This window comes from Anarhichas minor, unplaced genomic scaffold, assembly GCF_050575085.1.
Source record: "Anarhichas minor isolate MPS153535 unplaced genomic scaffold, ASM5057508v1 ptg000031l, whole genome shotgun sequence".
NCBI lineage: Eukaryota > Metazoa > Chordata > Actinopteri > Perciformes > Anarhichadidae > Anarhichas > Anarhichas minor.
The window spans coordinates 1,847,646-2,075,418 of NW_027466477.1; the positions used below are offsets into that span (position 1 = coordinate 1,847,646).

At 43.1% G+C, this 227,773-nt stretch overlaps 4 protein-coding genes across 4 annotated transcripts in view; 3 read left to right on the top strand and 1 right to left on the bottom strand.

Annotated features, from left to right (window-relative positions):
• arhgef37 (Rho guanine nucleotide exchange factor (GEF) 37) overlaps positions 1-997 on the top strand; it is a 12,880-nt gene extending 11,883 nt beyond the window's left edge. Inside the window, exon 13 of the mRNA XM_076105341.1 lies at positions 779-997. Within this exon, the coding sequence (XP_075961456.1) occupies positions 779-997 (219 nt within the window). The remainder of the gene's footprint in view (positions 1-778) is intronic.
• Positions 998-86,970: 85,973 nt separating this feature from the next.
• Positions 86,971-173,820, top strand: ppargc1b (peroxisome proliferator-activated receptor gamma, coactivator 1 beta). Its single transcript, XM_076105283.1, has 12 exons — positions 86,971-87,080; positions 144,253-144,441; positions 148,924-149,124; positions 156,836-156,961; positions 159,840-160,875; positions 161,225-161,270; positions 163,201-163,265; positions 164,823-165,495; positions 166,265-166,322; positions 166,606-166,724; positions 166,990-167,117; positions 167,863-173,820. Exons 1-12 carry the CDS (start codon positions 87,000-87,002, stop codon positions 167,952-167,954), a joined length of 2,814 nt encoding a protein of 937 aa, XP_075961398.1. The 5' UTR covers positions 86,971-86,999; the 3' UTR covers positions 167,955-173,820.
• Positions 173,821-180,577: 6,757 nt separating this feature from the next.
• Positions 180,578-207,715, bottom strand: pde6a (phosphodiesterase 6A, cGMP-specific, rod, alpha). Its single transcript, XM_076105240.1, has 23 exons — positions 207,330-207,715; positions 206,084-206,225; positions 202,530-202,682; positions 201,242-201,331; positions 200,868-201,008; positions 199,486-199,560; positions 198,996-199,060; positions 198,559-198,625; positions 196,621-196,668; positions 193,414-193,563; positions 192,368-192,511; positions 191,515-191,580; positions 191,118-191,264; positions 190,708-190,815; positions 190,113-190,222; positions 188,967-189,054; positions 188,775-188,875; positions 188,137-188,244; positions 187,946-188,009; positions 184,706-184,780; positions 182,649-182,732; positions 182,174-182,333; positions 180,578-181,866 (listed from the first exon to the last, which is right to left on the bottom strand). Exons 1-23 carry the CDS (start codon positions 207,656-207,658, stop codon positions 181,823-181,825), a joined length of 2,559 nt encoding a protein of 852 aa, XP_075961355.1. The 5' UTR covers positions 207,659-207,715; the 3' UTR covers positions 180,578-181,822.
• Positions 207,716-211,567: 3,852 nt separating this feature from the next.
• On the top strand, positions 211,568-219,660 carry slc26a2 (solute carrier family 26 member 2). Its single transcript, XM_076105281.1, has 5 exons — positions 211,568-211,658; positions 213,357-213,976; positions 214,060-214,350; positions 215,055-215,503; positions 216,806-219,660. The coding sequence occupies exons 2-5, from the start codon at positions 213,371-213,373 to the stop codon at positions 217,593-217,595; spliced, it is 2,136 nt and encodes a 711-aa protein (XP_075961396.1). The 5' UTR covers positions 211,568-211,658; positions 213,357-213,370; the 3' UTR covers positions 217,596-219,660.
• Positions 219,661-227,773: the final 8,113 nt, after the last annotated feature.

A 227,773-nucleotide genomic window follows, 5' to 3' on the forward strand; every position in this document is an offset into this window, starting at 1 on the left:
TCCTCTGTGATCTGTGACAGAGAGAGTATAACAAACAATAATATTAACTTCTGTAGACACGCAGGCAGCCTCGGTTAACTGTCTCTCTCACATTCGCGGCCCCTCCATGTTGTCGTGTCCATATATTAACACTGAACGGCGCCGTTGAGCTACACCACGCTCCTCTCAACTCTTTATTTCATTTCCATCAGACACACAGCTGCGGCGAGTGTTCACCTGCAGCCGTCGGCCGTGGCCACTTTACTTTATTTTCTCCTCCTCGTCTCTTAGCAAAATGCTAATTAAATGCTAATTGGTGTAGACCGTCAGGGCAGAGCTAATGTCGTAGCTGAGAGGTGAGCGGAGGTAAAGGGTTTGTTAATGACACCGAGCAGCCAGCTAAACCTGGCTATTAGCGCTGCTGCAGCACTCTGTCACTCCGACACGGGGCTCATTAGGGAGCCGTGTGTGTGTGTGTGTGTGTGTGTGTGTGTGTGTGTGTGTGTGGTGATGAGATGGGATTTGCCAAGATATAACTAGTGGGTTTAACCTTTTCAGAGAATGTTACAAAGATGTGTGGTTGTGTGTGCTCGCGTTTGTACCTGTGCGCATGTATCTGAAGTCATGCTCATTTCTTGAAGTGGCGTGTTTTTGTGTGAGTTTTGTTCAACATCAGTGTGTTACTTGCGGCCTTAATTGTGGATCCAAACTGAGTCCTTTCATACTGGGTTTCTGAGTTTGATCCGATATTTATATTTACTTAAATGTTGATGGACTATGTATCATCCCTCTCTTCCAGGTGCTGGCGGCGTATAACTTCACAGCGAGAGGAAACCATGAAGTTTCTCTCCGGGCCGGCGAGCCAGTTCGCGTCCTGGAGCCCCACGACAAACGAGGGAACCCTGAGTGGAGCCTGGTGGAGTCGAGAGGTGGCAAGAGAGGCTACGTGCCCTCCAACTACCTCACGATCACGCCTCTGGGGGCCGGGCCACCCGGCACGTACCAGCCCCACTGCTAGGAGGGAAGGAAAGGAAGCATGTAGAGTACGACAGAGGATTCACCGATACCGTCTCCATTATTGTTTTTCAGTTTTACGGCTGGATTGTTTTCGCTTATCTTCGGACTTAAGCTAGACCCACTTCCTGTGCAGAAGGAAAGTAAAAGTCGTCAAAATAATTTATTATGTAGCTCAGAATCACAAAGTGGCCTCGAATGGCTTTACAACATAGAACAGCTTCTATCCTGAGACTCTTGATTGAATGAAGTAATGTCGTAACTGTTTACAAGTGAGGGCTTATCGGCCTGCTCTTTTTAGTGTTCGCAGTAAACGCAGAGTGAAAGCGTGGCGCAAATAGCTGCAAATAACGGGATGTGGAATCTGCTTAATATTTGCGTGAAGACATGTCGTTACTGACGGTGTTAAATGGAGGAACAAATATTTTAGTATTGTCTATCTGTACAGAGACCGGTCAAAACTAAATGTGTTTAAGTGTCTGTGTATAAACCATAGACTGTCTCTGGTATAAATAGTAACGGCGCTGCCATATTTATAATGCCCGGCACTGATCGATGCAAGTTGCATTCAGATAACAAGCGTTTTAAAAGTTGTCTGCTTGTCGTCTTGCGGACGAAGCTGACGAAGCATGCGTCAGACTTTTATCAAGTCGGTATTATTAGTTTACGTCGGCATCCTTTTTATCTGTTTATATAAGTGGAGATGACAAAACGCTAGAAAGCCACCGATGAAGTGTAACGCTAGCACGTGTGCGACAGAAGGCCTTCACACATTTGCACTGTTGTGGCGTTTCGATGTGGAAAGTAAACCTGTGAAACACTCGTGGGCGAGGATTACCTTTCATACGTCGACAGAGCTTTAAGATCGCTCTGCTTCACCGTGGCCATGATCCCACAGAGTGCTGAATGCATAAATAAATGTGGAACACTGGAAAGAAGGAAGGAAGCTTACAGCCCTGGTGCTGGTTAGCTATATGGTGCTTGCTCATGAGCACTTTGGACAGATGCTTGCTCTGCACCTTGAGGCTGAAGGACAATCTTCAATCATGGGTGACAGCCGACCTCTGACAGAAGAGATATCCCATGATCCTCTGCGGGACAAAAAGGACACTTGAATTGAAAAGTATAGCGTGCATGTTCTCATTAGTCCGTGTTTTAGCGAGCTAAAAGCAACACGTGTGTGTGTGTGTGGAGTCTCCTCCTCCTCACCTGGAGGTAGGAGCAGTATTGTATGGAGACTGACAGGTACACAGCGCTCTCATCATCTCAGACTGTGTAATGTGATGTAAATGTGAAATGTCTCCAGGGCCGAGCAGGAGAGATGAGGGGGTGAAAGAGTCGGAGCGACTATGGAAAAAGGATGTGAGAGAAAAGTTCCTCTTCCGAGCTTCCCTCCTGTCTCTGTAAAGGTGCCGTGTCACCGGTGCACTTTCCTTCTCTCAGCTCCTCGTGCAGTGAGACACTGAATCGCTCCGTAAGGTGTTTTTTGGGGCTAAGAAAGGTTTTGATCGATGGATCTTAAATAGTACAGACGAGGACTGAAGCGACTTTCTTCCGTATTCAATGGGCGCCTGACGATGTGCCTCTCCCCGTGGCATCTCCTCCAGTCTGATGGACTGTGGAGACGTTTAGCTACTGCAGGATTTAAGCTGTTTTTGTTGGTTTAGCAAATGTTTGCCACAAAGTCTACAGATCTTCATGACAAGAAGAGACATTCTGTGCTCAAACAAAGTACCTTTCAAGGAACATTTTGTTTCTATACATTTAACTTTTAAAGTGCAACATCCCAAGACAATCATTTCTCCATTCGTTTATTATGTATGATGCATTTATTTACAGCTAAAAGATCCGGATGTCAGCAGTCTCACCATGTTGGATCTAGAATTAACGCCTCACGGTCGTATAACACAGTCGAGTTTCAGTTTACATGCCTGTCTGCCCAAAATCACTTCATCATTTTATCCTTTTAGACATTCGTATAAAATCTATAATTAACATTTCAACTCTTCAGTTCTGGTCAAACATGTCTTTTGTGAGGTCAAAGTGATTTTAAACACTTTTAAGAGATTCCTTATATGTTCATGATCGGCATGCTAAATAATGCAGCGACTTTATTCCCAAACAAAAATGGATTAAATGTGAAGAGCTTAAGCAGCAAAACGGTGTAACCCGACATAAAAAACACCACTAATCAAAATAGGCATCTAAAAATATTTCCCTGTTTAGCCACTAAATCGGTATTTAAGATAAAGACGCGGTCAATTAATTGTAGTTGCCAGACGGTGTCAAAATTAATAATAATTTTCCTGCTTTAAGAGTAGAATTTGAATCTCCTTTCAAGGATGAAGCGACTTTTAAATCTGTAAATTTGTAAATAACCTTTATTGTCTTATTCTCCGTCCAACGCGGCGGTGTCTGCTTGACAGTGACTGCAGAAGACGTTTCCTGAAAGTGTGGTGTTTTGCATAGATTGGATCCAGTGTACAGCATCAGCTAGCAGAGGGAGGGAGCTGCTCAGCTGGAGCTGAGCTGCTCCCATTCGTCTGAATGTCAGGACGGAGCAGAGCAGCGGGAGGGACGGGGACTGCGTGTGTGTGTGTGTGTGTGTGTGTGTGTGTGTGTGTGTGTGTGTGTGTGTGTGTGTGTGTGTGTGTGTGTGTGTGTGTGTGTGTGTGTGTGTGTGTGTGTGTGTGTGTGTGTGTGTGTGTGTGTGTGTGTGTGTGTGTGTGTGTGAGAGTGTGTGAGAGATGTCACTAATATACCAAAATACCAAATGTCCTCCAGGGTTAGCACGAGGAAGGACGAGAAAGAAAATCCCCCGACACGACCACGTTGTACCTGCTTTCACCGCTTCAAAGGCCAGTTTAGGGTGAAAGGAACAATTCGCCATTAAATGTTGATAAAAAATAGCATTAAACGCTCAGCACCCTCAACAAACGCTTATGATACTTACACATTTTGTTTGTTAAGATAATCTTCACAAATCAACACCACTTTTATGGTTCTTGGAGCGTGAACACAATCACTAGAAACAAAGCTAAAGTTAGGCTTTAAAAGATTTACAGTGAGGACGCTTAGTCGTCTCATTCAGACACGTTGAAGTAACCGCCTTTTTAAGACACTTTAAAATTCACCAGAGGGGTAATATCTGACGTATTTGATATCGTAGAACAAAGCGTTTAAATCTCTTTATCTTGGCTTCACCACAGACCTTATTTCGGGCACTAACCAAAAACACATTTAAAAAAAAAAAAACACCGACTTCGAGACGAGGGAACCAGAAGTGCTAAAATGCTGACTCGACGCTGGGCTTTTAGGACTCATTACCTGCAGCACTCTATTCCACCTGCCTGGTATTTAATTGTAATCCCATTCAAATTCACATGTAGGTTAACGTGTCCTTCCAGGTGTGTTGATGTTCTACAGACTTGTGTGTCAAGGAGTCATTTTACAGCCGCCCACCACTAGAGGGAGCAGCAGACCTGAGTCTGAGAGAGCCTGTGTGCGTCAGTGTGACTGAGAAGTGCTCGAGTACTTTACCGTTGTCAGTATTAGAGCTGACATTCAGTTCAGTTCACATGTGCTTTTTTATTGTTTTTTTTATTAACCTGCTGAATATCTGGTTCTGCAGTCTGTACAGCATTCCTGTTTACAATGTTTTGTTCAGTAACTGACTTGTTTTAACTTATTTAACTACCGCAGGGCTGCCTAACCATGAATCATGAAGTCTTTGAAGTTTTGCCAAAGTTGTGAAGTTGAACTCTCACACACATACACACACACACACACACACACGCGCGTGTATTCACACATCAGATGGGAGTGTCCGCGGTGCAGCAGAGGTCCCTGTCAGGCCAGCTGTGAACTGACTGTGTGGCTTCAATAAAACTAAACAGAAACCTGCTCAGTGTCTTTGTGTCACCTCACATTAATATATCTAAATATTTAGACGTTAACGACCGCACTGGGATTATTGTTTGTAGATCAGGTCAGGTCTAGTTTCCAAATATTTTTCTTTTAACTGAACCCTCTGACTAGTGGTTATTTTCAGTATTGGTAGATGTTGGAACTCACAGTTAAGGACGTGGACCTCAGGGTCCACTGTAGTAAGATAATGCTCGTAATCAATAATGTCAACATATTGAAAAATGTGTTCATGTGGTATAAAGCCTGGACGGGTAGCCAGTCAATCACAGGGATGACGTACCTACCGGAAATTTACTTGTTAATTCACCTGATGTCTTCAGACAATCTGAAGAATCCGATGTGATGACTTAAAGTTACTTATTTTGCCCAAAACCCTAAAAACTCAAACAACGATATGAAACTTAGAAAGTAGCAAATCCTCACATTTACCAAGCTGGAGCCATGGCTGTCCAGTGATTAAGTGTTTCTTCTTCTTCACGTCGATACACGATAAATATACAGTGGAGTCACGTCTACCAGAGCAGAGGTAACGTGAGGTAACGTGAGGTAACGTGAGGTAACGTGAGGTAACGCCTCCCTCACTGCTCTCATACGGCGGTTACTCTCCGGTTCCCTCTTCAGGTAAACACTCTGTCAGCGCTGTTGCCGTTGTTTGCGCTGTTAGCAACGTTAGCTATGAGCCACTGGCTACAACTGAAATGATGTTAAAGCAGTGATTATACGTAACCTGGATATACAAAAAAAAAAAATCTTTTTGACCTCATTTGGTCTATTGACCTGAAAATCAAAACAACTGGTGCCTTATGGGTTGGCTACTCCGTCAAAGAACAAGTCTGTTGATGAACATTGAGACCAGTACTTCCTGTCATCATTCCTCTTCTCCATACTGGACTTTAAGAGATCCCTTCATCGTGTGACTCCAGTATCGGTCTGATATGAGGCCTCAAAGTTCAAACCACTTTAGTAAAAAATATTCTTTCATTTTCTACATAAAACTCCACACCTCGCCGGTCGCTAGTTTGAATGCCACACTGACCACCACCGCCGTGGTGCCCTTTAGCAAGGCACAGAAACCCACAGCTGAGCAGTTTACTAGTTTTCTGTCGGATTCCTCCAGACGGATGGTGTTTGCAGAGTAAACACGTCTCCTCGCTGCAGGTCTCTCCCTCTGCAGAGAGACCCGGCCTGCTGCCCGAGCCGGTTGGATTCCTTACCGAGCAGCTGTCACTACATCATCCGCAGCTAATCGGAAAGAAAATCTGGTGTTTACTTCAGTGTCTCCTCTCTTCCTGGCTTTCTTCACCTCCCGTCCCTCCAACTCTTCATCTCATTCCTGAGATTGATTCGGCAGTTCAACGTCACAGTTCAACTCGACTCCCTTTTATTATTTCTCACCGCAGAGTTATATAATAACACAAAATCTTAAATTCCACCTTATAGTCATTTTGTTTTCTCCGGCGCGGCGGATGTGAGTTTGACCCGCTCACGGCAGGTACCTTATTTCATCTTCACACACACACACACACACACACACACACACACACACACACACACACACCGGAGTGCAAAATGAATGCACAATAGAAAAGCTGCAGCGAGTGCACACACAAACACATTGATATGCTGTAGAGCTTTGTTTTGTTTTTTGTTTCGGGATGAGTTCAGCACCGTTCACCTGCTGTGTGAATGTAAAGCAGCTCGCCGGCAAATATTTCCCAGATAAGTCAAAATGGGGAAAAACTGCTGTGACTGTATTTATTATATCCCCCCCCCCCCCCCCACACATACTATGTGTTTTGTTGGTGAGCCAAACCTCAACACCTAGTTTGTGCTCTCAGCTGGATTGTTCTCTCGTTCAGCAACAGGTGCCCTGATGATTTGTTTTTGGGTCATTAACACCAGCTTTGTTTACTTCTTGGCAGACTTTATTTGAGTTTATTGATAAAGAGGCGAGTAAAGAAATGCTAAATGGAGGAAAGTGAGACAAAGAACTCCCAGTATTGATTCAGACTGACAGAGAGGAAAAACACAAGTTGACAAGTATTAATGACGTGAAACACAAACAGGATGAAACCGACCCAGCGTTTGTCCTCTGTGAGCTGCTTCTCTGGGTTTTTTGAGAAACAACATGACTTCCAGGAGTTTAGATCACTGCAAGAAGCTTTTACTGACAAAAACACTGATTGTGTCGTCCGTTTTCAGAGCGTTGCGTCTTGAAAACAGGGCGGTTCTGTATGTGTTTTTGTTTTAGGCCAAACTGATTCAGATACTCTTCATCTTCTGTTCAAGCCTCAGTAGCCAACTTCATCCCAAAACCTAGGAAAGGGACATTTTTGGAAGCATTCTGGTTTTCGTTTGTAGTCCGGGTAGTGTTGACCGATTTCGTTTGAGTGGGCTTTGGTTTCATGCAGGAGGCAACCTCGAAGCCGAAGCGGAACTGTCTTAAAGCTGCATTCTCTCTACTGACCACCAGGGGGCGACTCCTCTGGTTGTATAGAAGTCTATGAGAAAATGACTCTACTTCTCTCTTGATTTATTACCTCAGTAAACATTGTAAACATGAGTTTATGGTCTCAATCTCTAGTTTCAAGTCTTCTTCAATACAGCATGATGTTCATTTAGTACATTATGGTCCATTTAGAGTCAAACAGACCATAAAGCAGGGGATGCTTTAGGGCGGGGCTTACTGTGATTGACAGGTTGCTGCTGCTACCAGATCTGAATATGGCGTCGCTACGTCATTCCTCAGCATTTCAAATATGGTAACTTCCGTTCATTTGTTGTCAAAACAACAACATGGCGACGGCTGTGTCAGGAAACAGTAAACAGTCGGGAACGCAGCGGCCGAAGTGAAATCTTGAAAAACCCATCAGCTATCATCTGAAGCCGATTTAACTTTTTCCCAGCGAGCAAAAACTTGGCTAAAACATGTCAGAAGTACGTGATTTCTGGACATCCAGGAGACGTCTTCAGGGGAGCCTGAATAAAAGTGTTTAATGTCTTTTCTGGACGTTGTATAGACATTAATTCAAATACTTAATATACTTAATACTTAATTAAAGACGTTTCTTTTACATCCAGATGTCGTCTCTCGCTCCATTCTCGAGTCTCAAGCTGCTAATCGGACTGTAAACAATGACCGGCACGCAGAAGAGGAAGTCTCGGTCTGGGTACCCGCTGGCTACACCCCCGAAACATTAGCCATTGCCCCCCCCCCCCCCCCCCCCCCAAAAGACTAAATCATCGTCAGGCTGATACCCAATGGGTTCTGAGCTTGACCAATGAGCACAAAGCTTCTCTTCTTTCTACAGTATTCATGCTGTAATAATCTGAACATGGAGCAGCTGAGCTTTCTCATAACCTAGATACATTTTCAGTCTTGAATACCTTCAGTACATATTCAAACGATTCTTCTTTTGGTCTAACAAATGGATTAGTGTTTAACGGCTCTATAACCACCTGCATGTCCCCCTCACCGCTGCCCGCTAACTAGCCACAGCTGCAGCACCACTGCTGTGTTTTGTCTGCTGCGTTTGAGGCCTGTGGAATCCGAGTGGATGAGTGTTTGTGCCGAGCGTCTCCACAGGGAGCATTAGCCGGCTTCAGCGGGCACTGGAGTGTGAACCGGAGAGCTGGTTTAGGGGCTTTTAGAGAGGCACTTAGAGAACAAACGCTGACCCCCCCCCCGTGTGTGGAAGCACATCAAGGCGTGCTGCCAGCATGCTTGCTTTGTGTGTAAAAATGGACATGTGCATGCATGAATATCTCATGGTTGTCGATGTATATTTTTGAATTCTCTCCGTTGACTTCTATGAACATGTGTGTGTGTGTGTGTGTGTGTGTGTTTGTGTGTGTGTGGGTGTGTGTGTGTGTGTGTGTGTGTGGTGCTTACATCAGCTATCTTTTTCTGTCAGCAGCATTTTAATGGAGAAGAACTCCTTCAGGCATCCGATACCCTCTGAATGGCTACACCTATGAGTGTGTCTCAGTGTGTGTGCGAGTATATATGCCTTCCAGTGTGCGTGGGAGGATAAAACACTGTGTGTGTGTGTGTGTGTGTGGCTGAGCCTCAGCGGTGTAACAGTGAACAGATCTCAGGCTATAAATATCGTGTCCGCTAACTGACGCTGAGCTAAAAATAGACACAGTTTGCATTGCCTCCGCCTGGAGGGCAACAGAAGAACTGCACCCAGGTGTGACATCCCAAGAACCACAGTTTGTTTTGTCTCATTCGATTTCTGTTCATGGTAATAAATCAGAGCGTGTGGTCTTTGTTGGTGTGTTTTGGGGAAAGGCGGTCAACTGGGATTTGAAAAATGAATTCCCCTGAAAAGAAGTAAAGGGGGGAAATAATCCCTCTTAATCAGAAAAGTTAAGACAGGAAAGAAGTCTCAAAGGGGTCCAAAAACACAGAGTTTCTGCTTGAAAATATCTGCTGAATAAATGTCTGCATTAAGAATGCCTTATGTGTGCAGTTCCCCCCTTAAGCCCTGAAGAAAGGGCGTTGTCACACCCTGATTGGAGGGGAAATGCATCAAGCTGCTCTCAGTTCTTGATGAGGAGCTGATCTCCACATTACAATAACCCTCAAATCAACTCAAGGGAACTGTGACATTCAGCTCTAATGAATTCAGGAAAAAGGGAAGAAAGCACCGGAGACTGAGGGAATGCTACACAATGTACTGTTATCTTTTGTACTTTCATATTTGAATGCTTTGGCAACATTGTCAAACTTCAATGCCAATTAATTCAAATTTTTGAAAGAACAAGCACAGAAATACAGAAATGGCAAAATTGAGATTCTCAGCCCAAATCGCAATGAGGCCAGAGAACAATGGAATATCAACAATGTAAGTCTGAAACTTTTGCAGCTACCAGGGCATTTAAGGGGATTTCTTAATAATGGCAGGTCTTTTTTGATTGACAGTAATACTGGAAATACCTTAGTTAAACTGTGGAGACGCACTGCAGATTACACAGTAAATCCATCTATATTCCAACATACATTTTCATTGTCATTGTCAAGCTCCTTTTGTGTATGTATCTGCATTTTTCTGTCTGAACTGGGCCTCACAGTGCATATTTTATTGTAAGCAGCATGCCTGTTTGTGTGTGTTTAAGGACTGTAGTTTGTAAACTTTGTTCCACCAGCATGTGGGGTCTTCATCCGGGTTCAGAAGCTGCTTTTGTGTGTGTGTGTGTGTGTGTGTGTGTGTGTGTGTGTGTGTGTTTAAGACCTTCAAAGTGAGGACATTTTTAGAAGGTGAGGATATTTTTGGACACTCCTCCAGAGAGAAGTAGAGTCATTTACTCGTAGATTTCTATTCAACCAGAGGAGTCGCCCCCTGCTGGACATTAGAGAGAATGCAAGTTTAAGACACTTCACTCGGCAGAACCGGAGGTTGCCGCCTGGTTGTGAGCCACTGGCTCAGGCGTCTCCATGTTGATGTTATCTTGCACCCTTGAGGTTCATGTTATATTTAGGTTTATTTAGTTGTGACGGTTCAGGTTAAAGTAGGGAATGCATTATGTCATTGATTGTGTGTGTGTGTGTTCAGAGCGACAACGGTCAACCCCACTGTTCATGTTGCTTATGGCGGGCTCGGGGTGAGAGCAGACCATCTGCGCCTCCGCGTGCAAGAAGTGTGTGTGTGTGTGTTGCACAGTAGCTGCCTTTATTTACAGCTGATCCTAAAAGTCATGATTTATAGTAAAAGAGGAACGCAAGAGAGACCACACACACACACACACACACACACACACACACTCTCTCTCTCTCTCTCTCTCTCTCTCTCTCTCTCTCTGGATTGGCTGCAGCCAACTCTGTCTCAACATCACTACACACTTGTGAGCACGAGGTGTAAAGTGTGTATAGGGGTGTGTAGGTGTGTGTGTAGGTGTGTGTGTGTGTGCGCTTTTGGGGTGACAGATGATGTCTGAAATTAGGAGCAGCCAAGTCAAACCCCCATGAGGGAATGGAGAGGTGCTGGGCTGAGCTGAACTGACACACACACACACACACACACACACACACACACACACAGCTGACTTCACTTTTGTGTCTGTGATGGTTGACAGCTCCGTGAGTCACCTGTTCGTTTAATTTCCACAGCTCCGTTCTGGATTCCTCACTTTGCTTCTTTTTTCTCTCACAGCAGGACATGTGCCGGTGTAACCGATGACATTAATGACGGCTCCCTTCACTAATGCTGCGTTGCAGGCAAACTCCGAGGTCATAATTTTCCCAGTTGAATTTTCAAACCTTCAAACCTTCCAGTTGCAGTACACCGAACATAAACAGAAGCCATGTGAGAAACTGATGTTTCCTTGGCAAGTGAACACACTGTTGAACTCTCAGCAGGGCAGCCTCCACAACGTTTTTGCCATAGCCTATATATAAGAAGTGGACGAAGTCATCGTGACGTCACCCGTCACCCATTTATTTGTGAACTGATGTTATGAAGCCTTGAGTTTGGCGATTTCGCCGTCGCCATGTTGTTTTATCGCAACCAGTGAACTAAATGAACATCATGCTGTATTGTAGAAGGCTTGAAACTAGAGATTGAGACCATAAACTCATGTTTACAATGTTTACTGAGGTAATAAATCAAGAGAGAAGTAGTCATTTTCTCATAGACTTCTGTACAACCAGAGGAGTCGCCCCCTGATGGACACTAGAGAGAATGCACGTTAAAGACATTTCTGCATCGCTTCACTCGGTAGAACCGGAGCCGCCTGGTTTTTCAGCATAATTTTTGCGTAGAGCAGATAACTTATAAATTGTCTAACCAGCTACCTGATAACAAGTCAACATATTTACGACCAGATAGTAAACATCATTTAGTCGGCATCACCGAACACGTACAAAGTGTCGGCTAACGTTGTGGTTGCTCGTAATGAAGGCAGCTGCGTAAAAAACCCCTATAATTTAGCTTTTAATCAATTTCAAATACATAGCCATCTGTTTTTATTCTCTACATCAACCGTTTAGGTAAATTACTACGAGCAACCACGGACGGATTTGGCTGAAAAGTCACCAAGTATCAATAGACTTCACAACTGTTTATTAATACCTCTACATTGTGAAGACATTAGTTGGTCTTCTTCACAGCTCTACTCATCCACAGCAGCTGGTGTGCGTTTGTTTCGCCATTTATTCGAGTCAGATGGGGTGGTGTCATGTTAAAAGGTGACACCAACACGTTCCCTCTATAAACGTGAGTTAAAATTGGCTCTAGGCTTCACTTGGTTCCTGTACAGATAGATAGATAGATAGATAGATAGATAGATAGATACTCATCCCCAGGGGGAAATGTGTTTGTAGCAGCAGCAAACAAAGTTACACAGTAAACATAAAATTATTAAGGCCCCCCGCAGTATGCTTTGTGTGTGTGTGTATTTATTCCTGACGCTCTGCTTCGCTGTTGTCCGTCTCCTCTGTGCTTAAATTAAGCAAAATGTCTCTCTACCTTCATCTTCTTCTCTCTCGCCGTCTCCGACATGTGGCACCAAGATGCCGACTCATTAGTCAAGTAATCATTGAAAGCTCAGTAGTTGCATATATATGTGTTATTATCATGCAGCTATCATGAAATTAAGCAATACTGGTCTTGTAGTAATTGTATTTTTCCATTAGCTGCTAAAGCTGTCTGAGGATGTTTTGTGTCTGCAGCAAGGTGTTTAGAATTCATCAGCAGGTGGAAGAGAAAGTATTTATTAACACAACACACGGAGGAAGGAAAGTGTATTGTTTAGAGCTATAATCAATCCCTCCCCTGTGAAAAATAATGCTTTTTTAAAAAAGACCCATGTTTCTCTGTATTGATCTGAACATCGCCTCTTGGATCACCTCCAAGGTTTGGATGAACTCTTAAATAAAACAGATGACCTGCGGTGTTAGAAAATATCTGGTTGTTTGATAACACAAAAGCGTGTGTAGTGAGATACGGAGAGTTAACTGCAACTCCCAACAAGCATTTCAGTAACAAACATGCAATCACCAAGCTTAAAGGTAGAAACCTGATAAAACATTCAGCCATTTGAATAAAAACACGATTCCGGGTCAGTGTTTGATGAATGATCATCTTCTGTACAGCAATAGCTGCTGTAGGATTTACCGATGTACCACGCTGCAACACTGTCACATAAAGATTAAGTTCCCACACAACTAAAACTGCATTCTACGTTTTGTTTTGAGAGAAGCATATTTTCTCCTGTATTTTCTCCACGGTTGCTTTTGTTAACAGTTTTACACACTCGGTTGACAAGGTAAAACAAAACAAAAACACAACATAACTACTTGGTTAGGTTTAGTAAAACATCCTGGCTCGGCTTTATATAATTACATTTGTTACGGAGCTGAAGTTATATATAACTTTGTAATATGTAACTTTTAATGAAACAGCATTATCTTTGACTTCGTTAAACACTGTACGTGAACAGCGGTCTCCTGGGTGAAAGTCCCCTGTTTGTTTGACTCGTGTTTGTTGGACTTCCATGGAAATTAACTAAAAACGTATTTCTTATTATGTTGAAAAACAAACGTCATCTGGGAGAAAATATGTTTCCCTCGAAACGTAATTGAGACCAGGGTGCACCAATGTCCTCTTCATATTTTGTTGACAACAAAGGAAAAAGTGTCTTAAACCTGCATTCTCTCTAGTGTCCACCAGGGGGCGACTCCTCTGGTTGTATAGAAGTCTATGAGAAAATGACTCTACTTCTCTCTTGATTTATTACCTCAGTAAACATTGTAAACATGAGTTTATGGTCTCAATCTCTAGTTTCAAGTCTTCTTCAATACAGCATCACTTCTGTTGACTGGTTGCAAAAATCCAAGATGGCGACGGGCAAATTGCTGAACTCAAGGCTCGACTCAACAGCACCCACCAAACCGATGGGTGATGTCACATCAACTACGTCCACGTTTTATACCCAGTCTATGGTTGACAACCAATCAAAATGACAACCTGTGACATAAAAAGAAGAACTTTCAAATGTTAAGTCACACTTAAGAACAATACTCCAAAAACCACCTCGTACCTCCAGCTGCCTCAGCGGCATCTTTCCTGCTGCAGGTTGAGGAGGTGTCGCGAGATCAGAAGACGTCAAAAGGAAGGGCAGTGTGTCACTTCTTTTTATGACTGTGTAAATCTAAAGTATAGTGCTGCTGCAGACTCCCTCCCGGGATAAAAACAGGCTGGAAACTAATAACACGCTCGCAGTAAGCCGATCCACAGGGCTTCAAACAACCTTAACAGAAAAACTGCCAGATGACGTGGTGCAGTTTATATTTAGGCGGAGACCGGTGCTCTCACACGTATCAGATGATTGTTGTCTTTCCTATTTGGACCGATCTGATGACACAAACGTATGCAGGCTACACACAAAAGTCTCACACACACACACACACACACACACACACCCTTATCAGTCTCATCTTACAGCCCGGCCTGTCACTCCTTATTAGCTGCCTTACTGTGTGTTACATTATACAGAGAGCGAGCGCGGCTGAGTGGCATCTCAGTGAAAATATGGAGGGAACTAAATACAGTCTGAGCTTAATGTTGTTATGTTATTTTGATATTACCAAATGAATATTCAGAAATAACTGTGGCTTACTTTATTTTTTCCTGCTATGGCGTCACCCATTGTTTGCTTTTGTTTTATTTTTGCCTCAGTTGAAATCTGTTTTGAAATTGATCTAACGTCAACTTTAAAACGTCCCATTTTGTCTGGTTGCTACTTTAGATTGTGAGAAACAAAAACAGACTCATGTGTTGACTCTGTGTCATTGTTTCTAATTCACCTCTTTGTTTTCTTTTTATCTTGACCTCTGACACCTCGACTGGCTTATTTCTCCGGCTTGTTTGTAAAGGTGGCGACATTATTGACACTTGATGTATGGTTTTTTACGCATTGTTAGTCGCTATAGAGGCTTTGTGGCTTTTCAAAGACGTCCACAACAGATGCAGAAAGGGCAAAGGCCTGCTTCGCTTCAGGTTTCAGAGCAATCACACCCAGCGAGCCACGTGGTACAAGATGAAGGACAAAGCGGGACTAAAAGGAATACGAAGATTAAAGTTAAAGCACAATGACTGAAAACTGAAACTGAACCAACAAAGCTATCATTGACACATGTTGATGATTATAATCACAATAGAATAATATGTTTATTCTATGCTTTCTCTGGATAAGAGCATCAGCTGACTGTTTAAAACATAAACAAAAGGTGCACAGAGATTTTGCAGAGAGGTTGGTCACGGGGCGACAAAGACCTGATTAACTTCGAGGGAAATTCTGACAAGTGGAACTGACTCGTCTTGACACTTTCATAGTGTGTCAATGACGTGTGTGTCATCTTATTCAACTTGCATCTATTTCATGTCACTCTTTAAGTCTCTTTTTATTACAAGTCATCTCTCCTGCACTCCACAGCTCTGCTGTTCCCTTTCTGCACGAGTCTCTTCTTCCTCCATCCCCCCCCAAAAAAAACACCATTACTGCATTGTCAGTAGCATTACTAGGGATGTGTGACTTCTGACCTTTGGCCTTATTTGGCCTTAAAATGCCTTCTCATTCTGCGTAAAAGCCTCGGCTATAATAAATAAATAAGATATACAAGATGTAACTGTAAGACTGTGTTTTTAAGACTGTATTTAAAAAGAGTTACAAGCATTAAATGTCCTTCTTTGTGTCAGTTTAAAGCACAATTATGATCTATGAAACGTCTTTTACCCCTATATATATATATATATATATATTCATGTTTCTGCTAATTAAACATTTGTACTCATCCGCCCTTACAAACTTCCTATTAGCTGTTGCTGCAATAACAACATCAGTGAATATTTGCACAACCACAAAGAAATGTTGCTTTTCAGGAAAGCCCATTTAAAAAGACAAACAGTGCTTCTATCTTGCTGGTGAGCTCAGCCTCACGTGATTTGTTCCCTGTGACACGTGAGGCTGCAAACACACAACAAGGCAATAACTAGAGGTCGAACCTCTCTGCACTTCGCTCTCTCTCCTCCTCGGGTCTCTTTCCCCTTATTTCATAGAAAGAGCTAAATCCCGCTGTGACCTTGTCCTGTTCGCTCCACCTCCGAGCTCCACCTCGCTCAGCTGTAACAAAATAAAAAAGCTGAAATAAAAAAAGAATAAGTGTCTATCTGTCTTAGAGGAAGTACATGAAGGTGGGAAGATACAGTAAAGGAGATGGAGTAGAGGGAGGAGCTGGCCAGAGAAGAAAAATATGTTTTGGAAGTGCGGAGAGAAGAGGAATATTAGGAGGAAGAGGAGGAGATGGAATGAAGGCAAAAGAAGTGAAGAATGTGATGAGCGATTTCATAGAGGAAAAAGGGGAAGGTGGAGTTGCAGATGAGGTGTGGAAAAAAGGAGTGTGGAAAGGGGAGTTGAAGGACAAGAGAGAAAAAAAGTGCTAAATGAGGCAGAAAGAGGAGAAAATGAAGGAGAAAGAGGAGGTCACGTTATCACTAAGCCCATAAAGACCCTGTCGATGTAAAGACAGGGGCGGACGGAGGGCAAGAGAGGGAAAAAAAGAGAGGTAGCAGGTCGGAAGGCGAGAAGAAAGAGAGAGGAGCTCAGTTAAGGATTCCAGTACATCAATATGAGAGAGGGAGAGTGCTTAAGTGATTTTGTCAATAAGATGTTCTCCTGCTGGCCTTGACTCACAGCTGCCCCTCCGACTCCCTCTGAGATAGTTTTTTATCCGTGAACCAGCAGCAGATAAATGACACGTTTCACTAGTGAAAACCATTTGACTGCATATAACATACATATAAAACCACCTTTATGCCCATGTCTCTGCAGTGGACAGTTCGGAAAAATGTCTCGAACTGAAAATGATCACCGAATCATTCAAAAACAAAGATGGTGCCTCAAAAACTGCTATTTAAAAAAATAAAATAAAGATCTTAAAAGTGCAATGTGTAAGATTTGACAACAGTTTTAGCTTAAAACATTAAAAATGTAAAGTGGTTACATTGATGACGCTATGCCAAAGAACTCATGTTTACAATGTTTACTGAGGTAATAAATCAAGAGAGAAGTAGAGCCGAGTAGAACAGAGTGCAAGTTTTAACACACTTCCGCATCGGCTTCACTCTGCAGAACCGGAGGTTGCCGCCTGATTGTGTTGCAGATATCTACTGAAATGAGCATGCTAACCAGCTAGCCTTCTTCATCCTTTCTTGTAATACCACTTGTTCCTCTTGAGGCGATAGTGAGTCACTGCTCCAACATGAGAGGATGAAGAAGTAGAGCTGCCACGAGGGCTTGTCAAAAATACACCCATGGTCCATGTTTGTCTATTGGATTAAATTCAAAGGAGCAGAAACGACTCGCACCCTCCCCTCGTCCTACCCGCCACCTGGAGTAAATCCTGCGGCAGCTCCGGGAGACGTACTTACCCCCAACTATCAGTTAGATCGAATTCAGCCAGCGCAAACCACAGCATCGAGAGTCTGATCCCAGGGCATTGCTCTGAGTCCCAGGCTGATCAGATGAGTTTCTGTCACACCCGTTAAGCAGGTTAGACCTTAGCGCTCCACCAGCCCGCTGTGACTCCTCGGTGCTGGCGTTAGGGCCGGCTGAATTTGAGCTGGCGAGTGCCATCCGCTCTCCTCCCGACAGGGTTGGTCTCCTGATGAACACGGAGAGGACGAGACGATATGTGCCGGACGTTTTTTAGTTTTTGCCACTTTGGATGTAATCCAAAAAACTGATAAAGTGTACATGGAACATACAGCCCTGCAGCTAGTGTCACAGCAAACACAGCAATGTTATTGTTGCCGGCTCTCAGAGTTTCAGCAGTTTGGTTGAATTCTGCGTGCTCTCACCCTGCTGTTAGTTAATAGATGATGACTGTAAATGAAGATGGTGTGGACCCAGCACTTTGCATCTTTAAAGAATAAATCCAGTTTATTATAGTCGAAGCTTTGGTCATGGCCTCTACCAGAGTATGACGACATTGTTCACTGCAGCAGCCACATGCTGCCAAATCTCTTAGGATCAGATTACGTTTCATCATTCTCTTATGTGTTTAAGTCCACGATCATAGAAATGCAAATACGAGCAGAACACAGCATACCTCAGATGTCACAAGACGTTTGCAAATGGAAAACAATGAACACATCTACAGTGTGTATGACTCATGTAGTGCATTAAACACATATAGGGACCATGACAATGATAAGCATACACTTTGTGGGTGTGTGAGCAAAATTGAGAGAAAACGCATCTGTGTTTTCTCTGAGATTCTCCAGGGTACACGGTGTACTCCATTACAAACTCAGATAGTTTAGAATCCATTCACACACTCACACACACACACACACACACATGCATGTGCAAATGTGCGCTGTGTGCACACCCACTCAGACGGACACAAAACTGCACACGCTCGTAGAAGAGCGCTTTTCACGCGTGCACTCACACACAGCAGCCGGCGTCAGCGGAGTAGACAGATGCATGGTGACAAGGCTGCAGTGCACTGGATTAATACACTTAGTGTTCCACATGTCAAACTGCATCACTGCAGTCATGAGCATTTCAGGCATCTCTCTCTCTCTCTCTCTCTCTTACTTCTACCACCACAGCCAGCAGTCGAACCATCCAGCCATCTAGTCAACCAGTTGGTCACCCGGCAGACATCAGGCTGACAGCCCAACACCCACAGGACACCAACCGGTTTATTACCCGGCATGCCCATGCACCATGACATTGACAACCAGTCAGCAAATCAACAAGCCTCACTTCCAGTCATATTGTTGAATACAGAGTTAAAGCCATAGACTGTGTATAACAAGTGGACGTAGTCAACGTGACGTCACCCACTGGACTGCCGTTTTGAAGCCTCGAGTTCGGCGATTTCGGCGTCGCCATCTTGGATTAAGGCTGTTGCCGTGTTGTATTTTTAGCAACCAATGATCGGAAGTGACCATATTTTGAATGTGGAAGAGTGACGTAGAGACGCCGTATACAGCTCTGGTAGCAGTAGCCCCGCCCTAAAGCATCCCCTGCTTTATGGTCTGTTTGACTCTAAATGGACCATAATTTACTAAATGAACATCATGCTGTATTGAAGAAGACTTGAAACTAGAGATTGAGACCATAAACTCATGTTTTCCAAGGAAAGTAGCGAGCAGCACTTGCTCCAAAAGTCGCTAAATCTAGCAAGGAAGTCGTCAATTCAGCAACGCTGACAGCCTGTCCCTTCAGGTGTCCCTCCAAAGACACTCCCCCAAAAATGTTCACAATGAATGTAAACGACAGACACAGCTAATGTTAGTTGGCTAATCACAAGTGTCAAAGCTAGCAGCATTCTGGCTGAATGAAATGACAGATGACCAGTCCTACCTTTAACAAGCCTGATTACTTCTAACTATCGACCCACACAGCTAATCAGTTCCCAACATGCCACTCAGTGAGATTACCACATAACCAACAAGCCAAATCACTAGTCAGGGTTGCCAGAATGGACACGCAGCACTGCGTACATAGGTTTTCCCATTCTGTAAATACTGTATTGGGTGTGTGCAGTTGGTGTTTGGAGACATCCACAGTCAACTGTCGGAATTCTAAAATCGTCTGCACGGGATGCGCATGCGGACGCTCGAGGACAGCCCCCAACATTTCTGTTGTGCAGACACTTGTGGCTGCGTGGACGTGATGGAGTGTCACCCAGTCTGACGGACAAGAAGCCGACATACCAGTCAGGCGGCCAACTGGTAAGATGGTCATTCAAGGTCGATAAACAGCCGAAAGGTCGAGTCCGTAAGAGGCCTGACGCGCGAGGAATGCTGCTGTCATGAAAAAGATGTCATGTGTAAAGATCACAGGGGATCACAAAGCACTTTTGTGCACGTGTTTATCTCACGGGAATGCTCGCGTGTGCATGTGGAGGTGCAGATAGGAGGTGTCGAGGAAGCTGAGGGTCAAGAGGGGAGCGAGCGGTCACAGTAGCTGCATTCGTGCCGTTTTAGGATCCCCCGCTGCCGTTCATGGCTGCCATTCACCTCCGACCTTAGGTGGTGTTTATTTTGGCTCCCTGCTCCAAGAGGGCCACCAACGCCCGGATGATATACTCACGTACTGGACCTCTAGCGATCCCTCGTGATTTTGTTGTTCCTCCGGTGGCTTAAACTGCCTTGTATACCACATCATATAGAAAACCTTTGATTTATCAGTAAACAACAGCAGGTTGGGGTTTTGGGGAAATTGTTTTACGACTGTAAGATTACTGGGTTGCGTACTGAGGTCAGTGACACTTCCTCCCTCAGCTATTGTTGAGTCGCCCTTGAACAGGACACAGAATCACAGAACTGGCTCGGCATAGCTGTTAAGTGCCCAGTGTACTGTGCGGATGCACTGGGTAGTAATAAAACTATATTTATACCACTTATTTCACACCCGAGAAAGCCGCTGAAGCTTCTTAACAAGCGGCAATCCTTCTGTAAGACATATAATGGAGAGAATAACATCCACAATACAAAATGTATTAAAAAGCAACTGTCAAAATAAGTATAAATAAGTGAGTACACCTTCAGTATCAGGCAGACAGAGCAAGTCTTCCTCCTCATAAAGCTTCCTGAACTGTACCGGGATGTGATCAAATTGAACAAAGAGTAAAACAGCTATTTCTCACTGAGCAATGCTGCTACATGGGGCCCCTTATTCCTGCTGTTGTTGGGTCGTGGACCAATTTAATATCAAATCAAGCATTTGCAGAGTGTGGATTAACATGTGCAGCAAAGCCTCTCCGTGTTCCCTCGTGAGCTTTGGGTGGTTCATAAAATGTCATATTTACGTAAAAGATGCATTTTCATGTCACGTATTTCATGTATCATCCTTTTCTCTTCCTAATAAGGGAAAGATTGTTTCCATTAATGTGATGCTGTATGTTCGGGCCTCACTGTTGAGCTCTCTGTTGTTTTATTGTCTTGCTTTTGCTGCTCTGTCTGTCAAAGCACTTTGTAAACTCTGTTTTTAAGGTGCTTTATAAATGAAGTTATTATTATTATTCACTCAGCCCTTCATCAATTAAGTCTCATTCAAGTCCTCACCTTCCTGTGTTCAGAGCCACAGTGTTTTATGTGTAAACACATTAAACCACAGAAACACGGGACTTTTAAATCTACACTGTTGCTCATGAGCTGCTCCGACTGGCCACATTTATAATAATAATAATATCCGGAATCTCAGGTGATGTCAGCCCTCAAAAGAGAGCATTATTGTTCAAGTAGTGGACTCTGTAAGGCTTCACATTGAAGGCCCAGTAAATTGGATGTTAAGCTTCATCATCAGGAGTCACGGGTGAACTTCCAAAAAGAGGATTTATTTACCAAAAAATTGAAACAGACAATTTACAAAACAACAAGTTCTGGGCTCATGAAAGAGATCAACTAAACAGAACTTAGCTGAGCCTATGCTCCCTGAACACAAACTGAATAAAACTGAGCAGACAAACACTGAACTGAACACAAAGGGGCTATTTACTGATATTTATTGGTTGATCATTATTTAAACAAAGGAGTTATCACAAAGACAAACAATACTAACTAAACTACAATACAAACAGAGGAGAATTAGTCTATCAAAAGAAATATGTTCTCTAGTAACCAAAGCAAAACTAAAAAACAAACACTAACGTTTAAAGATATAAACAAAATCCACAAGAAATTTCAATCACCCCCATGATGTGGCGAGCACTTGGTACATTCTGATCGGCCACTTCCTGTATTTGACAGCTCTGATTTAAAGGGTTCATCTTTTGCTCCGGCCTGACAAGATGTCCCCCAACAGCAACCAGCAAGAGCAACCAGCAACGAGCCAACAACAACCAGCAACCAGCCAACAACAACCAGCAACCAGCAACAGCAACAGCAACGAGCCAACAACAACCAGCAACGAGCCAACAACAACCAGCAACCAGCCAACAACAACCAGCAACCAGCCAACAGCAACAGCGGTAACTCAAAGAAGACATAAGATCAACTTCAGGCAAACTTAAATGTAAAAACAAAGTAAAGTGTGACTGTACAGAAGTTAACTAAATGTGCGCTACACATGAAAGCTAATGCACTGCCAACAAACGTTTGGTTTAGTTTATTTAATATGGATATGGCGAAGTTGGGTTCTGTATTTCTTTATTGTTGCGGAATCAAGGTAATGGATGTTTTCTGGCCTTTGAGTAGCAGAACTGACTCATAATTTTGCGTACTTTTTGAAAAGTAGAACTGATCTTGAGTGTTCTGGCCCAGCGTGTTTGGCGTCAGTTTTACTGGTTTAATTTGAAGTCCCAGTGAATTCATTATTCTCAGTTCCTTTATGCTCAGATACCTGATGTGTGTTTGAGTTGGTCAAACAATTGATGTTCTTCCACAATTTGGAACTATTACCATTAGCCTCTAGTTCACATTCTCTTTATGAGGCGGGTGGCTTTTCAACCTTTTAATGCAGACGCCGTGTCAGCATATTCTGTCTGCTTGCACCTTGATTCAGCAGCATATGCCACACTTTACCGGACAAAGCGCGACCCAGCAAAACAACACATCGTCGGATTGTTGCAAAGGTTTATTCATAACCTCCCATCAGGCAGTTAGCACCCCCCCCACCCTCCTCTCTCTCTGGGGTCTTACAGTCAGGAATTTGTTGATTGGCTGCGATGGTGATGGTGCGGTAAACTCCTGTTGAAGTGTGACCGTAATCCCTGAGCTCGATCCTTACAGTGAGCTTTTTGGAAATGTGCCTAAACCACATGCTTCAGCAGGCCGGCGGCCACCCTGTACACACACACACACACACACACACACACACACACACACACACACACACACACACACACACACGTATGCGACCGCGACACAGATGGAATTGGATGTAAGCACCATAGCACACACACTAGCAGATTTTTAAAAACATCAACACATTCTTATACCTTTCATTGCATTTCAACGTTCCCGCCAAAGTATAAAATGCGCTTCTGTCTCATAGGTATTAACCAAATCATAGACATGGCACATTCTCATCAAAGAGATGTTTCAAAATGCTTTACATATTACATAAAGCACATTGAGAGGAAATACAGTCTAAGACATGCAAAGTTACAAACTAATATTATAAAAAGGAATAAAAATGTACAACTAAATGTCTGTTTTGTTATAAATGAAAGCCCCTAAAACTTAAAATCTTGAAGCAACTATAACTGATATTTGAAAACAAACGATAATAGCCAGGTTTCCATCCAAATGTCCAAAATCCTTATTAGGAGTTGCTTTATGGAGATAAAGGAGCAGGTGGTTTTGCAGAAGAAAAACGCACAACAAGATGACGTCAAACGTGCGCCAGTCGAACCTCTAACGGTGAAAAACAATGTAGAAGACTGGATGTGAATATGACACTTCTGTTTGTTTCATGTATTAATGTATTAACGTCAGCTCCGTGTGGAGCGATGAGAACGCTTGAATCTGCCGCTCTTTGTCGTCTCTTGGACGTTGAGGTCACGTGCCTCGTGTACGGCTTCATTTATTCCTTGATTCTGTTTCTATTGCACTTGGTCGCATGTTGCTTATATCGATATTTCCCGACCTTTCCACCTCAGCCAAGCATAACAAACGTACGATTTTTTTCTAATTTAGTAAAATGCACATAGAAACAGGTGGCAACGTGTCACATCATCCCTCCTAGTAAGACGCTGATGAGCAAAACACGTGTTGGGGCCACATGCTTGCACATTCACCCCGTTAAAAAGCACAAGATGAGTGTGCCCACAAGAACCTTTCACCCACATCGATAAAAACAAAGAGCAATGTCCCAACTCGACCTCTATGTTTTCTCTAAATCGGTGGGTGTGATGACACACACACACGGCCGCTGTTCCGGAGTCCGTTTTAATGAGGCTTACATGTCAACAGCGACGCAGACTAACACTCTGTCACTAAACAGCAACACTGTTTACAGTGTCAGCAGCCAACATAAAGGATTTCAACCGAAGCCCAAACAGTGCTGAGCCCCGATAGGGGAGGCGGTGATCTAATCTGAGTCCATGGGAAGCAGCGCTGCAGTATTGACTCAACAATTTCACATGATGGCACCTGCTACTGTCGAGTCCTTTTTAAAAAACTTATTTCACTCTTTATTAGAAATTCTTTTTCCCCTTTCATTGCTCCGCTGCTATTTCCTCTCTGAGCGCTCGCTGTAGAGGAACTGTAATTCGTTTCTTTTAAGTTGCTGCGACCTCATAACCTACAGTATCAGCTCCACACCACTGGATTCTCTCCGAGCCTGAGAAGCATTATTTTACAGTCTCACTCACTTAAAGTTGGCGCTGCACAGTGGGTTAGTGTCAGCGAATACCACAAAAATGTAAACTTGGAAACTTCGCCACGTGTTGATGTATGAAATTGATACACATGCCTAAGGGGTCTGAAGGGAGCAAAGATCAGATTGCATAATGATTAAGAGTCAGTTTGAATGGGAGTTAATGGCTTCAAGATTACAGACTTAGGTTATTTGACCTTGTGTTGCAGCGCTGATAGCGAACATACCGTTCTGTAGCGCACAGGTGCGTCTCACCACACCTTGAGTCGTGATGATTCTTTTATGTTCTCTCCAGACTCCACCTGCTCATTATGTGTCTAGCAAACAGACTGGAAACTGTAGCGGGAACATACCATGTTTAATGGTGATGTAATGGTCTTGTTTGCATGTTGTGTAATTATGTTATGTTACCTTTGTGTGAGACTGTGGGGATGCAGACTCATTGGCACCTACTGAAGGGCTTGGGTCATAAAAATGTTCTTACAAAACAATGTACATTAAGACCATTTGCATTAAGTACTTATGCTGTGCAGTGTTGTGTGTGCTGTTATGTTATCACAGGGCTTTTAAGAGGGCTCTGTCGTACTGTGGGACGCTTTGTTGAGTACGGTACAAACAAAAATCAATCTGATATTGTTTCTTTGGATTATGCTAGACAGAAGTGGTACACTACAGCGCCAAGTAGTAGTTTCAGGTTTTTTCAGCATAGCAGCTGTATTTTTCTTGCTGCTTGCAAGCTAGCTAACTATGTTAGCTCACTTATATTTATCGCTAAAACCGTGTTTTTTTTCTGACAAAGGAAGCTAATAACCAATGACTGTATACAAGAAGTGGACGTAGTCACCGTGACATCACCCGTTGGTTTGTCGACTATCGCTTTGAGGCCTGAGGCCTGGTCGCTTTGTAACCAGAAGTGACACAAGAGGGTGGAGCCAAGTGCAACTGAACGATGAATAAGACTTTTAGGCGACCAAAATGTTAATAAACTTTAATTAATTAACTGAAAACCCACTTTAAAAAGGTTGATGTTGTAAGACAAAAACACGGACAACTCCCAAACCGCACAAAGCCGTGGTAGAGACCTGTCACTCACAAGGTAGCCCCGCCCTAAAGCATACCCTGCTTTATGGTCTGTTTGACTCTAAATGGACCATAATTTACTAAATGAACATCATGCTGTATTGACGAAGACTTGAAACTAGAGATTGAGACCATAAACTCATGTTTACAATGTTTACTGAGGTAATAAATCAAGAGAGAAGTAGAGTCATTTTCTCATAGACTTCTATTAAAGAGAATTCAGGTTTAAGGCACTGCTCCTGAAGGGTTTCTATGATGTAAATACAAGTTTCAATAATGTGACAACCATACTGAATGTACTTTGCACATAATGCATAATGGCAGAGAGTGCCTGAGAGCGTATTGTCACGTCTCAACGGACTCATTCTGTTTATTTTCTCCCTAGGGAACCCTGAAGTCATCACAGATACTCAGGAAGCACTCGTGCAAAGTTGATGTCAGGCAGTCGTGTTGTCTACAGTTTTGTTTTCCAGCAGGGAAACAGTTGCTGTGGAAACATCATACCGGGAATATTTTGGATCCTGTGCTTCCAATCCCATGTTTTTCCACATAATATCAGCAGACACCAGGCAAGACAAACATTTCCTTGCTTGGTAGGCCGAGAGTTTGCTCCCTCTGTTCTCTGTCTTTGAGCGCGAGTGTGTGTGAGTGTGTGTGTGTGTGTGTGTTTGCAGTGTCTGGACACTGACAGATGAGTTGGTCAGGACCAGAACAACTTGGAGGGTTGGTAAAACAAAAGAAAGTCTGACACGCTATCAATCTATTTATCTGTCTGTTACGATCCTCCCTGTGGCTTATCTTCTGTCCGTCACCACTAGGAGGCTGTGAGGAGTTTTAAATTCCTGCCCTCCACAGACAGATGAGCGTCTGTCTGTCTTTCCCCTGATGTGAGACACTGAGGCTTCCTTTAATGTTCGAGTCTCCTCTACAGACTTCCTATTAGCCCCCTGTGATGGGCTATAACACACACACACACACACACACACACACACACACACACACACACACACACACACACACACACACACACACACACACACACACACAATGTATAGAGTGGCTGGAAATTGAGGATGCTGTGCTGGTAAAGTGAATGTGGAAAACTTGAGAGGGTGAGAAGATCTTTTGTGTTGTGAATGTGTTGATGAAGCAGATCCGGTATTGTGTGAGTGTGTGTGTGTGAAGAGAGAAACAAACATTTACACAAGCAGATGGTTAATCATCATTCATAATTTGTATTGTGGTTAGACTCATGTGTTGGTCAGAGGCTCAATGTAGGCGACTCGATGTAGTTCGATTGATTAGTCTGTACATTTACCGTAGAGACAGTCTGCCCCTTTGTTTGTGTCTCTGTAGGGCTGCGCCTCCCCGAAGTAACGTTTGGTGTTCGGGAACGGTAAAGGTTACCTCAGTAAAGTTTATCCTCGTAAATAGATTGTGACATCGCATACTGTTCTCTTTGCTGTCAGCTTTTTGAAGCTATATCTGATAAACACTGAGGCACCCGGCTTTACAGAACTGGTGTCTCCATGTTACATTTTGTCAAGCTTGAAATAACAACGGAAGCTAAGGGGGGCATGACCTGTGGTCGCCTATATCTGCAGCTCCCGTCATCTTTATAGTGAGTTTCAGCTCGTTGTTCAGCTGTCTGGCTGCAACTTCACAGCTCCGGTTAACTCTCACCGCTCTCATAGCATCATTTCCAGATGCAGCTGGCAGCTGTTTTTCAGTAAAAAAACCTCCAATGTACACCTGCTCAACACTCCACGGCAGACACAAAGAACTAGCGACTAGCTGCTGAACATTGAGGAGCATTTAGAAACTAAAGAGCCAGATATTTCCCCCAGGAGTCGGTGGAGACCAAAAACAGAGCTAAAAGACGGTGAATATCGCACTAAGTTCATAAATATGAACTTAGGGCGACGATAGGTCAGTGCTGTGTTCACTACCAGTTTGTGCCGCTGCCAAGTGGAAACTAAAATCTGTTACTGCAGGTTTGAATAATACAGCTTCGGTGGGCAACTGTGGTTTTAAACATTAACAGCCACATCCTGTCGTCTCTCTGTGAATGAGTGTTGGATGGTGGAAAGGGAGAGACCACAGACTGTAAATATTTCTCTCCCTCAAGGACATTTGGCCAGATTACTTTCTCAGGCACACAAGGCTTTGGTAGAGATGGGTACAGGCAGTCCATGAAATAAACCTTTCGTTAAGAAGCTCAGTCCACATCGGATGCCGTCAGGTGTGGACTGGTCTGGACTGGATCGACTGGTCACCCGGCTATGGTTAATCATTGAAGTTCCCTGCATTCATTTCATCCACAGTTTTCTTTATCCTCACCTCTTTAATCTCTTTTCCTCTTAATTTCCTGCACTTTCAGTTTCCTACGTCCTTGTTTTGACTCTTTGCCTCTCTGCCTAATTTATGGTCATCTTCTCATCTCTTTGCACACACATTCTTGCTGTTTTGTATATATTTCTTTTTTGCCTTCATGTTTGTCCCAGGTGCGTCCCATCTTTCATGCGTTTGGGTATTTATGAGTCTGATGTGTGTGTATGTGTGAGCATGTGTGCACCCGTACATCACGCCTGAAAATGTGGACAACCTGTGATATGCCAAGATTTATACCAAAGTCGATATACTGCAATCCCAGAGCACATTTTCTGTCTGTGTGTGTGTGTGTGTTTCTGTGTGTGTGTGTGTGTGTGTGTGTGTGTGTGTGTGTGTGTGTGTGTGTGTGTGTGTGTGTGTGCGTGCTAGCGTCTCTCTCGTCACTCAGACTGAAATCATGCCGCTCCTCTCTGGTAGTCTATTAAACATGAGCGTCGGTATCTGGCTGGCAAGCTGCAGCCACGCTGTGTTTGGTGATGAGGTGATTCGGAGTTCAGAGGAGTGAAATTTCTTCTTTCTTTCGTGGTGTTTTATCAAAACAGCAAGAACAAAGTTGTGATGAATGAAACCACAGTTACAGACTATATCTGCTTTTGCCTCATTGCAAGCTGAAAGAGTCTAGCCAGATCTGCACCATGTCCACTAACCCTTTATTACTGAAAGAGTTGAAGTCATACTTTTGTAGTTTTGAGCTTTATTCATATAGGTAATGAAACCATTGTTCACACCAAGCTAATTGCTGTGATACAGGAACATGCCGACATCACAAAAAAGAAGCCAGATGGCCAAGAAAAACACGCAGTCGGATGATCATACAAGCTGTAAACAGACTCCCATGGTCAGCGGCCCTACGCTTCAAGCTATGACACTCAAGGTTCCCCTCTAGCTTCAGTTTTGGACGTGTCCGGGACAAACGCTCGTTACATGCATAGTGTCTTTTCAAAATAAAGTTCTGTCTTCACAAGAAACGGACAGTTTCTTCTTTGTTAAATGCTCATATAGTCTCTTCTCAAAGTAAACCTCCACGGTAGGTTTGCTTTTTAGATTTACTTACACAATAAAAACCACTTGGTTGGGTTTAAACAAATATCGTGGTAAATTAGTACGTTTGTTACAGGCGTTTGTAAAGTCCAGAAAATGTGCAACAAAACAACCGTAAAGTTATTCAACGTTGACTTTGTTTCACACGTAACGCGAATAGCGCTCTCCTGGGTGAAAGTCCTGTGTTTGTTTGACCCATCCTCCCACGCTGACTTTGTTACTTTTTACACCACATCAGTTGGTATAAAAAGTTGACAATTTTGATGTGAAATATAAAAAATACTCCCACTGATTAATTTGAAATTCTACCAATTAAAAGTACGGCGACATCATCACAATATTTTAGAGAGGAAATGTCTCTTTGGTGCAGCTGCTAACAACTCATGTCAATGCATCTATAACATGAGATTTTATGAGCATCTGTTATTTATTATTATTTTTTTATCTGAAAAGTAACTTCAAACGGCAGCTCTCAAACAAATGTAGCACAGTTGAAGGTAAAATATTTCCCTCTGAAATGTTGTGAGGCTGAAGTTTAAAGTAACATAAAATTAATGGAAATACTCAAAAAATGTATCTAAAGTACAGAATCTGTTCAAGTAATTGTACTCGGTAACCTTCCACCGCTGCTATATGAATATGCTTTTATTTCAAAGAATGCAAGTTCATGCTCAGTTTGGTTGTAAACAACAATGATGATGATGATGACCAATGATGATTGGATGGGCAGAGGGCGAGGGGGTGTGGTTTCTGTACTACATGTACTATGAGACGGACACGCATACAAACACACATGTTTTCTGGTGACATCACACATGTGCAAGAAAACAGAGAAGTGAGTGGATGATGTAGAGTGTGTGTGTGTGTGTGTGTGTGTGTGTGTGTGCTGCCCTACTTCCTAAAAGATCAATATTGTTATAAATTAGACTTGAGGGCTGAAACGGGTCGTGACCTCTGGTCCAATATGTATCTATATGTACACACATACATACTGTAATGTGTGTACATGTGCTTGTGTGTTTAGGTGTGTTTTGGCAAGTGTGCGGTGAGTGGGACAAACACAGGACTTTTACCTGTGTAAAGCCAAAAGTAACTGTTGATTTTACCCTTGTTACATAACACAGTGGGCAGTTTTTATTTGTCCACGCTAGTTACGTTGTTGCTGTTAATTTGTTACATTGTTTTTTTGTTACTTTGTTTTTTTGTTACGTTGTTTGTTGTTACCCAACTTTACGTTATTTATTTACGTAAAGTATCTTGTGGTTTGTGAATTCCATTATTTTTTTGTGGACTGTGTTGAACATTCATAGTTATGTAGTTAAGAAGTCAGTCAGTAGTAATTGGCGTCTTCTTTAGTTGACATATTTTTGATAAAATGTCACAGTCGGCGCTAATCTTTGTGACAAATGCACCGCGTTTCCTGTGAATGCTTCACAATAAGAGACTCTGTTATTGACCAGTTGAATGCTTTCAATGTGAACCAGCAGCAGCAGTAGGAACATGTTGTGTTTGCTTTAGCAGTAACTTAACACCTCTTTGAGAGTGAATCCCTTGTGAGTCGGCAGGTGACACTGTGGACATGATGCATGACTTTCTGCAGCCCTTCACAGGTCAATGGTGGCAGCGATAACAAATAATCCAAACGGGGCGAAAGGTGGACAAAATGTACAAAAGAAAAGATAAACTTCCTACTAACATGAAGACGGACTATGAAAACATAACTACATAATTACAAAAATAGTTTATGAAGAAACATAAATAAATATGTTAACAAGAACATTGAATACTGACAATGAAAAAGCGCAGAGCAATGCCTGATAATAACAATAATAATAACTGAGCAATTAGCAGATGAGTTTTCACTTTACAGCCCAGAATAAAGAAAGTTCAGCGCATTGACATCAGAAAAGTGTTTATTTAATGCCGGAAAGGTCTCGGATTGACAGTAGACAGGAAGTGAAATCAGGGGCGAGAAGGTGCGAGAGCTCGTGTCTTGTTGTGTTTCTTGTTGACAAGAGTGCCGCGGCGTTGATGATGGGTGACATATTCGGGGTCAGAGGTCACAGTGACTGACAGCTCAGGCCCAGGCGCTTGCACGGCCTCCGGCCTGACGGACGTGACTGACTGACGGGCGGAGAGACGACCGGTAGGAGAGGAGCTGGATGTCAGAATCAAAGACTGAGACTGGGAGGTGATGGTCTGCAGTGTGGACCAGTCCTGCTGGTGTGATGATGATGATGATGATGATGATGAAATAAGTACATTAAAACTAAACAGCAAATAATACAGATGTATTGTTCACAGTAACAGCACAAGTAATAGAACAAGTGGCAGCACTAGTAGTGGTATTGTACTTGCTGTAATAATAGTAGTAGTACTAGTAGTAATAGTATTAGTATTATTATTATGAGTAAGACAATTGGAAGCAGTTACATAACAGCAGTAGTGGTCTTATAATGGGATACAATAGAAATAGCAGCTACAGTATAAATAATGTTAATAGTGGCAGTTACAGTAGTACTGTACGTAATATCAGTCGTAGCATGAAGTGATAGTAGAAGCCTAATATCAGTAGTAGTGGTAGTATTGTTAGTTTTGTTGTACTAGAAGTATAAATGAAAGAAGTAGCAGTAATTGTAGTAGCAGGATCTGTTGTAGTTCATGTACTAGGAAACAGTTCTAGTAGTATTAGTACTTGTAGTAATAGCGATACTACTAGTATTAGTAGTAACAGTACTGTGTTTGTAGTAGTAGTACTGCACTAATAGTAGTAGCAGTAGAATCCCTGTGTTTGTAGTAGTAGTGGTGGTGGTGGTAGTGGTAGTAGTACAATAGTAGTAGTACTGTGCTTGTAGTAGTAGTGGTGGTGGTGGTGGTAGTAGTAGTACAATAGTAGTAGTACTGTGCTTGTAGTAGTAGTGGTGGTGGTGGTGGTAGTAGTAGTACAATAGTAGTAGTGCTGTGCTTGTAGTAGTAGTAGTGGTGGTGGTAGTAGTAGTAGTAGTACAATAGTACTGTGCTTGTAGTAGTAGTGGTGGTGGTAGTAGTAGTAGTAGTAGTACAATAGTACTGTGCTTGTAGTAGTAGTGGTGGTGGTGGTGGTAGTAGTAGTACAATAGTAGTAGTGCTGTGCTTGTAGTAGTAGTGGTGGTGGTAGTAGTAGTAGTAGTACAATAGTACTGTGCTTGTAGTAGTAGTGGTGGTGGTAGTAGTAGTAGTAGTAGTACAATAGTACTGTGCTTGTAGTAGTAGTGGTGGTGGTAGTAGTAGTAGTAGTACAATAGTACTGTGCTTGTAGTAGTAGTAGTAAATGGAAACGAAGCGGACAGTCTGTCAGTCTGTTAATCTGCTGAGTTCCTGCAGAGATCAGATGTTGAACCTTTTGCCCTCTTTAGCCAGATGATGTAATGTAAAATCTGAACGCACGCACGCACGCACGCACGCACGCACGCACGCACGCACGCACGCACGCACGCACGCACGCACACACACACACACACACACAGTAACCATAACTCATTTCATGAAATCCAGATAGCTTTTGACATGACATCATTATATCCAGTTTTAAATTCATACTCTGAGTCACTTTAATAAACTCTCTGTAGCAAAAACTCTAGAAAACCAACAAATACGTTTGTACATTCAAACTGTGTTGAGATGACAAATGAGATGATTAAATACACAGTAAACCTTTCAATACACATAAACAACACACTGTAGTCTGAAAACAAGAACAACAAACACGGCACAATAGGACATAATTAATACCTTTCATAATGAGGAATTATCTGCCTTCTTAGAAAAGTATCTTTTTAAATCATGCTTTTACTTTGAGTAGTTGGGTAGTTTCATTTTTGTAGCTTTGTTAAATTTCATTGAATCATTCTATTGTGTTACTATATGTTAAAGTGTGTCCTCGCAACCTATCATTTGTTTTAGAAAAGCAAGTTTATGTAAAGCACTTTAAGCTGCATTTTGTCTGAAAGGAGGCAAAAAAACAGTTTGTGTGAATATTATTCTGCAAATATGTCTTCTACACATCTACACAGACATATAATATCTATTAATTATTGTCTTTAAAAAAATGTTCTACCGTGTTTTATCTTACTGTATTTGTGTGTTTACCTGCATTACATGCAATGCAGAGTTAATGAGTAACTCACCTCTGTCTCACACACACACACACACACACACACACACACACACACACTGTTGACCTCGATGACCCCTGCTCGCCCTTCCTGCCGTTTGTCGCTCACCCATCGTGCAGCTGATATGCTTACTGCAGCACTCTGTTTCCTCAAAGGCAAACCATTAACAGCAACACAGCGCCATGACACGGCGTTCGCCTGATAATCGAGGTGCACCTCGTTAAACCCCCAACACATACGCACGCACACACACACACACGCACACACACACACACGAATGACTTTGACAGAAGATCAAGTGTAGTCTTGATAAAGAGCTGCGAGTCGCCTTTTAAACCAGGATCAGAGTCACACAGAAATATCTAAAGGAGGTTTTTTAATTAATTAATTTTATTCACCACAAAACAATTCTTGAAGGACTTGACCTTGTGTTCGGGGGTCGCATAACGTCGAAACAGGAAAGATTGTTACTTAAACTGTTGCATAAAGATTTTCCTTAATTATGAGGCCTTTTGACACCAACAAGTATGTCAACAGCGTCTCATATTTTGATTTGCGCTCTGTCATTGGTCCTAAAAACCAAATCCTGATTTTTTTTTTTTAATCAGGATTTGCTGGCACTGACACTTTTGGTCACATGACCAGCTGAAAGGGAGTGTGTTTGTGTGTGTGTGTGTGTGTGTTTGTGTGGTTAGTGGGGTCGTGGAGTGGCGACCAGCAGAGTTATTGATGCCGGTGACCTTCAGGCCCTGAAATGACGGCGGTCTTCTCAATAATGGATTGGACTGCTCTTATGGGGAAAGCTCTCTGTCTATGTGTGTGTGTGTGTGTAGGTGTGCGTGTGTGCGTGTGTGTGCGTATGTTTGCCCATGTGTGAATGCGAGAGAGAGTATAATACAATGACAGATATATAGCCCTTTATAAGCATATTTGTGACTGTGTGTGAGATGTGTTTGTGAAAATGACTTTGTGTGTGTGTGTGTGTGCGTGTGTGTGTGTGTGTGTGTGTGTGTGTGTGTGTGTGTGTGTGCGTGTGTGTGTGTGTGTCTACCTGTCTGCAGTGTGAGTGAGGAGGTGCGTGGGGGAGTTCATGGCTCCGGTGCAGATGCTGCATATTTGTCTCTCTGCAGGAGGTTCGGAGACACTGAAGAGGCAGGGACATGCGTAGGGAGTCCTGTCAGGACCACGGACAGCTATCAGGGAGGCTATCGCTGCCTTATATCTAACATTATAAAAATATCACTCACCACTTTAGTGAGAAAATTGTGCCTGTTTCTTTCAATCGATCAAAAGTGTGTTGTCTAAAAAGAGCAGTAAGGTTTCCCCTTATTGGTCGCACTGACGGGACGTGGCGGCGGGGGAAGAGCGAGTCGGAGAATTTTGTGATATTAGGTGATGTAGTATATCAAGAGGCCATCATTGAGAGTTACGTGATATAATAACTTGAATTAAGAAGGAGAAGGACAGGTCAAACAAACACAGGACTTTCACCCAGGAGACAGCTGTTGGTGACCCGTGTGACACATAAAGTTAACGTTGAGTTTACGCTTGTGGAGTATTTTTTGGTTCAGAAAATTGGATGTGCAACATGTCCCGTGGTTTGCAAAAAAAGGTACGATGCCAACATTTTCTCCAGCGACTGGTTTGGCAAATGAAATGTGTAGCCAGCTTCGTTAGCCAGCTAGTTGCCCTGGAAGAAGATCCTTATTCAGTTAGCAACCAAAGCTAATCCAGGGAGATCATTTATGTGTTTGCTGTTGTTTGAACTCCAAGAAAAACAATGAAATGATTGAATGAATGAAATGATGTAAAATATACGTTTGTTTGGAAAGTAAACAAGACTCGCGTTGCTTTGCCTGATGCATTTTGTCGAAGTTAATTTGTTAAATCCCTACCATGGATATAGTGAGTGCAAAGTTAGCAAGAACAATAGTCAGAAAGGACAACGTTTTAAGATTATGACAAAGTTGGAAAAATAACATTTCAGTAAAACGTTTCCTGGTAATTATTTGACAGTTTAGGACAAACAGACAAAATGAGTTTCCTTCGTTAGGGTATCAGAAGGAGCTCTGACTGCTTCTTTACATTAAAATGACTCCATTGGGATAATATATCTCAGCTTAGACACCATTGGAGGAGGTGGATAAGCTAATGTAGCTCGAGAAAAGAGTGATAAGTAGCAGCAAAGGGACGGCTGGACTGTGTGATTGGAAATCACATTTATTTTCATCACCACACAGTGTTGAAAGTCACTTTCAGGTAAATGTGCAACAGACTGTTATAGAATTGAAGACTATTTGGGGAAAAAAAAAGCTTATTTCTATCTATTGGGATTGAGGTTTGAGATCCTCACTTCTCTGCATGCTGTCAGATATTTTCTGAAAGTCAGCTGTTTAGAGGAAAAGCTTTGGTCCTTCTCAACACAGGAAATTAATTTAATTTCATGCCACTGTTTGTCGCTGTCAGTCTGAATTGGGCGTAAGAGGAGCGGAAAGGTAAAAGCAGGTGACGGGGAGCTGAGGTGAGGAAAGAGACGAGGAGGATGAGGATGAGGAGGAGGAGGAGGAGGAGGAGGTGGAGAGGAGAAGCAGGGCGGCTATAGATGCATTAGTCATCTGAGATTCACAGTGAAGTTCTGCTTCATTCTGTGAGTCACTGTTCCACCGGAGAGAAGATAAGGAGCTTCTAAACGGTGCCGAGAGTCTCAACAGCTGGAACTTCAGAGTAAGCAAGAGACGGACGAGGAGAGAGATGAAACATTTAGTGTGATAAAGTTCAGCTGTAATGGAAAGGAACTCAGAGAGGAGAACAGAGAAACACAAAGAGTCAGAGGTTTAGAGGCAGGTAGCTATCACGCACACACACACACACACACACACACACACACACACACACACACATATATATATATATATATATATATATATATATATATATATATATATATATATATATATATATATATATATATATATATATATATATATATATCACACGCCTAAGTGGCACATCATTGGCTCCTTCATAACAAATGTGTGAAGAAGCATTTTCAAACTCAAAGAACTCTATTTTATATTCTACTTCAGAATCAAGAAGTTCCCAGAAATGCCCAAAGAAAAATGAATGCGTCTGTTGCTTTTTTTTTGCTTTGTTGGTCAATGATATAAAACAAATAAAAAGTCGTGTAGTAGTTGTCGTGTGTGATGTGAGAAGCAGGATTTGTAGTTTGTTCACTAGAGCGGTGTTTTTGCCGAGAAGTTCCTAATTTTAGTCTCTGGAACTAAAAGGTTCCTCCAATTGTTGTTTGCGCTTTCACAGCGGTCCCGGAGACCTGGAGGGCTGCTGGTCTTGTCTCACTGCAACGACATACACTGCTGCAGTATTCTGTGATGCATGTTGCAATGAAGCTAAGAGCGTCTGTCTCCACAACACATCATCTGTTGAGTGTTTGGTGGTTATTTATTTGTGCATACGGACGTAAACGGGGTGAAAGAATCTGAAAAAAATCCAAAAAAAGAGAAGAAAATCTCCATCTTTTTAAAAAAATGAGTCAGGAAACCAACAGCAACAACTAACTCTTACACTTATCAAACAAAGAGATTCTCTCCCCTCGTCCTAAAATGATACTAGAGTACTTCCTTGTACTGCGTGTGTTTGACCAGCGACAGTCTTCCCAGCCTGAAAGTTCCCCCTCTGACCAGCGTTTAAAATGTCCCCAGAACTTAAGTTGGCGTCTGGTCCCTGTGGTCGAAACGCAATGTCTTCCTCAAATGGTTTCCTCAAAGTTCTTGCAGTGGGGCTTAGGTGGGGAGATCTGTGTGTGTGTGTGTGTGTGTGTGTGTGTGTGTGTGTGTGTGTGTGTGTGTGTGTGTGAAGCATGTTGTGTGTTGCTGTGTGTTTCGGTTTCATTTTTAAGATCGCTGAAGTGTCTGACCTTTCAGACTGAGCCACCTGCTTTCACACACACAGACACATAAAACTAGTTGAAAGCCAATTAAAACCATCTTTAATAAAGAGACTCAAAAGAGGCCTAGAGGCTATTCCAGATCTTTGGAGCCCTCCGGCTATCCGCGTCCAGCCTGCGAACAGTCAGCAACAACTGGTCAGCAGACCTCAGAGTGTGAACAGGAATGTTTGGAAGGAGAAGGTCAGCAATGCAGGAAGGAGCCAAGGCATGGCCGTACCCTACAAACAAGCAGTAAAACATATTCTAAAGGTTGAAAGAGAACTAGGTCAGGGAGACGTGCTGTGAATGTGAGTTCCTTTATGTAAACAGCCTATTTGGTTTCCTTTAAAGTCCGTATTACGAGTACGTGAGTGGTCTGTAAGAGCTGCGTTTAGAAGTATTAGTCTCTATTATAAGCTCAAGTCAACACCACTGAAACAATCCAAACAACAAATTTATTTTTAATTTAAGAAAACAGACAGCGGAGTCTGAAGCACCACAAACGCTGACTCAGCTGAGCTTGAAAAATATTTAGGATTGTTGGCAGGGCCCGGTCAACAAATCGGCTAATGAAGTTAATCTAACTAAAAAAAAAAATTACCTGAGGAATTAAATTAGAAAGTGGGTTACTTCCAGGGGAGTGAAGCCAATGCGGAAGTGTCTCAAAACCTGCATTCTCTCTAATGTCCAACAGGGGGCGACTCCTCTGGTTGTATAGAAGTCTATGAGAAAATGACTCTACTTCTCTCTTGATTTATTACCTCAGTAAACATTGTAAACATGAGTTTATGGTCTCAATCTCTAGTTTCAAGTCTTCTTCAATACAGCATGATGTTCATTTAGTACATTATGGTCCATTTAGAGTCACACAGACCATAAAGCAGGGGATGCTTTAGGGCGGGGCTACACGGTGATTGACAGATCTTTGCCGCTATCAGAGCCGTATACGGAGTCTCTACGTCACTCCTCCGCCGTCCAAATATGCTAACTTTAGTTCATTGGTTGCTAAAAAACACCATGGCGAAGGTCGTAATCCAAGATGGTGACTCGAGGCTTCAAACCATCAGTCCACTAATCAATGGGTGACGTCGCGATGACTACGTCCACTTCTCATATACAGTCTATGGCTCTATCTCTATCAGCCAGAAGAACAGACCGGCTTCACTTTCTTTGTCTTTATCTCCTGTCATTGTTTTCTGTCTTCCCTCTCTCTGTTCCTTTTGTTCCTCTTTTTTTCTGTTCTCTCACTTTCATGGTCCACCGCCATCTATACTATCTTCACTCACTCGTCTCCTCCCTTTCGTCCGGCGGTTGCATTATCATCCTCGGCCGGGGAATTAACCGTGTCTCAGTGTGTGTGTGTGTGTGTTGTATTTCTATCGTACCGCGGGGAGCAGCCGCTCTCTTTTGTGGCCCGCTGCTATTTGCAGAGTGTATCATATGAGCACAATGGCACACACACACACACACACACACACACACTCACACTCACACTCACACACACACATAGACACACACTGACCTTCACACACATGCATGCACACAAAATTCTCATTTGGAAACACACACAGACACTGATACTGAAATTTATTCACATTTATGCAGACAAACACAGTCCATGCACACCGGCTACACACACAAGTACATAACATGACACACACACACACACACACACACACACACACACACACAAAGACAGGATGCTGTTTAAAGCAATACATAAATGCCACCAGCATGCATTACGGCCTCTTCTCCTGTGAGACTCACTCATCCTCTTGTGTTTCTATTTGTCTGAAACTGAGATATAGTTTCACAAAATTTCCTCAAACACAAAGTGGAAAATAACTTTGTGATAATGTGTTATGTTCTCTACATTGAAGTTTTATATGAATTAATTGCTGAGAAGATATTAGAAGTTTGTAGTATTGTATAAATTAAATGTCCTCTCCATTTGTAGACATACAGGTACAAGTATGTTTAAATATGTATATATAATAATAATTAACAGTAAGAGGTAGATATGAATATGCTCAGATATATCTACAGCAGTGGTAAGTGGTAATATAAGTGTGTGTGTGAGAGAGAGAGGGGGGGCATGTATATATATATATATATATATATATATAAATACACTCATGACTCATCTCAGGCTCCATCATGCCTGCAGTCACTCTGTCTGTGTCTACAGGTGTGTGTGTGTGTGTGTGTGTGTGTGTGTGTGTGTGTGTGTGTGTTACCTGGGAGCTTCAGGCCGTCCTCTGAAGCGACTCCAGCTGTCTGTCCTCGACACATGAGAGGCAGATGGCAGGAAGGACAAAAAGAGTCAAGAGACAATGAAGGAAACACAGCAGGTATTTAAAAAGACGGACCTCATTGTCAACGTTTCTCATTTGGGACTTTATTTAAGCAGAAAGGTCCCATTGAGACACATTACGTCTGGATGTCGTCTCTTGTGCACATGCATACACGCAGGGACAGAAAAACAAGAATCAAGGCAAATAATGGCACTTTTTAAAAGCAACAGCAAACAACAAAAAACAAAAACAGGTTTTAAAATATGTCAAACATGCCAAGGGAGGGTAAAAGCAGAATTACCATGCAGCTGTGTTCAGCTGATTAGAACCATGAGGAGAATTCTCTCTGATCTAGTGTTCATGGTGTTATTTATTAATTATTGTTTTTACCTTATTCACCTGCATGTAGTGTCTTCAAAATGTCTGTTATCTCCACTTCAGCAGCTCTTACATACACCAAACTTTACAGTCTCATTCCTCTCTATGTTCTGAAGGTTTGTACAGAGGGGGTTGTTGATCTTTTGAAGGCTGTTGCAGTATTTTCAGATGTTTGAAGTGATAAACAAGAGATACAGTATTGAGAATTTCTTTCTGTATAAAACATTTGACTCTAATAAGTCAACAAAATGAAACAAGAATTTTGAACCTGGCTTTATCCAATGTTCAGATATCTGAAATGCAGGCAAATTGCACATATTTGATATGGAAAAGCAGAATTTGCATATTTAAAAGAAAAACGTTTGAAACGTTAAACAACCGGGGAAGTTTCATGACCAAACCTATCACCCAGTTCATCTGGGATATCTCCTCTAAATCCTTCCTCTTTGGATAAAACACATTCACCTCCATTGTAGAAGAAGAACAATACATCCAAAATGTATCTGCACGGCTGCTTACGGCTGGAGATATATGAAAGTGTTTTTGTTTACATATTTTTGAGTGAGCGGACCCTTTAACGTTCATAACTGAATGTTGTTCCTCCCCTCTTACGGTCGGCCCCTTGCCCGAGGGCTCAAGCCCGCTGTGCAGCCTATCGGCCCCGACAGCCATACACCCACCCAAGGCCCCTCCCCTACACCTGCCAGAGGTTAAAGGAAGCGTTAGGACTTTTTGTTTTTCTCAACTTCAGAGGCCGTGTGTGTGTGTGTGTGTGTGTGTGTGTGTGTGTGTGTGTGTGTGTGTGTGTGTGTGTGTGTGCACGTTAAACAAGCAGAGCCGGCCTTAACCTTTACACCGCGTTATGAAAACACGTGAAGTGGGGGCTGCAGTGTGTGTGTGTGTGTGTCAATTATTTTGCATGTCTGTGTGACCGTTACGTGTGTGTGTGTGTGTGTGTGTGTGTGTGTGTTATGGAGGTTGCCTGCCCATGGGGAAGACCGGGGGCATACTTGTTTTGAATTCCTCCAAGCCAACTGTCATAATAGAGTTGTATGGGAACAATACACTGAGTCTGAGAAGAGAGGAGGAGGAGGAGGAGGAGGAGGAGAGGAGAGGAGGAGAGGAGAGGAAAACTACCAGGTGACATGACAGCTTCCTCATGTCAGCGGATTTGGAAATGATTTATGTTCATACGGACACAAATCATATCACCAGAATGTTGCTGAAACAACATCATCATTTATGGGACACGGAGCAATTTCAGCTATAACACAATAATATTCCATAATATGGTCAAAGAGACAAGTTATTAAAGGATGAGTTCACCTACATTTTAAAATAAAAACAAACAAAACATTCATCTAGTGATATGTAGCCATACAGAGGTTTTTTTTAGATGTCTGTTGTAGATTTCTGCTGTCACCACAATACAATAGAGGAAAAGAGAATTTAATATCTGGTGCTCACAACATTAAAAATATATTCTAAGGCAGAAATTCAAGAAAACTTAACATCCACAGTACCACACATTTCTCTGAGGTTACCTGGTTTAATCTCTCACACAGCAGACTCTCACAGATAACACATTATGGACGCTTATGCAATTCCTGATTTGTTCTCATACCTTTTTTCTCTCCTGCATGATAAGAACTAGATCTGATCATTTGCAGTCATCTTCATGCCCTTAAAAGTCATCGAGAGATGATAGTCAACGTTTTATTAGATGGCATAGCAGAAATGAACTCAACAGGGATGGGGGGGGACCTGCGCTCCCTGTCCTGCCCTCCTAAATGACTCGTGGAATATCATCCCATCATTATCTTTCCCATCAGTAAATGCCCTCCTGGATGTGGGTGTGCATATTAACTCATCAGAGGAAGCCTGGGAGGGTGACGGCGGCCTCCCGCTGACCCTCATTAGGCACGATGAGGTAAAAAACAAGAACCCCCCCCGACATCGGATCAGATGAAATTACACGTGATGCGGTGAAAACGTCAACGAGGAGGGGTAAACCGAGGTGTTTGTGTTTTTGGAGCGAGGTCGGTGGCGGTTTCACGACACGAGGACAGTTTGTGCTTCGGCACCGTGGAATCACAATCATTTGTATTAATTGCGTAGCGGTGAGGCTGCACATGAAGTGTGACTTTTCATGTTGATCTGACAAGACAGTTGCACCGTAAAGGCTTCATATGAACCAAGTGAAAGAAACTTGAGATCAAAAGGTCAAAACCGATGCACCTCAAGGCAATAATGCTCCTCACACTCCAGTGAACTGAACGACTGACGTACTCTTCCCTCCTCGGAGCCTTGTGCTTCTACTAGCGGAACTAAGAGAAGGGCGTTTTCCAGACCTGCGGTTTCTTTGCTCTGTCACCATTTGGTACTTGATATAATTGTATTTGCACAGTTTGTTTGTTTTGTTGAAACGCTTCCTCCTCTTTCTTTTTTCTTCACTAAGGAGCGACGACTGCTCATTCTTTTCATTGCTTTCATGCAGTTAACGTACCAGCGATACCAGCGTTAAATGAACGAAATATCCAGCCTCGGTGTGCATCGATCGCCTCGCACTCTCGCATGATGTCACTTGTGGCCAGTGGAAAACTGGGGATGGACCCAAATGCAGACGAACACGGGGAGCAAAAGGATCATTAACTGTGATTTTAATAAAGAAAGCGTCCAAAACGTACACTGCAGCTGAGTCCAAAAGGGAGCAACTAAAACTTGTTTCGACCCCGCAGTCGAGAATAATTTTGTCGTGTTCACATTTGCCCAAAATGAACCAAACGTGCTGGTGAAACATTCAAAGGTTTGGAAACAACTGGTCTAAACGAGCTAGCTGTGAATACAGCCTAAATGAAGCTACACTAAACCAGACTGAACCACTCAGAGCAGATATTTCCACCAAGGCTGCACCAGTTTACATTAATGTGCACGTGGATCTTTCTGCACCAAAGTGTTACACAAGCATTAAAATAGTAAAATATGTCCTCGAAAATAATCTTCCACAAATCTATCCACTATTCTCAGTGATAAAGGATATCCAGACCAGTTAGTTTTACTGTTTCATATCGGAGTAAATCCTGTATCGGTGCCAGAAAAGAAGCACCTTAAAGCCAAATGTAATGTGAGTCGTGTCGAGGTCCTGCTGCTACACTTTTTAAAATGTGCTTTATTTTTTCTTCCAGTGGCTTAAGCTATTATCTAGATTGATTCGATTTTTTTTCCTTTTAAGCAAAACATCAGTGAGCTACATGAAGGCTGAAGGACGCCGAGCTGAGCTCTCCTCTGTCCTCTGTCTCCGTGACCACTGCTCCTCTGACTCCTCCTCTGTGAGAGAGCATCGATCCAGAAGGAAACACTCCGGAGGAAGATGTGGCCTTGAGATGGCCTTGGCAGAATTAGATGGAGGCTTACTGTCATCACCACGCACACACACACACACACACACACACACACACACAGACACACACACACACGGCCCGTCCAACATGCATACCAATGGTCAATGAAACCTAAGCAGGCTCTCTATCAGCTGCAAACACACATCAACACACACACACACACACACACACACATGTACAAACATGTACTAATGTACACTGTCAGACACACACAGTCACGTGCTTTACCATCCACTGATCAATAGCAGCCCTATTGGGAACTTGCGACGAGCCACAGGACCCGAACACGCACACACACACACGCACACAGTTCTACATATACACACATGCATACACACACACGCACACACACATTCAATGTAACTAAAGAGGGAGAGAGAAAGAAAGAGTCCCCTTCAAAGTCACAATCATGATCCTGCTGTGTTAAAATGCAAATGTTCCCTAGAGGTCGACCAACCCTGACACACATGCACACACACACACACACATACACACATGCACGCACACACACAGCTGAGTGTTACACCACTGGAATGTCGGCCACTTGTGTGGAACCAGCTGACCTTCGGCCAATGATACTTGTCCTTGAGTCACATGAGAGAAACACCGCAGTGCGTGTGTGTGTGTGTGAGAAAGAATGACAGAGTGCATGTGTGAGTACATAACTGCATTGCCCTGCCATGCTGCAGATATATGTGTGGGCCTCTACAGTGATGACTAATAATCTTACGCTGAATGTCACGTATATTACCTTTTATACGCCGACTGTGTGCAGGCTGGTCTCATCCAGCGTTTGTAGCTGATACAAGAAAAATAATACGCCTTGATTTGTAGATATCCCAATAAATGATAACGTGTGAGATCTACGTGATCCTGAACGAGGAAGTATAACGAGAGAGGAGTGTTGTGTGGGTTTAACAAACGGCGACCTTTTATCCAGGAGACTGTTGTTAGTTCCTCGTGTGAAACGAGAAGTCAGCGTTGATGTATTTGTTACGTAACCTGCGTACTTTAGTGACTGTTTTAAGTGACAGTAGGAATAAAAGCAGGAGGATATTTGTTCCTCAAAATGAGACATTCTTTAAGGGTTAAGAGTGCTTCCCTGCTCGTTTACAGCATGTGAGTGGGGGCGTTTCTAGATGTCTATGTGTGTGTACCTGGGTGACTGGTGATGAATGTAAGTGTGCACTGTACATCCATGTGTGTGTGTGTGTGTGCTGACAGAGCCTTTTGTCACCGTTCAATAAGAGTCCTCTGGTTGACCTCTGATCCTCTCAACCCAGAAAGATTAAGGCTTCACGGAGGGATGGACGAGGAGGGTGTCTTCTGTCTGAGGGTGTGTGTCTTCGTCTTCTGTCCTTCCGTCCCCCGCTATTTATCTCCACTTTACCTCCTTTCAACCCGTCTTTTACCCCCTTTTCCTTGAACATTCCCTTTCTACACCTGCCTCTCCTCGTCCCAATCCTTCCCCTCCTCCTCTTCATCATCCTCATTCCATTCGCCTTCCTCTCTCGTCTCCTCTCCCCCTTCATCCCCTGCTCCTTCTCCCTGATCCTATGGTAATGGCTCAACATGCCTCGTCACCTCTTTCTTTACCTCCTCCTCTCCTCTTTCCTTCTTTTGACTAAAATCCTGCTCTTTCTTCACCTTTTTAGCCTTCACTGTCTCATCCTTATGGAATAGAGTCAAATGTATACGAATAAAATTGACCAATCAGGTTTAGTTAAGCTGGACCTGATCCAGTCTCATGAAGTGAGTGGATTGGGCGGATCCAAGCCAACGTTCGTGTGTGTGTGTGTGTGTGTGTGTGGCCTTTTATGTGTTTATGGGCTCTAAACCCTGTTGAACTTTCAGTTTTACTTACAGTGTTTTTATAGTGCTTAATCAGCTCCATTTCAATTCACAAATCAATAAAACAAATTACTCTCTCTCTCTCTCTCTTATCTGTGTGTTAGCAGTTGAAGGAGCTTTTTTGTTTGCATCAGTGTGATGATGATAGACATAAATATATAACATGTCTTTATAGATTTACACGCTTTATCAACTACAGCCAGGTTTCCTGTGTTTGCAGGCTGTTGTCAGTTGTTGTCTGTAGCTTATTCCTGTGCAAAGTTGTGAGTGGACACACAGGCAAGAAATATGTGTCTGTGTGAGTTAAAAATGTTTCAACTTTAATAGCTTGTTGTGAGTAAACAAACTGCAGGCTGACAGTAGTCAACGGTATTCAATTATAAGCAATGCGAAGAAATGCACAATGACATGGGATTGACCAGAAATGCACATCTTCCTCATTAACATTTGTGAGAGGAAGAGGAAATAGAAAATGATGAAACAGCGGATGGATGAAGTGGGAAACACTGTGAACTCTGTAGAGAGGAGACGTAGAAGATAAAAACAGACTCTTCTCACAAGAACATGTGAAATGACCACGACTTCTCAACGGTGTATGTCCTGGTGGTGGTGGTGGCACGTCATGTGTTAAAGCTTTGTACTGGGACAATGGAAACGATGCCACTGGGAAGTAAACAATGAGGATCCTTTGTAGTTGTTGATACACAAGGTTCCCATCAGAGTTCTCTTGTTTGTGAAGTGTGTAAACTCCAGGTGAGGACAAAACCAAAGGTGAAGTCAAATGATTTCCTCAGCCTAACGAAGTAGTTTTGTTGCGTAAATGTAAATTGTTTCCATCGGCACATAACTAACACATTTAAGAGACTGTGGTCACGTGTTTCTGTAAGATCACGTTGAAACTGTGTTTACTGTGAGGAAAGTGATCTTCGTTCAAGGTGCTTCTCCGCACCAACAATTCTGAATTCTAAAACAATACACCCTCACTTATGGCACACCACATCGTTTCTTCCAAAAACACATCTTTCAAATAATCTTAATTCTGATGACTTTCAGCAACTGCACCAGGAGGCAAACTACTAATCCCTTAACAGCATTAACTGTGTGATCTTATCTCCAAGTAACACCATGGGCCCGGACTGGAACAGCCAAATCAAAATCTACCCAACAACTGTAATGTGTGTTCGCCCCGTTTGGCTGACTGAGCTCCGGATAACAGCAAGGTCAAATAAACACACACTGACTCACTGCTCCACTCCAGCATTTGTTTTACCTTTTATAGCCTGCAAACAGCAACAGGAGAGGATGATGTCAGCTTCTTGTGTAGAATGCTTGCCCAATGGCGGTTCTTGAGCTGGTTGTAATTCACCTTGCAGTGAGATGAGAGGCTGATAGCTTATCACAGGCCAAGGTCTAACCTGTCAGCTGAAGGTGCTCTAAAAACTCCTGGTAATGTTAACAGAGCAAAAAAAACGTCTTTGCTTGACATTTGTGAGGCGACGGTGTGGCCTTTTCAAGGGCCGAACCACATACACGCCTAAATGTCAGTACCAGCACTGTCATTAGGAGGCCGACTGGGCAGAGTAAGTGTGTCGCTGTCAGATTTTTGACAAGAAATCACCAGAGCTTTAACACGGAGAACGCAAAATATGCTTGAATGTGCGCTGAGAACACCACCCGTGTTGTTGTGTGCAGAATCATCTCAAGCCAAAACATTTTTTGCAAGCTTTTCATCACTCATCATCATCATCATCATCATCGTCGGTCTCTAACGGTTTTGCAATCACACATTGGGGCACATTGAGACTGATAGCGGCCCTCTGGAGGAACAGGTCTGCGGGCTGCGTTGGTGTGGGCGTGATGCTATGCACCGTTGAAGAAGACTGTTGGGAAGATAAGATGCAAACCAGGGGGTTCACTTTTAAGGCTTAACAGATGCTACACCGACGCAGCAGCTTATATGGGTATAGGTTACAGGCTACTCCTTTGAGACCACCCTTTCGGAAAGTTATTAAAACAGTAGAAATAGCACAGTATATGTTACTAGATATTCCACCTTGAGGTGCTTTACCTGCACGTAGTAGAAGTTGATGCTAGAGCCCTTCCCTGTGCCAAAACCGTGACCGGACACGTCATTGAAAACAGGCCCGGCGTATATTAAAACCTGCATGTTTGTACAAGTAATTTCACCAAAGATTAAAAGCAATTCTGTTCGGTAGCTTGCAGTGAACACTGCTAAACAACGACAATAGTGGCCTGAGGGGCAGCTGGAGGGTGGGGATTGTGATGATGTTCAATAATTTGACAAGTACTTTGTTTGAAGCGTATTGACACCTTTTAGAAAAAGGATGAGCCGCATTAGCTGCTCTCATTTCTGGATTCCAACCATCACGAGTGTGTCGTCCCTCAATCAGACGATCGACGGTTCGATCCCAGGCTCCTTGAGTCCATGTCGATGTGTCCTTGGGCCATCAGTGTGTGAATGGGTGTGAATGGGTGAATGATGAGTAGTGTTAAAGCGCTTTGAGTGGTCAGTCGGTTACCACTTCCTGTCACATTTGGAACAAAAACATCTCCTGAAAAACTCCACAATCGAAACTCCTCCACAGAGACCAAAGAGTAACAGCAGTTTGATTATTCCAGGAGGTAGCACGGTGATGTATTACCTAATTACACTTTTTTATTTGGTTCTCTGCTCTAATTATATTCCACAGTTGCCGTGAGGAAAATATCACGTCATTATTTATGCCAATCGCAGCCTATTGATTTTACAATCAGGCTGATCGAACTCATGGATTGCGTGTTAAAACCTTATAAACGGTGGTATAGTTTGTTGCTGAGTCAAAAAGACGTTTCTCTCTGATCTCCTGGCTCACCAGAGGAATCACTCTGCTGTGGGAAGATTTAACTTCACAGCTTCAGGGGAGTTGTTTCTGTAAACGCCGTGATGAAACCTGCCTCACTCTCCTGCAAGGAGCCGCCAACCACCCAAAAAGTATTTCATCATTCTGGGCTTGAGTACTGTGGAAGACTGAATGTTGCTTCACTGGCTCTTTCCACACTGATAAGAAGAAAATTCAGATAGAAAAACACTGTGCTACTGTTTTTATTTTTTGGAGCCCAGAGTGGATATCAGGTGAAGATTTAAAAGCTTTTTATTTTAGCTGAAATAAAGCTTGGTGGGTGTCCTGGATCAATCGGTTTCTGTATAAATCTGAGACAAGAAGTAGGCCGTGTTGCAGGATCAGACTCTGAAGCTGCATGTGTGGAGCAGTACAGGAGGTCAAAGTGAAAGCAGCAATTAGCTCTGCCGTGCAATAGACGGTTTGTTCTTTTACTGCACAATTAAATGAAGATAACTGTGGTTTAAGGGCTTATCTGATGCTTGTGCTTCTTGTCAGTCATAAATAAATAAATACCATCATAACCAACAGGGATGATTGCCAAAAATACAACAATAAAAGCAGAGTTGTAATATAATTTCAATTTAAACACCATCACCTTTAGTTCATGGCCACTGTAGATTAAAGTATTTATGCCAAATGTTTAGACATTTGGATATCTTATACTATATTCTATTTCTGCAAAGGTAATCTTCAGTTGCACCAAGACAAAGTCTGAGTCATTTATAACTTCCTGCTTCCTGCTGTGATAGTCACACAGAACCAGCTCAGCCATGAGCTTGATAAGAGCACGATAGGCTGCAGATAACATAGAAAAGGAAGCTTTGATTGTTAAAGCAATAAACTACAGATCTTTTCTGCAGCTATCGTTCGTCAAGAAATAAATACATTTCATAATTCAATCCACATACCTCAACAAATGTATGTTTTCATGTGTTTCTTTCTGGTGGGAGATTGGTGAAGAAACGGTAAAGGTTCTGATCACACGGCCTCAAGGGCAGAAATAGTGCACGAGACTAAAAGCCGTTAAACTCGACACGAGTTCTGAGAGGTTGATGAAGACAGGAAGTGAACTAAACTTGACACCCAGCAAAGAGTGTGTGAAGCATCGAGGACATTTCGTGCACTTTTAATCCAAAGTGCCTTTTAGCACAGTCACAGAGCGAGAATATGTCGAGAGAGAGAGAGAGAGAGAGAGAGAGAGAGAGGAGTAAATAACTACATGGATGAGTTAACAGGTACTTTATCTAAATACTCATGACTTCAACATAGACAAAATAAAATGAAACTAATTCAAATGTTGTATTTTCAGTAATTTGTATAAACTGGGAAAAATTATTGTATTTTGAAATACAAATTTTAACCTTCAATTGAACAGCCGTGAAACACTTTTTAGTTTCATTTTCAGGGTGTCACATGACTTCCTGTTGTGTGTGCGTGTGTGTGTGTGTGTGTGTGTGTGTGTGTGTGTGTGTGTGTGTGTGCATTAGTTTTGTCTTGGCATACTGTTTCGAAACAGTATGCCAAGACAAAACTAATGCACACACACACACACACACACACACACGTACACACACACACCAATGTGGACCATTTAATCTTTGCAGGTCTGCACGGGAGAGAAAAAAACATCTTTTCTCTGTTTCTTTTCTTTTTCTGTGCGTGTGTTTGTCAGCTTTCTCTTTCTTTTCAATTTGATCTCTGTCTCTCTCGTGATTGTGCTTTTCACATCTTTCTCTCTCTCTAACCCAGTTTCAGTTTTTTCCTCCACTCAGCATCTTCCAGTTGTTCCCACGTGTGTGTGTGTGTGTGTGTGTGTGTGTGTGTGTGTGTGTGTGTGTGTGTGTGTGTGTGTGTGTGTGTGTGTGCATTAGTTTGTTTGAGTGCCTGAACTGTCGGCTTGCAGCATTTTGGATGGATTTACAGAGGTTATATGAGGATCTCCCTTTTGTCTCTCCCCCTGTGTGTGTGTGTGTGTGTGTGTGTGTGTGTGTGTGTGTGTGTGTGTGTGTGTGTGGTCTTGCGGGCTCTGAGGTAATTATGGGAGATTTCTCCCTCACTGGAGCGAGCAAGGGGCGGGTGCCTGAGGAATAGTCTTTCCCTCTCTCTCTCTCCCTTTCCTCTCTTTCTATCTCTCTCTATCCCTCTCGGTGCCTGTGTCCCCTCCCTCCCCCCACTTCTCTCTCTCTCTCTCTCTCTCTCTCTCTCTCTCTCTCTCTCTCTCTCCCTCCCCCCCTCTCATTATGGTCTTGTTCAGGTCATTAGATCATGCCATTTAATTTGTTGTGCCTGCAAATGCCACGCACATTCTCACACACATTCTCACACAGGCATATAATCTAAATGCTTAGAGTAAATAGTAATTTAACCCTAACTCTTTAACATGCTTCTGGTCCCAGTCTGTAGCGTTCATTACACAGAACTGCTGTGATTTGTTTTTTTATAGACAACATCAAGTCATGCTTCCTTGTGATCAGAAATAAACTGTGAGGACGCCTTGTAGTCCATTGAAGTACAGGCCGGGAACAGAAATAAACTGTCAGCAGTGTGGAGGGTTTGGAGTTTACGGTGCTGAACAGAATGTGTTCAGAAACATCCCTGTCCGTGTGACACATCTTCCATAACATAACGTTAGCTAGGGGTTGAAACAGGTATGCAAATATATATAATTTGCAAATGTCTGGTCAGCAATTTACTGCCTGTGTCGGGTAAAAGAAAGCTGTTAAGCTGTCAATAAAGACAACGAACTGAAGCGTGTCGGTTCAGTCCATCGAGGCTGGAACAAGCTTCTCCAGACTTCTGTACGGCAACATGCCAGGCTGTCGTTCGTAGACCTTTTTTTAGGTGGCTGTTTTTGTTACAGCATGTCTACACAGGAGGCGGTTCAGGCGGTTGGTTTACATTACAATCTTGAAGACCGTGTATTCTGTTTGTTCTGCCATCTTGACTTTTTGCAACCGATGAACAGGAAGTTACCATATTTGGACTGAGGACACCGTATACGTCTCTGGTAGAGACCTGTCAATCACCGTGTAGCCTGATGGACATTAGAGAGAATGCAGGTTTTCCGCATTGGCTTCATGCAGCAGAACCGGCAGAACATGGAACTGCTCACTGACAGCCTATTATAAAAACCAACAGTCCTATAAATGTCCCATTGTACCGAAAGCCCATTTGTCCGACAGCCCGTCCGTTGGTCCGAAGGCCCTCAGAATAAAGTAAACAGAAGCACATGGCTAATTATTATGCAGAATGATGTCATCCGACCCACTTTACTCTGCCTCTGATTGGCTAGTATCCGTTGCCTTAGGCAGGTGAGACTGGTTGGGGTTAGGGTACAAATATCAGGGTAAGCCAATCAGGGGTGGAGGAGGGCGGGTCATGCCTTCGCCATAGTAGAAAAAAAAAGCACAGGTTTTATTCTATTTTTTTAATATGTGAAGGGTGCGTTCAATTAAAACAGGATTACTCTTTGATTGTCTTCTCTCTCTCTTTTCCCATCACACACTCCTTATCCATTCACCCCTCCTTAAGCATGACTCACACCCTTTCTTCATTCCATCACTCCCACTTCATCCTCCCCTGTTTTCATCTTTTCTATCTCTCCCTCTTCTCCCTCCTCCTTTGCTTGTCATCCATTCTCCTCTTTTCTCTTTTCATTCTCTCTCTCTCTCTCTCTCTCTCTCTCTCTCTCTCTCTCCTCATCCCTACTTCCTTCCCCCTCTCTCAAATGAATCTGATGTTCTGGTGACTGTCCAACAACAGCTGTTTCTATTAGCTGGCAGAGGTTTGGTATCTTTATCTGTGTGTGTGTGTGTGTGTGTGTGTGTGTGTGTGTGTGTGTGTGTGTGTGTGTGTGTGTGTGCATTAATTTACCCTCCAAGCCTGTTCAATTCAAATGGACTTCAGTGGCATTATTTCTTTACAAGCACTGCAAAACACACACACACACACACACACACACACACACACACACACACACACACACACACACTATCGTACTCTGTTCGCTCTTTGCACTTGCCTTAATGTGTGTGTTAGGGTGTGTGTACCTTTCAGAATTCCTTCTCTCTCTCTCTCTCTCTCTCTCTCTCTGCTCGTGACTCAGGGATTATCTCTCTCAGCCAAAATAAAGCTGAGAGAGAGAGAGCAGCAGAGAGAGAGGGAGGTAAGGAAATAGGAGGGAGTAGGGCGAGAGAGGCAGGAAATGCAGTGACAGAGCAGAGTGAGAGAGAGAGTTACACGATGTTCCAGAGAGGGAAACCTCGGGGAGAAAAGGCAGGGGGAGAGAGGGGGAGAGAGGGGGGAGAGAGGGGGAGAGCTAGGGGTAGAAGAGAGACATACAAAAAAAAATACAGGGAAGCAAATATGTTACATTTTCAAATCTTGAAATATTAGAAGTATTCATATGCTGTTCAGCTTTCTGTCTCATTTCTGTCAAATGAATTGATGCGCTGATAATTAACCAGTCACAGATGGTGTGAGCCGAACACTTTAGCTGGATATTACTTCTTTTTTTTACATTTTTCATTAAAAAACATCACGCAGCATCAGTGATCGTATCAGCTGTGACAAATGTGGAATGCACATTTTAATTTGACAGTTTCTGCCCGTGCACTTTGCAGATAGTTTCATAAATGACTTGACATAAATCTGCACATCCTGACCAGTGTTTTGCTGCAGACCATAATGATGTTTAGTCACAGGTAGAATATTAAAAACAGCTTACCGCTGTCTGTGTTTAGCTGTTACCCTGCGACTGATGCTTTGCAGAACATATTGATTATTATTAACTTGCAATGTAAAATCAAACAATGCAGGTTTTGAGCTTTTTTTTAAGTAGCAGCAGCCTGTGAGATGTTTAATTTTGGATGCAGCAGCAGCAGCGTCATCACAACATGCAACATCACGCTGCACAGCAAGATCCCTGCAGTCACTCTGCATTACATCACACACACACACACACACTCTCACACACGCACACGCACACACACACACACACACACACACACACACACACACAGAGGGAGAGGAGTGTCTGTGTGTATCCATGTGAACACTGTAATAAATGTGTGTGTGTATGTATTTCTTTATTTTCAGGGTTGTTCGCTCATTTTGTGTCTCTGTCAGGTTTTTAAAATAAAGTTTTTAACATTAAAACCAGACAATCAATATTAGCAAATCATTTAAACACAGAGTTAAATTTGCTGACATGTTTAATAAATAATTCTGAATTAATTAATTATTTTAGAATCATCCCTCACAGTAAATATGTGATATCCTTCATTCAGGTAATTATTTGTATTTTATGTAATGCACTTATCTCACATATTCATATATTCATGCCTTATGTTTGTTTTGATTAATCAAATGGACATATTTTTACCTCGGCTATATTTTTGCAATATTCTGCACGGAGATGAATGAAGCTTAATTCAGTATTCTTATAGCTGTGTCCCGATTCAGGAAACGGCTCATTCGTTACTTTGTGTGGCCCTCAAAGAGTTGAGTTCTTTGAATGTTTTGGCTGAACCTGAATCTGACCAGAGCACGAAGCTGCATGCAACAAAAACACAATATTATATCATATCAGAGCGCACAGGGCTAAATCCGCTGATGCAGGTGTGTTTTCTGGGAGCAGAGCTGAGGTGAGCAGTGATCATATATCATGATCATGCTCAAGATGTACTAATTCCACCAGCTCCCCATGTGTTCACTTGTATATCAATATTTTAACATCTACGTGTGTGTGTGTGTGTGTAGTACTCTCTCTCATGTTCTATTCCTGTATCTCATGGCAGTGTGTTGGTGTGTTGAGCGGTGACTTCCATGTAGAAGACACACCAGATACACAAACAGCTGCTTCAGAGGAGCAATCTGATTGGTCTACAGCATCTCCAGCCACGCTGACAAGGTAATGAATTGCCACGTTTATGGTTTCCATGTTGTGTTGGGTTGTGTTACACACACACACACACACGCACGGAATATATGTATAGTTGCAAAAATGAGTGCGATACTTGAGATTTGGGATAAGTTGTTTTCATTTATTTAAACTGTACTATTAACATAACGCACAGTTAATTGTGTTAACTTAACTCATTTGGTGGTCAATAATAAAAATAATAAAAAATGATGCAGCAAACTGGAACAAACGCTCTGATTGGGCAATGAAGAGGCTAATCCTAAATCTTACCCTAAAACCTGGTCTTTCCTTGAAGCACACACACTCACTCACATGCACGAGTGAATCCTCTCTCTCTCTCTCTCTCTCTCTCTCTCTCTCTCTCTCTCTCTCTCTCTCTCTCTCTCTCTCTCTCTCTCTCTCTCTCTCTCTCATATCTGGCCTAGTTGGACCACAGCTGGAGCCTGGGTGTGTGTAATATTTCCAGCAGAGTTTGCATGACAGGCCACCTGCTAAAACGTTGACCGTGCACACACACACACACACACACACACACACACACACACACACACACACACACACACATATATACTGTACAGACATATTTTACATACTGCCCCAAATTAGCAGATTTTTTTTCTTCCTCAAAAATGGATATTTTTCAACAATTCTGCTTCAGCAAGAAAACCATTTGTCAATTCATTGCAGATTTCACAACCGTTAAAGTCAAGTCGACATCATTTCATAACACAAGAACATATTTAACTGTTCTGTATATAATAATGCTCAATGTGAAGTAAGTTCACATTTCTTTATCCATTAGGGGACTCATTTGTTGAGTAGCAGAGAATGGGATTCATTAATGCATTAAGCAACCAGGTTAATGATTTATTATTTCCTTCATTCGTCTCCTATCAGCTCAGTCGTTCACTCAATAATCTCCATCGATAGAATTCCTCCACAGTGAGCTTTAGCTTGTTTTTCACCTGTTACCTTCATCCATTCATCACACCCTTTTCTAATCCCGAATCTCATTCTTCTTCATGAGTGGGAGACATTTCTTCGTCTCCCACTGTGATTTATGTCGGCCCTCTAACAGCAGCTCTTCTGCCTGAACTCTATCCCCGTGCTGAGGGCGGGGTACAGCGCGGCTGTTCTGTTGTCTCGGGCAGGAAGTTGAAGGTGTGTCCTTTTTAAAATCTGAACGGATCGCTTCCATGGAACTGAAAGGCGGACGCTGGTGTAATCTCGATTAATGATTTACAAATATTTAGACGACAGTCTATCCTTGGAAATACATTCCCAGTACACATTTAGACTTTAGACTTGTTCATGCATTCCATTAAAAGAATAATTAACTTAATTCTCAATAAAAGGCTGTGTTCATTTTAATCTGTTGCTGATTCGACAGCTATAAATAATTTGTCCCAATCTCTGGGTACCTTTTGTATTCTTCTAATGTTTGGAGGTTCCTCCCATATTCAATATCTCTCTGAAGTACACACTGAAGAATATCATAGATAAAATAAAATGTGCAAAATGTGGAATCACTCTTCCTAAATGGCCCCTGTCAGATGACTATAACTCTTACAGGTGTTTCCTGGTTAAGACCTCAATTTGCATTGGAAAGTTTACCAAATATCGGCAACGCCTAAACCGCTATGATCCAAACTCTGGTTTCCTGCTCTCACTTTTGCAACAAAGGTATTCCTAAATATTCACCGAGCTTTTTATACGGGAACGTCTGTTTCTGTCTCTGTAAAGGCCTTTGATCACCGGGGGGAATAAACACAAACATGTGAAATAAGAATAAATGTTAAATACATATTCAAACTGTTTCCTGCAGCTGTCAATCAATCATGAATCTAAAAAACAATGTTTTTGAAGGGTTCTTTGGTTGGAACACAGACAAATGGGAGAGAAATGGACATTCCCATTCAAATCAAATTTCGCAGAATGATCAGAGCAGCGGCCATTTTTATGTGAACCACTGCCATTGTGAGCATTTATAACTTCCGTATAAACTAAACCGACACACGGCAAGTCGAGGACTCTCTGAGGTGAGGTTTATCAGTAACGACTAAAACGAGCAGTGGAGTAGTAGAGTAGTAGAGGTACGAAGCGCAGAGAGACGGATTAAATGACGCTTCACAGTGAAGCACTTTTGCTATCAATAGAAGAGCTACATCTCCTCGCAGCTCCGGAGAAGGACAAGCTACCAAGCTAACCAGCTACCATCCGGCATTTTACGGCCCCACCGACATGTGCTGATGACAACTTACAGCAATCGCCAAATGACCACGGAAGACTTTTCTATGGGTTGGAATTAGCAGCACCAAATATTTCATGTTTTAGCCATTTTTTCCAAGTGTGCCATCCAGCAGCATAGATATCTAATACAACAAACATTAACATATGGAATATCTTAGTGTAGGAAATGAGTTGCGTGTGTGACTGTGTGTGTGTGTGTGTGTGTGTGTATGTGTGTGTGTGTGTGTTCAGAGGCTGAAGAGCAGAAGTTGCCTTAAACAGACACGGGCCCTTTGAAACATCAATGACAAGAATGCGACACATCCAATGCAGAGTACACACAGCCGACTGAACACACACACAAACACACACAATGTGTGTTACACACTCCTTGTTACACAATCAAGGAATTCAGATGAGTCACTGTTTGCACATTCTCTCTCTCAGACCTTCAAATACATAAAAGCAACTTAAACGATGTACTTCCCTAATACATACTGTTAAACTCACAAACATTATTGACGAGAAGTCACACACTCTTAGCCAACACAGTAACGCCCAGGTCACACACTGTCCGCCACACACACACACACACACACACACACACACACACACACTGAGGCCACACTCACACATCAGAGGTAAACAACTGCACAGGCCAAAATGCTTAAAATGTATAATTTAGGTTTACTTGGTTTGGTTTAGGCAGCAAAACTACTTGGTTAGGCTTCGGAAAGGCTCGTGGTTTGGGTTGAAACAACTCAAGTTTGTTACGTGACTAATAGTTAGTGAAGTAAGATGATTACGTAACAAAACAATGGTGAGATAAGACTTGGTTTATCGTGGGACACAAACAGCGGTATCCTGGGTGAAAGTCGTGAGCTGAAGTCCTGTATTTGATGAGTTGGGAGTGAGAACGAGTTGATATCTCACATGAGGAATTTCCGTATTTGTGTTTCGTCCTTGTTTTTTCTCACTGGTTTTGAGGTGGGCGGGGCTCAGTTGGGAAAGGGTGATGACACTTATTTTTGTGCACCAATCAGAGTTTAGGAGCATTTTGATTCAAAATGTGATGACAGTTGTGGTGGTTTTTTTTTTGCTTACGTTGACGGCAAATCTGATGAAAAGACACAATCGTGATTAAGCAATAAACAGAGCAGATACAAATATTGAGGAGAAGGGGTTTCACCAAAAGAAGTGCACCGTAACAGGTAGCACAAACTATTTTGATGGGGATGCTCGGTCACAACCGCTGGTCAGAAATTCAGAGGTTTTTGCTCCACGTGTGGTGTTGATGCCTCGTTCATTGAGCCTCATAGAATCAGGGGCCCACCTCACCACTGCAGAGCTATGGCTGCTACATAGTGAAAGTAATAAGAGTAATAAGATGTTTTAATGAGGCTGCTTTAATGAGCGAAGCCTTACATTCAATTCTCAAGACAGCACTAGATTTACAAAAAAAAAAAAAAGTGTGTCCTGGTCTTAACAGGAGTTAAAATCACGTAACCGCTAATGAGAGTTGGTTTAATGAGACAACGGGCTCTGTTTTACAAGAGGACAGCACTTTGTGCTCTGAACCCCTGGACTAGTTCTGAAGGTTTAGTATAAATCAGCTGTAGTCCACTTACAGTCTTCAAGGCTTCAGGAGAAACGTCCGACTGACTTCAGAGACTTTAAAGCAATTCATTTGGTAACCAACAACCATTGTTTTTCTACTTCCGCATATTCAGTGGATTCCTTTGAATTTAACTGTATTCAATGACGGGGTGTCACCTGCATGAGGAAAGCAGAATAGACGTGTTTTTTAGGTGAATCTCCTGCAGAGGCTTGTGTCTTGTAGTCGCAGATAATCAATATGGCTGGATATTGTTTAAAACATTATGATGCGAGTACCCTTAAAGTGATACCGACACCAATAGAGTACTGAATTTCATATGAGTTGGTATGGAAGCTTTGCCAGTAAGCTGTTAGTTCCGTCAGCACTGTTGCCGTTGTTCGCTCTGTTAGCTGCTAGCCACCAGCTCAGATATCTCCGTGTTCAGAGCCACGTGCAGGCAGGTAACCCTGGCTTTATTGTAGCTGGCTGTGTCAGTGGGCCAATCACACGTCTCGCGGTGATTGGCAGTCAGCAAAACCTAACAAATAGTCGTCCTTTCCAGATCTGGGCACAAAGAGGATCGATTGCAGGTATCGTTTGACTGGAAAACTTTCGTTACTTGGTACCGGGTTATTTTGGTCGCTACCTGATAATCAACGGATGTGAGTCGGTCAGTAAGGTGAAATGCAGTTGTATTCTCTATTATCTTTTCTGCAGTACTTGAAGCTCACCCTGACTAACAGGATTAACTGTCTTCAGTGCTTTTGAGAGCCACGACGAATGTAATCTAAAGTTCTTCCCACATGCCCCTGCAGCCTCTCTGTCCATCTATCACCTGGATATCTGTCCAAACTTTCAGTCTTCTCCAGCTCGTGTGCGCAGCTCTGCCTTTTCGTGCCTGTTTATAGACTTCGTGTATGCATGTGTGTGTGTGTGTGTGTGTGTGTGTGTGTGTGCGTTTACGCTCCAATCAATATTCCTTGAAGGCTCAGGACAAGCAGCTACGATTCGGCTCACGTTCCTCCCCTCTCGACAGCCGTGACAAAGCAAACAGCAGAATATGGATCAGTGCCGCCGCTGTCCAGCTGCTGCTGGTTGTGTTGACTAAAGAGCTAATATTTTAGAAGCGATTCCCCACTCTAATTTATTTATTTTTTATGTGGCTCTCCAAATCACCGGCAACAAAAGGCCCAATAAATCATGCAAAGCATACGCCCTCAGTGGCGTCATGGATTGATTTTAGCAAAGGTATGGAAGGTCTTAGAGGTTTTCCTCATGAATAAACACAACACAAAAGGTACAGAAAGAATACCTTGCTCCCCATTTATATATATATATATAAATAAATATATATATATATATATATATTCTTTGCACAGGAACTATTAATCCTGTGATTTGCAGCATTTTTAGTTCATTACCATAAAAATTAAGCTTGTGACTCCCAGACGCAGTCATACATATCCTAACAGGGTTTTTCACTTTATTAAAGAGTGGGATGAATAAATAAATAAAAACAAGCCACACAAGTCATCACAAGCTCTGTAAACTTAATAAGGAATTTGTGAGTGTACGGCTTATTTCAACTGTCTGTCTCACGATCGTCATGTCAAAAGACACATGTGCTGTCGACGTGAGTGTTTTACTGACTGTTGTTCAGAGTTTTGGTGCCTGTTAAGCCTTTGAACTCAGTAATCTGCTCCTCCAACTGGACTTCTTGGATGATAATTCATTATCTCACAATGCATTCTTTTTTAGGCGACTCCTCTGGCTGCGAAAAAAAGTCTGTTTGTATGGAAGTCTATGAGAAAATGACTCTACTTCTCTCTTGATTTATTACCTCAGTAAACATTGTAAACATGAGTTTATGGTCTCAATCTCTAGTTCCAAGTCTTCTTCAATACATCATGATGTTCATTTAGTACATTATGGTCCATGTAGAGTCAAACAGACCATAAAGCAGTTCTCCGTGTTTCCATCTAACATCTTTAACCCTTTCACAGTGTGTTTTCACATCTTCCAAGTTAACTGTAACAGTTTTGGTCGCCTAAAAATTCGGTGCTTGGTTGTACTTGGCCCCACCCTCTCGTGTCACTTCTGGTTGCAAAAAAACAAGATGGCGACTTTAGGCTTCAAAACGTTAGTCCACAAACCGACGTGTGACATTTTCCAATCTCAAAAACTTGCGAGGAAGATGATCTAGCACCCGGTGAGTTCATTCTCCCCTTAACAAATCGTATGAGCCACTGAGAGACAATGTGCATTACAAAATAATGTGCACACCAAACTGTGGCGCTCTTCATTTCTGCTGTTACGATGGGAATTCTACTTTTAAAACTAATTTAAAAAAAGGGGCGCTCCTTTTCCTTTGAGGTTGACCAACTGCAACATCCTCAAATCATCCGAATCCATCGTGATCGCTGTTTTACAAAAGGCGTAACAGGCCCGGCTATAGAATACTCCCAAAAGCTTTAATATTACAGTGAGAGTAATAACTGAAAATCCCACATCCCCCTCTGATAATCTACCGACTGCCTCCCTGTTGACATCTGCTGCAGTGAAAAAAAAGGTTGAAGTATTATGAGCACAGCTGGAAGCACATTATTGACCGTTTTCACTGCTCGGCTAAAACTCCCATTTTATATGAAGAATAATTCAGAGACGCCCTCGCTGTGTGTGTGTTTCAGTCCACTGCTGCACCTTTTATGTCCCTACTGGAGGTTGAATCCATTTTCTGCCTTTCTGAATGTTTGTTTTTTCGGCTCATTTGCTCCATTTCTTTCTCCTTCTTTGGTGTCCCATCATCCTTCTTCTCCTCCCCACCAGTTCTTCTTTTTGAATGCTCCTGATGTGTTTTTGTATGTTTCATAACATAAAGTCAAGCCTCTACATACCTTACTGTATATAGAATCACCTTGTTTTGTAAAGTGCTGTGAAAGTTGTTTTTTGGTTAATAGGTGTGTAATTACCGGTAGTGTGTTTTTGACCTGGATCACTATCAAGTCCGTAACAGGATCAGTGTGCCCACAGTCAGTGCTTTAAAAAAACACTATTGTTCTTTCTGTGATTAGAAAGTAAAGGCAGATTGTTGTAGTATTTTGTTTTTGCACCATGGGAACAAACTTGCTACGTTTCATATAGTAACCTCGTTCCCATGGTGCCAAAAGGATTTGTGTATCACAGAGATGGCCTCTATTCTCACTGAAGGGAAAATAAATGCACCCTCTCCTTCCTCCTTCACAGTATGCTGTGTGTGTGTGTGTGTGTGTGTGTGTGTGTGTATATGTATGTGTGTGTATTTCGATGTGTGTGTGTGTGTGTGAGAGAGTGTGTGTGTGCCTTTAGGCTAAATGCGTGCTTTCTGCAAGTAGGCTGGCAGAGAGGAGCGCTTGGTTCATCTGTAGGGCCACAGCGGGGAGGCTCAGAAAACTGAACGCATTGAGGAGCTGAACCTGGACAAGTGTGTGAGAGAGAGAGAGAGAGAGAGAGAGAGAGAGAGAGAGAGAGAGAGAGATGGAAATGAAGAGCAAAGCTAGGGAGAGACTGAACAACCTGATTTGTAAATATTGTGTTTAATCTTGTCGATGATGCAAAATTGAAATTTGCATTTGAGAGAGAGAGAGATTCAAGGTTTTCTGTGGAACAATGCCAGCTTATTCATCAACGTATTTCTTTGATTTGCATTTGTTGTTTCATATTGGCTTAGAATGCAAATGAAGTTCATTACATTAGAAACAAAACATGAAGAATTAGAGACGTAAAGAGAGAGGGAGGCTGGAAAAAAGGCTGAGAGATGGATGTAAAGCCGTTGGAGGGAGAGGAGTTGGGAAGATAACAGAAGGAAAAGAGGGAGACCGAGTGTGGGAATACAAGATGGAGGGAGCGAAAACCAAAAGAAGAGGAGGAAAGAGAGAGTGAGTGACAGATAAGGGGGGAGAGATATGGATGAAAAAGAGGGAAGAAGAGAGAGCAGAGAGCAGAGAGCGAGAGATATTACAGAGGAGAGAGAGAGAGAGAGAGAGGCAGAAAGATGAAAAGAGAGCGTGGACAAAGAAAAGGGAAAAGACCAGAGCATCAGCACACAGAGAGAGAGAGAGAGAGAGAAATGAGTCATGTGAGCCAGAAGTGTAAACTCTCTCTCTCTCTCTCTCTTCCTCGCTCTTGTTCATTCCACTCAGATACAAGAGGTCCTCTCAACCAATCAGAACGCAGTGTCTCTGCATCACACTGCCTATCGGCCTCATTCTCTCTCTCTCTCTCTCTCTCTCTCTCTCTCTCTCTCTCTCCTCTCTGTGACGATGTTGCTCGCTCTGTCTGTATGACCCACCAACACAAGCACACTCTCTCTAAATTAAATTAAAATAGGCTTTATTGGCATTATATTACATTAAATTATACATTATTACAAAAGTGTCAAGTATGAATGAGTTTATAAAGAAAAGACAAAAAGGTATAATTCATTAAATCAAGAGAATAGAGCAAAACACTGAACCCTTGATCTCTCTTTCCATCTTTATCTCCTTGAATGTCAGAATCAGCTTTACTGGCCAATTATCTTTAACCCTTTAACATCCAGAAATAATCCAAATCTATCTTTACTCCAAACTGGTCTCAATTTATTTTCAGCACTCCATTGACGCCGTAAAAGCGTCCACCAATCATATGTTTCTGTTCTGTTCAATCTAAAAAAATAAAATAAGATGCTGTTAGCCAGTTCTCCACTTGAATTTGAAATACGTTTGAGCAATTTTTTGGGCAGCATGAGTGTATAAGGAGTCGGTCTAGACTTTTGTTCGTCTTTGTTAAGCCCATAGAATTGAACATGTTTCTGTTGTGTTCACTAGTTCCTCACATTTTATAAACCAAATGATTAATCAACTAAATCAGATGTTTCTCGGTTCAGTTTGCTATCTAGACTTCAAAGCTCTACTTTCAACACACAACAATCACACGTGCAACAAAGCTAACAGCAGAGTCAGGAAGATGACGATCAAACACCGTTTTATACGCACCCACACAGTGCGGAGACGCCATACCCGAAAAAAAGGATTTAAATAATGTGGGATCGAAATAAGAAGGTATGACAATAGATGCATGTGCACTGTCAACAATAAATGAGCGACAACCTACAGTTTATAGATACAAGTCAGATTATGACTCTGGACATTAAAACACAGATAGGGTTTTGTGCTACACAGATTATAGTCTGTAGGACACGGTGACCAGACGTCCCAGTTCGTCTGGGTTTGTCCCACTTTCACGCTTGTTGTCCTGAGTCCAGACAAATATCTGTAAAACACTGAAATGTTCAACAGTCACTAACAATTTGTCGCCGGTTTTACTAAATAATACTTGTTTTCAGTGCTTACTTAGACTTACTCATCATGTTTTTCCACTCATTATTACCCAACCCAATAAGTCAACACTGATAACAGTTGGCTGTCTTGACGAAGAGAAAGTTGATCTTTTCTAAAGAGCTCCGGGAGTCTTACTACGTCCTTCGTAAAGTTCCCCGGCAAATAAAATGCTGCGTTCTGCACAAACTTCAAGAATATCGCGATTAAGACGGGCGAACGCAACACTCGAGGGGTCCCGGTATCATGGTTCGACAATATGGCCACGTTTGTATCGAAGGACATACGGAAAAAGAAATAAGCAGTTTTTTTACCAAGCTTCATCAGCTGTAGCACAAGGATCATGATATTAAATACTTGCTTCTGCACGATCAATGTAAATACAGTAAGATGTTATGTAATGTGGGATTATTGCAAAGCTCGTCATGACTGTGATGTAAACATTTCTCTTTAATCACTCACTTCCTGCCTTGTTTTATCTCTCTCTCTGTATGTATGTATGTATGTATGTATGTATGTATGTATGTATATATATATATATATATATATATATATATATATATATATACATATATATATATATATATACAGTTGTGTGAAAAAGTGTTTGCCCCCTTCCTGATTTCTTAATTTTTTGCATGTTTGTCACACTTAAATATTTCAGATCATCAAACAAATTTAAATATTAGACAAAGATAACACAAGTAAACACAAAATGCAGTTTTTAAATGAAGGTTTTTATTATTAAGGGGAAAAAAAAAATCCAAACCTACATGGCCCTGTGTGAAAAAGTGATTGCCCCCTAAACCTAATAACTGGTTGGGCCACCCTTAGCAGCAACAACTGCAATCAAGCGTTTGCGATAACTGGCAATGAGTCTTTTAGAGCGCTGTGGAGGAATTTTGGCCCACTCATCTTTGCAGAATTGTAGATTTGAGGATCTTTTGGTCTACCTCACTTTGTCAGGCAGGTCCTATTTAAGTGATTTCTTGATTGAGAACAGGTGTGGCAGTAATCAGGCCTGGGTGTGGCTAGAGAAATTGAACTCAGCTTTCCAAAGATGTGATAAACCACAGTTAATTTATGTTTTAACAGGGGGGGGGGGGGGGGGGGCAATCACTTTTTCACACAGGGCCATGTAGGTTTCGATTTTTTCCCCCCCTTAATAATAAAAACCTTCATTTAAAAACTGCATTTTGTGTTTACTTGTGTTATCTTTGTCTAATATTTAAATTTGTTTGATGATCTGAAACATTTAAGTGTGACAAACATGCAAAAAAATAAGAAATCAGGAAGGGGGCAAACACTTTTTCACACAACTGTATATATATACAGTATTCTCATTATTACTAACTCTTTAAATCTGGACAGATATTTCCATCCCCGTGTTTCCATCTGTCTCTCTTCCTGGCGTGCGTTCATTCGAGGATGAAAAGCTCACACACACACACTCGTGCATACTAGGATGACTCAGTTAAACACAATGCGTGCTAAGCCTCTGTGTCAGCATGTGGCAGATGGAGGGAGGGGGAGAGAGAGAGGGAGAGAGGGAGGGGGAGGCCGAGAGACGTAGCTGGACAAATGCAGGTATTTTTCATGGATGAGCTGAGAAGCCTTAGTGTTGTCTGTGCACGCAAAGGTGTGTCTCTGAATGAAAACATGCAATTTGTGTCCATGTTTGCATCTGTATTGTTTAGTGTGTTTGCTAATCAGTGTGACACGTATTGTTTCTGTGTGTGCGTGTGTGTTTACACCCATATTGTTTGGACATCGTTGACCAATCTGGGTTAATCGATGCACACACACACACATACGATTGATTTGCTCCACGATGTTATGTGAGCGAACGTGACGTCACAAATGGAGGGCAGGAGAGGAGAAGCTGTGGGTGGAGTGGTAGATGTGACTGTGCAGACTAATCGTTGTGTTGTATGTAAACATCCCTCCGCCTGGGAGAGGGAAGCGGCGTAAACCTCGACAGATGATGATCAGTCCTGCTGAATTAAGAGCGTTTATTTCCCTTGCTTTTCTTTCATCCCAACGATAAAACACCAAATGTTTCTATCCAGCTGTCGTGCAAATGTTGAGGCAAAGAAGACACTCTAACACTTGTGGTATTAAAAACAGAATCCTTATTTTATTTTATATTCTCTATTTAACAAGGAAGTCTCTTAAAATTCAATATGTGTTTTACAAAACAGACCTGGCTGGAACTGCAGCATCAAATAGTAAAAAGAAATAAAACAAGTACTGCTGTAATGTTTGAACTAAGAACTAAGACAAACACCAGCTGGGAAGGTGAGAGGAGCTGGATGTGTCCAACAGACAGCCATCTTTCAGGAGATGGCTGTTCACTCCCCGTGTGAAAGGAGAAGTCAACGTTGATGTTTTTGTGATGTAATTTGCATACTTCAGTAACGGAACTTCTGTGGTTATTTGAAACTAAATGAGGATCTTTTGCGAAACCTCACTAAGCAGTTTTGTTGCCTACACCAGCTGAGTTTCCTGTGAAGTCTGGAATTTATTTTGAAAAGAGCGTATGCGTGTAACGAGCAGAAATTGACACGTGTTGCTGGCTTTTGCAGGAAAACTTTTCATAGGATATCATGAGAACCGTTGTATGAGGATATGTCGGTGATAAAATAACATAACCAAGTAAACCCGTGTAAATTAATCACATCCGCCCTAAGCCGACTTTCGTAGACAATGTTAACTTACAAACCTAACAACGTTACGTTACAACCTTACTAACAACGTTACATAAGAAGCCTTAAGTCAATGTTTACTTTTGGTTCACACGGGACACGAACAGCAGCCTCCTGGGTGTAAGTCTGTTTGTGTGACATCCATCCACCCCCCCCACCAACCATTAGTCGACTTTCTCACTTCTAACACGGTAGTTTCAATAAGGGTCACTCGATTTACTCCGTCACTTGCTCTGACTGACTGCAAAAACGACGACATCCAACGTATCTGTGTTTTGCAGAAACATCGCCAACATCTTTGTCCTGGCGACTGGGCCGAGGATAGATCATCTTGTTTTGTTGATTGAGAGAACTCGTTAAAGGAAAACATACACTGGTGTAATTATTGCTTTTAAGAAATAAAATTGCCAGAGGGGATCTGAAATATGAGTGAACAGGGAAAATGGTGATATCCGTGCAGACAGCCCCTTTGATTTACAGCAAGACGCTCAGCCTTAATACATCTGCATAAAACAAGTCCTCTGGTCTCCAAGTGGAGTCATGGGTTAGACTCTGGCTGCTGACACATTGATCCATTTGCTCATTTTATTTATTCCTCCATGATTCACAGCCATGAATCTCATGTGCTTCTCCTGAAATGAACAGATAGATATAAATCTACAGAGAAAGCGAAGATACACGGGAGCATATGGAGATGCAGCAGAGTAATCAATAACCCTGCCTGAAGTTGGATCTTCCATTGTATCCATCTAATAAAGCCAATGTTCACCAAGGTTACTGTGAGAGTACACAATACCTCACATCATGTAACAGCTTCAATGAAACATAGACAGGAGTCGTATTCGCAAATATATACATTTTTTTAAAATTAAATTGGCCATTTTATCTTCCTGTCTTCATCTTTATACACAGTGGAGTATTTTGCTCTAATGTTATAGGACAACGTACACAAAGGCATGTGCACATAATTCAATAAAGTTCTTGGGGACTGTCAGGAAGTGTTCTGAGGTGCCGGACTTCAGGGCAGCCCCTCTTTAGACCGAGGAATCTGGGCTCCAAGTGGAGGCATGGGTTCAAATCTCAACAGCTGCTTGACCCCGCAACAGGGTTATTAACTGCACTCTTAGGACCGGTTCAAGTTTGCTCCAAATGACGTAGGAGTCCTCTCGAAGCGGCGCTCTTAACTGATGTGCTTGGAAACAAAAAGGTTTTAAATTGGAACGGGTACACCGGAGGAAAGGTTTATTTGCCACCTTCAGCCTCAGGTTACACGAGTGTGGCCTCGGTTTCTTAAGTCTGGACATTTTATGGTCAAAAAGACATAATCTGCGATCTGCCCTCTATGTGCTCAACCCCAATATTCATGCACACACACATTAAACTTGATAATCTGCACATGGATCCTAACACAGCGTAAACTCTTTGTACATTTAGCTGTATTCTGCACATCTGTTATTCATGCGTCATTTGCTGTTTATCAACCTAGATGCACCTTGCACATCTGTGACTCTGCTGAATCTGTCAGTGCTGCTACACTGGAATAATTATTTGTCCCTAAAAAGATGCTTGCGATGAGTTTGGGTACAGTCCATCATCTGGCTTCTACTGTTTCTGTGTGTGCAAACTCCAAAGCAGCATAAGACGCTACAGAGCTCTCAAAGCTGGCAGACAGCCGATCCAGCTGTGTCGTGACATCGCTGCAGACGGCGGAGGAAAGAATGTCTCATTTCTCTCGAAACGCGTCCTTGATTCCTCTCTAATCGTGACTTTATGTTGCATTTCTCTTTACATCACAGCCCCCCTTCTGAAGACAAGAGGACATTAGCGAAGTTGGGGGAATGCAAGAAAGGGCATTGGGATGTACCAATGGGCTGTAGCTACTGATCTAGGACATAGTCACAGTGTTGTGAACACAAATAAAATCAGCCAGTCAGGACGGCTGAGTGGTTCAAAGCACCAGGCTCAAGGTTAGTCCTCCCTGAACGATGAGACTTCTGGTCTCATAATGGAGGCGGGGCATCACATCCCACTCCTGAAATCCGACAGTTAAGATTCCCTCTTAGTGACAAGAAGAGGTAGCGTATCACAAACTGCCTCTCGTGATGATTGAATAGCCGACCTAACCCTACGCCTCTTAATTACACATCTAACCTGTCACACCGTCCATGAGTCGATTGATGAATAGGTGATGTCAAGTCTTTTTCAAGTTGCTATAAGGAACTTTGAATGGGTTATAAAACAGTCTCAATGTATTACCGATGCCTCTATATGACCTACATCAGGACCGATTACATGCAAAATCAGACCAAATCCTGCAGGTTGGCCTGCAACTCTCTTTAGCTCAGACTCCAGCAGCAACCGGCCCACCGCGGACAGACCCAGATCCGGCTCAAAGTGGCAAGCTCTGCAACGATCAGCAGCGGCTCTTCCTCCTTCAGGAGCCTATAGCTTCACCTCGCGGGAACCAACACTGGAGGGAAGGGAGGCACGGGAGAACCAAAACCAGGACAGCACGGCGCAGACCGTCAGACCCTGCTGCAGTAAAATGAGAGGTTTTCCGAAAGGACTCTGGTGCACGACTGCTTTTATTCATAGGGACCGCCAAATCTACACAAACTGAAAGTTTACTCAATAGTAGCTTTAAAGCAGAGCAAAACCCATGTTTTTGCATGCATTTTTATTATTGCAGCATAACATCTAATAGTTGGTATGCAACCTGATCTTGCTGTCAGACAAGCACCAACTCACTCTCTCTCTCTATTTGGGAGAATGCACTCCTTTGTCCTAGTTTTCAGAGAAAATGCTTTTGGTTCATCTGAATGGAACTCAAGCAGCAAGGTTATGAGAATCATGAAGTTTTTAGGAGAGTCTTTTTACAGCACACACGAGGAGAGAGCTGTTCTGCAGTCAGCTTTCATCTCCCAGGACGCTGCGACTGAGATAGTCAGGGAGGCGTGCCTGGTGATCCAAGATCCGCAATCCTGCTCACAGAGGCTTGCAAAACGCTGGCCTAAAGATAGAGAGTGTGCCAGAGTAAATATAGAGACAGTGGGATGTTTCATCGCTGCTGCTGCATGACAACAGAACTCCCATTGCTGGTTATTTTTTGACCGTTTTGAGCTTGATTTGAAGGACACTCAAGTGAATAAGATTTGCGACACAAGCACACTCACAGTAAACCGTCGAGGCTCCAGCAGTTGCTGGGTATTTTTCTTCATCGTAAAAATGACTGATGTTTTTCAAAAGTAATGTGTTGGACTAAATATAGTCCGGAGCATTTTGCTTCAATATTGATGCAGGAAAATGGCTTACAATTTATGGATCCAAATAATTTCTACAGGCGTCCATTTGGAACAACTTTTATTGTAATTACTGCCGTGATTGACCGTCTAACTATAAAAGCGAGGATCTCTGTCTGCCTGTGTTTGTGTGGGTATGTCCTTCACATATCTCGACAACTATTCATCCGATCTACTTCACACATGGCGCGTGTATTGCAGGGGACACAAGGGCCTGCATTTTTTGAAGTTGGTGCAAGATGGCCAGATGGTGGCACTATAACAATGAACTTTATGGTTACTTTTCGTCTTTGGACGAAGCCAGAAAGAGTTACTTTTTTGGAGTATTGATGTAACATACAGTTTGCTAAAGCTGGCCTTCAAAGTTTGCTCAAATGTTGCAGGCAAGGCTTATATATATTAACAAAAGTCATATCTCCTGAACACTTTCTGCTGTTGCAACCACATTTGGTGGACATGTGTAGATATGATGTCTCAGTAACCATGAAAAATGTAGTGCCATTTGACCAATAGTTGACGATGCAGCAGCAGCATCATCGAACTACAAATCAGGGAATCTCTGTTTCCTTCGCATATCTTGACAACCTTTCATTCGATCTACTTCATACGTGACGGGTGTATTGCTGAGGAGCCAAGGACGTCCTGTGTCTAATTTGCATGCACAAAAAACAAACAAACAAACATCAGTCTCTGCAGCAGTGACTTCAGGGCTCTGCAGACTGAGTCAAGCATGTCGTCCGCAGCGGGCGTTTACAGGCTGCGGCTAACTGACTAGAGTTCCCTCCTGCCGCTGGATGCTGGATATACTAACAGTACATCCTAACTCTTCTACACTTCCCTGTAGTCAAAGAGCGGTGAGCGGTTCTTTTAGAAGCAGCACTACAAGCAATAGTTTGGAGCATCTTTCTCCGAACAGGGTCGCTTTCTGAACAGACACTAGCTAATAATGATTTTAAAGACAGGGTCTTTATTTCTATCCCGTTCTCTCTTTAAGGTCTTAAATACTATGACTTTTGACTTATGGAAATAATACTTCACTCCTGAGTTCTTTCTTTGGCTATACTATTGCTAATTACAAGTGTGAGAGGACAAGAGTGCTGAATTGATGAAAAAGGTGGAACAAAAGGTGATTAGAAAGAGAAGTTTGCTTTGGAAGTTGTTAAATTTGCAGATAGCCTGAATGAACTGAGCTCCTTTCTCCTGTCTTTATCAGGAATTAGAATGTCCTCAGTGAGGCAGCATGTAAATTAGGACATTTGAAAACACTGCACGTTTGCACCTCAGTTTGTCACCTGTGTGTGTGTGTGTGTGTGTGTGTGTGTGTGTGTGAGAGAGAGAAAGAGATATAATAAAGAAAATGAGGATGATGGTCATGATGATAGGAGAGGGTAAAGAAAGGAGTAAAAGGAGGTTCTGATGGAAAGCAAGGGGAGGTGGTGAAGGAGGGATGGTAATAAAGGATGAGAGAGGAAGGAGGAGAGGTCACAGTTGATGAGAAAAAGAAGAGAAGATAAGGAAACAGAGAAGAAGGTGTTGGGGAAGGAGACAAGAGGGAGAGGGAGAGCAGAGAAGAGGAGTTTGTAATAAGGCAGATGATATTATGGAGTAAAGGAGGACGAGGAGAGAGGTGAAGGGTTGAAGTTAAGACAGGGATAACGATGAGGAAGGAGGAGAGGAGAGTTGGAGAAGACAAAAAAGGGTGGAGGAGGAGGAGGTCGTGAGGCAAAGGAGAAGATAAGAGTAGCTGTGAAAACTTCTCCTCATCAGTCTTTATGCAGACACGACCTCCAAAACACACACATACGTTTGCACTGTACTTGTGAGGTCCCTCGTTGATACGACGTATTCACGAACAGCAACATTAAGCATCACAGCTACATGCCTAACCCCGACCATGTGACCTTAAACTGAACTAATTCCATCTATGACCCTAAATCCAAGTCTTAACCTTTAAACAGGCCTTTGATGGAGGGGCCAAAAAGAAAATCCTCACTAAAGAGGTTAGTTTTAATAAAATAAAATTGGTCCTCACATTGGTCCTCACAAAGATAGAAGTCTAAGAACACACACACATACACATAAAGCTACACTTCACACAGAGATGGAAGTGAAAAATGATCCGTCATTATGTCCCTGTTGATTTAGACACACCCACATCAAGCCACACACACTCCTTAGTTTCCTTCTAGCTCCCCTCACGTGTAAAACGTTTTCTGCGTTAATAGCAGCGGCGGTTGGTTTACTCGGTTCACATTGTAAACTGAGCTATGAAGCTTTCATTGTTCATGTTAAACACATAACATGACAGGTGGTGCTTTTAAATGAACCAGTTTACACCACGTGGCCGTTTGCTAAAGGAAGTTGTGCCTTGATTCAAGGGCGTTGGTTGTGTACTGGTCACAAGATGTTTCCTGACTACTGCTGCCGTAATTTGTGATTTACCCAAATGATAATCTTTATGTATATTAAGTTTTGATACCGACGCCGAAAGTGTGATACCGACGCAAGGCACAGGGCACCATGATGACATAGTATAAAAAGCACTGGATGGTTCAAATAAACATAGGACTTTCACCCAGGAGACCGCTGTTTGTGTCCCACGTGAAAGCAAAAGTTAACCAGTGAGGCGACGCTACGAAACATTCTTAATTTACATCCCATAACGAAGTGTAGGCTACGTAACTTACTGAAGTAACATAATTGAAACCCAAACCACGATCTTTTACTGAACTTAATCAAGTTTTGTTGCCTAAAAGCGACACCGAGCGTCCGTGTATGTGGCGAGTTGGGAATGAGAACTGGTTGGTTTGTGGCTTCTCTTGGTCTGAAGGTTGGTTGGGTGTTTTGGGGAAAAGTGTGTATATGTTGAAAAAATATATAATGTATAATATATATAAAGCCCTTTCACGGGTTTTGTTGTTTTAAAATCTTTCATTTCAATAGATTCGTGGAGGTAGGGCAAAACTGTGAGGCGCTTTCATGCAGATAAATTAGCATGCAGAAACATTTCAAACCAGGAAAAAGTTAGAACGAAGCCGTTAGCTGGCCTCAGTCTGCAGAGAACATCGTGTTTATTGACGGCCTGCTTTGACACAGCTGGGGCTGAACGTGCTCCCTGCTGATCAATGAGCCCATGACCCGTCTATGAAATAGGTCGAGCCACTGATTGATAACTACAAACAAGACATGACTTCCTATAGTATACATCAGAATAGAATAGAATAGTACTTTATTCATCCCCAAGGGGAAATTTGTAAACAATAGAGGATATTGTCTGTCTGCGCTGCTGTGTGTAACACTGTGTAATGTCTCCTGACAGCTTCATGAGATGTTAATATATGAGGCTGATATAAGACTTTTTTCAAGTTTGATTGATCACATTTGTATTGAATTGATCTGGTTGTTTACTGGAGAGCCCTTAACTTGAATAGAGCAAATGATTCTGATACAACATAGTATTTAACCCATGTAAACATGAAGACGATTTATTATGCAGGACGTTGTTGGACGGTTTTAGCGCCCCATGATGATCTAAACGCTGTCTGTGTCGGAGGTTGTTCGATTCTTGACTCTTGATTCTTGAGTGAGCTTCCTCCCTGGTGTCGGTACCAACGCATCGCTGGCGTTACGTGCTTTAGTCGTAATGGGAATATAATGTTGTTTCAGTACAAATTGAATAGCATCATCATTATCACTGCTGTTTAGCGTGAGAGAGCAACATCCAATGGGACTAGAGAGAGAAATGTGGGATGAGAGAAAGAGAACTTTCAAAAAAGAAAAAGATTTAATAAGGCGAGGTTGAAAACTGTGTTAGGAGACACAGACAAGAAGACAGAGGGAGCGACTGGTTGAGCTCAGCAAATGAATGAGATATTGGGGTGATGTAGCAAAAATAAAAACAGACATTTTCACTTGTTATGTTCCCATTAAAATGCTGTGCAAGTTTAGAATGAATAAAATGTAATTCAGCAACCCAGTCGCCAGAAAAAAATGATTGTTTCTGCAAACCACAAGATACGTTGAATGACAATGTTTCTGAACGAAAATACGTTTCATGAATATGTTTCCAATCAGACTCGTATCACCGTTGCAGAAACGCACAATGCCACATGGTTAACTTTGTGAAATGAGTGGTTTGGTTTAGGCAACAAAACTACTTGGTTGAGATTAGAGAAAAGATCATGGTTTGTGTTAAAAGAGCAAAACAACGTAACGTAACGACGCAACGTAACGACGCAACGTAACGACGCAACGTAACGACGCAATGTAACAACGTTATCTAATAAATGAAACAAAACAGCGTGACGAAACAGTTGAAGTAACTAGCGTAAATAAATAATAACCACCCTTAGCGAATTTTCTCAAGGAACGTGAGGTAACAAAAGTAAACATTTACTTCAGGTTTCACATGGGACACGAACAGCTGTCTCCTTGGTGAAAGTCCTGTTTGTTTGATCCATCCACTAGCGCTTGTGTCTGCCTGTAGCAGACTTTCTCGCTTATTATACTTGTTATTATACCACGTAGCTTTCATTAAGAGTTGCTGGATACGTTACTTGTTCTGTGTGACACTAAAACATCGACATTCAACGTAATTTTTTTTCCTGCCGACTGGGCTTCATTTTGTGCACGTTTCCATTTACGTCTTTTATGCAAATAAATTCAACAGGATTATGATAGGATTACATAAATAAAAGAGCACCAGTAAATATGATACTTTGTATTTAATTTCTGCTTCCCAATTATGAACGGCATTTGTATGTGAGTGTGTGAATAAATCTCCTACACTAACATTGCTCAAGAAGGATCTCTTTGTAACTGGAGGAATGCATGTACATGTCTTTGTTGTGTTCTTTCTGGTCTTTGTAGGTCTTGTCACCACGCCCTACTGCCTGATGAGTTCACGCAATACCCTTTGCCTCTTTTCTGCCTTCACCTAATTTATCTGATGGCCTATTTACTGTAAGTCTCAAGAGGTATGTTTTACTGACAAATTCCTGTCACATGTTCTCATGTTTATAATGTGTAATAAATTGGTTGGGTTTCTTTACATCTAAAGAACCTCTTCTTTTGTTTGTCAGTATGCGGGCTATTCTGTACATTATTCTTCATGTATAAATCTGTGGATCCTTGGGCAAAGTGAGCTCATCATTGAGCTGCGATTCACCTCCTGTTAACCAATAAGAGGAGAGAACAAGTCAGCAGCACGCTTTACCAACGACACATGTGGCTGAAAAGAGGAATTTAAGGGAGAGAAACTACACGTGTGAATAGCTCAGTCTTGAGCTGAAGTGAGTGAGTTATGAACTGCAGGGGTGTAAACAGAGAGAGAGGAGTGGCTGGTGAGGTGGGACTGAAGGTCAGACCAGTGTTTCCCATTTTAATGCCGCCTTCAGGTGCTGCAGAAAGCTGTTATTTATGGCCTCAGTTGAAAAAATATGGCCGTTGTATATTCTACGAGTCTAATAGAAAAACTGATTTACTTTCTCAATCAGGCCTCTTGCTAGCTATCAGCCTCTGAAAGGGATTTCTTCTTCTGTAATCTTTTCATAGTTTCTTTTTCATTTTTTTGCTCACTTCAAGTCTAATGTGATCCTGTGTGAACATGACGGCCTTAAATGGAAATAACAAATAAAATGGTCTATGTGGCAACACATTTTTTGCCAATTTGTCCTTCACTATTGCGTCATACAGTATATAATAACCCACATGCATCTAATATTGATCAGATAAACTACATTCAAAAGCAGGCGGCACTCTTCATGTCTTAAACCTGCATTCTCTCTAGTGACCACCAGGGGGCGACTCCTCTGGTTGTATAGAAGTCTATGAGAAAATGACTCTACTTCTCTCTTGATTTATTACCTCAGTAAACATTGTAAACATGAGTTTATGGTCTCAATCTCTAGTTTCAAGTCTTCTTCAATACAGCATGATGTTCATTTAGTACATTTTGGTCCATTTAGAGTCAAACAGACCATAAAGCAGGGGATGCTTTAGGGCGGGGCTACACAGTGATTGACAGGTCTCTACCACGGTGTCGTCCGGTCTGGGAGTTTTCCGTGTTTTCGACTTACAACTTTAACCCTTTTATGGCGTGTCTTCAGCTTATGAAAGTTAATTGTACATTTTTGGTCGCCTGAAAGTGTGTTTCTACGTGTTCGGTTGAACTTAAGCTCCACCCTCATGTGTCACTTCTGGTTCTAATAAAACAAAATGGTGACGGCCAAAATGCCGAACTCAAGGCTTCAAAACGGCAGTGCACAGACCAATGAGTGACGTCAAGATGACTACTTCCACTTCTTATATACAGTCTATGTTCCAAGCGGAATCATTTTAAATATCTCACATAAAGAAAAAGAAAAACTAGTATATGAAATGTAAAAAACAATAGATTAAATATAAATAATAATGATTACTTGCCATCATGGAAGCTATTTATAGGTAGCTGCAATCATTTTTTGGTAATCGTATTCAAAGACACATGCAGGTGAAATAGATTGAACCTACAACCCTTTATAGTTACTGCAGAGTTGAACCAGTCGGAGCCTGTTTGTGCTGCAGCAGCAGCATGAATATGAGGAAATGCACATCAGCAATATGACCAATGCTTTATTGGCCCACTCTCCCCTCCATGCATGGCCACCATCTTAACAGACCATGTTATCATGTTTTACATCTTCAGCACCACATCAATGTAATTCAATTACCATTAATAATTGCCATTTCCATGGTTGCATGCTTCACTCTGCAGGGTTGTTCATGTGCACTTGACCACCTTCCATTTACAACAGTACTTGAAGGCAGCAGCACACTCACACACTGCAAATATTTAGAGAAGACAATGTGAGTTACAAAACTAGAGCTTGTTTGTAGGTTACTCACTGGAATGTGTTGCCTCAGCCTTGAATTACGTTGTGTGTGTGTGTGTGTGTGTGTGTGTGTGTGTGTGTGTGTGTTTAAACTGCCATGTACAGTAAGATCAGAGGCCAGAATTAAATCTGATTCTTAAATCTTACATTTTAAATCTGGAACCCAAAATGTTGAATCAAGCTAACTGCCTCATTTAACCTTCTCATTTGCATTGAGGTTTTGTAGCTTTTACTGGCCTCCAGTTTTCCTTTCAAAATGATGGCGAAACACGTTTGCAACTTGTAATAATTTAGGCTGCTTTTTACAACATTAAGGTGGTTTTTCCATCATTGATTTGAGTTCTGCTACATCCTCTTTACCAACTAGAGAGTAGCAGGAACTCTGTTTCTGTGCCCACACAACACAACTTTAAGAAGACGCAGCGACACAGGACTGATGACCGATACAACCAAACGTCAGTTCAGTTTATGCAACTTGAAATGGAAATTGCTTTCTTTAAACTATTTCCTGTTTCAAAGTCATGATAAAAAGCTTCTATCTGTTCATTTTAGTGAAGGCATTTTCAGCTCAATTTAACGTTATCTAAGAAACTTTGTAGAGATAATTTTTCAATATGGTACCATGGTTTACTTATAGTCTACTGATTAAAGAGACTGGAGGCACATCTTCTGAACGCTTTATTTTTCTTCTCGCACACAAATTCAGCCACTGAACTCATCAGGGAAGCTCTGAGGGGTCAAAATAACTTCGTAGTAGCACAGGACAACCCCAATAATGGCCATTACTGATAAGAATATTGTCTAGCTGCAGGGATAGTAGAGTATAGCTGCGTGAGATGGATAGATGGTTTGGGTTTCTATCTTCTTTCCATGTTTGCGTGGGTTTTCTCCGACTTCCTTCCACAGATCTTGGGTTAATTGTTGACTCTAAATTACCCGTTGGTGTGAAGGTTTGTGTGATTGGTTGTCTGTCTCTAAAGTGCCCTATTCACACCTGGCATTTTACAAGGGTCTTGGGCGATCCGATTTCAACTGGACAGCTGTAACTACAAGTGAGAATGCACCCAAGACGCATTGAGATCCGATTGCTCAGACAACATCCAGAGGTGTGTACCCAAATGTTTCCTGGGCCACTTTGAAGGGCCGCCCACGCAAGTACTCCAAGTGAGGAAATAGAATATTCGCAGCTCTTATAATCTCGTTCAAATTCACATATACTGTATATACACAGCCAAGTATAATGGGCAGGTCGTGAAATAGTCACGAAAGGCAATCTATTGGTGTTGTGTAAAGGGACACAAACTGCATCCACGTGACTATGCAACAGTCAGAGCAAGTGACGTAGTATTAAATATCGGAAAAGATCACTTATGGTGGGCAGAAGGGGAGGTGGATAGGTCCAACAAACACAGGACAATCGACCAATCGATGAGACCGGAGATCGACACCGCGTGTCACAAAATGTTGTTCTGCTTTTGTGGCCTAAAGCCAACGTTCGTTGCGGTTTTCCTAAATCTAACAACATTGTTTTTTTGCCTAAACCTGACTGTACATAGTTATTTTACGCCCAAACAAAATGTTTTGCCTAAACCTGACTAAGTGGCTTTGTTGCCTGAACATAACTTTCTTAACACAATGTTTTTGGGAACAAAGAAGTTGTTCTGAGCGAACAAGAAAAATAACTAACAATTTGTGTCCCTGTACACAAAACCAACAGATTGCATTTGGTGAATATTTCACGGACTGCAGTGAGACTGTGTTGGCACACACACGCATCCAATCATCACTGAAGCGTTAAGCCAATAAAGACAAGTGGTTACACACAATGGATGGATGAACGTGTTGGAATGAAAACATATACTTTTATGACAATTGGGCAGGTTCGGGGCTCAGATTGTTGTTCGTCAACTCTGGCAGCGCATCAGTCTTCAGAGACACAAAAGAGCCAAATTCTTCAGAATCTCAATCAAACACAACAGCAACAGTTGCAGATTGTCACCTAGAGACCAAGGGAGAAACTAATGAGTGAAAAGAGCCGCTGAAGTGTTGAGCTGGCGGAATGAAAACTTGTTTCGTCGGTATGCGTGTTGGTGTACCTGCATGGACTCTAATGACAGACAGCTGGTTCACCGTGGCTCAGCACATCCTGCGCCACAGTTTATTCTTAGTTTAATTTGTAACAGGTGTCTGTGCGTGACGGGTCGTCCGTCAGCATGGGCAACCACATCGCTCCTCCGCCATCAAAATCACTGCGAGGAGAGACAGACCGCACACCCACTGATATAAATGCCACGGATCACACGACGGGTTATTATAATACAGCGACGGTCTTCCATAGGTCACTATGTGAGCACATACCCGATGAAACCTATTTACAGTGTCTGTCTCCCGTCCAGACCTTTTTATAAGCATCTTAAGCTATGATGTAACATCGACTTGGAAGTCCAGATCGTCTCGTAAATTATATCATAAATCGTAGCGCGGATTCACGAGATGCAACATGAGAAGAAAAACGCTGCCAGCGGGCTGCGTTACATGCAGCCTCTTCTCACACCATGAGGCTCCAAAATAGAATCTGTCTGCAGGTGAAAGTTTACCAGATGTCTTTTGTGTGGTGACTGTACAACAAAAAGATGAAAAACGTATCGCTGCCTCAGTATATTTGAGGCTGACTGAAGACATAGATTTCGAATCCTTTTGATAAACTACATTTTGTTACAATATGGTAACTTCCGTTCATCCTATGCAAATAAGCCAAGATGGCGACGGCGAAATTGTCGAACTCGAGGCTTCATAACGTCAGTCCACAAACCAATGGGTGACGTCACGATGACTACGTCCACTTCTTGAACACAGTCTATGAAAGCGCTGCCTTGTTGTGGTCAAAACACATCTGCATTCACACCAATATGTGAGCGGACACACTGAGATAAGTGGTGCAGCGGTCAAGGTCAGTCTGCTGCCTGAGCGACTGCGAAGCGACTGTGAGTAAGTAAGAAAGAAAACGACTGAACACACACCACACGGGATTAATTAATACCTAGTTCAGTCTGATTCACTCCAGGCAGTATTGTTTCCTGCAGCCTTTTCACCAAATTGGTCAACCAAGTAATGAAATCCTCCAGTTAGTTACATGTCGACGATCCACCGCCGCCTTGAATTAAAGACGCTGTGAATCAGAATGCTCCTGATTCAGTAAAGTCCTCCGCAAGATGCCTTTTAAGGATGAGAGATGTAAAAGTGATTCATCTTTAGGACCCCACGTTGCTGAACACAACACAGCGGGAGGTCAGCGGTGAGTCTCTGGGAACTAATGTTGTTTCCTGCCTTATCGCTGTTTAAAATGGAGGTCAACACCAACAGCCGATGAGAAAAGGAAACTGGCCGTTTCGCTTGATATAAATCTCCCAATTTGAATATCTGCCGAAAACCTCCCCCACAATTTGCATGTCTGGATTCTATTTGCATTTCTGACCGTCTCCCTCTGAGCGTCCTTCATGTCAGTGACAGTTAATCTTCTTTATAATCAAAGCTCGACTGCAGTGACTTTGTCACTTTAAGATCATTAATTTAGTGCTGATTACTGTGATTTATTTTTTGTTCATGGAAGCGTTTAAACCATAAGTGTTACTCTAGTGCACACGTCACATGTTATGTTGGCCTGTTTCACAGTTGAATATGTTTCATTGGCCGCTGTGAGGCTGCTCTGTTGGCTCAGCGGCAGCGTGGCCGACTGTCTTCAGTGAGCTGAATGTTTGGCTCCCTGACAGACTCCGTCTAAAGCTTAAAAGTATCCAATCCTTCGTGTACTGTGATGAAAGAGCAATAAGACAATGGAATGTTAATATTACTGTTAATTAGATAATTACCAGTAAAATGTTGGATTGATCCATCTTGAGAATAGTATCTTTAAACAATCTTAACTTTATGACACATTGTTTTTTATTGTAATGCTGCTGGTAGTTCATGTTTTTTGGTTTGAATACATCATACTGTTGATCATATTTTCTTTGTGTTCTATTGTGAACCTTTTTTTTAATCTTATTAGGAACATTTTATATTCATGAGGCTAAATGTCTAAACTCAAGTGCATCTTTTAAGTTGTTTTTTTATTGAAATATTTATTTTGAGTTTTTAAAATGAGAAATCTATGTCAGTAAATAAAAAGTAGACATGTCAAAATAATTCTTATTTTTTTATCCGTTTTTCATTTAATTGTTTTATAGTACTAATAATTATTATTATGAAAATAATAATATCAATAATAATAATAAACATTAATCATTATTATTGCTATTATTTGTATTATTTATAATATTTATTTTATTATCATTTATTTTAACTTCTGATTATTTAATTGTTCTTATTTATTAACTAAATTGTTACAGCTGATTGTTTGTACTGAATAAACTATTATTTTAATTGTAAGTTTAAACAAATGCATATCTTGTGTTTCATTGTCAACACATTGTAAATGCTTGACTTCAATCAATCTACATTTATTGCATTATTAATTTGGCCGGTTTGTTGGCCATTTTTTGCAGCATGAAAGAATGGCTACAATGGTGTCATCGATGTTGTCTGGTACATGTCGGAGGGGTTCTACGATGATATGCCAAGGAAAGAGCGAGGAGACCCCTTTCTGTCTGCCCTGCTCTCTTGCTCTCGTATTGGAAGATGTAATGTATGCACACCTACATCGTTACCCGTGCACCTGATGCAGATACTCGAGGGTACCCTTAAAGGTACCATGTGGAGTTTTTGAACGCGTGTTTTTACAAGCAGGTCCACGTATTATTTGTATCATGTGCACACAATCTTTGCAATGCACAAAATTTGGTGTTGCAAAGGTCTCATGCGCGAGGAACTTCTTCCAGTGTGTTCGTTATATCTCAAGGATACACTGATATTAAACATGCAGCAGCTGCCTGTCAAGATTAGTATGTACCAATGTGTCCCCCTGTCCGGAGAGGTTATATTTGGAACAGCCACCAGACTGAATTCCTCTTTGACCGACTGCGTTTGATCTGGAGATCCCGAGATGAGTCCACATACAGACGGAAACGTCACTTTTTTCTCCTGTATTGGTTTATTGTGAACGATTTTGTTGTGACTCCTGAACGTCTCTGGTCTGATCTCGAGCACACAACGTGACAGACGTGGACGTTTTAAAGGATTCAGTGTGGACAGAGAGCATCCGATGCTACATGATGCGGTGCGATTGTCCGACCCTTGCATCCAGCGGGGGACACGTGTTAGGGTGCTGACAAGAACCCACCTAGAAGGTTCGAGAGGAAATCCTTTTATGTTGTCCACAGATCTATGGTTTTTGTTTAACATGTTGACCCGGGTCTATGCACGTCCAGCCCTAAAGGGCTGGGGGGGTGGGGGCTGATGTGGTGCAGCTCCATCTGTGTTTCACAATCACAGCTTTTTTGGGGTGTGTTGACTGGGAGGATCTTCTAACAATCCTTGAAGAACTCTTTCTCCCAAAAAGGCGTCTTAGGGTGAAAGAGGTTCTTAATGGAACCTTTCGTCTTACGAAGAACCCTTGAAGAAGGCTTGAAAACGGGTTCTTCAGAAGCAAATGTTTCTGGGTTGAGCTTCAACCCCCACAGCGACTCAGAAATTGCATGGAAAAGGGAAGCGGTCTAAAAAAGTGGCTTTTCTATTTGAGTGAAAACAATAGACTTGTGTTTGGGATTTATCAGTCTGGAGTCTTGGACTGCGTCTGACATTCCATACCAACAAGTTATGTTTCAGATCTGTGTGCATGGTTCCATATTTTTGTGTGTGTATTCAATGGAGAAAAAGCATTTTTTTAACCACAGATACCCAGTTGGTAATGCTGCAAATACAGAGATACATCAGTACTTTCATCAGCAGGCCACAGGTTCTGTCCCCATTGTGGTAGTTGATAGTGACTTAACAGATATTTAATTAGATGAAAGTCTTTGGGATTGCCTCTTTACAGTATCAAAACTCCAGTAACTTTTCATCCAATCACATGATGGCGACATACATTGTAGGAATGAATTCATACGCGGAGTTATTTGTTGATCTGCAGAAAGTACAAAAGTAAACTGAGGACGTAACCTGGAATGTTATTGGAGTGTCCACTCAGATTAATGTATTTGTCTCTAAGACCATGAACCGGACACATACCAGCCCCGCTTAGTAGCCGTCTGACCTTAGACTCTGGTCCTGTTTTTGGATGGGTGACTGGCCCCCATGAGGACCAAACATTATTGAAATGTCAACTGGGATGGTCTGGATGCTGCTAAAACACACCTCATCTCAGTTTACAGTGAAGACACCTTGTTGTTAGTGTTTGTGGTGGTCCTGCTGTGATATACTGGGCCACTAACGCTGGGCTCCTGCAGCTTATGGCCTAGTTTGTCATCTTGAGTAGAGTTTTCTTTCACGTTGAGACATTTTTCTCGGCACTTCCTTGTCTCTCCGGCACATTTTGTGTTTCTTCTCTTTTAGTTGTTATCTTTTGTATAGAGAGGTAGCTAAATATAAAAGAAATAGTTTTTTGTGGTCGGGAGATTTTTCCCCAAGGAGTTATTGTTTTTAAAACACAATTTAGTTGAGGTAATATATATTGTGTATCTCCTCAGCAGTCCTCCTCCCTGCTGTCCCATTCATCAATACACCCGTCTCACCTCTGACCTTTAACCTACTGGATATTCGTTCCCTGCGACACTGATGATTTAGAAGTGGGAGGCTGCTCTGTTTGTTGACTTCGCTGCTAGTCTGCTCAGACCAGAGGACTGGCTGAAGGCCCAAAATATCAATATGAAATATAGTAACATAAGAAGAGAACATTATCGGTGCTCAAGCTAAGAACAGCTTGTTGTCACCTTCTTCTGAGGCCACCGCCGCCAGACGAAAACACGGCGGCTTGGTAATTCTCTCTTCTCTCTATTATAAGACAATCAGGCATTTGGAAAGCGTGAGAGCAAAGTAATATGTTAGGTCGTGTAATGATTGAGAAACATGTAGGGGAGAAGGTTTTGAAATCAACATGAGTGACGATGAGTAAAAGCATGAGATTCATTGTTGGTTCTATGAGCTGTGGTTGCACAACGGCAAAGAGATAAGAAGAGAAAAAGCCACGATTTGTTGTTTATTCAAAATATAATCTGCTGTGTAACTGCATTGCATTCTGGTCTTTTTCTCGCACTTGTGGTTGTCAAATTTGATCTCGATGGATTTCTCTCTGTATGATTGTTGGTGCCAAAAAAAATGTGATTCTGTGGGAATGATGCTCAGAAATCCGCTTGATGTTTTGACCGAAACGTTTCCTGCAGTCAAGCTTCAATTTAGCCGACAACTAAATTATCCCAGAAAATAAAGAGTGTGCCATTTCACAACAGTGTTGGGAACTTTAAATGACGGGCTTTCTTTCCTGTATTGCATGTGCATCTGATAAGGAGATCGAGCTGTGGTTGATGATATTTTCTGAACACATGCCTTCAACAGGCTTGGCTGTAAATGTGCTTTAGCGAGCAGTTATTTCGATGCACCTTTCGATTGCAGCAATGTGACGCGTAGGAACAAAGTCTGAGATCCACAGAGATCATTCTGAATTTAAATATATTTAATCTGCAGTCTCATCGAGAGGAAAGGGGAAGAGGTTACTTCTGTTTTATTAAAGTAGCATCAAATGACACTCATGGCAGAACTATGTAAAAAACAAGCATACATTGTACTTCTTATATGAATGGTTTGGACCTTAATTTATACAGATTATATAATGTTTGCTGAGGTTTGGGGAAACATCACAATAACATCTGACAGGGCAAGAATCACGAGTAAATAGTTAAACCGATTTATTTAATCCACTTCAGGTAAAACTGAAAGTGACTGGTTCTACTGGGATCAGAGAGTCAGAGTGGACTGGTTCTACTGGGACCAGAGAGTCAGAGTGGACTGGTTCTACTGGGATCAGAGAGGCTGAGTGGACTGGTTCTACTGGGATCAGAGAGGCTGAGTGGACTGGTTCTAGTGGGACCAGAGAGGCTGAGAGGACTGGTTCTAGTGGGATCAGAGAGGCTGAGAGGACTGGTTCTAGTGGGATCAGAGAGGCTGAGTGGACTGGTTCTACTGGGACCAGAGAGTCAGAGTGGACCGGTTCTACTGGGATCAGAGAGTCAGAGTGGACTGGTTCTACTGGGACCAGAGAGGCTGAGTGGACTGGTTTGAACGTGAAGCTCAAGCTTCACAGAATGACGTTGTGACAGCTGTGTACAACAACAAACACATGTAACGTAAACTCTGAACGCTGCGTAAAAACTGTTCTCAGCTGCAGCTGCTGTGGAGTTTTCTTAATACGTTATTATTCTTTTTGCTGTTAATTCTATTAAAAAATATATTATTTTGAAAGTCTCGTGCTCTTCCGGTTGTGTAATTGATAATCAGTGGGTGTTCATGTAGGCTGCGAAATGGGAAATGTAGCCCAAATACATTATTTAATTTAGTCGATCCATCATATAACTTTTCTTTTGAAGACGTAACGCAGCAACGTGCAGTCTGATTCCATTACTCCATTACTTACTAGGAACACTTTTACACAAGTAGTTTTACTTGTAAATTGTGTAAAATATTCTAGTGCTCTCTCCATCCTCGGTTGGATGTTTCCAACAGACAATTTGGGAAATGATTTTACATCTCACCTTTTTTATTTCGCTAACCTGGGTTTTTAATAAAATAAATGTACCAGTTTGATTAAACTGACTGCTCGTGTTTCCTGCATGAATTATTTTACAATCCCAGAGCAATTACCCTTTTTTGTGTACTGTAATAATGGTCAAAACTACAAAATAAGAGCCGAGTTGAAATGTTCTCACTTCCGAGTTTTACAACGCACCGGTCCTCATAAAGATAGAAGCAGCAGCACACACACATTGTTTTAAGGTCAGTGTTTTATGGCCTCAGACAGTTAACCTTTTACTGACCAAACACACAGTTACAGAGAAGACTACGCCTGTGCTGCAATGCAGTGATATTATCACAATCACCGCTGCAAGTATGCGTGTGTCCTAATGCTTGATTTTCCCTTCTGGGAACAGCTGCAAATGTGGAAACTCTTAATGCAATAACAGCACAGAGTGCCATAAAAAAATGTCGTAAAATCCTACATTACAGTAAAAATCTGGATAGAATCTTGTAATAGTTTTGGTGCATGATGTGATATTGAGCACAAGGTATTGTGGGATTCATATTTTTAAGAATATTGTAATCATTTCACATCACATAGCCGGATCAATTAAATGTGAGGATGTTGGCACAAAGCTGCCTGAGCTGCTCACTCGCTGTCGCTCTGGGATCACATTCAACCCCTAATGCATTCGTGTTCTCTCAAACTGCGTGACTCACTGACATGAAACTGATCAAAACACAGTTATTGGTTTATTTTTTACAGCCAAAACCGTTTATTTTCTTGCAATTATCTGCTGAAATGTTTTCACCACACAAACATCCCAGACACGCAGCAACAAAATGAAGCCAAACAACCCGTTGCGACAAGTTCCGGCTCCTTGCATCTAGTGTACAGGGAGCTTGGAGCAAATTGCGTTTGATTTGGGTTTTATGATTTTGGGAGAAGCACCGATGAGGAGAAAAATAGTTTCAGTGTCTGTTAACGGTCCGGCCTCCGTCCCCAACACGAAACACGGCATCAGTGCACAGCGACTGAAGTACATGATGAGATTTTTCTTTTACAATGGCATCAGCTAATTTTATCAGCTAAATGACTGACAGAAGTTGGTTTGGCAGTTGCCCGGCAACAGTAACAGGATACAGCCAACACTTAATGTCCGTGCAGGCTTCTGGAAACAAAGGCAGAGAGGCTCGACGGGAATTTTTCGAGCAGACAGTGTGTGTCCTGAGTGAGCAGGCACGTTTAGTTCCTGGTGATGACTGAAGTTGATCAGGAAACAGTTTGGTTCTGTGTTAGCCAGCAGCTTCTGGCTCTGATAAAGGGCAAAAATTTTGGATTGTTTAACACAGGTGGAAGCTTTCTACATGGAGTGATAACACTGGAGCGCATCGAAGTGGAGGAAATACGAATACAGCCAACACGACTTAAAACCTGCCATTGCATTTGTCAATGTGAACACAGGATCCGTAAATTAGGTGATTTGCTTCATGAGCCCAAAAAAAGAGGATGCGACTGCCCCATAGACTGTATATAAGAAGTGGACGTAGTCATCGTGACGTCACCCATTGGTTTGTGGACTGATGTTATGAAGCCTTGAGTGCCATCTTGGATTACGGCCATCGCCATGTTGTTTTTTTTGCAACCGATGAATGGAAGTGACAATATTGGGATCGCGGAGGAGTGACGTAGAGACGCCTTATACGTCTCTGGTAACGACCTGTCAATCATCGTGTAGCCCCGCCCCTAAAGCATCCCCTGCTTTATGGTCTGTTTGACTCTAAATGGACCATAGTTTACTAAATGAACATCATGCTGTATTGAAGAAGACTTGAAACTAGAGATTGAGACCATAAACTCATGTTTACAATGTTTACTGAGGTAATAAATCAAGAGAGAAGTAGAGTCATTTTCTCATAGACTTCTATACAACCAGAGGAGTCGCCCCCTGGTGGACACTAGAGAGAATACAAGTTTTAAGACACTTCGCATCGACTTCACTCGGTAGAACCGGAGGTTGCCGCCTGGACAGCCTTCATTTTGGATGAAAACTACACAGAGGCTACAAAATACAAGTGGTTGTGTGATGTTTCTCTGACCTTTATTTTTATATTTTTTCATCAAAATTGCTTTATTTTCATGACACATCAACACATTGTGGAAACAAGAATGTTTAGATAAAATCTAATAAAATCTAATAAAAAATCTATCTATCTATCTATCTATCTATCTATCTATCTATCTATCTATCTATCTATCTATCTAGCTATCTAGCTATTAAATACATTTGTTAGTACTGATTACATTAATATTTGCATGTATCTTTCCTGATTATTTATTTTTGAATCCCTTTATTTGCAATAGACATTTATGGTGAATAATCTTTTAGAAATCATTTCTGCTTAATTCAATCACACCGAAGTTGAATTAATCCTCATTTTATTGTGGGACCCCCTGGATCCACTGCTTTGACCCCTGGAGGTCCCCAGACCCCACTTTGGCGAACCGCATGTCTTTTAACGCCTTGGTTTGTTTTCTGTGTGTGTAAACAGATGCGCCCCCTGCAGGCCGCTCTCCCCCACTGCTCCTCCTCCTCCTCCTCCTCCGCCTGCTATACTCCGCTCTCTGACTCCACGGCTCCTCATTCACTAGAAGATGGCGGACTGCGCTCCACTATTAGATGAGGAACTCTCGTCCTTTGTCTTCAATTACCTGACAGAAAACTCCGGCAGCCAGGTAAGACCCGAGCCTCACCGGACGCACCGAACCTCGGGCTTTCCAGCCCGGGGTGCATCTTTGCACGTCCCCGGCCGTAGCGCGCGCTACTCCCGGTTGATGCGAAGCTTTCGCCCGGCTTGTCAGCAGCATCTCACCAGGCACAGCGCTACCCGGCGTCTCGGGTCTGTGTGCGTGTGTGTGTGTGTGTGTGTGTGTGTGTGTGTGTGTGTGTGTGCGTGTGTGTGTGTGAAAGCCTACTATGCCTTGACGTCTGGCTTTCACGTGCGTTTTCTTTTTTGGAGGAAATGTCATCAGCCACGGGCAATTGAGGGAATTTGACGGATTAAAACGAATAAATGTGTGCGTGCCGGTGCTGGGAGCGGAGAGCGGCCGGTGTGTCGCTGCTCGGGGAGGATTATTTGGTATTCAGAGGGGGCGCTTTGGAAACTTTTGACGCATTCTTGAGGGGAAGTTCATTGCCGGAGACTTGGACACGTGGTGCGCCTCCGAACGCATGGACTTAGATAAGGACTATTATGATGGCATGACATTATGATACATATCCACGAACTACGGGGCAGCTTGGCTTTAAAAACATGCAGAGAAAATACTTGTATGCCCTTTTTGTTGATGTGTTACTCTGCTGGTGGGATATTGTGCTTGTATTTATTCGAAGCAGGTTTTATAATAACGTGTTTGTTTGAGGGGGAAACACTGCAAAACACCCGCTGTGTATGTTATGTGTCCACGCCACTATAAGCAGCTTGTCACAGCACCGTCAGCTTAACTGGGGGAAGCTCTGTGTTGGGGATCTGCCGGCTGCTCGGTGCGCCTTTTCATTTCAAGTTCAGCAACTCCCACCGATCATTCTGTCATTTCCTCGCATTGGTCAATTGATCAGACGATGTTCTGCAGGTCAATGGGATGGAGAGGAGACAGTGGGGCTAGGTCAGCTGAGAAAGTTGGTGCGGATCTGAGTTTTCGTAATCGTTTGCGTAATCGTTACGACAACGGTTACAAAACGTTGGACTGGCTCACACGATCGTTTGCTGTGGCTCACCGAAAAGACAGCGGATTCTCCGGCTGTGTGTCCGAAGGGCTGGAGATGACTGACAGTTCATTAACCCACAGTGTGTCTGTGGAGGTCGCACGGAAGGGAGTTTGCAGCGAATTTCAATGTATGCGCCAAACTGCCTTGTGAAATCGCTTCGATTCCGGGATTCCTTGCTTACTGGCAATAATGTGCAACGCCTAAAGCATACATTGCTTTTTTAAATGAATGCATGTGGTCTTTCATTTAAATATGAATGTGTACCACACGTCAAGCAGCACTTATTAAGGAAATATGGGAACTTCTACAACTGGCTCTAATCCCAGAATAATCTCCTGCTCAAGAACCCCGCGGAGGGCGGCAGCGAGTGTTCTCCATTTATAGAAATGGAGATTTCATAATCATGAAGTGATGCACTGCCCCTAAAATATATGCCGAATTTTCTAAGAGAATGTATACATTATTGATGGCTTCCGGGCTGTATAATATGATATATGTATCGTTGCATACACGAAGGGAAACATTCAATGAGAGGATTTCTGAGCAGGGTTTTGGTGAGAAATTCTAATTCTCACACAGCAGATCCCAAAGTATCAGCTCAAATCTCCATCGTCCTGCTTGTAGAGTCGCGCTTCCGAAATATATCGCGTGCACATAAACCTATAAATCCTATAAAACGTCATCGGAAAACAGGACCCTCGGTGTTTCTCCATCACTGTGTGACGTAAGATTGCGTCTTGTTGATTGGTACTGTATTGCTGTGATTGCACGGTCATCAGAGGGTGGGGGTTGAGTGTATGTGCGTGTGTGTGGAGGGGGATCTGTCACAGCTGATTGGCATCTTAAGCAGGTTAATTCAGTGTGTGGTGGTGGGATCCAGGGAGACAGTGTGCTATTTATAACGTGCAGCAATGACATGCGCCTCCACATTACACACACACACACACACACACACACACACACACACACACACACACACACAAGCACACACACGCACACACACACACACACACACACACAAGCACACACACGCACACACAGTACACACTCAGACAGATCTAACAGGTAAATGAGGAAATAAATGCACCATAACATCCCATAATAAAGGAGCTAACAATATGACAACTCATCGTAGTAATATCATACAGTATGATATAACTAGATAGTGACATTCTACATCAATATTTCATCCCGTCCTATGACATCACTCAACTAAAACACACCTATAATTTACTTGTAGGAACATATTGAATGTCTTTTGAGTTCATACATTGGTTTTATTTTACATTTTGGTATTAGTATAAATCACCACAATATTCCTACGGGGACATGAACTATATAAGTGTGACCTTATTAATCTTCTATGACATCAGGATGTTCGTATACCATCTCAATATGTTGACATAATGTAAGATCCTACAACGTGTCTGCACTTAATCAATATACCTTCAAACTGTTGACAAGTGGTGGCAGTAGACTGTATATAAGAAGTGGATGTAGTCAACGTGACGTCGCCGTTTGTGAGCTACGGTTTTGAAGCCTGGAGTTCGGTGTTTTGGCCGTCGCCGTCTTGGTTTCAGGCCATCGTCGTCTGTGGTTTTTGGCAACCAGAAGTGAAACCTGAGGGTGGAGTTCCGCATTGGCTTCACTTTTTCAGAACCGGAGGTCGCCGCGTCGTGGTGGCCCATAGCTTGGACAGCCATTACAAAGTCGCGCTGTGCAGCCAAACATTGTTCAAACAAACAGAACTTTATTTAAACTCCTAGTGAAGGTCTCAGCCTTTCCAAAGATACCAAAGAAAGGCGGAAATCTGGACTATTTCCATTGGATGGAATGGAATGGTAGTCCATAAAACTCTTGTGTTTTTGAATTTTTCGTTCAATGGAAACGTATAGCTTCAGGAAAAGAGCTGGAAGACGCTGATGAAGAGTAAGACGCATATAGAAACATGCATGCGTGCTCGTATATTAGCTCGTATAGCTCTTTCTTCTCATGCTCGTAGTGCTCGTTTGCTGCAAAGTCCTGGAGTGCCACAGAGGGAAGAAGATACAGTAGTATAGATAAGAGAAAGAAAATCGAATCTCACATTGTATCACTGCTTAACTTCTTTCTTTCATGTGTAGTCTGATAAGGTTATCTATTCTACAAGAGCAGCATTAAAATGTTAATATTTACTCAGGGTTATTAGGGCTGGCTGGCTTTCTCTGGGTCTCTCTCTCTCTCTTTCAGTGTGTGTCTATGCAGCTCGCCCCTGCCGGCTGGTTATTGTAATACTACTCTATCCTCGTGACTGGAGTTACAGAACAGGCCTACTGCAGTCATGTGAGTTGTAGTGGAGGGAGGGAGGGAGGGAGGGAGGCGTTACCCGTGACGTAGAGGAGTGACAGGCAGTCACTCCCCCCTCCTCCTAACATCGACCGCTTCCTTCTCTCTCTCTCTCTCTCTGTCGTACAGTCTCTCACTCTTACACTTACATACAGTACACATGCTTACTGTAATTTCTCATTCTTAACATGTCCTTCTTCTATCTTCCTGTATTTCAGAGGCAGTTTATGATACCATTTTTACATTTAGTGGGTTTATTGCACATAGAATCCATGAAAATTAGAACCTGTTGCGATTTCTGGCCCCCATTTGCAAAAATTGTCTGCTTTCCATGTGATTATGTCGGTTAAATGACAAGAAAGGCTGCAGCCTACCAGTGATTTTTGCTGGCCACTTTGACCAAATGTGTAATGCATCTGTAAGGAAGCACACTCATCACCCTGTTCACGTAAAAAAAAGACTCATTATCAAAGCTCAGTTTCTTCTTAACTAAGGCTAAGTACTAATTTCTCCATGAGGAGAGCCGGTGCCTCGGCAGAGGTGGATGTAATGTTTTACTAAAGTCCACAACGATGTCTTTGGTTTTGCAAATATTCCTCTTCAAAGTGATCGTCAGCGATGCCTTCGCTCTTTGATTTATATACACTGCAATCTAACAACAAACGTGTGGTTTTCAGTCGAGTGCATCTCTGGTTTGTGCAGCTTTTCAACACAGTTGCATAAACTACTGATACCACATATGTCGGATGTAAGAAGCAAAGATCATGCTGTAGTTTCACGATGCTACATTGTAGCTTATCGAGATAAAAGCTAAGAAAACGCTGCAATGGATTATTGGTGAAATTGATCAGTAATCGCAGGAGCAGGAAACCGTGTCAAGTGTGGTGGTGACATAGTCACAGTCAGCTGTTCTCAGAGCGGCAGACTGCAGGTGCACTCCTAGGCCTGTTTCAGTGCTAATCATTGACCCGGGTGTTTAGGGCCGGTCTGGGTCCATCCGGGGGATCGACTCTGGGAAGATCAGGCCGACTTAACGTCAGTCACCATATCCTGCTGTAACAGGACACAACCAGCCACAGGGCGCAGGCCTGTAAAATATTATCTACTTTGCCTTTCAGTGTTGCAGTGAAGCAACCTTGAAGAGAAAGTTACATGCGTCAAACAATGTGGATTCTCCCGGTTCCCATTTCCAAACGCACATATTTACCTCTTGGATCGGAACGCAACGCGACACACATGAACCTCATGTGCTTTGAAATCATTTTCTTTCTGCGTCGAGTTTATTTTTGAAGTGCTGTTCGGGTTGGGAAGTCAAGTAAAAATAGTTGCACCAGTTTTACAAGGATTATAACAGTTTTATCCAAATGTGCATCCCAGTTATCCTGCTCCACTGCTCTACTGTCAACATGTTGACAGCATTGATGGACTCTGCGATATAAAGCTGCTGCATCATCGGAACAGTTGCTTTCTTTTCATCAACATTTCATTAACTGAACACTTAATTGAAAGGGTGTGATAAAAAAACACACACATAAGTGGGCAGTCCCAGCCTGAGAGAGTTTGTGAGTTGAAAATTGAAATAGATCAGTAATTGGAAAAACTTTCCCACACACCAACAAATTACTCATTTACTGGCTTCCATGTTTGCCTCCTCTGTGCCCCAAGTTACAGGTTATTATAAAGTAAACTAATCAGCTCTCAAGTGTTTAAAATGTTAATTGCGTCTCTGAAACGATGCCTACACGTACCAAATGGAAAACTTAATAAAGCTTAAAGCCATTACTGTGCTCCTGTGTAGCCCTATAGAGCCCCATACTGCCAGTCAGCACTCTATCCTATAACCATGAAGCCTCTGTGTGTGTGTGTGTGTGTGTGTGTGTGTGTGAGACTGTGTGTGTGGGCATGTGTTCCTACACAGCAGGCGGTCAGCTCTCATCTTTGGCTATTTGGACCGGAAGTCAAACGGTCGCTCACTGACCACATTGAGCTTTTTAATGTAAATACATATGTTTTCTGCTCTCCATGGCATATGATTATGAAGTATCTCCCATCATCGTTATTGGTTTGAATGAAACAGTAACGCTCACTCATCAGTCTCTGATTTACATAACCCTCCCTGATAATGCATCTAGTCTGCAAGCTGGAAGGCACATCGCTTTCTGGACGGGGCCCAATAAATCCAAGTCAAATTGGACAGTGACAGAGAAGAGTGATGGATCCACACAGACAGCCAGGCAGGCAGACAGGTGTATAAATAACGGGGCTTTGAAGCTCCACCTGAGAGTGATGGATACGGGTGTTATTGGCAGTGACTGGGCTTTGCACCGTGCTAGGGACAGACGGACAGACAGACACTCTCACGTTTCCCTCTCCGTCCACGTTCTTTTATCTGTCATTCCCTGTTTTATCCCCAAATTCCGTGCCGCTATCCTTCTCTGTGTGCCTATTCTGTCCGTCTGAGTCGTGATGTGCATTGCTGCAGTGCGATGTGTTCATCTTGCAGTCTCGTCGTGACTCACCTGTCCCTTCTGTCACTGTGCACCGGACACACAAAAACACCACCTGCACACACAAGCTTGGATGCTCAGCATATGTGTAGAAATATGCAACTGCTGTTGCGTCTTTTGATTAGCTGCATTTGAATTTTAGGCATGCATCTGATGTCGTTATTTTTGAGTGGATCACGGTGAGAATGCGTTACAGATTGCCAGCCTACAGTGAGGGGGTCAAACGTCAGGGGGGTCGAGGCATTGTGGCAGGCAGATTAGACAAAATGTTCCCCCTGACCAAAATCTGGGAGAGTAAGATAGGAAAATGGCCGGCAAACGTGTCGTGTTGTTGCAGTTCCTGTGTGTTCAGATGAATGGCAAACTGTTAAATCAGTGAAACGGATACTTCTTCGCTCTGTGATTGCTGCTTAAATTGACTCTGGGGAGGGTAATGTCTCCTAAAGCCACTGCTGTGGCTGTTGGTCACTGTGGTGCTGTGGTGCTGTTAGGGGTCTCTGAATAATTAATAGCGTGGTGATTCATCAGCTGCTCACCCAGGCCTGCTTGGAATGACGGCTCACGCACACACACACACACACACGCACACACACACACACACACACACACACACACACACACGCACACACACACACACACACACACACATGCACTCTCATACACTGGCATTAGGGCAGCACCAGTCTGGATTAAACAAGTAGAATTATGATTTTTGCACTTTTTAAAATAATTGAGATTATCATTTTCTCTCGCCCTTCTTCGTGCCTCTGTAACCTCCTTGTCCCTTTGAGATCTTTTCTGGTGTGCTGATGAAAAGCACAAGGGTCCTGTCATCTTTGTCTGTGCAGTCTGTTAGAAACAGTTTTCATAGCTTTGTTAGCTTCATCATCACCTGAAGTATCAGGTAGTTGTATTCATCTAATCCTTCACAGAACCTACTGTACCAGAGCTACGTTTCTGACATAAACTAGCTTATGATTTACGCGTTATTTTTACGACTTTGAAATAAATGGCCACAGCTCGAGGGAACAGCAAGAGTCGGAGGTCGCAGTGTCTGCAAAAGAAACTGCTCTCAGATCAGTACACGGACCCGGTCTGTAAACTGCCTCCTCAGAATCTCTCAATCCAGTTTGCATCCTGTCTTTGCATGCACACCGCCCGTGATCCTCCAAACACTTCTTCACCCCCTGAGGAGGAGTAGCAGAGCAGCACTCAACCGTGCAAAGTCTCCAACACGCACAATGGCTTCATTGCGTGTTTTAAAGCGAGAGGCAGAGAGAACAGATACGCTGAGAGGGGGAAGAGAAAAAAAGAAATAAGCGATACCAGTGAGCAAGAGTACTATTAGGTATTCATCGTCTGCCTTTTGCCGTCTTAATTTATATGAAAATCTATTCGCTCCGGCACCATGTTCCAGGTTGTTGCCGCTCTCGCTATGACTCAAACCAGAGTGGGATGTGAGGATGTAAATCTCTCTCTCTCTCTCTCTCTCTCTCTCTCTCTCTCTCTCTCTCTCTCTCTCTCTCTCTCTAGGCTATAGTTTCAACACAGATTACATACTTTACAGTCAGTGCTGTGATTCACTTTTATCACCTCATCATCTTTATGCCACATTCAGACACTGCGGATCATAGTGAATTCATCATTTTTGGTTATTTATGGTTAAAACATCATTTGCATTCCGTTTTAACTTCTGCGGCTCACTGGCGGCGAGCAGGTTCAGCATCTTGCCCGTGACATTGGGATAAATGACTGCGCTTGCCGCTGTGGGCGCTACACGGATAACTTTTGCTGTTTTTGAAATGCTTCTATAACAGAGAACATATTGGGATAGCATAGATGCTGCAATAGCATCAGTTATATCACAACTTCAGAGTATTTCTTCATTGAAAGAAGAGCAAAGAACTGCCCCGAAAGCTTTTTCTCCATTAAAAAGATGTTCTCAGTCTTTTTCCCGACTCAATTCAGCAAGAGTTTGATTGACAGGTGGTTCATCCAATCGCCTGGCAAGTATATTTCTTTCAAACAGTTTCTTACGAGGACTTCTCAGATGGTTCTGTGTAACAAACCATCTGTCGGTCTTTTAGGCACACAAAGCACTGTGCTCGTGGTGGACTTGGGTGCAACAGGGTGAATACACTACGCATAGATGGCAGGAAGTGGAGCCCAAAAGGGGCCCAAAACAAAGGTTTGCTCCGCCCCCCCCCCCCACACCCAACATGATAATGTGCTCATGTTCTACAGCCTTTTGTTCTTGTCCTGTAGTCGGCACACTTTGGATGCTTTCTGTGTTGCTTCTGTGTAAATATTGTCATTCAGGTTCAAAAATCAACACATTGATTGTCTCATTCAGTTCTTTGCCTCAAACGATGGTTAAAGTGGCCTTGTGTTGTGCTAAGACTATGTAGAGGCACGGGATGATCACTGCATACATCCCTCATCTGAATTCCTCCTCACATCTCTCATCATTTCTTTTTATCCAAGCACCTATGTTGACATTTGTGTACATGTACAGATGTGTGTGTGTGTGTGCGTGTGCGTGTGCCATCTGTCCTTAGCTAACCTTTACGAGCAATTTGTATTCATCACAGGGACCCTGTTGCTATATTGATAGTGTCAACATGAGCGCGAGGCTGTTTGCCATTAACCGCACATACGTGCACACACCAGCGCCCGCACACACACACACACACACACCGCAGCTTGGTCCAACACCTGTGGGAGATAGCAAGGGGTTGAGGGAGAGGGAATCCAATCTCACCCAGAAGCTCAGGGCTTTGTAGGGAAGCATGCGGAGGCCCAGCGGTCGCCGAGCGAGCTGGCTGCCCTATTTCTTCAAAGCTCTCCTCCTCTGTTACCTGATTTAACACGGGGGCAGCCACCAGGGAAATGTCTTATTTTAAAGAGCGCACCGAGTGCTGCGCCTCTTGCTAAAAATCTGCCGAGATGAGAGGCAGATGAGATGAGAGGGATGCTGATTCCAAAAGCAACATGTCAGCGTTGCAGGGGGCCTGGTGTTGGCCATCACTCCACATCTGTACAGGAAGTGGCATTTGAAGCATAGATCATCGTCGTGGGAGGGATTGGATGTTGGGAATCCGAAGGTTGCACAGCGTATAACGTTCTGTTTTTAGAGGGAATCACACGGCTGCATTTCAGCTAATATAATGGAATTAGAACCATGTTTGAATCACTAATTTGGAAAAATCTTTCGGATGCCAACTCAACTTTTAACACATTTCTTTCAATAAACTGATTCATATTAGCACTTGAACAATAAGGTTCAATGTTGTCCACAGCTGTAAAAAGTGAGATTTGAACTTATCTGCCACTGTAAAAAGTAGGGTGCTTGTTCAAAGTCTACTACAGTAAGAAAAATGCACTTTGACACTTTCTGCTGTTGTTAACATTGAGACTTTGACACTTTGCAGCGCTGTAATAAAACACAGGAGATGAATGGTAGTTGTGCGCAGGCTGGAGGTGTAAATGCCGCTCCGATATTGGTTCGGGCGCCGTCACAGTCCACAAAGTAGGTCTCTCTCTCTCTCTCTCTCTCTCTCTCTCTCTCTCTCTCTCTCTGTCTCTCTGTCTCTCTCTCTCTCTCTCTCTCTCTCTATCTCTGTCTCTGTCTCTGTCTCTCTCTCTCTCTCTCTCTCTCTCCCCCCCTTGACATTTTGCCAGTGTTTTGGCTGGGACTCGCCCCGACTTAGCTGTCTGACAGATCGAGTTGTAAAGATGTCTGGACCATGGATCGGCAAGCATCCAACTGCACAACATCTTCTGACACCAACACTATAGCCTGCTGCTCCCAAGAGGGGACACACATATATTTATGTATATATATATATATATACACACACAGCTGGTATGCCAACCAAGATGTATACCAGTATGCATTTTCCCTCCCAATAATCCACCGGTGCAGCAGGATTATTGTGTGTGATTACGACTCATGCTGCTCAAGGTTAAGGATTACAGGGTGCATTCATGGGTAATGCAGAGTTTCTAAACGGTTCCTCTGCTGAGTAATGCAGCAGCAGGGATGTGAGCTTGTTGATACACTGATTTACTGCAAACCAGCTAAGTCTATGAGAAAATGACTCCACTTCTCTCTTGATTTATTACCTCAGTAAACATTGTAAACATGGTTTTATGGTCTCAATCTCTAGTTTCAAGTCTTCTTCAATACAGCATGATGTTCATTTAGTACATTATGGTCCATTTAGAGTCAAACAGACCATAAAGCAGGGGATGCTTTAGGGCGGGGCTACACAATGATTGACAGGGCGTTTTTCAGGCTGGGATTTGTGTTTTTGGCAGCATTCAAGTGCAGCGGTTTTCACTTTAGTCTATGAAATCTGTTATTGTAGCAGTAATAGTAGAAGCAGCAGTAGTGGTAGTAGTAGTAGGAGTATATTACCTGATATACTACCTAATAGTGGTTTTGTTATGGTTTCAGAAGTAGCACTGGAAGTTTTAGCAATAGACAAAGTAGTAGTATTGCACCACTACTACTAGTAGTAGTAGTAGTAGTAGTGGTAGAGGTGGTAGTGGCAGTACCAGTAGTAGACACAATAATCATGTGACTGTTAAGCAGGTCTGTTTATTGTCTCAACACGACGGTTGGTATATGTCTACTGTAGCCTGCTGCACCCTCCAGTCTGTGTGTGCGTGCGTGTGTGTGTGTGTGTGCGTGTGTGTGTGCGTGTGTGCGTGAGAGTGTGTGTGAGAGTGTGTGGCATCTCAAGGGCACTGGTGTAAATGAGAGAAAAGGTTAAAGGAAATTTCCATGGCATGGTGAACGTGGCCATGAGGGCAAGACAACACACACACTCACACACACACACACACACACACACACACACAGATGCCAACATGGCATACAGCCGTGGCAACCAGTGCCAGGGGACGGCAAGCACCGACTGGTGTGAACATGCACTTTTGCCATAGTAATCTTTTAGCACGGCTTATCACATTCAGTACAGTTGTATTTGATATGGTTTGATGCATAGCACATGCACGCACGCACGCACGCACACACACACACACCTCTCCTCTTCCATTACTCTACTTTAACAGCTATTTGTTGTTATTTTTAGATGTTGCTTCGTCAGGTAAAAGGCACATTAACCTGTGAGTGATTGGTTCATAATGTACAGAATTACCATAAGATCTCCACGTGGGTTTGGACGGTCGTTGCGTTCAATCTCATCTCGATTAAATCTCCAGCCAAAATAACAGAGATTATCACTTACGAGCCTTGAAGTAACTTAGTTACCGCAGACTAACGTAATAACTCATCAGATATTAATAAATTGCCTCTCTGTAGGAGTCCAAAATGCAATAACCCTGAGATTGTGATATAGTCTCCTGATAATGCGATTTCATTTCACTGATAATTCATAACGATAAACACATTAGGGCGGGGTTGGCGCGCAGTAATGGGGCTCAGGCGGCTCTGCAGCTGTTGGCGATGGAAAGTTTAGAGGTGTGTATTTGTTGTGATTGTGTGTGTGTGTGTGTGTGTGTGTGTGTGCGTGTGCGTGTGTGTGTGTGTGTGTGTGTGTGTGTGTGCGTGTGGGTTGAAAGTAGGCAGGCTTCTACCTGCACATAGCATAGAGGGTGAGGCTATTAGTTGGATGCAAACACACTGGCACACACACAAACACACACACGGTAGCATTCATGCCATACATGGCTTGTGCATACATGTTCCCAGTAAACCTTAAAGCTTGTTTCTAACTGTAAGTCACTGCCACTAATCCCTCCGGCCTCCCTTTTGCGTGTGCTCTTATTTCTTCTTCTTCTTCTTCCGCTTTATATATCGTCATCCTCTTCCTCCATTCAACTCTCTCTCTCTCTCTCTCTCTCTCTCTCTCTCTCTCTCTCTCTCTCTCTCTCTCTCTCTCTCTCTCTTTCACTCATTGACCTACTTCCCAAAGGCTGCTCAGGCTTGCGTGACCACAGTGCTCATTTCTACGGTGATATGGCATTACGTACACACCACACATGCACATATACATATTTACAGCTATACACGCACATGTAAGCATCCGTACCGTGCATGAAGAGTGCAGACCTGCTTCCGGGCTGCTGTGTTATTAAAACAAGAGGCTCAACACCAACAATGAGATGCCTGTCTCTGTGAGTACGAGTTTTAGATATGGTTTGCAACCACTTAGAATGTTTTGTCTAATATTGATGTATGTTACGCAAATGTATGTTTGCTAATATTTTTGCCCAAAAACAGGTTACATTTGAATGCAGAGATTGAGCCAATAATTTGCATTAATATGCTGTAATGACTAAAAGTGAGACCTGGCTGTTGGGAGCGTGGAGGTTCAGGTTAATAAGGAAATTATTTCAAATCAATCAACTGTGACTCGTTACTTTTCCGTTTCTCTCTCTCTCACTCACTCCGTCTGTCGGCAGGCGGTTATTATCCGATCCCCATCAGCGGATTAAAAACAAGTGGCGTCTTGTTGAGTGCACCCAGAAAAATATCAACACACCCATGCTGCATTGTGTAGTACAACCTCTCTCCTTCATTGTGTTACACACACACACACACCAAGGCGGCTGTGATGCAACAGCCGTAATGAGCCAAATTCTTTCATGGTGAGTGTGTGCGTTTGTCTGAGCATGTGTTTGAACATGTGCACGGAGCTTTTATGGGCTATGTGTGCCGAGCGTAGTTATTAATGTGTGCACGCTGGTAAATGTTTGAGTGTTGTATGAGTGTGTGTGTAAATATGTGCGTGTTCCTTCTCCTCCTCCTGCTGTTGGACACTGAATGTTAATAGAGCGTCTTGACAGCTGAGCAGTTGTTCAGAGTGTCTGAACACTGCGGACCCGATCAGCATGTCCTGGTTGTATCGTCACTTGGCTGTTGGAATTCTTTGCTGTGTTTTCTCTGCATTAATATCCACAGTTCTTCTGGAAAACCTGTGTGTGTGTGTGTGTGTGGAAGCAGCTGGAGCAGCGATCTGTGCTGATGCATCACAGTGATTTGTGTCATCTTGAGGCATGAAATAAATATGAGCACAGATATATGCCCCTTAGTTTTCATTCTTGACAATTTCAATGACAGTGACAGCAATCATATCACACCTACAGGGTCAGTCGTATGCAGCTGTTAAAACAATAATAATGATGATACATAGTTTATCGATATATATATTGTTGTTTTTTTAACACTCTGGTATCCAATCTGCCCTTCAGTTCAGGTATCAGAATCAGTATTGAGAAGGAAACAAATGGTATCAGAACATCTCTAGTTAGAAGATGTTTGATTATGTTGAGTCAGTTAGTAATAGTGCTGGGTATCGACCAAAATAACCCCGAAATCATTATCAAGTATCCTTAAAACCATCCTTTTTGTGCCCAGATTAAAATGGCTATTTGTATGGTTTCCCTCACAGCCAATCACCACAAGCATTCTTCAGTTTAATTGACACGTGATTGGCCCAGAGCCCCGGCAGCTACAACCCATACAGCCGGGATTGCCTGCCTGCACACAGCGCTGAAAACGGAGACGTCTGAGCCGGCTGCTAACGGTGCAAACGGTGCTAACAGCGCGAACAGACAGAGCTTCCATTCACATGGTATTGAATGAAACTCTATTGGTATCAGTATCACTTTAAGGGTACTGGTATTGGGATTTTTTCATCCGTAACGCATCCCTAGTCAGTACGTTATTGATTGATCAGGAGGCCGGTGTTAGTTGATAGTGGTTTCAGTGTATTTCCAGTACGACAGAGAGACGCCATGTCTGAAACCACCAAACTGCCAATAACAGCAGCACTGTTTGTGCGTGTAGAGGCCTACGTGGTGTGTGCAGCGTGTTCCTGCCCAAAGCCTCTCTCAGACTGTGCAGCGGCTACACACCTGTATTTCCTGTCATCACACACCTTTCAGTCTGTTTTATTGCACACACACACACATACACACACACACACACCCACACACACCCACACACACACACACACTGCTTCATGCTTTCCCCTCAACTCTGCTCGGTTTCCTGCTTCTCTCAGCAGCGCCTGACCCCGTTTCAACCATCTCTACTCCATCTCCACTCTTTTCACTTTTCATTTATTCCCTCTCCCATTCACTCTTTGGCAATGTGTCTCTCTTCCTCTCAATTTACTGTATTCATTCCTTTCACCCTCTTTCTGATTCATTTGCTTTCTCTTCGATGTCAGCATTGCTCTCTCCCTCTTTCTCCCTCTTTCTCTCTCTCGCTGCATTTCACTTCAATATCGCTGTAGTTTGGAGCTGCTTGGTTTGAGATAGCAGTTTATCGGGTCAGCAAACACACACACACACACACACACACACACAGTGACATGTACAAGTGACCGTAAATGATTGACGGACGTTTTGTCAATCAAATCTGGGATTTGGTTTCGACAGCACACAGCGACAGGATGAGGAGCATGAAGACTGTCACAGATGGAGATGGGCCGATAGTCAATTGACACAGCAGGAAATACAGAGAGAGAGAGAGAGAGAGAGAGAGAGAGAGAGAGAGAGTCTGGGAGTCTTCATGGTCTGATAGCTTATCGATTCCTCTGCAGGTGATTTCGGGAGGAAGACGATTGGGCCAGGAAGACAGAAAGTAGAGAAAAGAGACAGACAGGTGAGGGGAGTGGGTGAGAGAGATAGTGAAGGGAAGAAAGGGTCTCATTATTGAGGCAGATGAAAGCAGATGTCGAAAGGGTCTATTTGTCTGAGGTATGATTTTGAAAAATAGAGGGAAAGACCATGACCTTTGCTTCACCCTTCTATCGGTTGCATGCATTTTTTGGGAGGGATTTTAATTGCATTTATAGGAACTGAGTGCAAAGAAACGCTTTAAAGGGTCTTTAAAAGAAAGAAAGTTGTCATCACCTAGAAAAGAACCAAAGTTATTGTTTTAAGGACTGAAAGGAAGAACGGCAGAATCAAAAGGATAACTCTGGTTAGTCCACAAGCTTATCAGTAAGCCTTAGAAAACCAACATTTTGCCCTTTAGTAGATGTCCAGGCTGAGAAGTAGCCATTTATGGCCGTGGTTTCTCCTGCAGTTTTAACTAGGCTAATTAGTAAGCCCTTTATGGCCATTTTAGTGGGAAGCTGTGTGAAAAACAGCCCTGCAAAGCCTCATCTCCTCCTGCAGAGCAAAGCACGCTAACGAGCATGTGTTGGCTAGCACTTTATAGCTTTGCAGTAGCTTAGCATCAGCCTCTGTCAGCCCGTAATGGCCTTGGTTGCTCCCGTCTTGCAAACCAGACTCAGTTAGCCTCAGATTGCTCACATTCTACTGAATAAAGGGCGTTTCTCACCAGTGCAATGCGAAACATGCAGGGCAGGAATACAGAAATCCTGCAAGCAAATTCTCCGCATGACAACTAATCACTCGGCTTCTGGTGAAAATGATTGGCATTGTCATCAGGCCCAATGAGTTTCCTCTTATGGAGCCTCCACACTCATCTCGACAGAGAACGTCTAGGGGGCTAAACTTAACTACACGATACATAAACTAATCGGATCCTAAATTTGATGCTAACGTTAGCTGTTGCGGCCCTGTCCTAACATATAACGTTCAGCCACATTACCATCCTCATCGTATCCCAGCTGCGACGCACGTGGCTAATTGATGTCAGCCGGAACAAAGGTTTTTATTGGTCAAACATATATTTCAACAGGCGGAAATCCGCTGAAATTTTGTTTCTCCCTCACAAATATTCAACAAGCATTCCTAAAATAAAATAAATAAAAAATATTTGAAACGAAAAATCCATGCTTGGTGTGAAATGGTTTAAACCTACTAGCCCTGGTTGACCTGAATAAACCATTTTTACGTATTCACATGAGTGAGCCTTGGTTGGCCCGTGTTGGCCCTGCAGTGCTAATCATGCTAGTTGGAAGGCCCCGTTTTGCCCCGTTTCGCCCCGGTCCGCCCTGCGTCAGAGCACTGGGTGATGCTATTTGATACTCAGGTCAGAGCCAGGCCTGCATTCTCTCCATTGTGGCTTTATGTGTGTTTGGGTGGTGTTACTGCCGCGTATTGTCTGGTAATGTAGTGGACCGCCTACTAGGAAGACTGAATGATCACCCTGTGTGTGTGTGAGTGTGTGAGAGGGTGTATGTGTGTCCTGGTCCCATTAGAATAGCAGCCTTGCTCCGGTTCATTAGTTCCATTGCCAGCAGCTGAATGAGGAGCCGAACACCTCGGAAACCGGCGTAGAGAAAAAGCCTTCTAGAGCGTCCTGTGCTTCCTAGCGCTCCGGTTGTGTTCTTGTATCGTTGCCACCTGCGCAACAGGAAGACAGGCGGCCAATACAGATTCATAGCCGTTTATTGTGTGCCTTTGTTGTGCTGCACAGTTAGATCAAACAAAGTCCAATCTTTTTTTAGCGCTGTTGTGAGGTGTGGCAGGAGACTTGACCTGTTTGTTTTTTTTAATAATAATTCAGACATGGCTGCTCAAAGATTAGTGACGAAAGCCTAACGAGATTTGAGATGCCATCAAGGTAAAACCTCAAAAACATAATTCTCTACCTCAAATCTTGAATTCGTAAGTAAATATAAAAACATTTACCATAAAAAAGTAATGGCAAGGTATCATTTTAGCTGCAGTCTTTGAGAAAAGACCACATTGTCTCCCAGCAGCACCGCGGTAATGCTTCACTACTGTATGTGGTTGTGTAGTAATCCAGCTCGGTTGGATGATTGACTGGGAGCAAATGTGCCTGTTTTCTCTCGAATGGAAAGAAATGTCAAGACTGCTGAGATGACTAACGCTTGCATAAGAACATCCTACACACACACAGACACACACACACACAGACAGTTGCACACTTTACAGCTCGTCAAACACCCACAAATTTGCAAATTCGTGTGCCCGAGAGAAACCGTTGTGACGCTCCGCTCATGGCTGGAACGATCCCGCTTCACGGAAGTCAGACATCTGTCTGGTTTCCCCTTTGAACCTCAGCACGTTGCTTTTACGCACCCACAATTTGAGGGTCGGGGGTCGCATTAAAAAAAAACAGTGCGTGTGTGTGTGTGTGTGTGTGTGAGAAAGACAGAGGGGGACCGAGGGTGTGGTGTGGTAACAGAATGAGGTGGTGGCGTGAAGGTCGATCGGCCGCTATAAACATGGTCACACACACGTGCACACACTAACGCACAAGGTCTCGCATCAGCTGTCTGTCCCGCCCTGCCCGTTATTAACTGCGACATTTTCAGAGCTACCTCAGCTATACGTGTGTGTGTGTGTGTGTGTGTGTGTGTGTGTGTGTGTGTGTGTGTGTGTGTGTGTGTGTGTGTGTGTGAAGGCCAGTTCCAGCCTGCCAGGTGAAAGATTTGCTGCAGACATGGTGACAGCGAGGGACAATTATCAAAGCAGCTGCTACCTTTAAGAGGAGAGAAACGCATAAAAGACGTTTTATCTGGAATATCTTCAGGAGTTGGACTGTTGCTTGTCTCTTTCTCTGTTTTCTGTCATTTAATTGTTCAAACTATTAGTTGATTAAGTGGAAAAAAATCAGTATTTGTAAAAATGAGAAACAGCTAATCAGATTTCTTATGAAGATATTTTAGATTTTGAACTGTGAACTCATCTTCGTAGGCTTTCAGTTATATGTGGCAGTTGGTCTTTATTCATAAGATTGCAGTGGTAGTACTGCTTCATGTAGTTAATCATATATGGTCAGACAAAAGGTGTGTGTGTGTGGACAAACAGCCATGATGGCAAAATACAAGAGGACATTGTGTCTGCGAGCGGTTTGTGTACAAACAGCATTTCGAATGTTCCGTCTTAACTTGGTGTGTGTGTGTGTGTGTGTGTGTGTGTGTGTGTGTGTTTCAGTGTGTTTTTTTTGTGGGTCAGCCAGAACATAATGGCAAAATAAAAGCATGTATGTGTGTGTGATGAAGAGAGGAAGCAGATCTTTTGATGGGACAGCTGGGAAGTTCAAAGCCCGTGCCTGATGACGAACACACACACATATATTCTGCTTTTTGTACTCTCCACAGCTGCAGTGACACACAAACACACACACACGCCTCTCAGAAGCAGGTTCACTTTCTGCAGAGCTGTATTTAGAGATAAACCAGGAGGTCAAAGGTCGCAGTACAAAGTCGATGTCTCTTCGTCTTTGTTTCTCTCTCTCTCTCTCTTCTACCTAATATGGCTCTGCTGCTGCATGAGTCTCTCCGTCACGTGGGTTGCAGTGCGGCGGGGAGGCCACACACACAATCAAACACAATCAAACACACACACACTGTGATTCTTGGTACTCCAGGGGTTGCTGCATTGTGTTAGAAGTGTTTGTTTAGTTGTGTGTATTTGTGTGAGAGATGATCTCTGCTCTCCTGCAGTTTGTGGAGGCAAAATCTCTTAAATCCTCTCCGGCTTTCTGTTGATTCATCGATACCACTGTTGATGTTTTGGTCTCGTTCCCTATTTTTCCCTCTTGTTTCCTTTTGTCTCCTCTTCTTTTCACTCGTCACTGACTTCCTCCATCGTGGCTTCTCTCTCGCTTCCTCTCATCCTCATTTCTCTTCATTCTTTAAACCCTGTTTGTTTTCTCACCTCTGCTCTCCCTGCCTTCTTTCCTTGCTTCCCTCTCCTCTCCTTCCCTTCCCTTCTTTCCCTGCTTTCCTTTCCCCTTCCCCTTCTCCTTTCCTCTCCTTCCCTTCTTTCCTTGCTTCCCTTTCCCCTTCTCCTCTCCTCTCCTCTCCTCTCTTCCCCTCTCCTCTCCTCTCCTCTCCTCTCCTCTCCTGTCCTCTCCTCTCCTCTCCTCTCTTCCCCTCTCCTCTCCTCTCCTCTCCTCTCCTCTCCTGTCCTCTCCTCTCCTCTCTTCCCCTCTCCTCTCCTCTCCTCTCCTCTCCTCTCCTCTCCTCTCCTCTCCTCTCCTCTCCTCTCCTCTCTTCCCCTCTCCTCTCCTCTCCTCTCCTCTCCTGTCCTCTCCTCTCCTCTCCTCTCTTCCCCTCTCCTCTCCTCTCCTCTCCTGTCCTCTCCTCTCCTCTCTTCCCCTCTCCTCTCCTCTCCTCTCCTCTCCTCTCCTCTCCTGTCCTCTCCTCTCCTCTCTTCCCCTCTCCTCTCCTCTCCTCTCCTCTCCTGTCCTGTCCTCTCCTCTCTTCCCCTCTCCTCTCCTCTCCTCTCCTCTCCTCTCTTCCCCTCTCCTCTCCTCTCCTCTCCTGTCCTGTCCTCTCCTCTCTTCCCCTCTCCTCTCCTCTCCTCTCCTCTCCTCTCCTCTGCTGTATATTTTCCGATGTCAGCACGATGTGATCTCTTGCTTCTGTAAGTTGTTTTCAGGCTTTTCTTTGATTGGGAACATTTCTAGCTTTCTTTTTTTATTAGCTGTGTTTTTGTGTGCGTCAGTGCAGCAGACTGTTGTTGTGATTTGGAGGCAAATCTCATACATTTAACCATCTGTGAGATTAGTGAAATGGTCTTTTTTATGCCGCCGCAGCTGTAAAAGCGCCTTCAGACTCTGAAAATACTGAAAAGTAACTTCAGAAAAATATCCACCACCAGGAAAGTGAGTCATATTTGACAAAATGTTTGGTAAAAAGACAGGGAGCTCTTGATCAAAAGGTGTGACTGTATCATCAAATTCATTAACATCACATTTAAGAGGAAAGGGCATCTCTGTATTCAGGCCCAACTTCTCATTTCTACTGAAGGGCTTTGAGTCTAGTTCCTAGTTATTCACATATTCTGTATTAATGGTCTAGCTGGCTGTTGGGAAATGTAATTGTACTCGTGCCTACATGCAGAAAAGCCTCCTGTCTGTAAAGCAACTATTGTTTGAATCTAAACTGCAGGTTATTTCAACGTTGGATTGAAACATGGCGGTGTGTTGGACTGGTACTGCTCTGGAAGTGGTTGTACTAAATCTATGTATGTTAAGCCATTAAGCCCCGGTTATCCTCCTCACATTGGGCTAAGCAGCCTAGTGTGCTGCAGGTGGAATGGCAGAAATAGTGTTGGAAAGCCTGCGACCGATGGGATCCAACGGAAACACGGCTCCTGATTGTTTGTATCTTTCTTCCTTCCTCCCCCGTCACAAAGTGGCGTGTGGCGGTATCGGCCCCCGTATTACTTTTTGTACTAAGCTCAAAACATTTAAGGCTTTCTTTTCACACTTTGTCTTGCCAGCAAAGACTCCAATTGGAGACTAATTTCAGCGCTTAATTGCTGAGGAATAACGAAGAAATATAAATGACCCTCCTGTATAATAATAAAAGTAGTATAGGGAAGGAGGCGAAGTTGAACTGAGCGAGTGCATGAAGGTGAAGACACAGAGGAAAAGATGACACAGAAACACATATTTGTCCTCTAATCATGTCTGTGTTGAACATCAGCTTTTCTAATATACTGTACACTGTTGTGTGTGTGTGTGTGTGTGTGTGTGTGTGTGTGAGCTTCGTCTGCGATGATGTGTCACCCCCGGTATTCCTCACTCCGCTCAAGGACGCCATCGCTGATTGCACCGGCCACCCTCCACTGCCTCTGTGTGCGTCTTGAGTGATGTGTGTGACAAGGTGTGTGTGTGTGTGTGTGTAGCAGTGACTGGTTGCCAGTGGTGTGAGGTGACTAAGTGGGGGACTAAGCTTTGTGTGTGTGTGTGTGTGTGTGTGTTGGAGGGGGGTTCACAGATATACGAGCAGATCCATCACTTGATACAGGTTTGTGTGTGTGTGTTGAGGACACACACCTCTCATCACAGTGGGAGGCCTGACACTCGATCATAGCAGCAACCGATACGCCGCTCACCGCCTGCATGCACGGCTCTCTGTGCTTGTGTGTGTGTGTGTGTGTGTGTGTGTGTGTGTGTGTGCTTCCATTGTGCATGCCGAGGGCAACATACTCCAACACTGCAGGCTAACAGCTTACAGCTCAGTCTTAATGTTAGCATGCATCAAGAAACCCCGCGTGGCCGCTGCACAGGTGTGACCTCCATTCTCACATTGCGGTGTCTCCAGGACGTAAAGCCGCCATATTGGAGGAGCCGTAGTAGTAGTATTAGTATTAGTAGTAGTGACAGCTGGCTGTCGTGTTCGTACACAGAATCGATCAGTTAGTTTTGGGGTTTTGTTGAATAAAACCTGATCATATTATAATTGATCCATCTTGTTTTCAGCTAGCTGGCCATCCTTCCTGCTGAGCTAAGTTTACTGTCTTGACCCTTAATCCTCCCAACTCCTGGGAGGTTTCAGCTCTGCTTTACCGTGCATTGTATCTGGATTACTTCCACGACAGGATGTTCTTAGTGAGAATGACTGAAATGAACGAGTCTAATATATCAGTACATGTAACATATTTCATGTTCATGTAGCGTTTCATGCAAGACAGCATTTACAAAACCTTCTGCCTAGTTTTGTCCACATTAAATGAGTGTGACACCATGAACCTGCTAGTTTCTCTGCTGGAGCTCCGACAACAAGTTTTTTTTGTTGTGTCTTTTCACCTTTTACAGTGTGAACCTCCTTTTTTTATACGTCGCTGTGACAGCGTTCTGACTGTGTTCTTTGTCTGCACCTTGTTTGTCTCCACGCTGTTTTCCTGTCAGTTCTCCCTTGAGAGAAAAGTCACAGCGGTTATTAACCAATAAGCAGCTTTGCCTCGTCGCGGCACATCTTCAGCTGCCAGTGTTCCTCCAAAATATCTGTCACAGTCATCCCAGTCGTCCTCACCGTGAGCGAAGGAAGAGCGTTTAAAGTCACGGACCATGTGCCATTGAGTCTGACTGACGTGCCCTTTGGCAAGGCTCTTGCTGACCAACTGCTTCATACCTGCAGTGATAGTCTGCTGCGTTCCCACAGAGACCATATTTCTGTCCCCCAGCCACCAATCGCTCCATTTTTTGTCATCTTGCCCGTTTGTAGGAAGGGTGAGAAGAGGTGAAAGGTCAAGGCTCTGCATGCTCCGTATATTCCTGTCGCTCTTGGCCTCCGTCCATGCCACTGGCTCAGCAGTAAAAGCTACTGTTAGTAGATTTGTCATGCTTTTATTTTTTCCTCCCTTTCCTGGTGTTTCTACATGCATGTGACGACTTGTGTAGGCACTCCTGTGTGTGTGTGTGTGTGTGTGTGGGTGTGTGTTTCTGTCCACCTGACGTGCTGCAGAGGCAGGGCTGCGTCTGCTGTCACCTCTCTGCACACACACACACACACACACACACACACACACACACAATTGCACACGAACATGAAAGCACAACATATTTATAGCTGTGTGCGCGTGACTGAAATACCCTATTCTATTTAAGCGTGAGAGCACTCGGTGTGCCTCGAGGAGAGGACGTGCCTAAAAAGCTTATGCTACTTGCATGCTTCTGACTTCACTGTCCGTCCATGTCTGTGTGTGTGCGTGCGTGTGCACGTGAGGCCTGTCCCAGAGGACAAAGTGTTCATGTGATGAAATCTGATCAAAGGTTGGCTGAAGAAAAAGCGAAAGCTCCACTGTCCTCAAAGTCATTTCACTCGTTTTGCATTTCACTCCCCGTCCACTCGACCTCTGCGTAGAACTCAACACTTTTTGGACTCTAAAGTCCACGTTGAGCAACCCGGTGGTGTTGGTCAGCCGCACAGACTCCATGAACTTTCCTTCGAGGCTGTTTTGGAGTCAGAGGCTGGTGTAAGGCTCAAAGAAAAGGTAGAAGAAGCTGCTGGGACGCTAAAAAGCCTCTTGCATCTTAATGTTGTTGTTGATCTGAGTAACTGAAGCTCATTGCGCCGCTGCAGTCTGCATAAGAGCACCTGCCTGATTACAATGGGCTCGGCTGGAAATTGGATGTTATTGTGGAGAATATTATCATCATTTAGAGTAACGGCCCATTTCATTCTCTCTACGTCTAGCTTACATTTTGTCCAATCGTTATGAAGTGCATTCCTTATGTAATTGGGTTTGTTTAATTTATACCTCTTTAGGTGAGACAAGATTTGGCTTAGAGACCGCATCAGCTGCATTGTTGTCTACGGAGTTTTATCATTGTACTGGCTGATGAAGTCCTTGAGTTAATGATAATATTGTCTAAAGTAGCTTATGGGTTCGGTTTGTTTGTTTATTGGTCTGTTTGTCAGCAGGATTATATAAACTACTGTCCCGATTGTCATGAAACTTGGTGGATAAGTGCAGCATACATGAGAGAGGATCTGAATTTTGTAATTTACGTTCCCATAAAAAAAAAAAGAAATGCATTGCGAATTACGTTTTGAGGGTATTTTGTTGTGGAAAAAAAAGTTACAAAGGAGTCCATGTCACCCAGGAGACGTCTGTTTGTGTCCCGTGTGAACCAAGGACTTTTGTTGCCTTTAACACAACAAAGTAGTTTCAATTTCCTCGTCATTTTAATCCAGACCAAGATGTTTTTCAGTAAACCTAACCTAAGTGTTTTTGTTGCCCAGACCTAGCAAAGTAGTTTTGTAGAGTTTTTTGTTTTGTTTTGTTTCAATTTACAACAGGGTTGGACTTTTGACATAACTCTAATTGTTTTGGAAATATATCCTCTTGCAGATTTGCATGTCATCACAGAAGAGGGGACCTTGGCGGAGGTCTGCGCTGTCTTGGTGTCCTTTTAGTAATAATTGTATTTGAAGGACATAGATGCAATCATTGAGATACACACGATATTACAGAGTATTTTCAAAGGAATTGCAAAGTTGCAAACTGCTTGAAAACACATTTTCACAACAACAACCCCCCAAATGTAGACATTTTTATTGCCACATCATTTGCAGCATCTGCCACTTTGGTTTGTAATGTCAGTCTCCATTACTGGTATCAGAGCACCACAGTGGGCTGTTACTGAAGGTGAGCCTTGTCTCGATCTGGGCCAAGTGCAGCGTTCTGGAGCCCTGGGGAAGAGAAACACTTTCTTAGCCACCAGACCTCGGTAGAAAATAGAGCCTCAGTGAAAATGGGTTCAGATAAAGACCGCAATGCACTTGATGTGCATTTGGCTTTGACTTAAAATGACTGCATGCTTGGAAACTGCCTCAATAGACTGAAAACATCTTCATGTGGAGCTAAATCAGGTGCTTAAAACAAACGAATGGGATCTTTAGCTACACTTTTCACAGGCCAAGCAACTTAATGTGTTCTGACTGACGTTTTCACACTAACACATGTATGGCAGCTGCTCTGATATCATTGAATAAATCAGAACTTAAGCGATCAAATATCCCCCAAACACCTCTAACGTTTGCCTAAAATGCAATAATTATGCAGGTTATCTTTCCTTAAGATCTTTCTGGACCAGATATCCATGAATAGCTCTATTGAAGTGAGGAAACACTGCGGATAGAAATAAATGAAGAGCGTGATGTTCTTTCAGAAGCATCTTCTATTCACGCTCTGATTGACTTAGACCGGTGAAGGAAAAGGATCTTAACAAACATACGAGAGATACATGATCTTTCCCTCAGCATAGCATGGCTACGAATTAAACTGCGTTTTAGATTTGTTCTCCCAAATGTGTCTTTATGATCCCCGTGGGCAGCAGAACGACAAACCGATCAGTCACTTGCTATATGAACCATTCTTCTCTGCTGCATCCTCACACTGAGATGAAGGTCAGCAAGCTTTTTTACAGCTCGTCATATATTCAATGTTAGAAAATAATCTCGATCGATAGGCGGCGTAGCGGCCGGTAGCGTTGGTTTTCGAGGTTGACCCCCGTACAAGTAGAACCCTGTGGATAACTAGCCGCTTCTTCTTCTTCGTGGATGTCGAGTCTGTAAATAAAAGATAGACGGTAGAGGAGGAGAGGTTGCACGGCTTCAAGCTGAATCCAATAATTTTCCGACATGAGTTGCAGCGGTGAGGGTGTAGTTGTGTTCCTTCACTCACAGGTACTGCAGGCAGCAGAGGAGAGGGAGGAAGGAGTCACCGACTGCGCACTGTATTTATAGCTGCACTGTTTCCATGCTACACTCTCATGCTGTACTGCATAGGAGCATATGCTGCATCCACCGTCACCTTCATGTGTGTCCTTCCTGGTGGGCGCTAAGCGACCTTCACGATGCTGCACATCAGCAGATATGGACAGCAGAGGAGGGAGGAGGAGGAGGAGGGGTGACTCAGGGAAAAATAGGAGCAGAGGGGAGAGGGCTCGAGAGGAGGGAGAGAAAGGGAGCAAAGAGGAGAGAAGGAGGTGAAATGAGACATAGTTTTGTACTCGCTTGTTCACATGAAGAGTGACAGAAATAGTTCTCCTCACAGCTGACCAATCACAGCGGGGAGTTGGTATGATGTCAGATCGACAGTTTAGGAGAAGGAGAAGGTACAGAACTTTTTGGACATGGCGACCCCCCCCCAACCCAAAGTTGGCCCCTAAAGAAGGGAGAAGGGAAAAGAGATGACAGGAAGTGAAGGAAAGGAGGGAAAGGAGAGAGATAGCAACGTTTTGAGGAAATAGGAGAGAAGAAAGAGAGATGGGATGCATAAGAGGAAGCTGAGTCGAGGAAAGGAGTTTAAGAGGACAGAAGGGAGGTGAGGAGGACGAGAGGAAAGAAGAGGAAATGGGAGGTAAATGGAGACTTAATGCGTTTACTTCTTCTTCTGTAGAGAGAGCAGTAATTGTGAAAGTCTGCCTCAGTTTGCATTTGAATGCAAACCGAGCTCTCCTTTTGTCAAACAGTTGGCCTCAGAAACCACCTCTTTCTCTCTCTCTTCCTCTTCCTCATCCTCATGTTGAGTCCCCGTGTGTGTGTGTGTGTGTGTGTGTGTGTGTGTGTGTGTTCCTCAGTGGTCAACTGAGCATGACGTGGCCGGCCAGTGTCATATCCTGTTCTCCTTGTTCTTCTTCGCCACTTAGGCTGCCGAAAGAGAGACGGTTCACAGATTTGAATGAGAGAGGAGATAATTAACAGTTTTTGTGTGTGTGTGAGTGTGTATGTGTGTGTGTGTGGTGTGTGAGAGTGTGTGCAATGCTGACCGTCTCCAAGGAGATGCAGGAGGCGAGAGAAGCAGCCAGCATGTGTAGTAAACCCAAGAAATGTCAGTGTGTTTCACAATGTGAGTGTGTGTGTGTGTGTGTGTGTGTGTGTGTGTGTGAAAGTCAACCTTTTACCTGCTTGTTTCCAAGCAACTCTGTGTATGTGTCCGTCATTACTGCTGGAGAGACGTTTGATCGCAGGTAGCCCAGGTGTGTTTGGGCGAGCGAGGTTTACTAACACGACAAAGTGTGAGAGCGAGAGTTCATCCGTCCATTCGTCCTCTCTTGCTTCCTTCCCTCGTTGCCTCTCTCATCAATGAACACTTTAATCCCTCCTTCCTTCACCATCTTTCTTTTTTCTTCACTACTAGATCTGTCCATCCTGTTCTTCCTTCCTTCCTTCTCACTTTCCCTCTCTGTCCTCTTTCTCTGTCTTGCATGTTGTTCTGTTACCCTTCCTCTCACACTTTTCCTTTCCTCCCTTCCTCGCTTCCTTACTCCCCTCCACTCTGTATTTCGACAGTGACCGGACGTGTCTCATTAGAATGAATGGGTGTGGATTAGAGCTTTACTGTTGTGTATCTAACACAAAGTCTGTTTGAACTGTTTCAGTTGAACCACGCTGCGTCGTTAGGATTTCTTTCTTTTGCTGATAAAATCAATTACTTGAGGTGGGAAGACATTTTTATTAGCTGTTGTTAAATCAATACTGAACGTCAGCTTTCATCAAAGTTATGTTGTTCTGATGTTAAATCAAAAGGTTTTCATCAGTCAATATTCCCGTAACATTCTAGCCTGCATTAATAGGAGCTTTTTAGGTTTGTAACATCTGTAGAGTTTTAGCTTTAAGGGTTCAATGATACATATTCTAACTACGGCCACCACGATATTAAACTGTTGATTTAAACAGAAGCAGAGCGACAGAATCAATCTCATCACAGATTCTTTTAATGTTTGGTGATGGATTGAAGACTTCTCCCTCGACAGAGGTTCATAACTTCATTATTATAAATCATGGAAGTCGATACCAAGTTTGAGTTTACAAGCACACACACGCACACACACACACACACACACACACAAACACTGTGATGCTTCTTCTGTTACTTCGTTGTGTTTGTAACGTCTCCGTCGTCCTTCTCCTGAGATGCTAATATGTTCTCACCATCATCAGTATACGAGGTGATAATGTTTCCAGAACCGTCTCAGCGTAGCGTCCTACGGTAAAAAAAAAAGAAGAAGAAGAAGAATCTGAGCGACTGCCAAAGAGTCCAGCAGGGGATACGGTAAAATTGCCATGGCAATGCCGGTCCTCCTCAGGTTAATGAAATGTTGATTGCGATCCAAACTCCTGTTGTTGTTGTTGCTGTTTGCACACAGTTGCTATTAAAATGTTTGATGAACGAATTAGAAAACGGAGGCCAGACTGAACAGAGGAGGAAGAAGACCGAGGCCGTGAGACGAACACGGCCTTCATATTGCAAACAAATATTATTCTATTCACTTTTTCTGTGAGTTAAATCTCTGGAAACTGTATCTTTGAGATGCTTTAAGCTGTCCTGTACAGACACAAACCTCATTCCAGGTGTCCCCCCCCCCCCCCCCCTCACTTGGTAGATTATTTAGCTTGTTGTCTGAAAAACAAAGGTGAGAAAAAAAAGAATGAAAACATACAGAACATAGATTTCCTCTGCTGCCTACAGTCTACAGGTGTGTTTTATGTCCTCATAATGGAGCCAAATTAGTAATCAGACTATAGGGTTTTCCGCTTTAGCTGTCTGAAATGCCATAATTAAACACGGCGTGGGAGTGTGTTTGTGTGTGTGTGTGTGTGTGTGTGTGTGTGTGTGTGTGTGTGTGTGTGTGTGTGTGTGTGTGTGTGTGGATAGAGATGAAGGTTTGTGTTGGCTTCCGGCCAGCAGTGGGAATTACAGGTTATTTGTCAGAGTAATGCTGTTAGTTGACTGGAGAAGTGTGTGAAGCGGCCGAGTTTGATGGCTTTGAGTTGTATTTTTGGAGCTTTGGTAATTATGTGTGTGTGTGTGTGTACGAAACACTGCCAGGAAAAATAGTACAGCACATTGTACTTCTTTTTGTTTTGGACACATTTGTAGTGTCATTGTAATTAGATTCCTTCAAAGCTAGTTTTTTACCTTACTGGGTTTATGGAGACATCCGCATCTAAAGCAGCTATCCTCGTTAAATAAAGGTTTGTTTTACCCGTAAGATAATATATTTACTGTGACAAAAACCAAAGCAAAGCCTTTAATGCGTCACTTTAAATGTTGCTGCTGCGAGGAATAGTGGGGCGGCATTATCTTCTGTACTTTCATACAGGATGGTCCAGTGTACCCTATATGCTCAAGGAGATAGGAAAGGAAGCATTGAAGCTCCTCATTGACCTGTTTAAAAGACCTGCTGTCCTGCAGCTGAAGCTGGAGTGAGTCACTCGTTAGCACTAATATGAAGTGTATGGGCCTAATATACCCAGTCACCCATAAACCAGTAATCTCAGATTTTCCAACAGTAATATCTGAACCTTTGATTCTGCGTGAACCTTTGATTTCCCCCCCCCCCCCCCCACACACACACACACACTTACAGACACACTCCGACAACCTAAAAGACCTTTTCACCCCATCCTCTTTTTGTCGTCGCTTAATGCTGCAAATCTCCCACCTCACCCAAACAAGGCTGTAATCCCTCTGGCAGATGCATTCTGGGATATCAAGGAGGCACAGTTGCCAATAATTGCAACAGATGCAGTTTGCTCCTAATAATTCTCTTTGGTGTAATCAATATTGTATTAAATTTACGGAAGTTGGTCCGTGCACTTAGTCCTGAGACTTGACCTCCACATATAAGATGCTTTTAACGTAGACAATCCAGGAACATTAGCGGCAACTGATATAAATCCCTAAAATTATGCCTAAAACCAATAGTTTAATGTCAAAGTATCACTCTAGCTAGTAGCCTTATGAACATTGGCTTAGTTAGGCCTGTCGTAGGCTATAAAAAAAGGTATTTCCGTTAGCCTTTGCCCTATAGTAGAAACCAGACTCACGTTAAGCTCCACGCAGCCACACTAGGCTGTACAGCTAACCTTTGCGTAGCCTTTAGAAGCCCTGCAGTCAATTTAAGGCTAAAGATTAGCGTGGTATATAGTCTGAGTAGTGGCCTTTAGCTGAAACCAGGCTAGTTAGTAAGCCTTATTTAGCCCCGTCGACACAACCGGGCTAAAGATTAGCTCGACATAGCTGCGGGGCTAAAAGGGTGTTAGGCCTAAGTCTGTTCCCCCCCAAAAAAGAAAGAAATCTGAAGAACAAAATTAGTGTTTTGCCTCAGTCTGCTCAGTCTGAGCTCGTATCCGCCAATCACTCCGCTCGCTGAGGAAAATGTTGCCAGGAGGAAGTTGCTTTAAAAAAGAAAAAGAAAAAAGTTGCTGGTGTGCAGTTGCCTTGTGAGCAGATGGCCCAGCCGTCTGTCTCCACATTAAGAAGATAGTGATGAGATGAGTCAGTTAACACACACACACACACACACACACACACACACACACTACTTCCCTCGCCGTGTGTGTGTGTTTAAAGTGTGTGTGTTCTGTCATGTTCATGTATGAACCGTGTGTCTGCAGATGTCCCTTCCCCCTTGAGTTTGTATGTGTGCACCTACCTGTGTGTGTGTGTGTGTGTGTGTGTGTGTGTGTGTGTGTGTGTGTGTGTGTGTGTGTGTGTGTGTGTTATTGATCATAGTGTCCCCTGAGACAGCAGGGAACATCGCTGACTCACACTATGTGCTTCTTCCTGATAGAAAATCAAAGTGTTTCTGATTGAAAGCTATGTTTTTTGAACGGTGCATCAAAAACAATCAAACTCTGGAGAGACAGACATCAGTGTGTGTGTCTGTGTGTGTATATGCTGAGGGGGGGGGGGGGGGGGGGGGGGGTCTAGCCTTGAACACAAACACTTAATATCGAGATGGGCTCCCGCATTTAAATCCTTAACGCCTCAGTCTGCTGCTGTTATAATGCATTTGGAGATGTGGGGCAAATAAACAAATGAAGCCGTGATGGATGAAGAAGCAGAATTTTGAGGAGTGACTCTTAACATTGGACACACTGAGAGGCGATGTGTGTTTGATTGGAGCTCCGGGTTGCATTGATTGAGCGCTCTCCGAGTGGAGGATTGTGGATTTTTACGGTTCCGACTCGAGTGATCCTCAAACAGTTTGGTTTATTTTCCATCGGTCGTTTTATATTTGTCATATTTTTAAGCGGGTGTCCGGCTCTATTACATCAAAATACGCTCGGTCCCTGTCGGCCTGTCCGCGGACACTTTGATACACAACGATTGATTTCCTTTATGTGGGAGACAACGTGCCTCATCTGACTCACATCAGCACCATTGTTTGTGTTTGGACCACATTTCGTTAAAGAGATTCATGTCGGAAAGACCAACTTCAGCGTCCTCTTCCTGTATTTTACAACAATGTTATATCTGGTTTGTTTCCACTAATGCTCTCATCTTCTGACTCCAGCTCTGCACCGGCTGCTTTACCATTTGTGTCTGATTCAGCTTTCCTCACACATCATCGCACTTTGTATGAGAAAGTTATTTTGTCTTCTTTGTACAATCGCAGAATGGAACATTGGTACATTTTTCTATCTAAGCCCATATCACACAAGCTGTTTGCTTATCTATATTCCCTCCTGACTCCTGTGGCTGAACCCTCTATTTCATGCAGACAAATTAGATTCATAATCTCTACAACCTGCACCATCTTTGTCGACAGCTACAGAGACATTTTAGGGGGCGACCGTGGCTCACTGGCTTAAGAGGGTTGTCTGGTAACCGCAGGGTCAACGGTTCGATCCTCCTCACGTGTCGTAGTGTCCCTGAGCAATATACTGAACCCCCGGCTCCCCGGGCGCCTGTCATTGGCAGCCCACTGCTCCCTATATACAGGGATGGTCAAATTTCATGTATGTGTATATGACAATAAAAAGGGTTTCTAAACTAGTCCAATTGTTCACGCTGCATTCTCCTCCACTGTTGCTGTACCCTGTATTTAGCCCCGCCCAAGAAGATAGTGATTGGTTTAAAGAAATAACATTAAGCCAGCATTTTATTTCCCCTATACCTGAATGATAACGTGTTGATACAGCGCTGTGGAAATAGGTCTGACTATGTGAAACTACTCAGTGGGAAAATACAAATATAGCTGTTGTGTGCGTGCATGCAACTGTGAACGAAAAATTTATTAAGATTAAGACATCTTTTGCATGCATCCTCGCCTAACGTCTGACAGCTCAGAGGATTCTTCCAGCTAGAAATGAATCAGAAAGATGTAAGTGTGTGAGAGTCAGAGGTGAGGTGTGTACTCGCTGCTCACTGCCTGTAATGTTTTATGGTGCTGTCGGTCGTGTTAGCGGGTCTACACTCCGCTCGCTGTGTCCCATTTAAAAAAAAACTATTGCTTATTGGAATAAGATGTCAAAATCAACAAGAGCACACACACACACACACACACACACACACACACACACAGAGCTGACTCGGTGCAGAGTGTGTGAGGGGTGCTGTGACTTTTTTATTGCCTATCTATTAGAAGTTAATACAATACCATGGAGGCGTTGAGGGAGGCGGACTCAGAGGGAGTAAGATGATGGTCCTGATAAGTAAGAGAATGATTATTTTTTTTAAATGGCTTAAGAACAGCGATGACAAATGTGCAATTTAGCTTCATTATCAGCTGGTGGCTCAGTGGTCTGGGAAACGGTCCAATTTAAAGACACTTAATTGCAAACATCAACAGCCTCTGCTGGTTGAGAACATTCCCATCATCAACACTAACAGGGAACTAGAAGATGCTCTTTAGAAAGCAAGAAAATCTGCTTAATTTATATCAGAGAAATGACAGAGTGTTATGATGAAAATGTTGAATGTTTTCACATACTTTTCACTTCAAAGTAATTTGATCTTTTGTGCATCTTAAGAGCCTCCTCTAGCTGTAATGTGCCTTTTTCCTGTATAATGAGACGGTTTACCTTCACTACCTGCACCTGACACCACTTATTGCACAAGCCCGAAGTCAAGCAAAGATTCCACTCGAGCATTTGCAAAGAAAGATTCCACCAGGTCTTATATTGGAGAGATTACCAAATTATCTTTTCCAAAAAATAATAGATTTTTGCTGCCGTTGCCTTTATGATCAACTGGAGGAAAGCTGCATGTGTGACAAAAACACACACCGTGAGTTTCAGGGGGGATGTATCTGGACTTGAGGACGCTCTCTTTGATCTTAGTTTAGCTGCCTTTAATGTGGCAGTGATTCACAGCCACAGGTCAGATGGGATCACACCCTCATTCTCGGGGCCCGGCTGGTGTTCGCCGGGCGGCACGGGGTGATCATTTCGGAATTGCTGAGCGTGAGGACTCGGTGTTTCAGATGAGGTTACAGGCCAGCTTAGCTGAGACACTTAATGCTGCTACAATTAATGCTGCCAGTTTTCCTTGATTCTGCTCTTCACCATTCATTCAGAGTGAAGAGAAGTAAAAAGAAAAAGATTTAAATAATTGATCTGGCTGCTTCCATAAACATGAAGCAAATCCCTTCATGTTCAGTGGGCGGCTTTTCCAGGAAAAAGTACGCGGGGTCTTCACAAACCGGATGCACAGTCGAGTCACTAATGTGCATTGCAGAACGTTAAAATGTACTGTGGATGAGTGTCTTATAGAGCAGCAGGTTGTGGTTGTATAAGGTCTTTTGAACGTGCAGAATCAGCTGTGTGGCCGGGGCGCAGCTGCAATCGCTGCTGAGCGTGTGTGACAGCTGTGTTTTGCCGTAATACAGGGGGGGGGGGGGGGGGTTGGAAGCATTTGGTCAAAGTACGCGTGTGTCGATGTCTGGATGTTTGTGTTTTCCGTGTTCAGCTGGAAAGGTTTATTTTAATTTTTTGCTTCAGGGTACGTCAGCTGATGGAATCAAACCGGTGACCTTTCTGGTTACTGGACAGGTGGCCTGCTGCAGCACAATGAATGGGAGTCAATGGGGGAAAGCACAAAGCAACTCTGAGGCCTATTTTGTGTGTGTGTGCGGAACTTGGATCAGCTGTTTCTCACTGTGTCCATTTGAACCCCTGACACACACACACACACACACACACACACACCCCAGCTATCCTGTGTAAAGGTCAGAGCACAGCCCCTCCAGACCACGCTACAGTTTCAAAACAAACCCGTCCCCCTTTCCTCGAACCCCCCCAGCATTTCCCACTACCTCACCAGGATGGGTTGTTGGGGTACAGTGACACCACAAAACCTTTCACACGCACACTTTCAGACCGGTCCTTTAAAGGAACTTTACGACGGTGGACTTAGAAGAGTGTTGAACTTTGATCCACCTCTCACCTCTTTCCTCTACTTCCCTGTTCAACTGTTCATGAGAGCTGACTGTTCATGAAGTGACGCAAAAGAAAAGCTGTAAGGAAACGGCAGATTTCGATACTTCCTCAATTTCCTTTGCGGAAAATGTTTTTACACTCGCTTCAGGTGTTTTTTGTTGTTGTCAAAAAAAGAGTTGAGGTTTGTTCCATTTCAAAAGTTCACTTGACAATTGAATGGAAACATGGTTCATGTGTGAGAGTCTCTCTCCACCTTTCTTTCCTCCTCAGGGAAGGAATGAAGGGTTCAGAGAGAGAGAGAGAGAGAGAGAGAGAGAGAAAGGGAGAGAGATGACGACTACGGCTGCAGAAATAACTTCCATATTTAGACTCGGAGGAAGAAGGAGATGCAGAGACGCACAGAGGAGACATGTAGGAGACAGATGAAGAGAAGAGGTGGTAAGCCTCATGTATATTGTGCGGTTTCCTAGACAAAAGTTGACCGATCGCCTGCAATAAACATGCAGGATTATCGTTAAAGCGCAGTGTGGATCGACCTTTAGTCGAGTGAAAGTAAAGTAATTGAAACGAGAGATCAATTAACAACGACAAAGAAAGAAATCCGCTCTCACCTTCCCTCTCTCTGTCTCCCTCTTGTCTCTCTCTCCTTCTTCACTGGTATTGATGTTTTTAAATTAATACTTATCAGATAGCTGGAATCTATATTTAGAATAAAGACACAAAGACACATGCTCTCTCTCTCTCTCTCCCTCTCTCTCCCTCTCCCTCTCTCTCCCTCTCTCTCTCTCTCTCTCTCTCCCTCTCTCCCTCTCCCTCTCTCTCTCTCTCTCTCTCTCTTATTAGCTGACTTTCAACTCACGATCCAATTCTGGAAAGCATAAAGATTCCATGTCGATAGAAAATCCTGGAAAACCGTGCGTCTTCAATAAAGGCGTTAAGCCAAGCTAGTGTGTGTAACTATAAAGTCACAACCATATTGTCACGGAACCGTCTTACAGTGCAGCCTGTTGTTGCTCTGAATAGAACAAAGCCCATTAGCTTACACTTAAGGTTGACCCCTCGCTGTCTAATGTTCTGATCGAGTAACCTTGTTTCTTTAGGAATTACATCATATTAATGAAGTGACGAAACCATTTTATGGGACCTCTTTAAAACAGCTATCATGAATGTGATTTAGGTTTCTGGCAGTTTGCTGTGTTTCTGGTTGTGACGTTGCTCGGAAAATTTGAGAGCAAAGACTGATGTCCTACTTATACATAAAAGATTTAACAAAATGAAGTGTGTTAAAGCTGCATTCCCTCTAGTGTCCACCAGGGGGCGACTCCTCTGGTTGTATAGAAGTCTATGAGAAAATGACTCTACTTCTCTCTTGATTTATTACCTCAGTAAACATTGTAAACATGAGTTTATGGTCTCAATACAGCATGATGTTCATTTAGTACATTATGGTCCATTTAGAGTCAAACAGAGGCTTCATAACGACGTCACAACATCCACTTATCGTCTACAGTCTATGGGGAGTGACCTTTTGTAATGATGTACTTTTAACAGTCAGCGCTGAACATTGAATGAGATCCCGAGTTTAAGAGTAGCCTCCTTAGTTGGAATAATCTGATTTGTTACTGCGACGGAAAGCTTGCCAATCAGAAGCAGCTTTTGTTAGCGAGCAGTGGGAGATGGTGGCTGCACTGGTTAGCTCCCAGCAGAACCAGTGTTTTGGATCTCACAATTTTGTGTTCTTCAATTTTGGCTGGTCGTATTTTCAGTTCAAATCATCATCAGTCAATCTCTTAATTGAGCTGCCAAGTAGCATTTTTGGGGGGGGTGGGGGGGATTTCCTTTTATCATTGACTAAAGGAAAACAATGGATCAGGAGCAGTAACGGCGTCATTATTTGCTGAGTCATTATTTGCTGAGTCATTATTTCTGTAAAGAATGCTGCTTGAGCTCTTACTGGTTAATCTATGTACCAAATGCTGGCTAAATGTTTCTAAAGTTTGGAAACACCTTGAGTGAAGGCAACTAGTTTTCTGTTTTATTAGGTTGATGAACGGGATTTTATCCCCTTTTCGGGCAGCCGTTCCTTTTCATTTATTTCAGCACAGAATCTAAATCAGCCTGCAGGGACTTGAAACTTACTTGAAAAAAGGTGATTCACCACAGTGAGCAGCATGCCCTCTGTTATATTTGTTATCATTATTGTTGTGTGGTGAGTTCTGCTCTGAAACTTCCCTTTTTTTAAGTCGCGTTCAGGAGCTTTTTAGGAAAGTAAGCTTGACACGTAAATACATCAACATAAAAACTTATTTATTTTAAGGTCTGTCTCTTTTCTTTTCCCTCCATCTTTTTTATCCCCGTTCCTCTTTCTCCATCTTGGTGTTTTCCTCTCCTGTGCACCATTAAGGAGTCGTGACTGGACGGATGGATGGAGGGAGTGGATGGAGGGATGCAAGGGAGTGGAGGGAGGAGGGGGGGGGAGGGGGTTGATGGGTGTGTCGTGATGCTCGGCTTCACCTCTCTGCTCTGCAGCGCTGGGAGGAAGAGGAAGAAGAGGGAGGGATGGATGGTGGAAGGCAAGCGGAGGGAGTTCAAGAGCAGGGAAACAGAGGAGGGAGGAGAATTAAATGGGAGAGAGAGAGAGCATTAGAAATATAGAAGAAGGGATGAGAGGAGGAGGGAGGGGATAAAGAAAAGGAGTGATGGAGGGTGAGACAAGACAGGACGCACACACACACACACACAGTCGTGATGCATCTGCTAGATGAGCCGTTTGATCAGGTGACCGAGGTCTGGTCCGTTACCTTTTACCTGCTTCTCCTCCTCCCTCCATCTCTACATCCTTTATCACCTCCATCTCTCCATTTTCTCTTTACATTAGCGCTCTTTTTTTTTTTTCATCCTCACCTGTCTGCCTCCTCATCTTCTTCTCCCCTCTCCCCCATCTTCTGGTGATTCTCTGCCTCCTGTTATTCTTTCTTTCACCTTTCCTTTTTCTTTTTTTCTTTTTACCTCCCTCTTTCTTTCACTCCCTCCCCATCTCTCCCTCTTTCCTCTCCCTCCGCCCTCTCTCTCTTTTTATCACAGACCTTTTTTCTTCCCTTCTTCATCCCACTCTTCAGTAATGAACATCTTCACTGTTCGCACTAATAGAAGTGCTGCGATACAGAAAAGGCTATAAATCAGCCTTTCTCTGTGTGTGCGTGTGTGTGTGAGAGAGACCCGGCCATTTAGATTTATCACTGTGATATAAGTGCTTAATCTGCCTGGAGACAGTACCTGTATGACGTGCACGCTCTCTCTCTCACACACACACACGTACACACACACACACATCTGTAGGTGGTGGCACCTCGTCGTGACGTCGAGACAAATTCAGGGTTTAAACGTCTCCTTCAATTCTTCCCCTTGAGTCCCTTTTACAGTGTGTGTGTGTGTGTGTTTGCAAGTGTGTGTGTGTGTGTTATCCAAGCTGCTGTAACATGAGACACCTACTGTCATTGTCTCTGTGTAAAAGATACCAACGTGCAGACCAATTTACTAACCCCTGTAGATTGTTAGTGTGTGTGTGTGTGGTGTATTTTTGACATCCTGGGAAAATGCAAGTGTTGTGCAGTCATGCATATGCAGGTGTGTGTGTGTGTGTGTGTGTGTGTGTGTGTGTGTGTGTGTGTGTGTGTGTGAGCTGCCAGCTGAACCAACCAGCAGCTTACACACAGAGGGTGTCTTTTTTTCCACCTGATAGTGCGACACAATATTATATTAAAGCCGCATATGTTGATTATTGTCATTATCAATTCATAGATTATAATAAAATATCAGGAAATAAGAACAAATGTCCTTCACATGTTCTCTAATTTTGTCGTGACATCAGTTTATAAATGTCTTTTCAAGGACGAGAGGCAATGAGGATGATGGGAAATGCAGTCTTAATTTGATAAACGCTGATGCGTCATACAGGCTTCCCATCATCTCCTCATGGTCTCTTTTGTTTGCTCTAATTAAACAGAGGCGTCATAATTAAGAAGCCTTTGATAAACTGATACCAGATGCTACGCTATGCTAGCTCCTTTTACCCCTTATTTCTCCTCTATTTATCTTTCTCTTTTTTTCTCCTCGACCCTCCGGCCCCACACGGTTCACATGCTGAGTTGTGCTTATCGCTACACATTTCCCAGAAATCTCAGAGTGACCTTGAGAATCCACCGGTGTGCGTCTGCGCCCGTGTGTGTTTTAGCCGAGCCGTGATAAGATTTTTCTATTAGTTACAGTTAGCTGGGCTCACCCCGCTGGAGGGGAACACGGCCCATTACTATCAAATCGAGACTATAGGATTTACTCACACAAATGGGCTCTCTGGATCACCGATAGAGAGCGTGTGCAACGTCATGACGGGGCGGGGGGGGGGGGGGGACAAAATAGTTTAGTATTATGTTCATAATGCTGTGTTTTCCAAGTAGCCTGTGTGTATCATTGAAATGTGTTCATTTGTTTATGTGTGAGTGAGAGGAGTTTGTGCAGCTTGTGTCTTTTTGTGAGTGTCCCATAACCACTTAAACATGAAGAGGCACTTTTTAACTCATGGTGTGAGTGTGCTGTTGATGCTTTTGTGTGTGTGTGTGTATCTGTGTGTGTGTCTGTGTGTGTGTCTGTGTGTGTGTGTGCGTGTCCGCAAGCTATAGGCATCGCTTTAATGAGAAGTCAGTTTGCCGGACGACCAGTCTTCACGATGCGGCTCCACACTACAATCAGGAGGCTGCAGCTGAAGAAAATAATCACGATCAGTTGCAATTTGTCCGACACACACACACACGCACGCACGCACACACACACACACACACACACACACACACACACACACACACACAAACAGGAGGATTGTTTATGTTTTTGTGGGAATGCAAACAGGATGTGATTAGGCATGTAATTAGCTCTGAGTGCTAAGGTTTTCATCAGGTTTGGGCTGCGTTAGCGAGCCGCCCAGACCTGACTGTGTGAGAGAGACTGAGAGATGGAGAGAGACTGAGGGAGATAGAGAGAGAGAGAGAGAGAGAGATAGAGAGAGAGAGATGGAGGGAGAGAGAGAAAGAGAGAGACAGACTGAGACGAAAATAAACAGCGACAGAGAGATGCATAGAGAGAGAGAGATAGAAGACGGAGAGGAAGAGAAAGACACGTGCATCAAAGTTGTTGAGTTTGACCTTTGACTTCATGAAGTCTGATCCATCTGCTTCGGCCGTGCGGTCCGTCTCCTCTCAAGGTTGACCTTGTCAGGAATTGATTGGTTGATTGATTGATCGGTAATGCGATTGATTCATTAATTGATTGATTGATCGACGGATGAAACGGAAGGAGCCTATTTGTCCTTCACTTTAAAGCCTGCTGATTGGAGCAACTTGCCAACTTGCTATCCATTTTTTAATACGACAAAATATAATAAATACATTTATTTTACTTTGTGTTCCAGATATACGTTGGTCAGTATCATAAACTAAACTATAACTATAGTAGCAATACTTCTCGCTACAAGAAGTGAAAGGGGACGGCAACTTTCCAGCTGGTTATCTTACTGGAGGCGGTGGTTCACTACCCTCCTCTTCTTCTTCTTCCTCAGTAGGAACCTCTTATCTTTCAGTGTCAGGTTTCAGGACCGGCATCTGGGATGTGGTGCCGTTTGGGGAAACTGATGATGAAGTGATGCGAGTGAACACACCTGTCATGTTTTATCACCTTTCCCAGGATTTTAGTCCAACATGGGAGAGCCTCCCCTCGTGGGAGTTAGCGTACTCGGGGCATTATCTAATTTGAGTCTTTATAATTGATTAAGGCCCCGCCGCCACCGGTGACTCAGTGGTATCGTATTACGGAGATCTAATTTCCCCCCACAACGTCCTTGCTCCGCGCCGGCTTCCTCCTCCACCCCCGTCTCTGCAGCTCTGTTTCCCCGGCGTTATAGAGCTTTCAGCTGGCCTTTTCATCAGAACAAGCAGAAAGCGTTCGCGTTGCTGCGTCATCATCCTATTTATTTTTGCAGACGGCGTCGTCAGGAAGCAGGAAGGACGACACAACAGACAGCAGACAGCAGGCTGGTCCAGGGTCAGAGCGGTGGAGCTGATCAGAGAATCTAAAGTAGGCCATGTTTGGGCCAGAGACTGGATGTTAATGTAGAAGTTCTACAAAGACATTTTAGAAGTTTAATCTTAATCAAACCGCCAGAATACAACTGCAAAATACAGGTAATATATGCTGTGACTCAGCTACTCAGCAGCTGATGAGTAAATACCAAAACCGTTTACAGACTACTAGTAATCCAGCTGATTAGATGTGATCGGCTGAGATCAGGGTCAAGACCGGTGGAGTTTAAATGAGGGTGAAGTAATCTGATTGGCCGACCTGTAGCTGCTGAATTAAGGTCAGGTGAACTTTTGGATTTGGAGTTTTTTAAATGAGCGTGGTGTGACGCGATTGGCCGAGTCCCAGAGTTGTAATCAGGGTCAGGGAAAGGTGTGTGTGTGTGTGTGTGTGTGTGTGTGTGTGTGTGTGTGTGTGTGTGTGTGTTGTTTAGTCCTCGGGAGAAAATATCACCCTGAAAACACACATGATTCATACGGTGCTACAAAATTAGCATCCTCCTCCACTACACACACACACACACACGTAATATCATTAGCCTCCCTGCTGACCTCTGACCCCTGTGATAAAGTTGACTCTGATTTTCTCCAATCCTGTTAAGAGCTTTAAAAAAAACACTGCCTGCCTGAAGAGATAGATTACCAGCTGAGAGGAGGACGGACGGAGAGGTAAAGATGGAGGTGACGAGGAGGGTTTTAGTAGACGTGGATTATTGGTGGAGCGATCGCTTACAAATTACAGAGAGACACGATTAGCCGAAATATGTTTTGTGCCCGATCACTTTCGTGCAACAATAAAGATCCAAAGAATCCATTGTTTTAGGACGGAGCAGTGGAATAATGAGCGTCATGCCTCGGACCGTTCACGGCATGTGACAGGAAGGACAGGATTAGGAGGAGAAAGATGGAGGAAAATGAGAAGCGAGGCGTTGCACGGGGTTGATGGGTATTCCTGATCGTCTCCTCCTAATGAGCTCCTTAGTGTGCTGCTCATACATGCATTAATGCAACACAACGAACAGAAGATGGAGAACTACGGGTCACATGCTGGTCTTTACGGCAGGAGTTAAAAAACATGAAAAGGGAGGGAGAGGTGGGAAGAAGGAAGGGAAAGGAGGGAAGGATATACGGTACAGCAAGGTAGGAAGGATGAAAAGGAATGAGTGGAGGGAAGAAGAGAGGACAAGCAGGAAGAAAGTCAGAAGGGAAGTGTAGAAAACAAATAAAGCAAGGAGATAAGGACGAAACAAAGGATGTGAAAGATGAGGAAGAGGATAGAATAGGAAATGATTGATCACAGGAAATGATGGATAATATGTTGAAACTGAAGCTTCAGTTGTGTGTGTGTGTGTGTGTGTGTGTAGTTTTGGACAGCTAGCCAATCCAATCCGCCGGTTAGCTGGGATGAGCGTACGCCGTTAATTGCTAACGAAGCTATTGAGAAAGCCATCGGATACGCTGGTCTCTCAGTGATGGATTCAGTCCTGAGAGGCTGCAGCTCCAGACTCTGCACCCTGAAAAACAAGAGTCACTCAATAAGCTTCCTTTAGGTTCGTAAATTTAAAAAAATGACTTGTCAGAATGAGAAAAGATGTTAAAGGGGGACACATCATTCTCATATTTAGGCTCGTACAACTATTTTGGGTTTCTACTAGAACATGTTTACATGCTTCGATGTTGAAAGTACACTTTCTGAATACACCTGTCTGTCTGAAACGCTCCGTTTAAGAGGAAAAAACTGAAAAATCACGTCTGCGTCTGAGGAAACTTTGTAAATACAGACGACAGACTGTAATGGATTGATAGCTTAGAGTCCAGAGGTGTTTTGGTGCAGCTCAAGGCCGAGTCTGAGTGCGGTGGAATTAGATGCCGGGACGGTCGGACACCTGAGACTGGAACAAATGTGGACGCCGAGGGTTAACGCCTGTTCAGTGGCAATTTAATCAGCAAGAGTTCTCTTCTTGCAGGGAACATGGAAAGTGGTTACCAGTGCTTAAAGAGATTGCAAGTCCACATCATGTTGGGGGGGGGGGGGGGGGGGGGGGGGGACACGAAGGACACGAAGGACACAGAGGACATGTTGATGTCGACATGATGTTGAGAGCCTGCACTTAGAAGGAAAGTGATAATTGATAGATATGAACTGGAACTATCTTCTTAAATTACTTTATTAAAAATTCAAGCTCGGGTCCTGATTTTAATAAATAATAACTCCTTGTAAACATGTAAACAGTTTGCCGGGTTTTAACTTTCTTACTAATCGCCAAATATTTAATAATAGATTATCTGTTTAATCAAAAGGCCAAAGTGGTTGAAAAACTTTTAAACCACATTTCTTCGTATTATCGACTATTTATCACCTTCTCAACTGAAAGTGAGGAGATTAAATCCTCTTAAACTCTTGAGTGTCTCTTCTACCCTCTCAGCTTCCAGACTCCCTCTTTCATATTTCCATTCAACACTCCTCAAATGTCTCTGTCTCTCCATTGTGTTCTTAGACTGAAGCGTCCCGGCAGGCGGTGCCTCCTCCTCCTCCACGCCGTCTCAGCTGCCACTACCATTTCTTATTTCTGAGCCCTGAATCCCCCCCCCCCCCTCTCCGATCCCATTACCAAGCAGGCTACCTGCTACCTGCGGAGTCAAGACGCCAGCTCTCCGCTGCTTTTAGCTCACCGCTCTGTCTCGCCTTCATCCCTCCGTCATCATCCTCGGCCGCTCTGTCACTTGCAATTCTTCTTGGCGTCTTGCGGGTTGTGGACGTGTACAGTTTTGACTTGTGTGCAGCTGTCGGCCTCGGTTTGGCTCTAGAAGGATACTGATGTTACACTGAAACAGCTTTTTTAATGGCTGATACTGAAGCCACTCTTTTTAGGTTTAGCTCAAACACATTTTCAGTTGTAATGACCTTAAAGAAAAGAAGGTTTTCTATACATATTAATCTTGGAAACTCTCCAAGTTTATCCTTCGTTTGTGCAGCCAGCTCAGCATCTGTCACCCCCCCCCCCCCCCCCCACCCTTCTTACGTTTCCCTTCAATTGGCTCCTGATTGGCTGTGGCTTTATCCACCGACCAGTGGAACAGTCCGATTTTAGCCTTGACTGCTAATCTCACAACAATTAAGCAGGGTGCTTAGTGATAAGGTAAGGACGGTGTGGCGTGGGCGTGGGTTTGGCCCTGCCCACTGCTCAGCGAGCATCGACAGGAAGTACAGCACTGCCACATGATGCATCCTAACACATCGATCGATCGGGAGATGCATCTAGACGTGATTTACCGGAGTTTACTGGCTGCATTTAGCAGATAGAGCGACGGATCAGCAGAACCGCCCACTGCAGTTTAATCAGCCCAGTCTGTTTGGATTAACGTGCGTATTTCCATCCCTCCGTCATTAGCCTCTTACATGCGTGGGGACAGGCGTGGGTTCACCTGGGCTGCTGCTTCTAGATTTAGCCTCTGCTCCTCCAACGGCTCGTCCTAGCGGAGGCTATGGAGTGACAGTGGAGGAGGGAGGGAGTATGGGAGGGAGGGAGGGAGCCAGATTAGGTTGCAGTGTGAGAAAAGGTTGGCTGGAGGTGAGATCAGTGTAACGGATCTCCCAGCAGGAAGGAAGAGCCGCAGACGGACTGGATTCCAAGTTGACAGCGACCCAAAGAAACCTCGAATCCAGAGAAGAATTTGACTCTAGATCACGCTTGATTGTCATTAGTGATATTTATGAGGGTCATTATGAAAGTCATGAGAGCATTAGTGCCACGTTCGTTCCTCTTCTGGGGAGCTGTAAGGCGTCCGAGGTAAAATACAAAAACAGTGAAAACTGAAGCACTGAAACAAACACAAAAAACGTTGTTGATGTTCCGGCTTTTCTCTCGTGCTTAAAGGCGTTTCATTCTTTTGAAGTTTTAATAATGCGCTCTTTTGCTGTAAAATAAAATCACAAACGATAAAGAAGTGAATAAATCCTGATTTTGGTTAAATCAGAAGCTAGGACATTGAAAGTTGACAGAAATATTTTCTTCAACTCCTTTGGTGCTGCGGATCGAAAGCAAAATGAAAACGTCTTCTGTCTTAATGTCAAAACTTGAATTGAAGCTATAATAAAAACCACTTCTCAGTGGATTCAGACTGGAACTTCGGCGCCTCCGGAACGTTCTTATTACCCAACCCTGTTGTTGTACAAGCCTCTGAGGGGTTCACCTCTCTAAAGGCAGCGGCAGGTCGTCCAACAGAAACAACACGAGGAAGAAAATGAGCATTCGATTGAACTCTTGAGTGTTTCTTTGAGTTGAGACTGGAAGCGGCATCAGAAGCACTCAATAACACTTGTTGTATTGACTGAAGGCCAGAACTCATTTACAGACTCTGTGTGTGTGTGTGTGTGTGTGTGTGTGTGTGTGTGTGTGTGTGTGTGTGTGTGTGAGCAAAAGAGAGATAAGAAGGAAGCGAGAGAGCACGTGTGTGTCTGTGTGTGTGAGACAAAGCGAGAGGTAGAGAGCCTGTGATGATGCTACAGAGTGAGAAAAGAACAAAGAAAACAGTATGTAAATGTAGAAATGTGTGTTTTTGTCACCGTGTCAATGTGCGAGGGATTGACTTCTCTCTCGGTACACATCTGTCTCTTTGACACAGCTTTCATCGGTGTCTAATTTCCAACATTGCACGTGGCTGACAGTGAAGAGGTCGGAGGTCGTCGCGATATTCCGAGCACCAGGGAAAGATGGTGAGGAGCGAAACTTGGACAAACTTGGACATTAAGCAAATGCTTAATTGGATTAAGTCTAATCCTTCACTTTTAATAAGAGCAGTTAAACTCTTGCACGGATTTGGATTAGTAACACGGCACCTGGAATAACTGTTATTGCAGTTAAAGGGACATGAAGGAACAGGAAGTGCCCTCTGCACTGACGATCAGTGGCAGAGTGAGTCATTCAACGTGTCCCAAATCCACATTACGTACTATTCTAAAGCAGCCAATGGAAACGTGACAAGAGCCAGACAGAGTGCATACAGTCGACTACAGCATCGGTGGACACAATTCTCCCACAATGCATTGCAATATGGAAATGACGAAGATGCTCACAGCTGGAAAAGATTTAAATGAATCGTCTGACATCACGTGCACCGTGTGATTTCCAATAAGGAATATGACAATAACATGGTAAAGTGTAGATTATTTCAATACATGCTGCTAAAACAGTTTACTGTGACCATTAGTATGTAGTTCATACTGTACAGATTTAGCATGTAGTGTCGATCAGGGACTCACTGATTGATTTCCAATGGAGAGGTCGAAAACGTTGAACCTCAAGGCAGCACGACCTCCCTGATCAAAGACACTTGCAACTGTCACTAAAATGTCTTTTGAAAGCGTACTAATGCCCAGCAGTTTTCATTATTCAAACCACAAAACATTTGTTCTCAAATATGAATCGTGAGTGCGAGAGAAAATGTTCCCGTCTTCACATCTGTTGGTGGACCTAAATGGACCGCCTTTGGATACATTTGATCCGGTGCCTTTCGTGTTATCTTACCCTGCAGAAGTGTATGAAGACATTTTGTTCCTTGGAATGACTGTACGCAGATGTATAAATATATAATATAATATGTAGAAATGCACACACACACTCTGCAGCAGCCGTGGTGGGAACAGCACGTACTTGACATCACTCTGGTTTTCAGCAGGGTCCCATTTCCCCCTCAATTGGCCTTATTTGTGCTCATCACAGCACATTCAGAAATACACACCGAACACACACGCACACACACACACACCGAACACACACACACACACACATCTACTTTGACCTCATGACTTCCTGACTGACTTACCGCCTGCTGGTCATTTATAGAGTTAAAGGAAGTGAACTAAATCAGCTTAAGAGGAAATTTAGACAGAATGTCCCTTTTTAAGTAGTGAAGTAAATGTAATTAAGCGCTCCTCTCTTTTAAGACTCTGTGGCACTCCGGAGGCTTGTGCTCGGAAACGCAAGCTGCCAACGTTAGGCCTTCATTCAGTAACGCTGGTGTGTGCTCAAGGTCACATAAATCATTTTATCTGTCATGCGGGTCAAGGTCTCACACACACTCGATTGATTCCAAAATAATCCCTCATTCATTTGCATCATCAAGCTGTGTGTGTGTGTGTGTGTGTGTGTGTGCGTGTGCGTGTGTGTGTGTGTGTGTGTGCGTGTGTGTGTGTGTGTGGTGTCATCTGTGTCTGGCAGCGGCTCCTCAAGTCACCAGCAGCCTGTGGAAAAAGTGGTCATGAGACCAGGATAGGAGCTAAATATAGAAAGACACACACACACACACACACACACACACACACACACACACACACACACACACACACACACACAGTGATAGCTGGTATCTAAATGAACCAGTTTACTTATCGAGGAATCAGACCGCAGATTGGCATTCTGGGTAATTGTCTCCTCTCTTTCCTTTTTAGTTTTTCTTCCCTTTCATTCCCACTAAGAGAGACTCCAGAGGGAGCGGAGCGACAAGCTCTCTGTCTCCCTGCGAGTCTCTGAGGATCGGTTTGGCCGTCTGGTTTTGTCAGAAACATGTTTCACTTAGAAGAATCCAAATTTGGAAGACTTTATTTTTCCCTTTATGATGTACTCACTTTTGACACTCGCCTGTGATGCGTACGCTGCGTGTACCTGGAGGATTAAGAATCATATCCACAATGGATCAAGTCTCAAACAGCCTCTTGGTGTAGCTTCTCAAATGTGAGGATTGGCTTTTTTTTTATCTCTTCTACGTAATTGAATGTTAGCTGTCTTTGGGTTTTGGACTGTTGGTTGGAGAAAACAAGCAATTTAAACACCTTGAGCTCTGGCAACTTGTGTAAATCTTTGTATATCAACATTATAGTGTTTTAAAGGAGCGGTGTGTAGGATTCAGGGGGATTTATTGGCAGAAATGGGAAATAATATTCACAACTACAGTATGTTTTCTTTCGTGTATAATCCCCTGAAAAGAATCGTTGTGTTTTCGTTATCTTAGAATGAGCCCTTCATATACATATGGAGCGGGTCCTCTTCACGGAGTCCGCCATGTTGCATTGCCACGTTTCTACGGTAGCCCAGAACGGACAAACCAAACTCTGGTTCTAGAGAGAGCCTTTCGTGTGAGAAGAGTTGACATGGTTGCAATTTGCAACCTCACTGCTAGATGCTACTAAACCCTACATTCTGCTCTTTTCTTTACTAGTGGTGCATTTGGCGTTTGAAAACTGCATTCTCAATTACGTTTAGGTTCAGGCAGCAAAAGTGCTTGGTTAGGTTTCGTTAAAGAACGAGTTTGGGGTTAAAATAAGTCTAGTTTCATACGAGACACAAACCATCCACCCCATCCTGCTCCCTACGCCATTGTATTTGTGACACGTCAAAAGCTAACAGACCAGGTTGCATTAAACATTACAGAATACAATAACCAACAGATGATGACATGGATCATTACTTGCAGCCCTATACTGTCGTACAAAGCAATCAGAGCAGTGAGCTCTTGAGGCTGGATGGGTGGCAGGTTTGAATCTTGCTCAGAGAAAGTCAGACGAGAGGAAGAACTTAAGCTACAAGAGAAGACGGCGTTTGTATTGAGCTGCTCCAGCTGTGAATTCATGTTAACTTTGTGAATCTAAAGCAGTCAGCTGCTGAAAAATAACATGTTGGCGCTCAGTCAAGCATCTCTGGATAAATAGAGATTAAACAGCGTGAGGTAATGATTCCCATTGATCTGCATCCTAATTTAGCTTCCGTCCGTACCCTTGTGAGTCTTCATTGTCTGACTTTGTGCCTCAATAATCAAACGGCACATAATTGGCTTTTTGTGGCCTTTATTAAACATGGAGGGGGTCGGGGTGGGGGGGGGGGCGTCCTTTTCGTTTGCAGTAATTAAGCACAGTGTCAATGCAGTAATTAAGCACATCCCTTCTCTGTAGGAAGAAAAATGAGTTGGGGAGTTTAAATTGTGCAGCTTTTCCTCATTACCTGTCAACAAATTACTCACAAAGCGACCGTCGTGTCGTGATGAAGCATTGGTTGTCAACCTGAAGAAAGGGGCCCTTCAGAAGGTCATGGTGTAATTCTACAGGGTCATACGATGACGATATAGAATATAAGTGAACATATTATAGGATGTAAATGTGGAATTTATCAGCTGTTTACTGGAGACAAACTCCTTGAAGAAGCAATCAGAGCTGTTCAGACAAAAGCGCAACCAAAAATCCAAAGAACAGATCACCCAGACTGACAAGTGTTCTCTGCAAAATGCAGCGCTGAAACACTGCAGCAATTAGTGCTCAGCAAGCACCGAAGATGTGTCTCTTGTTCTCTCTGTCTTCCTGTGAATCTCTGAGGTTCAGCCCAACTGTCTGGTTCGTCGGAAACATGTTTCCTTTAGAGGAATCAAAATTTGGAAGACTTCCATCTCTCTTTCTGTCTCCCTGATCTCAATGCTTTTAGTACTCGGCTGTGATGCTTTCTTTGTGTGTAATTGGAGCATTGACTGTATAGACGTTGACGCAGTCACTGTGACGTCACCCATTGATTTGTGGACTGACATTTTGAAGCCTCGAATTAAGCCTTTTTAGTGGCCGCCATCTTGGTTTTTTGGCCATCGCCATCGAGAGGTACAACTGAAAATGTTACAATTAACTTTGATAATTACACAACACGCTGTGAAAGGGTTAAAGTTGTAAGATTACCAGACCAGACAACGCCGTGGTAGTGACCTGTCAATCACAGTAAGCCCCGCCCTAAAGCATACCCTGCTTTATGGTCTGTTTGACTCTAAATGGACCATCATTTACTAAATGAACATCATGCTGTATTGAAGAAGACTTGAAACTAGAGATTGAGACCATAAACTCATGTTTACAATGTTTACTGAGGTAATAAATCAAGTGAGAAGTAGAGTCATTTTCTCATAGACTTCTATACAACCAGAGGAGTCGCCCCCTGGTGGCCATTATAAAGAATGCAGGTTCAAGGCACTTTCACATTATCTTAACTTTTCAAAATTGGAGGTTCCCTTTGACCTGGAGGATTTCAAATTGTACCTACAAGGGTGCAGATGAGGGTTGATTCATTCACAACAGATGCTAAGTAGTTATGGTTTTCCACAAGAGTACTTTGGGTTTGTTCAGAGTCTGTTGCTCACCAAAATCGGTGCTGAAACACCACAGCGATTAGCTCCAAAGATGGAGACAAAATGAAAAGAATCAACACTTGTCTTGATTAGCACTTGCAAAGAGAAAATAAAAATATGTTATTTTGGTTGCTTGATGCTCGATGTGCACATGCCTGGTTTCCTCGTCAATGGGGGGTCACAAATCGATACATTAGAGCGACACGGCGATATGTCATTTATAAACCACTTCCTGTCAAAGTGACCTACAAGAAGGAGAGAGTTAAGGCAGCGGGACACTCAGCGGAGTCCCCAATCCTGGCACGCCGCCTTACATCTTCCATGTCACTTCAGCGTGCGAGGCTGCAGGAGGTGATTACAACACTCGATCCGGCTCCGCTCATCACCATTTTTCAGTTATATGGGCTTCGGTCCGTCACTTAACCTTCACATGTACCACCCTCTCCATTTTCTTATTACAGTGTTTCTCAAAGACGGGTTTAAAGTGCAACTTTGGAGATTAAGTATACAAATATATTTCACTTTAATTTCTGTAGTGGTGATCATTGGAAAATACCCTTCTACTTCTCTATGCATTTATTCCAAACACTCGAGTGATGCTGCTGCTTATGACTGACATTAAAATGGAATTTTTGTGTTCAGAAGCCTGTCAGGTCGGGGAAGCTTCCAAAGCAGTTTTTAAAGACGAGAAACTGGCATTTAGATCTTGAAAATAAGAATTTCTTATAAAGTTTGTAATTAATCAACTAATTGAGTAAAGGACATTAACATAATATGTGTTTTCTGTAGCCGTGGTGAGTGATGAACCTCCATCATATCCATTTAGGTAAACAGCAGAATTGAACTCTCGGCTGGACAGTCACTTCTTAGAAGAGCAAAATTAGATTTTCCTCTTGGGGTATTGAGTGCAGAATAAGTTCAGCAATTCCGCAATAAGTAAGAGGAATTTCTGCAACAGCTACATCTTTAGTTGCAACTTCATGTCGTGGTATTTCAGAACCTCTCGAGTGCTGCCAAAGGCCTTTGAGGGTCAAATCAAATGACTCGTGTATCGCAAAAGTGAGGAATAATCCCATATATTCAGAGGAGAATTATGGTCTTCTTACTGCTCCTGTGATCTACAGCCCAGGGTTGAGAGAGCTTGACCTTGTATGGAGGTGGTGCTGTATCTATGTATGTGTGTAATGTGTTTGTGTGCCCAAAGGGAAGTTTGGACAGTCCAGAGCACTGGCGAGGGCTCACCGGCACATGATGGAGCTTGTGACCGACCTTACATAACCCTACATAGCCCTTACATAGGCCTGCTGTAGAGCTGCCGGGCAGCCTTTGATTTCTCTGTGTGGATCAATAAGGTATCACATTATTATCAGAACCATGTAGCGGTTGGTTTATGTGATTTGCACGCTTCAAAGTCAAAATATAAGGATAAAAAGGACGTTTTTTTGCCAATCTATTAGCAGAGATGGAATATAATATTGTTTTTATAAGTTATTTTAGTTTACAATCTGCTGAAACTAAGAATTGTTGTGCGTTAGCTTAAAACGAATCATTCATATCTATATTCGGAGCCGGTCCTCGTCACGAAGTCCGCCATGTTGCTCCGCCATGTTTCTATGGTAGCCCAGAATGGACAAACCGAGAAAAAAAGTGAGTGGAGGGGTATTTAGTTGGTTGCAATCTGCAACCACACCGCAAACGTCTAATCCTATAAACTGGCGCTTTAAAATCGGTAGAAAGACATTCTGCTTCCTTTTTTTGTAAAAATGTATTTGGCATGATAAAGTCTTGCTGCTTTTGCAGTTTGAATGACGTCCATGCGGCGCTTGTATAAAACAGTAAAGTACTGTACCTTGATTTTTTTTACACCAACTGCAAAAATAGCACATTTCAAGCATTAGTACTAGTACAACTTATGGAATTGGGACACAGCATGATTGTTTCCGGTCAGTTAGCAGCTAACCGCTGTCTTGAATTTATATGCTAAGCTAACTAGCTTGTACGTAAGTAGTATTTTTAGCTTTTAGTCCAAGAAAAAGCTGCTTTTTTTAACTCCACCACCGGAGCCTTAACTCAACCAATTAGATGATTTCCGCCTCCAAGTAATTCTTGTGTAACTAAAAATCCCGATATGCTATTCATTAGAAGGCCGATGGAAAGACCCAGAGCTTTATCTCAGCACCATGGTGAGAAGTCAAACCAGAGATAACCCTTGAAAGAATGTGTCGTGTGCGTGTGTGTGTTTAAAGATAGAAGTGAAGGATGCGGTCCAGCACATCCACATGCTTGAGCACCACCGCACAGTCTCGCTGGCCTTTCCATATCCACTTGCTGGTTTTAGCCCAGATAGCTCTCCCACGTGCAGGCCCCGCTATAAATAGCGCAGGTTTAATGCGCGATTTGTCCCAGCAGGCTTTTTATGACTGAACGGGCCAGTAGGTTTTCACTGTTGTTACCAACGCAGATTAACCACAAATGGAAGTCACCACACTTCATCTCTCTTTACACTCCATTCCCCCAATGCCACTATTATTATTATTATTATTGTTACACTGCGATACCCTTTTACAAGCAGACTCCAACAAGTGCATTTTGTAGGTTTCAAAAGGTCAAAGGTCAGGATTTTGCATTCAGTATAGACGTAGAATTCATTTGAAATCCAGCTCTGTGCCACGGTGTTTTCCTCCGTTCATTTGCGTTAATTTCAGTGTTTCAGCGTTTCGTCATTGTGTTTCTGCAGCAGCAGCTTATAATTCTCACTCACGTTTTCCTCTGTTTTTTATAAAAAAACAACTTTAACTCAGAACGAACTGATCGCGATTTCCCCTGAAGTGTGCCCTTTCAATAACTTCAAAGGTGCCCTTATTCTACGTTAATTTCATGCCCATTTGCTTAATCTGCCCGTTCTAATGCTCCATTTAAGCCATAATAGATTCAGTCAGAGACACAGTGAGGGATGTGTTCATTCCTGCGATGCTATTGTGTTATGCCTCTCCCATTATCGTACATTAAAACTGGGAAGAATAAGCCACCTATTTCTCCTATTTATTTCCACCTTTTAGCAAGCATAACACGTTTATTACTTTCTTTTCTCTACCAGCAGAGGATGACTGAGCACTGTGGTGTTTTTCAGCAAAAAAACCCAAAAAACAAACCCTGATTTATATTCATACCTCACACGTGTGGATTTCAAACTCTCTTTTTGCTCAGGGCCACTTCAGAAGGGGAAGTTTAGGGAATCTGAGTGTGCGTTCATTTTCAATGCATCAAGATAGTTTTAGGATTAAAACGTGAAGGTACAGACTCACTTCGCTCTCCTAGTGGACTCATCATGTTATCAACTGTGTTCGACCTAATGCAGGAGGATGCACTGCGTCAAACACATCGAGGAAATCAGCTACACTGTATTAATGAGCTCAATCTGAATGACACATTTTGCGTTTGACAACAAAAGAACTGTCTGTTGTTTACTTGTACAGATTTAAGGCCACCTCCTCTGGATTGTGTTAGTCATCTGATCACCCTGTAAGCAGGAAAAGATGCTCTGAAGAATTTGTAGTTTGGGAGAAAAACAGCAGCTGTAACCAGTTTTAGTTCCAATAGATTATAACAGTGACCCCGAGTCACAGCAAAACAAAGCTTCAAAACAGCCACAAAATACCCACTTCAGCATAATCTTCTATGCCCTTGATCAGTCTGTTTGCAACACTTGTTGCCTTGCCAATAAATTGCTAGGTACATGACTACCTTTGGAGCAACGAGGAGGGCAACAGAGTGAGTGTACTGAACTGGTTTCTATGGACATTTGCTGCTGGATACCAGAGATCCTAAAACTTCCTGATTGAGATTAGCTCGAACCTGAACTGTTTGAAAATCTCGACGCACGAGGTCAGAAAGGTCGCTGCAATAAATTCAACAGGATGTTCAGTGATCATGTACAAAACAGAGCCGACACGAGCGCGGAGCAGGGAAGGCGTCGCTCTTTGCCGAGCTGCTCCGTTGCCTTCTTCCTCCTCCTGGCGTGTGTGAGTCGTGTCGTGTGTAGCTGTCGGGGGCTTCATCATTATTCAGAGTCAGCACGGCGGTGGGAACACCGCATTCGCCTTCTGCCGCAGCGGAGAGGAAGTTCAAACACACACGTCAGAGAGTGTGCGTGTGTTTCGTCGTGCTTGGTCACGTTTGTGTGTTGCGCATGATTTTGTTCTCACACAGTGTGTGTGTGTGTGTGTGTGTGTGTGTGAGACATGGGGCAATATCTATATGAATGTGTGTGTTTGAGTGCGTGACAGAGACCAGCAGAGGGTCGACGCTTCGGTATGTGAATGTGACGCAGATGAGATCACATGACGTGTATGTATGTATGTGCTGCAGTGTGTGTGTGTGTGTGTGCGCCCAGTTCACCTGTTTTCTGGTGCAACATGTGCACACGTGTTACTTGCGTGTATGTGTTTAGGGGTGTGTGTGTGTGTGTGTGTGTGTGTGTGTGTGTGTGTGTGTGTGGCCTGCCCAAGGATGTTTTTATTGATTGACAGCTGCAATGGAGAGAATGACTGAGGATAGAGAGAAGCTGAGTGGAAACAAAGAAATCAATCAACCTGTTTGTCCGAGTTTATCAGGGAGGAGAGAGAGAGAGATAGATAGAGAGGGATGGAGTGAAGAAGAAAGGGTGAGAAGAGGGAGGGAGGGAGGAGGGGAGAAAAGGTAAGGGGATGAAAGAAGAGCAGAAGAAGGAATGAAGAAGAAGAGATAAGAAAGAAGAGAAAGAATGAAGGGCACCAAAGAGAGAAAGGGTGATGGCTTGATAGGAGAGGAAGGAGGAGAAGATGAGAGGAAGGATGCTGAGGAGAAACAGATCAATGGAGGAAAAAGAAAAGAAGGTGAATGAAAGGAAAGAAAGATGTCAAGGAAGAATGGGAGGAGGGTGGAAGCAAAGAAAGAGGGACGAAAAGATGGAGAGGAGAAGAAAGTTAAGGAGAAAACCACTGAGGAACAAGATGGAAGAATAAAAGAGGGGATGGAAGATAAGCGAGAAAGAGGAGAGGGAATGGAGGAAGAGGAAAGACTGAAACTGAAAAGGGAGGAAAGAGGAAAGACGATGGAAGGAGAGGAGAAAAAGAGAAGAGACGACGAAGAATGATGTGTAATGAAGGAGAAAAGGATAGGAAAGGATGCGGAATGTGATGAGTGAAGGAAAGAGGACAAGGGCCATGGAGGGAAGGAAGGGAGGGAGCGGAGAAGAGAGTGAGATGAAAGAGGAGAGAGGAAAGGAAGGATGCGCTGATGGAACGAGTGTTGGAAGGGGATGAGTCAGGCGCACGTGAGAGGGATGTGAGCTGCGTGCTAACACACACACACACACACTCTCTGTCGCTCTCTATCTCTCTCTCTCTATCTCTCTCTCTCTCTCTCTCTAGGTAAAAACACACCTGCATCAGCAGCTGGGGGGGAGAGGAAGCAATGGGAGGGTCGTATAGAGGGCATCCTTTCCCCCTTTCTCGTCTTTCGTCTCCTCCCCCCTTTCCCTTCTGCTTCTCAATCAAGTCACGACTCTCCTCCCTCTCCCTGTTGCTCCATCTCTATATCGCTCTTTTATTTTCTGACCCACATCTCTCTTCTTCTTCCTCTCACTTACTCACTCAATCGTTGCACCCCCTTCTCTTCATATTCACCTTTTTGTTCCCTTTCCTCCGTCCTTTTCTCCAGCTCCTTCTCCTCCTGCCTTTCTCCCCTTCATCCTACTCACCTTAACACTCCTCCCCCTCCATTCTCTCTCTTCCCCCCCCACTTTGCTGATTGGCTCTTTGGTCGTGTCTGCTATATCGTGTAACTCTGCTCTGTAATTTATGGAAGCATTAATGCTACATCCAGTCCTTGACCCAAATAAACGTTCCTCACACACACTAAATAAACACACCAACACACAGAACGGGCACAGTTGTACGTTAGAGTTGTATGATGTCGTAGATCGACGTAGAGCAGCCATCGTCAACACAACGTGATGTTGTATCGATTAAGATATTACGGCTGGATGTGTTTTTCTGGATGAAGTTACAGTGCTTATGTTGTGTGGATGTTTGTAGAGAGGAGGGAGGTTGAGTGATTACGAAGTACTGTAAAGTAAGAAATGGAAAAAGTCATGTTTTTATAATTTTATTAAATGATTAATCCAAAAATAATAATCGACAGATGGATTGACAGTGAAAATAATCAGATGATGAGAGTTTCTTCCCGCGGTTGACAATTAAAGTAGAGCGTTATTTTTAGATTGTAGATTGTGTAAAATCAGCATTTGACAGTTAAGTAAATGGACGATGTTGTTATCTAGCTACTCATAGATAAGAATACATTTAGCACGTACCCAGACATCATTGACTGTACTGTAGGTAAGTCACATAAAGTATTTCACACAGAATAAACTGAAAGTTATTTATCTACTCATAGGGTTCAGCTGCAGTGGAGTGTAAGAGGCCACGTGGAGTTTAGTCAGTCAGAGAGAGATGAGATTACCTCGAGGAAACCTGATCGGGAATGAAAACCGTCAGTTAAATTCAGTTTGAGAGGTGGTTGGTGTAACAGGTCGACCCTGTCTGCTCGCCTACGGAGATGAATGGAAATGTGTGTGTGTGTGTGTGTGTGTGTGTGTGTGTGTGTGTGTGTGTGTGTGTGTGTGTGGGCTTATAAGTGAATGAGAGACGGTAACAGACCGGGTTTCCTCATCATGTGAACAATAAGACATTCATATCTTGCACACGTGCACACACACACATTTACAAACACATATTCATCCAGTTTGACTGCTTTTATTTCCCTCCTTCCCTCCGTCCTCCCCTCCTCATACCATTCTTTCTTCCTTCCCCAAACATCTTTACCTCCCCCAAGAGAGCACAGTTGCTTGCTTCCCCTCACACTGAGTCACGTAGACACATTTCCTGCTCTCTTTTTTTGTCATGCCATGTGTTGTGACCGCAGACCACGTGGCTGCTAACGTCTCACTGGAACGGTATTTCAGTAGATCACAACGTGGGGCTCTCACGGGGGTTTCATTACGGTTTCTGAGTTCTTAAAAGAGATCTCCATGTGTTGAGAGAATTTTGAAGATCCTTGATTGGGATTTCGGAGATTCTTACTTGGGTTTAAGGGGTTCCTGTAGGGGTTAAAACATGTTTTTTAAGGGGTTATAGTGCTCCTTTAGGGGCCTCTATGAGTATTTAGGGGTTGTAGACATTCCACAGTATAACACCTGAAGGAACCCCTTAAGGAACCCCTTTAAACTCCCTCACGAACCCCTAAAACAGAGTAGAGCTCCTTTAGGCACTACAGACATTCCACCCTGTTTTAGAGGTTCTTTCTCGAGAGTTCTAGAGTTTTTTTGGGGAGGTTATTAGGTTCCTTGTGGGAGCTCTAGATGTCTTTAGGGTGAAGAGTTACTCCCGGATTCTTGTCGTTGATGGCTTTTAGGTCCTTGAGTAGTTCCTGAAGAGGTTTTCCCAGGAATACAGGGGTTAAAGGAGTCCCAGATCTGCAAAGGTAGTCCAGGGATCCTTTGGGGGTTGAAGGAGTCATTGTGAAGGTTTTCGGAGTTCTTAATGGGGTTCTAGGGGATCATGAGGCTGTTTCCTTGATTCGTGAGGTGGCTGGCAGGGTCCTTCATGGAGGGGAAAAATATGTTGAACTTCAAATATTAATCTGTAAATGAATGAAAACTTGAGTTAATCTTCAGTCTCTTACATTGTACGTGCGCAGAGCAAATTACTTACTTTTCAAGAATCATTGTACACAGTTCCCACGTTTGGGGAGATTTCTCTGACTGCATCAAACACAGAAAACAAAGCTGTGCCACCGTGACCAAAGAGTCCACAGATCAAACAGACCAAACAGCAGCTCATTTAAACTGATTAACACATTCTCAACCAACGAAGGGGAACTAATCAACCGTAAGACCTCTCGGGTCACGGCTGCTCTTTGTTGTGAGCCACAGGAGATGCGCTCGATAAATGCACGGAGACACTTCCAGATAGGTGCTGCCGGTGTACGTGACACATTTTCTGTCTAATCCTGCATTGTGCCGGGGCTGATGCCTCCATTGGTTTCGGTGTCGAACCCCCTCTAACATGGAAGTCTCATTATCTGTAATGAGTAGCTGTTGAGAGATGAGGGGCTGTTGATGAGAGCTCCTTGTGACTCCGACAGTGAACAGTGTAATAATATACAGTATATGCCAGATGATGGAGGCTTTTATCCAAAGTGCCTCGCACTACTTCAGCTGCATACATATTTTAGAAAAGCTGTCCCAACGGGAACCAAGCCCCTAATTTTAACAATGCCGGTGCTGCTCAGAGCGATGAACTTCACAGGAAACACCAGCCTTGGGAGTCTCACAGAGGGAAGTCATTTCCCATGTTTGGTAGCTGGTGTTTCAGAGAGCAGGGCTCACAGAGAAAACATCAATCTCTTTGTGATCGCATGAGAGAGCAACTAAGTGACGCATGTTCATTTCTCACTGAGGATCTTTCCAGCTGTGATCAGCACCTCCAGTTATTTTGGGGGGGGGGGGGGGGTTATGTTTTACACAGTGACTCATGCACTTTTGTTGCATGTCAAAAAGAAGACAAACCGCCTGAGGGGGGGTTTGCTTTAATCTCGATGTTTGACTAACGGGACCTTTCCCCTCTCTTTTTCCATCTTCAGTATGGGGAGGAGGAGGTGTGTTCGGACCGCTTGGACACTGACTTCCCGGACATCGACCTCTCCCAGCTGGACACCAGCGACTTCGACAGCGTCAACTGTCTCAGCGAGCTTCAGTGGTGCAACGATCAGCCGGCGGACGTGTCGCCGTCCTCCATCCACCACTACAGTACGGCGGATGAGCTCTTTGAGGTGAGGCTTCTTCACCGAAACACAGTTCACATGTTGCCGTGGACGCGTTTCTTCTGCTCCTCAACATGAGGAAAACAATGTCCATCAACTTTAACTGTGTTTAAGCACCAAGCACCATGATGTAAACACAGAGTCCACTTCCTCTCGCCCTTCCTGCGCTCTGTCCTGCTGCCCCCTCTTCAAGTGCAGCTTGATCCTTCCAAGTCCAATGGTGGTAGCCATGCTTTTATCAAATTAATAGATTTAACAGTGGATTGAGTGAAATTTGGTGGACGAGCTTCGGGTTTTTATGAGGAACTGCAAAAGATGTGACAAGCACATGTGCAACGTTAAAGCCACAAACAAATCGCTAGCTTGGAAAAGAACCTCCATCACAAATTGAACTCCTGATAGCTTCAGATTTAAGGGTATTTAAGCACGATTTGGCATATCTATTTTTACAAGCAAAATATATTAATATAAATATTTATTCTTTAGACCAGATTTATTTTACAAAGTACTCTGGTCATTTTACTTATATAGACGCATATTCACAGTCGGTCCGTTCTAAATGTGTCCCAGTTTACTCCCTCATCTGCTGCCAGGAAGTGGACATGGACCCCAAGCTGTTGCCTCGCAACGCAAGTCTGTTGAAACGCTCTTGTAGCACATTGAATCCGGGGCCCCGCGGAGCCAAAGTTTCCTTGACTGTCAACACGTTCAAAGCACCGGACCCTTCACCCGATCCCTTTTGCTGAAATGTGCAGCACGTCTCAAGAGGGCTGGTGCCAAGGTATTCCCAGCTACGCCACGTGTAACACGATGATGGCTGCAGTCCATCAGTCTGTTGATCGGCCAACGAAAACCCAGAGGCTCCGGTATCAGGTGCCCTTGCTAGATGAATTCAGGGAATACCTTTTTGGTTTGTCTCTTATCTGAAAGCAAAAACCCTTTGGATCATTGATTGTCTATAGGCTTCCAGCTCTAGGTCCCATTACAGAGGCTAAATTGAGCGCATCTGGAGAATAAAATAAGACGACAACAGAGAGATAAAGTATCATTTAGGTCCAGATCATCGGCTGTGTAACGCTGCTCTGCCGGTGGAAATTGCACTGATGCTGCGATGCACCGCGGAGTATTGGTTAAATGAAGACAGGGAAGACATGATGGGAATGCAGCTGAAGTAAACACAGACGCTCTCCGTCTGTACTCTTTTTATTTGGATCCCCCCATTAGCCCGACGCCCGAGTGACTGTTTGTCTTCCTGCCGTCTTTCACAAAACTTAAAGGCACAGACCGGACTCACAGTGCTGCATTATCAGTAATAGTTATTGGTAGTGACGACGTACTCTTTGTGAGAAAGATGCAACAACAAGACGCGTCATCTGCTACTGACGTCACCTGATAAACATGGAAACAGATGCATTTATCTGTTATTATCCCTCTTCTGTTCTTTCTCTCTTTTCACTTACTGTCTGTGTCTCTGTTGATCTCTTTTCCCCTCTCGATATTATTCTTGTTACCCTCAAAAAGAATAGTACATAACATAACATAACTATAGGAAGAATCAGACTCCGACACAAAAACCAACAAGAAACACACAATAAATCAACACAAACATAGAACATCACCCTCCATATTATACCTGCCATAACAATTAAATAATAATAAATATAGTGGACTACTCCCTTCACTTGGATCCCAAGGTTGCAAAAAGATGTCTCATCTTTCCTTTCCTCTGCCACCCCGCATATTATATTTTGCCAATACCGTATTGATCAGACTAATACATCAGAGCAGACGGTCGGACGGCGTTTGGTCGTAAACACACATTAATGAATGAGTGATAAGCCGACAGATCGAGTGTCCCTTCGTCTCTGTCTCTCCGCCGATACGCTACTTATTTACAGTAACGCATCGGAGTCTGATCCCATGTCGGACGGGATTGATCGGTGTGTGGAAGGGCTTCATTTAACTTTGGAGAGGGTAGAGAGGGAGATTGATTTAGTTACGAGTGTTATATATTATTTTAATGTCAATAATAATGATGTAAAGACGTCTACACGGTGAAAAATATCATTATATGTTATGTTTCTGTCATTGATGTTACCGTCTTCGTCTCTCTGTTTCTGTCTCACTCACTGAGGAATGTAATTACTACCCAGGAAATCGAATTAATACCTCTCTAATCTAATTAATATAATCAGGTAAATGTACACACGTACTGATAATGCTGCTGAAGCATCACTTAGACAATTTAAATTTGAAATAGAAAGAAGGAAAATCCAACTAAATCATTTTAAAACCATGGATCAGAAGATTCAAAAAGAAAGACATATTTAACCCAAAGACATTTCATTATTATCAGGAGAAGAATCGATCATACTCCTGCAAACTTTAAATCTTCCTCATGACTATGCGTTTTGACATTCTGTGGAGAATTTCAAAGTCTAAATTGCAGCAACCAGCGAGGAGGAAAAGAGAGGCAGCGAGGCCGTGAGACAGAGAATAAATTAAATAATAAATGGTTTGGCAGCCGGGAGATGGAGCTGGATGATAAAAGAGAGAGACAGATGAATGGAGCTCGGTGGCTTCCCGTAGGCCGGCCTCGCTATCACCTCTCCACCAGACTCTGCTCTCAGCAAGATGGCAGCTCCATCGCAGTAAACAACCCCCCGCGTGGATGGAACAGGAGGGATGACGGGGCGGACATTTTTTGGGACTGAAATTACAGATAAACAATATTTTCTGCCGCATATCTTTAAATTTAACCGGTTAAATTTAACGCTTGGGAATTCTTTTAATTTTTTTTTTTTTTTTGGAAAAGCGTGTACGCCATCATGAGAAACCAAGATTGTTGAGAGTCAAACAGACAGTGAAAAGCCTGTGTCCTTTCTAATGAGGTCAAAGATTACAACATATCGGCCGTGTTAAAGATAAAAACAGAAAAGAGGAAAGAATGGACTTCAGGCAGCAGCTGAGTGCAGTGAATGCAGGAGGAAGATGGAGGAGAGCGATTCAGCAACGACACGCAGCTGCAAAAGACTATCTGCTGAGGAAGATCATTTCCAGTTGTAAATACAGTATAGAAATCTGTTGTTTTTCGTCTGCCTTTATGACTCAAGACCAAAAGACTCAAACATGGCTGCTGTTTCATCTCTGTGGCTTGCAGGGCGGGGTCACTCGAGGTTTAGGAGCATCAGGCCTTTTTTAAAAATCTTTATCCATCACAACAGCCTATTTGTATCCACCATACAATCCTTGTTTCATGCCAAATGACCGTTATTCCCTAAAAATAACTGATCGAATTACGATTGATTTATGTGTAACAATGCTGCAGCAATCAATATTTTTCTAAAGTTATCTAAAACATCAACAGCACACGAGAACAAATTCGAGAGAGGGCTTCTTTCAAGAGCGGCTATTTTTACGTTGACGCTCAACAATCACACGGGGAGGAATAGGAGGAGTTAGACCAGAATGCATTGCAGTCGCAGGTGTTTCGGGTTGTAATTATAAGCTTTTCTTCCTCTCCTGCTTTTTATGCCTCCTCGTATATGTAACAACAGCCGAGAGCAACAGGTTGATGCGGCTCCCATGAAGTGTTGTTGAATTCTGGGAAATGTAGGAAATGATTAGTTAACTATTGTCCTTGCAAGCAGTAGTTAACTGTTCTGTCCTTTCTGAGCATGTCAAGACTAAAACCCACCGGCATAGCGGAAAAGCATTTTTTTCCGTATTATTATACCGTATTATCCTCCGAATTAAATCTTTCCGATGTCTTGACCAAAGCAACCGAAACTAAGCTTAAAAATGTGATATTTCATCACAAATATTTAATTCTGCATGCCTCATATAAAATGTTTTATCTTAAATAAACCATTTCATCTAACCAGAGCCTTTAAAAAACATTCAATTCTGAGCTCCTCAGCGCAGCTAGGAAGCCGTGATTGACTCGGCTGAGACCAACAGACAGGTGACAACACATCAGTGAAACTTTGACTGAAGTGCTGAACACAGAGCAGAGAGGAGAGGAGAAGCTGTAAGTCGAGGTTATACTACGTGAAGAGCTTAATATACAGTATATAGAGCACATGGAGCCTTGAAAACAATATTGGATGTATGGATTCCACAATCTGCCAATTTTTGTAAAGTAGATTATCAAAGAAATTCAACTTCTGTTATTTTCTTTTTTATGAAGTATGGCATTCTAACTGTTATTCTACACAATAGACATGTTTGAGTTATCTCTACTTCTAGCCATGACTGTGATGTTTCCATAGAGGTGGAGGACTTTTAAAGTGCAGTGAAAATGAACGCCACAGAGAGAAAAATGTGACAGGAGGAAAAAGAAAAACGCTTGATTGCTTGATTGCAAAGTCAAGAATGAACTTTTCTCTCCTCCAACTAAAGCAGACCTCGTGGTGAGATGATGTCAATGTGCTGAACGTTACACTTCCTGTATTCTAAACACATCTTCTCACTGTGCTCGACTCGCTTCAGATAGAAGAGGAGAACGCGGCCCTGCTCGCCGCTCTGACCGACAGTTTGGATGGCATGGTGGACGCCGAGGTGGGCGGCCTCTCCGTCTTCCCCGCCCTCGGGGTGGAGCCCGACCAGGAAGAGGAAGAGGAGGACACTCTTCCCCTCGGCGCCGAGGACTTCAGCCAGTCCATGGGGGCCGAGACGGACGACCTATCTCTAGTAAGAACACCTCAATGCTTCTTCCAGACGGGGCTCTTTCTCTCTCTTTACCCGTTGGTTTTGGAGTCCCTCGCAGCTCAAACACCGCCGCCTGTTGAAGTGGAGCCTTTCATACATGTTTCAAACACCGTCCATTCCCCTCTCTCACCCCCGCCACGCCGCTCCTCCCCTTTACCATGCTCTCTCTCTCTTGCTCTCTCTCGCTCTCTCTCTCTCCCCTGTATCTTAATCAGTGTTGCGTTTAGCTAACCTTGATGTTTCCCCTTGTTGGGTCAGCAAGGTTCAAAGTCTGCCTTCAACTCCAGGAAAACAGAGGGAGGGACGCTGGGGCACACTGTGACATTTCATCCAGTCCTGTGTGTGTGTGTGTGTGTGTGTGTGTGTGTGTGTGTGTGTGTGTGTGTGTGTGTGTGTGTGTTGTAGTTCTGTATTTCTAAGGACCATGTGTCTTTCCGAGAATAGAAGGAGAGTGCCAAATCCTGCAGGACTGAGGACACATTGCAGATTCTTATTCAAAGAGTTCATGTAGGAATTAAATGTGCTTTGGGGGAATGATCAGAAGGCTTAGGTTAGGAGTATTTGTAATTTTCTTTTGCACAAGTTAAAATCAAACTAATGTAATAATGTTGTCATGTTCCCAGACTTTGGTGAGAACAAGCTATGATAATTGATAGAAAAGATGGCCACAAAGATAGACCGTAACGTCTCCTTTAAAATCTGGATCAGGTTTAGGATCAGGATTAAAAATCAGGATTAAAAGTCAAAAAATCAGGATTAAAAGTCAAAAATCAGGATTAAAAGTCAGTAATCCTCACAAGTTTAGTAATCAAAACACGGGGCGACCGTGGCTCACTGAGGGTTGTCTGGGAACCGGAAGGTCAACGGTTCGATCCTCGGCTCGATCCTCGGCTGGGACGTGTCACGTGTATACCTGAGCAATACACTGAACCCCAGGCTCCCCGGGTGCCTGTCATTGGCAGCCCACTGCTCCCTATATACAGGGATCCTTAAAGGGATCAATAAAGTATAAAAAAAAAAAATGTATGTTCTCTTCCAGCACATGCTCAAGTTTGATGTGTTTGCTTGTTTTCATCCCCCCCCTGTCTCTTTTCACACAGTGCTGCTGGATGCCCCTCTCTCTCTCTCTCTCTCTCTCTCTCTCTCTCTTTCTCTCTCTCTCTCTCTGGGCCCCTCCATCGTTTTCCCTGAACCAGACTTCCAGGGAAACAACAAACCTTGTTTTTCTCCCCACTAACCCCCCTGTTATCATCCCCTTGCCTGCACCTAAAGCCACATCCCCTCCAAAAACACTGAACCTCCGTCTCATCACACGGGAACAAATTGCCGTATCCCTCCACACTGAATATCGTGCCCTACTTTCCGCCCTTCGGTTCACTCTGCTGTCAGAAGAATGCAGCCGGCTCTGGAGCTTAATTGAAGCAGGAAGCTATTTCCCCGCGATAAATTACTTGTGATTACTGCTGTTATGCGGCCTTATTGCACTTGTCAAGATGAATTCATCCCGCTTCCTTAATTTGACTTACATTTCACAGCAAAAAAGGGGGGGCTGCTCGCAGGTTTTTTTTTTTCTTGTGCGCTCTGATTTAGCTTTAGTCTACAAAGATGCTATTGTTTTGGAAGCCAGGCGTCACGCCGGATGGCTGAATACTTGAAAGCGCAAATACTCACGCAAGCTGCGCTGCCATCAATCACACAGCGAGTCGTACGATTAAAAAAAGGTCTGTGGGCGAAGGTCGGAGGAGGTTTGTGAAAGCTTCACAATGAAAGGTTGCATGTGGAGCAATAGTTCAGGTTCTAGGAGGTAAACTACGTGAACAGCAGGACTCAAAAGGGACCACCTCTTAAAGCTGGCACTAAACTGTCTGGTGATCAATACATCTAAGTACTGGAGAAGCAAGAAGAACTTCTTTTACTGAAGTTGTACGTCAAAAAGATGTAAGAATTAAGACTTCTTAGCCAGGCTGGCAGTGTTTCTGTGGAGGACAATGTCTGCCGGTCGGTCCGACACTTTGGTCCAGAAATACTTAAATATAAGATGGATTTCTAGGATGTTTGGTATAAATGTCCCTGGTGACCAGAGGATTAATTCTACTGACTGTGGTGATCCCCCTGACTTTTCCTCATGTGTGGCTTCGAGTGAAACGTCTCGACAAGTATCGGATTGGTTTGCCATGAAAGTTGGTAGATAGTCACGTTCATCTCAGGATGAATTGTGATTAATGTTGTGATCCTTTGACTTTTTTTATCTAACCATTAACACTTTGGTTTATGACCAAACTGATGACATTCAGTAAGACCGGTGCACAGAGCTTCAAACATGGCTGTAGATTTTTATTGAACTTGTAAAAATATACTGCTCCTGTAATCGACAGGTCGATTTTTACATGAAGGAGCAAGTGTCATCATATTTGACCCTTTATTTTTAAGACTGCACTACCAGTGTGGGAAGACTTACAGACTGGCATCGCAGAGAAAAAATGACCAGAGCAGAGGGCATTCCTTCCAAACCGGTGGAAATGATGATGACTTTAATGACCTTTGATAGTTCAGGAAGGGTGTGTGTGTGTGTGTGTGTGTGTGTGTGTGTGTGTGTGTGTGTGTGTGTCTGTGTGTGTGTGTGTGTGGCTTACGCAACGCTGGCGTGGCAACAGCAAACAGGACGCAGCGAGACAGAACCGGCTTTGTTGCTGCTAAATGCCATGGAAGGTATTGTTTGGTCCCAAAACAACGGGTCAGCGATACCGAGAGGTCAAGGCGCCAGGTGCCATCGTCTTCGCTGCTGTGTTGCAATAACACGGTGCCCCCCCGACACTGACCCGCCCTCGTCTTCACCTTGACGACTCCTTGGTTATCAGTCAACTTGTGTCAAAATAAGAACGAGTGTAGGTCTGTTAATCAGTTACGCCTGCCAGCTTTCTCCGTCTCCGTGTAGCGAGGAAGGACCCTGAAGGTCACATGAGAAGTGGTCGGTTCTGTTGGATGGTTGATGTTTTGTACTGAGGAGACGCTCATGATGGTTTCTAGCCCGCAATTAAAAAAAAAAAAGACCTTTTCTGTGAGTGACGGTGCTTCGTTTCTTCTATATACTGAAGTTGACTTGATTAAGTTTACTGAGAACTCACTTCAGGTTCATAAATTCAGTTTCCAGCTTGATAGTAATTATAATTATAAGAATGCACTTCATTTAATTGCACTTTTCATGTAAGAAGAGCAGCACAAAGTGCTTTACAATCATAGGAAGAATAAGATGTAGAACACGATTCATAAAATAAGATAAAATACATAGAATGCATCAAATAAGATGGAATATAAAACTCACTTAATAATGATAATATTAACATCCACATTTGCATCAATAAACACTGCAGGAGCATCAAAGGGTCTCCATTCTCTTCCATTATGTTCGTTTCTTTTCTACATCAGTGGAGGTTTGAGGTTTTAAGATGAAACTGGAGAAGAAGAAAGTTGATGCAGTTACATTACTGGAACAGTAGTTTCTGTTTTTAGCCAAAGTGTGTTTATTTCCTCCTTAAATATGAGCCAAATATTCAACCTAAATGTTACAAAGGTTAAGATGGCAAACTGTTAGCGTGTGCTCCTCTCTGTGATCAGCTCTGCGTGTTAAATAGCAGTAATTCATGCTGCGTTTCGTTGCTGCGGTAGCCTCTCATGGTTTATTTCCAGAACTGTTATATGTCACTCCAGCTTGTATTTCCTTGTATATCCTGCAACAGTAGAGCTGAAACCGTCTCGTCCGTCCCCAGACACACAGCGCTCAGTCAACTGCTTGTTGCTTCATTCCTCCTGACAGCTGGCAAGATAACACACTCTTCCAAAAGTTTCACACACACACACACACGTTTATTTTTACTGTCACACAACCACGTACTACTCCTACTATTACTACTATTGCTGTCAGGCTACTACTACACCGCTACTTCTATTCCTGTCGTTGCCGCTTCGCCCTCTTAAATCATTTCCCTCGGGCATCGTCTCGCTGCGCCTCCAGGCAGCGAGGTTTGTGACGAGCAAGACGAGTCAAGCCTCCGATCGCTTTGTGTGGGAGTCAGAGGTTTCTTTTTTTCACACATTTAAAGTTTTGAGCTGCCGGAGATCTTTTTTGTGTGAGGAACAAATGATGAACAGTACTTCTGTTTCTTCAAAGCACAGGAAAACCTAAAATAGACATGCAAGGTGATGACTGTAGGAAGTAAATCATAATGTCATTTTGAAAATTTGAATTTGGTTTAGCAATTTCTGGGACTTATTGACCAATAAGTCTTTTTTCTAGAGTTCAAAATGTCCTCATTGTGAACTCATGGAACACCATGTTCTGTAACAACAGCACCACTGCTTTTACTGCTCACCTGTAGCAGCCACTTAACTGTAGTAATACCCAACTGTTCACAGTTATAATTGATGTTTACACATCTACAAATACCCATATTTATAACAGGGCTCTTCCATGACGCCTGGTTAATTCATGTTTTCCAGTCTGGTATCTTGTCCCGTTTGCCCAAAAATAATCGACCTCTTAAGATCGTTTTAGAGTCGCTTGTCTGAAAAGCAACGTCTCAAAACTCTGAGTTTCTCCAGCGGTTCCAGGACCTCTGACAGAAAGCTGAATATTTCACTTAACCGAATATGAATCATATTGTTCTGCATCGTAGCTTTTCCATTGTGTTTACTATCAGTGGCAAAAAATAGCAACCGAACATCCACTCACACAGAAAAAGCCTTGTGTAATAACATTATGCTGTTTACTCTACTGAAGCAGCCAGATGTGTGTGTGTGTGTGTGTGTGTGTGTGTGTGTGTGTGTCCCCTATTTGTATCAGTGTGTCAGTGTGTGTGTGTGTGTGTGTGTCCTATTTGTATCAGTTGAGTGGTTTACTGTCACATGACTGCTGTCACTCATGTGCTCAGGCCTGAGTGTTTCGCTGCCCTCTACTGGTGAGACAGGATACTGCATAGTGTAGGTGTGTGTGTGTGTGTGTGTGTGTGCCACCACAGAACAAGGCCTGCATTGATGTTGCCAGTGGAGCTCTGCTGGTAGGCGTCCAGAGTAGAGTGTTTGAGGGGCCTGAACGCTGGCGGTGGGGGGCTGGCGGTGGGGTGGGGGGTTCTTTCAGTGTTTCACACAGACACAAACCTTCAGCCTCCTCTTCACTCTCCTCAATGGGACTCTCAGAGGAGCATCATCAGGCGCTCTGAGCCAAGTTGGCATCGCCCACTGAGGGCGGCATCAGTGACGCGGCCGATCGTCCTGTCGGTCCTTTGACCCAGATAGTATTCTGAGGTTACTGCCAGCTCTGTTTGGGGGTTAATGTTGTACTCATTACAGCATTACAGTAATAAACAAAGATAGTGTTGTAGATAAACTACCATCCCTGGAGAGAATTATCTGTAGGCAAACAACCACTATTATAATCCATAAATCTCTTGTATCTGTTTCATAAAAATCTGTTTTATATTTACGTCTCATAGTTTGATTCAAGACTTTCCTCTCTATGTTTCACAGTACTTTACCGTAAACATATGCCAACACAGAAAGTGGTTTTAAGAGCCTCTTTACGATATATATAGTCTAAAGATGAACTAGAGGTGAGTCAGCAGGTTTGATGTATATACAGTATTTAAAGATGTTCTGGCCCCATTATTGAGTTCATAGTCATCATAATGGCTTAATATATAACAAGGCGGCTGGATAACATTTGTAGTGTAGTTTCATGTCCCGTCAGTCATTTTCTAAAGTACATTTAAAGTGAATAATGTTGAATGCACCTTGTTAAACATACTAATACACATCTTGTTTATTTACAGTTTAGTTCTGTCTTTTTTTTAAGTGGTCATTAAACTGAGAGTTCACACATTGAAGCTTCAGATGTGCTCAAAACCGTCAGTCATGAAAGAAAATGAAGTAAAAGGAAACAGAAATACTGTAACTTTTTAAACGTTGTGTAATAGTGATACTCGTTAGTTCTGAAGGAGACATGCGTTTATAAAACGTTACATTTCTACCTAAAATCCTGTGGAGCCAACATTAGCAGAGGATGTTAGCACATCATTAACTAGCATTAGCACGTCTATGCTACGCTAGCTGCTGAAGGTATTCTGAATGTAAACACGTGCTGCTTTTGCTTTTTAAAGATTACGACAGTGAATAAAGATCTACCCGACTTTACAGGAACAGAGCTGTTCCTTCATTTCATTGTCTCCTGTCTCGATCTCCAGCTGCTGTGTTGGTTCACTTTTGGCTTCAGCTTCTATCTTTATCTTTTTAACTTGTTTTCAATGCTGAATCAGTTCAACATCCTGGATTTGTCCTTTAAACGCGTATTGTAGACCCTTCTGTCTGCTTCTCTCTGTTATTGCTTATTCATTTTTTCCAATATTTAAATAATATGTCAGCGAGTGCAGTTAGTGACAGTGTGGCTCCGTGGTTGCCCTGTCAGTTTGACGAAGGAGCAGCGAATACTCAATTATTTCTTATCCAAACAAAAATGTAGGCGTGGATTTATCATTTAGAATTTCCCTCAATTTCATCGTAATAGCCAAATCATATTAAATAATTGTATTAATTCCCAGGAGGGATGGATTTGTAACACTCAGGCGACCACGGTCACTGCTTCCCGAGTGATGAGGGCCGCCAGAATGGCTTCCAGAGGGTGTGTTGCATTAAGATAGCCCTCTGGGTGCAGGGCCCCTTTTGCTGTAAATCATTTTGGGAAGCCCCGGTACATCCTACCGCTCCAATCCTCTACTCCTATCACATCTGTATTTTCTACACCGTCGTCTTCTGGAGCAAACGCTGCACAGCTTAGTGGGGGGATTTTCTCCCTAAGCTGATTTATATCAGCTGATAGCCCTGTCATGAAGCCAGGCACTGGAATAAATGGATGAGTAGGCAGATGAAAAAAGAAAAGCAATGAAAGGATAGCGGGGGAATGAGGAGCGGTTGTGTTGATATCTCTAGGTAGGAGTCGAGAGGGGGTTTGTTCTGTTTCCTCTCTGTACTAACCGTGGCTTCCTGTTTGATCTGAAGGAAGGAGAGTATGGAAAGATGAAAGAGACAACATTAAGGGGGATGGATGGAGAGAAGGAAATGCAGAAGAAGATGGTTGTCAAAGGTCAGAGATGGAGAGAATAGATGAAGTGGGAAAGGGGGACTGCATCAAAGATTTATGGATCAAAACAGAAAGAAAAGGAAGCTGAAAGACGAGAGAAGAGAGGATGGAGATAGGTGGAGGAGAAAAGAGGGGGAGGAAGTGACCACGGAGGGAATGATAGATAGGACGGTTAGGATGGAGAACAAATTGAGGAGCAGAAGTCATATTCTATGTTATTATAGAGAGAGAGAAGTGGCTGAATCCAGCTCTTTAATGGGAAATGTGAACGTGCCATGTAGTTGTCAGCTGTAGTGATAAATGTACAGTATCATAACCTCATGGCCTCCTCTGCACATTATTCCCTTGTACAAACATCCATCTGCAGGGAGTTAACAGCTGACAGAATATAGATTAAAAATTGAAATGCGAGGGCCGGAGTTTGGAAGATCTCCCACTTTCTGTCCACGTTTGGTCCTCGCATAAAGACATCATTCCAGGAAACAAAAAACGCACATCCTGTCGATGCTAGTTTTGCAAAGAGCAGCCTAACTGGTTTCTCCCGCCCCTCTTTCTCCTCACCAGCTGAAGAAGCTCCTGCTGACTCCTCCCAACGTGCCCGCGGCCGTCGACGCAAACAAAGACCGAGTCCACGGCCATCGCTATACCAACAGAAGCCTGCACCTCCGGCCGACTAGACCCCTGGTCAAGGTGAGGCACGAATCGCTGTAAATACCTGTTGTTTAAAGGTAGATTTGGCTGGTTTACAATAAGTGGTATGATTTAAATCTCTCCCTCGGCCTTGGATTTGTTTCGGGGGGGGGGGGGGGGGGCAGAAGTAATTCACTGGCGTCTGCACTTATTTTTTTTGCAGGGTGAATTCAGACCCGTCCATTAAACAGATTTCAGCCTTTGATTATGAATCATTCCAACGCTGTCCAGAGTGTAAGGAGATAAAGTGCAGTAAATAGTTGTTCCGATACTTGAAACGACCGGCGTTTTCTCTCTTGTGCTTAATGAAAATAATGGATGCTCTCTCTGTCAGAAGCAAAGATGGAGGTAGAGTGACATAGGAGGGAGAAGTGTTGAGATGGATGGTGTACCGTACAAAGTGTCCCGTGTACAACCATCATTTCCTTCGACCATAATCTTGCCTGAAGTTAACCAGCAGTAAACTGTTGCAGATTAGAAAACACTGATATGATAAAGAGGCAAATGGGAAAGTCACTGTCTTATGTTGATGTTTATTGGAGCAGCTGGAGTTTTTTTTCCTCCATAGCTGTGTGTGTGTGTGTGTGTCAGTTTTGTTAAGACGTGCATCCTCAGCATCAATCCCACATGAAGTAATTGTTATTACACAAGCTGTCTGGGGAGAGTTTTAGCGGGGAGGTTTAATCACAGGTTTAATTATTGTAGAACTGCTGAAAAACTGGCAGTTCAGTGGCTCCGGTGCAACAATGATAGCCATCGGTATTGGCCTTTGAGAACTGGTATTGGATGAAGCTGACAGGTCTTGGATCGTCATTATACATCATTCACAGGAGCAGGAATAAAACAGCATAATCTTCCAAAGTCTAGCCAGCAACAGCTTTTTTTTTTTTTTTTTTTTTCTTCAAATGAAAGATTTAATTTTAGACTCAAAACTCTTCAACCTTCAGCTGCTGCCGATGATAGATGTGGTGTCGGGGGGGAGAGGACATTTACAGCGGCTACTGCTGTGTGACTTCGCAGTAATTGGATAGCCGCGAGCATTGTGCTTCAAGTGGTGGTTGATTACAGCACCGGTCGTTTATCTTGTACGAGCGTAAAACAAACGTGGCGAAGCCTCAAGCAGCCCTCTGCTGTGGCTCAAGCAAGGAGGGTAAAAAAAATACCCACAGGATGCAGGGCCGGATAAGCCAAGCCTGTATCCATCATGTAATCTCCGTGTGTGTGTGTGTGTGTGTGTGTGTGTGTGTGTGTGTGTGTGTGTGTGTGTGTGTGTGTGTGTGTGTGTGTGAGCTTTGGTCTTTGAGTAGTGGTGGCTTTGCTGTGGCAGATGGCGGGAGTATTGACTGACAGGGCAAGGGGGCAACGGTGAATCATAGTCTCTCTCTCTCTCAGTATGAGCAATATGGAATCAGCCATTTCATCCAGCTGCACGCTGAATCATCCCTCACAAAGTCGTAAACTGAACATACTGCTTTGTGGTCAGTGCTCCTGTATTGAAGGCAGGAAATTGAAGATACACCATTTGTTCACGAGTCTGTTTCTGTTTTGTTGGGTGTTTTGTTGTTCTTGTGCTCTGGAGTAACTGTAGACCGTGTGATGAGATATTTCCAGCACAGCTACAGTGTTTTTTTTCATTAAAACGTCATAAAATCAGTCAAATGTTTCAATGTTCCCAAGTCTTAATTATCATATTCATATCACTTTTTGACGACACACTATATTATGACTTTCTTTAGGCATTTTTATGAAAACTATAATATGACTTTTTAAAGTTTTTTTATGACATGCTGTACTATAACATGATGAAAAAAACATAGTAGGCCATATGAATACCATAAAAAAGTCATAATATAGCATGTAATAAAAAACATGCAATACTATATTATGTCATGAGGAATTTTACAACAAGTCATATTATAGTATGTCGTAAAAATATCATGAAAGATATAGTACACCATGTCGTGAAATGTTCATGAAAAAAATCATGGTATAGTGTCGTAAAAAGTCATTTTATCGTATGTCGTGGACAATGTGACTAAAACGTCATCCTACAGTTTGTTGTCAAAATATATTTTTTAAAGTAATAGTATAGTATGTCATAAAACTGGCATGAAATATGTCATACTCTAGTATATCATGGAAATCATTAAAAAGTCACACTATAGTTTGTCAGTATGACATTAAATGAAGTGTTTCAAGTTCTTTTTATCACATTTAACAACTACAGTGAAGCAGTTTTTGGAAATGAACGTCTTAGATTTCACGCTCACTCACAACAAAGCCCGTTAATATATATATATGTAAAAGAATAGTTTAATAAGTAACATACGGGACTCTAACACATTAGATAATTCAATCTTAAAGTATAGGGATAAAATATAACGCACATAAAGCACAATAGTAAGACATATCTTTGTAAAAGTGTGTTATTGCAGCATAAATAAACTTTAATACAAACAGCAATGTAGGAGATGTGTAATGAGAAGTCAGATTGTGACGGCAGCGGGCAGAAGAGTTTGTGTCTTTGGTGATCAGGATCCCTCTTCCAACACCACTGGGACTCAGGGTCCTCTGTCCCGATGATGTTCTGAGCATTTTTCACCACCCTTTGTAGTGCCTCACAGCTGAGGGTGATGCATCAGGTGTTGATGCAGCCGCTTACTGTGCTCTTCACCGTGCACCTGTGGAAGTAGCACAGACTGTTTGTAGAAGCTGCTCATCCTGCAGGAATTATTAGGAGATAAACATTTGGCCAACATTGCCCTGTTAATGTGTGTTGGTATGTAACTGTAATGGCAATATTTTGCAGACTGAGGGCTGAATGTTTGAGGAAAGAGGCTCACGCTGGTGTTCATGTTTGTGTGTCTCCACCCTTCAGACCGACCTCCGTCAGGAGAGGAAGCCCCGAGCGGTGCGTCCTGCGGGCCGCCTGTGCACCGAGCTCCACCGCCACCTCACCACTGCCCGGGACTCGGGGGACACTCCGGCCCCGGACACGGAGGAGGACGAAGAGGAAGAAGAGGACGAGGACAGCGAGTCGGAGGAGGATGAAGAGGAGGAAGAAGAAGAAGAAGAGGAGGAGTCTTCCAGCAGCGAGGTGGAGGGCGTGGCGGTCGTGTCCACGGCCCTCACTGAGCCGGCCAAGCCTCAGTTCAGCTCGGAGAAAGAAATGCACTCGGTGGTGGAGCTGATCACGTACATGCACACCTACTGCCTGCCCACACGCAAGCAGCAGGGCTGGGAGCGGAAGGACCGCGAGGCTGCGAGGCCTCGGGCCAGACCCGAGCCCTCCCGCCCGGCCGCCACAAGCTCTCACAGCAGAGTGGTCTTGGTGGCTACTCCCGGGACTAGCGGAGGCTTAGCTGGGACAGGCGTCCCCAGGAGGCTCCCCTTTGCGAGGCGAAGGGAGATGAAGGCCAACTCCCTTCTCCGTGAGCTCCTGCAGCAGAGCAGCTCTTTCGACGTGAGCAAGCCTTACAGACTGCACAGCCCTCCCTACTCCCACTCTCACAGCCCCAGCAGAGTCTCCGCTCCCTCTGCCCTGGCCAGGTCAGCCCCGGCCTACTCCACCACCCCAAAGCCAGAGCTGCGTAAAGACTCCTCCTCCCTTGAGAGGAGAAGCCGCTCCTCCGAGGCGGCGCAAAGCCCAGAGGAGACGGAGGAGGACGGCGGCGGCGGCGGCTCCTTCTCAGTCCGGCGCTCGCGACGCCTCGCCTCCTTCCCCAGCCGCTTCGCCAAGAGGCTGCGGCCTGGACGGGCGAGGGAAGGGGAGAGGAAGGACAGGGAGGAGAGGGAGGAAGGACGTGCAGGGGTCAAACTCCTGCTGACACAAGCGGGAGGGGGGACGAGGACGGAGACGAGGCCGGAGCAGCTAACGCCGAGCGATGAGCCGACCACACCCTGCTGCCACAACGGTGAGATGGATAGGAAGGACACTGCCCATTATTCTCAACTACATTATAGCTACAAACATCACATTTTATTCTAACTGTAATCCACATATCATAGAAACTATTCAAGTTCATTTATAAGTCACATATAATGTAGCTCGTATGCCTCACCATTAGGTTTAGAACATGAGATCCAGAAAGGTTCAAACACGTGACTGCTGACCACACTGATTATTATTATGACACTCGGTGTGAACGCACCAAAAGATACAAGCAGACATACACGTTCATACAGCTCTGTTGGTAAGAATGGCAGAGACACGTGGATCTGAAGTTGTGCCTGGTTGTAACTGGCTTCTTATTCTGATTGCAGAGAAGAGAGCCTGCCTCTGTCTGACTCTCACCCCCAAGTCCACAGGGTGAGTTTCTCCACGTGAAGCAGCTGCTGTGTCTCATCACACAGGAGTAGCTTTGCAAAAAGATCTCCATTTGTTATGCAGCATCTTGCATGCAGCAGCGAGTCCTCCTTAGATGAATGTCCTGGTCCTCCGACTGGTGCTATCAGATCAACTCTCTACTGGTTCATATCCAACTATTTATTAAAAGCGTACAGTCAGAAGCTACATGTAAGATATCCAACGATGTATTTCAAACCAAATAATCAAAATGACTCATTAAAAGTGCATTAGTCATAACTATTAATCCAAAAACTCCACTTCCAATGTTAATTTACGCTAAAATGTTGCAGTGCTCATTTCCAGAAATCGCCATCTTCTTCTTCTTCTTCTTTATATTAAAAATAAAATAAAAGCTGCAGTGGCCTCTGTGGAGCAGACCGGTGGAAGATAGATGCCTCTCGGGAGATCCTTCAATGAGAGAAACATACAGTATGGTGTCGTTATAATGAAGACCTGGGCCTTAGTGTAAAACTGCTTCTTAAAATTCATAATGCTAAATATTTGTACTTCACAAACCATTCCAGACCAGAGAAAACATCTTGTTAATGACCGCAGCAGCAGTTTGTCAGTTGGGTTCATGTTGGATCTGATGAATGTGGTTAAGTCTACCTTTAATGACATTAGGTGTAACGTAAAGAACTTATGATCTATTTCTCTACTAGACTGTAATCTAGATTCTGGGAACTTTACGTGGGATATATGAACTTAAAACGTGAGCTTATTTCCCTCCAGATCATATATTTTAAGCAGGATATACAACATGACTGTATTGTCCAAGTCCTGGTATTTGTAAGCACTCAATGCACAACAGGGCTGGGCTCTTTTTCCAGGTAACGTTTCCCCACTTAGAGTCTGATGTAAACTCCAAATGGACTCAATGGGAGCTGCTGTTACAGTCAGTGCTTCACAATGTGGCAGAGGTCCATAATTCAAACATTTTCACTTCCAAGTGTGGAGTGTTTGGCCCGGGGATTTGTTGTTGGCAGGGAGGAAGAGCCTCGCAAACTAACGAACGTGTTCACATTCAGCATTTCAAAGTTTGACAGGACTAAATAGGTCGGATCGTGCATGTCGAGACACCGCTGGACGCAAACGTGTCCCCTGAAAAGTCAGTGTTCTTCAAAGCGTGGTTTGCAGTCATGTCATGTATAATCTCGTGGGACTGTGTAATATTGTAAAACAAGATTAACCGAGTTCAAATTCAGAGATTTTTATTCCAAAATCCCTAATGAGTCTGGACCTCTGGCTGCTCAGACTTCAATCTGAGAGCCCTCACTGCTCCTACTTTTACAAATGAACCTCCCCGCCCACCCAGCCTCAAACCCTGGAACGTCTCCAGCTACAGTCATAGGCTAGTCATGTGGTCTCTGTACAAACCAGCTGGCATCCGTCCATCCTCTAAATGAATCTGTCTTCTGAAGGGCTCACCAAAAAAAGAAAGAGTTTTGTTTTTTATTTTAATATATATATATATATATGTTACTCCGCGGAGGGTAATATCCCGCCCGAAGCCAATCCACTCGGGACCGCTTCTTTCTTTCTTTCATGGCGACTGGAGAAACAGAAACAGACAGCCAGAAATAGAAAAGCAGAAGAAGAAGAAGAATAGGGGAGAGGACAGACGAGTACATATGGCTGTTGCGATAAGAAATGAGGAGTGCCGAGAAATGGCAGCAGCGTTTACAGGGAGAAACATAATTCAAATTCAGCAGACGTCGGCTGAAAAGAGCTTTTACTGGGAGACGTTTCAGGCTGTTATTGGATTGCTTTTGACTTATTTGTTTGGAAAAAATACAACATATTCCAACATGACACAGCACTCTCTAATTTCTCTCTCTCTCTCTCTCTCTCTCTCTCTCTCCTTTGATCGCTGCCATCTCTTCACCACCAGAGAGTCCCAGTACAGCACCAAGCCTTTCGAGCAGACGCTCGGCGTGGATCTGTGCGGAACGGCAGGTAAACATCTGGCGCTTACTGTTGATGTCGACAGGTTACGGCTCTAAAGATACAGTCACATGGGATAGAGCAGGGGTGTCAAACTCATTTTCACTCCGGGCCACATCAGCATCATGGTTTCCCTCAAAGGGCCGGTTGTAACTGTAAGACTGTATAACTGTAACTACTCCTAACATATTGTTAAATAACTCTCTCTGCTTTTGATTATTGTTTATTCAAGTGTAAAAATATTGTACATGCAGTTATATAAATCTAAAATTATATTTAAGCACTTTTCTGTTATTATAACATAAATCATTTTAATTTAGGGTTAGGAAACCCACATTACTCTATCAAAGATCAAACTTTTAAAGAAAATAACAAAGACAAATATCATCAAACACAAGTTATTACATTAACTTTGTTCAAAGCTATTTTTGTCACCTCTCTGGATCACTAATGTCCCCGTTGTCATCCCGTGCACGGCAGCTACATCCAAGAGCTCCTCACTGACGGTCAAGTCTGCCTTACAAACATTGATAGATGCGCTGTGTCCGTGTTGTCTGTGCTTTCATCAACAGCTAATGAAGAAGACGAGTACCTGCTCATCTCTTAGCTAGCTGTGTTGTTAGATTGCTGCTAGTTCCTGAACTCGGTCTGCGATGGTGTTTCTTCACAAACTGACATTTGTAAAAGTCTGTATCTGATCGGAGCTCACCTGCTCACATACCTTTAGCAGCACTGGGCTGTAGCTTCTGTAAATATATTCTGCTGTGATTGCACTCTGCCTTTTAATTCTTGGACAATTTTATGTTTTTCTTGGAGGCTAAATTTAGCTCCGTGTTTGGTGTCAAAATGCCGACGTGAATTGTATCTTTCATCACCGACACGCATCATAACACAGAAGACAGACCCGTTTTTCTCCTTGAAGCACAAACATGTATTCGCTTTCCCATCTTAAATGACATCTTCTTCCCTCTGCATCAATTTTTCTCTTCGTGGACATTTTGGGATTATTTGTCGATCTTTTTCAACTCAATCACTTGTTGGAAAACCTCTTTACGGTCTGTTGCCTCTCCTGTCCACCTGTTGTGATAGTTTTAATGTCGGTACACAGACAACATGCTATCTCATAATTTCAACTTTCTATCTCATAATTTCAACTTTCTATCTCATAATTTCAACTTTCTTCGCGGGCCACATAAAATGACGTGGCGGGCCTTGAGTTTGACACGTGTGGGATAGAGGGACCAAATCCTCAAAAGTAACAGGAAGCCGTGTGAGACAGACATTTAGGAGTTAGATGAGAAGATCGATACCACTCATGTATCTGTACAGTAAATATGGAGCTGGAGCCAGCAGCCTGTTAGCTTAGCTTAGCATAAAGACTGAGAACTGCTAACAACTGCTAATGTGGCTTTGTCCAAAGCTAACAAAATGTGCCTACCAGCACCTAAAAACTTGATAATTTAAACGTTCCACCTCCTGTAAAAGAGAGGTTATGTGCTGGACTATTTCTTGGCAGGAAACAGTTTGTATCTAGCTCATGTGGGTATCTTTTCCTCTACCTTTTTTAAGGTCTCACCCCTCCCACCACCCCGCCTCACAAACCGGTGGAGGATGAGCTCTTCAAACCGGCAGAGGGAGGAAAGGGAAGTGAAGGAACAGGTGGTGGCGACGGCGGAGGTTGCAGCGAGTCGGTTAACTCAGCCTCGAGCACCAACACCCGCGCTGCCGCGAAGGCCTCGTCCCGGCTGATCCGCGTCCCCCACCAGCGGAAGCTGCCGGAGCAGACGGAGCTGTACGCCCAGCTGCGGCGCATGGGCCAGGCCGGCGACAGCGACACCCACTGCACCTTCGGCGACCACGACTACTGCGCCCTGAGCCTCGGAGAGAGCCGCAAGCGCAGCGCTGCCATGCTCGGCGCCATTTTGCAGGCGCAAGTAGGGAGCGTCGGCGTCGGCGCCGCCCTCACGCCCAAAGAAGCCGAAGATCAGGTGTCAGATGGAAACGGAAAGGAGAACAGGGAAAGGCTGGTGGTGTTAGAAATCGCAGAACAGCTTGAGCATCAGAGGACAGTGGTGATATCTTCATCCTCTTCATCATCATCATCACTGCCGTCACGCTGCCGGTCGGCGGCTGCCACACCACCGGTCTCGGAGGAAGAGGCGGAGCGCTCGTCTGCGTCCCGCTCACCCTCTCCCATCCTCCACCTGTGTCCCGACTCCCCCGCCAGCAAGACAGACTCCAGGTGAGACGGACAGACGATGAGACGGTGTGAAGATCTGGGTCAAGGAGATTAACAGTGAAATGTAGAGACGGAGGGAAGCAGACAACACGAGTAGAACACGGTATTAGAAGAAGAGAGAAAGGGAGAGATCAATTTAGGGCAGAATCTCTATCCTTCGGTTCATCATCACCCGACCTTCTAGACGAGGGTAAACAAAGGTGAACATGTTGGATGCTGGAGGCTGAACTCTTTACAAACCTAAAGTCAAAGCATCGACCGGTCAAGAGGGTCGTGTCCTCTTTGCACTGCAGCAACTTAAACACTTTTACTTCTGATCTGCTGTGTTTTTTTTTTTACTGGCACAAATGTGCAGGGCGATCTGATCTGTAGCGTGAAAACAGAAATACAGTTTAAAAGGAGTCGTCCTATAAACAACTCGTGCGAACATTTAAATCAAATACTGTACCATCTACTTACATAGAGGTCAGTACGGATTCGATCAAGTTTGCCTCGACTGCCTCACATAGAAGGAGGTCAGTGGTCATATTATTTCTGTACATAGAAGACAATGGCAGAATGAAAAGGGGTCGGGGTGTAAGAGAGAGAGAGAACGATAGAGAACAGAGCGATGCCGTACTGCAGTAAGTGGGAGAAAGTCCGCCTTTTTGCCGCAGTTCACCTGTTTCCTCGTGTCTGACATTCCAGTTTCACCTTGTGTCCGTCCTTATCTCACTCACTATCCTCTCTCTCTCTCTCTTTCCCCCTTTTTCTTTCCTCGTCCTGCTTTTAGTGAGAACTCCGAGATCTGTCCCGACGACAAGCAGAGGAACAAAGCCAAGTCTGACGAGGTACGGAGAACATCCTACAGACACTTTTAAATCTAACAGCAAACTCCACCTCAGTAGCTCTGAGCTCACCAGACTCCAAAGGTCCAACGGTTTACGCCAACGAAACATCAGACATTTTGATCCACGAGTTTGGACATTTTAACACACTGATTCCACGTAATATAATACTGCAGCTGCGCAATCAGACCCCTGCCGCCCCGCGCTCAGCGTTCCCGCCTCAGTTCCCACGTCTTATCTGTATCGTCCTTTGTCCTGACTGTTGCCATGGTTTCCCTGTTGCCAGGACAACTGCCAGGTGTTTTACATCCACAACCTGCCGACCAGCGTGACCCAGAACATGCTGAGGAAACGCTTCCAGGTTTTCGGCAAACCCGAGGACTGCAAGGTCATCATCTGCAACGAGTAAGTGTCCCGGATCTGGATTCCTGCACCTGAAGGGAGGAGGAATGGTTGATTGATGGTTTTAAATGCATTCTTCATAATCACGTTAAAGTATCGCAGTCAAATAATGACTACAAGCTATTTCAATGCAGTTATTCCTTAAATGTTGTGCATTGAATGAAAGGGATGCATGTGATTGATTCAGCGTTCTCCATCTCTACTGACGCAGCTTCGTGGTGAACGTTATCTGAAAGTGTCTTGTCTCTCTTACCTGTGTGGTTTGTAGGGAGCGCTGCGGGGTGATAAAGATCCGCCAGTCGGGGGGTCAAAAGCACTGGAGAGAACGGGAGACTGTTTTCCAGAACGGGCCTGCAGGCCTCCGGAGGCTGACGAGGAAACGCTACATAGACCTCGGTAATGAACACGGACTCACTGACAAAGTTATACTGAAAGTGGATAAAATAGTAAACCAACATGTTGATATCGTGATGTCGGTTTTGCGGAACTAATGTATTAGTAGCTATTAGTTATAAGTATGTTTTTTTAGAGAATTGAGTTCAATTGGTCGATGTGGCATATTTGTGTGTCGCCAAAGCTGAAAGCACCACAGAAGTTTACTGCGTTTAAGACGCACACATTCCATCTGGAATTTTAACATTAAGGCGCGATGACGTTCTAAGCCAAGTTGACACCACGTTCGTTTCACACTACGTGACTGAAGAGTTGCAACGATATCGATGCCGGCGTCACAGATGCCTCCAATACGGCCAGAAACGGTGGAACGGGTCTCGGTGAGTACGCGAGTCTGATCTGATATCAGGTTATCACATTATTCATCAGCTGCACGGGACAGAGATGGGAAACTCCAGTCGCAATTAAGTCACGCTCACGGTAACTTGAGATCACGTAGCCCCGCCCTCCTCTCTCTCACTCACTATGCCGTCTTGGTACTTGACTCGTTTGCTACGGTCGAATAGAATAATTTGCGGTTCGACGTTGTCATGTTTCCCATTAATTATTGTTTAGCCTGCTGGACATCTGGAATGAGTCTTTCGAATCATCGCCGAGTCTCTCGATTCTTTGAGCAGAGCTCTACAAGGACACACGTTTGACTGAGATCTCTTACGTTTGATAACGACCTTGTGTTTCTGTCTTGCAGACGAGGCAGGCCCGGGCCCCGTGAAGAGCAAGTACGATGCACTGGACTTTGACACTCTGCTGAAGGAGGCCCAGAAGTCCCTGCACCGCTGACTGGCCAGCCTTAGTTCAGTGCAGCAACAACCCTGCGACTACACGGCTCTGCCCTCAAGACAGGCCTCTTAGTACCTCCATGCAAGGCAACCTCGCAAAATGTTTACATTTTTACCAATGGAATAAAGTAATGTCAAGGACCTCGTTGTTTTTTTGTTGTTTGTTTTTTTTAATTTCTTTCACCAGAGGATACTACTTAAGAAACGAGGAAGCCACTGGGAGTTAAGAGACGATGGAGAAAGTGGGACTTTTTAACAGCAATGGTACAACTACTACAAACGATAACGATACAGTTCTTTGCGGAAGCCGTCTGTGTTGGTGAGATCATCGCCCGCCCTCGGAGGAGCAGACATGAGAGACCTCTGTAGCAAATCCTTGCTATTCCTGTGTTGCGTTGGTCGTCGTGGTGTGTGTGTGTTTCTGCGCGTGTGTGTGTGTTCCTTGTTCTGTTTGTTTTGTAAAAAAAGATACAAAAACCTCCCTCTCTTTCCGGTTTCAGGTGTTGAACCTTTCAAGCTGTGTTCACCATGAAGTTGTGCGGTTGTAAAACCAGGAAGAGAAAAAAAATGACCCCTGCTTTGTTTTAGCGAAATTGTGGATGTTATAAATTTTAAAATCTATTATGTGTGTGTGCGTGTGTGTGTGCCTGTGTGTGTGCCTGTGTGCGTGTGTGTGTTATGGACAAAGAATATATTAAAAAAAACATTTAATCATTTGATGACTGATAAAGTTTACAAATCTAAAATGAAGATGAAAAAAAATCATGTTTTTATTTTTATTTTTTGTAATTGTAGTGCTTCCTTGATTTGATCTATGCACTGTAAGGAGGTCGATATCTCCGCCGTCCTCCACTTTCCCTCTTTTGACTCTGATCTCCAACTCTGCCATGCTGACTATTTTGGACCGTGCTACTGGCTGCTGCAGGCTCTGTTTGGTCCGCGTTGTATACATTAAGACCCCGACTAGGTCCTGGTTAAAGACTACACCTCAAAATCCACCCGATCTACAGCACTCAATGGAACAGCACAGACGCCCATTGAGTTCTTCTATAATTCTCTAAATTCCTACTATGTGACCAGATTATATAAAAGGGCTTTCAAGTGGGACGGAATTTGAAAAAAAAAAAGATACCTACCGTCCTGGTTAACGCAAATGCAAGGACTGAGCCTAAAGTTAGAGATAGAATTAGAGATGTTTTTGGTCAGAATCGGCGATTGTTCGTGCTGCATCGGTTGATTCTAGGTAACATTTTTCCCACATTCAGAGGGGTCTTGATGTATATTTAATAGGGTCCCAATGAACATGTGTCCAAAAATGGCCGCAGCCTAATGACACCCCCGAATGCCACAGCCAATGCAACACTTACTGTTTACATTTGGACTGCAGCAAGCAGGACTAAAATGGGGAAATAAAGATGATAGCCATAGACGCTCTTCTACCACACTTTGTTCATTGCAGAACTCAGTCTGAATTCATCATATCCACACGTTGTCCAGATCATCCCAGTCCAATCTCCTGTCACATTAAGTCCATCATGGAATTCAACTATTTCGATTGTCCGGGAATCACGTTTTTCGTGGTGACAGTGCTTCACGCTGTCATGGGTTTCAAAGTACAAAGGGAAACAGGACCAATTTGCTCCCCATACTCCACCCAGAGAACATTGCCAGAAGTAGACGAATCTGTTGGTTCAGATGGAATGTATTCAAAAGAATCTGAATGTAATCGTTGCGTTTTCCCCCCATGTCTGCTTGCCCAAAGATTGTCGTTTTTTTTCTGTGCTTTAAAGGGTAGAGTTGCTTAGTCGCCGGTTGACTGCATGCGACGAATTCTGGCTTGTTGTGCAGTTCGAGGTAGCGCCTGATTAACATTCCTGATGCAGCCAGTAGCAACCGCCGTGAACAAAGGGAGAGAGAGCTTCCAAACCTGCCAATACGGTGGCACCGAACCCTACACAGCCAGGGAACGAACGAAAGGAACGAAAAAGAACAATCGGCCGAAAAAGGCCTGTTTCTCGTCCGGGAGTTACTGTATCAGCTGAGCATCTCTACCTCACATCCATCCATCCCTGTTTCCCCCTGTGTTTGATTCCAACTCTAAAAAAAAGTCCCTCACTCTGTTTTGTTGTCCGTGTGAGGGTTCCCCCAACTGATGGGTGGTTATGGGTAGTTTGGGGATTTTTTTTGATATCCAATGACTACCACTAAGCCCCCTGTGAGGGGAATAATCTTTCTCTAACTCTTTACTTCGCTTGCCTCGACGGTTTTATAGCGTGTCCGTCTCTTGGAGTCTCGACCGTGTGTCCTTGTGTAACTGAGTGTTTTGTCTTTGTCTCGTGTTTGAGTCGGACACTCCTGACGCTTGCAGGTTGGCGAGGAGGGGCTGGGACGGGGTTGAACGGTGGCTTGGTGGCCGGTTGGTCCTCGAGTGTCCTTGGAGGGGAAGATTCCCCTCATTTACTTGTTTTTCTTCAGGGACACGCCATTCCTCCGGATCACCCTCTTCCTCCTCTCCTTGCCAAGGAATTTCAACAAATCGCAGCCCGTCCTTTTCCTCCAACTCTATCGCTTTCTGTCGCTTGTGGGTTCAAGGCCTTGTTTCCAGGTCTTCCCAAACCCTGGTAAACTCCCTGCTTTTTAACAGATAAACCCCCCCCCCCCATCCTCTTCCTTGTCCCTACTCTATCTAATCAACTCCTTGGTAACACACACAAAAATTTGAATGTTTACATCACTCGATTCTCCTTTGACTTCATTAGGAACGCACACTTAGTACAAAGGCGCCTTATTCAGTGTTTTAAAAGAAAATTAAGTGAAGCGACCTCGCGTTACTTCTCCAGGCTCACTGATGTCCAAAACTAACAAAAACAGTTTAGTGCTATACATACTGATTGAGAAACAAGGTGTTAACTTTTTTAAAAGGAGGGAAAAAAAGACATTTTAACAATTAACATCTCAAACAACTGAATGAGTATTTGTGCTTAGTATGTATACTACTAAAAAGTGAGAGAATGTGCTGGTTTACATATATAAAAAAAGGAAAATATAATATATGAATATAAAATGTGTATATAGCACTATGCCTCGTTGTAAACATAAAATGTATTGTGTGTTTATTTTTATTTTTTTTCAAGTGGCGCGTCATAGTTGATTGCTAATCAGACAGCAGATGGTCAGGTTGGTTTATTTCATATTAGTCAATGTTTGTTTCAGTACAGGGAGGACATTTAAGGGAAAAAATTCAGTTGAAATGACTTCAAGTCCAACACTGTTGTAAAAGAACGACACAAGTATCCCTTTAGACTATCGCACTAGAAGGTTATGTTTATTTGCCGTTTATGAAATGACTAAATATTTTTTTATGTTTTTTTTTTTTATGTTTTCTTAAAGCAATTTGAAATGCAATACATAATAATTTTATCTTGATGACATGTCTTTCCGAGAAACTGAGGTAATAATGTACAGTGTGTGGTTGGTTGTTCTACAACACGGGCGATCTTTGAGCTGCAGATTCAATAGGCTACTTGTTCTGTACGTAGACTGCTGTTCAACACGACGAATCATAAAAACAAACTACAGGAAGAATGTGGGTAACACGTATACAAAACAAATGCTAATATACTCTTGCACAAATAACCTCCCAAGTAGTGAAATATCTTCACAGTTTTTTCTTTATGTTGAAAGGAAGCCATTGTAACTATGTTATTACCACCTTTTGATGGTACACAGGTTTGTTCAAATCTGAGTTGCATAGAACACTTAGTTTGATGACCGCTAACAGCCAATAACTATACATGATTGACTGGTAAAAGAATGTGGGTTGGAGGGAAAGGAGGACTGAAGCGAGTCGTCAGGTTTCACTCTAGTGGACACAGATGAGGTAGACGCTGTAGAAATCCCAGTTCCACTGCTGCCCCTCTATGTCGTCCCAAAAGGGAAGAATTTGGATTAAATCACTTGCAATTTAACAGTAAGTTACAGAACGGTTTTATGGTCCAAATAGCTGGAACGCGTAGTTTTGTCTTCGCAAGATTGTGCCGTACGGAAGCAGGATAGACGCTAACTAAAGCATGAAGGCAACCGGATTCATCAACGATATACAGGCCGCGTTAAGACGAAAAGTTATTTTACCTTGAAGTAGTGCGAGAGAAAGGGTGGAAGTCAAGGGGCGTGACTGGGATAAGAAACATGCCTTCAAACTCGTGGAAAGTTTTATGATTCGCAAAACAAGTTGTGTAAGTAGCAGAGCTCTTGTTTAGCCTGTTGCTTTGTGGAGTTCGAGCATTATTTCTCCACGTAATCCAAAAATCTGACTTCCACTTATTTGAGGAAACCTTAAGACGAAGAGCATGTGGTGGGATTTCTACAGTGGTGCGTGCCCCCGTTGTTCAAGAGGTGATTGACATTGAAACAGCCCCATGTTCCATCATTGCAAGCCTTAAAATTCAATCGGGGTGGGAAACTGAGCTACCACTAGCTTTCAATATTACCGTTTCAGCTCCTTTCCAATCCAACGTGGTTTATTATTAAATAATTACTGACGTAATTACAACTTTTTTCAATAGCCATATTATAATGAAAAGGTATATACATATATATGAATATATATATTTGTGTGTTTGTGTAGATATCTAGATTATTATATACTTTCTTATAGAAAAATTTTGATGTTGACCATTCTCCTCAGTGTTTTGAGAACACGTTGACACATTTCAACATAATACTGCTGTCCGCTTGGTCTAGGTCCTAGGTCGATGGACAACGAATCAAAAAACAAAAAAAGGAAAGACAAAGACAAAAAAACAAAAACCATCCTTCCAAAGGGAGTTACCCGAGTCACGATGCAATACCTTTCTTTACATTCTTCATTTCAGAAAAATGGACAATGGCGAGAAAACCACTAAACTTGATCGGCAAGTTGACCAAAAAATAAAACTTCAACAATAAAGAGCGTGGCTCGTGAAAAATTCTGTTTTATAGATGTTGTTCTCAATGCCATGGCCCATGAAAGAAAAAAAAAACACTTCTTTGTTTTTATGTCACTTACTGTTTTAGTTTTGGAGAACAATGTATCCGTCAGCTAGCTACACCATCCAATCAGCCCCTACCAGGACAGGAGCGCTTACAATACCGGCCTCAGATTCCTCTTTCATGTCTGATCAGCAACATGATCACATTTCAACATCAACACAGAAACTAATAGGTAACCTGTCAAACTTGATAGCAACAGTGATGTCAAATAGGCACTCAGTAGGGACTGCAAACTGTCAAACTGCTAAATGTGAGTGTGGGTGTTTTCCTTGTTTTGGTGGAAGAAGATGTTTTGACATAAAGGGCATACATTGTTTTTGTTGTTTTTCATTTCTATTGATTTTATTGTCTCTTTACATCTAATGACTATCAAATTCACATAAATGATTTTTTTGTTTTTTAACTTAGTTTTTGGTAAAAACAAAAAGGTAAATACTGCTAGTGAGATTTTATATTTTTACATATGTTGGTTTTATTTTGCGTTTCTTTTTATTTATACGCCACTTAGTTTGGATGTCTTTAAATGGTGTTTTTTTCTTCTTTTTTTTCGTTTTCTGTGATTTCACATGTCTTGAGAATGTGGAGACAAAAGGCATTTCAGTATTTTTGAATTGTTAAAATCTAGTTTCATAGAAGCGGAAGTATCTGATGTTATAAATTATATTTTAACTCATGTAAATAGTTTAAAACAGAAGACTATGGCTTCCTTTTAAACTGAATACATTTCTCTTCAGAGATTGTTTACATTATGAAACTGTAGAGATGTGCTCCTCATATACTGTATAAAGTACATATATTCATTGATTTGCCTCAAAAAAATAAAACCCTAATGAACAGCTTTCTTTCCGTCCATGTGGTCATTTTGGATGAAGATGGGTCAGAATCATACTTTGGTCAGTTTAAGGGGTACAACTGGAATGACTACATTTTTCATAAACAGATCCCATGAAAACCATTAAGTGAGTGAACATATTCATGACTTGGTTACGTCACTTTCTGTCACTCGCTTCCAAAAACAAATGCTCACACTAGATAGATGAAGATCTTTACAACATGAAAAACAATTGTTTTTGTCCACAAAAGCAACAAAAATGAATGTTCCATGTAGTTCATTTTAAACTTCACACACTTGTACTGATGCTCTCCTGTGGGAGTGACAGGAGAGCATCAGTACAGCAGAGCTGGTTCAGCGATGACCCCTGCACAGACATCATCAGTGCAGTCACTGACATGTGAATCACAGTCTAGCCAGGCGGAAAATTGCCAGCGGCCTGTTAATAGGATGCTGTTTAACCAGGGGAAGACTGGAGGGAGGGAGTGTCCATTAGTGTGTGTGTGTGTGTGAGCACATGCAGCAGAGTGTACCGCTTTATGAAGCTGAACCTCTCCACAGTGTGGAAAGGCTGACCACAGCAGTGCAATGCACAATACATGCAGTCTTGTGTAGACATGCAGGCACAAGTTTTATTAATATTCATCCTGTGAGTCTAAAGACTGAAATGTGTTTGTCTTTGTCTTTGTTACTAGAGGGATGATCTGTTGCAGCAGCAAGCAGGAAACAACACACAGCAGAGACAATAACATGTTAGACAAATAATAATGACGCAAATGTTTTAAAATGCATTTTTATTGCCTCACTGCAGAGCATACATCGGTGGTGGACACAATGAAACAAGCACCTGTAGACTTTCACGCCCTCTGTGCTGAAACACAAGTTGCCTCTTTATTAAGGACAATAACATCTTCTCCACTAATCTACAGCAGCAGTTCCACATGTCCATACTCCCCTCATGAAGACAAACTATCATGTTTTGACTGGCCAATCATGAAAAACCTCAAAAACTAATATTCCAACCTTTAATAACTCATCACTTATAAGTATTCCAAGATTTAGCCTCACAAGCAACCATAGAAACACTTTGTATTCCACCATGACTGTCCGGTAGTTGCAATCTTAAGCAACAAGCTTCCTCGACCGTGAACAAGACTCTAAACTGCTTTTATGGGCCTGAAACTCACTCCTAATCTTGAGGGGGCGATCCGTCGCACCATGGCCTCAGACAGGACCCGACTCTCATCTTGGATACCCACTAACACAGTGTACACGTCTGGTCACGATCTGATGAAGCCAGCAGAACTACATTTGTAAAATAAACAGGTAGCGATATAGCCCTGAGAGCTTCCGTTCCTTGACAGGTGGTAGAGATTCATGAATACTCATCTCGGTGGAGCCCACTGCTCACTACAAACACGCTTGACCTCGGAGTACACAAACACAGCTCACATTTGTTGTTATAAATTAACCAAATGGCTCGTAGCAACGCACCCAACAATCTACAAGCCTGAACAGTAGTATCTCCAACACAGCTTTTCTACTAATGAGGGCTGAGTAAATATAATCAGGTCCACATAAAAATGAGCTTAAAGTTGAATCAGCTCCTCTGAAACAGTTTCATCAAAGACTGAACGTTACAACCTTCATGAAGGTAGGATTTATTGCAAAGCTGCTGTATTAGACTGCATTCGTTTTCACTCGTTTTACTTTGATGACTAATTGTACGAGCCCAAAGCCAGAGGAGAAAGCAGACGATTAGAAAATCCTCCTGTCAGCCGTTTCCTGCCCTGCTGTCCTCTGTTTGGTTGTTTCTGTAGGGCAGTCGTGACTGCAGCAAACAGAGCTGCTCTGCAGTGCAGAGTCATTAGACACACAGTGTCATCCTCGTGGAGCTTCGGCTTAACTCTGACAGGGACACCGGGGCAAGACACCGCTGTCAACTAGAACCATCCTCACTTCTACTCTGTACAATTTGTGACGTTCTGTTTTTAAGATGACGCTAATCGGCCAGCGTTGCATTGAGGAACACGTGTATGCGTATCTGTTTCAGCCGTTCCTTCCTTCTTCCCGTTCTTGCATTTGTCAAATGTAATACCTCACGACGGTTAATTTGTCCCTGAAACTTTAGCTGGGTAAATTAAGCGGGGGGGGGGGGGACACTGTGTTAACTCACACCAACAGATTCAATCTGCCTTTCTGCACGGCCATCACCTGTACGTTTTATACTGAGCAGATCCTTTGACCGACCTTGATGTGGTGCGTAAGCACGGAGCCCCTTGTGGATCTTGTCCATCCGACATGGCGGACTTCTTCAAGGTAGGAGACCGACATGTCAAAACGTTGGTAAATTATTAAAGATGTTTTGCATCGAGTGTGTGACTATTTTTCCTTTGCACGGGGTTTGACCGTGGTACCGCACCTCTCCAACAGCACAATGATATTCCACGCTCACGCTTGGTAACAGCATCTCTTCTGACTCCTCGCGTGTTTTAAACGCAGAGCACCAACTTCTCTCCTCCAATGGGATATGTGAGAATCGTCATGAGTGTTTGAATGTACGTCATGGGAAGAGTCATGTATAATATAATGTCATATATGTGTAACTGTGTGCAACTTCCTTGAGCGGAACTGCCTAAGGCTGCAACATGAATACCAAAGTAAAGTGACAGTAAAGTTGTATCGTATCATCGTGTGGTGAGGCTCAGCCTTGTGCAAATATTTGTTTTCATATTTGTTGTACATTAAAGTTCATTTTGCTGCTATTCATTCTGATTGAGGTTTATCTTATTTTAAAGTAAGCGTGTCTTAAAATGCGTTGGGACGGGTTTATTTAAGAAACGAGCTTTTATTTTCTACATGGGCTACAGCAGGAGTCGTCTCTCAGGACACACAGAACATGACACACTGCAGAGAGCAGTAGGAGGTCAGAGGTCACGTTGTGCAACACACTGATAACTGTTACATTCAGTGGACGCTGACCCTGTGTCACACATGCACAAAACGATGACATACAACTACAGACCTCTACTATACTGTGGATTTTATCTAAAGCTTGAATAAATTACACATTTCCAGCAGTTTTATGATGTTATTCATTGCTCTGCATCTACTAATGATGATTTTATTCAACTGTTTAATGTTCTTGACCTGCTACATTATTATCCATCTTGGCCCAATTGCATTTCACTCTGACCTGGTTAAATTTAGGTAAATATCACAACATATTTCATAACTCATGAATATTTGTTCACCCGGCTTTAAATTACACAACCCCAATAACAACCCACTTGTCTTCCCAAAGAAGGTTTACGACCCTGAGATGGAAAACAACAGTATTTGGTGTTACAGCACCGAACAGACGCACGGAAATTCAACGTCTTGCAGTTTGTGATACGCTTGGTTTCCTGCACATATTGCTGGATAAGCTTCTTAACTGTCCTCATGAGACATGTTGATCCAAGCAGCCGCATACATCACACCTGCTGTGACTGAAGTCACCTGGGAATGTTCTCTGCTTGTATTAAAAGAAAGAGAAAAGACAGATGAAAGAGGTCACATGGTTTCCCCCCTCACTTTAATACCCTTTTGTCTTTGGAAAGAAGTGATTTCAGATATTTCTTTGTGCTTCTCTCCTCCTGCGATTCATTTATTAATCCGGCCGTCGAGCTTATTAGTAATCAAATGCCACACATTTCTTCTTTGATTTGTTTCAGATCGTTATTAATTAATACTTTGGGTTAGTTTGGCTGTTGATCAGATTAATTCAAATCAATCTTTGGGCTCTAGTACTGTACAACAGATATTATTGATTATTTTTGGCATTTTAAACACCGACTGATCAATGATCAGTGATTCACAAGTGGGTCGGTCATTACAAGCGCACGCTGTGCAGTCAAACATTGTTTAACCACACACAACTGTACTTTAAATCCTAGTGGAGATCACGGACTTATAATATATGTGGCTGAATTTTGAGAAACTTTGTCTAAAAGGATTAACAATACATCTAAAGCATTACCATTTGATGGGATGGTATTGGGTTTGTATATCTCAATCAATGTTTTAATTAAGTTAATTCAGAATATATATGCTGAATATATAAGATACTGTAAAACAACGTGGATATGGAGGAGGATAATAAATACTCATTGTTGCAGCCCTGGTTATTGTGTCTGTGGTGTGAGTGCTGAAGCCCTGACACATGCACACCCATCACCACCTCAGCTGTCAGGGTATCAGGTTATCCTTGTGTGACCAGAGCGTCGGCTAAACGCTATTATACAATAACCTACATGCGTGCGTCATAAAATGCTGATGAGACTGCATTGCTGGGGCAAGAAAGCCTGAGCAAACAAGTAACTTCCTCTGCTTAGAGACTGCGGCCGACCCATGCACACACCGGTCCTATAGATAGTCCTGCATCGCTCTCTCGACTGTGGCTCGCAGGCTGGCAGCTCTGCAGTCACGACTTCCCTCCGATCACTGCTAGAATGAGGCTAAAGCTCCCTTCCTGTAGGCTCACTGGGTGTACTGCAGCTGCTGCTCTCTCCCTCTCTCCCTCTCTCCCTCTCTCCCTCTCTGCAGTCACGGGATGTCGCTGCGCCAGAGCCAAGCTTTACAAGCTCCGCCGATCATCATAACCATATACGGCAATCCTTTGAGCTCCCAGCACGCCCTTACGTCATGGGTGCTTTCGTCATACACCAGTGACGACACACGCAGGTTATATATCCATGCTATTATTATATTACTATGGGTGTGAGGGAGAGAGGGGGGGAGGGATGGGTGGATAATGATTTTAGCTCAAGTCCTGCCCCCCCCCCATCGTGGCGATCACTTTTCATTATCCCACTCAGGGGTCATGTTGTGTTTTATAACAGTATTATGTATGGCTCTAGGTGGGAGAATTAACCAGTGTGCACACACACACACACACACACACACACACACACACACACACACACACACACACACACACACACACACACACACACACACACACACACACACACACACACACACACACACACACACACACACACACACACACACACACACACGGATAGCACAGCTGGCAGATATTTAAACATGGTCAGCTGCTGTAGAAGTCCTCTTTTATGCATGTTTCCTGCACTAGTGCTGCAGACCATTCTCTCTCGTTCACACCAACAGGGTTTACTACGAAGATGATAATCAGAGAAAAAGACAGTTTATATGCTACATGTTCACTTCTCCACAGCTGCATCATGTATCCCTTTTGTAAAAAAAAAAATGCATGTTTATCTGATTTCAATTAAAAAATGTGTCAATTAGATTTTTCAATGTTTAGTTTGATTTTCAAACATGCTTTTACCATAAACATCGTGTGCAGGCGCCGGGTTTTGAGTGCGTATAGGTTTAAAATGAGCTTTGTAGACATGAAGGTCACAGTAACATTTATCCAGCATGATGCAGCTTCTTCCAACAACGCACGTTGAAATAGAATAAGTTCAATGCTGTCGCAACAATGCTTATATAAAACCTAGAAATCTGAAAACATTTTACTTTACTTTTACCACTTAAGTTAAACCCAGTTTTAACCGTCACCCTGCTTACTGGATGATTTCTTCAGGCAAAATAATGGTAAAAAAACTCTTATAGCCTGAAAACCTTCTTGTAGAATCAATAATTTGTGGTTTGGGCTGAAAATATTGAGATTTCTGTTATTTATTTTCCCTTTGCTTGAAATTGCTGAAGAGACACACTACCAACAGGGGATGCCTATTTTTGGGGAAATACATTTCGGCACAGCACTTGGCAGCTCCTTCGCACTGCCGTCAATCAAATGCTTGCTGGGTTGTAAATCCTCACGGTTGAAAAGAGTGCAAAACTTTTCCAAACAGATTCTCTTGGGACTGAAATGAAAGTGCAGAGAGAGTTCAACAAACATGGCGAGAAAGTGTATCGAGTCTGAGTCTTAGAAAGGAAATGCTGACAGAAGTGCATTTGAATACGCTGTCTGATGTACACAAACGTGTGTTTAACCCTTGTGCCACACCGGGGGTATTTTGGACTCTTTAAATGTTGTATCATATTGGCTGTATTAATGGATATGGCATGAATTTTGGTAAATTAAGAGCTCTCCCTCTTCACCTCAAAGGTCTGGTACTACGTCCATCTCACGTTCCTTTTACCGCGACAAAACCTCGAGATACTTCAACTCCTGTGCTTGGGGCAGTGACTTACTCCCAAAGAGGACGCAATACACCATGGAGAGAGAACACCACGGCCTCGGACTTTGGAGATACTGACCGCTTCACACTCGACTGCAAACCGCCCCAGTGCGTGCTGAAGGTGAAGATCTGATGGAGAAGTTTTAAGTTCCCCAGCAGAACTATAGATGCATTTACACAAAGTGAGGCTGGTATGTTGAGATATTACTTTCTACTATGTAGACATAAGCTCACCTACATACACAAACACACACACACTCAAGCACACACAACAGCACTAGATCATCATTTACACAATACACCAAGACACAAGAAATTGATCTCGAATCATCATCTGAATGTACCAGCTGATACAGACACTAAAGCTAACCTACACTAAATGGGTTAAAACTAAACTGCCACACAAAGACACAGCTCAGTAAAAACACAGACAACAAAGTCATTCAGTAGGAAAATAGCATATATTTACTTATCTCTGCAAAGTGACATGTAAGCAAATTCACATCTTTTCATTAACTACAGTAAACGTATCACGTTGAGTGAGAAATGATCCCATAGAAACACATTTGATCCGTAGTATTGACCAGCTTTAACACTGAACGTCACATGAGGAAGATGGTGCGGTGTGCAATGCTAAAAAGGCTCAAAATACCATGTTATCATGAGTTAAGATTAGATTTAACTACAAAACACCTCGGAGCAGTGAGCAGCCAGTGACGGAGCGAGACTACACATGTGGTATTCGCAGCGCACGTCTGTTTTACAATGCAATGTCCTCAGTTTCATTTGCATTTACAAACTTATAAAGTTGGACTATTTGAACCATAAATAGTTTGTTTAATCAGGAGGAACTGGAGGAATTAGTTTAGATTCCATCCGTGGATAACTGCCCCGTCGTCATCATAGTTACTTTAAATTTGCCCATCAGCGACTCAACATTCGTGTATTGTAACATTTGTTTTTTTCTAAGCAGCAGGTGGTTTTTAGTTAATACCAGTACAGCATTAGAATCAATTTAAAGAGACTTGCATGGTAATGCTTAGTGAATAGTGACTGTTTTGGAAACTCTGTCTTGTTGGTGCATTGACAGGCTTGTGGGAACTGTAGCTGATATTCAAAAAAGTTAAAGGGATAGTTTGGATGTTCTAAAGCGAGGTTGTGTGAGGTACTTGTCCAAAGCTAGAGTATTACCAGCAGGAGATGGCGGTCGGCCCGCCCCCAGATTGGAGGAGCAGACACTGGAGTACCAGCACGGAGGCTCGGCTATGTACTGCTGTAGACGAGGGCAGCAACACAACATATTTTAGACATCCTTAAAAAAATCATCCGTTTCAGTGTGCGCTGCATTCAGAATATTGTCACAGCTTTAATCGTGCCGTCAGACAGCTCCTTCCGAGGGGGAAATGACGCGGCTACGTCCATCTATGCTCTCTCCCCACACCACCAGACTCCATGGACAAAAGTTGTCATTTTACCGGCTCCTGTGCTGGAACTCCTGTCTGTTTCTCCAAACCAAGGTGCTGCGTTCTAAGTTAGATTTTTCTTTTGGGTATAGCTGAACTCTCGTATGTTGGATCCTCCCACAAACGTCTGAACACATCATTATGCCAAGTGCATATGATGAGTAGTACAGTACCAAAGGATGGACAGGAAGAAGCAGAAGAGACAGTTGTAACGTGTATGTTGAAGTGAGAGATGCGCTCTCAATGGATTTTATAAAAAAGAAGGGGAAGCCAATGCTGGACAACGGCAAAGTACTGTAGCAAGCAAACTGGTGCTGTTGAAGCATCTTTAACTGACAATACAAGTCTTAGACTGTGACTGGGCTGCACTTCCTGCAGGAGGAAGGAAGGAAAGGAAGAAAAAATGAAGGAAGGAAGGGAGACAGGAAAAACAGAGCAGAAGTTATTTTTTTTATCAAAGTGACAGCATTAAAAATGCATTAAATAGTTTTACAATGTCTTCACCTGAATGTTTGTATTTGTGTGTCTCTACTGGGATTATTAAGCGACGGTTTATACGTCTCACCTTAATGTAAAATCGGCACATGGACCGTTTAGGCTCAGAGGCATTTACGTCCCACATGAAACTGAGAAAGAAATGAACCGTCTGTGTGTGTTCACATGTCTGAGAGGCCCCTACCTTGTTTGGCCCCCGCAGCTTTCTCCTCCTTGGCTTTCTTCGCCTCCTCGATGACAGCCACTTTGGCCTCGTGCACCTCCTTCAGGGCGTTCCACTCCTTCCTGTTGTTCAGCAGGCGGTCCAGCATGGGGGTGATCTCCACATGGAAACGACTGAACTCCTGGAGAGGACGACGCGTCAACACAAACCAAATCACACACAATCAACACAGCTTTGTTAGAACCAGACATTTATTAAATGTTGTAAATGTAACGCAAACAAATGAGCTTCAGATAGTGCGAACAAAGACGATGATAGTTATCAAGTCACTAGTAAATAAAGGTACACAGCCGAAAAGTCAATATCAAGTTAAAATGCCTGCTCGACTTGAGTGTCACACCTTGTAAATGTACCTACAGATTATCCAGCTGCAGCCAATGTCACGGTGTGTTAAAGAAATCAGGAGTGAATATTTCCGTGCGGTGTGACGTCTGACCTTGTACACAAAAGTGCAAACGAAGTCGATGAAACCACACTGCATCTTCGGCAGATCGTCTGATTTGTTTCTGTCCATCATGGGCTGAAGGAGAGAGGGAGAGAGAGGGAGAGAGAGGGAGAGAGAGGGAGAGAGGGAGAGAGACAGATTAAAACACTTGTGTGTACTGATGTGGTCATCAACTCGACTGCTATGCCGTTGCATCTTAATGACTAACTGTGGTGAAACAGTGGTGCTGTTATTTTGTCCACCCTGTTGTCTTGCTACAAACTATAGATTAAGTTTGTCGCAATAATTAGGAAACTACATCAAGTAGATTGTTCTTAAAGGAATAGTTTGGGTGTTTTGAAATGGGGTTCTATGAGGTACTTATCAATAGAGGTACTTATCAATAGAGGTACTTATCAATAGAGGTACTTATCAATAGTCAGTGTATTACCTACTGTAGATGGTGGTCGACACAAAACCAGTTTGGAGAAACAGACAGTACAAAGATGAGAGCAATATGCTGCTGTGAACAGGTGTGCACTATATTATACAATATTTTGACCGCTTTATCGTTCCTTCAGACGACTCTTTCCAGCATTCAAACTGTGCTGAAAGAGAAAGTTATCTTTGACAAGAGCATAGATAAGTTTCACTTTCAAAAATATTCAAAATATAGATACACTTACCTAAAAACATTAATATCAGGTGACTGAAATAAGTTCTGCGGATGCCCCCGTCCACAGCACTACATTACTTTGCACCTGTGCAGGTAGTCATGTCTGTTTCTCCTAACTGGGGGCGTGGCCACCGCCGTCTACTGAAGGTAAAACACTGACGATGGCTAAAAAGCTCATACGAGCCAAACTATCCCTTTAAGAACAGCACTGGTGCCTTCCCAGCCTCATTGAAGCTGACCTCTGACCTCTTTTTTTGTAAACATGCATCGATGTTACCGAGCGCTCCGTCCATCACTGACTGAGAAACCAGTTTGTACAAAAAAAATGTTAGACGCATCCAATCGGGACCTGAAACCCCAAAAAGTCTCCTGAAAGCAGCAGAGAGTGAGCGCTCCTTATAGACAAGCGTCACCTTCTGTCGTTTTTAAAAAAAGAGGGGAAAGTGTAACTCTGCAAGGTTGTAAAAGAGGGCTCCACGTGGAGTTCCTCAGTGTGCAATTAAAGGTTGAGTGAGCCTGTGAAGTCCCATTAGAGTCCCATTAGCAGCCACATCTAAAAAGACGTGAGTGTGGGCAGCACACTGGACTGTAAGAAGCTGTCAGAGAGTTCACGCTGGCTGTGATTGCTGGCAAAAACTGCCGCCTACATTTCTTGAGAAAATTGAGCGCCGCAGCCTCTGCTGAATCTTTTTTCTTCTTGTCAGACCACAGTGAGTCACAGAACCGACCGCTGGGAGAGCACTAACTGATCAAAATGAAAAGTTTTCCCTGCTGACACAGATGCTATTAATTCAGAGCAGTGTGAGGCTGGGGAGTGTGGGATGGTGCTTCTCGCACTTCAAGTGTCTCAAGGACATACATGAGGGGATGAAACAGAGCGAGGAGAGAGAGGCAGCGGAGGGTACGGTCGGCTGGGTCAGAGCCACACTGGCCGCTCTCTGTGCATCAGTGCTCCACGTGATGGCCTGTACATCGCTCAATGCCACAGCCACAAAACCGGTTCTTTTCATTTCGTCTTCTAACTGCGTTTCCGTCTCGCGGTCCCCTGCCGTCTCTAATCGTGTCCTTCCCGCTCTCCATCCTAAATTGGAGCCTCGAGGAGAGCCTCGTCCTGCCTCAACTCCCATGATTCCTCTCCACCCACCAAACCCTCTCTCTCCTCCGCTCAAACTTTAACTTACCGGCACTAAATGACAAAAAAAATAAAGATATGGACAAAACGATCACTCAGAGAAATCCAGGATCACAAAACAACATCTTCCAATTCAAAATATTGATCAAACATTTCACAGCTTTTTGCCGTTGGAGCTGCAGAGGTTTAGTGTTTTTGTGATGTCAATAGGACAAATACATCTAAACCCGACTCTTAGCGTCGAGCTCTCGGTGTCCTTACGATGGGAATTTGCTCCAGGACCGTCCTCTCCAGGTCTCCCTGCTCCCAGAACTCTGCAGCCACAGACAGCGCCACCTGGAGGAGGAGAAGAAAGGAGTCTGTCTCAGAGGTGCTGTTGACAATTAAAAACAATAACATGCACCAACCATTTCGTGGATTTTGATCATCACCTCAACACGTACTCTGGTTATGAGTCCTCTGGATGAAGCAGTAAACCAAACTGCTTTTTCTGTCTGTATTTGTACGACTAAAACATCACAAGTTACCCAGAGCCAAAGATGTCGTCTCTGTTGGTGCAATGAACAGTCCAAAACCCAAACGTGGTCAACGCACAATGGCATGAAACGGAGAGAAATGGCAAGTCGTCACATATTGTTAGTATGATTACTCTATTATCAAGACGAATAATGTCCGCACTGCTGTTCGTATTCTGGTGGAATACTCCTGTAAGACCAGGCCTTCATATACAATAACTTATGTCACCGTCACATTATAACGAGCTAAAATTCTTCATACATGTACATGTTGTTGTTAAAATCAGCCCATAAAGCTTCCACAATGTCCCACACATGAGAATAGTATTCACACAGTTTCAGGCTGTGTCTTGATGAAATAAAAACCTGCTCTTATTCTTCTCTCACAAACCTGAAATGGAGCAACGATAGATCTGATGAATAAAGTGTGAATCCTGTATTCAGGGTGGAAACCTCATTTTAGAAAGAGTTAGTCATCGAGCCAGTTTTGGGGAACAATTGTCACGAGGCTTGTGCAGCCAGACATTCTGTGTGAGTGGGAAGCAGAACTGAGTGAATATCAGCCATGACAAATGTCAGCAGAATATCTCATCAAGAATGAAGCAGCTCAAGCTTTTGTCTCTCCGTTACATCCGAGGGAAGGACGTATATCATCGGTAACAATCCCAGTGAATCAATCTGTACTTTAGGAGATATTTATTATTATGCTGCTTAATTCAACATCTGTTACTGAGGTCTCTGCACATGAAAACAGCTTGGAAAGGGTTCACATGACGGCTGGAATGTGTTAGCGCTGTATTCAGGAAGGGATTCAATTTTTAAAAAGGAAGAGTTAGTCATCAGACTACTTTTAGAAAACACTTCTCAGGAGGGCGGCCGATGCTGCACATAGACATCCTGACAGTGTGTGGGAAGCAGAGATGACTCACCAGGTGCACCGAAGGTGAACTCCAACCCGAGAAAATAAAGTAAAAAAGTGGAATATCCTAGTTGGCAGCGGTCGAGTACCAGAGCTGAAGTCATGTAAAACTTTGGTTTGGAAACATGTTGTGTCTGATGACCACATCGAGCAAGATTCTGACCCCAAGATGGAAAAGTGACTTCTGAAACCAAACAACCTCCAGCAGTTGCAGCCAGGAGGAGCACACGGGTTCATGCTGCTTTCACTGCTCTCTCATTGTTTTATATAAGATTAATGTCCGTGCATTGTCCCTGTTCAAGTAAAGAAACATAGAATACAAAAGAGAGAAGATTAGCTCGCCATGCTGGACGAATTATCTTAAAAACCATCTGAGAAGTGATGTGCGTTAGTGTTTGTATTCACAAAGTTAGATGTAAAAGGTGGATTAAGATAAGACTTTATAGATACGTTAGCTTGTCAATCGAGTGAGGCAGAGGAGGCCATGCAAGTGAAAGGAAAACATAAATGATACGACATAGTTGAGGATTCGACCACATGGGGGGGTTTTAAATGAACTGAAGAAGTCACTCTTGGTTCTCAGTGATGTCGGCTCTGTAAAGGAAGAGAGTGTGGAGCTGTGATGTGAACGTTTGTGTTAGAACACTACTTTCATAAAGCGGAGTTATTTCATGTTCTGTTTCTAAGTGGACGGGAGGGAATGAGCCTGGGAGACGAGTATCTTCCTTAATGTTTCAAGCTGTAACAGCACGGGAACAACTGATGTAGAAAATGAGACGGAGTACGAACAGTTCTGACTTGTGACCCTCTGAAATGAAGCCATGTCTACTTGTGACCCCTTGAATAAAAGGTCTCAGGGTGGGATCACTTCAACCAGGGATTTATTTTTCATGAGCTATAGTCTGTTGGGCTGGTCCGAATCAGAAGGTTTTCTATTTCGTCTGGTTTGGTTTCACAGCACAAGTGGAACAAATTAAATAAAAAGATTTGCTGAGGAGCATGTACAGAGTGTTGTACACTTTGATCTACTGTGTGCAGAAATCCCTTCTCCTCCAGTTTATCTCGAGTCAATCAAACATCTGACTTCTGCAGAAGTCCAAGTCAGTCCTCATGTTGACCTGATGTTTATCTGTGTCCATCTCAACAAAGGCCTGTGTCGGCAGCCTATAACATTGGTTCACTTCCTGCAATTGGGTGAGTTTTGGTTTTACTGCAATCGAACCACATTAGGGTTTGGGATCAGCTCTCGCACGCGGTCTGGGACCGGTTGTTTTGGTCCACACCAGAGTACAATTACTGCGTTACCAACTGCACCAGAGTTTGATTAAAGCAGACTAATTGTTGGCTTGTGCCCTTATTTAAAGGATTTTTAGCAGCCTTACATAAAATTATTTGAACACACCGATTAGAGGAAAATCTGATAAAACAAACAGACTTTCATAAGCAGAAATAAATGGTTATCTCTACTTCTTCTGTCAACAGATGCTGCATCAAACACTTCACCAGTTCTCAACTAGCTGTGCTGTAAATTACCATCTCTGGTGTTTTTATGGGTTCTATGTTGATGAGATCGCTCCGAGTCTTCATCTCATGTGTGCGTATAAGAATGTGAAGCAGACCTTACTGATAAAGAGCATATGTTCCCAGTCAATAGCGCACCAATAAAAGGTAAAAAACGACCCTCCAGTAGCGCCTGTCGAACAGCCGGATGTGCGTCCTGTGTGTGCAGGCTCGGCGGCGATGTGTTTGTCGCACACTTAACTGAAATGAAAGGCAGCCATAGCGTGATGAGGGGGAATGAAAAGCAGCAAGTTGCTTTTGATGCATGAGGCCGTCAGGAATCACTACTGACAAGAGTGTCATTCTCTGTCTACTTGATCATGGGTTCCCCTCTCACACAGCCTCTCTGTGCGTACGAGTGTGTGTCTCATTACTGAGAGCGGCCGGATGTTAGCGAGGCTGGAGTGCCATTCTTCAGCCATTATACTGTGAAGTATGAAAAAGACCTTGTGTGGAGTCACACAGGTGTGTGTGTGTGTGTGTGTGTGTGTGTGTGTGTGTGTGTACCTTGCTCTGGATCTCCCACGGTTTGGCGATGGCAGACAGGTCACAAGCAGTCATCATCATGGCCCTAAAAACACAACACATGACTGAGATCCGTTGGTCTGTAGGTCTCTGTTGGCATGTGTGTGTGTGTGTGTGTGTGTGTGTGTGTGTGTGTGTGCGTGTGTGTGTGTGTGTGTGTGTGTGTGCCCTACATGACGATCTCTTTGCGCGTGGTCTCCAGCATCATGTACTTGGTCCAATCGTTCCAGTTCTCGTAGGTCTTGGACTGGTCCACGATCTTCTGGAACATCGTCCTCTTCCTGCACACAAAGAAAACAATATATCTCCAAAACACATATCTCATCTGTCTTTATTGCACGTTGTTCACAAGGCAGTATACAGATTCCTACACATTAACTCTCTTTGTGTCGTCAACATTATTGAGAGGGTGGTTTTGCTCTGTAGTTAGGGTGCTTGGTTACGGGGCAGATTTCAGGAGGATATTTCTGATTATAAAAGGTATAAACATGTATCGGTGTTCATGATCATAAAACACTAACTTTTATCTAGCAGTCATTGTTTGGTATGTTAGATATGAGTAAAGGGTGTGCCTGAATAATTCTCTTTTTACTAGTCAACTAATGAATTGTTTCAATGTCAATCTAAAGGTCAGTGGTCATCTTATTTAAATTATTCACTGAACACTGAACAATAAGAAATGACTATTAAATGTCATTATTCTGTCTAAACTCGCTGACTAAATTGCATTGAAAGCAGAGGAATAACGTAGACACCGACTGAGTTACACTGAGTGTGATCGTCGGATGTATTTGGATGCTGCTGTACTCACTTGAAGTAGAGAGCCAGGTCAGTGGCGATGATGGCGATGTCCATGAGGTGGATGACGGTGTCGTGCTGACGGCGGTTCAGATTCTGATAAATGTTCAACGACTGAAACACGACAGAAAGTCAGAAAAGTCAAAGGACAACAAGGATACCGGGTAGCTTAAGAAATAGTGTGTGTGTGTGTACTGCAGCATACTTCATCTCTTAGCAGAGTCTTTCCAAACTCCAGATGGTGTCTTTCCAAGATGGAGGAGCCGTGAAGCTTCGCCAGTGGATTACCAGACCTGGAAACACACACACACACACACACACACACACACACACACACACACACACACACACACACACACACACACACACACACACACACACACACACACACACACACAGAGTGGGGAGGTTACACTGTGATAAATCATGCACGTTAAACTCAGGGTGGGCCTGGCCTGCTGTGTCCGTGGCTAATGGCGGCTCTCATTAGCTCGTCCATCAGCAGGTGGAGCAGAGCAGCTGGAGGTGTATCTGGTCAATATGAGCTCATTGATGTTCTCAGTGTGTGACGTGAGCTTCACATAAAGAGCCGAGGTCAGCTCGCCTGAACACAGGAGGAGTGGCTGCTGTCACCTCGAGTCGATTCAACGGTCTCGTACAAACCGAAGGCTCGGATTTACCAAACGAGGGAAAGAACTCAGGTCAAGGAAACTATACTTTAATGAATCATATTGTTTATTTCGCTGTCTAATTCAATTTTGGTTAAATTCAGTTCATAATCAATTCTTGGATCAAAACGTGGATGGGCTCAAACGTTCCCCTTTAAGACTTTAAGATTGTGTGCGACACAAAACAGCGTGTCTGCTGCAGTAAACAGTACATGTACTGATTCCATTAGAGAGATAAATCACCGCTACACGTACTGTGTTGCATTGTGCAGCCTCTCTGTTTAAAGTACTCGTGACTCAGCGGGTCTCTTCTTGCCTCGGTAGCTTTCATGTTCTCGTCTATCAAACCCTGAAGCCAATAATTGAGACGGCCTCGGTGCTCTCCAACAGATTTCTGATACCTGATGAATCCCAAGAGCCTAGAACGCCTTCAAAGAAGTTAAAGATTAAAGCATGCACACATAAAGTCCAAGTTGCGTCAATTTTGATTAAATGGGCTAAAATCCCAAAGGTCAGTCCAGCTCACTAGTTACTTCTAAATGTATTAGTTACCTCTAAAAGGCCAGTATGTTAGTTATGTTAGTTACCACTTTTGAAAAATACAAATGCTTTTCTTTCTGTTGAATAAACAAAATGCTGAAACCTCCCCCCCCTCCCCCCTCCCGCCTCTCTGTATCTCTTACTTCATCTGGTAAAGGTTGTTGGTTCCTCTGTGGTCAATATCGTGGCAGAGGCCGGCGGTCACCATGGCCATACACTCCAGGTCTGTGAAGTAGCGCTTCAGATCCCCCGTCTGAGAGCACAAACACACACTAACAAGTCAGGCAGAGGGAGCGAGGAGGTCCGCTTTTAGAGACTTGGGAAGTTTGCATCCATGATTCACTGAGTTCATGCACAAATATTATCACATATGTGCACATGCATGCACATACTACAGCACACAAACAAATGGAGGCATTTACACAATTTCCAAGTAGGGGCTATATATATATATATATATAAACAATAACAACACGCACTGGTTGTGTTATTAATGACCAGTTCAGGGAACACTGGCTCACTTTTCATTTACAGACATACTTCATCATTTCATTCCAGATGAAGGAATGGCAGAGGAGGAGAGAGAATGTTTATCACTTTGAATCAGAGAGAGGAGGAGGAGGAGGAGGAGGAGGAGGAGGAGGAGGAAAAGATGGAGAGCTGGAGGTGAGGGATTGATGACGGCTTACGGAGACGAGATAGGTGGAAGGAGAGAGTCCGTTTATGTGAACGTCTCACCATGAGCAGGGTGAACATGGTCTGTCCCACGTTGAATCCGTGTCTCCAGTTATGGTAGGTGATGCTCCTGTAGCCTTTACTGAGAGAGTATATGAACCTCACCAGGGCCTGCAAGCACACAGGCTCCTGCTTTTAACTTGTGTTTACATGACAAAATGACAAAAATAGGATTTTTCCGCCGTGCCAGACAAATCATTTTCATGTTTATCGACTTTCAGCTGAAACCTATCATGATTAATCAATCGTTTATTATTATCTTGAACATTTCTACTGTCTAGGGCTGTATGATATCATATATTTATATATATTATATATATATATATATATATATATGGATTGAAGCAGAATATTTCATACACTGCCCAACAGAGGACTTAATCAATTAATTAACTAACCAACTAATTACTCACCTCTCTGGGAATGTGAAACTTGTCCACCACTTTCAGTTCGTAGTACATCTTGATGCCACATTTCACCAGTTCCAGTTCGGTGTGATGAAAGTCATAGAAGTGGAACTCAAAGAGCTCAGCTTTCTTAGAGTCTGGCAGGACCTCAGACTGTGGTCAGAGACGGACAAACGCTTACAAATTCATACTTAGCGATCATTGTGACGTGGATCTGAGTGTGAATGTAGAGCACACAACGGTTTTAGAGAAAGATGGAAGAACAGAATGACCAAAAGGACCAGGTCTAATCTGTCGAGTCAATAACTGGTTAGTTTGCATCGTGGGAAATGTATTTCTTTTTGTGCATGTATTTGGAGTTCAAGACTGAAACACAAAGTGGAAGTTTCTTGTTGTTGTTTACCAGAATCTCTTGGAGCTCCTCCTCCTCACACGCGTCCGGCTCCTTGCCCCATCTCTCCCTGGTGTTCTGGAGGAAACACACAACATCAGCGCTCACCTTGGATGAAATGGTTCGGCATCAATCAGCCGACTCCTGATCTAAGGTCAAATCCGGTATCTGCTCTTGTTCTGTCTCTCTCCGTCCGCTGACAAATCACCTCATAAGAAAGCTGGCAGCTTATTTCAGTTTATAAACGATGTACGCCTCCTGTTTAGATCATCCATATCAACCGACTGCTTTCAAGCACACTGCTTTTGTTCTGGCTGACACAAACATCAACGGAGAAAGAAAGTATTCATATTTTACTAAAAATACATTCTTCATCTCATCACTGGAGCACTGAATGTGAACCCTACTGCCCCTAATGTCAACATTAACACACATTTTTTTAATGTTTCACTCGAGATGCCGAATTTTAAGTACAAACGACCAACGTTAAAATGTGCTATTGTAGTGAAGAATCTTTATTTTTAGAGATTCCATTAAACACATTTCATACTTGTTTTGCGGAAACATTGTCTTGACTTTAATTCATGGGGGCCATCAGATATGCCTCTCTGTCATGATAACCATTGTTACATATCTCTAGAGGACTCAATAGGCCAAGTAAAGAAAAGAATACATTAAGTATTTTCACTTGGCTTTGCCAACAAACCAACAATAAAATTCTTGACTTTTAAAAACGTTTTGAATGTTCTAGTAGGACTGAAACATAAAATACATTTATTCAACCCAAAGGTTTTCATATGAGCCTTTCAGTGATGTATTCATCTCTACGGTAGTTGGTCCCTCTTTGACATATTTATCCACTAACCAGGACGTGCTGGATTTCATCCTTACGACACTTGACGTGGTACATCACCATGTCCTGGAAGATGTCCTTCCTGTTCTCCAGCTTGTTCATCTTGTCGTAGGTGTCGGTGTTCAGCACCGACCAGCCCAGGAACTGAGTCAGAGACTGGACACATGGTGAGAGAGAGAGAGAGAGAGAGAGTTAGCAGCCTATTACTGGTGGCAGGTATGTCAAATGCTCTTATTCTTTTTTTAATAAGAGTAGGTGACACTCTTTTTCTTTCTGTTCAGCCATGGTGGCTATCACTTCTCAAGCTAACTGCCTTCCTCTGCCCAGAACCAAGTGAAACCTCCCTGTCAGAGGTGGAAGAAGTCCATCTCAAGTAAAAGTAGAAACACCACAATGTGAAAATGTCCTGCATTCAAAACTTACTCAGAAAAACTTTTAGTTAGTTACGTACTTACTGACTCGTTAACACTGGTGCCCTCACATGTACGCAGCATTTTAATGTTGCATCAGGTGACGTCTAAGTGTAATTACATCCTGTTGGGTTGTGTAATAATTCATTGTATTTTATATGTTGATCATATGGTTTGTATGTAAAATCTTAAAGTAACTAGCAATATGTGACAAATAAATTAAATGTAGCACAAAGTAACAGTACAAATGTGCTTCATATGTAAAGGCTCGAGTAAAGTACAAGTACTTAGACACAGTACAAGAGTAAATGTACTTTACATTACAAACCATTTAATTTGACAAACATCAGATCTAACAGCTTACACATCACCTCGACTGTGCAGTTATTAATGAATGCTAAATCACGTTCAGATGTCAAAAAGAAACGTGTTCAGTAAAAGAGTGATTTTAAGGAACAGTTGAGGATCAAACTGTCATGTTGTGTATCTTAACTGGATTCTCAGCAGTGAGGCAGACAGAGAAACTTCAGTAAAAAGCCTCCAGGCCCAATGATAAATAATGCAGACGCTCTGAATGGCCCGAGCGTATTTATAAAGCAATGACTCAGTGCTGCCACACACACACACACACACACACTGCGCCTGTACCTCCATCAGCGTCTCGTCCATTTCATCAAAGGGTTTCCCATCCTTCCTGTTATAGAACGTGGCCACACCCACTATCTCCTCTTTCTTGTTGACGATTGGCATAGACAGGACGTTCTTAATGGTCCAGCCGGAGTCATCCAGAGGCTCTTTCTGTGCGCGCGCGCACACACACACACACACACGCACACACACACACACACACACACACACACACACACACACACACACACACACACACACACACACACACACACACTGAATAAGAATGTACTTTCTTTGATATGTTTAGGCAGTAATATTGGGCCTTTCTTTTTTACCCCGTACCACTACTTTGTAATAAAGAAAGCAGGAACCCGACAGAAATGTAATATGACCTTCTCCATCCAGAGGAAATATGAGAGAGAATCAATAATTCACCTGCTCACTGCTCCTAAAATATGAAAACACTGCAGGAGCAGTTGATGAAGTCTCATTTTTAAAACGGGCTCATACTTCTGCACTTCAGCTTCATCACAAAGTGGAAGATTTTACTTGGATTATCTGTCAAGAACTTAATGAAAAAAGAAAGTTCCATCCTTCACTGGAAAGCTGTGTAGCTTGAAGGGAGAGTTGACTCTACTGCTTTAACCGATAGAGGCGGCGGTAGAATAACGTCTGTGTTCTACGAGGTAAAGGTTATACTGTCATTGTCAAAGGAGAAGCATAGATAACAGCTTCAGTTCCTGATCAGAACGGACCGTCTGACACCAGGGTGAATTAGTGAAAATAGTCTAAATATAGCAAAGGCTTACACTATTATCAGCCTATTCTTCTCCATTACATTGCATAGCTTCTGTGCCGGTGTTCTGTGACCCATCAGATTCCATTCTTTAACATGTACCACATATGACTTTTTTAAAAGCAGCTGTAACAACAAATGTTCTCTCATTTTATTTTGAATGGATGAAAAACGTAGAAAAATAACTCCAGAGTTTGTGTGTTTCTTCGTCACGGATATGAGAGTTATTTACAGCAGTTTGATGATGAGAAAGGTTTCAGCGACATAAAACCTGCCCGTAAAAATCGACTTAATTTATCTAGTCATTTCATAAAGCTGCACTTTAAGGTGCTTTACAAGGTAGTAAAACGCAACGCATTCAGCAACAGAGAAGAGGGAAAGTAGAGATGAACAGAAGCACTAAAAACAGCAGAGAGACTGAGACTGGTTGCTCAGTGTTCAGAGGTCACACAGGAATAAGACACACCGTGTGGAAAATAACATACGTATACTCATACGGGCAATTACTGAGTGTGCAGCTGATGCATAATGTTCCGCTACATCGCGATGCGGAGGAGCTGCAAAAATCTTTCCAATCCTCAAAAAAAGCATTAAACATTAAAGAAGACATCGGGTTCTGGAGTATGGATTTGGGACAGGCAGATTTCAACGGGAGCAGAAGGACCAGAATGCAAAGCAACAAGAAACAAACCATCCTACTGTGTGTTTTAAATACGACTGAAACACTTGCTTAGCTTGCTCGTGAGATAAATCACAACACGTCATCACAAAATAACTCAAACCGATCAGACGATGAGAGAAGAGGTGGATGTTCATGTTAACATTCATTGTTATCTGCAGTGCAGAACCGATGACAGACACAGAGTATAATAAGGATAAATACTACGGGCGCTTTATAGCCCTCAGAAATCTCATTTACACCAAGGAGAGCAGAGCATGGGGGACTATGAGGCAGAATGGGTCCCTGGTGGTTCATGAGAGCCCATTATGTAGCTAAATTACTTTTTTAATATAGTATTTCAACATATAACCTCTATTACATTTCATTCACATCACTCAAGAATAAAGGCTCATATATATATATATATAATGCAATTACTGTAATCTGACTATGATATGCTAATATCATCTATTACTTTACATACAAATCTGATTACAGATAATGAGGGAAATTGCTCTCACAGCAACAACTAATGTACATAAAGTAATGAAGGTGACGCTGGCCGGTGCTGAATGTATTCTCTCCCGGAGAAATAAATGTAAGAGAACAAATCATATGAATCAAATGAACGTCGTACTGGTTGTGGACGATCACATTTGTGCAGAGCTTTGGAGAACAGAGTGTTCCAAGTGATTTAATGTAAATGTATAACAGCTGATAATTGGACATTTATATCGACATGCATATTCATTACGTTTGGAAGCAAAGCAGCAAGAGTTCAATCTTTTATTTAAGATCATTTTTGCCTTCATTCACGGCAGCGTATTAGAGACATTGTAGGTTAAAAAAAAGGGGGAATGTGGTGATTAAAGATGTTCATTTACAAGAAATAAAATTTAGATAATCTCTCAGATTAACATGGTACATTTATGGGGGAAAAAAACCCTCAAATTTACAATTAAAAACTTAAATCAGGAAGTTGTTTTCCACTAAATTGGCCAAATCCACATCTCTTCTAAGTCTTATGATGACGTGCTGATTCTGGGCTGAATTCACAAGTATTTCATTGTTGCTAAATGCGATTGCAAATTATAATTAGACACTGCAGGAATAATACACCGCAAGCGGCGGCGCCTGTGGTGGGATGAGCTTGATCCAACGTGGCGAAGTGAAGCGATGTGGCTCCTTGGCCAAAAAAAACCAACTATGTTTTCAGAGTTTCTTTTTCCGCAAATTTATGACTTTAATCTCAGAGAATATCCAACTTTAATCCCTTAATATTACTCCCCTTCCCACGGCTCAGTGTTTTATTTTACTCTTTCCTACAACGTCGGTAATACGCTGCTGTATTCATATGACAGAGTGCAGACAGAGGAGAGAGATGGATATGACAGGCAACAAAAGGTCCCAGGGCTGGAATTGTGTTTATGTGGCCCGGCTGTAAGTACAAGTCCATTAAGGCGCTCCAATAAATTATTAATAGACCATAAAGGACGGAGACGTATTAACAAATGTGTCAGAAAGCTGAAGCTAGTTTAAGATGAAGTTTTGCTTTAACGTTCCTAGAAACACACAGCTACTGTACCTTCTGACCACTCATCAATTACACAAAGAGCGTTCTACAGACACGATGAAGAACTGAGGCTCACTGTTTTAACAAGTCTCTTATTAGTAAAGTCGTACAGTTGTTCTGGTCTTAAACTCTCGCTCTCGTTCTCTTAAACTGCGCTTCCTAGAAAGAAAATGAAAAAGGTTGCAGCTGTCTTACCTGGAATTTGAAAAACTCGTCCTGACCTGCATCCATTATGTTACAAATCTGTGGAAAAAAGGGACAAAAGAAATGACATTTGTGATGAGAGTTGCTACAACGTTTTCATGTGAGAAAAACACATGAAACACAAAAAGTACACCCTCACATGTTCACATGAGTCGTACTCATCGTACTGTGAATCCATTCAAATCCCCTCGCGTCACATCTAAACCATTAGTGTCACTCTGACATGTATTTTATCCTCCATTCGTGGAAAGGTGAAGCTGAAGTTCACCTTTTACAGGATGTAGAAGAGGAAGAAAAAGGAGAAGATAAGGGAGGAGAGATGATGGAGGGATAGAAGCCCAATGATGGAGGGATAGAAGGAGGGATAGAAGGACGAGGGAGTTTGGGGAAGTATCACTGTGATTAATTACAACGGCTGCAGAAATTACATATATACATCACAGCAGCGTGTGGCTGAACACTTTTCATTTCCACAACGGTGTGCACACTGACAACTGTGTAATAAGGCCGAATGGCGTTCTGCTCCTCTGACCACCCGCAGCTTCCAGAGGAGCTATTTTGAAATTAAGATGTTTTAAAGGACACTGCCTTCACACAGACTCAACGGAAAGGAAAGTTGTTCTCTGAAAGTCAGAGGGAGAAATGTGGAGGAGGCATTTTGCAACACAACGGGTGATGAGGTAAAGACGAGCTTTCACAAAGCTACGAATAGAACCGAATGGATCTCACAAACATACTCGTGATCCTTAATCCCACCATATAATGTCCATTAATACACCCAAGACAATCTCACTAAATACACCAAAGTCATCTCTGAATAAAGTTGAAGCTTTAGTCAACATGAACATCTGTATCAGCTGCTTTGATATAAATAACTGCCTACAGGAGTTATTTTTGTTAATCTTATTTATAATTATTATGTCATACAACTATCATTAGTACATTCGGAGCAGCACTCCTAAAATACTGCAAGAAACATGTAGACATTTTGGGGATCAACCGGATGTCAAAATGTGTTTAAAATTGTATTTGTTGACTGATAATCATAACATGTAACATACAGCAGTTACAGTTAGCTAGTCAGGAAATACAAAAACTGTATAGATAATAATAATTTTATTTATTCATATTTATAAGTCCCTCACTGTAAATTCCTGCTTTTGGTTGTTGCAATCTCAACACTGAAGGACTTGTTGAACTCCGTGTAGGCTGTACTTGTGAACATGCTGGATATAATCAGCTCTGTGTTTACGATTCAAATCTGTAAATTCCTCACACCGTCATCTAAGGTCCCGAACAGACCTCGTGTTGTGATTCCTGTTCCACTTGTTTGACCAAACCTGCCGTAAATAAAACATTCGCTCCGTCTCGTCTCTTCAGACCGGCGTTTGTTGTCATTTCTTACTTCTGCTGAACCGAGCCGTCTACTGTTCACTCGGCTCGCTCGCCTTTCATTCATTATTCAGGTGTTGTTTGATTGGTACATGGCTGAGCTTCGGGGTGGCGGAGCAGTTTGTTGAAAGGTCACATGTTCAAAACCCTCACTCATCATGGAACCATGTGAGCTGAAACTGTGTCCTTCAATAACTCAATGTAACTCAGGATGCCTGGAGAACACCTCTGATCTTAGAGAACGGTTTGACATGCAGAGAATGGAAGAAGAACGATGAAATATGCATAACTCTCACTGAGAGGAAGTTAGTTTGACACCCAACAAGTGTCAAAGGTGAACTTTATTGCACTCTTCAAAGATTAATAAATGTTTCGCTATCTGGTGAGAAATATGCAAAAAAGTTGCATGAAACTGGTGATGTTCTTGTGACACAAACTGGGGTTGAGAGTTTATTTTCATTTCAAATGATAGTGTGAGATGTGTTCAAAGATATCTTGAACTAAAGGAAGAGGAGCTCTAAAGAAAGAGACACTGACCAGCCCAGTCTCTGCTACGTAGGTTGGTAAGCCGCTAACCAGGACCCAGTGATCCGCCGGAGGATTCCTGAGGACGAACACAACACGATGATGATAATCATCTTCAACAAAGTAATCGTGTAAATGATGAAACGTGAAAAAACTGCATTAATATCCTGTTGTTATCTGATAATCAAACTACAATCACCTTAAATGTTTGAGGTTTAACAAACAGGTTGAATGCCTCTCACTTGCATCTTTCTTAAACTGCATCGTTTACATCCATGTTTTCTTCTTCTTCCCTGCCTTTGTTGGTGCGTTGCTTTGTTTCTTATCATTTTACAGCCTCCTGTACGTCGGTATGTGTAGTGTCCGTTCACCACGTGCATGTGCGTCCACGTGCACGAGAGCGAACAAAACCCCGTGTATCTTTGGACTAGAGCTCTGTGTTGACTTACGGTATGACCTTGATGTCCTCTTTTCCGTGGAGGATGTAGTCAATCAGTTTGTAGAAGACAATTTCCTTGAGGAGACAAACGACGTAAAAATTAGAGTCAGTGTGTAAAGAAGACGAATGAAGTGAAAATCAGTTCGGTCCTTTGAAACGCTCCCAACATCAGCCACTTACTCATCATCACTGGTCATGTTGCACGACAATATTGACTCTTGATTAAGGGAAGACCATTTTTAAATAGTCGTTTAAAGTCCAAAGAATCACTGTGAAAACGTATACTGAGACACTAATGTATAGAGAAATACCAACACAACTCAAGCTCCAGGTTTGCTCATTTATCAGGTCAAGGTTGACCTTTCACGCTCAACTATACAGAAGTACTTATTAAAATTGTATAAAGGTGTCATTAATCAGATTACTATTGGTCTTAAAAGCAGCTCAATGCTGCTCAAGGGGACACAGTCGTTGTAGTAGCAGAGGTTAATATTTCTCACCCTGCCATCAGGAGTTTTAGGTCCATCATATGGTGGAACTTCTCCCATAAGGACTGGCCACAGGTCAAAGAACTCCTGCACACACACACACACACACACACACACACACACACACACACAGAGAGAGAGAGAGAGAGAACCAGAAGATTTAGGGAGGGCAACATCGCTGACACAGCTGCTTTCTGTTGTTTCATTATTTAGATGCACTTACTGTTAATTGGAGGCTCATCCAACACCACCATTCTGCCTGAAAATGCTAATTCCAGCCACCTCTCAGGCTAGTGTGTGGAACGTTTTGTTCCGTCATCACAAAGTGCACCGTTTCCAACAACAGGGACTCAAAGCTGAGCTACTAGTGTTGTTTATTTTTGAGTGCTTGAACCAGTGTAGTAACCAGACGGCCATCTGTGTAGGCAGACAACATGTGTCTGTTCTCAGATAGCAGGTGTTAGGAATCAACTGGCAGCTGCTTGTAATTAGATGACAGCCACAGCCAATAAGTAGTATTTATGACAACATGTTAGTACGTGGGGGATCGTACACTGATCAGGAGATGGTTTTAAGTGTTAGCTCTGTCTTTGACACAAGGGAGGGATGGAAGCAGAAGAAGACGCGTGCAGATCAAGCAGAGAAACCCCAGAGGAGTGTCTGAAAATATCTCAATATCACAAACAGAAACAGATCTCATCAAACCTCATCTGGGATGAGAATGGTACAAACACAGCAGGACAATATTAATAAGCACTGGATGCACGCAGTTTCAAATTTGTAAACATTCATCATCAATACATATACTGTATATACAGTTATTATTGTTTTCCAGGATGTGATGGTTGTTTGTAACTCGTGCTTAAAGTGAAGTCTCAGGATTTGGGGTGAAGAAGCGCTGTGGCTGCAGTCCAGCTTCTTAAGACCAAAGTCAAGCCCTAAATGTGGATTATTGCTCCCAAATCTAAAGTGTTTTGACTTCTTAAGCTTCACTTATTTGACCTTATGCATCTGCATGCAGCTGTGTGTATGTGGGTACATGAAGCGTGTGCACGAGTAACTGTGTAACACTGTGGTTACATACATGTTGGACTGTGCGCTTGTGGCGTGTAGGCAATGCAAAGGTTGACTTTGTGTTTTACCAGTTGTGTTTTAGTTGTACAAGTATTCTGTTATCTATATTTGTGTATTTATTTATCATTCATATAAGAAAAAGAAAGACATGAGCTTGTGATACTGTATCATCATATGTGCAGATTGTTGAACCAAATTTGATTTGAAAAACTTCTTCCCTAGAAACTGGATATGATTTCACATTTGAGGAAACGTGATCATCTCAAACTAAGACTCCCCACCGTGTCCTTGACACTGGCTGTGTGTCCATGCTAACCCACCTTGGTCTTGGTCATGTCCAGCAGACCCACGGAGTACCGGTCACAGTTGAGGAAAGCTCTGACGGTGTACAAGGCCTTGTGGAACTGCCTCTCTATGTCCGTCAGCTCTTCAAACACCTTGCTGGCCGACCACAGCAGCACCTGGATGACAGAACAGAGCAGTTTAAAAACGTTCACGCACGCCTCAGACCCCGAGCTTTAAACTTGGACATCTCCCTCCTATCTTACTGCTTCTTGTAACTTGCCTCCACCATATTTTGGTTAGTTTGTGCTTTCAGAGTCACACTGTCTCTTAAAAACATCCGATCTGAGTCTGAGATGAAAAAAGGCAAGTTCAGATGCCAAAGGACGGAGCGCATGCTCTGCAGTCTCACCTGTCCCTTCCTGGTCTCACAGTTGTGCAGGTAGCTCAGGTGGAAAACTCTCAAGATCAGGTTGGCAAAGTTGAGATACTTGTTCAGAGTCTGGAAGGAAACAGCACACACGTTCCTTAATACTGAGACATGGAGAGTGTGAGGGAGTTTATTTGTCTGTGAGAGCTGAACACACTGTTGTTTCTCTTCTTTAATAACTTTTATTTTATTTCAAAGGCCAAAGCATAACCATTACAATATTCTGTTTTCTATCGTACGTTAGCTACTTTTACCTTTGTGCCATCAGTCAGAGCAGGGGACACGTTTCAAATGGCAGACGTATCAAACATTGCCAATATTTATATTTGTCAAACTGCCGTGTTTGACGGGTGATATTAAACCGAAAGGTAGCATCGTCTCGTCTTTGTTGACAGAGAAAGTGTATCGTGTATCATATCTGCGTGGTATTCTGACTGCATGCCACAGAGACTTGTTATTGTTTCGGCAGCGATCCTTTAGTGTGACTCTTTAATCAGTGTTACAGCCCTCTGCAACCTCTGCATTGCTGTTTTAGTGGGATATAAAACATCTTTGTTTTTGGAATTAAAATAAGTGTAAAGTCAGGCCTCGGAGTCTTCAATACAGTTTTTGGGTGCAGATAGCACTTGTCCATTTATGAGCCTTTTCAGCTTATACATTTGCCTTATTTTATCATTATGAAGTAAATGTTGATTACAGAATGTAATAGCTACAGAATAATGAATACATCTGCATTTAGACTGGTTCCCTATAAGCCTCACTGTGCAGCTCTGTCTGCGTACGGTCTCCCGGGATAATAAAGGCAATATATTTACGGCACAAAGTCATGAAAAAGCTAACTGCAGAGTGTGCTGTTCAGCGTTACCAGCTCCTCTCCAATGCAAGCAGCTAGGATTGTATAAAGTTAAAAGAGATGTTATTAGTTAACTTCAGGGTTCTGGGGGAGAGACAGAGCTGACACTGAACAAGTGATGCTGCATCTGCGTCATATGGTTTCATGCAGCGTTTATGACAGACCTCATGAACAATTATTGTAAACTTTGTGTTGGAGTTACATAGTTTTGGATCACTGTCCTGTCAGGCAGTCAGTTTGGAGAAGTGACAAAAAGCATTGCAAAAGTAAGTAAAGGTAAAATACATAGACTCAGAGGGGGAACATAGTTTGTTCTGAGGCACTTTGTAAGGTTTTAAAAAGAGCTCTACACTTATTGTAAGTGACTGAATCACTCAAATAAAGTGTGCTGAGGGTGGACTTCCAGTTCGATGTTACCTCTTCGTCCTTCGCAGTGAAGCGCGGCCCATCCAGCTTGTTGATGGCCATCATGACGGCCACCATGTCTTTGCCGTTCATGATGGGGATGGCGAGGACGCTCTTGGTCTTGTACTCGGTCAGCTCGTCCACAAAGTCACTGTAATGAGCGCTCTGTGCAGAGAGCGAGAGGAGAGAGAGTATTTGATTGTATCCAATTGCCTGCTCTTTGCCCCCCCGCATCCTTCTAGACTTCCAGCGTTGATGGACACACCACTTCCATCTGTAAACGCTGCGAGCAAAAGGCTTTCCATTATGCACAAACTCAAGGCCCCCCCCCCCCCCCCCCCCCCTCTGCTGCACTCCAGCTACCACTGCTCCTGAACAGCAGGGGTCATCAATTGTGTTCCTCCGGCGGTGAAACGGAGGAAGAGCGGCTCATTAACTGCCGAGAAGGAATTTTAAAACCTACAGAAAGAGAGAACCTCGAGGGAGTCGGAAAAATAAACTTGTCACCAGTCTGGTGGACAAACTGTAGAATGTTGAAACTGTTTATTGACGTTTGTCAGCTGACATATACGCCGATATTGATATACCTGCAATGTGTTAATATCAGCCAATATATCAACCTGGCTGATTCATCAAATCACTACTAGAATACTCCTCAAAATCAAACATTTGCATCATTTAAGTTGCATCCTTGAGCCTCGTAGACCTTAATGCTGTTGCTGCTACATGCAAAGCAAACAAATGTGAGCAGCTAGTCGACCGCTCTCCTTCTGCTGCAGCTGCAGAGACAGTTCCTTCTTGGTCTGTGCATCTGTCTGAGCATCCTCGATTAGATTTGAGCCGTCCTCATCCTGCACTACAAGCTCAATCAGTAAACCATCCTGACTCCATATCTGTTAACGTCTGAAGTTGTCCGTCTCTCTCTACGTATGGGGGTCGACCTGAAGAGTGGCTGTGGTCCAGGAAATGAAGGGGGGGAAATCATTATGAGAGCGACAACGCTGATCCTGGATCTGCATCACACAGTAGCTTATTTAACTGCAGCCTCGCACAGCTTACAAATAAACCTGTCCCAGCAGTTTGACAGCTTGTTATTGGTGACCTTTGGCCCCGTAAAGCCCGGAGAAGTCTTCATCCTGCTTGTTATCCTCAGCTGAAGCTTTGCCTTGACCTTTCCACAGCGGTCTACACTTAGGAAGTTTCATCTAAAGTACAAGTTGTGTTTTGATATAACAAAAAACAAAAAACACAATTTACATATTTGTTTACCTTATTCATGTGTGTAGGTCTTTATTGTTTAACCCTTTCTGCTTGGTTTAAAGTGGGACTTCTTCACGGAGTGCGCCATGTTTCTACAATAGCCCAGAATGGACAAATGATGCACAAGTCTGCAGCCTCACCACTAGATGCCGCCAAATCCTACACTCTAGTCCTTCAAATAAATATGATGAATAGGCAGTGACGGGAGAGTCTCCCTTCCATGAAAAGTTGAATTTGTAAATGAATAATAAATGCAAAAAGATACATGCATCCAAATATACACATTCATATGTAATAAATATGTAAATCATTTATTATAAATTCTGCAAATAATTATAGGTAAATAAACTTCCTCCCTGGCCAGTTTAGCTTCTCCAGTTATGACAAATAAGGTGGATTCAGGGTGTCTCTTTGTGCCAACAATGACACTATTTTCTGATTTCCCTGATGCCCTCTGCATAAACCTTTGACTTTAACATGTCAACAAAACGAGACAAGAATGTTGAGCCTGGCTTTATCCAATGTTCAGATTTCTGTTCTGGGAATGTATGAAAATGAGTACATATGTAATAAGATAACACCTCATTTGCATATCCAAACATACTGTTCCATGGGAATTAAATAAAATATAAGGGTTAATTGCTCAGGCAAGATGTACCATGTCATATGCATATCATAAGCATATCTTACAAAACGTTCTTGTCTTGATGCAAGTAATAAACTGGGGGAACTTTTTGTATTCCACCCCAAAAATAAGTTCACTGTTAAAAAAGGTTAAAAAAAAAAGTATAAATTCCCAAATTGGACTTCCCCTGGATATTATCCGACCCTTTGCGACCTTCCTCTGCTCCAGCAAAGAGACATAAACAGGCTGAAACAATAGAGTGCAGCAGAATAGATTAAAGGTGTGTTATAGTGCTGAGTCGGTGAAAAAGGCTCAGAGCCTGCGTGACCTCTGAGAGTAATCTGGGATCGCTCTAATTCAGGACAGATTAACCGGCTTCATCTGCGGCCTCCCCCCCCCCCACACACACACACACACCTCACACACTCACCCCTCGAGATACCACACCTCAAACAATGGTCAGAGTTATTAGTTTGTGAAACTGTGTGATTATTATATTCACTCTGAAGGAGGCAGGGATAGAAGAAGGGGGGAGAAATGAGGCCAGCTGTTACTCACAACATAATCCCAGTGACACATAATCCCCCACTCTCTACCTACAGGAATCCTGACTGGTGGAGTGGGATGGAAATAGAGCGCAGAGAGACAGTGATTCCCAGTCTCTGCATTTCTCTCAAAGGCCATCCGCAGTGCATTAGCATCATAAAGCCAACCAATTATATGGAAACATTAGCTGTTCCTTTTCGCCGCGACTGGGGAGACTTGGAGGCTTTGATATCGTTCCAGTTGCCACATTTCCCATCATGTCTTTTCATGCGTTTGTGTGAGGCCTCGGTGTGACGGACAGAGGGGGGGGGGGGGGTTTGAACAGCGTGGGGATGTTTGTTTCTGCGGGCAGCAGAACCGATAAATCAGTGGACCTGCAGGTAGACCTGAAGACTACGTGGGAATGAGCTCGCCAGCCATTTCTGAAATGTCAAAGCTATTGGCTGTAATGAGACTGAGCTGGCTTTGGTTGGAGGGAGTTAGTGGCGCGAGACACTGTGGTGTCACGTCGCCATCTGGTGGTCAAACTGAGACGCAGCAACAGGTTTCAATGTGTACTGAGCAAAGAGCATTATTTATATTTTAATGTTTTTACATAGAAGAGTATAACTTTACATTTTCTATTTTTTTTTTTTTTACTTCATGGTCATGAATCAATCGTTTGCTACTCAGATAGATTTAGAGAAAGTCAACAGGTTCAAACAGTGTAAAATGTTTCATTCTCAGTGGGTCTACCAGATTAAAAATGCAAACACCCATTTAATGAACCTGGGACTGAGGAGGAGTTTGTATTAAATTAAATAGTGAGACTTGTCTGTTTCTTGGTCTTTTAAGATTATTGTTTTGGCGTTTTCGCCTTCATTGGACAGAGGACAGTGTAGAAATGCAGTTATTTGGCTTTGTGCTATAACCACTCGGCTACCAAGGAGCTTCGTTATAGTAGACATCACTGTTTGATTTTTGTCCTGTATGCAACAGGAAGTACAGTTAGGGGAAAATTAACAGGTAGGAATACATGTTTACTGTTTAAATGCCAAGTAAATGTATGATAGGGAAGGTTATGTATGTGAAAACCTGAACTAGTACCGTGGCTCTGATGCCCATGTCGATAACAACAATAACAGTGTGTATGTACCTCAGACACATCAGCGATGTTGACCATCTTCTTGGTGGAGGCCACGTGGCCCACGAGGCCCATATCCAACGGGTACACGATCTCACTGTCGGGCGGCACCAGGCAGTCATCGAGCAGGGAGTCTTTGTTGACGTTAAATAACCTGGAGGTAAAGATAAACCCTTTAACTCAAACATGTGATCTCTAAGTGCTGCCATGTAGACAAAAGTCAGTCATTAGAGAAAAGAAATGCAAATTACACTCATCAAGTTACAGCTACATAGTAAATCACTGGAGCTGGAGTCTGGTTGTAGAGGGCTCCTATCGGGAGCATGAAACATTAACGTTGAAAAGAAAGTTCCCTTTTATAACTAAGGTGCCATGTGTGAGTGTCTGGAACTGTGTGAATGTGAAGTAGAGTTCTGGTGAGAAACAGCGTCTGTGTTCATTCAATGTGTTTCCCTGAAGATTTGTTTGGAAGCGTCAGCAATGTGCTCCGTGCTGGCAAAGCCACAGAAATGCTTCCTCACCAGGTGATGAGCAGACGGAGGACGTGCAGATACAGACAGGAAGCAGTTTGACTCTAGAACTGTACGAGTTCTGCAGGTTAAACGGATCAAAGCATTTAAATTAAACTTAAAACAACATCCTCTGCTTTTATTTATTTGATTTTCGTCCAAAATGTTTAGTTTCCCGTCATCAGCTGTTACTGCAGACCAACTTCTGAACACGTGTGCAGTTCATCCAGTCATATAATGAAATATTATATTATATATCTCTGTTCCAGAGGTCACGTTCATTTTTAGGGATGCACCGAATGTTTTTTTCTTACATTCAATTCATTCTATTGAGGTCTTTGAATGAAGCTTCAGAAGTCTATCGTCACATTTTATGACATTTATGTAATGATAAAAAAAACAAAATCCTCAAGTCGAAATAAGGGATTTACCGGAATAAATTAGTTTTTTTTTTTATTATTAAATCATCTTTCTCTGATAAATATACCTCATAAGTGCTGCTTCCCTTTGTGTGATGCTAAACATCTAAATATTTAAATAAATAAAAACATGTTGTGAAGTTTGGAAATGATTACATCTATCTTTTTTCAATAAATACCAGATTGAAACAGAATGAATACACATGAGTATAGATAACAAACGGCTGCGCTGCATTGGAATACTGATTTAGAATTTGAATGCCGACGTTATGAACGAAGCTTCGAAGCTGAAGCTACTTTTCAAATTTGAGCAGAAATCTTCTTGCTGACCTGGTGGCCAGCTCGGCCACTCCGTTCCTCTGCCGGTACATGAAGAGGCTCATGCGGTCGGCCCTCATCATGAAGCTGAGGTGTCTCATGAGGTTGAAGACGGACTTCTCCATCTGCAGGTTGTCCTGGATGTCCCGCATCAGGTCGAAGAGGACCTCGCTCTCCTCCACCGCCGTCAGGTCGTGGAACTTGCTGATGTCCATCGCCACCTTCCGGTTGTTGTCCAGCAGGTCCGAGACCACCTTAGGCCTGAAGTTGGTGTCGTAGTACTGCTTGGCGAACTGCGGGTTGGCATCCAGGAACTGCTCTGCTGCCGCTGCGTCCACCATGGCTGCTGCTGACGGGGAACGGTTAGAAACAGAAACGCAAAACACCTTTCATTCAACAATTACTCAGGAACTGTTACTAGACAAGGAACTCAACCAAAAGCTGATACCGTAGCAAAAACCTTCCTCTTCCACAAACCCAACACAAGGAAAACAGCTATATCCATATATAAGTCCAATAATCACTTTCCTCTCAGCTTCAGTTTGGTCTCAAACTCCTCCGAAAGATATCTGACTTTTGAAACCTCTAAAGATTCCACTGTCTTCACCAGCTGGTCGCTCACTTTGTCTTCTGCTCTCTGTGCGGTGCACGGTAGGTTTTATTGGTTGTTCGCTGAAAACAGCTGCAGCTGGAAGCAGGGTGGATAAGAGCTCCGAGACTGCAGATAAACCCAAACATGGAGCTGAAAGAGGATCATTCTCTGTGGGTTAGTCACTACCACACACATTACAATGTACAGTGTCCTTCAGAATTGGTGAGCACCCTTAGTGGAAAACAGGCTCAACATATTCACAAACATCTTACATTATCATTGAAGTGAAATTATATCAAATCTATATTTTTCCAGCCATCATTACTGTATTGGCACTCCTAAAAACAAACAAGCTAAGATTAAAATCTAAGTGAAATATATTTCTAGTCATATTTTTACGTTCACTTGTTTGATTAGGAACTCTAAAGTGGACATCAAGGACTTCCTGTTTCATTGGGGTATGAATATGAGGTGACACAGGCCAATAATAACGACGTCCTGTGTCCTTTTCCTGAACACTGTTCCTTGAGCTCGATGGAAAACGTCATGAGGTCAAAGAAACGTGTGAAGGAGAAGTCATTAGAAAAAGAAAACCACGGTGTGAAGAGACGGATGTTAGTGATGTGGGTCTGCCGTGTTAAGGCCACAAGGAATAGTGGGACAGCATCATCTTCTTTACTCTAGTAAGGGATGTACTCTTTGCTAAAGGAGATAGCAAAGGAAGCATTGAACTGAGTTTTTCCTTTTCTGATGAGAGGGTCCAGAGACGGAGGATGTTGAATGCTGCACAGCTTGTGTGATTTTGGGCTGTACAGATATATTGGATTGAATTGAAGCATGTTTCCTTCTTTAGAGAATTCAACCGGCTTCCATCATGTCTGCCACTCAGATACTCCTGTTTGACTCAGATAGAAACCTTCCTTAGTCAAAAGAAGACTATTGGATCGTAGCCTTAGTCGTTCATCACTATGGGAAAGACCAGAGAGCACAGTGGCAATGAGCAACAAAAAGTGTTTGAGCTGCACAAATCAGGCAGGTGATATGAGGAAATCTCTTAACACTTTCGGGACAATAATTAAAAGGTTTTGAGCTACAGGAGCTGTAAAGAAGAAGATGTACGTATATATAGACTCCACGCACCGTAAGGAGAACGGTTCCACTGAATCCAAGTCCATGTATCCTAACACCAGCAGATATTAATTAAATGAAAACCAGACAAAGGGCCGGACCGTCCAACACATCGATCCAAAGCACACGTCAAAACCTCAGATTCACCGAACGCAAAATAAACAATTTTAAAAAGATTTATTTGTTTTATGATAAAGTGTAATGTTTCCTTTAACTACATTTCCTCATCGTTTGGCGCAGTTTCACTAAAAGAGAGCCAACGATTCTGGAGGGATGATGTCATAGTATATCGAAATCTGTTATTGTCATATTCTACATGTATGTAAACTACGCATACAAAATGAAAAACAAAACCCCTTTCTTTCGCATAAACAACTTCAATTTCTATGTCTTCAACTCTTAAAATCATTCCTCTATTATCACATAAATTATGAAAGAAAAACATTTTGGTTGTGATAGAAGCAAAGTGGGTGTCATCCCCTTAAATAATCTTAACATCAATGTTCAGGCCAAGTTCACTGAACCGCGTCGTTCTGCAGATTGTTCTCACAACAGGACGAGTCACTTTAATATTTCCATTCCTGTTTCAAGGTACTTCAAATAGAAATTCATTAATAAAGTTTTCACAATAATGGCATAGAACAGACATCTGGGATTGTGTAGATTATTCTAATAAAGGTAAACAGTCCTACCTGTTAAAGTCCTTGTATTGTCTCCAGCAAAGTGTGTAATCCGTCTGTCCTGCTCTCCAAACCTGCAGGTGTCTGAGAACAGAAAGGGGATTACCTGGAAGCTTTTAAATGCTCATGTGTGGACATAAGCCTGCATCCAATTACAACACGGCGATTACGATACCTTGTCATGTTTAATGACACATCCTGGGGTTGATTTTTATTTTCTGTCTCACGACAAGACACCCTGAGCACGTGTGGGTTCTAGTGCAGTGTCATGAGAATGAGTTCTCATATTATATATTAGATATATATTATATACATAGGCCTACCAACCACTTGTTTGCATCTTTTGTTTTTCTGCAGATACCTTAACGTCTTTTTATTCTACCGGATGAATATATTGTAATAATAGATGTATTTTTATTTCTACACTTCAAAGAAACAGATATACTCAGATTCTGTTAAACCTCAACGAGCAGATCCAAACAGTCAGAGTCTGTAAACTGGAGGAGAAGAAATGTTTACAAATCAATAAAAAAAGAGAGAGTTTAAATGCAAATTACTTATTTTTTAGTAATTCCTGACAATAGAATCTCTGGAATAAAAGAGCCAACAGGCTTTCATGTGAGACAACTAGTTCACACTTGTGTCTGCTATTTCAGGTAAAGTTAGTTAGTTATGTTGCATTCATGAGCTGAAGGATTTTAAACTACATTTCGTCATTTCTTATTTCACTGTTAAACCAGTTGGAGACCATATGGAGGAACAGTTGATTATATAATGTGTGGCTGTAGAAGTTTAGACCAGCGTTTTGATTATTTTCAACCTTTGTCGTTAATCAAGTTGCTTAACAGTTTATCTTAAGAACTCATAACGTCATCTGTTCAATGTCCTATTTTCTATGACTTGCTAACCGTATCGTATTAGTGGTTCAAGGTTAACCATGAGATAAGGCCTGAAGAAAAGTACTTTTCTTGTCAGTTCTTTTCCACTTTCCCTCAACAGGTTTATGACTGTGCACATGTGCATATATTAAAATAAACCGTGTTATTAGTTAGTAGGGCTTCAGCAAAACGCTCACCAACTATCCTCCTTTTTTGCCCCTGAGTTACCTTTGACACAGTCCACATTATTCTGTACCGTTGGTTATCTCATAGTGTTGCACTCATTTGTTTCTCCTCCAGCTCATCACGTATCATGTGTCCGCCTACTGTGACCATGAAGTGCAAACATCAGGCACCCTGACAGCCGCTCTGAGCAATCTGAGACAGAGAATAACAAACAGCAAGAACAGAAGTCATGTCTCTGGAGATACCGAAATAAACCCGTTCACTAATGTACAGCTGGTTTAACTTGTAAGGTGTCAACCTATGAGGGCATGTTCAGAGAGTAGCAGAGCAAAGAGGAGCGCTCACTATTTCTGGAAACCCCAAAACCAACAGTAACGTGAGGAACTGGCTTATTAGACCTGAGGACAGCTTCCTATTGATACCTCACTATGTTTCTCGCTGTGTTTTCTCTGTTGTATGCGTTAATAAGAATTCAGCGTTTTAGGTTTTGATTCAGTCAGTCGTGGAAATGGAAAGTTGTGATATCCGCCATAGCTTATATAGTTCTGGAAGGTTTTCACCAGTATGTCATAGTATAAAGTTTCACTTATTTATATCTTACGACAATAACCACACACAGTAACGTCCTCTGCCTAAAGTTCTGCATTCATGTCGTCACTAATGTAAATGTAGTTTTATCGAGTGGCGTCTTATGTCGCTACAAAGTGACGCATCTTCCAACACACACCCATCTTGGTCTCAGCGGGTCACGTGACGCGGAACACACGCATCCGTGTCACGTCATTACGCACGGAGCTGCGGCTTAAAATGAGGCGGAATGACGCTCGGAACACAACTTTGAATTAACTTCGTCAAACCGCGACTGATTCGAGCTCAGGTGAGTTATTGTGCACATTAAACAACAACATTGTGTTTGTGTTGTTGTTGTTGTTGTTGTTGTTGGACAGCGGGCTGTCTTGTTGACTTACTTCAGGTGAAGCTCCAGCTGGTGTCCACGTTGTCAACTTGTTTACAATGGAGCTCATTCATAGTCGGACTTCATGCTGGTCGAGTAACTTAAACTGTGTGTTCAGCGTGTTATAGACGCTGATGTGACACTCTTTAAGGAAACTAAACAGGCGAACGTCACTGTAATCATATTGACGTCATAATACTTGAGACTGCGTGAAGTCTGCAGAGACGTTCATGGTGATTGAAGTAAAAGTAGACTAACGTGTTGAATCACTGAACGTGTAAATGACACGTGGGAGTTCTCTGAGGGAGTTCCAGTAAACCTGATTGGTTAAACAAGCTTTAAATGTGATCAACTACGTTACATAACCAGCTGTTTATCCAGCATTGTACTTTGTTTGTTACAGGAGTTGGGACTTCTTCACACATATGATCGTTGTAATGTTTGAACAGCAGGAAACTAAAACAATAGAAGTTGTTTAGTCGGGAGAACGTGATTAAATGTGTGCGTGTCTGTCTCATGGAGAAGATAACACATTGTTGACCTCTCCTCCTCTCAAACAGTTTCTTATCACAAGATCAACCGCATGTCGGCGCAGCAGGAGGAGATTGCATTCACTCAGGAAAAGTGCTTTCAGTCGGTCTGCGTTCTCTGTACAAGCTGCACTAGAATGGAGCTCCATCCCACAGAGCACCAGACCTACAGACACACAGTCCATGTAGCTCAGTTAAAGAGATGGTCGTTAGTAGCCAGCTCTGTCAGCACTAGAACTGCACCTCACTGTCATCTGTCCGTCGACCCTCATATCTACCTGCATGCTTTATGTTTTGTTCCTCTGACGGGTGTTTTAGTGTCTAACAATGCAGCAGCATCTTGTCTTTAGTCCGTGTTTCTATTCACACAGTTGTCCCTCATTGTATTCTTTGTGTGTGTTGAATGTGTCTCGTTAGTACTTGATAACGTAGTACAAGAGTCTCCTGAATGACGATACTTGTATTAATATTCTCTCTTCTTTCATTGTTTCTGCACGCTTTGTAAAGCGTCAATATTGCATAACTTTAAATTTATTCTTCTATTCTGTATTCTGCATGTATTTGCTTATTCAAATGGGGACAATAATACCATAAAGTATGATTAATCAATCTGAAAAACGTGTGGTGACTTCACCATCAATAGAAATCATCATCCAGTCACTTTACATAATGCTGTGTAGAGATAATAACGTATGTTATGGGATGTCAGTCTTTGCCCTGAGCTTCCCGTTCACTCTGTCCTTGGTGTAGTTCTTATCAGTACTGGTGAAGGCCGGTAATGAAGGATTCTTCTGTCTGAGGGTCACTAAAAGCACGAGCTGGATTCTATGAATAAGGGGAAGTGTATATCTGTATTGTGAGGCAACTTCAACAGGAGGAAATCATTTTTTTAGCATCAGCAAAATGTCATTTCAGCCGACACCCACTGACCTGTGACGGTGACAATAGCACATCGTTTCGCTTCCTCAATGCTTCTAAACCGTCATTCGCGGTTGTTTTTTTCACGATGTGCAAACAGATGAGTTGGATATTTGTTGTCCTTATATTTCATGACTAAAATGAAAAACTCTTTCTTCAACCCCCCCCACAGATAAGGGCTCCATCATGACTCGCAGTGAAGAAGAAGAGGAAGATGGAGCCGAGAGGGACCAGCAGCAGCCTCTCGTTCTGGAACGAGTGGAGAAGGAAACGGCCCAAAGCTGGCAGTCCGTTGTGTCGCATCGTCTGAAGAAACACTGCGTGTGCACCTCAAAGAAAGCTAAATCCAAAATACTGGGCTTCGTCCCCATCCTGAGATGGCTGCCACGCTACCAGCTCAGGGAATGGCTGCTGGGCGACGCCATGTCGGGGCTGATTGTGGGGATCCTACTGGTCCCTCAGTCCATAGCCTACTCCCTATTGGCCAGTCAGGACCCCATATACGGTCTCTACACTTCTTTCTTCACCTCGATCATCTACGCGATCTTCGGCACTTCCAGACACATCTCAGCGGGGGTGTTCGGGGTGCTCTGCCTGCTCGTGGGTCAGGTTGTGGATCGGGAATTGGCTTTGGCAGGATACCTCACAGGGAGCGGCGGCGGCATCGGCGGTAACGATAGCGCCGCCCTGCTGGCTGACCTGGGGACTGGCACCGTCGGGGTGGGATGTGACAAGAGCTGCTACGCTATCGCGGTGGGAGCAACACTTACCTTTACTGCTGGGGTTTACCAGGTAAGAGAGCAGGAAGGATAACTGCATCTATTCTCCTCCATGGCTGGCATCTCTAAACTGCACTACTTATCTCTTCCTCTCAGGTGCTGATGGGCATCTTCCAGGTCGGCTTCGTCTCAGTCTACCTCTCGGACTCCCTCCTCAGTGGCTTCGCTACAGGAGCCTCCCTGACCATCTTCACTTCCCAGTTCAAATACCTTCTGGGCCTGAAGATCCCCAGGCCTCAGGGCTGGTTCGTTCTGTTTAAGACCTGGTACAGCTTGCTCGCCAACCTGGCAAACACCAACGTGTGTGACCTGGTGACCAGTTTGGTGTGTTTGCTGATCCTGATACCCGTCAAGGAGCTCAACAATCGCTTCAAAGCCAAGCTGAAGGTAAACACAACTATTTGTTCATTATAATGAAAGGAAAGGTTCCTGTTCAATCTGCTACTTCCAGTAGACCGGAGAGCCAGTTCCTCTTCAAATTTAAAGAGGAACTGGCTCAGTGAGAAAGCACTTAACGTACCGATCCATCCATTTGATCACTTGGTCACTCCGTCAATCCACAGCGTCTGTCCAGTGTGAAATACATTGAGATTTATATCATTTCAAATGTTCTACTTGTAATTGACCCTCCAAAGCGGAAAGTTGAGTTAAGGCACAATACAACATGTGGTTTATCATCAGGTGTATGTTTTGAGATAATTAATCTCCAGTACATCATTTAAACTGGTTGTTTGGGTAAATGTTTGATGTGGTTAAGGATGGGCTGAGAATCTGACCATAAATACACATCAGCCTCAGCGATACGTTGAGGTTAGTGCTAACATTAGCATGCTAATGGTTGTAGTACATTGGTCAAAAGCACAGCTGAGCTAAAGCAGAGCTGAGCATTTAATTGAAGCTAAAACTACTATGGGATGTAGAGCTAAGAGTGAGCTCAGGTTGTCCTCAAAAGGCCACCATAGACCGGATAAACTATTGACTTATGTAGCATTATCTTTCCCCGCCTTAGACCAAACTTTGCATTTGTTGTCCCACTATCTGTGAGGATGTCAGAATGATGTGCGTTGTCTTTGTTTCTTTTGTTTACCCAGGCTCCAATCCCCTTCGAGCTCTTCGTGGTGATAATAGCAACACTGGCCTCTCACTTTGGACACTTCAACACCGACTACGGGTCGGACGTGGCGGGCGACATCCCGACGGGCTTCCTCCCTCCCCAGCTGCCGATGTGGACTCTGATCCCCAACGTGGCCGTCGACGCCTTCTCCATCGCCATCGTGGGATTCGCCATCACCGTCTCACTGTCGGAGATGTTTGCCAAGAAGCACGGCTACACGGTGGACGCCAACCAGGAGATGTACGCCATCGGCCTCTGCAACATCCTGCCGTCGTTCTTCCGCTGCTTCACCAGCAGCGCTGCGCTGACCAAGACCCTCGTGAAGGAGTCCACCGGGTGCCAGACTCAGGTCTCTGGGCTGGTCAGCGCCCTTGTCCTGCTGCTGGTGCTGCTGGTTATCGCACCTCTCTTCTATTCCCTTCAAAAGTAAGCATACCACATGAGGAGATTGTTGTTGGAGAAGACCTGCATCAACAGAGTCATACAGTAAAACCAGCTTTTAGATGGTAGCAGTATTAACATCTCACAAAACGTGTACAATCACAAGTGGAGAGTAAATACTCGCCTTCCTCATCAAAACGATTCATACCGGCAGCGAAGGCTTTAATAGATGTGCAGGAAGAGGACCAACTATTGATCCTATAGATCCACAGCAGCATCTGTCAGTCTGTCTGAGGTGAACTGTGGTAAAGACTCAGATACTGTAAAGATATTTTAGTGAGTTTCCTTTTTAGAGAAGTGCTCTGAGTGAGTTTGATTTCAGGTGGATCCGGTCTGCGCTGCTTTTCTCAAGGTTGAAAGGAGTAATAAAGTTCGGACTACGGAGCCTCCGTGTTATGGTACACTATAGCGTACGTTTTAAACATGTATGTTCTGCACAACGCGATTTGTTGCCTTTTAAATTGCACAAAGATTGAAAGAAAGGCTCCTGGTGTTTAAAGGCCCTAAACTGAGAGAACCCTGAACTCGACCAGTAAGTTTGCACGTAAACAGTCGGGCTGTTCCGTAAGAGTCCGTATTTATCTCTGATCTGTAAAATGCACCTCGAGGACCATCGTGATTCTAGATCATACATCACCAGCCACATGCAACAAAGAGCTACGCACATGTTGGTACTCGGCAAACACAACGTTTCATTTGTGTGACCAGGTCGATGCATTTGAAGAAAAGAAAAAAAAAACTTCACATTCCAATGTTTCAGTTTGTTTCAGTATCGACGGGTTTCCTTCGAGTTCTCAGGAGTACTTCATGTTCTTATCTTGTTGACCACGAAAAGACAAACGCAGATGACCTGTAGGTGAGGGTCAATGCTGACTCGGCTCGCTCTGCAGAGGCTGTGCAAGTTAGAATATCTCACAGTGATGAATTAAAGCAGATGAATTCACTGTAAACTACAGAGGTAGACACTCCTCACCTGTTGGGAGAGGCTTGTGTGAGCACCACCGTCTGCTGTGACTGCAGCGGATGATTGGAAGTCTTCATCAATGATGTCACACGTGCTGCTGAGGCCAGATTATCTTTTATTTGACTTTCTTTGTGTCGCTTTTTGGTCTGTTAATCTGGTTTATGTCTGGTACTCTCAACCGTTTCCCCTCACTGTCATCCTTTAAAAAGCCATTGGCAGTTTAAAGGCCTTGAAGCCAACAAATGTCTTCTTTTAAAGCTTTCACTCTTCTTCCATGAACACCACTACGTCCTGACCTTTGCCCTCTCCTGCGTATTTTCCAGGTGTGTGTTAGCCGTCATCATCCTGGTCAACCTGCGCGGAGCTTTACGGAAGTTCCTCGACATTCCCGGCATGTGGCGGGTCAACCGCGTGGACGCCGCCATCTGGCTGACCACCATGGCGACCTCGGCGCTGGTCAACACAGAGCTGGGTCTGCTGGTGGGGGTTCTGGTGTCCGCCCTCAGCGTCCTGGGCCGAACCCAGCAAGCCCGGGTCCTGGAGCTCGGCCGGGCTCCAACCAGGGAGCACTACGAGGACCTGTCTTCTTACCGCGGCCTCCGGACGCATCCCGACGTGGCCGTGTTCAGGTACGGGGCTCCAATCTATTACGCCAACCAGAGCATGTTCAAGAAATCTCTCTACAAGTGTGTGGGGCTCGATCCTGTGAAGGAGAAAACCCAGCTCATGAAGTTCAAGAAGAAGAACAAACAGCAGGAGGAGGTCGCAGGAGTCCCAAATATGAAGTCAGAAAGTGACGGTAAAGAGGAGGGAGCGACTGTAACCCTGATGCTCCACAAGAAGCCCCGTAGCTTACGCAGCGTGGTGATCGACTGCAGCGCCATCTTGTTTCTAGACACTGCCGGAGTGAACGCTCTGAAAGACGTCCGCAAAGATTACGCAGAACTCGGGATCAAGGTTGTCCTGGCCCAGTGTACTACCTCAGTACTGGACTCACTGGAAAGAGGGGGATACGACGGAGGAGAAGACACCATCTTATTCTTCACCATCGCAGACGCCGTCGCCTACGTCCAAAGCCTCTCCGCTCCAAACGGAGATTATGGTGGCAAATGAGAGATCTGTTTATCCAAATCTGTTTACATTTATGCAATATCCATTGTTACCGATGTGCCTTGTGATGCTACGGTATCACACATCTACACGACTGCTGCAGACAAGTCTTTATTTCACACAGTTTCAGCACGATCCTGTGATTCTAGAATCTTTTAAAGTCGTCCTCATAGAAACGAAGCCAAAGAACTTATAGAAACAATGAAAACTTCACTTTGAGACACATTTTATTATTCGTGTACAAACACCCAAAGGAAAGGTTACAAACTATATATTATTTATATATAAATATTTATTTATAGGTCCGTCCTAACTCAATTTGAATGACTGAAATTGAAAATGTACATCTAATGTATTAGTACAATAGCCGTTTACTTCCTACATCTACTGTATAACAGTACATTTTGAAGTTTTTGATCTCACTACTAGAGTCCCTACAATATGTAGTGACATGCAGAGTGGATGAAAACGTGTATTATATTTCACAGCAAGGACTGTAGTTAACTATAATGATATATATAAATATAACCCTGTCATGGAGCTCCTGTCCATCATTTGCAAGCCTGTGATTATTTTGGGTCAGATAACGTCTGTTGGGAAGAGTGCAAAAAAAGTCTTCCTTTTTAAATGCATACTGTGCAGTTCTTCGACAACATGAACCATGAACGTACTGTAACTGATGGTCCACGATGCGGTTTCCTCTCAGGCCGGTGGTCATGTTTACACAGCCGTAAAGCAGTAGATGACCTGTGACTGACTCGATGGGAGAAGCTCGACTCGAGCAAACAAAGCAGTGTGTTTCTGTGTACTTTACATTCAGCAGCCTCCATGAAGCCGAACTGCAGTTTATAGCGATGCCTACACCTACACACACACACACACACACACACACACACACACACACACACACACGTACTGGAAGTTTTCATATCAGGGCCTTCGTCGTATGATTGACGGTCACCTTTTTACTGTTGCGATGTACATCATTTCTTTCCATAAGCTCGTGAGTCACAATCTTCTCGTTACCATTTCTTTAAAGTTTTTTGTTTTCCGGTTACTTCATGAGAACAACGGTCGTGTTTTTAACGTGAACGGTCTCCTTTTTATTTGAATAAGCTGGCAGGTCTCCACTGAACCATGTGTCCCTCTGATAGAGTACTTCCTGTTTGCTGAGGGTGACAACATTACTGACTGTTACTGTAGCTCGGTGAGTACATGATTATCAGCTGGGGGGGGGTGAATGGGGGCAAAGTTTGAAAGAAAAGCACTTTTGTGTGAACGCCGTGTGAGATTAGCTCCAGGACACGGTCACGTTGAATTTAAGGTAGAAGCTCAAACTAGCTCACGTCTTTGTGTGCAAGAGATTAGCTCATCACACGAGGAGCCTGTGTGTTATTAAATGCATTCATGTGAAACTATTGTTTAAATCATGGAGGTCCATTCATTTCTATTTCTGTAATAGAAGGGTTGGTTACAGGGTGGTGTTCTTAGTTGAAGGTTAAGAGTTTTTCACACGGGCGACGCAAAACAGATCAATGCACCAGCAAGAGGAAGGGAAGAAGGCTGCTGGAATGAACTCGCATTAGTTAAACCTGAAGGATACCCACAATGCATTCTGTTCAGTAACACCGAATGTAAACATGACTTTAGTTTGTTCACAAGAAACCTCCACAGGGCCAAACATGCTGTACATTAAGGTCTTCTGTAAAGTTATCTGAACTGCCTTGTTGTTGAAAGATGCTGCAGAAATGAACCTTTCCGTTCACACACAAACATAAAAGGGAGAATGAATCCTGTTGGGCATAAACTCAGTGCATCTACAGTGTGTTTGTAGCTTTTTAATGCTTTTATCCTGACAAGTGAATTACAGGTTCGCGCATAGTTTTAGATTATTTTGTATACATTTATAAATATGTTGAAATCTATGCAAAATAAGTCAACTTTTATTTTGACAGTTGACTTAGCATCAAAATGTCAAGTCTTCGAATAAAGTTTGTTGCCTTAAATCGCTGTGCGTCAGTGTACTTTGGCCCAAATCTCTAATAAAAGACTGTTGAAACACGTTGAATTTGTCTGTTTTACTGAATTTATATTTACAATTTATTATACTTTGGTATTAATAGAGAATCAAAAGCTCCATTGTCAGCCAAAAACAACACCCGGACTGTGACCTGTACAAATGTGAATGAGTTAAACCGGCACCGACTGAGTGCGGCTCTGTGTTTACCGAACACACGTCAGGACTCGCACGGACTATACTTTACTCTTTACAACCTTTAAACCCCGTCTCCTTAAATAACAGCCGTTAATCTGAAAAGAGCTCAGAGAGTCTGCCACACCCGTCTCACTTCTTTTCACAGCTTCTTTTCTTTAATATTCGTGCAGGTATAAAACGGTAGCCGGTGAAGCTTCTTTTCTATAGATCCAGAATACAGAGAGCCTATGACAAGAAGAGAGGGCTTTGTTAAGCTGCAGGAAAAACTTTGTAAAAGTCAGTTGGTAGAGCCTCTGTCCACTCTCCTGATGTAAAATATATATTATATATTGTTTCATATGAAGAAATACGTTGTGACACGCAAACAATAACGGGAAAACTCAAAGAGTGTGTGTACCCATAGCTGTTGATTTAGTAAAGCAGGTTTAATCAATTAGCTCTTCATAAACCAACACTGTACTCAGCTAATACTGACTGGAGTAGTATTTACTGTCGACTCTTTAGTGTTACGGCTGCTTATCGATATGCTTCGAGGAAAATCCTCTGTTCTTTAATGTAATGTTACATTTACAAAACCTTTTAAATGACCTTTGTTCACCCAGAAACACAAACTGACATCATGTGTTGTTACTCCGGTGAATCCCCAACCTGCACATCACTCCTCTATACTGACATATTTATTGAGAGTCCTGTCTTCCCTTCCTGTGAAACACACATGCGCAACAATGAACTTCAGGACTCAATTCAAACCACATCGTTCTCGTTTTTAACCTTTTTCTCTCATTGAGAATTTCCCTCAGTGACAAATTAGAAAAGACAAAAGTAACACAGGCTCCAGATTAAAGTCCATGCTGGTTTCAAGGTTCATGAGAGCCCTTGAGGGTTCAGTCAACAGTTGAGTCCAGGTCCCTGAAATCCCAAATAAAACACCACCAAGACAAAATACCCACGACACCAACGTCGACTGAACTTAAACTCAATCAAACTAGTTTCTATACATCTAGAGATCCTTTCCCTCGTGATAATAGACAACACAGACATTTCAACATACTGATTTCTTAAACGCACATTGTGTCATTTTCTTTGGGTCTCAAAATCAAAACAAAAGACGGTGATGTAGTGAAGTAGTGTGGGATCATGGGAGGTCTTAGTTAGTTGTTATTCAGTGTTCATGGTTCAAGGTTTTTATCACAGACGTCTCCTCTACGAAACAAAAGGATCCTGTGATTAAAACCACTGAAACACAGAATGAAGAAGCTTCACGTTAAAAATCTGTGTTTCTCTGACGCTCTAACGTTGCTCAGCTCAATTAGCACAATTAGATAATAACACGCTGGTGAGTAAAGACCGAACAGGCCACAAAGAGCAGTTTGTCTTCACTCTCGAGGTTCAAGCTGAGCGAGCTGATGATGATGATGATGACAATGCTCAAGGTGAGGAAGAGCTGTTGTGTCTATGTTGCAAAGATCCGACCGTTTTACTGTTAACAATGCAACTATTTAATAAAACATTCGGTACTTTTACTCCTGTTCTGTTGTCCAGAAGAGCTGCAGTAACTTCACAACTCATTTCAACTGGAGCTTCTATCCTGATGTTCTGTCATCGTCCTCGTGGCTTTCGCCCAGATGATCGATGACCCTGTCTGACGGCAGAAAATACAAAATATTGATGAGCACCTCAAGTTGAAGGAGGAATCCTTAGATGTCCCATCTGTGCTCTGGAGCTTTAGTCAATAAGCAGTCTGGCTGTAAACTTCTGGAGGAGATACGAGTTTAGAGATTAGAGGTTCTGGGCCTGCCTGTATCTCCTCTTCTCATCTTCTTTCTCTTTCACTCTCCTCATCCTCAGTAACACTTTCACTGAGAGTGCTACAAAAGGAACAATGGCGCTATATTTAAACTTTTATCAACCATGAAGTCTGGTCTCCTAAACATTATGTTCCTATGCTACAAAACTGCATTCAACTGCGCTTTGAGGGAACAGATTGTCTCCAAGATTTAGTTTCTTTCTGACAGTCGGGGAGGGAGGACGGGTAGCCAAGAGACTGTGTTGCCGTTTTATTTTAATATGAAGTTTATGCCTTTTATCACGTGTTTAAAACTGCAACTGTGATGGTGGAAAAGAGTTTAGTTGTATTGGAGCGTGTTGTTGTGGGAGACAGCAGGGTTGGTACACGATGTGCTTTCAGCCGGCATTTTCCTCAAGGCCTCCGATAAATAGATGATTCATCGAGTGTTTAGGACGTCTTTCAGAATGATAGAAGCTCACTTTAGTGCTAGTTATCTTGTGTGTACAAAGAGAGTAAATGTGTTTCTAATCATCCACATTATCAATACATTTTCATTGCATCATGAAGAGCTGGTATTCTATAGAACAGAAGTCAAGAAGGAACCAGAGACAGAAGGGATGCATAAAATAAAAAACAAGTTTATAATAAGTACTTTATAAAATGTTAGACTTCCATACAGTGTTGGCTATAGTATAGACTCTATAGTATAGACTCTATAGTATAGAGTCTATACTATAGAGTCTCTCTGGTTTATGTTGGTGTTTGCTGCACCGTAAACCACCAGAAGCAGTGACGTTACTTTGCCACCAGGGGGCATCATTGACCAGGAAGCTGGAGAGAATTTAGTGAAGAAAATGCTTTCTATATAACGTTTATCTCTGTGAAAAATAATATTTCTATGTATGTTCACATCCCACAAAGACAAATTAACTCCAGAGTAACACTGAGGGGTAAAGAGGTTCTAGGTATTCACGTCCCACTCGCTTTTACTTGGTTTTAAACCTTCAAACTAGTTTAGTTCGTATTAGTTATTAGTTCCTGACTCTGTCCCCCTGGACTTTATTTAAAACCAACTTTCCGAGCTCAGTTCAACTCAAGTTGAGGTCTTTCTAAAGACTGAAAACAGAAAGTCAAGTCTGAAGATCAATAAGAGACGCAGGTTAAGAGGAGACATGACACATGTGGTTCTAGGGATAAAATAATTAATTAATGCACCTAAAAAATGAAATAACTGCAGAACTTGTGGATTCGTCTCTCTGAACTCTATGTGACTGTCCTCTGTATACAACCAGCAAGCTTAATCAGGTAAAAGAGGAGAGACTGGTGCAGAGACCCGGCTGTCTGCAGAGCAATGAGGGAACCAGAGGTGATTATAGTCTCTTTCACGGCTTGTTGCCTCTCCAAATGTTCATGTCACAGAGGAATAGCACCTGTGTTGACTGGCACGCAACTAAAAGCTCCAGCACAGGACGAAGAAAGCACGTTTACTCTCCATCTCACTCCCAACCTGCATCATTTTTTAAATTATTATCACCAAATCCGAAGCAGACTTTCTTAATCAGCGATAATAAGGAGCTCTTGCTCTGGAGGTGATGCAGGAATTATTCTAATGTGATCTAAAGTTCATCTTCAACTTGAGGCTTAAGCATTTATATACCACATGTTAACTTTAACAGATGGGACACTAGAGTAACCTTCCTTCATGTTACAGAGGAGGCTGGTCCTCCTTTACTTTTTAGAGGAAAGAAGGAGATCAAAATATTTAAAATATATATTTTATTTTATTTATTTATTTATTTATTTATATCAGATTAAAATGCTTTAACAGCGACACCATCACATCCCAAACTCACTAGATTCCTGTACTAGCATACTAGGTGTTTTGTATAGTATTAGGATACAGTGAATATTGTTTAATTTGATCATTTAAAATGTTTTAATAGTGTTTTAAAAACTGTACGACAACATGTGGCATGACCATATTACCAAGATGGAGAGAAGTAGTTTGAAATTGTTGTAGCTCAACAAACCTTCAGAGTCTTTTTCTTTATTGTAGAGTTGTATTTATGTTTGTATCAGAGATGACGAAGAGGAAGAGAGAGAGATGAAGAAGAAGGACACACATGGACTCAGACTCCTCCGCCACTAGAGTGCCCTGAACTGTGAGGGGGGGGGGGCTAGTTTATCTTTCCTGATGCTGTCACAGTGTTTTAAGTGCATTATGCATGAGCGTTATGTTTCTACAAGTCCTATTCCCGAGGTCACGAGCAGGTTAACGTGATGGAATACGGCCATCGTGAGGTCAAGTGTTTCCAACAACACACTTCAGTTACTGGAGGCAGAGGTCTGTGCAACCAGATGCTTCAGTGCATTTCTAACTACAGTTCGTTGGCCCGGCTCATCTCGGGTGTTTTTAAACTTGTTGCTATCTGCAAAAGCTTTCATCCCATAAATGCCACGACTTTGCTCTGCCTCCATTTCTTTGTTTGCTTTGCCGCAGACAGAGACAGAGACAGACAGACAGACGGGGAGGGAGGGAGGACTCGGGGAAGAACAGCTCACGGATAAAGCACTTTGTCATCCGGAGGGATTATTTCAAGTTGTCAAAATCCCAATGTTCTGTGAAGGGACATTTCCAGATGTCTCTCTTTGACAGAGGAAGCCACCAGGCGTTTACGCTGTCAAAAAATGTTTTACCAACACTCCCCCGTCAGCTCCACTTTCTGTCTTCCTCATATCTATTTTTCTGTTTCTTCAGATACAGCCAACGGATCTGGAATGTCTGCATGTGCCCCAATGAAAATGTCGGTTGCACCGCTATATTTCATTTAATTTACTTCGTATGACTAATGGTGTGATAGAAGGAGGGCGTTTTAGTTGTGCGGCTAGTATAAAAATAATTAAATCAGAAGTTTCACACATAAAAACAGTTATAGTATGTAAAACATCGATACCGTTAACTGGGAGAAGGAGACTCCTGAAAATGATGATGAGACTCAAAACACTCTTCTGTCTAATGACGATTGTACAGTAACGTTACAAAGATGAGGGTCTTCCTTCACAAATGATCTTCGGCCAACTAAAAATGACGTGCATGGCTCCCTCGAGACTACCACGGCATTGTTCAGCGGTCGGTTTTACTAAAAGACACTATTTCCGGTTTTGTTTGCCAAAATATCATCCCAATTAAGATCACAGTTGACGAGAATTAGGGAAGCACCTTGCTAACCAAGTGAGCTAGCTAGTGCTAGTGTTAGCTGGTAGCATTTGTTATGCTAACCGTATTGCGCGGCCAGTCTTCGCTCCTCCCTCAACCCTCTCGTCTCATACGACACTTCCAGCTAAAAAAAAACCAAGATGGCGATGGCCATCAAACCAACGTCCACTTCTTTTTTACACTCTGTGGTCTGAACTCATTTCATTTCCCTCACCCACACAATAGTAGTTCTGTCTGTACCCGTTGTTGAACATCCACCTGATCTCTAAACGTGCAAACAGAGCTTTCAGAGTCTAGATTATGCACAGTATTAATTCTGAGCCACGATTGGACTCGCTGAAGTGGCCTGAAGGGAGTTGGAGGCGACGCTCTGCACTCCAGTGGGCAGATGGTGTTATGGAGGCCGAGGGCAGCAACACACACTCACACACACACACACACACACACACCCTCTCACATGCATGACGACCCCTCTGAGCCCCCTCCACATCAAACACAGTGCTTCATCCACTGAGTGAAAATGAATGGATCAGTGGATATCAGTCATCCACCAGAGGACCTGACCACATATCAAGCCAAGGAGTGACAGTCACACGGGCAGTGAGAGTTGGCTCGGCTCTCTGTTGATGCCTGTGGGACGACGTTAGGCCTCAACTTCATCCACCCGCATGCTCGGAAAGAAACAGATTCCGACTGCTGCATTAGCTCACATCTCGTCTTCAAGAACAGCAGTCACCTCAGGCAGCTGCACTCAGGTTGCCCCCGTCTGCAACCAATTTGTTTTTTTTTTGTATGATTGTAATAAAGTCAGTCCCTCAATTGTGTTCTCATCGAGAAAGTGTTCCACACAGGGGCAGAGAGTGACGCCGTCATGTTCATTTATTTCAATGAATATCGTAAGATAAGTTACATTGAGCGCGGGATAAAGAGTCAACCATCAGCTTCACAGATGATGAGAGCAAAACAGAAGCTTTATCAAAACCTAGGTGGCAAATGAAGGAAGGAAATAGGTAGCTTATACTGTATAATACAGTAAAATATCATTTAAAATACTACATGTAGGACTTTATGGAGCCGGTGGTAGTTGATTCATGCTGTGCACATTTAAATATACAAGCAAATAGAATGGAGTCTAATGCCAGCGTTAGTTCAAAGCTATAGTCACGTCCTCACAAAGCTCACTGGCATCCAGCACTGATGCTTTAAATGTCCAGTACCTCTCCTCCAATAAAAGAAGAGTTGTCCTGCTCTCCTCATTTCCATTTCCAAAAGAAGAAGCTTCATGTTGTTCGAGTTGTTATAAAGGATTCCAATATGGCCTCTGTGTTTTCACTGGGTCATCCTTAATGCGATTACCGATGCTAATGGGAACAGCAGCGCAACATTTACTTTAATTACAGCGGCCACTTAATGCGTCCGTTTCCTTTTTACTTTCATCTTCCTTCGACTTTCTTGGCACTGGTGAGATACAAAGAAGTTGTTTTTCAGATGACGTTTCCTGCCTGAGATCCACCCAGCTGTTTGATAGATTCTTCATTGTTATTAACAGCAGCTTTTGGAAGATGCCCCCCCGCTGGGTTCTTGCCATCTGCCTGCCGACTGTGATAGATTACGTCAACTGCTATTTGAGTCTTGTTTGTGAGAGATGAGCTAAAAGCCGGGGAAAATCAAAATAGTACACCGTCTCTCTGAAGCTGTTCGGAGTCAACTGCCTCCCGTGAAGACAGAGAGAAAGACTCGCAGGGAAAACAGAAAAGAGAGAGAAAGATGAAGTTGCTCTTCTGCTCAGAGAGCTGACAAAGCAGCATGAATGAATCTTTCTCTACAAGCACGTAAGACTCTATAATGAAGAGGTGTCAAAACTCTTCCTCTCTCAGCACATTAGCTGCCAACATAACTGACAAAAATACAACAAAAAAACACATGACATGCACTGACATCTCAGGCCGGACACTTCCTAAAGTGATGAATGTTAAACACCAAACCACACTGAGGTGGCAGCAATAAACCATTTCTATTATCAATAACCAGAATCAAAGGGAAGCGGCAGCTCATCCCAAACCACCACGTTAAGATAGAATTAACTGTTAACCACGATGTACCACAACATTTAACACAATACACACCAAACTGTGCACTTTATATTGATTTCAGGTGATATTCAACTGGATTCTGATATATGCAAACATTGTAAACATGAGTTTATGGTCTCAGTCTCTAGTTTCAAGTCTTCTTCAATACAGCATGATGTTCATTTAGTACATTATGGTCCATTTAGAGTCAAACAGACCATAAAGCAGGGGATGCTTTAGGGGCGGGGCTACACGGTGATTGACAGGTCTCTACCACGGTCTATGCTTGAACCAAGTGTCGTACAAACGGACAAAACAATAAAAAACACTACACAGCAGCAACAGAGATCAATGGTCAGCAGCTACAAACCTCACTTCCTAAACGTAACAGCAGTAATTACACATATGGACTGATTTATAAATGCTTGAATATTTTGGTTTGGATTTTAAATGGTTAAAAGTTACAGAGAGGAATGTCATCGGAATGAGTTCCTCCATATTCCACCAGAAGCTGAGTGAAGTGACTCATAACCGTTCTCAGCTCGGTAGGGACTCACATTCCAGATGTCCCGCGTCATATCAAAAAATATGTTTTACTATTCCAAACTTCTGAGGACATCGCATTTCTTTCTGGTAAAAGTTTGTGAAGTTCAGCCACTGACGGAGAAGACCTGGAGGGAGAATTAAGTGGTTTTTTTTACTCCCAATCTGCATCCTGAATCAATGACTGCCAGAGACAATCTTTCATCAATAACAGATTTAACATGAAACGTAACAAGCCGACTCTGGAAGAATGGTGAAAGGAAAACTTCTACAGGTTATATTTTAAGAGGAAGGTTCGACAGCTCGGCTCTCTTTCCTCCGTTATCACCAGGAGAGAGAGAGATC

Bases quoted from the DNA above. Each gene is read 5' to 3' on its own strand.
- ppargc1b (XM_076105283.1), top strand. From the start codon at position 87,000: ATGGCGGACTGCGCTCCACTATTAGATGAGGAACTCTCGTCCTTTGTC. The intron at 144,442-148,923 runs GTGAGGCTTCTT...GACTCGCTTCAG, and splicing joins CGGCGGATGAGCTCTTTGAG to ATAGAAGAGGAGAACGCGGC. The intron at 156,962-159,839 runs GTGAGGCACGAA...TCCACCCTTCAG, and splicing joins CGACTAGACCCCTGGTCAAG to ACCGACCTCCGTCAGGAGAG.
- pde6a (XM_076105240.1), bottom strand. From the start codon at position 207,658: ATGGTGGACGCAGCGGCAGCAGAGCAGTTCCTGGATGCCAACCCGCAG. The intron at 192,512-193,413 runs GTACAGGCGCAG...CCATGTGTCCAG, and splicing joins TGGACGAGACGCTGATGGAG to TCTCTGACTCAGTTCCTGGG. The intron at 191,265-191,514 runs GTAAACAACAAC...CTCTGACCACAG, and splicing joins AGGAGCTCCAAGAGATTCTG to TCTGAGGTCCTGCCAGACTC.
- slc26a2 (XM_076105281.1), top strand. From the start codon at position 213,371: ATGACTCGCAGTGAAGAAGAAGAGGAAGATGGAGCCGAGAGGGACCAG. The intron at 214,351-215,054 runs GTAAACACAACT...TTGTTTACCCAG, and splicing joins GCTTCAAAGCCAAGCTGAAG to GCTCCAATCCCCTTCGAGCT. The intron at 215,504-216,805 runs GTAAGCATACCA...CGTATTTTCCAG, and splicing joins CTCTTCTATTCCCTTCAAAA to GTGTGTGTTAGCCGTCATCA.